At 32.2% G+C, this 256105-nt stretch overlaps 11 protein-coding genes across 13 annotated transcripts; 3 read left to right on the top strand and 8 right to left on the bottom strand.

Annotated features, from left to right (window-relative positions):
* Window positions 1–1566: 1566 nt before the first annotated feature.
* On the bottom strand, window positions 1567–4840 carry LOC134701820 (complement C1q-like protein 4). Its single transcript, XM_063562939.1, has 3 exons — window positions 4811–4840; window positions 3097–3254; window positions 1567–2003 (listed from the first exon to the last, which is right to left on the bottom strand). Exons 1-3 carry the CDS (start codon window positions 4813–4815, stop codon window positions 1603–1605), a joined length of 564 nt encoding a protein of 187 aa, XP_063419009.1. The 5' UTR covers window positions 4816–4840; the 3' UTR covers window positions 1567–1602.
* Window positions 4841–20093: 15253 nt separating this feature from the next.
* LOC134701814 (zinc finger CCHC domain-containing protein 17-like) lies at window positions 20094–27897 on the top strand. Its single transcript, XM_063562935.1, has 6 exons — window positions 20094–20258; window positions 22312–22391; window positions 22872–22972; window positions 23679–23800; window positions 25468–25560; window positions 27267–27897. Exons 1-6 carry the CDS (start codon window positions 20178–20180, stop codon window positions 27348–27350), a joined length of 561 nt encoding a protein of 186 aa, XP_063419005.1. The 5' UTR covers window positions 20094–20177; the 3' UTR covers window positions 27351–27897.
* Window positions 27898–38355: 10458 nt separating this feature from the next.
* Window positions 38356–41373, bottom strand: LOC134701781 (cerebellin-3-like). The gene is made up of 3 exons (XM_063562906.1): window positions 41369–41373; window positions 40227–40393; window positions 38356–38756 (listed from the first exon to the last, which is right to left on the bottom strand). The coding sequence occupies exons 1-3, from the start codon at window positions 41371–41373 to the stop codon at window positions 38356–38358; spliced, it is 573 nt and encodes a 190-aa protein (XP_063418976.1).
* A 37393-nt stretch (window positions 41374–78766) lies between these two features.
* LOC134701818 (complement C1q tumor necrosis factor-related protein 3-like) lies at window positions 78767–83166 on the bottom strand. The gene is made up of 3 exons (XM_063562938.1): window positions 83114–83166; window positions 81876–82042; window positions 78767–79167 (listed from the first exon to the last, which is right to left on the bottom strand). Exons 1-3 carry the CDS (start codon window positions 83116–83118, stop codon window positions 78767–78769), a joined length of 573 nt encoding a protein of 190 aa, XP_063419008.1. The 5' UTR covers window positions 83119–83166.
* Window positions 83167–112911: 29745 nt separating this feature from the next.
* On the bottom strand, window positions 112912–118824 carry LOC134701780 (cerebellin-2-like). The gene is made up of 3 exons (XM_063562905.1): window positions 118820–118824; window positions 117026–117192; window positions 112912–113327 (listed from the first exon to the last, which is right to left on the bottom strand). Exons 1-3 carry the CDS (start codon window positions 118822–118824, stop codon window positions 112912–112914), a joined length of 588 nt encoding a protein of 195 aa, XP_063418975.1.
* Window positions 118825–127373: 8549 nt separating this feature from the next.
* On the bottom strand, window positions 127374–132908 carry LOC134701776 (heavy metal-binding protein HIP-like). Its single transcript, XM_063562904.1, has 3 exons — window positions 132848–132908; window positions 131752–131918; window positions 127374–127774 (listed from the first exon to the last, which is right to left on the bottom strand). The coding sequence occupies exons 1-3, from the start codon at window positions 132850–132852 to the stop codon at window positions 127374–127376; spliced, it is 573 nt and encodes a 190-aa protein (XP_063418974.1). The 5' UTR covers window positions 132853–132908.
* Window positions 132909–136385: 3477 nt separating this feature from the next.
* LOC134701807 (gamma-secretase subunit Aph-1-like) lies at window positions 136386–143469 on the bottom strand. The gene is made up of 7 exons (XM_063562927.1): window positions 143348–143469; window positions 141765–141906; window positions 141043–141186; window positions 140339–140436; window positions 138493–138615; window positions 137152–137279; window positions 136386–136581 (listed from the first exon to the last, which is right to left on the bottom strand). The coding sequence occupies exons 2-7, from the start codon at window positions 141875–141877 to the stop codon at window positions 136399–136401; spliced, it is 789 nt and encodes a 262-aa protein (XP_063418997.1). The 5' UTR covers window positions 141878–141906; window positions 143348–143469; the 3' UTR covers window positions 136386–136398.
* A 3429-nt stretch (window positions 143470–146898) lies between these two features.
* On the top strand, window positions 146899–153903 carry LOC134701799 (F-box only protein 30-like). Of its 2 annotated transcripts, none has more exons than XM_063562920.1 (3): window positions 146899–147090; window positions 149830–151502; window positions 152042–153901. In XM_063562920.1, the coding sequence occupies exons 1-3, from the start codon at window positions 147036–147038 to the stop codon at window positions 152258–152260; spliced, it is 1947 nt and encodes a 648-aa protein (XP_063418990.1). In that variant the 5' UTR covers window positions 146899–147035; the 3' UTR covers window positions 152261–153901. The 2 variants fall into 2 exon arrangements, with proteins under 2 accessions (XP_063418990.1, XP_063418991.1); XM_063562921.1 differs by having other exon boundaries at window positions 146940–147107; window positions 152042–153903.
* Window positions 153904–165085: 11182 nt separating this feature from the next.
* LOC134701822 (bifunctional arginine demethylase and lysyl-hydroxylase JMJD6-A-like) lies at window positions 165086–182893 on the bottom strand. The gene is made up of 9 exons (XM_063562940.1): window positions 182714–182893; window positions 175909–176120; window positions 175143–175295; window positions 173296–173396; window positions 172763–172858; window positions 171842–171989; window positions 171049–171237; window positions 170427–170590; window positions 165086–169753 (listed from the first exon to the last, which is right to left on the bottom strand). Exons 1-9 carry the CDS (start codon window positions 182766–182768, stop codon window positions 169603–169605), a joined length of 1269 nt encoding a protein of 422 aa, XP_063419010.1. The 5' UTR covers window positions 182769–182893; the 3' UTR covers window positions 165086–169602.
* A 9243-nt stretch (window positions 182894–192136) lies between these two features.
* On the top strand, window positions 192137–192898 carry LOC134701775 (uncharacterized). The gene has a single exon (XM_063562903.1). The coding sequence runs from the start codon at window positions 192137–192139 to the stop codon at window positions 192896–192898; it is 762 nt and encodes a 253-aa protein (XP_063418973.1).
* Window positions 192899–206328: 13430 nt separating this feature from the next.
* LOC134701798 (lipase maturation factor 2-like) lies at window positions 206329–231287 on the bottom strand. 2 transcript variants are annotated; one of them, XM_063562918.1, is made up of 10 exons: window positions 231183–231287; window positions 229544–229652; window positions 227965–228105; window positions 226311–226416; window positions 224724–224823; window positions 223852–223970; window positions 221641–221765; window positions 217307–217520; window positions 216468–216570; window positions 206329–206671 (listed from the first exon to the last, which is right to left on the bottom strand). In XM_063562918.1, exons 2-10 carry the CDS (start codon window positions 229647–229649, stop codon window positions 206513–206515), a joined length of 1173 nt encoding a protein of 390 aa, XP_063418988.1. In that variant the 5' UTR covers window positions 229650–229652; window positions 231183–231287; the 3' UTR covers window positions 206329–206512. The 2 variants fall into 2 exon arrangements, with proteins under 2 accessions (XP_063418988.1, XP_063418989.1); XM_063562919.1 differs by lacking the exon at window positions 223852–223970 and adding an exon at window positions 223344–223462.
* Window positions 231288–256105: the final 24818 nt, after the last annotated feature.

Below are 256105 nucleotides of genomic sequence, written 5' to 3'. Positions count from 1 at the left end.
ATCTTTCAATCCTTTATAGGTGAATTTTGCATAGATAAACAAAACGTATAGCAAAAAGCAAAATGAGGTTGTTATATTTGATATATGCCTTTTTGTGCTTCTTTGTTACATTTGTTTGATTTTATAGTGATTAGGGTGATACCATAATGCTGACTGCTGTACACCGATTTTTTGACATTTATATCTATATTGTGTCTGTTTATTTTGTTCAATCATCGTTGTCAATATAATGGAATTTGATGCGACTGTCATACAAGTGAGAGGTTTACTTAGCTATAAAACCTGGTTCTACATAAAAAAAAAATGCCCGTACCAAATCAGGAATATGAAAGTCTTTATTCGTTCGTTTGATGTGTTTGAGCTTTTGATTTTTCTATTTGATTAGGGACTTTCCTTTTTGAATTTTACTTGGAATTCATTTATTTTTTGTGCTTTTACTTTTTCCTGCAACTGTCATTTCAAGGGAATATTATTTTTCGAACCTTTTTCGTATGCATCCTGATGTGACGTACTATGAATTGATGGTATTAAACCTTATGAAAGTCTCAGTTCATAGATGTAATTCCAAAATTTTAAATCGTCTTTTACAAATATGGATGACTACATGCTTAAACTTAAACTATATCTAGGAACTTTCCATTTCCGCCAAGAACGTGTACAAAAAAAAATCACCAATATTTGAAAAAATGGAACAATAGAATTAAGTATTTTAAAATATGTTATCTGAAATATTTATAATACTATATGTTATCTGCAATATTTATAATACTATCTGTTATCTGAAATATTTATAATACTATATGTTATCTGAAATATTAAAAATACTAATAACATATATGTTATTAGTATTATTGTGATGATTTTAAATGAGTTCCATTCTGATTAGATTAAAACTATCTGTCCGTAATATACACAAATTAAAATTTCAAAAGTTATCGATGTTGATGAATTGTATTCTCTGTCGTATGTAATTAACCTGCGTTTAAGGGAAACCACCATTGGAAAGTCAAGGATAATTACTTTGCCAAATGATCAAAATTAGGATATTTCAATTCCATTGACATTATAAGGGCCATCCCCTTATCATGGTTCACTAATTGTGAAACATTTTTATAGTTTACACGTTGAGGTCTGTGTTTAGGTTAGCTTAAAGAGAACTGCTTATCAAAAGTCAGTGATATTTTAAATGAGGTTTTATAAGCATGGACATTTCTCAAGTTCATGATAGTAAGGTGGCCTTGCACCACTAGCAATGATTCATTGATTATTACATGTTTGAATATTACCATTTTTATTTCAACATTTGCATTATACTATGAAAATTACATAAAGACGACGAGAAATAACTCTATTTCAACGCTTTATTGTGTTAGTATCTATTCTTTACTTAGGATAGAAACTGTCAATAAAGACACATGAGGGATTTTGAAGTCTTATTTGTTGTTTGTGTACGTATGTACATTAACAAATCGACAGACACGTATAATTTTGCAAAAATCTTACATATGATGTAAGCAACAATCTATAAATAGTTGGCTTAAAAGATGATATAACTATGTTATGTCTTGCATTTGTTTATTTGATTAACATTTAGACAAGATATTAGATTTTAAATCCACTGAAAGTTGTCCATGCTTCACCATATCTAAATTGTCCAGTCCTTTGAGTCTTTATGTAAACTCGGTCTTTAGCTGTAAGCTGTAGCAGAACGCTTTGTGAAGCTGAAATATGTCCCGTCGATATTCCTGTTCCATCAGAGAAGTTACTAGCAATTTTGTTACCATTATGAAAGATATCTGAAATGAAGTATGTGGATGTGCCAGTTAGAACGGTCCAAGAGAAATAATAAAGACCTTCGTACGGTGCAACAAACTGTCCAGTGGAAGCATCGTATCCAGAACCAGTGTTGGTAACTACCTTATCAAATACCAAAGTGGCTCCATTATGTACATTTCTTTGATTTTTAGAAAATCTAGCCAGAAATCCGACTCTTTTGTTACCATCTGAAAAAAATAATTGTAACTTTCTGAATTTCTTTTAACCAGTGAATAGTGCTTATCATATTAACTTTTCATTAGATTCTGGATGTTGTCAGTAAAACATTTGCAGTTACTTTTAAAGACCTTTTATATTCTCACATGGGTAAAGAGATTTTGGTTCATATTTGTATTCAAATTTAATCTTTAAACTCAAGTTTAAATATAACTTTTCTCATCCTCCGAAAAATGTTTATTTTCTACGGAGACAGTGAAAGTTTACATTTATCATCAAAATAGGCGTGTCGTGTATCAGCGTTACACATGTCTTTTTCTTTTTTAGCCATGACGTTCTCAATTAATTTTCGATCTATAAGTTTGACTGACTCTTATTTTGACTATTTTATTTATTATGTCTGTTTAGTTAACGTATCTTTGTAAATATTACGTAATTTGATGAAACTGTCGTACAAAGTTAGAGGTTTAGCGCTATAAAACCAGGTTAAATCCACCATTTTGTACATTTGAAAATGCCTGTACCAAGTCAGGAATATGACAATTGTTGTCCATTCGTTTTTTATGTGTTTTGACATTTGATTTTGCCATGATTAGAGACTTTCCGGTTTGATTTTCCTCTGAGTTCAGTGTTTTTGTGATTTTACTTTTTAGGTAACTTTCGACCCTCCTTAACAGGAATAATAATTTTCAATATTTTCATCTACTCCTTGTAATTTAAGCTTGTCTTGTTTAATTCTTTTTCACCAGAATTTATTATATTTTGAGAGGGACTATTTGTGGTATCTACCATTCCATTAGAATGCATATTACTTTTAACCTGTAAAGTAACATATGTTTTCTTAAACATAATGTAACGGCATGCAAAATATAGAACAGATACTAAGGTATTGTGTTTGGACTAAAATACAATATATCTGCCCGATCTAAATTTACTTTTACACATTCAAATTTATTTCTTTATTCGATCAGTGAAAACTCAAAGTAACATGAAACAAAGGTAATCAAAATCTTATACTGAGCATTCCTCACAGGATTGGTCTATCTTTTGGAAAACTCTAAACGTAACACAAAAAAAATCGAAACAACATCTTCCAATACTTACGCATTTCTGTTGTCCCACAATTACACCAACCATCTGTTTTCTCTGCTAACTTAAGCTGATATTGTATGCTTTTCCACAAGTTGACATTTTTAGTGCAAGCTTTCTGAGCACTGACTGTTGAAAGGACTATAAATCCAACAAGTTTTAAGGCAATAAACCTGAAAAGGATACGACAAAATATCAAATGCAAATAGGTAAATATAACACAAATAACAAAAAGGGCACACGCCTTGCTTGCATTTTTATATCATTTTGGCGGAATTATATGAAACATTGATGATTTTAGATAAAAGAAAGTGCATCAAAGGGTCACAAGAAATCAAATAAAAAAAAACGTACAAGAAAAAACACAAATATTGCTTCTAATTGATACATGTAAATTGTAACAGAAACATAGCTTGACACTATTTTTTTCCCACTTTATCTTTATAATATATGTATGCATTATACAACGTTTGCATATCACTTTATTAAGGAAAGAATTCATCAGATTTAACAACTTCAGAAAGGAAATTTATACATCGGAAGTCCAATGTTTGGATTTCATATCCTTTTATCAAATGATGGAACACCGTTTAAACAAATGGAACTGTTTCTAATAAAATAAGTCAAAGATTAGTATCGGACATTCAGTAGAGGTAATTTCAGTTACTTTAATGTAGTTTTTATTTTACTTAATTAATGTGAGGTAAACCATACCAAAAGCAATAAATAATGGAACTTGATCTCCTATACGAAAAAATAACATGTAAACATATAAAATCAAGACCATAATTAATACATAACCCTACATCTTTAATCCATAACAAAATGTTTCTATAAAATACACTTTTACAAATGCAATTCTTTTAATTTTATATATATAGTGAATTAAGAATTTGATTTATTTTAAGAAAATAATCACATATTGAAAATTGAGTTACCTATATTTTATATAAGAATGTTATGTATAAGAGATAGATTCATAAATCTTTAGATGTAGTTTCTCTTATGTATTTTTTAACTGCTTTTCATTCCTAGTATGGTAATGTAAATACACACAGATATCATTTTGTAAATTTCAAATCTGAGCATTTAAAAGTGATACATTGCTTGAAATGTCCATGGCAGGCATATAAATAATTTCATGATAGTATATGTAAAACGAATGCATACCATATTATTCTGAGTTGTCTGTACTGAATATACGTTAATAGTAACTGACTATAAAAATTCATTTGTACGATCACATATGCTGTTAATTCAGAAAGAGTGTATGGACCAAAAAAACGAAACTCAAAGTATAATTTATTAAAAGGGTTTCCATAAAAAAAAATTACAATATTAAACGCTATTAATAATATCAACATAACAAGTAAGAATTAAATGCACAGACGAATCTGTTTTTTTTTATAAAATGATTGTTAAACATCCAGTGACAATTTCTTTATGTAAATCAACTAATACAATAAGTATAGAACGACCGGGGTTTCTTGTGGCCAAATTAAGTGTTTGTTGGAAAGCGATCCCTAAAAAAAATGGTTCAAAGGTTCTTTAACGTGTACTGAATATGGTACTTTAATCAAATGAGGAGTTCATGAATGACCGCATTTTTATGCCAAAGTCAATTGTTGGCTTTTTTTTTTTTTATCGATATGGTATATTTAAAAAATTGAATTTAAGTTTGCCTTCATGAATTATTTTTGATCTTATCAATTTAAAATTAAATGCTTACCTCATGCTTTCTGTCAGGTTGAATGGTAGTAAAAACTGAATTTGAAAAGTCGTCATTGCATGCCCTTTTTATCTTAAATAATTTGATAATTACAGGTAATTTGATATATAAATTTGGTCATGTAAATATGACATTAACGATATTTAATATGTTTCTTCCTCCGTGCATTCTTGGAAATAACAGTGTATTTGCTAGAACTATATTTGTCCTGAAGCTTTTCTCTAATATACATAGGACTGTGTCTAGATATAAACAAATATGCAAATGTAGGAAAACAGTACAAGGAAAATAGTACAAATCAATGGCAACGTTGCCGACGGGTCGTCATTACATCAAATGACCAATAGCTGATACAAACATCTTTATGGGTTATTATGAATGACCCTTCAATTTACTGATGTGCAGATCTGTTTATTTGAAAGTCTGCATTTTCAACATGAGTGTATATCCATTGTAATGATTGTCATGCTTTTTATTCTTTTTGTTTTAAAATTCAAACTTCGCTTTGACAAGGTATTATTTATTATATATATATATATATATATATAAATAAAGAAGATGTGGTATGATTGCCAATGATACAACTTTCCACAAGAGACCAAAATGACACAGAAATTAACAACTATGGATCACCGTACATCCTTCAACAATGAGCAAAGCCTATACCGCATTGTCAGCTATAAAAGGCCCCGAAATGACAATGTTAAGCAATTCAAACGAGAACACTAACGGCCTTATTTATGTAGTAGCTATTTTTGGGCGCAAAATGCGTTTTATGTAATATATATACATAATTTCACTCTTGACCAGCCTTAAACAATGTTTGTTTTTTCTACATTTTTTCGGCACTGCTTTGTTAAGCCTTGTTGATAATATAATGTTGTAAACAAAACAACACTTGTTTGATTCACATTTCCAAATTGCATTGAAATGAGTGAGTGGCATAGATGTTTTACAATTGTGAAATAATTTTGCTTTCATTGTCTACGGAATGATGCATGACTGTTTAAGAACCCTCTTGGTCAAAACTTGATTCCACAAAAGGGCCAATGCAATATCTAACGAATCAAAAAAAATTATATGATCATATTAGATAATGATGCTAATTCATAGAGATTTAAAGAAAAATATGAAATGTTTTGTAGTGGTAGTGCATAATTGAAACTTATTTTTTTATGTACTAAGTATCTTTCTTTGAGAGGAATACAACTGCATGACTCAGAGTTGCTTTGATCAAATGTCTATCGCTCTATTTGCCTTTTCAGTAAAATAGCCAAATGTTAAACTAAGAGGCGGCAGTAAATTATTGCTTACTAAATCACATAACTAATCATTTATTCTCAATCAAACGAATAACAAAAACCTGTCATATTCTTTACTTGGTATAGACATTGCCCTATGTACAAAATGGTGAATTAAATCTGGTTGAATAGCTAGAGAAACCTCTCACTTCTATGGCAGTATCATATATTTCCATTAAATTGACAACAAAGTACGAGCAAAACATACTCAGAGATGTTAAAATGTAAAAATATTGATTTATAGCAACAGACATGTCTTCCTCTGCCTCAGTTTTAGACTTATATCTTGAATTTGACTTACAAAGTCATCTCAGTACCAGAATCTATGACAAACGAGACGATTTTATTTTTTTTAAGTATAAATCCACAACTTTAGTAGCAATATACCAACTTCACCTGCATACCGGATATACATTTCCCAACTTTGTCGATATTCAAGAGCTTGCAACTCCTACTCAGACTTTGTAAAACGTCATGATATTCAAAGTTAACAAATCATAACGAAATCACAGCGTTCTAGCTAACAAGGTTAACAAATCTCTTTCAAATCATTTCATACGATATTCTAAGTAAACAAATCATAAAGAAATCACACAAAAACAGAAACAAATGGCTTACAAATCTTACAATAGAAGAAAATCACATAGAAATCAGATTTAGGGAATTTGGAAAATTCTGATTTGTCTATGATTTGATTAATGAATCGCAAGCAAATGGTACTAACAAATCGCAGAATCACGATTTGAAAGAGATTTGAATTCGATTTGAAAGCAATTTGTTCATTTATTTTTCTGTTTGGAATACTCGCATAACTTTTTCGAATTGGCACATAATACAACGGAATGTCACTCTTGCATACAAACGGCACATCAATATAATTAACCAACTGTGCAATCGTCCGCCTCTTTCAATGATGATTCTAAATTATATATATAACCAAAATGTGTTAATCTATAGATAGTGAAAACTAATGAAAGCTCAACAACTGTAAACATATTTTTTTGCAATTTTTTAAAATTTCCTCAGAAAAATGCTCGAGCCACTTAACTTTCATAGCTCAAAATTAACGTTTTTACACAATATTTGAATAATGTAGTTAAAGATTATTCGCTTCTCAAAGTGTAAGACGCAATAAAAATCGTATGCTTGCACCATCCTACCAAATTACGGTTTTAATTAAATCCTGAACATTTCGACATTTCTCCGTATATTTTTATCAAAACCGGTTTTAACCAAATCACAAATACGTGTTAAGATCCTACTAAATACCTATTTCCCGTAATGGTAAGGTAAAGTTGCTAATTAAGGCACCATAAAATCGTGTAAAGCCAGAGTCACCAAGGATCTATCTTTCATTTTTGCTGGTGTGTTTTGTATATGCGACTTTTTGTGTTTCTTTGGTTCTTATAAAAGAGGGACGAAAGTTACCAAAAAGGACAGTCAAACTCATAAATCTAAACCAAACTGACAACGCCATGGCTAAAAATGAAAAAGACAAACAGAAAAACAATAGTACACATGACACAAAATAAAAAACTAAAGAATAAACAACACGAACCCCACCAAAAACTAGGGGTGATCTCATGTGATCCGGAAGGGTATGCAGATCCTGCTCCACATGTGGCACCCGTCGAGACTCTGATCATATATCTATAACGTGACTCTGTACTTTGAAAGATCCTGTCAGTATGTTATTGTTCTATAATATGTCTTTAGGTTATATTTCTATTATAAATAAGAAAATACGAAATACGAAATATTTTGTTAAAGAAAGCTCAATTATGAACATAATCTTTAATATCATAGATACAATAAAGAATAACATTTAAACAATCTTAACTAAAATTAATACTACAAGTATCAAAGTATACGTGTTCCAAGGGGAGTAACTCTAGTGTAAAAAATATAAGTAATTATTTTACATTATAAGCTTTTACATTATAAGCAGCAAACAGAAATTTCACACTTATTAACATACTATATAGTAAAAAATCATTTCTGTAGATCACCGAAAGGGGAAGTGGTCTAGAACACAGTATTATTTTATTTAGGGGTTCACTATACACGCAAATTTTTATTAGTCTTCACTTCAAGGTTAATCGAGCAAATTTTATTAAATAAGGCTTTTTACAGGTTTTTTTACTTTACTACGGGCTCATGAGGATCTTAAATCTGATTTTATTGCTGTGTCCACAATAGACACAGCAATATTACTCTATGTATTTCACCTGTATCGGTTTGGAAAATTCCATGGACTATTCCATACACACACCATTATGCTTAAGGGGTTTTCATATGTCATGTCAAGATGATATAGGCTATTTACCGTTGTTTGCCACAAAAAAAATCTGGTAAAGTCACTTTTCTGAAAAACCAATATAAATATAGTTAACATATTTATATATTTAATCTAACTGTGTTCATTGACCCGAATGTTTTAATGACAACACACACCTAAAATTCGTTTTGGTCTATTCCATGACATTTGCGCGGGAAATATTCATCAGAGACTTAATTTTAATGGACGTTCATTTGGAAAATTTTACTATCTATTTTATATGAACAATTGTCATATGCGTTTGTGTTTCGTACATTTAAAGGATCAACGTTATTTAAATTCCGTATATCTTCATTTGACATCAGGTTTGTACGCATTTAGTCTCTTCTCTAGTCTATAATCTAAACTGAAGGCCGTGAAGGGACACATGTCATGATGACACGTGCTGCACAACCCCAAATGTACACATTTCAACGAACAAAAAAGTTACTATTGAATAGACTTTATCAGCTGTTTATAGACATCTATATGCATTTCATCCCCTAATGTCAGTCATGATAACACTGGCATTAACAGCGAATTCTGTCTTTCGCCTGCTATGTACGATACCTAATTTCAACACCCATAAACAGTGAATATTTTTTTATCGCAAACAGTAGAATTTCATTACATAATCTGAAAGCTACTGTAGCAAGGTGTATGCCTTTGATGCTATCATTTAGCTGAAAATTCTATTATAGTTGAAAAAATGCTATAATAATGGCTTTACATATTGAACTGATACTTTTTTAAATGATTTTTCCCAGCAATGGGAGTATTTTTCCTGCGAAGTTCAAGGTTTCATCTTTCAGATTATGTAATGAAATTCTACTGTTTGCGATAAAAAAAATATTCACTGTTTATGGGTGTTGAAATTAGGTCTTACATAGTTGATGCCTATCCAATCCGTGATTTGTATATATTTCAATGGTGCTCTCGGTAAGGCCAAAAAATTATATGTTTGTGTACGGGTACTTGACCGATCCTATTTTGAGCACCCACCCTAAGCCATTTTATTGCCGTCGTAAGAAATAATCCAATCATTATAAATAGGGGAACTCTCGCCCCATGGACAACTCAGACCATGCAAGACGGACCACACAATTCAAAATCATGGGGCAAAAAATAAAATGGACAAAATAATTTAAAAAAATACCGACCTACCTACCTACCCTACATATTATGATGATGTAACCTTAAACAGACATGTACATGTAAGTTTTCTCGTTTGAATTGTTTTACATTGTCTTATCAGGGCCTTTTATAGCTGACTGCGGTATGGGCTTTGCTCATTGTAACATGTACAACAATCAAACATCAACCCACACTAAACTGAATGTAATTGAAAGACATCTAGAGGTTGATACCAGAGGCGGATTTAGGGGGGGCCCTGCTTTTTGAGAAAAAATTTGGTTGCTTATATACAAATGTAGGGAATCACTGAATCGTGACTGGAGCGAGCCCCCTCTTAGGTCAGTCAGTGGGCCCCCACTTTAGAACATTTCTGGATCCGCCACTGGATATACAGTATCGAACAGAAGATAAAAAAAGGGAACAATATGGTGAATTTTAGAGATTAATATTATTTCATGTACATGCATTTGAAATATTTAAGATATATTGTTTCGATTTCTTTAGTTCTAGGTTCCACGGTGACCTAGCTTTCATTTTCGAAAACTGTGATTTAAATGCTACTCTATTAGAGGGATATTTCCTTTTCATTGGTTGTAGATATGGAATCTTATTTTACCATGAAGTCAAATTTGAAAATGACTTTGGGAATGAAGATATCGTAAAGACTGAATGTCAGTTTTAGTCTTATATATGTACTTCATAATTTTAGTCTTGCATGTATATAATTATGTGTACATGTATTCAGTGACAATGGTAAATAGACACTGACAAGTCTTAGATAATATTTCATATTTTTTAATCTTTTGTCCGTTGACTAAAATTAGGTGATGGTTTGTGTGTTGTTATTTCCAACAGAGGTAATAAACTCAACACATATCAATATGTGCATGAAGCAAATTGATAGTTGCTAGATAATGAATGATTGTACCACAAGAAAGTTTTAACCTGTGTATCTATACTTAAAAAAAATATGATAAAAAAAATCATGTCTTTTTCAGGACTTCTGAATCCAACCATGTAGTATGGAATGTTTTTGAGATGTGGTTTTGGTCGATGGATGTTAATGAAGGACCTGTAGTACAAAGTATATCACTGAATTTAGCTCTTTGTCTAAGTGTATTATTGAATACTTTGCTTTGAGCTCAGTTCATTGTTATGCAAATCATTCTTTGTGAAATAAAGATTTGACAGAAAACTCTCATGTACAAGGATTTGTCAAAGTAGTATCACCTCTATTTACAATGTAAGTATTAGGGAGATAAAAGCATTCTATTTTGATTTGAACCAAACATATTATAAAAAAAGGAACAAATTTACCCGAGAATGCTACTACCACTACTAGCAATATGATGCTAGGTTGTTTTAATACATCTGTACTAGCTGCCTACTGATGACTTGGTTCTGAGTGTAAAAGGTCCTTCAACTATGCGGGGAAAAATTATAAGGCATATCTAGGCTTATCAATTTCTAAAACAATATTTCATTGTACATGTTTGAAATTTTTAAACAACCACAGAAATTTTTGCAGTTGAAATACATGTAGGTATCCTGTCGTCGTCTTCCCAAGACGAATGGTTTCCAGATAATAACTTCAGTATAAGTAAAAAGGAAGCCTTAAAATTATAACATACTGTGGATTCATTTATTTTCGTGGGTACCAATTTTCGTGGATTAAAGAAAATTTGCATTTTCGTGGATATTTAATTTTGTGGTTTTGCCGAAGTCTGCATACAAGCCTATAGAAAATTTGTTAATCGTTGAACATTTAATGTCGTGGTGAGACTCTACCCACGAAAGCCACGAAAATTGGTATCCAAAGAATAATAATGAATCCACAGTAATATTTATAAATATAAAAGGAAGCTTGGGATTGTTTTTTTTTTTTTTTTTTGGGGGGGGGGGGTATATTTATAGTCCCTATGGTTTAGGAATAAGGGTTCCAAAGGTGACCAATACAAGCATTAATCTTTAATTTTTACAAAAAGTCGTGTATAAGTATTTCAATTGTTCTGAAATTGTACCATAATATTGAATACCATAAGTAGAAGGTTGAGGTCTATTTTGTGGGTTATGGGGCAAACAGTCTAGGAATTAAGGGCCATAAACAAACATTTTTGTAGATTCCAGACAATATATATATTGGAGTTATTTCTTTGTCCAGAATGGTTTTTGAATTACCTAAAACCAATGCTTTATGAAATCTTCTTTAAAAAATTGGAGTTTAGTTTTCTCTGTCCAGAATAGTAGTTGAATCAACTTAAAATAATGCTATACATGTACATTTGTGTATATACAATATACAATGCAAAATTCACTTTACTACCAACTGATAAATTTAAGCAGTCTTTAATAGCCATTCAGTGATTACAAGCACTTTGATTATCATTCTAGGGTTATGCCCTTTCACAAATGGAAAAATTTCTCAACTTTGTCTCAACTAAATTTAGTGAAATGTGTATATAATGCTTACTACCTCTAAAATCAGTTTAAGTTCAATTTTTGGCAGCTTCACTTTATGTACCTTTTTAACGTTATATGCTAGTGGGGGCATCATCACCATGACTGTATGACATTTATATTTTAATACTTTGTTTTATTAAAATGAGTAGTTGAATAATTATTGTATTCAAACCTCATTAGAAATTTGATTTGAGATTATTTTTATACGACCGCAAAAATTGAAAACTTTTTGGTTGTACATTGGTATCACGTTGGCGTCATCGTCTTCATCCAAAGACATTTGGTTTTCGAACTCTAACTTAAGTAAAAGTCAATAGAAATATATGAAATTTAGACACAAGGTTTATTACCATGAAAAGAAGGCTGGGATTGATTTTGGGTATTTTGGTATCAACAGTTTAGGAATAAGGGTCCAAATTAGCATTGTTCTTGGTTTTTGCTCTATAACTCAAGTATTAGTAAACAGAAATCTATGATATTTAAACATAAGGTCTATGGCCACACAAGGAGGGTTGGAATATATTTTGGTAGTTTTAGTCCCATCAGTGTAGGATTTAGGAACCAAAAACAGGTCCCAAATAAGCATTTTTCTTGGTTTTTTGAACAATACCTTTAGCATATAAGTTAATAGAAATCTATAAAGGTTTATGACCACAAAAGGAAGGTTTGGATTATTATTGGGAGTTTTGGTCCCAAGGATTAAGGGGCCAAAATTAAACTTTGTTTGCTTTCATCAAAAAATGAATTATTGTGCTTCTTTGATATGCCAAATCTAACAATGTTAAGATTCTTAATTTTTGGTTCTGTTTATAAATTGATCTACATTTTAAAGGGTCCAAAATTAAAATTAGCTTGATTTTAACAAAAATTGAATTTTTGAGGTTCTTTGATATGGCGAGTCTTAACATGTACTTAGATTTTTGATTATGGGCCCAGTTTTCATGTTGGTCCCAATCGGGGTCAAAAATTATTATACTAAATATTGTGCAATAGCAAGAAATTTTCAATTGCACAGCATTCTGCAATAGCAAGAAATCTTTAATTGCACAGTATTGTTCAATTGCACAGTATTGCACAATAGCATGAAATCTCCAATTGCATAGTATTGTGCAATAGCAAGAAATTTTTAATTGCACTGTATTGCACAATAGCAAGAAATATCTAATTGCACAATATTGCACAATAGCAAGAAATTTTCAATTGCACAGTGTTGCCAATAGCCAGGAATATTCAATTGCACAGTATTGTCCCGTTTTCAAATTGGTCTACATTAAGATCCAAAGGGTCAGAAATTGAACTTTGTTTCATTTCAACAAAAATTGAATATATATACATGTATGGGGTTCTTCAATATGCCAAATCTAACCGTGTATTTAGATTTTTAATATTTGGGCCCGGTTATCATTTTAATTGGTCCACATGGAAGTCTAAAGGGTCAAAAATTAAACATTATTTGATTTCATCAAAAATTGAATTATTCGGGTTCTATGATATTCTGAATTTAACCATGTATTTAGATTTTGGATATTGGACCAAAATAGGTAAATTTCCAATTTAATATTTTTTTAAGTTGAAGTTCTTTAAAGACCACATTCAATCTGTGTCAGAAACCTATGTTGTGTCAACTATTTAACCACAATCCAAATTCAGAGCTGTATCCAGCTTGAATATTGTGTCCATACTAGCCCCAACCGTTCAGGTTTCCACCTCTGCAGTCGTATAAAGCAGCACTATGCGGAGTATCTGTTCCATTCATTTGTTATTTCTTAATTTGTGTGAATTAACATTGTTACAGTAAATGTTAATTACTACACTTGCATACCACAACAAATACTGTATTGGTACATGTATCACTTATATTTGTATCCATATAACAAAACAAAAATGAAAAGGAATAATTTTGCAATACCTTTTGAGTACTAAATAGCTTTTTAGGTATTTAGACATATTAAGACTTATTAAGTAGATGTTGATGATATCTGCTTGACATGCTTCAAATTCAATCAGATTACTTTTGGAGCAGTTATGAGTCTTTGAAGCATGCTCACAAAGGTTCTTTTGGTGAAATCATTTTTATATTGGTCAAAATTTGTCTTTGCTTAGACCAGCTTAAAAAGTGGAGGAGATATAAAGAATTGATATAAATCAGCACAGAGGTTTACTTCCTTTCTTATTTAGCCCCAATAATCATGTCAGACATAAGCCATTGCCATTACTTAAAACCAATAAATGTATTTTAATCTGAGGAAGAAATTCGACATTTTAACAAAAAAATTTACTAATGATACTGACGATCCACCACAAAGTAATGTAAATAGAACCATACCAATAGTAAGCAAATACATATAAAAGAGATGAGGTATGATTGCCAATGAGACAATTCTCCACAAGAGACCAAATCGACACAGAAATTAACAATTGCTCTCCCAGCTACAAAATGTATCCAAAACCAAAGATGTAGAACATGTTCTATCATAATCATTTGGTAACTAATGTTATTACTGTCTCCCCATGTCTGTATTGAACATAAAAAAATATCAAATAAATAACACTCCTAATGCTCAGATCGGTTGTCACCATGCAACACAGTTATTAACACCATATAGGAAAAACATAAAACTTTATTGTCATAAGACACTGTCAAACATCCAAACATACTATCCACACTCATCTGTGTCCACACTTGTATTTGATATAAATAAAAATGTTACGAATGTTCTTCCAATGGACTATTAACTTTTAGGAATTTGATATAAACAGACAAGCAACTGTAATGCCCAGAGCCATATATAAGAAATAAATAATCTAATATAAAATTCAAATATTGTAACATTTCTATGAAACAAACATAAATAAAGAAAACAATGTGTCAGTCAGTAAAAAGTTATACATTGCATCAGAAGAAATTTGAAGTTAAATAGATATCTTCCTTCAAGACTTAATTTTTCAAATCACATCTTGAAATACATAATTAAACATTTTCTAACATGAACTTTCATCTACATGATAAAAACCAATCATATATGCCAAAACTGTTAAATATTGTCAAAAACAAACCTCCTACATCTACAATCTAAAATTAAACCAAGGCATAAAAAATCACGTGAACTGTAAAGCAATTTTGAAATTCTGTAAATGACATTACTTTATAAGAAATAACAGTAAACAAACAAGAATTTTACTCCTTGGCCAAACACCATAAAATGTCTAACAAACAGGAAATATGTCAACACTATTGCACATATAATCAGTGAGTATGAATTAACCTTTTAAATAATTCTCAATTCATTTTTAACCTCTACTACTAACTAAAATCTAACACAATTTTTTTTTTTAAATGTTAGTGTCTCCCACTATGCAAGACAAGAACAGTACCTTTGGGGACCTAAACACTATCAAGACATGTTTATGAGACAAAAACCTACAAAAAAAATGTTATTTCATAATTTGATTATGATTACAATTAGGGTCCAGTTTACTATAAAAATTATCACAGTTCTTAAATTTCATAAAGAGCTCATAAACAAAACAAATAAATCAAATGCGACTGAAATCATTATCATACAATTATAATTATCTATAGTATAACATATAAAATATAAGTTATGCAATATGAATACAACAACACTTGCTGTGTTGTATAAATAAGAATTAGATATATACTTTGACCAAGCTTTTTGCACATTCGATGAGTTGAAAAATTAAGCATTTTAAACAGCAGCTTTTCAGGTGCCAGCTTACATGTTAATAACAGATACTTCAGTTTCTGTTGTTTCATTAAAGCAGAGGGTACACAAGAATATGTGTCAATTGAAACCATGCCCTTCTCTCACTATCAAATTGTCATGTACAATTAACAATGTAATCTGGTTAAAAACATAACTTTGGCATATGTTTCTTTTGATTTTGCATCATAAAAATACTTAACATATGTACTACACTGTTTGCATGTTTCAAGTTGATGTGACTACAACTTAATAATAAACTACCCTAAACCAGCACTTAGCCTAATACATTTCTATATTATTGAGAACCATAAAAACTTGGTCAAAAACCTTATATCCCATTACCTTACACAAAAACTTATCCTGAAACGTTTTCCATTTTCCTGTGAATCTGGAATTCTGGGTCAAAATCCTAACTTGGCATTGATCTTCATACACAGGCATTTCCCCCCTAATGATTCAATATATGTGAACTCATTTTCAAGGTTGTGTGACTTAACCACAACTTCAAATTTTATTAAACATTTAAAACCAAAACTTTTACCTTTATATGAGACAGATGGACATTCTCTAATATCAAAGGCAGTGCATCAAAACCGTTTTATTTTTATTGGGTACAGATACATGTAATAGCTTCCATTCTAAATCATACTGATTTATTTTCCCTGTGATAGTTTTACAAATTTAAACATTAATTATACTGTGTATTACATACATATCATTTGGCAATCTGCCTTGAATCGACTGTGAGTGGGTTTTTCAAAGACTAAAAATACTAATTCCTAACAATATGATAAAAAAAAGTCAGCTAAAAAATTTCACAAAAATATTACCATATCCCAAATGTCCTAACAAACTTTACCAATATAAAACATGAACAATAAATAAATCTCATTTCAAATTTCACTCAATCTGACTAATAAACAAATACACTTGATTACCCAGTATATCAAGACATGCATACTTGTAAAAAAAATTGAGTATACTTTTAAATTTTTATCTAAACACCAGTCTTTTTTTCTATAGACTATTGTTAGCTAAACCTTTAAATCTTTATATGACAAAACCACTTACAACACATGTTTCAATGTATGAGGTATAATCATATATGCTTGTATCCAGTAATTCCAAAATAAGGATGACATTCTATTCCAGTGTAAAATATTACAAAATGCACATCAAACAATGCCTCTATTATTTCCATATTTTTTTTTAATGATAATGGATGATAAAAAGAACATGAATGAATTGTTATCTTATATTTCTTGACTGGAACAGATCTGACATGCAATTTCTATGCCCATGATTATGTTTGATAAATTAAATGACCATTAAAGTATTATTGCAAGTTACAATTCTCAACTGAGAAAAAAAAATCGTGAGATAAAAACCTTCAGTAACCAACCTTTCCTCTGAAATTGACTTTTCAAGTATTTTAATGGTTTCCAAACCAACATAACAATTTAGATGGATCTTTCTAGTTCTTAAAAAAGATATGATTTCTATAAGAAAGTTTTTTCATATAATTTAATTGTTTTGGAATATTTTTAAAACTATCAAAGACAGGAATACAATCATTGATAAATCCCGCTTAATATAGGCAACTTCAAAGGGTAGTAATCCTGTACTTCTATGGCACTTGTATTCTAAGCAAAAAACGCATGTTTATGTACTTAGCCATACTTTTACATACTTCAGTGTCTTCATTACTTAACAACCATATAAACTGAGAATTAATATTTGTGGAATTAGTAATGTTTTTTATTTAAACAGTTATAGATTAACTCCTTTCTTAAATGAGAAAATATTTGACAACTTAATAAAACATGTAACTCATCTTCAACCAAATTTATATTACAGTTCTTATAAATCCTGTTATCTATAGAAGTTTTTGGTATAGTGTATCTACCAATTTCAATATGAAGTTTATGACTGCTGGTTCTGAACCTTGTCATACTTACTCTATCATTACTATAATTAACAACAGATAAATATTTTTCAAATTCAAAAATATTCTTAAATAATCTATATGTTCGCAACTTATCACTTTTCTGTATTTGCTGAGACCACTGTTTTTTTTCAAATTTACACTTAAGACACTTTCTTAATATTAACAAAAAATCATTTCTAATAGATTTTGGATTCTTATAAAAGTGTGACAATCCACATTCCTTCAAAATACATTCAATACAACTAAGCCAACATTGTTAGTTATTATCTATCATAGTAATATTTTCAGTTAATGGTTCTGACAGTAAAGCATCTTTCACAAATTATGCTTATATAACACGCTTATATAAAATACGTTGACCTTCAAACGTCAAAATTATTTAATCGCGTAGTGGAATTAACCATTTGTGAATTTTGATCAATTCTTTATTAAACTATTGGACTTTTTTAAAACTCAAATTAAAAATAATAATGCATATGTTTTTTTATAACTCAATGGATAGTTTTCATTATAAAGCTTATGTACATATACTTTTTCCTGAAGAAGATTATTTAATATGTTCATATTCAAAAGAAACTTACTTTCATGTTGTATGAGTCTTCCCATATCGGGGTACAATATATGATGCCTCTTAATACATTTTAAAAGGAAACCAACTTACTTGCCTCAATTAGAAGTGGACAGGTGTTGAAGAGTTTGTAACAATTCATACCTTGCGTTTGTGCCATGCATGTCAGTCTGTTAGGAAGATGTGGTATGAGTGCCAATGAGACAGCCCGAGAGTTCCATCCAACATGTCCAAATAACAATTGTAAAAGTAAACCATTATAGGTCAATGTACGGCCTTCAACACGGAGCCTTGGCTCACACGAAACAACAAGCTATAAAGGGCCCCAAATTACTAGTGTTAAATCATTCAAACAGGAAACCAACGGTCTAATCTATATAGAAAAAACTACAAACGAGAAACATGTATAAATTACATAAACTAACGACAACTACTGTACATGTACAGTACTACATGTATATGAATTATCAAAACAAAATGTTGTATGAGTCTTCTCATATCGGGGTACAATATATGATGACTCCTAATACATTTTAAAAGGAAACAAACTAATTTGCCTCAATTAGTAGTGGACAGGTGTTGAAGAGTCTGCAACTATTTATACCTTGTGTAAGTGCCATGCATGTCAATCTGATAAATACTGCGCACGATTGGCATGCAGTATATACATAACAGTTTAGACAATTATGCTTATATAACACATAACTGCTAATATTATATTCTATAAACTGAATGTTCATTATTTTATTCTATTATTGTAATATAAGATTGTATTATGGAGAAGACTTTATAAGTATGATTTACTTGGGTCTATAGATAAAGGAATATGTGATGTGAGTGCCAATGAGACAACTCTCCATCCAAATAACAATTTAGAAAAAAAGTAAATCTTTATAGGTCAATGTACGGCCTTCAACACGGAGCCTTGGCTCACACAGAACAACAAGCTATAAAGGGCCCTAAAATTACTAGCGTAAAACCATCCAAACGGGTAAACCAACGGTCTAATCTATATAAAAACACGTATATATTACATATACAAACGACAACTACTGTACAGATTCCTTGACAGGTGCAAACATTTGCAGCGGGATGAAACGTTTTAATGGATCCAAACCTTCTAACTTTTTATTAAACAATAGCATAACATCACAACATACAAAAACACACGATAAAATATCAATTGGCAGACTCAACTCAATCAAAAAACGTAAATTAATCAATTCATTTGCAAATTAAATATGTTTAATATTATAAACATGTAAGTAAAACTTCAGTATTTTATTATATTACGGTTCACATTTTAATCAGTGACATTTCTCTCAATAGATAGCAGCATTACAACCCTATAGAGCTTTTATTAGAATTCCAGGCTACAGAAAACAAGGTTTGTTATACAAAAAAAATAAATAAATGTGTGTTTGTTATTTGTGAAAAAGAAGAAAGATACCAAAGTGACATTCAAACTCATAAATTGAAGAAAAAACTGACAGCAATATGACAAAACAAATAATTGATCGAAAGACAAACTAGAGAATACAAAGCACAACATAGAAAACCACACATGTAGACTGAGATACATGTACATGCACCCCACCTTTGGAAAGGCTATCATATAAACTTCTTACATTCTTTGATCATTACAAACAAACAATTACATTAACAGACATTATAAGAACTTCTTCTCACATGCTATAAATCATGATAAATTCAGTATTCTAGATCTGACGAAGGACAAAGTTTTTACAAAATATGGAGACAAAGTATTTATATCAATTTTAAAAGGTTCAGGATAGTAACATGTATCCTGCAAGTTTTCTTCTTCAGTTTGCATTTATTATTGATATATAAAATGAGTTTAATATAATATTTCATCTTTTTCTTGATAAAGGTCTGGTCCATAAGTCACAGATGTCTAAAGCTAGGGTGGAGGATCCTTCAGAAATGTTAGCTGTTGGAGAGATGGTGTATTGTAAAGTTGTGTCAGTAGAGGTATATAACATGTATAAGTTAAATGATTAAGAGGGTGGAGGACCCTTCAGAAATGTTAGCTGTTGGAGAGATGGTGTATTGTAAAGTTGTGTCAGTAGAGGTATATAGCATGTACAAGTTAAATGATTAATAGGGTGGAGGACCCTTCAGAAATGTTAGCTGTTGGGGAGATGGTGTATTGTAAAGTTGTGTCAGTAGAGGTATACAACATGTATAAGTTAAATGATTAAGAGGGTGGAGGACCCTTTCAGAAATGTTAGCTGTTGGAGAGATGGTGTATTGTAAAGTTGTGTCAGTAGAGGTATATAGCATGTATAAGTTAAATGATTAAGAGGGTGGAGGACCCTTCAGAAATGTTAGCTGTTGGGGAGATGGTGTATTGTAAAGTTGTGTCAGTAGAGGTATACAACATGTATAAGTTAAATGATTAAGAGGGTGGAGGACCCTTCAGAAATGTTAGCTGTTGGGGAGATGGTGTATTGTAAAGTTGTGTCAGTAGTGGTATATAACATGTATAAGTTAAATGATTAAGAGGGTGGAGGACCCTTCAGAAATGTTAGCTGTTGGGGAGATGGTGTATTGTAAAGTTGTGTCAGTAGAGGTATATAACATGTATAAGTTTAATGATTAAGAGGGTGGAGGACCCTTCAGAAATGTTAGCTGTTGGGGAGATGGTGTATTGTAAAGTTGTGTCAGTAGAGGTATATAACATGTATAAGTTAGATGATTAAGAGGGTGGAGGACCCTTCAGAAATGTTAGCTGTTGGAGAGATGGTGTATTGTAAAGTTGTGTCAGTAGAGGTATATAACATGTATAAGTTAAATGATTAAGAGGGTGGAGGACCCTTCAGAAATGTTAGCTGTTGGGGAGATGGTGTATTGTAAAGGTGTGTCAGTAGAGGTATATAACATGTATAAGTTAGATGATTAAGAGGGCGGAGGACCCTTCAGAAATGTTAGCTGTTGGAGAGATGGTGTATTGTAAAGTTGTGTCAGTATAGGTATATAACATGTATAAGTTAAATGATTAAGAGGGTGGAGGACCCTTCAGAAATGTTAGCTGTTGGAGAGATGGTGTATTGTAAAGTTGTGTCAGTAGAGGTATATAACATGTATAAGTTAAATGATTAAGAGGGTGGAGGACCCTTCAGAAATGTTAGCTGTTGGAAAGATAGTGTATTGTAAAGTTATGTCAGTAGAGGTATATAGCATGTATAAGTTAAATGATTAAGAGGGTGGAGGACCCTTCAGAAATGTTAGCTGTTGGAGAGATGGTGTATTGTAAAGTTGTGTCAGTAGAGGTATATAACATGTATAAGTTTAATGATTAAGAAGTTGTATGGGTACCATTCAAAATCCTAAGTTAATTAAGACATTAGCATGGCCTTAACAAAAGGTCAAAAAGGCAAGCAAGTGTGTACAAAACAAAGGGATTGGGCATGGGTAAAGGAACATGGAAAAGAGGGTCAAGAAACAAGGTGCCAGGATGAGGGAAGCATGAGTCGGGTCTGTAAACAGGGGAAAGTTTAAAAAGGAATGTACTATGAAAAGAATTTGACCTGATTTCGTCTATAAGAATATTTGAATACTGCTTATTTTAATTCCGACTTACTCAATAAATAACATCCCATTGATTTTTAAATCACTAGACAATGTCAAATTAACTAAAAATAAAAACTTGACTGACAAAAGGTTCCTAATCTTAGAATAAATAACACAATCTTCAAATGTGAGTAACATAATTTCAAAAACTGAAAACATAACATTTTTTCTAAAAGAATTTTGTGAAAGTCTTAATTCATGGTAGAAGATGCTGACGCACTCATAATATTTTTTTCATTGCTACTGATGTAATATTTAATTGTATATATTTTAGTAATGAGTTATATATTCAGGTAGATAAGATTGGACTGTAAGTTCTATAATTGTGTATATTTTAGTAATGAGTTATATATTCAGGGAGATAAGATTGGACTGTTAGTTACTGATGTATTATATAGTTGTATATATTTTAGTTTTAGTTTTGAGTTTTAGTTTTGAGTTATATATTCAGGGAGATAAGATTGGACTGTCTATGAAGGTTATCAACCAAACCACTGGTAAAGATGAGGATTCAGAAAATGTTCAACTTAGGTAGGAGTTATCTTTCTTTTAATTGATTTGAAATTGTGTGTGTGGGCTGGTTTAAACCAAGAAATTAAAGTAGTCCTTGGCCATCAGACAACTATCTGGTCCACATGAATTTGACTTTTCAAAGTTTTAAACGAAAGGTTGGCATATTTTCATAAGGCCAAATAAAAATATATGTGTGGTTCCAGTCACCCTTGCTACCTTACTTTTTAGCCTTAATAATAGCCTACCCTAAAGATGTTTTGTCATTTTTCTTTGTAACTGGAACCGCAGTAAAACTAACGACCTAATTTATGTACAAAAAATGTTTTCTACAAAGCCATTTTACTAACTTCTGATTAGACTTCTTAATCATGTTAATATTGCAATTTATTCTTGCAACAAATTTATCATGCAAGAAGGCATTTCATGTACTCTTGTCACATCTGCTTATTATATTCATACTTTCATGGTTGGTTCACTTTTCTATATGCATATTTTCAGTTTGGATGAAAGAAAAAACAGGAAAGGGTTTCGGAGTGAGAGAGCAAAAATAGAATTGGTTGCTGTCTTTGGTACAACATGCAAGAGGTGTGGTGGCCATGGTAATATTTTTCACTAAAATAAATGATCACAAAATTTGAAAAGTTGGAACTTTAAAACTTAACTGCTTAAAAACTTCACTCTGTCTAATTCTTAGAGTGCAAGTTTATTTACATATTTGTTCGGTTGTTTTTCTCTTATCTAATCAATAACAAAGTATAAGATATCTCGCTGTATAAAAATAATTAGATGCGACCTAGACAACTATTTACCAATGATCAAGGGATGAAAAAATAATAATTGGTCACCATATAGCCTACATTGATGAACAAAGCCCACTGTAAGCTGTAGCATTGGTCCTCTGTCAGTCAATTTGGATTAAGCTCTTTTTCATATAAATAGCTTCAAAAATCTGTTTTAAAAAAAAAGTTATGGAAGTATTTGTTGATATTAGTTGGTTAAAAAAAATACCTTAAAATTTCATGACACAAAATTACTACATACACTGGAAAATATCAAAGCAAACTAATCTCAATGTCACAGTACAGCTTTCAACTTGAATAAGTTATTGGTATTAAGTTTTTTTTGTCCTTACAAATATTTTCTCTGTTTATCTGTAAAATTTATTTCATATGAACTTTGTTATATGGAGTCTTTTTCAAATACCAACTACCAATTTGGTGTACCTTCTCCTTAAAAAAAGTATCCAAGTTACAAAGATAAACAAAAGAGGAAATTTACCTACCTTCATATTTTAATTTTTTGTAGGACATTTGGCTCAAGACTGTTTCCATGCAAAAGGAGGCAAGGCATATGAACTAATACCAGAAGATGAAGTTATTTCACCTAGTAAAGAAACAGATACTTCATCTAGTAGGAAAAGAAAAAAGGTCAACATTGATATATGGTCAAAAATATAATATAAAGGATAGGTCACTGCGCATTTTCTCAAGCTACAGTTTGTGACAAAATGACACATTTTGTATGGATTATACAGGGAAAAACGCCATATTGTGATTAGAAACTAAACAAAATAATAGAAGTTTAAAATAAATTAGGAAAAGATAGCTTTCTGACAATGCTTTGAGAATATCAAAAAGAAAAGGTAGGGTCACCGTACGATTTTTACGGCTAAAATACCAAATAGGAAAATTCCATGCAGATTCCTTCAGAAAATGCAGTTTTAGAGTTACCTCCCCTTAAAATGCTAATTTTAAAAATATTTAAAAACAACCAAAAATAATCAACACTTGTAAAAATATTAATAACTATAAGGTGTCATACCACCAATTACTCCCTCAAATTTAGAACGTATGTGAAAGTAGGCCTACTCGGACAAAAATTAGTGCATTTGATGTCATTGTTCACCTAAACTAACCAACAAATTTGCAGAAATGAATTTTTTGTTGAAAGAGAAATATATATTGAGACCATTTTGAGCCTGTGTAGATATTTGCATTTAAAATTGAGGACTAATACGCTCCATGGTATATTGAAAACCAGGGGTGAGTTTTAGTGGTACCTCTGTTTGGAAGCTCTCTTTTTTGTTGTATGATTTTGAATGTATGTTGACAATTGGCATGCAGAAAAGGTGGCACCTGTACAATTCAGGATATACCTAGTTTCTATGAAGTTAAACTTAGGTAAAATATTTAGAAAGCTGTGAAAATTGCAAAATTTGGTTAAACAGATAGGGACTTTTAATTGGTGGTGTGACACCTTTAAGTTATATTCTTAGAAATTAGTTCTTTTAAAGAAAATTCTAATTAGAAATCTGCATTCCTGCATCAAATTTTGCTAACTTGATAGAAAATCTGGACCTTAGGTTCTCTTTTTTTTACAAATCAAGATTGCGAAAGACATCCATGCAACCTTAAGTTAAATTTCAGTGTCAGAACTGTAAAATACATTGTAGGACTAAAAAAAAATTGGAATGTAAACTTTATTACATATTAAGGACTACATTTCCAACTCTTTCTGTTCATTTAAATAACATTGTTAGTTTTCAAAATGGTGTTTTCTTCACGTGATCATCTGATATCCATATCAGTTTGTATTTGCTTTGATCAAACAAGGTGAAGTTTGAAATTGCCATCACAAATTATTTGTTTCTTCTCTTTGAATTTCGATGTATGTGTATTTCATATATATGATGAGTTAAACTGATTTTTACTGATGTCTTAGTTTTTGTCAAAATTGATCATGATGGTGTTAAGTTTTGATAAGTGAGGATATATACAGGAATTTTTTCTACGGAAAGAAGAAGTCTGAATAGAAAAGTGTTGAAACAGTTACATGGTAAAATCCAGAAAGAATATACTAAATAGCAACTTATTGTTTTTAGCATACTTTTTTTTTTGCTTAAAACCTCTCTTTCCAACTTCACTACAGTTTATTATTGAAATTTTCCAAATTGTTTTGGCTACAGGTTGGACTCCCTTTATTTTTCTACTCGCAAAAGTTGTGACGTTAAATCACTCATTAGAATCAGTTGGTAAAAAGTAAAGAAATTTCGTAAAAATCAACATGTTATAATAGATAACTTTTTATTACACAGAAAGAAAGAAAAGAAAAGAAAGCAAAGAAATCTAAAAAACACTGTCATAGTGATTCATTATCAGAAGATGAAACAGGAAAATCTCATAAAAAGGTAGGTTATTGTTTGAAGGGTGAAATAGCTATATCACGTTTTTAAGAATCAAAGGGATCACATGTTTCACTGATCATCTAAAAGTCAATGTCAGAAATAATAGGTATGATACAGATTGACAGATTGACAGAGTTGTATATATGTAAAATGGAATAGATTTGAAATACCAAAACCAGAACTTGCTGCTGAGATTGAATAATTAGGCAAAAATAGTAAACTTAGGAGTTTAAGATAAAATGTTATGATCTGACATGTTTTCAATAATTACTGAAAGATTTAACCTCCAATATATTCAAAGTCAAAGGAGATGTTGAAGGTCAATGAGAAATTAAGTAAAAAGTAAAATCACAAAAAAACTGAACTCTGAGAAAAATTCAAAATGGAAAGTCCGTTATCAAATGGCAAAATCAAATGATAAAACACATCAAACGACTGTCATAATCCTGACTTGATACAGGCATTTTCAAAAGTAGAAAATGGTGGATTGAACCTTGTTATATAGAGCTAAACCTCTCACTTGTACGACAGTCACATCAATTTCCATTATATTGACAATGATGCATGAACAAAATGTCACAATTATGTGAATTATTGATACTCCCTTTGAAGAAGTAAATCCAAAGACATTTCATGATTTAAGAAAATTTTCCAGGCTTGATTAATTTCTTGATATGATAACTATTCCATATCATTGATAATTATTTATAATCCTTTGAAAAATGAAGTGGGAAAGACATGACATGATTTCAGAAAATTTTCCAGGCGTGATTAATTTCCAAATATTATAGCTAATCCATATCATAGGACAAAGTTCAAATGAAATGTTGCAAAGTTATAACAAAAAGATTTAGTTATAAACTTATGGAAATATGATTGTTGTGTCAGAATATGTGCTGATTATGGAAATATGATTGTCATGTCAGAATATGTGCTGATTATGGAAATATGATTGTTGTGTCAGAATATGTGCTGATTATGGAAATATGATTGTTGTATCAGAATATTTGCTGATTTATGGAAATATGAGTGTTGTGTCAAAATATTATAAGTTATATGGTTCGCTACTGACCCCGTACGGATCCTTAGAGGGTAAGTAAAATCAATAGGGGGTGAGGCCGGAGGCCGAGTCCCCAATGAATTTTATTCACCCTCTATGGATCCGTAGGGGGTCAGTAGTTAACTGTATAACGAATTTATCCGAAGCTGGACTTTTTCTTCGGCATTTTGTTGAAAAATAAGCAATGAAACACAACAACATTAATAGATGACTTCGCCATTAACGTGTCATGAACCCCATATGAAACTTACTAACCCCATACAGTCTCATAGGGGGTCACCACGTGACGGCGTTTAACTAATCACAACGTGATAATTCATCTGTGGTCTGATAAGTGGTGATTATGGAGATATGATTTGTGTCAGAATATGTGCTGATTATGGAAATATGATTGTTGTATCAGAATATGTGCTGATTATGGAAATATGATTGTTGTGTCAGAATATGTGCTGATTATGGAAATATGATTGTTGTGTCAGAATATGTGCTGATTTGTGGACCTGTTATTACAGGTTTGAAAATGGTTACAACTCTCATGGATGATTATTTTATTGTTGCTTCCTGTATACCACAACATCAACTTAACAGATAATTATAATACACCAGCATACCCTTGCTTGCTTTTTACAATTTATTTTTTTATTTGCAGAAACATAAAAAACACAAACACCACCATCATAAACATGAAAAGAAGAGTCGGCATGATAACAGCAGTTCAAGTAGCAATGGATGAACATTTTACACATTTTCTAAAACTATTATATGTACTGTTTTTTATATAGAATAATGATTGATGATTGTTGAGAACATGCTAATATCTGTGTTTAGACAGTGTGGTTCAATAGAGTATGTTCCCTCTATAGGGAATTTTGACATTTTATCATTGTTGTATCCTTAGAAGAAACAATCTACATTAAGTTGAGTTATGAAAATTACAAAATGCATTGAGTTATTTATTAGAACATGATTAGTTACAAGTGTTTGTGAAGAATTTATTAAGTAATAATGTGTCAGTGTGCAAGAGGAAAGGTTCATGAAATGATTCATAAAATCACCTTTTTTGCCATTCCATAATTAGTTTATTTAAAGAGAAAAACTACAAAAAATTATTCAAAGTAGAGTCATGATGAGCCCCTAGATATTCCAATGTTTTATCATTGAAATCGAAATCTTCATCTTATTACATAGACTTGTCATAACTGATTATTTTGCTTGTTTCTTCTTTAACATTTTATACTGTAATGTGATGCATACTGCTGTGACCATTTTTTTTACTCAAATTGTGGCCTCAATGTGATACTGAATATGATTACTTTTTCACAAGTCAGTTTTGATTCAGAATGTTTAATTGTTTCACTATGTTTGTTTTATTTAAAAGTAGGTCTCGTATATCATTGTCACATACATGTACCAAAAAGGTTTAAAATAAAAAATTGGAAAATAATATAAAGCTTAAGTTTTCTTTTTCTTTTATTTTTTGGTCTGGTAGGACAAAGTCAAAACACAGCTTATAGTATGGTGATGACCGGCAGATCCAGGGAAAATTTCATGCCTAATTCGTGTAATCAACTCCACCGTCATATTACCAAGATCCTGAAACTTCACACAAAGATTGCATACATTTTGATTTTATGCACCTGATACTATGACAATCAAACCCATGGAGTAACCAAAGATTAACAAAACCAAAGGACATTTACATCAACAGTTATAAATAATAAATAAGAAACAACACAAACTCCACTTAAAACCGGGAGTGAAATCAGGTGCTCCAAAAGGGTACGCATTTATATGTTACTATGGAATTGTCTAAGGATTTTCCCCCATTTTCAGAACTTGGGAACTAAATTATATTTTAGAACACTTCGCAAAAGATGGACCTGTTTTGTGTAATCACAATCTGATTGAAATATGGAACCTCTTCATGCTTGCTTACACTCATCTTACTTTGGTCCATTTTATTTTCTGTTTTAAGAACTTTTGTGATGTCAGAACACTGTTACTAAATTATTAAAGCTTAAGAATTGTATGTTAATCAGATTGATCAACCATCAACTCCTACAGTTTCAGACCAGATCCTTGATACTTTACAGATTGATTGAACACAAGTCATGTATTAAGAGATTATCGTTCTTCCCTACGCCTATATTACCCTGCTCTGTCGGCCCATAATTCTTGTATCAAGGCTTCAAAACGATACCAGGCATTATCAGCGACAATGTAAGAGGAGAAGATATCAGCGACGTCACAATGTGAGAGGAGACGTAATCAAGCTTTCTTTCGTCAAGTGTAACACTGTCTTAGGAAGAGGGAAAAGACCAGTATGAGAACGATAAACAGATTATCTGTTTTTCTACGTATAGATATTGAAAAATATCAGCCGCTCGACACAATGTGAAACTTTTTAGCTCGTTCGCTGCGCTCACTCGCCAAAAGGTTCACATTGTGGCTCGCGGCTGATATTTTACAATATCAATGTGTAGAAAACCCGATAATCTATACGACTAAAATTGCAGTATTGAAGATTGACCTGATTCTGAAGTAATAACATGGCAAACAAAATCTCTTATTTTCATACAGACAGTATCGTATATGAAACTGAGTCTAAATATTTGTTATTTAAGTTATTGATTAAATAGGTAATTTTATAATGTCAATAGGAAATATGATACTTAAATGAAACATGTTGATATGGAACTATACACCATTTTCAATATTCTATCAATAAGTTCTTCTTTTCAAACTTTCTTGAAAACAACTTTACTAGAGAAAAGTTCATTGGTTACTGTCTAGATTTATGAACGGAATTCAGAAAAGTTATTGTTTATATATATAGTTTATAGTTTTAAGAAGATAAAAAACACTTCCATCGTGAACTGAAAATTCCTTTGTAGTATTTTTTTTTAAAGGTATATCGTATTAAAGTATAACCTATATATATATTGATATATTTATAACTGCACATTTCATTGTTCGAAATATGCCTATTGATATTCTATGTAGTATTGTTTAATTGCTGCATCATTACTACTTGTATACTAGTTGTATGGGCCGTTGCCAATTATTGTAATTGTGTTTGTGCCAATAAAATATTTGTATTGTATTGTATTGTATATGTTTCCAGAGATCGAATTTTCTTATACTTTGCCAAAATGAAGCTCTTTCAAAAATATAATAAAAAGGATGGGTCACTGTGCTATTTTTTAAACTAAGTCGTTAAAAATTGCCTAAACTTGATTATAATGATCATGAAAAAGACACATTTTTGGGCCGTACGGTGACCTATAGTTGTTAATGTTTGTGTCATTTTGTTTTTTTTGTGGACAGTTGTCTCATTGGCAATCATACCACATCTTCTTTTTTATACTATAAGATAGAATTTTGAAATAAATTGTGAAAAGATAGGTTTTATAATATGGTTTAAGAAAAAAAGGTGTCACCGAACTTGTTTTCTTGCTACAAGTAAAAATAAAAAAACTCCCTATCAGTCCTGTGTAAAATTGTTACTAAAAGAGTTATTTCCCCTTAAATGGCTTAGTTGAAAAAAAAAATTCTAAAACACAAATGTTTGGTATGTGTTTAAGTATTTTGAATAATGCAATAAATCAGCAAGTTTGCTTCATATACATACACAGTTTAACCAATAAAATTGCTCTTCTGTCTACAAATTTGCAGATTTGGGCAAATAACTAGTCTGATTGTGTATTGCGATAGTACAATGCAAGATGGCGGTATACCATGAATCTACCTGAACAGAACATATATAAAGATTGAAATAAACAATTAATTTCCCCATAGGCGACAATGGATGCCCTTTTCGAGATACAGACTTCAGAATTTTTTTTTTTTAACGAAACCTTGCTAGAATTAAAGAAAAGTTATTAGGACAGTATTTTTTGGTCCAAAAAATATAGGTTCCCGTTGCTTTTCTAAGCGTAATTTGTACTTATCTCCAATGCCTATCAATTTTGCACATAAAAATATGTGTCTCATCCTAACGCTGAAAAGACATCTCAGTTCCCTAAGATTCCGTAAGGGCTAAGAAAAATAATTTATTTTGCCTTTTGTATAAAGCAGAGTGCACAAAGTCTCTAATAATAAAAAAAATAAAAAATAACGGGCGCACATATCGACCAGTCAGGATAAGCCATACGCTTAATTCTGAATACTTGCTCATAAAATGGCTGCGCCCATATAATTTAATGGTTTATTGTAACCATTCCATTCCTCGCGTTTATCAAAGAAGTTATGAATTCTAGAAATCGGTATTTTGATCGGATAAATATAAAAAAGAAGATGTGGTATGATTGCCAATGAGACAAATATCCACAAAAGACCAAAATGACACAAACATTAACAATTATAGGTCACCGTACGGCCTACATCAATGAGCAAAGCCCATACCGCATATAATCAGCTATAAAAGGCCCCGATAAGACAATGTAAAACAATTCAAACTAGACTCGTAATGCACTTTTAGGCAATAATTATTTGCAGACATACTTATATTAAATGGTTATGAAACTATCAAATACAAACAACTGCTTACTGATAAGATAAAGCAGCAAAGGGAATGATAAAATTACTTGGACGAAATTGTAAAACTCTAGAAAAAAACGATATTTTTTTTCTCAAAGTTTAGCAACAAGTTGCAGAGTACTTTCATTTTATTAGAATTTCATTTCATTGCTTATCAGCTGATATATAGGATAGCAACTAAGTGGTATTTCCCAGAATGCGTTACACTCAATAAAAGTCAGTCGTCAGTGCAAGATAGAGGAACTATCTCAACACTTAGCACTGAACAAGTGCGCTTAATGCTGATTGAAAATTTTATAAATGCTAAACTCAAAACTCAGTGGAATATGTATATTAACGGACGCAATCATTATTTGGTTGCCTGTGATGGAAAGTTTCGACGTTTTACCGATATTTTACGCTTCAACATTATAATACAATGTTGACTTCTGTACCCCTATTTTTTACATTTATACCTATTATCTCACATCATTGTCAATATAATTGAATTTTATGCTACTGTCATACAAGTGAGAGGATTAGCTAGTTTTAACACCAGGTTTGATCAACCATTTTCTACATAAGAAAATGCCTGTGCCAAGTAATGTATATCCCAAAGATCTTTTTGAGTACATTCAATCTAAGATTCTTTCATCTTGTAACAATATTAAAACATTTGACTTTTTTACACTTTACACAAGTATTCCCCATTCCAAACTATACATAAGACAAATTGAAAGAGTTGGAATTGCTTTGTTTCATAAAAAAGAATGGCCAACGTAAATAAAAGTATCTTGTCTTAAGGAGGGATACATCTTACTTTGTAAAGGATCACTCTGATTCAAACAAAAAATTCTCCGAAACTGACATTAGCAAGATGCTCGATTTCTTGATTGACAACATGTTTGTTACGTTTGGAGGACGTGTTATTCAACAGACGTTGTGCACATCTCCTTGCCGACTTGTTTCTTTATTATTTTGAGACAAACTGCCTTAATACGGGAACTTCTTAGGAAGAAAGATAAGAAGTTAGCAATATCCTTCAATTTTACTTTCCGCAACATATATGGTGTTCTCCCACTAAATAATTCACAATTTGGTGACTATGTTGAACACATCCATCCCATCGAACTAGAGATAAAGGATACCACATATACAGTTAGATCTGCCTTATATCTTGTCTTACATCTGGAAATTGACAATGAGTGACGGTTAAAAACAAAACTTTACCACAAAAGAGATGATTTTAGCTTCCCAATTGTGAACTTTCAATTTCTATGTTACAACATTACAACAGCGCCTGCATATGGAGTATATATCTCCCAATTGATACGATATTCCCGGGATTGTATTTCCTATCATGATTTCATTGATAGAGGGTTGCTGCACACAAGGAAGCTATTAAACCAAGAGTTCCAAATGGTGAAGCTGAAACCATCCCTTTAATTTTTAATTATTCTAAATACTAGGGATGTCAACGAGTACTCGAGTACTCGAGTATCGCTCGGTAGTACCGAGTATCGATTACCAAAATGATACCCGACTAATCGGTTTCCCGTTATAATGTTGTTGCTTCCTTAAGATTAACCAACAAATATTTCTATTGAGAGCACCTCCCGGGAAATTATATATTATTCAAAATTAGTAAATATTAAAATACGATTAGATTTTTTTTTGTTTAATTGTCATTTGAAATTATTCCAAACATGTAGGATATATGAAATAAAGCATTTTTCAAAGGCTGACACTTTTAGCTAATCTTAGTCACTCCCCCAACTCTGTGCATTCAGAACATATATTTCTGTCAGCAGGACTGTTAGTTATACCGAACAAATTTGAGAAATCGCTACATCCCAATAAAAGTTGACAAGTTATATTTTTAGATAGAACAAATTTGTTGCACCCTGTATCGACACTCAGAAAATGTTTGTTGATTATTAAATGTGTATTTAAAGGTTCCCAAATACTGTTGTTTGAGTAATTATTTTTCTATAGATATTTTAAAATTATCTTGACTGGATTATTACCAGTTGATATAATTAGTACACGTAGTAAATGAGCTATTAATTATGAGATAAAATTTCTTGGACTATTATATACTCATAGGTAATTATGTTGAGGGTTTTACGATGATAAGACAACGAAACACATACACGAGCCATATTTGGCACCACTTTTCGGAATTTCGGGTCATCAGTGCTCTTCAACTTTGTACTTGTTTGGCTTTCTTTACTTTTTTATTTAGGCGTCACTGATGAGGCTTATGTAGACGAAACGCACGTATGGTGTATTAAATTATAAGCCTTTTACCTATTGGCATGTCGAAATCTATAGTAATATTTATTTGTTAATTTCTTTGTCCGCAATGTTCTCGCATATATTTGTACTGTAGTCCTGTCATGTAGTGTTATCGTTTTAGTGTTATATTTAACATTGCCATAAAATCATGAGGTTTGGTTAGCCCCAAAAACAGGTTCAGCCTACCATGTTTTCTTAAAATGTCCTGTACCAAGTCAGGAAAATGGCAGTTGTTATCTCATAGTTCGTTTCTGTGTGTTGCACTTTTGTTATGATATTTTTTTTGCACTTCATTGTTTCTGTTGTTTCGTTGTTATCCTCTTACAAATGATGTGTTTACCTCAGTTTTAGTTTGTAATCCGGACTTGTTTTCTCTCAATCAATTGATGACCTTCGAACAGTGGTATACTATTGTTGCCTTTATTTGTGGACGCCATCACGAGTTCGTTTATTATTGTTGTGTCCTTAGATGAAACAATCTAGATTAAGTTGAGTTACAAAAATTACAAAATGCATTGAGTTATTTATTAGAACATGTTTTGATACAAGTGTTTCTGTAGAATGAATTTGGTAAACATGTGACAGTGTACAAGAGGAAAGGTTCATGGAATGATTCATAAAATCACCTTTTTTGCCATTCCAAGATTAGTTTTCATAGGTGTCTGTGAAATTTTTGTATGGTTTCATTTATTAAAAGAGAAAAACTACAAAGAAATATTCAAAGTAGAGTGATGTTGAGCCCCTAGATATTTCAATGTCATATTATTGAAATTTCAAATATAAATCTTTATCTGAATACACAGACTTGTCATAACTGATTATTTTGTATGTTTCGTCATTAACATTTTATACTGTAATGTGATGCATACTGCTGTGACCAAATTGTTAACTCAACTTTTGGCCTCAATGTGATACTGAATCTGATTATTTTTTCACAAGTCAGTTATGATTCAGAATATTTAATTGTTTCACTATGTTCATGTTTTATTTAAGAGTAGGTCTCATATTTCATTGTCACATGCGTGTAACACAAAGTTTTACTTCAAAATAAAAATGTTGAAATAATATTAAGCTTTTCTTTTTATTCTATATTTTGGGCCTGGTTAGATAAATTTCAAACACAGCTTATAGTATGGTAATGACTGCCAGATCAGGGGAACATTGCATGCCTAATTCGTGTAATCAACTCCACCTTCATATTATAACCAAGATCCTGAAACGTCAAACAAAGATTGCACTCATGTTAAAGTTTTGCACCTATTACTAAGGAATTGTTCAATGATTTTTCCCAATTTACGGAACATGGAAATTAAAAAACTTTTAGTTAACTGTATAAAGATGGACCTGTTTTGTGTAATCACAATCTGATTGAAATATGGAACCTCTTCATGCTTGCTTACAATAATCTTACTTTGGTCCATTTTACTCTTTGTTTAAAGAACTTTTGTGATGTCAGAACACTGTTACTAAAGTATAACTCAAGAATTGTATGTTAATCAGATTGATCAACCATCAACTCCTACAGTTTCAGACCATATCTTTAAAACTTCACAGATAGATTGCTCACAAGTCATGTAGTAAATGAAGACTTAAATCACAGTAATTTAGATTGACCTGATTCTGAAGTAATGACAGGTATATCAAAACCTCTTATTTTGTCACAGGTACTGTCCTAAAAAAAGCTGAGGCAAAAAAAATATTTTATTTTATTTAGATTATTGATTAAATAGGTAATTTTATAATGTCAATTGATAATATTATACTTAAATAAGACATGCTGACATGAAAATATATATCACTTTCAATGTTTTTCCTTTCTTATATCTTGGATATAAATTTGCTTCAAAAAAAGTTCATTGTTTTTTGACTAAATTTATCAACAGAATTTCAGAAATGTTTTTATAGTTTCGAGAAGATAAAAAAACTTCCATTATGAACTTTGAAACAATTCTTTAACAGAACATGTAGAAAAGCGTTCTATTCTTCATGTATATATAAAAAAAAAGAAAAGACCCGACACATTCCCTATTTCCTTTCTCAATTTTATCTTAATTCTAAAAATCGGTTGTTTGGTCGGATATGATACCACCATTCGACAATAGTCAATATTATTTTGCACAAACACACTTGTACTAAACGGTTATAAATTGACAAAAACAACCAACTGCTTACTAATAAAATAAGGGAAGGGCAAACTTTTTTGCATGAAATTGTAAAACTCTTTGACAAAAAGTTTATCAAAATTTAGCAACAAATTGCAAAGTTTTGCTTAATTAAAAGGTCAACTGTGATATTACCAGTAATGTTTAACACTCAACAAAAGTCTGTCCAAGATTGTTGAACTTTCCGAATACTTAACACTAAATCAGCATAAGGAAGATTTGTATACATGCTTAACAATTAATCAAAAGTCAGTGGAATATGTCTAAACTGATGCCATCATGATTTGGTTACCAGTGGCAGTTATGGAGAGGTTGTGATGTATTACCGATGTTTTACTTTTAAGATTGTAACACAATGCTGACTGCTGTACCTCCATTTTTACCTAATATGTCTGGGTTTTTTTCACACATCGTTGTCAATATTATGTAATCTTATGCGAATGTCATAAAAGTGAGAGGTTTAGCTAGCTATAAAACCAGGTTTAATCCACCATTTTTACATTTGAATATGCCTGTGCCAAGTCAGGAATATGACAGTTGATATCCATTCTTATGATGTGTTAGTGCTTTTGATTTTGTCATTTGATTAGGGACTTTCCGCTTTTTTTCCCTCGGAGTTCAGTATTTTTGTGATTTTACTTTTCAGGATCAAAACGACAGGTTTCGACGATTACAGTTAAGTTACTTCTTGTCAAATATTGTGAAAAATTCCATGAACTCCCAGAAAATAAATCAAACATAAAAATGGGTGAGGTGATATCAACTATAAATGATGAAAAACAATATACTAAAAAAATAACTAAGTATGGATGTTTTGGTTATTATAGGAACATTGTCTATAAAGTGTCATTAAAGTCATAAGAAACCTGAAATCAAAAAAAATTAATGCATATGATTTTTATAACTCAATGGATAGTTTTCATTATAAAACTTATGTACATATACTTTTTTCTGAAGAAAATTCTTAAATTTATTCATTTTTAGAAGAAGTTTACTTTATTTGAATAGCTTCCTTCCAGCAAGCAATTCCCCCGACATATTTTCCGTATGCAAGGTGACCTCAGTGTGACCCATCTCGTAAAAATCCGGTGACCACAATACGCATAGATGTCCTTAAAATAAACTATTATCTGAATTTACATGTTAAACACGTGCTCAATTTCCATGCTGTTTTGTTTATTTTTCGTCAATTGTTGACAAACAGGTGACAATCGTTAAACTTCGGCTTCAAAACACGAACTTTAATTACCTGCCATATTTTCACAACAACACTGACCGATTGAAAAAAAAATTGACAATTATACAAAATTTACACGAAAAAAATGATAAATTCGAGCACAGAAGACTAAGTTTATGATGTTTATATGCATTGGTTCAAGAATTGGAAGAATATTATTTTTCACCGGTCACTCGTTTCTTATGACTTGCAACAAATGATCGTTGATACATTTTGTAATTTTAATTAACAATGTAATCGTCAGATGTTAAAGGTGTAATGACAATCAAGTATTTAAAGAGCAACAACTTTTGAGTGTAAACCATCTGATTTATACAATTAACATTTTCGAGCTGGGACGACTTTTTAACATATCCGTTCATTTGAAAAAAACAATAGAAAGAAATATGTTAATGAAATAAAATGACAATAACTTCTGTGTAATACGAAATTGATAGCGGTGACTCCATCGTGATAGGGCTTCATCAAAGGAAAAATTCATGAGCCTGGTAGCAGAACCCTGAACAACAACGGATTTCTTCAACGCTGGCTTCGCGTGGCACTGCTAATTCTCTATGACTTCAAGTAACAACGTTATAGCAGAAATAACATCGGCTTTGGGCCGATCCTTGGAAGTCAAAGGTACTGTTTCTGCATCGGCCAAATCGGCCGTATGGCAGAAAGAAGATTAGTCAATTAATCGGCCAACATATCATGCATTTATGTTAAGGAACGGATTTCAATAACGAAACCAGAGGAATGTTCAAACTCATAAATCGAAGGCAAACTGACAACGTCATGGCAAGACAAAATACATAAAAGACCAAATGAAAAACTGAATGTGCAAAAGCACATAAGAAAACTAACGATTTAACAGCAAGAAACCCATCGAAAACCTGGTATTATATCAGGGAATAAAGTTGCAATAGAGTCAGGAATGAAAAGCCAAGGGGTCTGAGCTTCTACTTAGATGATTCATTCAAACTGGTGATTGTTCGTTCTGGTTTGTTTCTATAACTTTCTCAGGTTAGTTTTTAGCTCTGTATGTTTTCGCTTCTTTTACCTTTTGAGGCAAAATTACGTTACTTGAGCTTGTTGTCTACTAAGTATGTACAAAAACATGCATTAATGAAATCATACTCAGATAAACTCTGTAGACCCGTGATATTACTAAAATATTCATCTGACATTAACATAAAATGTGGTATGATTGCCAATGAGACAACTTTCCACAAGAGACCAAAATGACACAGACCTTTACAACTATACATCTCCAATTTCTAAATAAATTATCCGTTTCCATAAATCAAATGCATGTAAAATGGAATCGTTCATGTTGGTTTACACTTTTTAATTTGGGGAATAGCATTTTTTCTAAAGCTCCGATACTATCATGTAATTAGATAAGTACATTAGGAGAATGTCAAAGTGTTACATATATCACTGTGTTACACATTATCATGTGTATTTATTAAAAATAGAAATAAATAAGTTAGTTATGTCATTCAGTACATAAGTTTATTTGTTCAATAGTTTAAAAACTCTTAAATTTTGAAACCACTGAAGGTCGACCATACACTTCCAAACATAAACTGTCCTGTGATTTGAGTTTTAATGCAGACCTTGTCTTTTGCTGCAAGCTGTAGCAGAACACTTTGTGTGGCTGACACATGTCCACTAGATAATCCTCTTCCATCAGGATAGTTAGAAGCAATTTTGTTGTCATTGTGCAAAATCTCAGTTAAGAAAAGGTTCGAAACTCGAGATAGCGTTGTCCATGTGAAATAATAAAGACCTTCGTAAGGTGCCACAAACTGTCCAGTGGAAGCATCGTATCCAGAACCGGTGTTGGTGACAACCTCATCATATATAACTGTGGATCCAGTGTTCACATTACTTTTATCTTTGGAAGATTTAGCCAGAAAACCGACCGTTTTATGGCCATCTGTAAAGAAAATCATTTTATATTTTTTAAGTAATAAGAATGATTTCCTTTTTATAATTTGATCATAACAAGTATGCGTAAAAGGATAACATGTGCATATCGATCATTTCTATACTCTGTATGATGTTATTAATATGTATGGTCATAATTGTTTTATAGTTTAGTCGGCTAAGAAAAAAATGATTAAAATTACATCTCCACCTTTGGTAGATGCTGATGTAATTCTTTTAATCACATATTGAATACCTCAGCATTTGGATGCTGGCTTCCAATTATTTTGATATGCTGGATCCAATCACATCGGGATGATGGCAACACATTAGTTTTTGGATGCTACTAAACCAGTTCTATGTTGGTAATGTATACACTCAAATTCAAATGCTGTAACATTTAGAGTTTTAAATTTACATCTCCAATTTCTAAATGAGTTTAAATCAAATGCATGTAAAATGGAATAACAGCTCCGATACTATTATGTAATTAGATAAGTACATAAGGAGAATGTCAAAGTGTTACATATATCATCTGAAATTGCGAAAAGATTGAATATGCAAGTTTTGATAAACAAATACAGAAAATAGAGAAAAAAATATGTGTTTCATCTTCCTATTCGGACCGGATTTTTTTTCTCTAAAACAGTTTATTTGGTTTAAAAAATCAATATTTCAACTTGGAGACACCTTAGGTAATACAACATTTATAACTTGTCCATTTTTAGTTTTTAGCAGAAAAATGAGCCCACGACCTAACTGTTTTCTGAAAACAACTTACTTTCAAAGAGTTATCTTGTCATATTTTATTTTAAAATTCTATCGTTACTGGTTTATTTATTCTTATCTTTAGAAAATCTGTCAATTTTTTCGCAAAATGTGAAATGTTAAATAGACCCTGCCCATGTTTTATCTTATTTTTTTCAAAAGCATGATATAAACATAATCATGGCGAAGTATCAAATATTTATCACTTTTAATTTTGATCTCAATCTACCTTCACAAAAAGCCTATCTTATTCATATTCTTAACTACTCTTGATAAACCTGTTTTGGTCTGACTTTTTGTTAATTGATATTTTCGTTTTTTAAGATTATAAATTTGGATATAATATTGTTATCATTGTTTTTTGTTTGATTATTGATATACATGGAACTATAATTTCCGAACAAGAAACGACATGTAAACGTCTGTTGTAAAATAAATTTCGACTAACAATCCGACAGCTGGAGAAATATGAGTTCCCCAACTTTATTTGGCCGAATTCATATATTGTTTGCAAAATTCTAGCTAAAACATAGATTTGTGCTTTCGTTATGCCCGTAAGAGCTTCGACGATTAAGTGAGTTACGATCAATCTGAATTCTAAGCAAATTAGTTGGAGATTTTTCAAACATGAGAAACAAATGAAATAACAAACGACATGCATGAACGGTTTCTATTCTGTAAATGATTAAGAACATTATGCTCTTTGACTTACGTAATTCTTTTGCATCACAATCACATCGCCCTTCTGTAGTCTCAGCTAACTTAAGCTGGTATTGAATGCTTTTCCACAAGTTGGCATTTTTGGAACAAGCTTTGAGAGCAGTGACTGATGAAAGGAGTATAAAGCCGATAACAATAAGAACAATTACTCTGAGCGGGCTGGAAAAAATAATATCAGAACATGTACTTTATGAAATATTACATATATATATATATATATGATGAACAAAACAAATATCGAATTCTAAATTAATTTATTAAAACTAAACGCCAAATTATGGTCAAACCATCCACGCAAACTGAATAGTTGAAATGCTTAAATAAATTAATTCAGATGAACAGAAATTAATGGATTCTCAACGAAGTCGAGTGATATGAAAAAGGTGTCGAGTGATATGAAAATGGAATCGAGTGATACGAAAATTATCGCTACAAGCTGAGGGAACACTTGCCGTTGTCAAGGAATTTAACAACGTCTTCATAGGTAAAATAGCGTTGAACAGATTATCATTGGTCATCTCAACTCAACTGCTTTTCCCACTTTCACCGTACCGGCTCAACTGAGAAAATCAATCTCGTTGAGAAAACCAACGATAATCTATGAATATATAAAACATTTACTGTCTAGAGATATGCACACATTGGCGACGTTCGATGCCACTGAGATTTAATGATAAATAACCAAAAAATTCTCTAGTCAAATTTGTTTGTTTTTTTTTTCCACTTCGGTACACTCTTTTAACAGGCTATACCAAACATGCCTCAAACTGTACTAGTTTTATAATTGCTATGTTACCATACAGCTAGCTTGGTCCTGCTTTTTACTTTTGTTTTCATTCTTATGTTTGCTGATATCCTTTTACAAAAATATTATTATCCAATGAAATCATATGCATATCTGAAATAAATTGTGTTTTAGTACTAGGAATTATTTCAAAATTGACCAAGTGTTTTACTACTGAAACTACTGTTCCAAGTCAGAAAATGGTAGTTGTTTCCCATTCGTTTGATGCGTTTAAGCTTTAATTTTTGCCATTTATCAATCAAATTTCCAATTTGAATTTTCCATGGAGTTTAGTACTTTTGCTATAATAATTTTACTTTCATATTAAAATATAAAAGTTGTTTTCTTACCTCATGATTTCTTTCAGGTACTTTGGTAGTTAGAACTGATTCTGAAAGTCTGTTTTGACATTTTATAGTCATTTCGTAATATCAACAGGCAATATGATATCCAGATTCAGACATGTTAAAATGTCATTAAGGAAATTCAATACTTTATGCAGTTCGTCCTTCTAGCTTTCTTGGAAATGACGATTCGTCGAAATCTAAGTTATAACATTTATGTACTATGAAACAGCATCATTTGATTTAGCTAATGGTGATATACTTATACTAATTTTGTGACGTATTTAATACATGATACTCAATCTGATTGTACAATTATATTTGGACGTAATAATGTAAACCGTTGTACGTCAGTCCGTCCGCCTGTCTTTTCGTCCGTCTGCATGTCTGTCCGTTTGTCTATCCGTCTGTCCTTCTTTCGTCAATATGTCGGACATAAATTCAAAAACGTTTTAACCAATATGCTTGTTACTGTGGTGAATTATTGTTTATATCTATCGACCTGACCTCCCTTTCATTTTTTATAAATTTTAGATATTACAATTCCGAGTTTACATTTTTTTAAAGTTGGATTTTCCATTATTTTACAAAACATCAAAAATGCTTTCAACAGTTCTGATTAACGTTTGGTAAATTGATTATATCCATTGTCTTTCGCTCGCTTTCGATTTCTATACATTTTCGTTTCTAAGTTTCTCAGTTATGGAATTTTATTCATATAAAAGGGATAGTTCCCAAATTTTCGTACAATATCTTTGAAGTACTTTCGGCAGTTTTTATTAAACTTTTGTGACTGATTTATATCTATTAGATTAACCTCCCTGTAATTTTTCATAAATTTCGGATATGAAATTCAATAGTAATTGAGTTTTATTCTTCAAAAACGGGACGGGCGTATCATACGCTCATTGCGCAGCTGTTTGTTATAATTAGTACCATACTTATGACAAAAGGAGATGTGAGCTTGGTATCAATACGGCATCAGCACAAAGAAACATATATCAGCTAGAATTTTATAAAGCCTGTGTCGCTGATTTGACTCATGTGATCTTGATCCATTACAACTCTTTAAAATCATACACATTGATATTGCATGTGTCTCATCACTTTTGCTTCTTTGACAAATAAGATATGTTTAAACTTAATGAAAAAAAATATGACGCCATTCATCAGTTTTCATGATTCTACCCGATTTTTATATTAACGAATGTACAGATTTGATAACATATCTCTCTCTCTTAATGGTATTGCCTTTTTTTGTTTCATTTGGTTATTGCTGTATTATTGCTTGTATGTTTCATTATGATACTTTACTTTAACAGCAATATCGCATCATTCTGAAATTAACCTTCATTTTAAAACGAAATGTAAAATTCCTGAGAGAAATTGTGTATCATGATCCTAGCTGAAAAGTTTGATTATAAGTATTAAAAGAGGGACGAAAGATACCAAAGGGACAGTCAAACTCATAAATCTAAAATAAACTGACAACGCCATGGCTTAATCTGAAAAAGACAAACAGACAAACATAAGTACACATGACACAACATAGAAAACTAAAGAATAAACAACACGAACCACACCAAAAACTAGAGGTGATCTCAGGTGTTGCGGAAGGGTAAGCAGATCCTGCTCCACATGTGGCACTCGTCGAATTAAATGCTTCTTGAAAGGTGCATATTTTAAGAATGAAGCGCTTTCGCACTTCATACAAAATGTACTATGATCAACGCTATTACAACCCAAAGAATTTACAGAAGAAGCATTTAATTCTTAAACCATCCCTTAAATGTACACACCACATGTATGTGGCCTTATGTAGCCTTATCATCTGCATGCATGTCACGTTATTTGCACTAAGAATTTTTGAGACTGGTAACTTATCATCCTTCTGAATGATTAACATATTTAATATTTCGTTTTCAAATGCGATGAAACTTAAAAATCGACAAAATTAATTGTGTACGACAGACATTTTTTAAATGCGATCAAACACTAGTCTTGAATTTTTATTAAAAATCTTGTACAAGTGAATCGAGTCAAAATTGGTTCGAATAGTCCGTAGTATAATTTAAAAAAAAATCAAAACAGTTAAACCATGATGGCAAAAAAATAATAGAAAAATCACATTAAAACACCTTTAGAATATGTAATCAAAAAGTGTACTTTAAGAGTATATATAATGAAAAGATACAATAAAAAAACATTACAATAATTGCCGGACCAATGTATGGTATGGGCATGCAAATACGGACTGTCATACTGAAAACAGCCTATATTACATGCATTACATAATCCTGATGTTCATATAAACCCAATACGAAGGCTATTTTAGTACTCAGCTATCCAAAAATGAATTTTATTGCACACTAGCTCTCTAAATATCCACAGGGGCCAAAATGCGAAACTACACACCTAACTGTGGAGTGCTACCTTAATCCATCCGGGTGTTGCCAAACGGCGGAAACGAAAAACGGAACTGAAACGGAAAGATATTTTCATAGTGGACGGAATTTCAGGGGGAAAATGGAAAGAACTACAAATTTCGATAACAAGGGCAATAACAAAATCACACAACAATTATGTTGACAATAGGATAGCACCCAGCTACATGTATCAAAGAAAATAGAAAACAGTTTAGGAAAATATAACAGCTAAATAAAAAAAGAGGCTACAAAGAGCACGTGACATTCATCTAAGTATATGTGCATCATCAATAATGGGAACTCTCCAATATTATAAACTTGAATAGTTCATGAGAAACATCTCCTGTTTTCTTAAGTTTTTACCAAAAACACAAAAGAGGATGAGAGAATAAAATAATTCGTTATTTAAGGGCAATCATTATCTTAAAAAGTCTACTAACTATAACGGAAATTTCGATTTGTTTGTAGATCTTGTCTCGCTGATCATTTCTATTATAAAAGTTTCTAGCTATCACTTATAGTTTTCAAGATAATTGGCACAAATACCAAAGAGCAAAAACTTCAATGATAAGTCGACTAACTATTTCGACCATTATAAGTTCTTTGTAGATCTTTAATTGCTGGTTATTTTTGCTTTTAAAAATTTCGATCTATTTATTATATACTTCAATATAATAGGCAAACATGGTGAGTGGTGAAATTCGTCATATGAGGGTGATAACTCATATATATAAGAAATCATTTGACCATTTTGACGTGAATAGACATTAGGTGAAGCTTAGCATTCTAAACATGTTTTTCACATCAGGTTTTCGCTAATCATAATGGTTTTCAGTAGACAACATTTGCATTTCATCCCTATGTTTAAGCTTTAGCCATTACGGCTATCTCGAATGGCATGTGTTCGGTAACATGTGGCCCAGTAGTTTCAGAGGAGAGCATTTTTGTAAAAGAATACAAAGGCGAAGACTGACGACGGACACCTAAAAAGCCATCTTGGTATGGCAAAGTCAGATAAAACCAAACTCTCAAAGTATACCACCACTAAAGACTAAGACAGGTCTACATGCTGAAAACGACAGTACCGAAACATTGAATGAACAATTCACTATAATGGTATCTACTAAGAAAAACCCATTAAATATGTACCACTAAAGAAACCGTTATATACCCAAAATTGAAATACACTATAACTTACCTTGACCTATTATAGTTTATTTTTATAAATTGTGACTTGAATGCAGAGTTGTCTCATCGGCACTAATACCACATCTTCCTATATCCTATAAAGAAGGGGTGAGAGAAAAAAAATACGGACGAGAAAAAAATAGAATACGGACTCAATACAACAAAAGGATGAGGGCCAAAAGAAATAAGCCATAAAATATCTAAAGAAAATATATAATGAATCAGCAGACATTTGTGCATTTGTGCTTAGCATCTCAAACATGCATTCTCTGCAAGATGCTCTGATATATAGTATGCTCCAACATAATGCGTAACCTAGATTATTATAATATCATCAATACTTTTGTTAAATAACACTGTTGCAACTATATGTACTGTCCTCAATAATTGCACCCAAAACATCGAAAAGGACACGTTACAGATATATCCAGCCATTTTCAAAAAAGGAGGGGGGAGCTCCAAACCAAGGAGAAAATGGTGAATAGGAGTCCAACTTTATGTCCCAATTCAAATGCATTGGTCGTCAGAAAAAAAGGGTTCCAACCCCCGGAACTCTCCCCTGGATCCGCCACTGTTTATATCACATTTTGAAAAAGCCCCATATAAACTACTTTAACGATCAGATAAGTTGTGTAAAATATAGCATCATTTTCGTCATAAAAAAACAACAGAGAATGAATTTTTAGTTGTCTTGGCATAGGACCAAAATCTTTAAAAATTACCAATATAAATAACTTTCAAATTTCAACATTCCTTTAGTATGAATGAATATAAATTCATGTTTATGTTAACGAATGTCACATGTGGAGCTATATCTGCCTACCCTTTCGGAGTTTTTGGTGAGGTTCGTTTTGCTCAGACTTTAGGTTTACAAGTTGTGTTTTGGACTATAATTGTTCGTCTTATTGTCTTTTTTCTTCTTTTTTTGGTGATGGCGTTGTCAGTTAATTATCGACTTGTGAGTATGAATGTCCCTTTGGCATCTTTCGCCTATCTTTTAATGTTTTCAACTATAGAAAAACAGCATATTTAGACTATTTTCAATTGTAATATTATGAAATAAAATGTACTGCTACTAGAGGGGCATTTGATTTTCATAGAAGAATTAAGTGGCATGATATTTAAAGCAGTATGGACAATTTTATTTTGATAATCCTAATACAAGACGACGGATAATTTGGTAAGGGCACTGTGCAAATCGTGTATATCCATGTCGGCTACTAATTTTAGTAAAGTCTAGAAGATGTAATGCTTTTAATACGTTAATACTTAACATCGTTTTTCTGTATTGTAATCGGTGAAAAAGGGCTTAGTATAGTGAGTGATTTCATCAATGTTAACATTAAAATAAAGGGTATCCAAGTTTTTATGTCCAGTTCCCTGGTTTCCTTATCGGTTGTTGTCCATATTTCATTTGCCCAATATTTTTTTTTTTTTTTTTTACTTATCATTTTACAAAAAAAATACAGAACAACCCAACAAGATACACCACATCACTAATCATGGTTCAAAGCAATAAAGGAGGAACAAAGAAAAAACAATGAAAAGCATTTCCCCAACCTATCTAAGATAGAGTTGAATGTCCATCTTTAAAGGTCGTATGTAAATTTGTTTTTGTGTTGCTGGATTACTATCTTATTGACATTTATCCAACATGTGTTTAAAAAAAATTTTTTTAAAGCAAAGTCGAACAGACTATAATGAATCGCATGAACGACGTTCGCATGACCTTAACAAATATTTTTAAAAAAACTTAGATTTATTATCTCCTGCTAATTATTCCAATACTCTATGCTTTTAAATCTTTTATTTTTAATTTATTCCTCTGTTTTTCTTCCTTGTAAACATGTGTTATACTACATAAAACATGCCTATGAAGATAAAATAACCAAAAAGAAAAGATGTTAATTCTTTCTGTTTCCGTTTTCCGTTTTCCGTTTCCGTTCCGTTTTCCGTTTCCACCGTTTATGAATATCAACCATGTGGTCATCTTAATAAATTTCTGTTTACAAAACTTTGAATTTTTCGAAAAACTAAGGATTTTTTTTTATCCCAGGCAGAGATTACCTTAGCCGTATTTGGCATAACTTTTTGGAATTTTGGATCCTCAATGCTCTCCAACTTTGTACTTGTTTGGCTTTATAAATATTTTGATATGAGCGTCACTGATGAGTCTTATGTAGACGAAACGCGCTTCTGGCGTACTAAATTATAATCCTGGTACCTTTCATAATTATTTAAGACGCAATGGTTTAATGAGTACCACTAGATTTATTAATCGGTCTATTTCTTTAGGTATATTAACAACTTGTTATGTGCCATTATTGATAGGAATTTCTTTTCTTTTTACATAGTCTCGGATCTACGTTGAAATTATTTTAGTGACAATGTCCCACAATTCGAGAAGTATATATTCAAGATCATTTTTTGACGTCGAAGATAGGAATTTTGTTCAGATCTGAAGAACTTTTTTTTCAAACTTTTCATCTAAATATATTTTTTTTAACCCCAAATCATTGATCGAATCGCTTTTTCAGTTTAGAGCGTTTTGATTGACCTTACTACCACATTATGATTTATAGTTACAACCTTTAAAGTAGTCGATTCTTGATTGGATCATCATATATATGTAATATTTCATAAGGTACATGTAATACAATTATTTTTCAGCCTACTCAGAGTAATTGCTCTTTACGTTCTGGGCTTTATACTCCTTTCGTCAGTCACTGCTCACAAAGACTGTCCTAAAAATGCCAACTTGTGGAAAAGCATACAATACCAGCTTAAGTTAGTTGAGACTATAACTATTTAGCAACACCCGAATCCATCCATGACTATAACAAATACGACCATTATTTATGGAACGCCAACACTGTCTTGTTATGCCCATTTTTCATTATATGTTGTGCATTTACCTTTATATGATGTGCACTTGTCATCATATGATGTGCAAACACCTTTATATGATGTGCAAATATCCTTATATGATGTGCAAACATCATTATATGATGTGCAAACATCATTATATGATGTGCAAACATCATTATATGATGTGCAAACATCATTATATGATGTGCAAACATCTTTACATGATGTGCAAACATCATTATATGATGTGCAAACATACTTATATGATGCGCATATATACTTATATGATATGCAAATATTCTTATATGATGTGCAAATGTACTTATATGATGTGCAAATGTACTTATATGATGTGCAAACATTCTTATATGATGTGAAAATATACTTATATTATGTTGAAAGCTCCTTATATGATGTGCAAATATACTTATATGCTGTGCAAATATACGTATATGATATGTACATATCATTATATGATGTGCAGTTTCCCTTATATTATGTGCAAACAACTTTGCATGATGTGCTTGTGTCATTATATTATGTGCTTGTAATCTTATATTATGTGCTTGTAATCTTATATTATGTGGTTTTATTTACTTCATTATATGATGTCGAAACGTCATTATATGATGTGCTTTCATCGTCGTTATGGTCAATGAACATGATTACGATTAGAATGATTACTGTCTACGTCATTACTGATTCCGATCTGCTTCTGCGGAGTTACTGTTACTACTAATTAGGATCAAATCTGTAGCTACCGTTTAGAAAATGGTTGAGACTTGAGATAAACCTTGTCATGTTAGTACCTCGTTTTAAGATGCAAAAAATCACATCTGATATTGTTGGAAAATTGTAAAAATATATATGAATTGCAAAGTTTTGTTTAAATCGACGGGTCTTTAATAATAAACATATTCATACGAAGTCTACAATACGGTTAAGGTTATTAAATTTAATAAATAATATTTTTATGTCATGCTCTATGAACGTTTTAACGAGGGAAGGCATTATATTTGTCAATTTCAGTATACTTAACGTTAGCATTTTTTCTATATTTTTAAAAGATAATACACGAAGTTTAGTATTGTCATTTATGTAACTTAAATATTGCCTTTCTGGTCATTTTAGCTGTTGGAGTTTCTCTTTGTATATTCTCAAGATAGACACAAACAATTGGGAAAAAACCGGACTCTGGTAGAGTAATGATTCATATAAGGAACCGGTCATTTGAAAAAAAAAAAAAAGAGGGGATAGGAAAAAATAAAGGGGGCCTTTCATTTTATCATTTTTGGAATGGAAAAGTGACATTCAATTTTATATAGTTATTAATTTGCCGCGGTATAATGTTATGGCGAATTCTTCGTCAACCGTAGGCATCAATCTTTACGCCTCGTTTCGCTCACCTGAATTGTTAAAACCTGAAAATTTAGTTTCAAAAATTTCTTCTAGCAGAGAATTTTTTATCTGTAGCTATTATTGAATGAAGGCGTGGTAAAAATTAATGAAACCACAAACGGCAAATCCAAACTAAGTTCCCTGAAGTCGCAAACAATTTTCATACTTCAGTACTTTGATTATATATGTTCTTGTCAATACCTTGCAAGAAAAGGTTTCTCTATTATTAGTTATCAAGATAATAGCCAATAAGACAACAAAACTCTGAAAAGCCAAAATTGCCCAAAAAGAACCTTTACTATAGAGTAAAATTCAGACACATTGCACTATTTGTTTTTTTAAAATCTATTATGTTTCCAGGATAAACGCAAAAAATTAAAAGCCGCTGCCGTAAATCTTCACTTTGAAAAATTCAAAACACCACTCTCTATCTGTAAGAGAACAACAGGTCTCAGTAAATAATAAATAAATGCAGTGTTTTAAGTTCATTTAGACACCAGATTAAAAACGCTCAATTCTCCGGTTTTTTTTTATTGATACACACATTCATGAATTTGAAGGCTGAAATTTCATTGGCTGATGTAATATATACAAGGACAGAAAATAAAATGACGTTTTGTCAGATCTCAGTTACCCAAAGCTTAAACAGATGTTCTGTAATTATATATTAATAAATAAATGTGGTAGACACCGACTCTAGTTTGAGGGAAGGAGCACGTGTATTCCTTGTTCGAAATTAATAAAAAAAAAAAAAAAAAAACACAAAAAAACATGGTTTATTTTTTTTTTAAGTTTCATCATTGTTTTATTTTTTCCTCATTTTAAATGGAAACAAACTATTTCGCTTCTCTTCTGAAATAGATAAAATCTCTATCCAGAAATTTAGAATCAAACATTTACAAAACAACTTGCCCCCCCCCCCCCCTTTTTCGTCGTAGCATGTTCGCCTTGAGTGAGAGAGGTCGTGGGTTCGAACCCCGGCCGGGTCAAAACCAAAGACTTTAAAATTCATATTTACATGCTGCTTCCCAGTTAATTATATAAGCACGCGGGATTAAGGATTAAGAGAAAAAGCTGGTCGGCTCGGAATCAGAAAAATGTGTCCGGGTAAGGTGATATAATGTCTTCCTTCGGAATGCTACCTTTTGAACTACCATGTTAAAAAATCCGGCTCAGGGTGTCGGTCTAGTACAAAACAGGGTATTCATATCACATTAACATGTTCTTGTACGAATATGCATATATCAATTTGCCGCTGGACCTCAGGAATCCACCCATAATCATCTATAGTTGAAACTGTGAAATATATGCACAAAACATGATAAAAGGCTGCACGTAAATGTAATGCACCGAGTTCAGCTTCATTCCATATATCCTTTAATCCATTTCGGGTGAAAGTGATGGGCGCTCGGTTTTCGAGTGGTTACATTGTCATTTCGGGGCCTTTTATAGCTGAATATGCGGTATGGGCTTTGATCATTGTTGAAGGCCGTACGGTAACCTATAATTGTTAATGCAGTCATACCATATCTTCTTTTTTATAAGTAGTCAAACTGCTGTATCACTAGCATGTCAACACTTAGGTGTGCGATTTCAAATTCCGCACGTGGCAGTTAAGCTCGATTCCAATCTTAATTGACCAGAATTGTCTGTTTTCCAAACGAAGGTCAGGGGATCTCTCCGGGCACTTCGGCTTTTCCACCAATATAAACTCACCGCCACGAAATAGCATGAAAGTGTTGAAAGTGGCGCTAAATAACAGTCAATCAATAATCCATACCGGTATGTTTATAGCCTCTAAATCTATATATTTGGTCTCACAAAGTCAATGTATGACATCAGTATACAGAGATAAAAAAAATAACTATTTACAGTATATACAAAACAAGAGAGAGAGGTTTCAAAATTACTAAGCCAGCTCAGGAGGACAAACGCACGTGTTTATATAAAATAAAATTATAAACGAACAAGCTGAAGTTGACATTTTACAGAAATCTTATACATCCTTCCTGTTTTCATGTTTTCGTACATGGCTATCGGATAAAAAAAAATTGTCATATTAAAATTCCCGTTTTAGTAACAACAATTCCCAAATAGTTATATTGTTTTATCATCTTAATGTTAGTATCATTGTAAGAAAATCTGAGATTTTTTGGCTTCCGTCCAAAAAAAAACCACAAAGACTTTAATTTTGTCAACTTTCCTTTCAAGTTTCAAGCCTTACAATAATCGTGGAAAGCATTGAGTTGAGTCTGCAGGTCCTGTGCTGTTTCAGCCAACAACACCGTGCCATCTGCAAACAATATAACAAAACACTTAAGATATATTTCTAATTCTCTTTCCAGATCTTCTGGTATGGTTCTGTTAGTCCTATAATATTTTTAGTCACTAAGAAATTAATTTAGTCAATCAAAAGTAAATAAAATAGGAAAGGTTATAAGTTTTCTCCTTGTCTAACACCATTGTCACAAGCAAGCAAAGTATTCCAAATTATAATTACTACCGTGTATCATCGGTACAGCGGATATAGCTTTATAGGTACTTCGAAGCGTGAAAAACTATATACTGTACATTCATTTAACTATGCACCGTACAGAAGGATTCATTTGGTCAGCTATACACAACGCTTCTTGTCGGAATAAAATATCGAAAAATAAATAATGTACAAAATATTTCAATGCCAATTATTGAAACAGCTATACTTATTACGCACAAACAGTGGCCTTCTATCAGAAAAAGAGTTGCAATGAATATCGAATCATAACGGATGAGACAAGCGCCAACTTCTTTGACAAGTATTTGCACATGTTTTTAGTAAGGGTTCTTGTTTTGGGCAAATAATGAGACTTCTCTAATCACCACCCTACGACCAAATCATTTCTTTAAACAACAAATTTGTTTAAATTGAATTGCACATTGATATAATGTAAACAAAACAAAGATTTTCGTACCGTGTCAGACGAAAAATCGATCACGACCCCTTGGTTAGTACCTATATCCGCTGTACCGATGATACACGGAGATGCCAGCGAGTGGGCAAGTGTTGATACAAAGAGTGATGACATATTAATAAGGTTGACACAGTAATGACAAAGTTATTCCTTTTTATTCTATTTTTTAAGGAGACGAAAAAGAGGAACAAAATGCAAAAGACGGGCGTCACCCCATTCATCTCGGTTGGAAAATAAAAATATTAAATACCCTAAATTGGAAAAAGTGTGGCAAAGTGTGATTTTCAGTATTTTTTTCCCCTTTTAACTCAATAACTGTATCGTCTACGTAAAATTCGTTGCCATTACCACAATGGGGAAAATCCGATGTAATCGGACGAAAAATTAAATCTTAAACACTTCATCAGGAATCAACCCCTTGCCTTGTATCACAGAAATCGTTGACGCTACTCCAAATCTGTTGACATACTAGTACTCATGTTTCAGAATTTTATTAGCAATTAAAAAATCTCCATTAAAATAAGTTGAAAATAAACAATCTGTATATGCCAATATGTGCTCATTCTCAATTTTATCATTGTTGAAGACCGTATGGTGACCTATAGTTATTAATTTCTGTGTCATTTGGTCTGTTGTGGAGAGTTGTCTCATTAGCAAAGATACCACTTTTTCTTTTTTTTTTTATAATTACCCACATAGCCATTGCGCATTTCGCGGGCACTACGTCGACTAAGCTTTCAATCTACGAAATTAAGTATTTTCTCACATAATTGGCGTTTTCTGTGGAAAAAGGATTGGTTCAAAGACAAATTAGATGTAAAAAACACTACATGTAAACGTCATATCACAAATATTGCTTGGTATGGTTTTAGAGAAGTTGCGGCTCAATGAAATCGGTCTCTTCCTTTAGTGGCATAGATTATATGATATACTAGATTTAATATCATTGTACATATTCAATACTACATTATACATCTTACCATTTACAGATTAATATTATTCAATAACATTTTATAAAACAAACCATCTCGCCATATTATGCATCAGTAGATAATTTTATAGCTATTGTTATGAAATATTGTTGAAACAGACTGTGATTTCAATGGTGTCTTTTGCAATGAATAGAAATAAGCAGATGTGGTATGAGAGCCACTGAGACAACTCTTCGTCCAAGTCATAATCTGTTAGAGGCAACAATTATATACCTGTACCAAGTCATGAATATGACAGTTGCTATCCATTTGTTTGATGTGTTTGGACTTTTGATTTTGCCTTTTGAATTTGGACTTTCCTTTTTGAATTTTCCTCGGAGTTCAGTATTTTGTGTTTTTACTTTTTATAGGTCATAGTACGACCTTCAACACGGAGACTATGCTTAAACCGAATAGCAAGCTATAAAAGGCTCTTACATTTATTATCATTTTCTCCACAGCCGGGAATTTCTTCAACTAGCTCCTGTATTAACTAATCTTGTTCTTCAACCGAAATGTTTGAAACGTTGATTTTGTTAAATTGCTTTGTCTCATTTTCCCTATAAATTGCACTTTCGCTAGCGATAGATACATATTTGAGCCGGGTTAATAGTTTACAGAAGCAGATCGGAATCAGTTATGACGTAGACAGTAATCATTCTAATCGTAATCATGTTCATTGACCATAACGACGATGAAAGCACATCATATAATGATGTTTCGACATCATATAATGAAGTAAACCTAACCACACAAGATAAGATTATAAGCACATAATATAATGACACAACCACATCATATAAAGATGTTTGCACGTAATATGAGGAAAACTGCACATCATATAAGGATATGTACACACCATATAAGGATCTTTGCACATAATATAAGTTCATTTGCACATCATATAATAATGTTTGCACATCATATAATAATGTTTGCACATCATATAAGAATGTTTGCACATCATATAAGTATATATGCACATCATATAAATATACTTGCACATAATATAAGTATATATGCACATCATATAAGTATGTTTGCTCATAATATAATGATGTTTGCACATCATATAAGGATATTTGCACATCATATAAGGATATTTGCACATCATATAAAGATATTTGCACATCATATAAAGTGTTTGCACATCATATAATGACAAGTGCACATCATATAAAGGTAAAAGCACAGCATATAAAGGTTAATGCACATCATTTAAAGGTAAATGCACATTATATAAAAAAAAATGGTCATAACAAGACAGTGTTGGCGTTCCATAATTATTTCATTTGCATTATGAAAGATGCAATCCGAATAATAAAATTTCGTTACTTCTCTATACATGTATTTAAATATTACACATGAATTCATTTCGCTCTGTAAAGAAAATTATTATGAAACTTTTGACTGCTCTTTTGCTTTAGCGTTTTACAAAAATTAAGTTATGATCTGAAATGACTAAACATAAGGTAGCAATACACAGTTAGAATTGTTAGTTTCGCATTTTGGCCCCTCGGGATTTTTTTTATAAAATACAAACCCAAGTTAAAAGTTTATAAAAATTAAGAATAATGAAAACTGTTGATATGAAAGTGGTTTTAATGGAAAGGTATGATTCCAGAGAAGAGATTGAACCCTTTTTTGTTCTTGGAAAGTGTAAATTTCGGGTTCATATTCATGTCCATTCTAGTAGTGACTCTAAAATTATATCAGCATTTGTTGACTGTTTTGCAACGTTGGGAAATTAGCACGAACTTTTGAAAGGTAATTTGCGGAAAAATGAGATGAAAGACACCCACTTTTGTTTCCATTTTTTGGGAAGGCTATATATTAGTGTTGAAACAATGTATGTCTGATATTCATTGAAATTCTAGTTCAAACATATTTTTAAGCCTGTTTGGGGGTCTCACTGTCATTTTTGAAGAATAAAGAAGAAAACTAACACTGTATGTTTCCATGGCTACTGAACTTATTTTATTTAGTTTTAACTTTTTGTTGAGTGATTTGGAATCTGCTAAGAAATAGGATTCTAAATATGTATACATGTTTGGGTATTAATGTTAAAATGGCAGTATCAATCTCAAACTGCCTGTCCATGTTCCTGCACTTAGAGACCCAATTTCAGCTTCCAATGCTAACTGTTTGTTGCTACCATATGGTTAAATTTAATGATCCAATGTTAACTTCTAAAAAATGAAATGACTTAGTTTTGGTTAAATATATTGGCTAGTATAGTTGATTACAGCTTATGCAATATGAAATCATTAGTTTTTCATCACATCTTGTTTACTATGCCATTAAATTGCTTCTGATATGGCTTTTTAAGGCTCATCGTGGTAACGTCTTAATGAGGAAGGCAACAGATTTTTAGACGTCATCAGATGTGGCGATGTACATACACTCATTTAAACACAGTATGCCAGCAATTTAATTAGATACAAAGAAAATAGTATAGAATAAATATATATATGATTTTATTTACAATAATATAGATATAATTTCTTTCAGATTAGAATATAACTTGTACTTTGTATAGCTTTAAAGCCAGCATGTCAGAAATTTATAAATGTCAGTTAACTGTCCGTGAACGATTAAAGTTACAAAATAAATTAACCAATTTTGAAATGAAATCTGGTTGCCATATATGGAGCGGGGGTAATTTATCACCCAATGGATGTGGCACTATACGAACTGTTTTTCGAGGGAAGCGAAAACGTCACCGTCTTTTGTATTTTTTAAAAGTTCAACATAATTTATGTCCTACTTTTCATGTATCACATCTTTGTCATTCAAAGCTCTGCATTAAATATGAACATTTATCATATGAAACTAAAAATATAAATGAAGCAAGAAATATTTGCAAAAGAAATGGAGAGTGTACTGGCCATAGAAGCTATAAAAAATGCATTTTATAACATGTGGTAAGAGAGAAAGTTTTAATTATTTTGTTTCTCAATTGGTTATTTCATTTGGCAAAGGATTACGCATATATTTTTTTTTCCTGTTAATGAACCGTGTTGTCTTGTACCAAGGAGTCTTTTTCCTCTGAACATGGTAACGGTCACTGTCATCCCGTCTTACCATGTTCCTAAAGCATGTGTTAAATTTAGTATATTTAATTCCAGTTTGTTTTGCAATTAATAGAGCAGATCTCCCTGTGCCAATAGAAGCCGAATGTACTGCAGAGTGACAAAGTGCCGAAAAATTTCTGCTCCATACTGTGTTCTTGGGGGCATTAGTAAAAACTCTGTGATGTAAGCTCTCAGATTTATTTGTATTTAGAAGACGAGAAAGTTTTTGTAAGATTTCTAAAGATAGAGACTTTTGTATTGCAATTTTCAATTTCTGCTCGTCTTCTGTGCCTAATTCTAAATGTCTCCCATACGGCAAAAAATTTGTATTGTATGCGGCCAAATGTGCGATGCAGACCATTGAATTTCTTTTACAATTTGTATGCCTACCACTGAAACATGAAACAATATTTTCTATTGCTGCCATCGCTTTTTCGCAAAAAGTATTCTCAAAAGGAAAGTTTTTCTTGATGCGCGCTATTTCCAAACGCACTCTTGCACGAACAGAACACAAGTAGCCAATCTCTGTAAAAATATGTCTCTGTTTGTATGAACGGGAGTGCGATTCAATTTTAAATTTTTAACATTTTTTTTGAATTGTGCGCATCTTGTGAATAAAACATGTATAGTGCCGTATGGTGTAGCCAAAATTATCAGAAATTTCCCTAATGGTTTTTGCAAGTTGAGCGCTTGCATCACAGGTGACAGAATTTATTTTAAGTAGTCCCCCTGAATTTACCTTTTGTAGATTTAATTTGGCAGATATAGCTTCACTTGAAGAAATAGACTCCTCGGTAGAATATTTTTTTTTTACAATTTCCTTTATCATGGTTACATTTTCTTTTTCGACATAATTTATTTTTAACATCTAAAGCTATTGTTAACTTTTTTGTGGTATTAAGTTCAACAAGGGGAGTAAAAGATTGCGTACCTGCTTCACCACCAGCTTGAGGCCTATTGTTATATGATGTATCTGTTTCCACATCAATATATTCGTCGTGACCCAGCATATTATTGACTTTTTTACAAATTGTTGATTTTCACCCATGGACTTTTCATTTAATACAACCATTTTTTCACAGATCTTCGTGACCTTACGCTGAATAAGAGTAAAAGATGGTGGTTGTATGTTAAGACAAGACAGAAAGAAAACAATGTCACTTGCTCCGCATTTGGTCTTTATCACTGGAATGGCTAACGCTTCATTTAAGACACCAGGATTTGGTCCAGGAATGGTTGTATTTTCAATTGTTTGAAACATTTCAATTATACCAGTACGAAAAGAACAGTTTTTACATAATACTATTATTGATGCACAGATACCGTTTCTATCAGAAACTTGCACCAAAGGATTTGGTGTTTTACACCGAGTATTCGAAAGAAAGTGCGGTGTGAACTCAGCAATTGCAATAGAAATTTTATTGACATTGACTATAATGTTTTCATTTTCATCAATATCGGTGTTATTTTGCTTGTTCACCTGTTTTTTTGGTCTCAGCTTTGATGGTAGTATCAAAACTTCATTGGGTTTACATCCAGCCCATTTAGCCTCTGTGTTGAGAGCTTCATCAAAAATTGACTTATCTGGTCTTGAAATAATAGAATTGGAAGAATGCAGATCAGTTGAATCAGAAGAATGAGAATCAGTAGAATCATTAAGATGAAGATTAGAATCCTGGATAATCATAGGTCTGTTCTTTGTTCCTTTGGTATTTCAACCAAAGATGAAGAACTGGATCTTCCATCACTGTATTGGATACCTAAACTACATAAGTGTCCTTACAAACAACGGTATATTGCTGGGTCTTCCAAGTGCTCCACGAAACCCCTTTCTAAATTATTAACATCCATTTTATCAGCAATCAAAGACGGGCTTCAAAGTTATTGTGAAACTGCCTATTCTAGAGGTGGCGTGAATCAGATGTGGATACTTAAAAATTCCAAAGATCTTTTAGAGTACATACAATCTAACTCTCTTTCATTTTGTAACAGTATTAAAACATTTGACTTTTCTACTCTTTACACAAGTATTCCACATTCCAAACTAAAAGACAAATTAAAAGAGTTGGTATTACTTTGCTTCATAAAAAAGAATGGCCAACGTAGATACAAGTATCTTGTCTTAGGGAGGGATAAATCATACTTTGTAAAGAACCATTCTGATTCAAACAAAAAATTCTCTGAAACCGATATTATCAAGATGCTTGATTTCTTGATTGACAACATATTTGTTACGTTCGGAGGACGTGTTTTTCAGCAGACTGTCGGCATCCCAATGGGAACAAACTGTGCCCCTCTACTTGCTGACTTGTTTCTTTATTATTATGAGGCTGACTTCATGCAGGAACTTCTTAGGAAGAAAGATAAGAAGTTAGCAATATCCTTTAACTCTACTTTCCGCTATATAGATGACGTTCTTTCACTAAACAATTAAAAATTTGGTGACTATGTGGATCGCATCTATCCTATCGAATTGGAGATAAAGGATACTACAGATACAGTTAAGTCGGCTTCATATCTTGACTTACATCTAGAAATTGACAATGAGGGTCGGTTGAAGACAAAAGAGATGATTTCAGCTTTCCAATTGTGAACTTTCCATTTCTAAGTAGCAACATTCCAGCAGCACCTGCATACGGGGTATATATCTCCCAATTGATACGATATTCCCGTGCTTGCATTTCCTATCATGATTTTCTTGATAGAGGGTTACTGCTCACAAGGAAGCTATTAAACCAAGAGTTCCAAATGGTGAAGTTGAAATCATCCCTTCGTAAATTTTACGGACGCCATCACGAGTTGGTTGACCATTATGGAATAACCGTTTCACAAATGATATCGGATATGTTCCTTACGTCGTAACTACAATCCCCTTCCCTTTCATGAATTTGACCTACCGAATTAGACTATTTACCGGATTTGTAATCACATAAGCAACACGACGGGTGCCGCATGTGGAGCAGGATATGCTTACCCTTCCGGAGCACCTGAGATCACCCCTAGTTTTTGGTGGGGTTCGTGTTGTTTATTCTTTAGTTTTCTATGTTGTGTCATGTGTACTATTGTTTTTCTGTTTGTCTTTTTCATTTTTAGCCATGGCGTTGTCAGTTTGTTTTAGATTTACGAGTTTGACTGTCCCTTTGGTGTCTTTCGTCCCTCTTTTAGAAGAAAGTGCATGACATGAATCACAAGAATCAGTATTGTAAGCAATTCTTTTTAACAAAGAATAACTGATGTCTGCATCAGTACCAAGTGTTTCAGCTGATGATTTTGATCCTGAGTCCTTATTTTTCTTCCAAAGTATGTGTCCATGTTTAAAAGTAGCCGTTAGTTTAGTAGATTTTCTTTTTGCAACCATTTTATTTAGTTGATAGTTTCTTACTATGGTAGCAATACACAGTTAGGAAAAAAACTTAAAATTGACACTCATAATTTTTAAACACCCCCTTTCCCCTCCTGTCTAACAAAGAAGGCTTTATATGTGTGTTATGCATGTATATACTTGTAGAAAGAGAATCTTCCATAGATTTGATTTCTAATGGTCATAAGGGTGAAATATAATCCCTTTTGGGTGTAACCATGGCAACAATCTGCATTTCTTAGATACAAAATATAGCAAAAAAGGGGGGTGAACATGTCACAAAAGTCTCCAAAATTTGGTCTAAAGGAAAATTTCAATGAATTACAGTGATACCTTTCCTGAATCCATAGGTTTATATCTTTCAAGTGGTCCAACAAAAATCATATGTCTTCCTGCTCATTTTTCCATAAAATTGAATTGAAAAGATCGAGCGCAAAATCTTTGTTGATAAACACTACAATAATTTATGGACCTATGAACGGAACGGATAGGAAAATACGGACTGTCAATCATTGAAATGGCCTATAAAACATGTTAAAATCAATCTAAATGTTCATATAAACCCACTAAGAAGGCTATATTACTCTTCAATTACCTAAAAATCAATTTTATTGTACAAAAACTTTCATATTTAAAAAATTCACAGGGGCCATAATGCGAAACTAAACTTCTAACTGTGTATTGCTACCTAAAGGATTAACATTTTTTTCCCCAATTCCACTTTAAATGGATTTCTGTTTTCTACTAGTTAAAACGAGCATTTTCGCCTGCTAGTTTTGAAAATCGGTTCAGAAATAAATATTTTATGAAGGTTAGCAGTTGACACTGAAATGCAACAAAAAAGTGATTTTATGATACATGCCATGTCAAAGTGCATTTTCTCCTTTTTTAGTCAATTTTCTAAAACTATACCTTCTAAGCCTGTCTTTCCTTGTTTAAAAACCTTAATTAACCTTAACAGTAGACAACTTTTACAAGTTAAAGCTATTTTAAAGCTCTAGAATGTCAATTTTGTTGTGTATTACCATACCAAGGCCTTGGTTAAAATTTAGTCAATACTGAATTTATTTATAACAGCGGGGAAAAAATTGGGCTTAATTCATGCTAAATTGTGACTTTATACTTGCTAAAATAATAAATTTGATTTAGTCGCATGAAAAAATATAAAGCGTTCCCTTCTAAGGTTTCTACATAACGCGCAATCTTCTTTTCCAAGGGGTAGCCAATAAAGTATCAATTAATAACGGAACCAAGTCTATGTGTCAAAATGTCTATATTGGTTGCTAAGGACAATAAACAACAAAACTTACATACATTGTCATACTAAAGGTTGTTTCTTCCTTAGAATTGTATCTATAACCTAAATATCAATAGTTTTGTGGTATGTTTGTCTGAAAAAAAGGCAATTATTTGCTTTGTCAAATGCCATAAGGTAGCAATACACAGTTAGGAAAAAAACTTAAAATTGACTCATAATTTTTAAACACCCCCTTTCCCCTCCTGTCTAACAAAGAAGGCTTTATATGTGTGTTATGCATGTATATACTTGTAGAAAGAGAATCTTCCATAGATTTGATTTCTAATGGTCATAAGGGTGAAATATAATCCCTTTTGGGTGTAACCATGGCAACAATCTGCATTTCTTAGATACAAAATATAGCAAAAAAGGGGGGTGAACATGTCACAAAAGTCTCCAAAATTTGGTCTAAAGGAAAATTTCAATGAATTACAGTGATACCTTTCCTGAATCCATAGGTTTATATCTATCAAGTGGTCCAAAAAAAATCATATGTCTTCCTGCTCATTTTTCCATAAAATTGAATTGAAAAGATCGAGCGCAAAATCTTTGTTGATAAACACTACAATAATTTATGGACCTATGAACGGTACGGATAGGAAAATACGGACTGTCAATCATTGAAATGGCCTATAAAACATGTTAAAAATCAATCTAAATGTTCATATAAACCCACTAAGAAGGCTATATTACTCTTCAATTACCTAAAAATCAATTTTATTGTACAAAAACTTTCATATTTAAAAAATTCACAGGGGCCATAATGCGAAACTAAACTTCTAACTGTGTATTGCTACCTTAAGGATTAACATTTTTTTTTCCAATTCCACTTTAAATGGATTTCTGTTTTCTACTAGTTAAAACGAGCATTTTCGCCTGCTAGTTTTGAAAATCGGTTCAGAAATAAATATTTTATGAAGGTTAGCAGTTGACACTGAAATGCAACAAAAAAGTGATTTTATGATACATGCCATGTCAAAGTGCATTTTCTCCTTTTTTAGTCAATTTTCTAAAACTATACCTTCTAAGCCTGTCTTTCCTTGTTTAAAAACCTAAATTAACCTTAACAGTAGACAACTTTTACTAGTTAAAGCTATTTAAAAGCTCTAGAATGTCAATTTTGTTGTGTATTACCATACCAAGGCCTTGGTTAAAATTTAGTCAATACTGAATTTATTTATAACAGCGGGGAAAAAATTGGGCTTAATTCATGCTAAATTGTGACTTTATACTTGCTAAAATAATAAATTTGATTTAGTCGCATGAAAAAATATAAAGCGTTCCCTTCTAAGGTTTCTACATAACGCGCAATCTTCTTTTCCAAGGGTAGCCAATAAAGTATCAATTAATAACGGAACCAAGTCTATGTGTCAAAATGTCTATATTGGTTGCTAAGGACAATAAACAACAAAACTAACATACATTGTCATACTAAAGGTTGTTTCTTCCTTAGAATTGTATCTATAACCTAAATATCAATAGTTTTGTGGTATGTTTGTCTGAAAAAAAGGCAATTATTTGCTTTGTCAAATGCCATAAGGTAGCAATACACAGTTAGGAAAAAAAACTTAAAATTGACACTCATAATTTTTAAACACCCCCTTTCCCCTCCTGTCTAACAAAGAAGGCTTTATATGTGTGTTATGCATGTATATACTTGTAGCAAGAGAATCTTCCATAGATTTGATTTCTAATGGTCATAAGGGTGAAATATAATCCCTTTTGGGTGTAACCATGGCAACAATCTGCATTTCTTAGATACAAAATATAGCAAAAAAGGGGGGTGAACATGTCACAAAAGTCTCCAAAATTTGGTCTAAAGGAAAATTTCAATGAATTACAGTGATACCTTTCCTGAATCCATAGGTTTATATCTATCAAGTGGTCCAAAAAAAATCATATGTCTTCCTGCTCATTTTTCCATAAAATTGAATTGAAAAGATCGAGCGCAAAATCTTTGTTGATAAACACTACAATAATTTATGGACCTATGAACGGTACGGATAGGAAAATACGGACTGTCAATCATTGAAATGGCCTATAAAACATGTTAAAATCAATCTAAATGTTCATATAAACCCACTAAGAAGGCTATATTATTCTTCAATTACCTAAAAATCAATTTTATTGTACAAAAACTTTCATATTTAAAAAATTCACAGGAGCCATAATGCGAAACTAAACTTCTAACTGTGTATTGCTACCTATACACTTTGACGTTGCTAAACAGTATTTATGACGTCACTTTTACCTTTATGACGTCATGAATATTGAAAGGGCAGATAATTACAATCTAAAATACACTAAGCAAACATATTTTAAGAGGTTCTTTTTTTAAGTCTTGATACCTTCCGTTGAAATTTGTACAGATAAAGGATGAGACGTTCTTTTATCGGTCGTCCCTCCGTCTATATCACTCTGTTCAGCTCTTAATATTATTCCGTATCATGTCTTTGTGACGTCAAATACGTTGACCCGGCCTAAATAACTTTGACCCGGACATATCAGCGACGTCATAATGTTTGAACCGACGTTAATAACTTTGACCCGAACTTATCAAGTCATCTTTTGTGTGCTGGTGAAACAAAGAAAACACTTCCGAAACACGCAAATATAGCCCGATAAATCGATTATCAGATTATCTGCATATTGATATTGTAAAATATCAGCTGCTTGGCATTATATAAAGGCTTTTTGATCTCGTTCGCTACACTCACTCGACAAAAAGCTTCATATTATGTCTCGCAGCTGATATTTTACGATATCTACATGCAATTAACCTGATAATTGGTACTGACACACCCCTGGTTCATGTTGACATATGGATACTAGTATATGTAGTTGGTGTATTGCTACTAAGTTTGGGAAAATAAGTTTATCAAATTCAAGGCATAAGTCTAAAAGTGAGGAGGAGGAAACCATGTCTTTTGTTTCTTTAATTTCTAGTTCTAGTAATGAAACCCAATTAGAAAGAAAAGTGTGGATTGATAACGGAAAAACACATTAAATATATCTGAATGTGAAATTCAATGACATGGCTTCTTTGATTTTCTTGTTTTTGAAATGTGTCTGGAGGAATTCCGATTCGAATGAAATGAAAAGGTCAACAAGGAGAGGCGCACAGACAAATCGAAAGTTTTGGTACTTATTTCAGAAAAAGATCGAGATTTAGAATTATGCAGAAGTTCTTTAGACTTTTTTAAGAATCCACATATGGTTAACACTGCTACGTGAGTAAACAGTTTCCCTTTTTTTTTCTCTTTCACTGTGTACATGATTTTTTTCATTATAATGGACAATTCTGTAGTCGAATTTGCAGCTGAGCCGGCAATGTACCGTTGCTTGTACGGAATTTTGTGAAACTTATGTATCCAATACAAACAAGGTAAGTCTTCCGATTTGTTGCTCATTATAATGTTTATTGAAGTCATGAGGGACTTATGATTCGCCAAAATGTCATCCTTGTCAAATTATATGTTTTGTATATGGGAGTATCTGAGTGCTCATTTATTCCTAATTATTTCCCAAGACACTCCTACTCAAACGATTTACATACAAAAACATTAATTTTTTTTAAGCTTTGGCTACAGAAAACACAACATATTTATATATAAAACAGACTGATCGATATTTCCACAGTTTAAAAACTTATGACTTAGACGTTTTATCAAAGACCTGATTGTATTGACCCATTATGACATTGTGTCCGGTTCAACTTCTTCTCGTTTAACCCATGCTCTGACGTAGTACTCAATGGAAACCATAATTATCAGAAGTTATGGTTCCAATTGATGGGTTGATGTTCTCTAACCTTCAGGAGATTTTTATGTTGAAATATGTTTAGATCCCCATTGATAACATAACCAGAGGGGCTGTAATTATAAGGCGCGAGTGAGAACCGTCACATGTCAGAGAGTTTATTAAGATATTGTTCTAAGTCAAGGTCCTGCCATGCTGGTTCATATTTAATGGTGTTGGGTTAACTGTAGGAGACAATAGGAAAAAGTCAAATCATAGAGACTGATTTTGGAAATAAATTTGAATTTTAAATGTTACCTTCTTGTGATGTAAATCGATGTTGCTGTTGATTGCATCAATTCCTCTATTAGTGAAATGAACCGAAAGAAATTTTCTCTTTTCCTCGTGTAAAGGATGCGATCTCCCTGGTTTGAAAAGGCGGGAAAAAACTACATCACAAATTATGCTGACAATTCTGTACATTGGAGAAAATATATACAGTTAACTCTCGTTGTCTCGAACTCGGTTGACTCGAAATTTCGGATGAGTCGAAGTTTTCACGTGGTCCCGAACTTTGTTCCATATAAATGTATGTAATTCGACTCCTGATGAGTCGAAATTGGATGTGTCGAAATTTCGGTTGAGTCGAACTAAATTTACGATCCCAAGGTGAACAAAAGCCTTCAAAATTCATTATTTATCTCGAACTAATACACATATGTCAAAACATGACCTCCGGCATTTAAATGAATTGAAGAGTTCATCTGACAATACACGTGTAATTAAATTTCCAGTCACTGACCACTGTATTGATTTATGACATGCTATTTCCACGAGTGTTTACCTAAGATTATCTTTTATAGAATTTTTATAAATAATTAGTGATACATTGTTAATGTTCATGAAAAAGTATTTAAATGTTTACAAAACAATTAATTGTGATTTACACTAATGAGCTTGGGTGTGTATAAAGTAAGGATTATGACTTCCGTTGATGATCACCTAAAAACTACTCAATCGGCGTCTTTAATCTTGTTGTATTTTCTTTTATTAAAAGAAAGAGTGAGATACAACAAAATGAAGAGGAATCTAAATTTTCTAAAGTCTTTTGTATCCGAGAATAAACAATTTTGTCAACTTTAAACGACCTGAATAACGAAACTATCGATTGGAAATTACTCTCTCGAATAAAAACCATAGGAAAGAATTATAACTGAAACAATTGAATAAGTAAAACAATGTTAGTATAATAACGAAAGACCATGACATACAAATAAATCGATCTGATACAAGAATATCGATCCCCTTCCCATATTCACCCGGATTTATTTTAGCTTTACCATGCTAAGCAAGAGTTGTGTCCCTTGTTCAGTCAAACTTCCGGTTTTCGTTTGAGTCGAACTATGTGTATCTCGAAATATTTCTCCGGTCCGGCTGACTTCGAGATAACGAGAGTCGACTGTATATGCATCCTTTGTCAAGTGCATAATATCGCAAACGTTTGAAAAAAGTAATAGGTAGTAAAAAAAAGGATAGTTCTAATGTAATTTAACACTAGTAGATGACGAAGATGTGTCAGCAAAGCTCCCAAAAGAGTAATCTAGATTTGGAAGAATTACATTAAGCCGATGTTGATAATTTTGCCCATGACCACGTTGGTGTCGCAAGGTAGTATTAAATAAGCACATTGCATTAACATGCAGGATAGACTTGACAAATTTCCTACTCTTTTATCATTATCATTGCAACCATAAGGCATTGCAATTCCTAGTTCCTATATCAAAATTTTCTCTATCTTTTCGGAAAGGAGTTTTTGTACAGGGCTATTGGTGTGGTGGTGAATTTTTCGATGATGTGTACTTTCATTGAAAAAGTAGGATCATGGTCCGGTTGATAGAAATGGTTATAAAGAACCCCGAATTGCGGATCTCTATTATCAGACCGGTGTCAATAAAGAATTTTATCAATAAAGCATATGAAGACTATAGATATAATCTTCCAGTTATTGTAAATAACCACATAACATTGAAACAGAGAAAACAATGTACGAAATTCTTCTCCATTCCAGATACTGAAATATGCAAAACCAGCAATTGTGACACCAATAAAAAAATTAATAAACAAATCAATTGAGCACGCTATATTTACGGGCAAACTAAAAGAGGCTCAGGTGGTGCCATTTCACAAGAATAGTCAACTCAGAGTTGGTAACCATTATAGGCCAGTCAGTATTTTTCCTGTAGTATAAATAATTTTCGAGAGAGCCATCTTCCAACTTCGTACTTCGTGCTCTTCAACTCCGTACTTTATTTGGCCTTTTTAAATTTTTTGGACTCGAGCGTCACTGATAAGTCTTTTGTAGACGAAACGCGCGTCTGGCGTATATTCTAAATTTAGTCCTGGTATCTATGATGAGTTTATTTCCAACAGTGAGTTGATCTTTTTCAAAATATTTGGCCCTTATTTGTCTGCCTTTAGAGCAGGATACGGCTGCCAGACAGCAATTTTAAAAATCATTAAGGATTGGAAAAAGGCTATTGATCTTAATCAATATGTTGCTGCTGTGAAGATGAACCTCTCGAAAGCCTTCGACTGCCTTCCTCATAATTTTATTAATTTCAAAACTGAAGGCATATAGATTATCTGAATCAGCTTAAAGCTTATTAGACATCTATTTCAGTAAAAGAAAACAATGTGTAAAAGTTGGTATAGATGTAAGTACATTGAAAGATATATATAAAGGTGTGTTGCAAAGCTATATATTAGGACCTGTACTTTTCAATTTTTTCTTGAATGATGTTCTATTTTGTACAAGGCAGTTCATTATATAATTATGCAGATGATAATACTTTGTCATATTCACATTCTGATATAGACACAGTTGTAAATATTCAAGAAAAAAGAAAATTTAGAGCTAATCAATGGATTATGAAGGCCAACCCTGACAAATTCCAGGCAATAGCCAATGGCAAGAACACTCAATATAAAAACGTTTCTTTTAACTAAATGGTGGTATCTGTTTGTCCTTTTCATTTTTAGTTATGGCGTCGTCAGGTTATTTTCGATTTATGAGTTTGACTGTCCCTCTTGTATCTTTCGTCCCTCTTTTACATGTACTTAAACGTATTGGTAAACATTTTTTTATTAAATAGGTAGACTTACTTTATATTATTCATTTATCATTTTTTGTATTATTGTCCTGTAGTATGGTACTTCTGTGGTAATAGTATTAATTATACAAGATAAATAGAAAAAATACAGGAACGTGCATTAAGATTTATTGATAAAGATTATTGTAGTACTTTTCAACAACTGTTAATTAAATCAACACAAACAAGTTTAAAAAGCAGAATAATTAGATTAATAGCAATAGAGATGTATGAAATAATTAATGAAGAATGTCCATTATATTTACTTGAACTGATTGAAATTAAAAACTGTCATTACTCTTTTAGAAATAACAACATAGATGTTCTCATGGTAAGGACAACTACCAATGTGTTATCATTCAGATATGCAGGAGCCAAACTCTGGAACGAACTGCAGAATAAGATGAGGAAACAAATGCCTTTGTGTCAGTTCCAAAGTTTGCTTGGTAATTGAGAGGGCAGTTCGTGTCAGTATTCCTCCTGCAGATTTTTGTGAAATGTAGATCATTTATTTATACTCTGGCTTTTATATTGTGATGCATAATTTTTTTTATTAGTGTTTTAAATGCTAGAATTACTTGTATTGCTTTATATAAAAGCTATATCACGAATGTTAGTTAATATGCATTTTATGTTTGCTTTATATGCTTTAGTTTTGTTTATTTATTGCTGTGCTTGATACCATAATTTATTCTTTGCACGATGTGCTTACTGTTTTATGTATTTTATGTCTTGTGCTTATCATATATATTCATGTCGGATAAAAAGCTCTACAGTACCTAGGTTGTATTGTTATATGTATAACCGATTTTTAAAAAATCTTTTATGCCTTTAAGCTTTATGTGTTGAATCATCCTTTTACGCAAAGTTTGTCGAGTTTCACACAAAATAAAGTCATCCACACTAAGTTTATTTAATTCCGTACATGACACTATCCATGGAATAGTCCAAAGGCTTGAAAGATAACTATAATACTTTTTTTTGTGTTAAGTTACTGGAAAATCAGGAGTCGTGATTAACATATAACATATCTGAGAGAATAATGAGGTCAATTACAAATGATGATAAACAGTATTTTTGAAATTACTATGAAACTAATGTTTCAACTCCCTCAGGCAAAGTTCGCTTTAGACGAATTTGGCTATTTATTTTAGGTATTTTTGACATATAGCTCTTCAACGACTTTCGGTATTTAAACATCTTCGGATTTCAAATGTTTGGCTTTGAGCGTTCCTGATGAAGGTAAATCCATAAAAGCGCTTCGGACACAATAAATTATAAAACGTGTTGTTTTCTTTTTTCTTCTAGATATGGGAGTTTCAGATGGTTCATGAACATTGTTCATAAAGTGTCATTTAGCTACCACTGACAATGATACTTTTCAAGTATAATAGCAATCATCAAAAATAAATGTCGTTGTATAATGACTTTCAATTATCAACAGTGTGTACAATTTTCGGGCAAACTATTTTAGATGAGCATATCTTTCTAAATGTGTCATAACGCTACAATGTACGAATAGACAAATCCCATAGCTAATGTGTTAGTTAAAGGGTAGATGATACAAATAAAAAAACTGAATGGGTCTATCAATTCCCATGATACGTCATTCTTTAAAGACCCAAATTAGCCAAAACACTTGTCTTATTTTCATGAAAAATACGTCGTTGTCCCGCAGACGAAACCCATCGACCCAGTGGTGTAAATAGTTATCAAAGGTACAAGAGTTATAATTAAGGAGGCTCGAGGGTATAAAAATTTCAGAAAAGAATTAAACAATTAAGATGTACTTAAACTAAACTATTGTTAAATTTAAGCGATTTCTGTAATTAAGTTCTTTTTTTATTTCGATATAACCTCTAATTCTCCTATTAGTTACCTAAAAGTACCTTTTCAAAAATGTATGCTTCTTTCGCAGGTAGATTGTGAGTGTAAATGAACGGGACCCCATTTTTTTATTTCATTTTTCTATTAAGTATAAGATAAAGTTCATTTATAAAAAAAATATAGCGAAATTCCATATTAAGAAAAAAAAGATGTAGACCCGCGAGCCCCCTTAAATACGCCAGACGAACGTTTCGTCTACACGAGACTCATCAGTAACGCTCGGATTCAAAAAGGTATAAAGCCAAACAAATACAAAGTTGAAGAGCCTTGAGGTCCAAAAATTCCAAAAAGTTGTGCCAAATACGGCTACGGTAATCTATACCTTAGATATGATAATCCTTAGTTTTCCAAAAAATTCAAAGTTTTGTATACAGAAAATTTATAAAAATAACCATATAATTGATATTCATGTCAACACCGAAGTGCCGATAAAACGACGTTATATTGCTGGGTCTACCACGTGATCTACGAAACCTAAATTATTAACATCAATTTCATCAGCAATAAAAGACGCGCTTCTTTTGTATAGTGAAATTTCCTATTCTGAAGGTGGCGCGAGACAGATGCGGATACTAAAAAATTCGAAAGATCTTAAAGAGTACATACAATCAAAGACTCTTTCATCTTGCAATGGTATTAAAACATTTGACTTTTTTAAACTTCACACAAGTATTACCTATTTCAAACTTAATAACATATCAAAAGAGTTGGTATTGCTTTGTTTCATAAAATAGAATGACCAACGTAAATGCAAGTATCTTTTCTTAGGGAGAGATACATCTTACTTTGTAAAGAGTGACTCTAATTCAAACAAAAAGTTCTCTGAAACTGACATTATTAGAATGCTTGATTTTTTTATTGACAACATATTTGTTTTGTAGTCAGGAATATGGCCATTGTTATATTATAGTTCGTTTCCGTGTGTGTTACATTTTAACGTTATGTTTCCGTTGTGTCGTTTATTTTCTCTTATTTTTGAGTGTGAATTCACATTACTATAAGACGTGTCACGGTACTTATCTATCCCAAATTCATGTACTTGGTTTTGATGTTACATTTGTTATTCTGAAGGATTTTGTCTAATGCTTATTCCGTTTCTCTGTGTGTTACATTTTAATGTTGTGTCGTTGTTCTCCTCTTATATTTAATGCGTTTCCCTCAGTTTTAGTTTGTTACCCCGATTTTGGTTTTTTTTTGTCCATGGATTTATGAGTTTTGAACAGCGGTATACTACTGCTGCCTTTATTTATCGAGGACGTGATTTCAACAAACTATCGACATTCCCACTGGAATCAATTGTGCCCTTCTTCTTGTCGACTTGTTACTTTATTCTTATGAAGCTGACTTCATACAGAAACAAAGAAACAAGAAACAGTTGAAGTCAGCCTTTTACTTTACTTTCCGCTATATAGATGATGTTCTACCACTAAATTATTCAAAATTTGGTGACAATGTTGAACGCATCGATCCCATCGAACTTGTGATAAAAGATACAACAGATACAGAGACTATCACGAGTTTGTTGACCGTTATGGAATATCCGTTTCACAGAAGATATCGTTTACCGCACTTTATGATCGTATCATCTGTTACAGTAATTAATTGACAGATCAGCAACTCTCAAATGTCTGCACGTTCTTAAATAAACATAACTAAAGAGATCAATTGAAGTTCTAATGAACATATTGTCATTCTTAAGTCTAACCATCAAACGATGCACTTGCTAATACATTAGTTATTGAAACTGGATTGTATTGTTATATAGCAAATATTGAGAAAGTATTTAAAAAAACAAAGTGAAATGGAAGAAAACGTGTGGTAGAAGGTAGAAAGCTTTTTCGTTTTGCCCACTTGGAAATGAAATGCTAGAACCCAATCAGGAATATGCCAGTTTTCTGTTTGTTTGATGTGAATCATGTCTTATTTGACTGTCCATGGCGTTAGGACATTAAATCCCTGGGATGTATTTTAATTAATTATAGTGTCTGATGCATGATTTTTTATCATCAATTGTTTTTTGGCTTTTCTCTAGCTTTCATTAACTGCAAGTACTCTCATATCGTATTTTCGTGTTGATTTGATCTATCGACTGTCTATGGCATTAAATCCATGGAATGTGTTTTGATTTTTATATTTCTGATGTATGATTTTTCATTTTTAATTGTTTTTGGCTTTTGATTAGCCTTTGGTTACTGCAGGTACTCTCAAATCGTACTCCCATGTTGATTGCACCTGTTCAAACAATTTGTAATTCATTTTTGTTATTCATTGTTTGCGAGGATTTTTAAGGTCTTTCCTTTTTCTATAAGGAAAGACCTTACTGTATTTCTTCTGATTATTATTATTATTATTAAGGTCTTTCCTTTTACTAAAGGGAAAGACCTTACTGTATTTCTTCTGATTATTATTATTAAGGTCTTTCCTTTTACAAAAGGGAAAGACCTTACTGTATTTCTTCTGTTTATTATTATTATTATTATTATTATTATTATTATTCTTCCGCCAAACTTTGACGAAGTTAGCAGCCTAAACCGTAAGACGTGGCGCTTTCATGTTCACACTTTGTATCGGTGTCATGAATACCTATCTGGAACTCACCCTGTTAGTCGAAATATTTTGTCGGTTCGGAGTAATCCCTCCGAAACCAAAAAACATTGTTATCGTTCCAACACCGTAACCACAATAGGTAGAAAAAAAACAAAGGGTGAAATTTGTTCAGGACCAGACCCCGGTTCTTCGTTACATTTGGATCAAAAAGATTCAACGACTCATTGGTAGGGTTATGCCCCTATGAAAATTAACCGGTGTCGGTTGACCACCAAAACTCAGAAACCGTAAGTCGTAGACACCTAGGATCTTCACCATTCATCATCAATTGATGTATCTTTGTAAAATACCTCAAGGTCAAATTTGTATGTTGACCTTGACCTTTGACCTAACACCTTGTTATGGGATAATCTCAGAAACCATTATACTTACAGAAGTTTTAAATAGTGGAAAATGTTTGGGTCATTACAGCGCAACTTTGTTACATTTTGACCGAAGAGATTTGACCTTTTTTTAAGGGGCATAACCCCTATTTTAGGTTTCTGGTAAGACAAAATCAGGTTTTACTATATAACCAAAGGTCCTAGACACATGGGGTCTTCAGCAATGACATTGGGGACTAATGACCTTGACAAAGGTCAAAAGGTCAAAGGTCAAGGTCATGTCCCATATAGCAAATTATGTGTTTTTGACCTTATTTAAAGGATTTTCAGAGTGTTTTAAAGCTTTTCAATACATTTTACGTCTATTGAAACATGTATTTTACATTATAAAAGGAAAGACCTCTCAATTGTTCAAGAACAATTGACAGTTTAATATTGTTCTTACATCTCTTCTGAAAAAAAAAATCCACCACCTTGTTATCACTTAAACTCTGAAACTACAAGTCCAATCGATCCCAAAATTTACAGTCAGCAGGGCATACATGTACTAAAGGTTCATAAAACAACGTGGTGCCGATATCTCTCAAGACTTTTCCTAGAGAAAAAGAATGGCAATGCCGTAAAAATCGCTTGCTAGGTCCGTAATTCTCAATGAAATCCTACAGTAAAAATGTCCGCTCCTGGATTGAAAAACTAATCTGTTACAAACTGGTGCTGAAAAATGTACATTTTAAGAAAATAATCCTTAAACGTGTTTTAAAGTTACACCGGATCAATTAAATCCAAATCATGCACTGCTGGTGAACTGTGATCAAAATGTCAATTTCCTATAATGACCAAAGAAATTACATTGTGTACATTCCATCTCTATAGATGTTGTCTGTCCAACGTCCCGACCTAAAGAGAAATAAAAAGACTAAGTTTTTCTTAATATAAACACGCGTCACGTGGTGTCTCCTCAATCTGGCGCGCGCGCTGGACCTAAAATAAAATAAAAACTTTCCAAACTAAACATGAAACTTCTCCGGTAACACAATACTAGACCCCTTACAGAAACAAACAAACAAACAAACAAACAAAACAAACAAACAAACACCCCCCCCCAATCAATCTGTTTCAAAGGGGGAAAGACCGTTTACAATTGCTTTTTGAAAGCAATTGATTTATATTGTAAAAAGGCCTTTTTAACCATTCTGTTCCGTTATTAAGGTCTTTCCTTTTACAAAAGGGAAAGACCTTACTGTATTTCTTCTGTTTATTATTATTATTCTTTTTCCGCCAAACTTTGACGAAGTTAGCCTCCGTAACCGTAAGACGTGTCGCTTTCATATTCACACTTTGTATTTGTGTTATGAATACCTATCCGGAACTCACCCTGTTAGTCGAAAAATTTTGTCGGTTCGGAGTTATCCCTCCGAAACCAAAAAACCTTGTTATCGTTCCAACACCGTAACCGTAAAAGGTAGAGAAAAAACAAAGGGTGAAATTTGTTCAGGACCAGACCCCGGTTCTTCGTTACATTTGGATCGAAAAGATTCAACGACTCATTGGTAGGGTTATGCCCCTATGAAAATTAACCGGTGTCGGTTGACCACCAAAACTCAGAAACCGTAAGTCGTAGACACCTAGGATCTTCACCATTCATCTTCAATTCATGTATCTTTGAAAAATACCTCAAGGTCAAATTTGTATGTTGACCTTGACCTTTGACCTATCACCTTGTTATGGGATAATCTCAGAAACCATAATACTTACAGAAGTTTTGAATAGTGGAAAATGTTTGGGTCATTACGGCGCAACTTTGTTACATTTTGACCGAAGAGATTTGACCTTTTTTTAAGGGGCATTATACCTGTTTTAGGTTTTTGGAAAGACAAAATCAGCTTTTACTATATAACCAAAGGTCCTAGACCCACGGGCTCTTCGGCAATGACATTGGGGATTAATGACCTTGACAAAGGTCAAAAGGTCAAAGGTCAAGGTCATATCCCATATAGCGAATTTAGTGTTTTTAACCTTATTTAAAGGATTTTCAGTGTGTTTTAAAGCTTTTCAATACATTCTATGTCTATTTGAACATTTATTTTACATTTCAAAAGGAAAGACCTCTCAATTGTTCAAGAACAATTGACAGTTTAATTATTATTATTATTCTTCTTGTTCCGCCAAACTTTGACTAAATTTCCCTCCGTAACCGTAAGACGTGTCGCTTTCATGTTCACACTTTGTATCGGTGTCATGAATACCTATCCGGAACTCACCCTGTGAGTCGAAATATTTTGTCGGTTCGGAGTAATCCCTCCGAAACCCAAAAACCTTGTTATCGTTCCAACACCGTAACCGTAATAGGTAGAAAAAAAATGAAGGGTGAAATTTGTTCAGGACCAGACCCCGGTTCTTCGTTACATTTGGATCGAAAAGATTCAACGACTCATTGGTAGGGTTATGCCCCTATGAAAATAAACCGGTGTCGGTTGGCCACCAAAACTCAGAAACCGTAAGTCGTAGACACATAGGATCTTCACCAATCATCATCATTTCATGTATCTTTAAAAAATACCTCAAGGTCAAATTTGTATGTTGACCTTGACCTTTGACCTAACACCTTGTTATGGGATAATCTCAGAAACCATTATACTTACAGAAGTTTTAAATGGTGGAAAATGTTTGGGTCATTATGGCGCAACTTTGTTACATTTTGACCAAAGAGATTTGACCTTTCTATAAGGGGCATAACCCCTATTTTAGGTTTTTGAAAAGACAAAATCAGCTTTTACTATATAACCAAAGGTCCTAGACCCTTGGGGTCTTCAGTAATGGCACTGGGGACCAATGACCTTGACAAAGGTCAAAAGGTCAAAGGTCAAGGTCATGTCCCAGATAGCGAATTTAGTGTTTTTAACCTTATTTAAAGGATTTTTAGTGTGTTTTCGAGCTTTTTAAGGTTGACCTTGACCTTTTCAATACATTCTACGTCTGTTGGAACATGTATTTTACATTAAAAAAGGAAAGACCTCTCAATTGTTCAAGAACAATTGACAGTTTAATTATTATTATTATTCTTTCCGCCAAACTTTAACGAAATTTCCCAAAAAAAGTACGCGACATGTTGAAATGATATTAGGTATTTAGTATCGGTTGACCAAAAGCTATCTTGTGGTGAGGGCACGACCCCGTAACATTTCCTTTATAGGAGTTATCTCCCCTTACACCAAAAACCTTGTTATCATTCTAACTCCATAACCATAATAGGTAGAAAAAAAACAAAGGGTGGAATTTGTTCAGGAACAGACCCTTGTGCTTCGCTACATTTAAATCGAAAAGATTCAACGACTCATTGGTAGGGTTATGCCCCTTTGAAAATTAACAAATTTCGTTTGGCCACTAAAACTCAGAAACTGTAAATTGTAGCCACCTAGGATTATCACCAATGATCATTAATTGACATGGACATGAAAATTGACCTAAGGTCAAAGGTCAAGGTCATGACCTAGATTTTGACCTTAGCTTGTTATCGGATTTCCTAAATAACCGTAAAAGATGGCTGATAAAATGTAACGGAGGAAATGTGTGTCTTGTTCAGATCTACATTTGTTATGTTGGGTTTAAAATCATTGGACCAACTGTTATGGAACTAGGGCACCAAAACTGTTTTTGGGGTCCGAAATGATGATTGTTTGCTTATAACCCAAAAGTGGTTAGAGATAGAAAGAAACTTTGAATTGCAATAATGATCAGCATAATAAGATCTACAAATTTAGGTCAAGGTCAGAGGTCAAGTCCCTAGCAACGACATGAAACACCTTAGCAACCATATATGTTTGAACTTAGAAGGCTATGGATAATATAAATATGAAATTTTTAATACTGGAAATGACATTTTTGTCCCTAGCAACGACATATAAGTCCTTAACAATCACTTATTTTTTTTAACTTTAAATACTATGAATAGTACATATGACATTTTTAATACTAACAGTAATATTTTTATCCTTATGAATGATTTTTGTCCTTAGCAACCACTTGTTATGAACATAAAAGTCCTTAGAAACCATATATTTTTTAACTAAGAAGGCAATTAATAAAAGAAAAAAGGAAAGACCTATCAATTGTTCATGAACAATTGACTTTTAATTTGTAATATTTCTCGTCTGTATGTTTTTATATGTACAACCTATATTAAGTGTTTAATATTACAATGAATTGTCACTTCTTTTCTCGTGCTATGAACAAAAAAGTGTTTTGTAGTTATATTTCCGTACTCCTAACTACAGACTTATTATAAAATTATTAAAAAAAGGCCCCAAAATGACAATGTAAAACAATTCAATTGAGAAAACTAACGGCCTTCTTTATGTACAAAAATTGAATGAAAAACATATATGTTGCACATAAACAAACCACTGAATTACAGGCTCCTGACTTTGGACAAGCACATATTTACAGAATTGGGTGGGAATCCCAACCCTCCCCTAACCTTGGACAGTGGTGTAACAGTACAACATAAGAACAAACTATAAAAATCATTTGAAAAAGGCTTAACTCATCAGATGGATAAAAATACATGTAGACGTGGCCGTTTATTTATAAATTCCAACAACAAAAAGACATTAATACAGATCTGAGAGTACTCGCAGTTACTGACAGCTAGTGCAAAGCCACTAACTAATAAAAAAAATCATGCATCTAAGACTAAATTTCAATCAGTACACATCTAATATCAAATTGATTTAGTGTAAAGACGTCATAAACTGTCAGAGAAAAACATGACCTTGTGCATGTTCGTCTCATACATTTTATGATTGTATGAGACCTAACCCCTAACGGGAGGGATTGAGCTTGATAATCATATGATGAAGACAAAATCTTTCAATCAGTTTAATTGATGTCTGGTGCTGGCATGTCAGTAACTGTTAGTAGTCCTTTGTTAATTTATGTATCATTGTCATTTTGTTTATATACTTTTGTTACGTAATCTGACATCGGACTGGGACTTCTTTGTAACTGAGTTTTACCTTGCGTATTGCTGTGTGTTTATTTTTCTACATTGGCAAGAGCAATAGTGGGTTGAGATCTCAAAATCAATGTGTAATCTTGCTTCATTTTTGTGCCTGTTAGAAGCCTCTGGTCTGTGCTAGTCTTGTACAATTTTTAATTTTAGTTTCTTTTTTTTATGTTTCGGAGTTATGTATGGTGTCCATAATCACTGAACAAGTACACACATTTTTTAGAGGCCAGCTGAAGCAAGCATGTTGGTACGGAATTTTCTCGCTGTATTGAAGACTCATTTGTGGCCCTAAGCTGTTTTCTACTCTTTTGTCGGGTTGTTGTTTCTTTGGCACAATCCACATTTCCATTTTCAATTTTATTACTTGCTTGGTAAATATTTCTTTTTTTAACAAGTTAATCCATTTCAAATGATAGTGTGTCTTTCTATGTTATAAATTTTTGCTACTGTTTTAGTTTAGAAAGCTTGCGCCTGTTAAAACTTTTAAAACCGCTGCATTTGTTTGCACATGTACGTAGTCAGGAATATTGAAAACAGTAGTATATTGACATTCATACTGCATTTTCTATTATCTATGAGCTTTTGATTTTGCAATTTTGATTAAGGACATTCCGTTTTGAATTTTCCTTCGGTATTTTCGGTATTTTACTTTTGGAATAATGGTCGTTTGATGTCATTATTATAAGGATTTTAGAGAAATAGGTTAAGAGTTTGTGTGTGATTTTTTTAGAAACCAGTTTGTATATCTCATTTTACCACTTATCTATTTTGACATTTATAGTGAATCTAAAAAGTGACAAAAAATAAAGTGCTGGTATTCTCCTTTATAATTGTTTCATTAATTCCAACGCAAGGTTAAAAATTTATATTAAATTAATGAGATGTGGTGTAAATAAACTCATCATAGATACCAGGACTAAATTTTGTATATACGCCAGACGCGCGTTTTGTTGTTATCACTATATAAGATAATATGTTGTATATCAATGAATTCGAACTCAAATTTAATCTGTAGTCATGGAAGTTTCTCTACTAAAGTAGTTCCGTAAATATGAAACAATTCTACAGATATTAACCTTCATGTATATGGATTTTAAAAAAAAGAAGATAACATTATGTATTAGATATGTTTATTTTCATCATTTTTTTTTTATACTGTTAAATTTTGTATCCACTGAAGGTAGACCATCTATCACCATACATATACTGTCCTGTATCTTCAGTTTTAATACAGACCTTATCTTTTGCTGCAAGATGTAGCACAACACTTTGGGTCGCGGAATCATGACCTGAAGATCGTCCTCTGCCATCAGGATAGTTGCCAGCAATAATGTTGTTATTGTGCAGTAACTGTGTTAGAAATTTTTTCGAAGGGTAGGTGAGAATAGTCCAGGTGAAATAATAAAGACCTTCGTAAGGTGCAACAAACTGTCCAGTGGAAGCATCGTATCCAGAACCGGTGTTGGTGACTACCTTATCAAATATCACTGTAGTTCCACTGTTGACGTTTGTTTTATCTTTTGAAGATTTAGCTAGAAATCCGACCATTTCATGACCATCTGAAAATAAAATAATTGTTTTCTTTGTAAAATTTTACGTAATTACACATAAAGGCAACAGAAGTATACCGCTGTTCACAAGACCGAACAAAAAGTCGATTAAAAGAAACAAATCCGAACCGAGGAGAAACAACAGAGCAACAAAAACACTAAACTGCAACTAAAAAAACGTCAATATACATAGAAACGGGACTATAAATGGCCAGCTAAACCTCCTGCTTATACAAACGACTTTCCCCTCCTTACCATTTGATCATATAATAAACATGTGCATTTCAGTTTGATACTCGATATGAGATTAATATTTGTGTTGCATCATGAAAATATGTGGGTTTTTTTTGTGTACCCACTTGTGTATTATATTTCCTTTGTATGTGTGAACAAGGAAATATAAAATGTTGTTTATTCAACGACTATCATCTAATTCAAACTGATTATACAGCCCAAGTTAATAAACCATGGTCAGATGATGGTTGGGACAGTGATGTGCATATACAGCCATACCATTTCATTTGAAATTACAATTTAATCAATGCACCGAGATGATACAACAACCGTATTCGAATATTTTGTTCAGGGGCATAGGAAATTTATTGCTGACTAACTTGCATTATTTCATATCGGTTGAGAATAAGATTCTCTTATTGGATAAAGAGGGGTCACATGACATTCATTAATCGTCAGTAATAAATTCCATCGGTCATTAACAGAACAATACGGACCAGAAAACCGGTCGTTAATGAACGTTTTCATGATATGGACCGGTGGGGCGTGGTTTACGTCTGATAATGACTGTTGGGTGTGGTTTCTCTGTTAATGACCGGTGGGGCGTGGTTTCTCTGTTTAGAAAGATGTACCTTTTATAAAACATGTTCCTGTTGTTGAATTGTTTATTATATTTTTTCATTAATAGTAAAATTAAAGAGAACTTAATTAAGAATTTATATACTGAAAAGTTGCACTAAAATGAATTGCAGTATTACTACGACTGGTCTTCACTCTTTGCTATAGAAATAGTTTGCTTTAGGCGTTTTGAATTTATGAGAATTTTCCAAAACATGGTTTCTCAATGAAATAAACATAATAGTTCTTGAAAAACTGGTCATTATCGTGATACATGGACTGCCCATAGGACAGTGGTATTGACTGCGACAGCGATAATGACCTCGCCTTCGGCTCAGTCATTATCACTATCTTAATCAATATCACTGTCCTGTGGGCAGTCCATATATCACGATAATGACCAGTTTTTCAAGAACTATTATATAAATATTATATATAATGAATGTGAGTCTATTGCATATAAATATACTATTCCCTTGTAATACATGATAACTCAGATGGCAGTGCATCCTTTTTTCATAGAAAATTCGATAGAGCCACAGTGTGTTAATACTTGTGTATTAGTATTAAAATAATTGCTAATTTCCTTTTGCCTGTTGTTAAGTAACAGAGATTTGTTTAATGTTTTAAGTGGATGGTTCATTGAATTGAATTGGTTACTACTAATAAAAAGAAACTTAACGAAATAAAAAACAATCAACGCCTATAGCATAAAAATTATATTGTTTGTTATAGAATGAAGAATTATTCCTGTCATACATCTTTATATTTCATTTGAAACATATGATTATTTTGCAGGAGCATTTACCACGACTAAATAAAATTTTACGTGTCAAAGAATACTTGCAAGCACTGAAACCTAGTTTAAATTTATATGGTATGTGTATCACGCTTTTTATATTCTCGTATAGGCCATAAATGCGATCTTCAAATGATAATAGTAAAAACGGATTTTAAGTTCAGCCAAAATTCAACGGAATTCATTTTATCCTTTTAAATTGTCAGATGATATTTACCGCTACCCTCTTGAAATGATCTTAGAACAGCAGGGTGTATATCTTTGTATATATGTGAGCCCTAAATGAATATCTAGCTTCGAACCTATCTCATTTCCTTATTGTGCATTGAGTTATAGACGTCAACAATTAAAGTCGATTCTATTCTCAAATATGTGTCCTTTTCAACAAGTCATGTCCTGTCCTATCTGTTGTCGCCAGAATTATCAAAACGTATTTTCAATTACAACACATGAATGCGACTTTTATACTCAAATTTAGTCGACATCACTTTAGCCAATTGAGCAGTCAATTAATATCAATTTGGACTATGTATTTAGTAGTTTACAGTTTCTTCGAATACTGAAACAAAGTTCTAAAAATGATGATCTTTCACTCAGAAATAATCCTTATTTTCTAGTTTCTGAAATTTTACATAATATGTAGCTTGTAAAAAAGCTCCTTTTCCATGAACGTTAACTACATTTCGGCAAATTATTTTATAAAAATATCCTTTAGATATTTGAGACTGATTTCTTTTTCTACTTTAGTATGATGCTTTAATTCTTGTTTCACTCAGATTTTCTCCTATCAATAGGCTAGTTCAACACGTACCGAAAAGTCAGATACTTCTATTTTATTAAATACAGCGGGGTTAAACATGTTTTGTGAGATCTTTACCCTCCGCCTATACATAAAGACAATGTAGAAAAATAGAAGTACGGGTCCGATGTCTGACAATGATACAAAAATGAACAAAGGCGTACAAGCAGGTACTGACAAGCATGTAATGTTTGCGAATTTTAAAACACAAGAAACAAATGTAAACATGTTCACTCAAGTTATTAGAATAGTATTTTGTGTACTTACGCATTTCTTTTTTATCACAATCACATCGCCCTTCTGTAGTTTCTACTAACTTAAGCTGGTATTGTATACTTTTCCACAAGTTGGCATTTTTAGAACAAGCTTTGTGAGCATTGACTGCTGAAAGGAGTATAAATCCGAGAACGTAAAGAGTCATTACTCTGAGCGCGCTGGAAAAAAATGATAAGTAACCTTTTAAATTATTACACATATATGATGAACAAAACAAATATCGAATTCTAAATTAATAGATTGAAACTAAACGGCATTATGATATTATGGTTAAACTATACACCCAAACTGAAAAGTAGATTGTTGAAGGCCGTACTTTAACCTATTATGGTTTAATTTTTAAATTGTTATTTGGATGGAGAGTTGTCTCGTTGGCACTCACACCACATCTTCCTATATCTATGTGATTAACAATCTATAGTAAAATAAATTAATTCAGATGAACAGAAATTAATGGATTCTAAACGGAGTCGAGTGATATGAAAATGATGTCGAGTGATATGAAAATGGAGTCAAGTGATAACTATCGTTAGAAACTAAAGAAACACGTGCTTTTGTCAAGTAATTTAACAACGTCTTCATATGTAAAATAGCGATAAACAGATTATCATTGGTCATCTCAACTCAATTGCTTTTCTCACTTTCGCCGTATCGGCTCAACTTAGAAAATCAATCTCGTTGGGATAACCAACGATAATCTATAAACATAGAAAACATTAATTGCCCAAAGATATGCACACATTGGCGACGTTCGATGCCAATGAGATTTAATGATAAATAACCAAAAAAATTCTCTGATCAAATGTGTTTTTTTTTTCTCACTTCGGTACACTCTTTTGCCAGGCTATACCAAATATGTATCCAACTGAAATAGTTTTAAAATTGCTATTTTACAATACAACTAGCTTGGTCCTGCTGTTAGTTTTTGATTTCATGCTTTTAACTGCTGCTATCCTCTATAATATATTATTGTTCAATGAAATCATATGCATATCTGAAATAAATTGTGTTTTAGTACTAGTAATTATTTCAATATTGACCAAGTGTTTTATCTACATGAGGAAACGACTGTTCCAAGTCAGAAAATGGTAGTTGTTTCCCATTCGTTTGATGCGTTTGATCTTTGATTTTTGCCATTTATCAATCAAATTTCCAATTTGAATTTTCAATGGAGTTCGGTACTTTTGCTGTTTTACTTTCATATTAGAATATAAAAATTGTTTTCTTACCTCATGGTTTCTGTCAGGTACTTTGGTAGTAAGAACTGATTCTGAAAGTCTGTTTTGACATTTTATAGTTATTTCGTAATGTCAACAGGTAATATGATATTCAGATTCAGACATGTTAAAATGTCATTAAGGAAATTCAATCCTTTGTAAAGTTTGTCCTTCTAGCTTTCCTGGAAATGACGATTCGTCGTAATCTTAGTTATAACACTCATATACCATGAAACAATATGACTTGATTGAGCTAATGGTGATATAATTATACTTCTTTTGTGACGTATTCAATACATGATACCCAATCTGATTGTACAATTGTCTTTTTATACGCCCGTTTACGAGAGGAATAAATGTATACCATTGTCCGTCTGTCCGTCCGTCTGTCATTTCGTCTGTCTGTCTGTTCGTCTGTCTGTCTGTCCGTCCGCCCATCCGTCTGTCCTTCCTTTGTTAACATGTCGGACATAAACTCAAAAAGGCTTTAACCAATATGCTTCACAAGTTGAAACTGTGGTGAATTGTTTATATCTATTGACCTTAGCTTCCTTTAATTTTTATAAATGTTAGATATTACAATTCCGAGTTTACTTTTTTTAAAGTGGGATTTTTCATTTTTTTTAAAAGTTTGGTTATATTCATTGTCTTTCGCTCACTTTCGATTTCTATATATTTTCGATTCTAAGTTTCTCAGTTAGGGAATTTTATTAATAGAAAAGGGGGAATTCCCAAATTTTCGTACAATATCATTTAAGTACCTTGGCAGTTTTCATTAAAATTTGGTGAATGATTTATTTCTTTAAAATTAATCTCCCTGTAGGTTTTCGTAAATTTCGGATACGAAAGTGAACAGTTATTGAATTTTATTCGTCGAAAACGGGACGTGCGTTTCATGCGCTCATGGCGCAGCTGATTATTATTATTTTTAACATACATATGCCAAATTGAGATGTGAGCTTGGTGTCAATAAGGCAGCAGCACAGAGAAACATATCAGCTAGAAATTTTAAAGAGACTGTGTCGCTGATTTGACTCCATGTGATCTTAATCAATTACAACTCTTTAAAATCATAGACTTGAATATAAAACTCGACCAAAAGAAAAAATTCCCAAAAGAAACAATACACAACTTCAGAAAACATTATGTGTTAATAACATATCAAATAATTCAATATAAGTGCTAAATACAACAAAAATGGTCACCTATAACATGGCAAGGCAATAAAATGAGAAATATCTGAATATGTTCAAAAAGCCTAAGGGGTGAAAGTTCCAATACGCAATATTAATTTTTCGGGATATGGCTATTTTTTTGGCTCATTTTATTGCCTTTAACATATTGTGGTGAATATTGAATTATTGGTTATGTTTGATTTATTATTCTTCTGCACGATTTCCTCATAAGAGAGTGTCGGTATAAGTAGATATAAATTATCACATTTCTTTGTCTTTTGTAGTTTTCATGATGATGTGAGACCCTTTGAAATCACCTTTGATTCAGAGGACGACACTTATATTGTTATAGCATGTGTTTTATCACTTTTGCTTCTTTGGCAAGTAAGATGTGTTATAAAACCCCAATGACGCCATTCATAATTTTCTAGATTCTGCTGGATTTCAAGATTAACGTATTTACAGATTTGATAACAAATCCCTCTCTTTTGATAGTATTGCTTTTTTTCATTTGGGTATAACTACATTGAATGTATGTTTCATTACAATACGAAGTAATATCTATATAATGAAAAGATACAATAAAACAAAAGTAACAGTACTCTGGAACTAATTCATACCTTAAACTTTTTTATTTTATGTAAGTTTAACGCAGTTTTTGTCATTAAAGTCTTTGTTTATTCTTAAATATGAATCCATCCAAGGCTACAACAATACAACTATTAATTCATTTGAATTATGAAAGATCCAACCCTAATACTAAAATTTCGTTACTTCTCTATACATGTTTTTAAATTATTACACATGCATTCATTTCGCTCTGTAAAGAAAAATAATTATGAAGCTTTTAACTGCTCTTTTGCCCTAGCGTTTTTAAAAATTAAGTTATGATCTGAGAGTGCAATCAACAGTTTTTTTTCTATGACGTCATATTTTTAGGGACCATGCATAAGTGACCCTTAATGGTGGATTGATTAATAAAGATACTTGTATAAAACTATGTATCACTGGAATCAGAATGTTCTCTAGTTTATAATGAAATAAAAATATTGTGTACTTTCAATATATTAAAAAAGTTCCATCCAATAAACATAAGGAAAAAAGGGCCTAATTTGAACATATAAAAACTGAAACCAGGTCATGTTCACACCCATGAAGACATTATCCATGTACATTTTACATATCCTAAACTGTATGAAATTTATAGGTTTTTACCTAGCCTTTAAAAAAAATCTTGTTTCAGGGTACGGTCACCTGCTCCGCAAAGAGCTACAGTGGCTGCAAATAAGTTTTCAATTTTCACTGCCACAAAAACAGGATGTTTACAGTGTTGTCTCCCCTCAAAACATGTATATTTAATATAATTTTTAAAATTATTTCAATCATTAAACCTGTTTTAATTGAAAGCTAATTAACTAATTTTCACAATCAAATACAAAAAACATGATACTTTTGCACCAATAAAGAAAATAAACAGGGGTTTCCCTCCGTGCTTATTTTTAGTCGGGAAATAACCCCTAGTTTTTTTATACGAAACTGTTTATAGCACCCTGAAACGACTATACATAAAGGCAACAGTATTATAACAGAAAACAAATCCGGGTACACACTTAAACAAAGGAACAACAGGAACACGGAAGTGCAACAAAAACAAACACCAGCATCCTTAAAATATGAAGTTGATGGCAAGATCTTTAGTTGTTTTCTGATTTCAATACCGAACCAGCCCTAAGCAGCCATATAAGATTTTTTTTTTAAAGTTTTGAGAATTTAGGTATTTGAAAAGATGCTGACATTTATATACCTTAAAGACGTTTGTGCGACTGGTAATAATGGCAGTCATTTTGGATTTCAAATTATTGATAACATTATTTTGTTACTAAAATTTGAAAACTTGTATATAGACTTGTAATTTTGGCATGAGTTTCGTTTACATATATAAAAATGGCATGTCCTATGGCAAAATACCATCAACAAACAGATAAAAGTGAAATAATAAAAATAACAAACTGAAAGGAAAATTTCAAACAGAAAGTCCGTCATCAAATGGAAAAATCAAAATCCCAAACACATCATACGAATGGATAACAACTGTCATATTACTGACTTAGTACAGGTATTTTCATATGTAGAAAATGGTCGATAAAACCTGGTTTTATACCTAGCTTAACCTCTCACTTGTATTAAAGTCGCATAAAAGAACAGCATAAAAATGTTAAATAAGGTACTGTTACATGTTCTTTAAATATGTAAAGAAATGTAGTTTGCATTCATATTATTTGTAATGTCGCCAAAAATTGATCTACATTTTTTTTTTCATTTTCTGATTATTCATTTATTTGTTGGGTTTTTTTTGGCGTGAAAAACATTCCTAATCGTCTATTTAGTTGTCATCCGGTTCAAATAATAATGTAGTACAACCTCCTTATGTAATACTAGAATTTTGCACCACATTACGCTTGAAAACAATATTGGGGACATGGATTTTCATTGCAATTTAAAGAAATGGAATAGACGATATCAAAAAGGGAAAATCAAAACTCATAAGAAGAAGAAAAACCGACAATTTCATGGAAAAGAACTAAAAGATAAAAAGACAATTGACGGTGTACAAAACACAGCATAATAATGGTTGTATCAATTTCATAATTATTGAACTATCAAAAACTTCAGTAATGACAAAGTCGCGACTTGAACCAGCAGACGAAATATTAATAATAAAAAGCATCACTCTCAATTTTTTTTTAGAATATCATGCTTTTTCGCAATTAATGCACAGGGCTAGTCAGAATTCAGTTGTTCTGTGACCTACCATAAGCTTTCTAAGATTGAATAAAAATAAAGACTGGGGGTGTAACACGAATTCCATTAAAAACTGGCAGTGAAATTAGGTGCTCCGGGAGGGTAAGCAAATCCTGCTTCACATATGACACTCGTTGTTTTGCTAATGAGTGTTCTTTCGTTTATTTGTACTCTATCCCTGTCACATAATGTTGTCATGTTAGCAATTTTTTTTTAATTACCATAAAAGCGAGAGGTTTGGTTACCCATAAAACAAGTATCAACCCACCATTTGTTCTTAAAATGTTCTGTATTAAGTCAAAATTATGGCAGTTGTCATCGAATTGTCCGTTTCAATGTATGTTATCGTTTGGGTTTTTTTTGTTGTAACAGTTTAGTGTTTACATTGTTCCGGTCCATTGTTTTCCTGTTATAGTTGATGTGTTTCACTCGGATTTGGTTTGTGACTAGATGTGTTTTGCTTAAACGCTTAATGACTATCATGCAAGTTTCTTTGTAAGGAAAAAGCGCTGCTTGTTTTCACTATATCAAGTCATATGTTGTATATGTTACAGGCATTTTCTAAATTTAGGCATTTTGTAAAATTACTAAAGGTTAAGGCATTTTCTAAAATGCCTGCATGCCTTAGGCATTTTACAAATTGACAATTTTTTCAGGCATTTTATAAAAATGCCTAAAAAATTGTAAGGCATTTTACAAAATGCCTAAAAGACTTAAACTGACTGGAATGTACTCAAAATTTTACGACTGGAAATATGAAATAGATTATTTTATTCTATCATTAAACATAGCATGCAATTTAAACAGTTACAGTTTTATGATTGTAATTAAATCATTTACATTAACACTGAAGATGACAATTATTTGTTGCTACACGTAATGTTTGGATGACAGCGACTGTTACACATTTGTCCTGACTTTTTGCAAAGACAGCGTTTAGTGTTACATCTAGTCTTAACACTATCACTACAGCCACATTTTGTGTAAAACTGACCATCACACAAAGAAACATTACTGACAGCTTTTCTAAAGGATATTTCATTATCATAATTTACAGATTGAATAGCAATAAAATTACTGTAAGACAGTTCAAACTGATATTGGTGTAAAGTCCACGTAGTTTTTCATCTTTAATTCCCAGTTGATAACCATGCTCTTTCTTTCCAGTAACAACAGCCATAAGGTTACACGGGTCTCCTTTCCCTCGATCCACAGAGGGAATTGCAACTTACACATTCGCTCCAACACCTCTGTCAAAACTCTTTCCGATAGATTTCTCATCCTGACAGCTTGTTTTGTCATGCCTTCTTTCATTTCTGATAACCTCCTCATTTGAACACAGATGACAAGTAATAGCATCAGACATGTTTCCTTTTGAATACAGCTCATGTATGTACTGTGCACAAGACGAACACTGGATATTCGAAAGTATGATAAGATGATTTCTAATGTGATAATGTCCTTTGTTTTACTTGACTAATTGTTAAAATATTCCTTGAGTGCATCATATTTTTATTTTCAATATTTTGCCAGCTGAGCAATTCAGGCTCCTAGGAGCCTACATATTTTCTTATTACTGTTTGTTTTTGAAAACTTTAAAATAACTTATAGCTCAACAGAAGAAATGCACCTACCTTTGCATATGATAATAATCCGAAGAATGTTCTTTTATTCCAATCTTAATTTTGTTCAAAATAGTTTTATATTTTTCTCTGTTCCATATAACACTTTTCTGTTTAGCATTTTCAATAATTGTTTTTTTTAAATCTTTGTTCTGGTGTAAGAACAACATGCCCTTCTGCCAAAACGAAAAGAAGATAAAGATTGAAATACAGGGTGAGTACTTACTCAAAGTTGTTGCTCTATGGAGTTTCTAGTTATTGACATTAAAACTAGTAAAACATAAAAACTTAACCTGCATGCTACATTTTTAAAGAATAATATCAAATTTATTTTACTCAACCATTTTTTGAAGCTTTACAATATATTTTTATCATCCATTTCATGAATTTCATATTTACACAATTTGCCTGAAACAGACCAGGCAATTTGTGAAATTTTCATTAAAATTTTCAGGCATTCTACAAAATGACTAGGTTTTTTTAGGCATTTTGTAAAATGCCTGTCAACTTTAGCCATGTTAGAAAATGCCTAAAACTTCAGTCATTTTACCACAAAATGCCTAAATTTAGAAAATGCCTGTAACATATATAAATGAATTCGAACTCAAATTTAATCTTTATATTAAACCTGTAAACGTAAAACAATTCTACAGACATGAACCTTCATTTATATTGATTCAAAAAGAGAAAATAGCACCATGTGTTGGCTATGTTTGTTTGTTCAACATTTTTTTCAAATTGTTAAATTTTGAAACCACTGAAAGTAGACCATTTACCAGCATTCATATACAATCCTGTATTTTCAGTTTTGATGCAGATCTTGTCTTTTACTGAAAGATATAGCAAAACACGTTAGGTTGCAGACACGTGACTTGAAGATAATCCTCTCCCATCATGATAGTTTCCAATAAAGTGTTATTGTGCTGTAACATTGTTAGGAAAGTTTTCATATAGGAGGTGAGAATTGTCCAAGAATAATAATATAGACCTTCGTAAGGTGCCACAAACTGTCCAGTGAAAGTATCGTATCAAGAACCAGAGTTGGAGACCACCTTATCATATATTACTGTGGAACCACTTTTTACGTTTTTTTGTTCTTTTAAAGATTTAGCCAGAAATCCTACCATTGTATAACAATCTGAAAAGAAAATATGTGTGTCTCTTCAATATTTTACGCAACTATGCAAATAATTCATTAAAGAAACCAGGATTTAAACTTTGTGTTTGCGCCAGACGCGCGTTTCGTCTACAAAAGACTCATCAGAATAAAAAACAACTTAAAAAGGCCAAATAAAGTACGGAGTTGAAGAGCATTGACGAACAAAAATTCTTAAAACTTTTTTTCAGATACAGTTTAGTATTTCAAAAGTTCTAAGTTTCAAAATTCAAAAGTATTGTTAACAATTAATTTATAATTATGACCATTATTCACCAGACTTTCCCTTCTCTATAAATTGATCATATAACAGATTTGTGTGATAGGAAAACACAAGTAACTCAGTTTGAAACTAGGTATGAGATTAAGATCCTATTCCTTCATGATAAATCGAAAGCAGGAAAATATGTGTTTTTGTGTATCCGTTTGTACGCTAATACATTTGTAAATTATTAGAAAGTAAGGTTTCTGCTTTCTCAGGCAGAGTTAACCTTAAATCGATTTGGCAATTTTTATGACCTTTTTAGTATTAAAGCTCTTTAACTGTTTTGGTTCTTGTACACCCTTGGCTTTCAAATTATCGGTGAAAATAAATCCAGAGAAGCTCTTCGGACGCATACAATTTATAACTTTTTTTCTTTTTTTACTTACTCATTTCTTTGGTATCACAGTCACATCGCGCTTCTGTAGTTTCTACCAACTTAAGCTGGTATTGTATGCTTTTCCACAAGTTGGCATTGTTAGAACAAGCTTTATGAGCAGTAACTGATGAAAGTAGTATAAAGCCGAGAACGTGGAGTGCAACTTCTCAGAGCAGACTGGAAAAATTATAACATTACATGAACCTTATGAAATATTACATGAACAAAACAAGTATCCACTACTAAATAAAATGATAAAACTCAATAGCAATATGATATATTGGTCAAACTACACGCCCCAAACTGAAAAGTAGAGTGCAAATAATAATGTGTGCTAAAATAAAATAAAATAATCAAGATGAGCAGAAATATAAGGGAAAATTTCAGTTCTTCACTAAATTCCTATCTTCGATGAGAAAAAATCACCTTGAAAATGCCGGAAATTCCAAGTCATCCCTGTAAGTCACGATGTACGACTGACAATCAAATATAATTTTCTTTAAATTGTGGTAACTGTGACTCTTACCTTTTATCATAATCAAATGTTGATTCATAATCATGACAATTAAGATTTTTTTAAAGGGACAGTAGCTGTCAAATTCATGTTCATCGATTTGACTCAAATTCTCATATTTGATTTATAACATACTAAAACTTTTATTCGAATAACAAAGTCTTTAATAAATAATTTACGATGCATGTACTCGATAATATGTATCAGTACTTCGAGCGTATTCTAGTCTATACGCCATCTTAATAACCATCGAGGTGACCTCCAGGACTACCGGTGGTCATAAATAATATAATGTAGAATACACATGGATTAACGCAGCATAAACATAAATATAAATATACAGAGATAGCGATCAAGTGCAATTGGATTTCTATAGAACTAAAACCATATACTAGGTTCAACAAATATGTGACTGATCAGTAAAACCGGCATGAGCTCGAGTTTTGGGGAATTTATACTGTCCGCTAAATGGTTTGCCCTTGTTTCACTTTCAATATTGACATCCTATTCCTTTTAACAGCCTACTTCATACATGGTCCATAAGAGCTAAGGGGTTGAATTGAAGGTCAAATGAAATGGAATAACTCACCAGCGTTGCTTCTTATCTTATTTTGGCATAAGATCGAACAAATATTTGTATAATATGTCTCGTCGAATACCCAAAAACAAAATAACACTAAACTAAAACAAACTGAAAATTAACCTTTAGAAACTAACAAATGACTCTTAATTATTTCTATATATCAAATAAAAATTTGCAGCAGAAGTTTTTTTATAGTCACTTCCATGAATACTTCCATTTTGATCTAAATAGTTTTAAAATGTGTTACATGTGTATGTAAAACTCATTTATAGCTCACTTCTATACACGTATTGACTTATAAGCCTGATAAATTTCATGCGCTTTTACATGTTTTTGGAACAATGGCAGTGTAGGTGAACGTTTCGTCAAAGCTGAAGGAATCACGAATTATCGCTCATGTGCTGAAATGAAAATATCATCGACAAGGTTATTTTCTACAGTATCACTGTTAGTATCGACAGTATTTGATTCATTCAAACCACCAAGCTGTTTCTATCTCATCCAAACATAGACGGTCTAGCCAGATTTGGCACACATCTTTTGAATCTTCTATTTTCAATTGTAATGGAATGGGACTTCCAACTGCTTTTATTTGAGCAAAAACGTGTCGGTTTTGGTAAACGAATTGTTATAACTTATTATCACTTATGGTTCTGTATTCCGTCTATACTTATACTTTCACTTTGCACATGCTCATGTTGTTTTGGACTGGTTATTAAAAGTAAAATCTCAAAAGTACGGAACTCTGAGGAAAATTCAAAAAGGAAAGTCCCTTATTAAATTGCAAAATAATAATGTTTTAATTTAGCCGTCGCAGGTGTACTTTTTAATCTGAGAGAACGTGTTTCTTTCATAAGTTAAGATTGAGATTTGAAATAGCTTACACTGGCTATGAGTACTCCAAATCCGATGCTTTGTGTGTTTTGTATTTTTGTTCATAATTTACTTAAGCGGTAGGAAGGGGGCTAAGAATACACTCATCTTTGAAACCAGGACTACAATTTTGTACGCCAGACATTAAACGATCTGATGATTCTAGTCCTAACCAACTGATTCTACAGCGTGTCTTATTTTACGTTGGTGTACCACTGTCCCAAGCTATCGGTGCGTTTATCGTTTACAAACATAGCCAACATTCATCCCTCTTTTGAATTGTCAAACTGTCGTTTATTAATGGTAAATGTTTTGTTTTCCTTTTCAAAGATCATACGGTGATAAGTAATTCGTCTAATTTGTCCTTTGTTCAATAGATAGCTGAATCATTGGCAACTATACCACATTTTACTATGATTTATTATGTAATTATCATTTATTTGTATATTAGATATAGTTTATGTACTTCAAATTATAACTGGATAAAGACATAAGCACGACTTTAAAAAAAACAATGAACCAGAAAGAAAAGTTTAGAACATAATAATTGATATTTATGGTCAAATATGATATACAAAGCAGAAATAAGCTATATATAAATTATTAATTGTCTAGAGATATGCACACATTGGCCACGTGCGATTTCACTGAGATCATATGTATATCTGAAATAAATTGTGTTTCAGTACTAGTGTTATTTAAAAATTGACTTGTTTTTTATCAACATGAGGAAACGACTGCTCTAAGTCAGAAAATGGTAGTTATTTTCCATTCGTTTGATGCGTTTGAGCATTGATTTTTGCCATTCATGAATCAAATTTCTAATTTAAATTTTCCTTGAAGTTGTGTACTTTTGCTATTTTTCTTTTATATCTAAATATTAAAGTTGTTTTCTTACCCCATTATTTCTTTCAGGTACTTTGGTAGTAAGAACTGATTCTGAAAGTCTGTTTTGACATTTTATAGGTATTGCGTAATATCGAAGGGTACTTTAATATTCAAATCCAGACATGTTAAAAAGTTCGTCCTTCTAGCTTTCTTGGAAATGATGATTCGTCGAAATTAATCTAAGTTAAACCATTCATATACCATGAGAAAACATAGACAATAACTGTTTAGTGTCTTTAAATATCAGCTGTATTTGTACGAGGCTAGGAAACAATGTGTTTGTGAGCTTTTAGCGACCTATTACACCTGTTTCGAGCCGAGTACAAATACAGCTGATATTTAAAGACACTAGTTTTTGTCTTGATCCTGCAATTAATTCTGTATATTATTTGTGTTTTAAAGACACAAAACACATGTTTTGCATTTCTTTTTATTTGAAATCCCTTGACGCCCGTGTAGTAATACGATACAGAAATAACGCATTCAGCTGAAGATGGGTTCGCAAAAAAAGAATCTCGAATGGTCAACAATAATACATCGCTCAAAGTGAATAATTATCTATTTTAACATAACAACTTAATTCAACAATAAAAACAAACAACAAAACATTGTCCAATTTGAAGCAGGAGTGTACGAGTTGTCCTACGCTTCAGACTCAACATTCACTAAACCTGCATGCTGAATTTGACATGGTTGTTTTTGTTACACAATCATACACATTCAAGTTTTGAAATCGATAGTTGTCATCGTAGAAAAGACTGCTGTTCTTGTGTGTATGTTATCAGAAAATTTGTGTGATTCCTATTGCTGTAAAGAAATGTTTGAAAACAAACGGAACGTATAAAAGTAATCGTTAATTCGCAATTGATACATCATTGGAATGCGACTGCAATACACATTCTGAGGTCACGCAGGTTCATACAATACTCAGTTTGGTAGTGGGCGGAGCTTTTAAGCGATATCTGTATAGTATACAGATACAGCATAGCGATATCTGTAGGGCTGTATCTGTATAGTAGAACACCCAATTGCAGAATAAAAGACTAAAATGAGCTTATGGTGGTATAATCATACTTTATATTATGACGTATTCAGTACATGATATTCAGTCTGATTTTCTTTTTCCTACGTTAGTTTATGGGACGTATTATGGTAAACCGTTGTCCGTCTGTCCGTCTATCCGTCTGCCCGTCAGTCGTCAACATGTCGAATATTAACTCAAAAACGCTTAAACCAATTTGCACGAAACTGTGGTTAATTGTTTATATCTATTGACCTGATCTCCCTTTCATTTTGTTATTAATTTTAGATATAACGTTTCCTAGTTATGCGGTTTACTTTATTATAAAAAAAAAAATCTAATTTTCGGACAATAACTCAAAAATGCTTTCATCAGTTCTCATGAAACTTTTGTAAATTGGTTATATCCATTGTCTTTCGGTTCCTTTCGATTTTCAGTTTTCATTAAACTTTGCTAATTTAGAAATTTTGAAAAGCCTGTGTCGCAGATATGACACTATGTGATCTTTATGAATTACAACTCTTTAAAATCATAGACTAGAATATATAACTCGACCAAAAGAAATTACTTCACAAAAGAAACAAAACACAATTTCAGAAAACATTATGTGTTAACAACATAACAAATAATTGAACATAATATCTAAATAAAACAAAAATGGTCACAAAGAATATGGCAAACGCAATACAATGAAAAAAACATCCCTCTCTCTTGATAGTTTTGCTTTTCCTTTATTTGGTTATAACTACATTGAATGTATGTTTCATTACAATACGCTATTTTGCTAACAGCAATATCGTATCATTCTGAAATAAAACCTTTATTTCAAAATCAGATGTTACATTCCTGAGAAAAAATGTGTTTTATGATCCTAGCTGAAAAATTAATTAAGTGTGACAAAAAGTTTGTTAAGTTTGCCGTTACGCAAGTTGAACTGAAGTGTGTATACGTTTGTTTGTGCTGTGTTGTTGGGTGTATACGTTTCACTTGTTCACGGGCGGCAAATGCCAAGTATACTCTTTAACAGGAGTAACCCTAAAAATCTTCTGGTAGCGTGATTAAGGGAATCCTAGTCACATTACCAAATTAATGGATCCTGGTGTAGTCTGAACGAAGTCTTGCAAGTTAACATACACACAAAATCGATTAAAAGTTCAATACTGTATTATTCAAAATCAAAAGTACATGTAACAGTAATATAAGTAAACAACATTTAAACTGCAGGCTCGAAGACATAATCGTAAATATCCTACGTACACTCCGCTCGTACACAAAATCGTATCTCCTCGTATATCGTACATCCTCTCACTACCTATTTCTCTCTTTTATACTACTCTAGTAATCTGATTACAATATGGTTAAATGACTCCGAAAAAAGAAATATTCTACAGGAGCTCAATTACAGGAGCCCGGAGCCAATGTCAACCGAGACACCTATATATTCATAGCAACAGGGCACCAGCTGATTAACATGATTGATTTGACATTTTACATATACGATAAAGGCGATAAACATACATTTTAATGGATTATTTAACAACGGATAATGAGAATAAGAAATATAATTATACTATGATAATAAAACTCACTGATGTATGCAATAAACGAAAAACGTTACACAAGTAATGAATGCTTCTTCAAAGGCGAACATTTTTAGAATGAATCGTTTCTGCACATTATAAAAAATGTACTGTGGTCAACGCTTTAACAACCCAAATGATTTAACAAAAGACGCATTCAATTAATAAACCTTCCATTTGATGTACACACCACCTGTGTGTGGCCTTATGTAGCCTTTGAATCTTTAAATAATCATCATAATGAATGATCAACAGATTTAATATTTCAGTTTTAAAGCCGACGTACCTTAAATCGACACAATGAATTGTCTACGATAGATATTTTCTATATGCAATCAAACAGTAATTTTGAATTTTGATTAAAAATCTGGTACACCTTAATCGAGCAAAGTTCGGTTCAAATAAGCTGTAGTATAATTTGAAAAAAATAAAAATAGTTAAACGATGATGGAAAAAGAAAAAATGTTAAGAAAAACACATGTTAACACCTTTAAGATATGTAACAGAATGTAGGAACGATGCAAAAAGTGTACATTAAGAGAAATAATATCTGAATAATGAAAAGATACAATAGAACAAAAGTAACAATACTCTGGAACTAATTCATACCTTACACTTTTTTATTATATGTATGTCAAGGTTTAACGCAGTTTTTGTCATTAAAGTCTTTGTTCATTCTTAAATACGATTCAATCTAAGGCTATAACAATACGACTATTAATTCATTTGAATTATGAAAAATGTAATCCGAATAATAAAATTTCGATACTTCTCTATACATGTATTTAAATTATTGCACATGAATTCATTTCGCTCTGTAAAGAAGAAATATTATGAAGCTTTTAACTGCTCTTTTGCCTTAGCGTTTTTAAAAATTAAGTTATGATCTGAAACATAAAGGTAACAGTATTATAACAGAAAACAAATCCGACTACAAACTAAAACAAAGGAACAACAGGAACACGAAAATGCAACAAAAACCATTTGTTCTTAAAATGACCTGTACTAAGTCAAAATTATGGCAGTTGTTATCGAATAGACCTTTTCAATGTGTGTTAGCGTTTGGTGTTTACGTTGTTCCGGTTTATTGTTTTCCTGTTATATTTTTTGTGTTTCACTCGGTTTTGGTTTGTTACTAGTTGTATTTTTGCTTAAACGCTTACTGACTATTGGACATTGGTATACTACTGTTGCCTTTGTCTCTATCATGCAAGTTTCTGTGTAAGGAAGAACGCACTGCTTGTTGTCACTATATAAAATAATTTTTGTATATAAATGAATTCGAACTACTCTGTATATCTAAAGATGTACTTCTGTAAATATAAAACAATTCTACAGCCAGACATTTATCTCGTTTATATTGATTCAAAAAGAGAAAATAGCACCATGTGATGGATATGTTTATTTGTTCAACGTTTTCAAACTGTTAAATTTTGAAACCACTGAAAGTAGACCATTTACCAGCATTCATATACAATCATGTACTTTCTGTTTTGATGCAGATCTTGTCTTTTGCTGAAAGATATAGCAAAACACTTTGAGTCGCAGACACGTGACTTGAAGATAATCCTCTACCATCAGGATAATTGCCAGCAATGATGTTGTTATTGTGCATTAACTGTGTTGGGAAAGTTTTCGTATAATAGGTGAGAATTGTCCAGGAAAAAAAATATAGACCTTCGTAAGGTGCAACAAACTGTCCAGTGGATGAATCGTATCCAGAGCCAATGTTTGTAACTACCCTATCAAATATAACTGCGGAACCAATTTTCACATTACTTAGATGTTTTGAAAATCTAGCCAGAAATCCGACCGTGTTATGTCCATCTGAAAAATATCAATTTTTATTTTAAAGTTTTTGTTTCTAGTAATAAAAATTAACCCCCTTTTTATTATCTCATTATATAACAGATAGGTATAAAAGGAAAACATGTGCATATCAAACAGTTTGATATTGTATTGACTGCTCTAACTCTGTTTTTGACGTGTATGTCTGTTGTTTTAAAACAAGTTTACTTTTCTACATTGGCTAGATGTATAGGGGGAGGGTTGAGATCTCACAAACATGTTTAACCCCGCCGCATTTTTGCGCCTGTCCCAAGTCAGGAGCTTCTGGCCTTTGTTAGTCTTGTATTATTTTAATTTAAGTTTCTTGTGTACAACTTGGAAATTAGTATGGCGTTCATTATCACTGAACTAGTATATATTTGTTTAGGGGCCAGCTGAAGGACGCCTCCGGGTGCGGAAATTTCTCGCTGCATTGAAGACCTGTTGGTGACCTTCTGCTGTTGTTTTTTCTATGGTCGGATTGTTGTCTCTTTGACACATTCCCCATTTTCATTCTCAATTTTGTTCAATCCACCATTTCCTACATGATAGAATGGCTGTACCAAGTCAAGAATATTACAGTTATTATCCATTCATTTGATGCGCTTGAGCTATTGATTTTTCCCGTTTGATTGGGAAATTTTCTTTTTGAACTTTCCTTGGAGTTCAGAATTTTTTGTAATTTTTTTTTATAATCGTATTTATACATAAGTGATAATTTGAAATCATGAACAAATATGCTGTCGTGTACTATTTCATTTCTGTCTTTTTATAATAATTGATGTAAGATAGTCAGTTATAAATATGAAATTGAAAACACGAGAAACAAATAAATGATTAAACAAACAACATCTATGCACTCTTTTCAATCAAATAATTTAGAAAAGAAGTATTTGTACTTACGCAATTCTTTAGTATCACAATCACATCGCTCTTCTGAAGTCTCCGCTAACTTAAGCTGGTATTGTATACTTTTCCACAAGTTGACATTTTTAGAACAAGTTTTGTGAGCAGTGACTGACGAAATAAGTATAATGCTTAGAACGTAAGGAGTAATTACTCTGAGCGAGCTGGAAAAAAAATAATATTACTACATGCACGTCATAAAATATTACACTAACATGATGAACAAAACAAGTATTGACTACTTATATAACTTTATATCAATGCGGTAGTAAAGTCAAACTAAACGCCCCAAACTGACAAGGCAATTCGATCAATTATTCAGTGCTGTGAAAAATCTGATATCGTTTTTCCGATATGCCTGAATGATCAAGAAACGTTGTAACTTTTGGTGATAGAAACCAAGTTACTTGGTCATAATATAGTTATTCTTCAAAAAACTTCATATAGTTTCTCTTTTGTCTTTAATCTCATGAAAATAGAAATATGTTGTACTACCGGAGATCAAATGGTCTTATTTATAACAATACAAATACAGTCAAGTTTATCTTAAAATATATGTCGAAAACTACGAAGAAAAATTGATCATTGCAACAAATATTCAGATGTGTCGAAGGATAACTTTTTAAGTGAATTCAATAAAAGAAAGGCTTACAATGCTTTCTTGAAAATTAACCAAAAGTTCAACTATATCATCTATTAACTTAGATACTGACAAACGCATTTAAAATTAGTATTCATTCCCTCATCAGTATGAAAATGTAGTTAAATTCATGTGACCGATCAGATGGATCTGAACTGTTGTCATCCTTGATGGTTATTTTCTCTAACAAACATTATGTAATCATGATTGTGTGCTTTTTATCAAATGGTCATAACGTTTTACAATACTAGTTATTCCATTGAAGGTGTACTTATTGACATTGTAGTCTTGAAGAACGTAGATTGTTTATAAGTTGAAATAAAGTTTTTAACTAGCTTTCAGTATTCGCCGGTACTTTCTGTCTTTTTGTTAATTGTTTTTGAACTAAGAAATGGTCTAATGAGTCAACCCCTTTCCAAATGATTTTAATGTTATGTTGTTACACCCCGATCTAAAGAGGACCTTTAAGCTGGGGTCACACATTCACGATTTTTACTACCGTCGGCGTCCTTGACAGGACCATTCCCGATTAAAATTTATTAAAAGTCTGATCAAGATCCTGTGAATCGTGGATGGAAATTCAAACTTAAATTAAAAGTTGTAAAAAAAAAATTTGATCACGACAACAATCAGATAGTGTTCAGGAAGCGTCGATATTCAACCGTTTCTAAGCGAATTAGTCCCGATAATACCGTTCTGAATCCGCTTTGTATATTTCGCCAGGTAAAATTCGACCGAGTCTGTCACGACTGCGTCCCGACTCTACCGAATGTTATCCGACAGATATCAGACAGTGACCAGACAGTGAACCGACGCTGACGGAAGTTATCCGTTCGAAAACTGTCGGCATATTCGGGACGATCAGGTACTATCGAAGCGTAATCCTATCAAGGTCCGCTCTATCGCATTGCAAACGGCTTTGTCTGGTCTCAGTCGTATTGTATTCTGTAATTGTCGGGACTCTGACGTGGGTATCATTGACGAATTTCGTATTAATAACGGGACTCTTTCGGGACGGTTTCGGCAAAAAACGGTTCGCAATCGGCAAGATCTGGATGCAATCTGGACTCAATCGGCAGAAAAACAGCTATGAAAAATTACACCAGATCATTCCCGTTCAACAGGACACCGTCCAGAATACACAAGACATTGTTCGGAATTCGATCCGATACAGCAGAATCTGTCACGACATAGCCAAGATTGTAATCCGACTAGACAAAATCGGCTGAGTTGCCCCGAATGTTAAGGGACGCACTTAACTGTCGGGGTGCTTTGCCGAACTATTCGGACCCTTCCCGACCCGTAGGAATATGTTACGAACTAAAACGACTGCGTTCAGACAATGATAGGACATTCCAGATAATTGAGGATACTAATCCGACTTTTTCACTGTTCGTGTCGTATTGCTGTCTGGTCTCAAACGGGAGCAATAATCGGCAATGTGTGAACCCTGCATTAAGTGTACAAGCATACTCAAATTTGTTGTCATCATTGAATTGTCAACCCTTTGCATACTTTACTTTAATTTCCTAATTGTTGAAGACCTTATGGTGACATGTTATCTCTTAACTCTCTGTCCTTTGGTCCATGGATAGTTGATTTTTATTGCAATCATGCCAGATCTTCATGTCTTTAAATGTGCCTATCATTTATTTAAGAGACCAAATGATATTTATGTACTTAAATCAATAACTGAATAAAGACCTAAGCACGACTTTTAAAGTCAATGACCCTTTAAGAAATGTCTAGACCGTGAGAATTGTTTTAGAAATAAATGCTCATATATAATATATAAAACAGAAATCATTTGTATATCAAACAATAATTGCCTTTAGATAAGCAAACATTGGTGACGGTCGATGCTACTGAGATTTTATGATAAGAAGTCAATGTTTTGACTCAGTATTATTATGACGGTGATATATCAAACAAGCCGCTAACTAATAGTTTTCGATTTTGTTTACCTTACAGCTTACTTTGTCCTGCTTTTCGCTTTAAGCGTTTCCTTTTCTTTTTTAAAACCTACTAAATACTTCTATCCAATCTATGTATTATTGCCTATTAATTTGTATCTTATTCTTTCCAGTATTTGTTTGAAAATTGACTTATAGTTTAAGATAATTTACATAAGTTGTGTTCTTACCTCTTGATATCTGTCATGTTCGTTGAACTATTTCTGAAAGCCTGTTTTGACATGCTGTATTTCTAAGTGATTTTTTAATGTCAACAGGTAATATGATATTCAAATTCAGACATGTACAAATGTAATTAAGGATATGCTATTCTTCGTGAAGTTTTTTTTTTGGAAATATCGATTCCTATACTTTATGTTTCATTTACCAAATGACATTGATCTCTTAGATATGGATAACTTCTTAAGAAGAAACTAGTGCGGACTTTTAGAATGTTACATTTAATATTTTACACCAGAAAAGGCATTTGCACACTGCCAATTAAACAGTTTACGTCAGAACAACAAATGTATATCAAAGAAAAGTTTAATATTGTTTTTAATGTCAAGCATAGGTTATATGAAGGCCAAATGATAACCATAATTGACTTTTGTTATTTAGTCTTAAAGAATCAAAATCGGGAAAGACGTAAATGTTCCGCTGGCTCGAATGTTTGTTTGGAATCCCTGTGCATTGTGTATTGAAATTTGTAATTTTCAGAAGTGCTGCTGAAATGTGAGATTTAATACATGTAAACCATAGTTTAGGGTCATTTTAGTACACATATTGTGAAAAGATAAAAAAAAAAAATGTTTTTGTGTCAAATAAACTTGAAAAAGTCAGTTGATGAGTACTACTGAACACCATGAATTATTCTTTATTTAATGTTTCTTAACTGTATAAGACTTGCTTAAGTCTCATTGGTTTAATGTATCCAACAGCATAAAATAAAATATAATTTACCCGACGTATTCAATTGCAAATAATAAAATCTGTGATTTTGTATCAATATATTCCAGAATTTTGGCAACCCAATATGATTTAAAATTAGAGGTTACTGACCTTTTTTATAACTTTAGCACCATCAGTTTCATTTTTACTCCAATATGTATCCTATTTGGTTGCTATTATTCATTTCAAATTATGTGTTTATATCAAACCTACAATCGTAGTAATGTTTTTGTTCACATTAATTAGTAGATTTGTATCAACAATTAAAGATTAAACACCAAGCTATGTTCCTAAGTGTTTTAAACTTTAAAAGTATGATTTATTCTATTCTCGCCAAAAATAATATGCAAGAATAAAAAGATTTCTAATATTATAAGAAATCTACCAGTGATTTATTTTTGTTGATGTTTATATATCATTATCAAAAATGAAGGACAAGAATAAAAAATTATCATAGAACAATAACACAATGACGGGATGAATAAGTACAGAGCCACATCATATGTATCATAGAAACACAAAAAGGCATGTAGACAAACAAAATGAAAGACAAGTATACAAAAATATTAGAACAATAACACAATGAGGGATAAATAACTACCGAGTCCCGTATAATGGATATCACCAAAAACAGACTAATCAATTAAATTGATATTCATAAAGACAAATAAAAGAATAGAATAATACGTTATTAAGACGATGAACAACATAGGTACCCCGCATCTATACTGCAAGACCATCGTGTATTATTTATGAAGTTGTAACGGAACATTAATCAACAAGGTCTTGGTACCTTCCGATGAACTTTTTTTTTAGAAAAAGGACGAGACGTTCATTGACATACCCCTGGTTCATCAACTATCTGCTCAGATGCTTGGGACCTGTTACAAAGTCTGAGTAGTTGCTACATGCTCTTGAATACCGAATAAGTTGGAAACTGTATATCCCATGTGCAGTTGAAGTTGGTTTATTGCTACTATGGTGAGAAAAACTCATACTTTTAAAGTTAAAACCGTCGTCTCATTTGTTATATATTCTGGTACTGATATGACTGTGTATGTCAATTCGAGATAAAAATATAAAAATGAGGGGGAGGAAACCGTGTCTTTTGTCTTTTTATTTTTGGTTCAGGGGGATATATTAATGTAATCCAATCAGAATGTAGATTGATAATTGAAAGAACAATATATCTGAATGTGAAATTCGATGACATGGCTTCTTTGGTCATTTTTTTTTTACAAGTGTCTGAAGGAACTCCGATTCATATGAAAAGCAGCAGAGGTTGGCAAGGAGAGGCTCACAGAACATTTCCATAAGAATGCCGAAAATGTGTTGAAAATTTCCACCCCAAATTCAACAAATATGTTCTCAATAAGAAACTCCATCATACTGATCATCTTCCTCTGTGTAGGATGCCTTTCCCCTCTGGTCACTGTTGACAAAATATTTCGTATGGTATTCCAAAGAAATAAATTTCGAATTTTTCGAAATACGACGGATTTTCTTATCCCAGGAATAGATTACCTTAGCCGTATTTTGCACAACTTTTTTGGAATTTTGGGTACTCAATGCTCTTCAACTTTGTACTTGTTTGGCTTTTTAACTATTTTGATATGAGCATCACTGATGAGTCCTATGTTGACGAAACGCGAGTCTGGCGTATCACATTATAATCCTGGTACCTTTGATAACTTTTTAAAGCGTACGCGTAAAATTTCATGTTGAAAAGCATTGTTGATTATTTCTTTTAGACGATTTTTTAAATTACACATGGGCAATGGTGGTATACAGAGTTGAAAAATATTTTGATGGCAATGATTTCAGAAAAAGATCGAGATTTAAAATGATGCAGAATTTCTTCAGACTTTTTTAGAATCCTAATATGGTCAACACCACTCCGCGAGTAAACAGTTTCACAGTATTTCTGCATGCCCTCTTTCACTGCGGACATATTTTTTGTCAATTTAATTGATAACTCTGTAGTCGAACATGCAGATGGATTAATATTCGCAATTGTTTATCCATAATCGGTAATAGTAACGTTTTATTCTGTTGCTCAGTCCATATCGTTAACTTGGATATGTTTGAATGCTCGTTTCAAAGTTAGAACATTTTCACATACATGGTTAAATTTTTGGGGTACAAAGTGAGATTACATTTTCCATTTATTAGCATACCCCGAAAATCCTTTCGTGATGCAGCTCCTCGTGGTAAAAAATGTATTTTTTAACACAATAAGTTCTTTGAAAATTTTATACTTTGAACACATTTAAAAGCTCCATAGTTTTTACACATTTATTATATGTTCCTCTACTTTCCAAAACAACACACACGGTTAAGCTCAGTCACATGTTTATAATAGAAACATGTTAAATATCACTACACAGTGATTTTTTGTTTACACACAGCTTTTGAGTTCCTCCTTTTGAGGAGCATTAGGGATCCAATACAAACTAGGTAAGTCATCCGATGTGTTGCTAAATGTAATGTTTATTGAAGTCATGAAGGACTTATGATTTGCCAAAATCTTATCCTTGTGAAATGATATGTTTGTGGATGTGGGTTTACCTAAGTGCTCATTTATTTTTTATTTTTTTCAAAAGACACTCGTAGTAATACGATTTACATACAAAGACAAAAATTTTTTAAGCTTTGTCATCAGGAACAAGAACATATTTATCATGAGAAACGAGACATTTCACGGCCTCTTTTTCTCTAAAAACAGAATTTGGTCTTTTCGGAAAGAGTTTTTGTACAGGGCTATTGGTATGGTGGTGAATTTTTTCGATGATGCGTACTTTCATTGATAAAGAAGGATCATGGTCCGGTTGATTGAAATGGTTATAAAGAACCCCGAATTGTGGATCTTAATTATCAGACCGGTTTCAATAAAGAATCTTATCAATAAAGCATATGAAGACTATGAATATAATCGTCTAATTATTGTAAATAAACTTATACCATTGAAACAGAGAAAAAATGTACAAAATCCTTCTTCATTCATGAAACTGAAATAGGCAAAACCAGCAATTGTGACACCAATAACAAAATTGATAAACAAATCAATTGAGCACTTTATATTTCGAGGCAAACTAAAAGAGGCTCAAGAGGTGCCACTTCACAAGAAGAATAGTCAATTCGAAGTTGGTAACCATAGGCCAGTCAGTATTTTTCCTGTTGTAACACTTTTTTCGACAGAGCCATCTTCAAACAGCTAGTTATTTTTTTTCAAATTATTTTTCACCCATATTTGTCTGCCTTTAGAGTAGGATACGGCTGCCAGACAGCACTTTTGAAAATAATTGAGGATTGGAAGAAGGCTATTGGTCATGATCAATATATTGCTGCTGTGAAGATTGACCTCTCGAAAGCCTTCGACTGCCTTCCTTATAATATTATCAATTTTAAAACTGAAGGCATATAGATTATCTGAATCAGCTTTAATCTTGATATACATCTATTGCAGTAAATGACAACCGTGTTTAAAAGTTGGTATAGCTATCAGTACATTGAAAGATATATATAAAGTTGTGTTGCAAAGCTATATATTAGGACCTGTACTTTTTCATTTTTTCTTGAATGATTTTATTTATTTTGTACCAAGCACCTCATTATATAATTATGCAGATGACAATACTTTGTCATATTCACATTCCGATATAGACACTGTTGTAAATATTTAAGAAAAACGAAAGCTTAGACCTAATTAATGGTCTACTAGTTGTTTGAAGCATATGAAGGCCAACGCTGACAAATTTCAGGCAAAAGCCAATAGCAAGAACCCTGAAAATAAAACTATTTCTTTTAAACTAGATGGTAGTATCATACATTGTGAAAAAGAAGTGAAATTTCTTGGTGTAACAATTGACTATCAGCTTAAGTTTGATGCCCATGTTTCTAACATTTGTAACAAGATCAAGACAGTTACATGTACTTACACGTATTGGTGAACATTTAAAATAAATAGGTAGACTTGCTTTATATTATTCATTTATCATGCCAAATTATAATTAGTGTCCTGTAGTATGGTGCTTCTGTGGTGATAATCATACCAGATAAATAGAGAAAATACAGGAACGTGCCTTAAGATTTATTGATGAAGACTATTGTAGTACTTATCAACAACTGTTAATAAATTCAACACAAACAAGTTTAAAAAGCAGACAAATTAGAATAATATCAATAAAGGTGTATGAAATTATTAATGAACAATGTCCATTACATTGACATGTACAAGTTGTAGATAATTTATTGAGTATACTCTGGCTTTTTATATATTGATGCATTTTTCTGTTTGTGTTTTAAGTGCTTTATATTATAGCTGTTGCACGAATGTTAGTAAATCTGCATTTTATGTTTGTTGTATATGCTTTAGTTTTGTTTATTAATTGATGTGCTTGATACCTTTATTTATTTTTTGCATAATGTGCTTACAGTTGTATGTGTTCTGTTCCTTGTGCTCATCGTATATATGTATGTCGGATAAAAAGCTCTACAGAGCTTATGTTGTTTTGTATTATGTATGACCGACTTTTGATAAATCTTTTATGCTTTAAGATTTATGTGTTTAATTATCAATTTATGTAAAGTTTGTCGAGTTTCACACAAAATAAAATCGTCCGTACAAGACATTGCCCATACAATAGTCCACAGGTTTGAAAGATTACTTTAATACGTTGGGGTTTTTTCGTGTTTTTTTCCTGTCTGGGAGAATGATGTGGTCAATAAAATATTTAAATCCAAAGCTTATATAAAAGATTATATAAATGTCGTTTTAATGTATAATGATAATCAATTATCATAAGTGTGTAAAATTTTCGGGCTCGGGCTAACTGTGTCAGATGAGCATATCTTTCTAAATGTAAGGTAACAGGATTATAATTAAATACGCTAGACGCGCGTTACGTCTACATTAAACTTATCAATGACGCTCGGACCCAAAAACGATATAAAGCCAAACAATTAAAAAGTTGAATAGCCTTGAGGACCCAAAATTACAAAAAAGTTGTGCCAAATACGGCGACGGTAATCTTTGTCTGCGATCCTTATTTTCCCGGAAAAATGCAAAGTTTTGTAAAGAGAAAATTTATTAAAATAACCATATAATTGATATTCGTGTCAAACCCGAGGTGCTGATAAAACGCCGTTAAATTGCTAGGTCTTCTAAGTGTTCTACGATACCTACATTATTAACACCAACATCATCAGAAATAAAAACTTCCTATTTTAAAGGTGGCGAATGTCAGTTGGGGATACTAAAAAAATATATAAAGATCTCTAAGAGTACATACAATCAAAGACTCTATCATCTTGCAATAGCATTAACGCATTTGACTTTTTAACACTTTACACAATTATTCCCTATTTCCAACTAAATGACAAATTAAAAGAGTTGGTATTGCTTTGTTTCATAAAATAGAATGACCAACGTAGATACAAGTATCATGTCTTAGGGAGGGATTACTTCTACTTTGTAAAGAATCCCTTTAATTCAAACAAAAACAATCTCTAAAAGTGTCGCAATCAAAATGCTTGATTTCTTTATTGACAACATATTTGTTATGTTTAGAGGACGTGACTATCGGCATTTCCATTGGAACCAAATGTGTCCCTCGTCCTGTCGACTTGTTTCTTTATCCTTATGAGGCTGACTTCAAAATTTATCAAAGAAACAAGACACAAGTGAAGTAGGCAATATTCTTTAACTTTACTTTACGCCATATAAATAATGTTTTACCACTAAATTATTCAAAATGTAGGGACTATGTCGAACACATCTATCCGATCGAACTTTAGACAAAGGATACAAAAAATACAGGTTATTACGGACGCCATCACGAGTTTTTTTAACGTGATGGAATATTCGTTTCACATATTATATCGGATATGTTATGAAGTTCACCTCACTTAATTACCGTATCATTTAATACAGTAATTAATTGACAGATCAGCAACTCTAACATGTCTTCATGTTCTTAAATAAACATAATAAAAGAGATCAATAGAAGTTCTTATACACATGTTGTCATTCTGTAGTCTAACCATCAAACGATGTACTTGTTAATAAATTAGTTATAGAATCTGGATTGTACTTTTATAAAGCAAAATGTTTGTGCACTGTGTATCATGTCTTCTTTCACGGTCCATGTCGTCAAAACATTAAATCAGTTGGATGTGTTTTAATAAATTTTTTGAATTGTTTTTGACGTTTATCTACCTTTCAGTAACTGCAAGTACTCTCTAGTCGTATTTTCGTGTTGATTTGATCTCTTTGACTGTATATGGCGTTAAAAATTAAAATACTGTGATGTGTTATAATTTTGTTACTCTCTGATGCATGATTTTTCATTTGTTATTGTCCTTGGCTTTTAAAAAGCTTTCGGTTACTTTAGGAACTCTCAAATCGTACTCCCATGTTGATTGAACCTGTTCAAACAATTTATATTTCATTTTGTTATTATTAGTTTGCATTTTTCTGATATACCTTTGATAAGTGTTTAGTATAACAATAAAGGAGTAGATCCTATCCGTTTTACGCGGAAACCGTCTAAAATTTAACTAAAATACTAGAATTATGAAGATTTAAGTAATTTAGCATGACATAATGGTGCTCGTACCCGATATATGTGCATTGTATTGTCGAAAACAGCACATATTTGTGTAGCAGAAGCATTCAACTGTTCAATAAATTACTAAAAGTTTACATTTTAACATTTTTGTAAAACTGCTATATTTTGGGGTCAAAAAGGGTCTTACTGAACCTACTCCTTTTCACTTCTGTTCTCGTACTTTGAACAAAAAAAGTATTTTGTATTTATATTTCCGTACTCCTAACTGCAATCTTATTATAAAGTTACCTGTGTGTGTTTTTTGACATAGTTTTTACATATTGTGTAATCGTTTTTATTTCTCGTTTAATATCTGTTAAGATAATTCCTTTACTTGTCATAATCTTATGGTGTTTATAGTCTTTATGTGTCTTAACTTGTAGAATACGCATGTGTTTGAAAGAACGTATTAGATTTTAGCATAGGAAATATATATTTTACTGAGAGAAAAAAATACATCAGGGTTTTCGATATAACAAACTAGTCAAAGCATTTTCTTAATTTGAACATCGGTACAGTGACATCATATGGAAATATTACTCAACATGCAAACATCTAATACTTTCAGGTACTTGTATGGAATCTTCCTATATCTATTTACAAAACACCTAAATGTCGACATTCATCTAAAATGATAACAAAACCTTTAAATAGGCTCATTAGGAAGGAATATAGTTACTATGCCGCTATCAGGTCATTAAATATGGCATATTTTAGTTTTACTATATAGGGTGTCTACATCGGAAATAAACACATTTACTAGTATTCTAAAACCAGTTATTGGAATAATACGTGTTAAATTTTTCTCATATATTTTATAATGGTATGATACTAAACTCCAAACGGCGGAGATTGTACTTGATATTCATATGATGAAGACATAATATCTAAACAGTTTGATTGAGGTCTGGAGCGTTATAATGAATTTGCAGTATTTTAAAACCAGTTGTTGGCATAATACGGGTTATGTTCATTTCATATATTTCGTATTTCATATATGGTATGATACTAAACTCCTAACGGGCAAGATTGTACTTGATATTCATATGATGATGACATAATCTCTAAACAGTTTTATTAAGATATGGAGCTTGCATGTCAGTACTTGCTAGTAGTCCTTTGTTTATTTATGTATCATCATATTTGTTACCTAATCTGACATCATTTTGGACTTCTTTGAAACTGAGTTTTAATCTGCGTATTGCTGTGTGTTTTTTCTACATTTACTTGAGGTAAAGGGGGTTGAGATTCCAAAAAAGGAAGTTTTACCTTGCATGTTTGTGCCTGTCACAAAGCAGAAGCCTATGATCTTTGTTAGTCGTGTATAATTTTTTTTTTTTTTTTTAAATATAAGTCGGAGTTAATAAAATTGAGAATGGAAATGGGGAATGTGTCAAAGAGACAACAACCCGACCAAATAAAAAAAACAACAGCCGAAGGTCACCAACAGGTCGTCAACACTGTGTGTGAATGTAGCGAGAAATTCCCGCACCCGGAGGCGTCCTTCAGCTGGCCCCTTAACAAATATATACTAGTTCAGGGCTAATGAACGCTATACTAATTTCCAAATTGTACACAAGAAACTAAAATTAAAATAATACAAGACTAACAAAGGCCAGAGGCTCCTGACTTGGGACAGGCGCAAAATGCGGCGGGGTTAAACATGTTTGTGAGATCTCAACCATCCCCCTATACCTCTAACCAATGTAAAAAAAAGGTAAACGCATAACTATAAGCACATTAAAATTCAGTTCAAGAGAAGTCCGAGTCTGATGTCAGAAGATGTAACCAAAATAAACAAAATGACAATAATACATAAATAACAACAGACTACTAGCAGTTAACTGACATGCCAGCTCCAGACTTCAATTAAACTGACTGAAAGATTATGATTTCATCATATGAACATCAGGCACAATCCTTCCCGTTAGGGGTTTAGTATCACACCATCCTAACATATATGAGAAGAACATAACCCGTGTCATGTCAACAACTGTTTTTAGAATAAATGTGTTTAGTTCCGATGCAAAGACATTAACAGTGACTCAATATTAACGCCGAAATATGCAATCTTTAATGACTTGACAACAGTATCGTAATTATATCCCTTCTTAATAAGTTCATTCAAAGGTTTTGTAAGTTTCTGAGGTGAATACTGACACCTTTGTGCTTTATAAAGAATATTTCCATAAGAAGTCTGCATGTTGAGCTATATTTACGAATGATGTCTTTATACCGATGATAAAATTTAGTAAAGTTTTGACTAGTTTGTGATATCGAAAACCCTGGTGTAATAATTTTTCAGTAATACATAAATTTCTCTCGTTAAAATCTAAAACATTGTTACATACACGAGCGAATCGTACAAGTTGAGATATGTAAACACCGTCAGATGGTGACAAGGTATGACCTCCATTATCACTGAACTAGTAAAAACTTTTTGTTTAGGGGTAGCTGACGCATGTCTTCGGATGAATAATTTTTTCGTTGCATTGATGACCGATTGGCTTTTTTCTGTTCTGTTGTTGGGTTGTTGTGTCTTTGACACATCCCCATTTAAATTTTATTACTTTCTTTGAACATATTTCTTTTGTTATCAAGTTAAGCTATTTCAAATGATAGTTTATATGAAGTGGTTTTATGTTAAAATGTTATACTACTGTTTTGGATTAGGGTGAAAGTTGGCGTCTGTTTAAACGTTTTAAAACCGCTGCATTTGCTTGCATCTCTCCTTAGTCGGGAATATTGACAACAGTAATATACGTCGTATTGCAGGCCATACTTTGTCTTTATAATTTGTGACTCTTTTTTTACAAATAATGACTAGGATGGAGAGTTGTCTTGTTGACATACATATCGCATTTTCTTAAATCTATGAGCTTTTGATTGTGCAATTTTGATAAAAGGATTTCCGTTTCGAATTTTCCTTCGTTTTTTCAGCATTTTAGTTTTAGAAAATGGTCGTTTTTAAATATATGACTTGCTTTATTAATAATTGATAATGATAGTTTATAATGTGTCTGTCTATTTTGTAATGTTGTTATGTTATACTACTGTTTAGGTTAGGGTGAAAGTTGGCGCATGTTGAAACTTTTAAACCAACTGCATTTGTTTGCACCTGTCCTTACTTAAAGTCAGGAATAAGGACAACAGTCGTATGCTTCGTATTGAATGCCATACTTTTTTTTATAATAGTTTACTATTTACAAATTATGACTAGGATGGTAAGTCCAATTGGAATTCATACCGCATTTCCTTATATCTATGACATTTTATTTTTGCAAATACGATTATTAAAGTTTCCGTTTTGAATTTTCCTTCGGTATTTTTGGTATTTTCTTTTTAGAAAATGGTTGTTTTGGTGTCATAATTATAAGGATCTAGAAAAATGGTTAGAGGGTTTGTTCCGCCTATTTACTTGGGCGTTTTATTGTGAATCTAAAAAGTAACAAAAAATTAAAAAGTGTTGGTACTCTCCTTTATCATAGTTTCAATATTTTCAAATAAAAAGGTTAAACATAAAAAAACTAGAGAAATGACAAAGTGACGACTTGAAATAGCTGGTGGAATATCAATAAGAATATGCATCACTCTAGAAACTGTTCAACTTATCGTGCTGCTTTTTCGCGCATCTAAATGCTCAGTGATAGTCAGACTTCCGGAAAGGTATACAAGTTAAAAAGATTAACCTGGTCTCATTTTATGGTTCTGTGATTAATTATTAGCTTTTAGTATTACATTAAAAAAAATGAGATGTAATGTAAAACTAAACCAAAAACCTAGTATGATATAAATGTTCCGTAAGGGTAAGCAGATACTCAACGTTGATCGTGTTGCTCATGCAAGTTTCTCTGTAATGTAGAAATGCTGCTTGTTGTCATTATATAAGGTAATATGCTATATATTAAGTAATTCGAACTAAAATTTAATCTGTAGACACGGAAGTATCTCTAAATACGTACTCCTGTGAATATAAAACAATTCTAACGACATTTGTCATCATTTATACGGAAAAAAGAGAAAATACGATCATGTTTTGGATATTTTTATTTTCAACGATTTTTCAAACTGTTAAATTTTAAAACCACTGAAAGTCGACCATACACCACCATACATATGCGCCCATTTGGAAATACCGGTATTAGTTATGATGTGTATCTTGTCTTTGGCTGCAAGATGTAGCAAAACACTTTGGGTCGCAGACACGTGACTTGAAGAAGATAATCCTCTTCCATCCGGATAGTTACCAGCAATCATGTTGTCATTATGCAGTAAAAGTGTTGGGAAATATTTCGAATTGTATGTAATTATTGTCCAGGAAAAATAGTATAGACCTTCGTAAGGTGCAACAAACTGTCCAGTGGAAGCATCGTATCCAGAACCAGTGTTGATGACTATTGCATCAAATATCACTGTGAATTTATCTTTAGTATTACTAATAGAATTTTTTGATAATTTAGCCAGAAATCCGACCGTTTTACGACTATCTGAAAAATATAAATTTTCATTTTAATATACTGAGCCAAAAAAGTTTACCAACACTTTTTTTTATATTTTTTATTTTGTTCTTTCTGGAAAAAAGTATTTAAACATCATTGATATAATCCTTAGTCTTACCTGTAATTTAAGAACAGTCGTACTTTCTTCCTGGTGATTGATTTCGCGCCATTTCAGCTTTACACGTGTAAATGATGTTTTACCTTCTGTACCTGTACTCTTAAAACGATATTAAAAATTTCTTTTTCACTTACGTCCAGAAACACACCATTGGTAAGATAAACACAAACACCTTTGAAAAAATTGCATGGGGCGTCAACCAGGCCTCCCCGAAAATGACAGTCAGAAAGGTCTTTAAATGGTTGATGCCAGAATGAGGGTTGCTGACATCAAGGCTCGATTTAATGTGCACAAGACAACAGTTAAGAGATTAACAAACAGATATCGACAAATTACAACTTCATAGGATAGGTCGATATCTCGTAGACAAAAAAAAACTATCGTCAAGGGAGGAGCGCTTCCTTCGCTTTACGTCAACACGTGACAAGTTTTTCCCGGCTAAAAAGGTAGTGCATTGACTAAGGGAAGCAGCTGGTGTACCTGTCAATCCTTCACTGGTGCACTTAGGGCATGGCTGAGAAACTGATTTTTAGAAACACTATACTCATATACGCTATTTGATCATCCCGCGCTCCATACAAAGAAAATCCTAATGAATATGAGGGATAAACATTCATGTTGCTTCTGACATATCATAATTCAATTTTTGTATTATCAAAATTATATGTTGTTATGATTTTGTAATAAAGTAAAATTTCACATTTTTGTTGCTAAACTTTTTTGGCTCAGTATATGTTTGTCTTCAAGAATGACCCCCCTTTTTATAAAAATCTATAATATAACAGATATGTGTCGAAGGAAAACAATTGCATATCAAACAGATTGATATTCTGCATTTGTTCAATTGTCATAATCCGAACGCATGTAAAGATATGTTGTCGTGTAATATTTCACTGTGGGTTTTTCTATTATTATTATTTATGTAAAAAATCAACTATAAAAACAAAATGTTTTGTTTATTAAGCGACTAACATCTAGTTTTGATTGATGTTACTGTAGTAAGAGCTTAATAATACTAAGATACTATATATCTTTTTGTATATATTAGACCGTTGGTTTTCCCTTTTGAATGGTTTTACACTACTTATTGTTGGGGCCCTTCGGCAAAGCTCTGTGTTGAAGGCAGTACCTTGACCTATTATGGTTTACTTTTATAAATCGTTACTTGGATATTGGCACTCACATCACATCTTCCTATATCTGTATATGTACGGCCATCGTTTCGTTTCGTGTGAAATTAACATTAAATCGATGAAACTGTAGTATTTGTTCACACTATAAGAAGTTTTATTTTTTGTCTTTGATTTTGTAAGAGCGATAATCATTTATTTCCAAATAACAAGAGCGTTGAAATAAAACTTTTATTGGAAACTTAAAAAGTAAAATCACAAAAATACTGAACTTAGAGGAAAATCAATTCGGAAAGTCCATAATCACATGGCAAAATATGAAAAAAAAAGAAACTCAAATGAAGAGAAACACATACAAATGAACTGTTATGATCGCATATTACTGAGTTAGTCTATAAGTTAAGCTATTATCTTAAGCACAACTCAACTTCTAAAGTTGTACTGTTATACCACTGTCCCAGGTTAATGGAAGGGTAGGACTCCCGCTAACATGTTTAACCCCGCCACATTATTTATGTATGTGTCTGTTCAAAGTCAAGAGCCTGTAATTCAGTAGTTGTCGTTTGTTTATGTGTTACATATTTGTTTTTCGTTCATTTTTTTATATGAATAAGGCCGTTAGTTTTCTCGTTTGAATTGTTCAACATTTTCATATCGGGGCCTTTTACAGCTGACTATGCGGTATGGGCTTTGTTCATTATCGAAGGCCGCACTGTGACCTAAAGTTGTTAATTGCTGTGTCATTTTGGTCTCCTGTGGGCAGTTGTCTCATTGGCAATCATACCACATTTTCTTTTTTGATATCAACTGATGCGAATGTTTCATTACAATATTACAGAGATACATGGTTAACCAGAACTAAATAATACTGTTACTAATAATGCACGCATTTACTAAAAGCTGGATCAATGTACTTTGATATTTCAATCATGCTGTCATACATGCAGGGGTTATATTAAATACGATTAAAACATTAGCGTTATATACTTTGCAGGAACCAACGTGCTTGTGATGCTCACGTATCATACGGATTGCCAAAAATCAAAGATAATGAATCTAGCCTCATTTTGAATAAAATTTCCCCCCAGCCCCACCCACTTACTTTGATCAAACTGATGCAATTAATTTATAACAAAATCACTGTTATATCTATGTAAAAGTAACCGGGGGATTAGTTTTACTACATAACTATAAATTTAGATATGGATCAACCTGTCAAATCACTGGTAAATAGTTTTTGAAACAATTGTTTTGTAAAAAGGTTTAACTACTTTTCCCTAACTAACTCTCGAATGATACACTCAATGAGAAAAGCCAACACAGTTAAAGATCAAATAATCTTTTCAAATAAAAAAAAATTAAAAAAAATGTTAAAAGAAATTATTTTCAACATCATCGTTCATGTTGTTAGATAGTTGTTTTTATTTTGGAAGTGACAATTCTTCTAGAATCTGAATTTTTGTATTTATCATTTACACTTTAAGGATAGTATGTTTGATTATGATGTTTCAACTAGGAATTATTTAATCTCCATTAAAATATTTCACTCAGAATTTTTTCCTAGAATGGAGTTGACTTTCAAATGAACCTCTTAATCAGATAGTTCTACTGATATTTAAGTAAAAATGTCGTTACCGTGACGTTAGTTGGTTTCAAAATAGTATTTGAGCGAATATGTTATGTGCTTTCTGTGCAATGTTTCGTGCTACATTTAGTTTGAAAACTAATGTGAAAAGCTTCTTTATACCTGACCAAATTTCCAAAACATACAAAATTTGCTCATATAAATTTCACATTAAGGTCGCCCGATTAGCCTCAAACGAGCTCATACATGCAACTCAGGAATAGATTACCTTAGCTGTATTTTGGCAAAACCTGTAGGATTTTTTGTCCTCACTGCTCTTCATGCTTCGTTAATACAAAATTTCAATCCTGGTATCTATGATGAGTTTATTCTCATGAAAATCTGCATGCGTATTTAAATTTAAATGAGATTCACATTATTTTCACGTGAAAACATGAATTTTACGTATACTTAACAAAAATTATTTTTTTATGATTTTGAATCAATTTGAAAATTGAGATGGTATGTGAAATCCTTTCAATATTTTAAAAAGTTCATGTACATTTCACGTGGAAAAAAATGTGTTTGTCACATTAAATCAGTGTGTGTTTCACAAGGAATACACATGAAACTCACATGAACTGATTTCACTTGAATTTCATGTATCAGCTGACATGGGGTGAAATTCACGAGAGTGAAATTAATGTGAGGGGTCTGTACATATCTCAAATTTCACCAGTATAATCAAAATGTGATTTTTTTTCTCTCTGTCGAAATTTTAAACCATAAAAAATAAACAAATAATAAAACAACATTTATTGACTCTATTCAATCAAATAAATAGAACAGTACATGTATATATTATTGTACTCACTTGATTCTTTTGCATCACAATCACATCGCACTTCTGTATTCTCAACTAACTTAAGCTGATATTGTATGCTTTTCCACAAGTTGGCATTTTTAGAACAGGCTTTGTGAGCAGTGACTGACGAAACTAGTATAAAGCCGAGAATGTTGAGGCTTATTACTCTTAGTAAGCTAAAAATATAATACTATTACATGTACCTTATGAAATATTAACTATATACATGTATATGATGAACAAAACATGTACCGACTACTTAAAAGATTATAACTAAATATCAATGCTGTAGTCAGGTCAAACTAAACACCTCAAACTGACAAGAACACTCGATCAATGAGTTTTTGTAATGAAAACAATATTATGATGAACAGTTTGCAAAATAAAGTTCTTTATATCTGAACCAAATTCTTTTCTTCAACGTGACGAAATTACCTTGAATATATACTGCTTGAATATTACCACTAAATTATTTCAAAATTGATAAAAGAATACGTTAGCATCGGTGGTATGCATTGGTCTGGTTTTAGTGAGTTAAATATCCGAGATCCTAATCGAATATGGCATATACCAAGTTGTTAATATACCTACAGGAAAAGTCAGATTCATAGATCTAGTGGTACTCATTAAACCATTGTGTTCTAAAAAAAACTTTTCACAGACATTACAGAATTGTCATACAATCTAGTAACTGTTGGTGATAGAAACCAAATCATAGGTCATATTGTAGATATTTAAAAAAAAAAAAAGAAAGAAACATAAAGTTTTTGTTTTTGTTTAATCTCATGACAATAAGAATATGTGGTACTACCAAAAAAAATCTGACACAGACAACAATAGACCACTGTACAATTTGTAGCGTACAAGGCCCCACAATGAAAATGTGAAGAAAAAAATCAAACGAAAACAATAAAGGTATAATTTATAACAAGGTAAATCCAGATAAAATAAATTGAGAATGGAAATGGGTAATGTGTCAAAGAGACAACAAACCCATTCTAGATTTTAATAGAATAGACAACAGCAGAAGGTAACCAATAGGCCTGCAATGCAGCGAGAAACTCCCGCACCCGGAGACGTCACTCAGCTGGCCCCTCAAGAAATATCTATACTAGTTCAGTGATAATGGACGTCATACTAAACTCCGAATTATAAGTTTGTTTTAAAACATCTGTTTAAACTCCACAGAAAAGCTGTTCTTTAGCGGTGTCCTGATTGACATTGTCGTCTTGGAGAATGAAGTCTGCTCATTATTGAAATATAGCTTTAATAGCTTAAAGATATATTTCAATAATGAGCAGACTACGTTTTAAAAGTATTAAAAAGTTTTAAAAGTATTGCAAGTTCTCAAAGTCCGATGTTTTACCTTTTATGTCTTTGTCTTATTGTTCTTTAAATAAAACCCGATCTAATTAGTCAATCTCTTACCAACTGATTTCTACTGGGTTTATTTCTCATATTATGTTTTACAACACTTTTAAAAGCTATATGATTACTAAGTGTACTAACATGCTCAATCATTCTTTTCTCTTTGAATTATCAAACCTTTGCATACTTTACTGTAAAGAATTTGCTAATTGTTGAAGACCAAACGGTGGCATGTACCAGTTTTTTTTTCAAAATTGTGCTACCTTACAGCTACCTTTATGCTGCTTTTCACTTCGGAATATTTTTCTTTTTTTACATCTTGATTACTTTCTTTTATGTATTCTTGTCTATTAAATCTTATCTGAATTTATTTTTTTTCAAGAATATTTTTGAAATTGACTTGGTTTATGATAATTTACTAAGGTTGTTTCTTACCTCATGATTTCTGTTAGGTTCGTTGGAGTTTAGAACTGTTTCTTGAGGGTCTGTTTGGCATGTTCTTTTTCTGAGTAATTTTATAATGTCACCAGGAAATATGATATTCAAATTCAAACATGTAAAAATGTCATTAACGATATTCAATCCTTTTTAAAGTTTCCTGGAAATAACAATTCCTATACTTTTTGTGTTTTTTACAAACTTAAAGGACATTGGTCTTCACAAAATTACAATCCTTGGATACTGAAAATTGTAAAGAATATACTAGAAGAGACTTTTAGAATGTTACATTTAAAGATTTAGAATGATAATAGCCTCCATGATAAGTTTGTTCCTGTTCCTGTGGACAAAGCTTCAAATAATATTGTCTTTTTTTGTAAATCGTATTACTACGAATGTCATGTAAAAGAATTAGGAATAAATGAGCAGTCAGGTAATCCCACAAACATAAATATATCATTTGACAACGATGAGATTTTGACAAATCCTAAGTCCTTCATGGCGTAAATGAATATGACATTTAACAACAAATCGGAGGAGTTACCTCGCTTGTATTTGATATCTTAGCTTCACAAAAAAAAGTACATTAGATCGATTGAAATTCTGTTCGCAGTGAAAGAGGGACTACAAAAGTACTGTAAACTATTTACTCGCTTAGTTGTATCTCCATATGTGGATTCTTAAAAATTCTAAAGAACTTCTGAATAATTTTAAATCTCGCTCTTTTTATGAAATTAGTTCTTTCAAAACTTTCGAGTTTTTTAACCCTGTATACAACCATTCTCCATGCGAAATTGAACAATCGTCCAGAAATAATCCACATTACCTTTTAACATAAAAATGGTAGCATACGCTATAAATTTATTACTTTGGGGTACCATAATGCATATTGTGTTCCTTCTCCTCATTTTTAGACTAATACTTCGAATTTGACATAAACAGTCATGTCAGAACGAGAATCTATGATAAAACGAGACGATTTTAATTTTGAAATTATCAATTTCCTCCACCTTTTTTAGCAATTTAACAATTTCACCTGCATATGGGCTAGCTTATTCGATATTCAAGAGCTTGCAGATCCTAAACAGACTTTGAAAAACGTCACCAATGTCTTTGCAGAAAGTTGACGAACCAGGGCTTTGTCAAAGAACGTGTCGTCCTTTTTCTTAAAACGTTTATCGGAAGGTACCATGTTGATAAATATTCCGTATCAAGTTCGCAAAGGATACACGATGGTCTTGAAGTAGAGTCCGCGTACTGTCGTTGTTCATCATCTTAATAACGTGTTAAAAAAATCTTTTATTTGTCTTGATTAATGTTACTTTTACTGTTTGGTCTGTTTTAGGTAATATCCATTTTACGGGGCACTGTACTTTAACACCTCGCCTTTGTGTAATTATTTATTCTAATTTTTTAAGTCTTGTCTTTCATATTTGCTAATGCTTTGTATATTTGCCCTTTTTGGTTTCTTTGACATATAATGACGTGGTTTTTTTTTAGAAGAAATACACAAAGCGGCAAGAAGGACAAGGTAAACTTCTAATTTAAAATCTGCAGAGGATATACCTAAAAGAACTACAGACTATATACTTTTCATACTATGAACGACAAGATTATTTTATATCCCTGCCTGTGTGATGTTTAAATTCTGACGTCAAACGCACGATTCAACTTCAGGATATAATGTTAATCTAACCATTCGGTCCCAGTTATTACAATCTTTCAATCCTTGATGGGTGGATTTAACGTACATAAATAACATACGAAAATAAGAAAGCAATAAATGAGGTTTTTTTTGTGCTTCTTTGGTAAATACTTGTTTGTATTTATAGTTATCATCCAACACAATGTTAACTGCTGTACCCGTATTTGTGACATTTTAATCTATTATGCCTGTTTGTATTGTTCACATTTCGTTATCAATATAATGGAATTAAATGCGACTGTCATACAAGTGAGAGGTTTAGCTAGCTATAATTTCAGGTGTAATCAACCATTTTCTACATAAGAAAATGCCTATACCAAGTCAGGAATATGACAGTTGTATCCATTCGTTTGATGTGTTCGAACTTTTGATTTTGCCATTGGATTAGGGACTTTTCGTTTTAAATTTTCCTCAGAGTTTAGTGTTTTTGTTATTTTACTTTGTACAAGACCAATAAGTTCACCTGAAATATAAAGTTATGCTTCAATATGTAGCAGTTTTGCAGGCTTTTGTAATCAACTATTAAGAAACATTATTCAGACTCCAGGGCTACCATTCTTTGCTCTAACATATCCTATATATTTCAGGATGCTTCTATGGTTAATATTTAGTGTAAATAAGTTTAATTCCATATCTTTGAATGTGTAACAATGGATATATCAAAATAAGATGTGGTACGATTGCAAATTAGACAATTCTTCACCAGAGACCAAATCCTTTAGAAGTAAGCATATATACACCAGAGACCAAATTATGTAGGTGTTAGCAAATATACACCAGAGACCAAATTATGAAGAGGTTAGCAACTATAGGTCAACGTATGGTCTTCAACAATGAGCAAAACTCAAATTGCATATATAGCAAGCTATGAAAGGCACTAACTGACAAATGGAAATAAAGGCAAAAGTAGTATGCCGCTGTTCGAAATAAATAAATCGATTGAGAAAAAAACATCCGGGTTACAAACTTAAACTGAGAGAAACGCAGAAACACTAAAATGCAACACAAACAGAAACGAGCGATACGATAACAATAGCCATTGTCCTGACTTGATACATGACATTTTAAGAAAATGGTGGGTTGAACCTGGTTCTGTTGCTAACCAAATCTCCCGCTTTAATGGCAATGTTAATTGTAACACTAAAATGACAACATTACATGACGATGAGTACAATACAAATAAATGGGAGAACATACAGGACAGAGAAACACACAAATACATAATACAATAAAACATTACGACATGCTGATAGTTTAAGGTACCAGGCTTATAATGTAATACGTCAGACGCGTGTTTCGTCTAACACTCCTTAACCAAATACGGATACGGTTTTCTGTCTGAGATAAGAACATCCTTATTATTTAAAATAATAAACATTTTTGCAAACAGTAAATTTATAAAGGAGGGACGAAAGATACCAAAGGGACAGTCAAACTCGTAAATCTAAAACAAACTGACAACGCCATGGCTAAAAATGAAAAAGACAAACAGAAAAACAATAGTACACAGGACACAACATAGAAAACTAAAGAATAAACAACACGAACCCCACAAAAAAACTAGGGGTGATCTCAGGTGCTCCGGAAGGGTGATCAGATCCTGCTCCTCATGCGACACCCGTCGTGTTATTTATGTGATTACAAATCCGGTAAATAGTCTAATTCGGTAGGTCAAATTAATGAAAGGGAAGGGGATTGAAGTTACGACGTAAGGAACATATCCGATATCATTTGTGAAACGGTTATTCCATAACGGTCAACCAACTCGTGATGGCGTCCGTAAAATTTACGAAGGGATGATTTCAGATGCGATCCACATAGTCACCAAATTTTGAATTGTTTAGTGAAAGAACGTCATCTATATAGCGGAAAGTAGAGTTAAAGGATATTGCTAACTTCTTATCTTTCTTCCTAAGAAGTTCCTGCATGAATTCAGCCTCATAATAATAAAGAAATCAAGCATCTTGATAATATCGGTTTCAGAGAATTTTTTGTTTGAATCAGAATGATTATAAAACTGACCATACAATAGATATACATGTTAACACCGAACTGTTAACTAACTACAGAATAATATTTTTTTTTTTGAAAAATCCAAACGAGAAAAAAATTTGATAAATATACAGCAACAACAGAATCAAAAAAGGGGCTATGTTAACATTGACAATTTAGTCCATTGACACATTTTTTCAATTAATATTGTTCTCATGGTATTTTGAAAGACGATTGTCATTGGGATAATGTAGACACATAGGAACCTAATGAACTATATTTGGTAAATAGAATCATTAAATGTGTACCCTGGTGTAACAAAAGAAAGGTAGGAGATATCAACAGCAGAATACAAAATCCACACTAAATACCGGAACTAGTAAGCAAATCAACTAGGTAAGTTGACCCAATGTGATTGTTATATATATAAGCTTTCTATGTTAATGTAAATTCAGAATTCATTGCGAGGTATTTTATAAATTCGAATTATACTCCTTGAGTATCGCAATGACAAGAAGTGGTATTCTGGTATTATGAATCTAATGTTCAGGAGTTGTTTGTTTTAAACTTGCTGCCTTTTGTTAGCTGTTATTCGTATGTTTTTTTGTCAATTATGTTCTCCAATTTTATTTATATTGTAGTCCTGTGAAGTTGTGTTGTCATTTTAATGATATATTCCATATGCCATAAAAGAGGGCGGTTTGGAATGCCACAAAACCAGGTTCAACCCACCATTTTTTGTCTTTTAAAAAATGTCCTGTCCCAAGTAAGGAATATGGCCATTGTTATATTATAGTTCTTTTCTGTGTGTGTTACATTTTAAAGTTGTTGTGTTTGTTTTCTCTTATATTTGAGTGTGAATTCACATTACTATAAGACGTGTCACGGTACTTTTCATTAAGACCCGGTACTTTTACCCGCCACCGGAAGCGGCTGGTGAGAACTGGCCCTGAGTCAATGGTGAAAGTCTATAGATTGCTTGAAACATATACTGTTAACCTTATAATATATGCAATAAATGTTTTGAAGACATGTACTTGATCTGAAACATTATTTTCAAAAATGTGTTTTATACTATTAAAGGAACTAGGAACTAGGAAAAACTCAAAATGTCATGAGAGATCATATATCTACTTTTAAAAATGACAGAAATTTAATTTCAAAACAGATTATCATTGTATATTAAGTTTTAAAATAATTAATCTTTCTGGAGAAATCAAATATTTTTAAAAATAGCACTTTTCTATTTTATTTTTATAGATCTTTCTAATTAACAGTTGCTTGAGTTTTTTGTGTGAAATAATTAAGTACTTGTCTGTTGCTTACAACTTTGTACTTGTTTTGACTTTCGAACTTCTATATCTGGCGTCAATGGCAAGTCTTGTGTGAACGAGGCGCTTCTGGCGTATTGAATTATACACCTGGTGCCTTTTGTTAGCTATTATTCATGTGTGTCTCTGTCTAATATGTTCTCCTATTTATTTTATGTAGTCCTGTAATATCATGTTGTCATTTTAATGTTATATTTAACATTGCCATTAAAGTGGTATGTTTAGCATGCCACAAAACCAGGTTCAATCCACCATTTTTTCATTTCAAAATGTCCTGTACCAAGTCAGGAATATGGCCATTGTTATATTATTAGTTCGTTTCTGTGTGTGTTTCATTTTAACGTTGTGTTTCCTTTGTGTCGTTTGTTTTCTCTTAATTGTTAGTGTAAATTCACATTAATATCATTACTATAAGACGTGTCACGGTGTTATATAGTCATTCTTCCCCCATGCCAGTTTTTCCCCCGGGGGAAAGACTGGCATGAGCCAATCTTTCCCCCGGGGAAATTTTGGATCATTGTGATTCTTCCCCTGCGGAAAGTTGACAATACGTATACATATAGTAACTTTTCCCCCATGCCAATCTTTCCCCCATCATAGATTTCACTATGTTTATATAGAGTCTGGAAATTAAACCGAACAGTGTTAGAATTAGATTTATTTATAAATATACAAATTTGTTGTTCATTTACATTTACACAAATCTCTACAGGTTTATCAGTCTGTCTATGAGTCAACAAGTCTATCTTTCTGTTCAACAGTCTTTCTATGTGTCTCCTAGTCTTTTTACATTTTTAAATGACTGTCTATGTGTCCGCATGCAAGGAAAAAAACTACTGATTGACCAGAAGTGGTTAAATTAATTGTATTTATTTGAATGATACCAAGGGTCCACGAAAAAGAATGGATTTGATCAGAATGTGCTTCGTGTGAATAAATATATAAAATTGAGAATGGAAATGGGGAATGTGTCAAAGAAACAACAACCCGACCAAATAAAAAACAACATCAGAAGGTCACCAACAGGTCTTCAATGTAGCGAGAAATTCCCGCACCCGGAGGCGTCCTTCAGCTGGCCCCTAAAAAATACATACTAGTTCAGTGATAATGAACGCCATACTAATTTCCAAATTGTACACAAGAAACTAAAATTAAAATAATACAAGACTAACAAAGGCCAGAGGCTCCTGACTTGGGACAGGCGCAAAAATGCGGCGGGGTTAAACATGTTTGTGAGATCTCAACCCTCCCCCTATACCTCTAACCAACGTAGAAAAGTAAACGCATAACAGTACGCACATTAAAATTCAGTTCAAGAGAAGTCCGAGTCTGATGTCAGAAGATGTAACCAAAGAAAATAAACAAAATGACAATAATACATAAATAACAACAGACTACTAGCAGTAAACTGACATGCCAGCTCCAGACTTCAATTAAACTGACTGAAAGATTATGATTTCATCATATGCACATCAGGCACAATCCTTCCCTTTAGGGGTTTAGTATCATACCATCATAACATATATGAGAAGAACATAACCCATGTCATGCCAACAACTGTTTTTAGAATAAATGTGTTTAGTTCCGACGCAAAAACCTTATCAGTGACTCAATATTAACGCCAAAATATGCAATCTTTAATGACTTGACAACAGTATCGTAATTATATCCCTTCTTAATAAGTCTATTCAAAGGTTTTGTAAGTTTCTGAGGTGAATACTGACACCTTTGTGCTTTATATTGAATATTTCCATAAACAAATGGATGTTGAATACCTGAACGTATAAGAAGTCTGCATGTTGAGCTATATTTACGAATGATGTCTTTATACCGATGATAAAATTTAGTAAATGTTTTGACTAGTTTGTGTTATCGAAAACCCTGGTGTAATAATTTATCAGTAATACATAAATTTCTCTCGTTAAAATCTAAAACATGTATATAGATATAGAAAGATGTGATATGAGTGACAATGAGACAACTCTCCATCCAAATAACAATTTATAAAAGTAAACCATAATAGGCCTTCAACACGGAGTCTTGGCTCACACCGAACAACAAGCTATAAAGGGCCCCAAAATTACTAGTGTAAAACCATTCAAACTGGAAAACCAACGGTCTAATCTATATAAACAAAACGAGAAACGAGAAACACGTAAAAATTACATAAACAAACGACAACTATATACTGTTCATAAGATTTCTGACTTAGGACAGGTGCAAACATTTGCAGCGGGTTAACATTTTAATGGAACAAAACCTTCTCCTTTTTTCTGAAACAATAGTATAACATCACAACATAGAAAAACACATATAAATACATATCAAATGTATATTCACACGATGAAGCTTTGGTAACTATAAGCTGAAAAAAAAGTAACTATCATTTAAAAAATCTTATCGTGACGTCGCCGACGTTATATTACAAGGCGGAAAATTTAGCTTATCGTGCTACTTACGGGGGAAAAATTGGCCTGATCCTAGTTTTCCCCTTATAACGCTGAGGGGGAAAAGTGGGATCATACCAATTTTTCCGGGGGGAAATTCTGGATCGATCCAGTATTTCCCCCCGGAAATTTTGGCATGGGGGAAGAATGGCTATAGGACAACGGTACTATCCCAAATTCATGTATTTGGTTTTGATCTAATATTTGTTATCTCATGGGATTTGTTTAATCCGTTTCTGTGTGTGTTACATTTTAATTTTGTGTCGTTATCCTCTTATATTTAATGCATTTCCCTCAGTTTTAGTTTGTTACCCCGATTTTGTTTTTTGTCCATGGATTTATGAGTTTTGAACATCGGTATACTACAGTTGCTTTTATTTAATTGCTTTTTACTAGTAATTTTGGGGCCGTTTGTAGCTTACTGTTCGCTGTGAGCCAAGGCTTTTTGTTGAAGACCGTACTTTTGCCCGGATTTGACTTATACTGTTTCACTTATACAAATTGTGAGTTGGATGAAGAGTTGTCTCATTGGCACTCGTACCACATCTTTTTTATATCTAATTGCTGCTCATCAATATAAACAGAGTATGCTACATTTTTTATTTTCGTTCAGTTTTTGTACATTAATTAAGCCGTTAGTTTTCTCGTTTGAATTGTGTTACATTTGTGATTTCGGTGACTTTTATAGTTGACCATGCTGTATGGGCTTTTAAAAGTGCTCATTGTTGAAGGCCTTGAGGTAATCTGAAGCTGTTATTTTTATTGTCATTTGGTTTCTGGTGGAGAGTTGTCTCATTGGCAATTATACCACATCTTCTTTTTATATATATGTAATAATTATGTAAGGATAAATTTCTTTGTAACGTAAAAAGTGGTGCTTGTTGTTTATACTAGTATATAAAATGATATGCTGTATAAATCAAGTCCAACTTGAATTTATTCGGTCGACACGGGAGTACAACCAGAGATGTGTTTTGTGTAAATATAAACATTATCCTATATCTATAGGTTTAAAAAGAGAAAAAAAAACATTATGTATTCGATATGTTTATTTTTTTTTGACATTTTACTAACTGTTAAATTTTGAAACCATTGAAGGTCGACCATATACCACCATACATTTGCTCTCCTATGCCATTAGTTATGAGGTGTATCTTGTCTTTTGCTGCAAGATGTAGTAAAACACTTTGGGTCGCAGACGCATGACCTACAGAAAGTCCTCTGCCATCCGGATAGTTACCAGCAATAATGTTGTCATTGTGCAGTAAATGTGTTGGGAACTTGTGCTTAAAGTGACATATAATTGTCCAGGTAAAATAATAAAAACCTCCGTAAGGTGCAACAAACTGTCCAGTCGAAGCATCGTATCCAGAACCAGTGTTGATGACTATTGTATCAAATATGACTGGGGATCTATTTTTCAGATTACTTAGATTTGTAGAGCATTTAGCCATAAATCCCACCGTTTTACGACTATCTGGAAAATATCCATTTTAATTTTTTTATTTTTTGTAAATAAGAATTTATAATATCTACTAATATAACAGATATGTGTAAAAGAAAACCAATTGCGTATCAAACAGATTGATACTTGATATTTGTTCAATAAACTCATCATAGATACCAGGACTAAATTTAGTATACGCCAGACGCGCGTTTCGTCTACAAAAGACTCATCAGTGTCGCTCGAATCCAAAAAAGTTAAAAAGGCCAAATATAGTACGAAGTTGAAGAGCATTGAGGACCAAAATTTCTAAAAGTTTTGCCAAATAGTCACAATCCGAAATCATGAAAAGATATGGTGTCGTGTACTAGTTCACTTCTGTTTTTGATTTTTTATTATTTATGTAAAAATGTCAAATACAAATCATGTTTTGTTTATTAACCGACTAGCATCTAGTTTTGATTTATGTCACTGTAGTAAGGATTTCATAATTGGAACAGTACGATATATCAAAGTATATGTACGGCCATAAAATTTCGTTGCGTGTTAAATCGATGAAACGATAGTACCGTATAGCGGGTTATTTTCGCGGGTGTAAAATTTCGCGATTTTCATTGAACAAGGTATACGAAATATTTTGGCGGTTAATATTTTGGCGGATTAAAAACTTGTATTCATACCTTTGTATGTACACCTTTAATTTGGCGGAACTTATTTTGGCGATTTTGTTCTATCCGCGAAAATAAGCGAAAATTTGCACCCCGCGAAAATAACCCGCTATACGGTATATGTTCGTCTTTCATTGTAAGAAGTTTTATTAACTAAACTATCTGTTGCCACTGATTTTGTAACAGCGTTGATCATTTCTTTCAAAAGTATGTGCATGAAAAAGCAACGTTTAATGGGAATTAAAAGGGAATTTAAATGAAGAGAAACACAAGAGTAAGTATAGAATAAAATCACAAAAATACTGAACTCCGAAGAAAATTCAAAACATAAAGTCCCTAAAAAATCAAAAATGCAAATACATCAAACGAATGCATTTAAAACAGCTGTCATATTCCTGCCTTGGTACAAGTATTCTCTTATATAGAAAGTATATAAGTAAATAGTTATCAAAAGTACCAGGATTATAATTTAGTACGCCAGATGCGCGTTTCGTCTCCATAAGACTCATCAGTGCCGCTCACATCAAAATATTTAAGCTATCCTATTCTCCTCTCTATAGCACATCAAAACTCAACTGATGTGCGTGTGTTATTACGACATTACAGAGATACAAGGTAAATGAAACAAAATTGAATAATACTATAACGAATAATGTTTGCATTTACTCAAATCCAGATCAATTAACGTTTGATAATGATAAGCATGCCGACATTCATGTTTATATAGGCGGGTGTTACACTAAATACGATTAGAAAAAATCGTTATATACTTTGCGGGAACCATCGAGCTTGTGCTTACATATCATACGGATTTCATATTCCTATATCCTCATTTTAAATAAAATTATAAGTCAACTGATATTAACCCCACCTTACTTTCAAAACCTGATGCAATGATCTTATAATAAAATATATGTTATATATTTATCATATATTTAAAACAAAATACAGCTATTTTGTATATCTAATAAAGGTTCTTTTTTCCAGTCTGTATACCTACCCTGTATCGCATACCCCGTATCGCATGGCTAAACCCGTATCGCATACCCCGTATCGCATGGTTAAACCCGTATCGCATACCTTTTTTTTTTTTTTAACTAAAGTCAGTTTTTTAGGGTTTTTTTTGCTTAAGAATTTTTTTTCTAAAAATAGGTATTTTTTGGGAATGACGTCATTGTTTGGTATGTAACGTCACGTACATCAAGTTTTCATAATGTATGTGACGTCACGAACATCAAGTTTTTACAACATATTTTTTGGCACACTCAATGCAGCTATAAAAAATACAAAACACTTAAATATATACAATAATAAACAAAATATTTTCAAAACAACAGATCGTAAGGTAACCTAGTTGCTTTGAGCAGTTATTTTAAAGCTTCAGAACTGAAGGTAACCCAGTGCTATTGATAAAAAAAACAGTTCATATACTATAATACTCTTCTGTTGAAATATATGATAAAGCGTATAATACATGGCAAAATCCGTATCACATGCCGTATCACCCTCGACCAATATCATCCCTCGGGCCTAAAGGCCCTCAGGCTGATATTGATGTCTCGGGATGATACGACATATGATACGGATTTTGCCATGTATTATTCTCTATATATAGAATAACCATACATTGTCTCGAAATATCAATGTTATTTGTACAAGGCTTAGAAACAGGTAGAAAGGGAGGCTGAGCCGAGCATTTCTACCTGTTTCGAGCCGAGTACAAATAACAAATTGATATTTCGAGACAATGTGTGGTTATACTTTATATACTGCAACTCTTAAAAATATTCTAAATGAAGTATTTTGGGTAAAAAACATCATTTCCTAATTTGAAGCGGACGACGTTAAATTTCCGCCAAATTATGTTTTGTTGACGTCATAAATAAAACTCTACGGAAACATTGCCAACGTCATAAACAAGGTGATATACGGTCATATACGGTCATGGACTGTATATGACATAGAGAATAATACATGGCAAAATCCGTATCATATGTCGTATCATCCCGAGACATCAATATCAGCCCAAGGGCCTTTAGGCCCGAGGGATGATATTGGTCGAGGGTGATACGGCATGTGATACAGATTTTGCCATGTATTATACGCTTTATCATATGTTTCAACAGAAGAGTATTATATGAACTGTTTTCTGATTCATAACACTGGGTTACCTTCAGATCTACTTTTGTCTTGTTTCAATGACCTTAAAAAAGAACTGCTCAATTACTAATCCGAAGCACCTTGGTTACCTTACAATTTACGTGCTGTTGTTTTAAAAATATTTTGTTTATTTTTGTATTTTTTATACATGTAGTTGCATTTAGTGTGCAAACGTTCTTGACGTCACACACATACAATATGAAAACGACGGTAGTGACGTCACATACCAAACAATGACGTCATAAAAAAAAATTGAGGAAAATTTTTCATAAGCAAAAAAAAACCAAACTGACTTTGTGTAAAAAAAAAAAAAAAAAAAGTAGGGGTGTGATAAAGGGTAGGGGTGCGATAAAGGGTATGCGATAAAGGGTAGGGGTGTGATAAAGGGTATGCGATAAAGGGTGCGCATCAAAGTTGCGCGATATGGATTAAACAGCAGGCTATTTATCACATATGCAAAACTACTGTATTTACTACTAAACATATGATAAATATGAATATACAGTCAATGCAATTTGACTGCTCAAATAGCACATTGGGTATGTTATGTGCTTTCTGTACAATGTTTCGAGCAACATTTAGTTTGAAAACTAAGGTGAAAAGCTTCACTATACCTAACCAAATTTTTTACACCTACAAATTTTGATCGCATAAATTTCACATGCATTTCATGAGAAACATTTAACCTGGGGTTAGCCTTAGACTACCTCATACATGAAACTCACATGAAGATTTACATGCAAATTTCAAGTGAAATAAGATTCACATGCAAATTTCAAGTGAAATAAGATTCACATAAATTTCATGGAAAATTGTAAACATGAGTTTTATGTAGACTTTACAAAAAATAAAAAAAAATAGATATTTTTCATGATTTTCAATAAATTTAAAAATTTAGATTGTATGTGATATACTTTTAATATTTTAAAAAGTTTACGTACATTTCACTTGAAAAAAATATGTGTTTTTCAGATGAAACTCACATGAACTAATTTCATATAAGGTGAAATTAATGTAAGGGAAATTTGCCGGTGTATACCTCAAATTTCGGCAGAATAATCAAACGTGGATTTCTCTTTTCTTATTTGAATTTGAAAACACGAGAAACAAATAAAACAGCATTTATTGACTCTATTCAATCAAATGAATTAAAAAAGTTCATGTATATATTATTGTACTCACTTGATTCTTTTGCACCACAATCACATCGCACTTCTGTATTCTCAACTAACTTAAGCTGGTATTGTATGCTTTTCCACAAGTTGGCATTTTTAGAACAGGCTTTGTGAGCAGTGACTGACGAAAGGAGTATAAAGCCCAGAACGTAAAAAGCAATTACTCTGAGTAGGCTGAAAATTGATTTTATTACATGTAACTTAAAATATTATATAATACATGTGATGAGGTTATAACTGTGAATCATAATGTGGTAGTAAGGTCAATCAAAACGCCGCAAACCGAAAAATCGATTCGATCAATGATTTGTGGTTAAAAAAACATATTTAGATGAAAATTTTGAAAAAAAAGTTCTTTAGATCTGAACAAAATTCCTATCTTTGACATCAAGAAATGATCTTGAATATATACTACACGAATTGTGGGACATTGTCACTTAAATAATTTCAACGTAGATCGGACTATGTTAACAAAAAGAAATTCTTATAAATAATGGCACATAACAAGTTGTTAATATACCTTAAGAAATAGACCGATTAATAAATCTAGTAGTACTCATTAAACAAATAATTATCAAAGGTACCAGGATTATGATTCAGTACGCCAAACGCGGGTTTCATTTACATAAGACTCATCAGTGACGCTCAAATCAAAATATTTATAAAGCCAAACAAGTACAAGGTTGAAGAGCTTGAGTTTCCAAAATTCCAAAAAGTTGTGCAAAATACAGCTAAGGTAATATTTGCCTGGCATAAGAAAATCCCTAGTTTTTTTACGAAAAATTCACGTTTGTAAAAAGGAAATTTATAAAAATGACCACATGGTTGATATTCATGTCAACACCGAAATGTTGACTACTGAAAATCGGATATCTTTTATACAGATATGTCTGATTAGTCGTGACATCTGGTAACCTTTGGTGATAAAAACCACTCGGTCATATTGTGTAGTTATACTTCAAAACTCTACAGTGTCTGTTTTTGTTCAATTATAGGATGGTATTAATTGGTCTATTAATTAATATTTGAAATAATGATTTTTAAAGCTTTTATTTTGAAACTGACGTATAATTTATGATAATTTACTACGATTGTTTTCTTACCTCATGGTTTCTGTCTGGTTCGTTGGAGTTTAGAATTGTTTCTGAAAGTCTGATTAGACATGTTATATTTCTAAGTAATTTCATAAGGTCACAGGAAATATGATATTCAAATACAGACATGTAAAAATGTCATTAACGATATTCAATCCTTTTTTAAGTTTCTTGGAAATAACGATTCAGCTATTTTTGTGTTTCGTTTACAAAATTGATCCTCATTGAATAATATGCCTTGGATATTGTAAGAGATGCTAGAACGGACTTTTAAAAGAGGGACGAAAGGTACCAGAGGGAGAGTCAAACTCATAAATCGAAATTTACTGACAACGCCGGGCTAAAAATGAAAGAGGTCAAACAGACAAACAATAGATCACATGACACAACAAAGAAAACTAGTAATAAACAACCCCACCAAAAACTAGGGGTGATCTCAGGTGCTCCGGGAGGGTAGGCAGATCCTGCCCCTAATGTGGCATCCATCCTGTGGCTTATGTTATAACAAATCCGGTAGAATGTAACATTAAAAATCTAAGAGCGTCTTTTGTCTTCTATTTTTTCAGGAGTGCTGCTGAAATGTGAGATTAAATGCATTTACACCATATTCCAGGGACAATTTAGAACCTATATTTGGATGGCATAGAAAGAAATAGTTTTATGTCACTTTTTATAAGTCTAGGATTTCAACTGATAACCAACAAGCATCATTAGTTTGATGCATTGCATCCAACTGCAAAAAAATAAAATACATAAGTATGTAATGGCATGGAATAAAATCACTACGGAAATAGGTGTCCATCATCCAGTGGTAAATATAAAAAAATGTGATATAAACAAAACCCTAGCATTGCACAAAACCAATTAGTTGACCTGAAATTTAAATGTTATGTTTCACCAGTTATCAGTTTTATAACTGATCAAATGTCATAAAGTATCAAGAAACATTTTTCAGAACTCCATGTCGACCATTTTTTGCTCTTTCTTATCATATCTATTGAAGTATTTGTCATATCATTGCTACAAACGGTCATTTATACACAGGTACTTGTCTCAGAAAAACAATTTCCTATAATTTATACCATTCTTCATGGCAAATGTCCCTGACTGCTGATTGAAACAATATAATGGTCAGCTATTCTAATTTTTCAGGATGCTTTTGTGCTCAATTTTTAGTGTAAATAAGTTTAATTCTGTATCTTAGAATATGCATCAAGCCAACAATGGGTATATCAAAATGGGAAGATGTTGCATGGTTGCCAATGAGACAACTTTTCACCAGAGACCAAATTAAGTAGAAGTTAGTGAATAAACACCAGAGACCAAATTATGTGGAGGGTAGCAACTATGGTCAAAGTATGGTCTTCGGCAATGAAAAAAATCAAAATTGCATAGCAAGCTTTATAGGGCACTAAATGACAAATGTAACACAATCCAAACAAGAAACAAATATGATATACAGCAACAGACAACAACCAGAAAAACTCCAGACTTAAGACAGGGTCATACAGAAAGGGTGGGGTTAATATTGACATTTTAGTCCATTCACACATTTGTTAGCAATCATATGAAACACAAATACTCATTGGCAATCTTACATCTTCTTCTGATATTTTCTAAATGCTTTTATCTCACTCTATGACGCATCAGTTATTACAACTGGAATTGTCCATGAAAGAAATGTTCAAATCCAGTCTATTCTTAAAAAGAACTTGGATCTGATGATACATGTTCATTTTATTCTTCCAGTATTAATACACATTTATGTTACAAGGAATGACCACTTCAATAATGTCTGACTTAAAAAAGGGACAAAAGATACCAAAGGGACAGTCAAACTCATAAATCTAAAACAAACTGACAACGCCAGGGCTAAAAATGAAAAAGACAAACAGACAAACAATAGTACACATGACACAACATAGAAAACTAAAGAATAAACAACAAGATCCTGCTCCAAATAACTTGAGTATATGAGAAAAGAAAACAAAAATGAAAAATACAGCAATATTTTTTTTATTTATGTACATCTACATGTTTTATGTTATCACATAACATTGCACCAAACAAAATGTCTTTAATTTTACACATTTTATTAAATCATTGTGCTGTTAAGAAAACCAAGCAAAAAATGTTTAGTAAATTAACTTGCTTGACAAAAATGAAATTCACATCGTAAATTTATTGTCTGTGTTATTCTTAAAACAAATGAAACTGCACATGTAGCTTTTTTGTAAATTATTTCAACAACAAAACCCTTTTATTAACTGATGAACATGAATCAATCAGAATAAATATATTGCAAATGGCACTTAAAACATATTAACACCATTTCTTTGGTTTTCATTGTCATTGTCCCATTGGAATATTTACTTGCTACTGATTGTCAGTAAATCAAATTTAGTTATTCTATATTGTTTACTGTTATGCAAAAAGAGTGACTTAATATATTGAAACATATTCAAATTTCTCTTCTTTAATCTTTTAAAAGAAATATCTTTATAATACAGAGTAGTTCAAGGAAAAATATTTATGTAGAAAAATATTTCTGAATGTTGGTTGCAATATACCGTATAGCGGGTTATTTTCGCGGAGTGCAAATTTTCGCTTATTTTCGCGGACAGAACTAAATCGCCAAAATAAATTCCGCCAAATTAAAGGTGTACATACAAAGGTATAAATAACAGTTTTTAATCCGCCAAAATAATAACCGCCAAAATATTTCGTATACCTTGTTCAATGAAAATCACGAAATTTTACACCCGCGAAAATAACCCGCTATACGGTATTTGTTAACAATAACACTTTGAATATATACAACATACTTATTAACTTATTAAATAGTTAACTTCATTATAAGGAAATGTGAGGTATACAATTATGTAAATGAGACAGCAACATTACCTAATTAACACAACAAAAACCATGACATCTTTAGGTCAACATATGATATTCTTCCACAAAAGACAAGTGTTTAAAAATATATGTCAAAAGTTAAATTGGTCCAAGGTCTATATGAGCTGTGAATAAATATATTTGACTTTTGAATATCTGCCATCCAATACCATAATTATTAAATACCATACTGTTTTCTTCCTTTATTGAGTTAATATACAAGAGTAAAATCAGCATACATGGCCCAAATGATAATTAATTAAATGTGAACGAATGCAATGGTGTCACATAAGAAAACATATATTTGTTCTTAATTAAGTATAGGGTCCAAGTGAAATAATCTGAAAGATGGAACCAACATGGCAGGAGGCATATGTCCAGATATCTTCAAATTATTCAAAGAAAAGAGAGAGAAATCTTGATAACATTCATTGTTGCAAGAAGTCAGGAGACTAAAATTACAGGATTTCTTAGACATGTGAAATAATGGTATTTAATCTGACTTGGAAATCAAAATCTTCATTGTAACAAATGGGATATCAAATATATAATCACTATATAAATGTCATATGAAACAGATCTCTTAGATCATACAAAGCTGTCAATCTCACTTGGTCAACAATCATTTACAATGACAAAAGCTATCAAATTACAATATAAACAAATTATTCAATTTGGTATTTAGCTGTTGATTTACAACAGCTGATAGCAGATTTAATGTTCTCTACAGATCCGCCTGCAGTGAAGAATGCTATAACACCCATGGCTAACATGACAAAATAGGCTGGTAAAATACTGGCCAGGTAAAGTGGTTCTGCACGATTTACTGTCCTCTGATTGAGTAACGTCTGAAAAAAAAAACATAGATATATAGCTGATAGTTCACATTTAATTTATGAATGTATTAATATTAATCCTCGTGAAGGATCTTGGAAATAATATGATCACAATGAATGAAAGAGTTTTATGGAAAATGTCAACATGGTTAATAAGACAGCAACCAAAATAACACAAAATATTAAGTCATCTAATGGTCAACACATGATCTTTAACTATAAACTAACATCTTTAACAATATGTCATGCTAATATATCATTCCAAGTGTAGACAAGTTTTTGACTAATTTAACAGAGACAAACAAAATTCTGCTATCAACCAAAAATCTTCTAAATGACAAAAACAACATTTAGATATGATTTTTTTTTGGCAAAAATTTAATTCTTCACTTTTTTTTTTTTTATCAATTTCGTCAAACAATCATTTAACAGAATAATGTATCTGGACAAGGCTGCTGAAAACATTCAATTAGTATACAAATTTTATCCATACATTGTCACCACTGGTTCATTGTCCGCATTGTTTAACAAATTGGTAAATGTTCTGAGCAATAAAGCCCAGATGATTTTTTTATATCTTACCAAGCATGAGACCAGCATATGTGTAGCTACAACAAGGGCTACCATGTAGTATTTCTTCTTGTCCAAGGCATGGAAAAATATAACTCCCCAAAATATGTGCAGAAATATAAAGCACAGTGTCAGAAAAGCTGAAATAAACATTTATAGTTCATAAGATTTTGAAAATAACTTTTCAAAATATAAAATAAATTCCAAGTACCAACTTTAATCCATTGCAAAATTTTGAATGGCCTCAACCAAATAAACCAAACAATTTCAAAATATATATTATTAAAAAGTTTTTAAGATATTTCATATAGGATACTTATCAATCATTAATACAGGGCATACATAATCAATGCCTGCCATCCCATCTTGCAGAACTTATTTAATGTATCAATTGTAAATAGTTTCCCTTCCTGAATATGCATGAACTAATTCCCCAAAGGCATTAATCAAGTAACAATCATTCCATCAAACAAATCTACAAAATTGGCAACTGCACATGTAATGACATCCAATTCTAGTCAGGTTGAAAATTCAAAACTAGAAAAGTAAAGGTCATTGTAAAACTTTTAAATAAGACTATAATAATAATATTAATAATAATAATAATCATCTTTATTTCAAGAGGGTATGCTCAATTAGTACAAACACTATTCTCCCTTGAGGCCCTCACACTCCACTCACAATGCAATTCACACAATTTCTTTATAACAAAGAAAAACATAAGAAAACATAAATCAAAGTTGAAACATAGTCATTTAAATATTTCCTGGATTTTCAAGTAAAAACTTAAAGCAGTTTGTTTTAAAAGTATTTATGTTTGACATGTGTCTTAGTGCTTCTGGTAGTTTATTCCATAAAGTTGGGCCAGAATATGAAAAAGATCTTCTAAATGTGTTTGTTCTTGCCTTTGGTATATTAAGTAATTGGGTAGTATTTGATCTAAGTTGCATTCCATTTTTATTTGTAACATAGGAGATTTTGTTAGACAAATATTCTGGGACAGATCCATATAAACATCTATGAACATATAAGGCCTTGTGGTAAATCACACGATCAGTAAATCGAAGCCATGATAACTTTTTAAACTATCACAACAGAGACATCAGTTTGCCTTGTGTATAGTGTACTTCAGTTATTTGAAAACTAAAACAATATCAGTAACTAGAACTCAACACAGATCCATGATTATCTCTTAACAACAATTTTTCTATGATGCTATCTCTTATATTATAGATTACATGTTTATATGATCATTTAACCAAAACAAACCTTTAACTTGTAGTTCTCTTAAAGACACAATATCTAAATATATATGGTAAGGTGTAATGTAAAAATAAATGAGAATTTAAATACCTGTTGCTACAAAAAAGTACTTTGAGTCTCCATGGATACCAATGGTACCAGGTCCTACCATGTCTGCTAAAACATTGATTATAGAGAATGCTCCACATATTATTCCATAGCCAAACCCTGAAACTATATAATCAAATTGGAATGTAATATCAGTCAATTAATCCAAAGGCTCATTATGCAGGAAATATGATGCTTTAAGCATTTCCATTTTTAATTTCCATTTTTTTTAAATGTATAACCATGTATCTCTATGCTTTTTTTCAAGTGGAGCATGTTAATACCACTGCATACATTGTATCCCTGTATTTTCTGTTTCCCAATTTCCAAAATGGCTGCTATTACCATCGCAATGATGCAAAAATGGTCAATATGCTTTAAAAACCTTTAAGTTATATTTACTTTCTTAAAATGGTAGGACAAATACACTGAAACTTTGATGGTATGTTCCCTCCCATGCACCAATGTGGCATCTGACATTAAATTTTGGGAATGGTCTCCGTTACCATAGGAACCAGCAAAATGTCAAAATTTTCAAAAATTTTAAATTTTCCCAACTTTATGAAACTTAATATAGTTGTATCTCGCAAGTCTGGATGAGACCTTTGACTTTGGAATTTCCAAAATGGCCATCATTGCCATGGAAACTGCATAATTATATAAAAATGTCAAAATAATCAAACATGCCCTAAATGTTCTAAAAATTTACAAAAAGATGCAAAGCCATGCATATATGTGCATTCCCTGTTTAAAATTTTAGAAATGGCTTAGTGGCAATGGGGGAAGGGTGACATTCGCTTTTGCTTGCAATGGCAAATCTAGTAGATTTTTTTGTTATAAATAACAATTTATGCATGCAATTGTACAGAAAATATATATTTTGCTGATCACCTAAATTTTCTTTTTCTGTCCATACAACACCGTGTATCATCGGTACAGTGGACATAGGTACTAACCAAGTGGGCATGATCAATTTTGACCTGACACAGTAACGAAAATCTTTGTTTTGTTTTATTGTCATTAAGTGTACATTTCTCAACATCTGAAATTTCTGCTCCCAAATATTTGACATCAATTTTTTCATATTTATAAGACAACTTTGATATTCTTATAAGAATAATTAACTTTTACATGTGCAAAAAGTTGTGAATGTCAACACCAACTTTCAATTTCAATACAGTTGTTGAGCCATTTACATGTTTTATCTGAAAGAAAGTTAATACAGGGAAAAATATATAGTTACCAATCATAAACCTTCCTGTGATTACTCATTCCTTGAATCATTTTGGGTAATAAAACAAATGTGAAAATAAAGTTTTTGTGTATGGTGTACCACAAATGAACTATGCACGGTACACAATGCTTCTTTTCGGAATGAAATATCGAAAAATAACATATGTATGAAAGATTTCAATGCCAAGCATTGAAACAGCTATACTAATAACACACATACAGTGGCCTTCTATCAAAGTAAGAGTTGTAATGAATATAGAATTATATCTGATGAGACGAGCGCCAACTTCTTTGACAAGTAATTGTACATGTTTTTAGTAATTGTTCTTGTTTTGGGTAAATAATGAGACTTCTCTAATCATCAACTTACAACCAAATCATTTCTCAAAACAATAATAATGTCAAGATCGAGGTACACATATATCAGGTGAACAAAACAAAGATTTCAATACTGTGTAAGGTCAAAATCGATCACGCCCACTTGGTTAGTACCTATATCCGCTGTACCGATGATACAGGGTGTACAAGTAATCCATTTAAAACTAGTGTCTGCAATAAACAATAAGGAATAACAGTATTTGGTTTTATGGACTTTCATACTCTAATAATTTCCTACCATATGCCATAATATTTTTGTTTGTAATGTCACGAGGGGCAACATGAAGCTCTGGTCCTTCTGTCTGATTCACTTTTTGCAAACCTTCATCTGCTCTCCTGAAATAAACATTTCCTTTATGAATTCTTTAAACTAAATGTTGTTTATATACATGTACAGTTTAGATTAAGCTTTTTAAAACATTTTTAATACTATTGTTTTCACTGAATGATTATATTACAGTAAGTAAATTGCAAATTTGATGTTCAGTACAATGAGACTGATTAAAACCAACTTTTTTTTGTGACTTCCAGGTCAGGTTACATAATCACACATCTTTGCTCACGGGAATGTTGTTTTTATGCCCCACTGTCAACACAGAGGGCATTAAGTGTGCCCCTTGTCTGTACCAAAATTAATTTCTGTTCCCTAACATAAGTTCCCCTGAACAAAATTTTTATGTAACTAATACACAATGCTTATAACCACAAAATACAGATCAAGTTCCAATTTGGGAGGTGTCATTTTCACCATTCTCTTCCTACTATGTCCATTTATAGCATTATATGAAAGCAAGGGCATCATCCCATGGACACATTCTCCATTTATTTGGTATTTGATCATTTGTGCTTAATTCAGAATTTTATGTTGTGCTGCAAATTTCTTACATATTATTGCTGTTTGAATGTTTCATTTAAAGAAATCAGCATGAAGCTTAATATTACCTCAACAATTTATAGAAGAAGAATCTAAATATTTCCTGGAATATCACAGAGAATACAAGACCAAATGCCAACTCCTCTCTTAATGGTACAACAGCAAACCACAATATTGATGATAGCAATAATGAAAGCAACCAGAAAAATCCACTGAAAAAGAAAGAAAGTTTGAACATTAGAAACTTATGCAAAATAATAAAATATTTTAATTTCTTAAAATATGAAAATTGTCTCCATCTTCCGGTATATCAACATAATTTACTGAACATTTAGAAATGAACAGTATTTCATGCATGTACACGTAAATACATCTTTTCCACGGTCAATCACCAACTGTTTCCATAAGGATTGTATGACAAATATTTTCATAATGATTGTAGGAAAATTGTTTCCATGAGGATTTTATAAAGTATTCTTTACAACAGCATTTAAGCACTCAACAAGGCTGCACAACATGTAATAATGAGTATGCAGTAGCTCAACAATTTCTACAATTAATATAGACCAGTGCAATTTTTCCATCAAATCTAATAAAAACTTCTGTACTTTGGTGGTAGATTTTGCTTCTTATAAAACATACATAAATGTATCAGCTAAGTTACTATGTAAACTATGAGAATAAAAAGAATGAATATTCAATAGACTAGGATTAAATGTATTTAACAATGTATTTGTACCTGTCATGTCTGTAAGTGAAATACATGTAAAAATCTAAATTTTAACCTTACCTCGCAATAAGTACAATTATTCTTAGTGGATCATGCATTATTGTGAATACAAATAATCCAAAAGGGGGTCCAAAAGCTATGAAGGTACAACCAAAAAATTCCATCATTGTCATCTTGGAGGGTTGAACTTTTATTTCAGTACCTGTAAAGAGTGTAATGTCATTCTTACTAAGATCTATATTAACTTGTCATGATATGTAATACATTTTGTACAATATATCATGCAGTCATCAACCTTTCAAACTATGTGTCCTAGCTAATGGTACTCTATATATAGCAGGGGAGAACTACATACATAATTTATAAAAGAATACTGAAGCAGCAAAACCTCATTGGTACATACATTTTACAATGGTTACCACTGGTTTCTAAGAAATGGATCTAATAAGAAACTAATCTTTTAAGTATAGAATACATGTATGTAACCAATTTTCATTTATTGCTGCACAGTAGTCGTTAAATATCTATGGCATATGAGCATACTTCTGTTGTTTTGTAAATATTTGAACTCTGCTTATTTACCTTTGATATTGTGTATTTGTACATGTACAGAAAGAATTGATAATGCGACTTTTAAGACAAATGCATGTCTATCATGTCTGTCTTTCTTGTCTGTTATTAAAGTTTATCATATATTTAGTACAAAATACAGCTATTTTGTATATCTAATAAAGGTTCGTTTTTCCAGTCTGTATCACCTACCTTGTATCACATACCCCGTATCGCATAGCTAAACCCGTATCGCATATCCCGTATCGCATGGTAAAACCCGTATCGCATACCTTTTTTTTTTTTTTTTTTTTTTTACATGAAGTCAGTTTTTGGGGTTTTTTTTTGCTTAAGAAAAAATTTCCTCAAAATAGGTCAATTTTTTTAATGACGTCATTGTTTGGTATGTAACGTCACGAACGTCAAGTTTTCATATTGTATGTGACGTCACGAACATCAAGTTTTCATATTTTTTGGCACACTAAATGCAACTATAAAAAAATACAAAAATAATCAAAAAAAAATATTTTTAAAACAGCACGCAAATTGTAAGGTAACCCAGGTGCTTTGTATAAATAATTGAGCAGTTATTTTATGGCTTTGAAACAAGACAAAAGCAGAACTGAAGGTAACTTAGTGCTATGGATCAGAAAATAGTTCATATAATATAATACCCTCCTGTTGAAATATATGATAAAGCGTATAATACATGGCAAAATCCGTATCACATGCCGTATCACCCTCGACCAATATCATCCCTCGGGCCTAAAGGCCCTTGGGCTGATATTGATGTCTCGGGATGATACGACATATGATACAGATTTTGCCATGTATTATTCTCTATGTAAATGTTCTTATTAATTATATTAAGAATCTGAATCATGATAAATGTCCAAGGCTCAAAATAAAATTTGGGATCAACTGTTTTCTTTGTTGAAAAGTGCTGAATAAGCAGAGATTCTGAAGGCTGTGTCATACCTGTGAATGCTGTGTGTTTAGAAAAAAATATATGTACATGTATATTGAAAACTTTGCTTAACTTTGTCAAGCTTCTCTGTAGTTATTAAGTTTTTGTTAAAATTAATTATACTTACTAATTTACACACAGGAACAGTTAAAACTAAGCTTGCTTCCTATTTAAGACTTCTTTGCTTTTTTTGGAATGTTGTTTTTCTGCTAAAATGCACTTTTTAGACTTTAGTAGTACCAAGTAAGAATTAAGCTGAAAAGAAAATACATGTAAGGAATCAATAAAATAAATAATGAGTCTAGACAATGACAAAATCTAGACATGCTAGATGAGACAAGAACAAATTACAAAAGTTGTGCTAAATTTTTAAAATAATACCTAAGCATTACAACACAAACATTTCGAAAGATAAATAACAAAAACTTTTGAAAAATTGATTCAACTGATACTACATACCCATTCTGAAGTTATTTTTTAGGTACAAGTATAAATGCTTTAATGATAGATATATATCTTTGGCTTGTTCTCATGAACATGTATAATGCCTATCTTTTTCTTTAAAAGTGTGTGTTCACTCATTCAAAGTAAAGATTTAGATCATGTAGATAATTTACTGAAATAAAAAGTGTTACAGATCTTAAAGTATAATTAAGATTAGTTTAAATAAAATTTATGTATTTCAGTTTTAAAGAAGTTTACTTTACTACCAGTTTAGGATGCTGTCTAGTAATGATAATGACCAATGACAACAGTTTTATTTTAATATTTTTTTATACAGTGTATGAAAAAACATTAACTTATCACTTAGTTTACATTGGCTTTATCCCCTTTACCTGCCTCATATAAAACATTGATTATAAACATGAAAATAGCAACAGCATACACTTTATCTCAATTTGTCTGCCATTACCAGATTTTTGGACATCAAAGAAGTTTCGTAACATTTTGAAGTCATAATAGAACATATCTGATGCCATAATGGAAAGGTGATTGTTGTATAAGGTCTAAAGTTGGGTATCCGGTTGTTCGGCCCCAAGTCAATCTGGTCTAAAGTCAAGTTGACCAAAGTCGATCCGGCCCACATCGATACGGCACCATAATAAAATAAATAAACTATATCGACTTTTAATCAGTATAAATGGAACTTGTAAAAAGTATCGATGATGGATGACAACATGTAGGTGAAGTATGATTATATTGGAGTACCAGTATCATGAGTATTAAAGATGAAATATTTTCAGCATATTAATATTAAGTTATTTGTAACTTTGGATGTCATGGCAATTTTATTTTAATAAATCACACTTAGAAGAAATAAATATTTACCAGTCCAAGGAAACCTATAAAATTTAACTCATTATAATGACTTGTTTAATCAATTCATTAGTCTATAATTGGTTTGTTTATTTAACAATTGTCTAATGATTGTGGAATTTGTGGACTAAGGTAATGCCACTTATAATCACTTTTATTTAATAAAATCCTGATGATTAAAGCTACTTTTTCAACATTTTTTTTTTTATTTTAGTAAACTGAAAATTCTATATGAAGATAACATCAAAAACAAAATATTCCGACTAACCTTAGGTGGAATGGTACTTAAAAACATGTTTCTATGAAAAAAATCATCTGAAAAGTTAGTGTAAAGCCTATTTGAAATTTCCAGACATTTCAAAGGCGTAAACAACTGAAATTTAGGACAATCATTCAAAGAATTACTAAGAAATACTTCTTTGAAAACATGTTTTTCATTCAGTAAATTAGCCGAAACCGTTGTCTGTTTATTTTGTTCTTTGCAGTAAGTGTCAAAATTTTGTCTAATTTTAAAAAAATTATCATATTTGTTATAAAAATATAATTTACCGTCATATTTTTTCCAATTCAACCATCCTTTGAAGTTTTTACACTTCAAAATCATAAAATGGACGAATTGTGTCCACGGCGAATATGTCAACTTGGGGATAGGTGTGTATAACTATTTTTTATTACACAAGATGAAAGACTTGTTAAGATCACAGTCATTTGAAAAAAAAGTATATATAATTACACCCAATTATTTTGAAAACTTATAATGAAAGCATAATCAGCATAGTTGTTTTATGCTCATCTAAAAGAAAATATTTGTCAAAGGCCAACTTTTTTTTTACTGTACACCTTTTACCATGCATGTGTTTACATTATAAATATATAAACATTGTCATTTATAAATTACAATTAATATACATGATATAAGCTCTTCAACTTTGTACTTGTTTGGCTTTATAAATATTTTGATATGAGCGTCACTGATGAGTCTTATGTACATTGTAGAAGAAACACGTGTCTGGTGTACTAAATTATAATCCTGGTACCTTTGATAACTATTATTCTTTTAAAAAAATTTTTTTTAGCCTCAACGATGTTGGGTGGGATGGAGGTGGGACAGATCAACTTGGGGCCAGATCGACATGAAAGCAAAAGTTTAACTGGGACAGATTATCAGGTCAACAGGTCAGGAATAACCACAAATTGGTGGATTATACCTCAATTGACATATAACCCACCAATTGACATATAATGGTACAGACCAATTGGTGTATAATTCTTTGTTTTTCAAAACAAATTATTCTACCAAAATGGAGCATTGTTTTCTTAAAACCATATTATGGTATGAAAACTTGTCAAACATCCCTAGTTTCGTATAGTGACATAACATATTGCATTTAATTAATAATTGTATTTGCAGTTTCTTCTATTGTTATCTTGTCAATTCTTGATTGGCAAATTTACCTGTAATCACCTGTCAATGGACATCATTACTGTCTGCAGTCATGTAATCATGAGTACAACTCCACAGGTGAATGGAGCTCTTTGTTTAAACTTGACTTTCATTATCAAAAGTCAATCATGGTCAATAGTACAAATGTTTCAACAAAAGAATTGTTGTACACATGCATTCTCAAGAGATGCAGCAGGCTTTGACAAAACTGAAACTTTTGGAGGACTCAATAAGGGTTATAAAGTAGGTTGCAAGTTGCAAAATTATGCTCCTATCTCACACTAGCATTTTATTACAAAAAAAATTGCATTATACGTCATACCAATATACCTCAATTGGTGGATTATACGTCAATTGAGGTATAATCCACCAATTGGTGGTTATTCCTGACCTGGTCAAGTGAGAATAGCGATAAGGGTACAAATGTAAAGAACAATAAAAAATGTAATAGCAATAACTAAAGGATTTCATGTCATTTACATATTCATAATGATTTTCTGTATTATATAGCTGGGGGAATAACGAAAGTGACGATCTAAACTAAAAAAAAAACAAAATAAAAAGAAGCGAAATATGGATGTATGAAAATGTATGTGCGATTTTATTCCACTTTCACAGCACCTACTGTATTTTTTAAAGTTTAAATTAACAGCATAAATTTGGAAGGTGATTTAAAAAGATGTGTCTCCTTACATTTGAGTCTTTCAATTCTCATTTATTTATTTTTTATTCTTCCTACTTCCGGTTTCAAGCGTGAGTTACACCGCATGAAAGTTATATCTGTAAATGTTAATTAAAAATAATGTCTATCTTTAAAATATGTTTACTAAATATAATCGTATAAATTCGTTTGCATTGTTCACTGTTATGTAAATAAATATTCTTTTATAAATTTTTTTATCACCGGTCAAATCTTCAGTTTGTTCCTATGTTGAACATGCAGTCTCTATGGAATGAATGAAGATCCTATGACATCCACACCAAATACATGGAAGATCAGCTGATTGTGTGTTGAAAATGCCATTGTTATTGTATTCAACTTGATATATTTAACATGAACAACATTTACCCTTATATATCACGAAATGACCAGCGCAGATATAAGCACTGTAGGTGGGAGTATTGGGTAATTAAAAAAAAAAGTAAAAAAAAAAGCTCAACAAAATGATTGATTGATTCAGATAATTTCTGAGAGAACAACAAATAATGATAAATGATAAGAGTGTGTAAGGTTTAACATTGAAAAGAAGTTCTATTTAATCATTTTTAACTATAAAAATTATGACATTCCTTCTTGAGTTACCTGAATTTTTTGTTTTCATTCCGTCTCACAAATTTAGTAAAACACCTTATCGCTAATCCCGGCTGACTCGGCCGCTTGAACTTTTGACGCATAGAACAATCACTTTTCCGTTGTGGAGTCGGATATTTTGTTTTATGAATAAGACGTCAAAATTTTACGGGAACCTGTGTGATATCCAGTAATGGCGGACAAATATCGATAAGGTGTATTAGCAAGAAACGACAAGAAGACCATTTAAAGACATAATTTAGAAAAAAAAGTATTAAGATTATTCATTCAAAATTAATATTCTAAAAAATATGCACAAGAAAGTTAATATTCATACCACATCTTCTTTTTTATATTTCAATAAATTGCTACATTTATTTGTGATATTTTATTATTAATATGTATAACACAGAGATATAATTATAAAGAGTGGTAAAAGGGGGGTACTGAACACGGAAACAATGAAATAAAAATCACGAAAACATTGCAGGACAAATTTAAATCGGGTAAAACGAAGCATGAGAATTAAAATCATAAATATTAAGGAAAAAGTACCAGAAGTTTATTACTAAGCTGTTCTTAGAGACCATCCAGCCATTATTAATGGACATGAACCCTTGCTGTCGCCTTTTAGCATCCGCTACTACATGGAAGCATAGTAATTTGATGGACTTCATTAATGCATGTACCTACCATACATATCTAAAAGTAGAATGTTATCAAATATACATCAATTTCTATTAGATTTATTCCAAGATTACTGTCGGACGGCTGTTTTTCCAGACAAGCTGGAGCCGTGGGACGTCAGAGCTTGTCCCATATCAAAAAGTGGATATTTGCCCACCCAAAATAGATGCGCTGCTTTGACGCTTCTGGAGCCGACTGAAGGCCTTGGAAAAGTCAAAATGTTTAAATCGACGGGTCTCTGTGAAAACTTAACATATAGAAAAATAAAGGTTACATAAATGAAGAGATAAATGAAAAATGAAGAGATTGATGCCTGATTTGTATAATTCCAAGTCCCTCAGTCGGCTCCAGAAGCGAAAAAGCAGCGCATCTATTTTGGGTGGGCAAATATCCACTTTTTGATATGGGACAAGCTCTGACGTCCCACGGCCCCAGCTTGTCTGGCAAAACGGCCGTCGGACGTCAGAGTAATCTCGGACTAATTAGATTACACAAGTTTGAGAATTAAGGTATTAAAACATAATGAATTTTTAATCAACATGATCAAATGCAGGACATGCATGAGAAATTAAGAGTACCGACACAAAACATGGAAAATAAATAAGGGGAAACACGAAGTACGCAAATCCTGCCAAAAACGAGAATACAATAAATAAAATGTCAAAACCAAATATACATGAAATAAAGAGGCAGAAAATGTTGCAATAAATAACCCTTTACCACCCTTTATATACATACCAGGGGCGAAACCAGCCATTTTGAAAAGGGGGGGGGCCAACCCAGGACAAAGGGGGGTTCCAACTATATGTCCCCATTCAAATGCATTGATTGGCCAAAAAAGGGGGGTGTTCTAGCCCCCAGACCCCCCCCCCCTCTGGATCCGTCAATGCATACCCTGTCATATTGAATATGATATTAATTTTACTTGTGTTTAATCAGAACAATAAATAAATTTATCTTATAATATATTTTTAAAACTGTCTTTGTAAAATATGATAACTTGCAAAATGCATTACGTCTGCATCATTGTCCCTAAAATACAGACACAAATTGTGAAATACATGTACAATAACTGAAATCAAACAAAAGGAAAACATTATAAAAATATGATTTTTTTTCATTATTTTATTTTGTGTATTGCCTCATTAAACAAAATTTATCATGTTTACGCATAGTTGAATGTTTATTGAAGATTAAAGGAAATCAGGCCACAATTAAAAATATTTTGGTTTGCCCAAACCCTACCCAAGGTTAAGACAGTGGGTACAAATGTAGGTAGCTATATAGGTACATGTAGGCATTTTCTTTATTTTTTTTTTAAAGAAATTAAAGTATTCGATATTAATTAGACTTCATGCCTATCAGATTAAAAAAAAACTTCTTCAAATCAGGACAATAAAAGAATTTGAGTAGGCAGCTTTTTTCTGAGTAAGTAGGGGTTTGGCAAACAAACCTATTCTTTTTTATGGCCTCAATGACAATTTAGAATTTTTAACATGACAATATTCTGTTTACAATGTACATTGTGCAATGGACATGTATTACAGACTAGGGGAATAACTCTGTTAGCATGGATGGAGACAATTACATACGGACACATAAAAATACATCAGCTTCCATTTCTACATTTTTAAAATCAGACAAAGATGACATCACGAACAAAAATACAATTACTGATAAAAGGGAAACAACTCTCTTACACACAGAAACATAATCCAACCATACATACAGACTACACATGAATGTTATTTGTTGGCTTGATTGAAAGATTTCCTTTGGGAATTCATACAAATACACAGCTACCTTTCTCTGCAAAAATAAGTTTAAACAATTGTTCTAATTATATTTAAAGGTCTTGTCTTTTTTCCAGATCAACAAAGAGAAACAGCAGCTGAGAACTTAAAAGCCATGGAAGATATGACGTTTAGTTTGTCTTTACTTCATGCTCATTGTGAGTCATGTGTTAACAAAAAGTGTAACATTACACCAGATCAACTTAGCAGCTGTGAAATGACAGACTGTGAAAATATGTGTGGTCACAGATTTCACTCGTGCAAGAAAGACGAACATGAACTTATTTGTTCCCAACAAAAAGTACCATGTATTAACCATTCTAATGGGTGTCCATTGGAAATGGCAAGGTGTAAAAGAGCCACTCATTTGAGTGTTTGTCCAGCAAGTGTCCAAAGGTGTGTTGTTGAGTGGAATCGGTGGCCAATGCATTCAAAAGAAGAATGTTTAACAACACCATTGCCGCTTGATAGCCAACATGTAAAATGTACTCAATTAGATGTGGCATTAGCACTGAGAGATCAACGTATGCTTGTTCAATCAATGAAAATTCCAAGAAAAATCAGAAAAATCTTTCAAAATTCACTTACACAAAAATATCCCAGTGTTCCACTAGAGCAAAACAGAAGTTCTTCCATTGACTCGGATAATACTGTAGATGATACATCAGGAGCTACATCAGATGAAGATACACCATGGGGAAGTCAGAAGTGTCCCCCAGGACTACAAAAAACAGTCGTTAATCAATTACACAAAGCTTCAAAACAAACTGCTGATAGTGTTTCTGCGACATTAGACTTATTTTCCCATCATTTTGGTAAAGCAGGTCTAAAACATCTGACACAAAAGTTACAAGGAATCACTGAAACTGAAGAAGCAAAAACATGTGGACAACAAACAGATGAAACTGAAAATGATAAAATTAAAAACTCATTAGATGATATTTCTAGTGAGAATATATCAGAACCAAAGTCATGTGATCTATCAGAGTCAGCTGATGACTGCATGGTAATATCAGTAGAAGATGTTTATACAAAAGATATCAAATTGCATAATTTGTTAGGAGTAAGTCTAGATATAGAATGCATATCAAAATATATACCAAAGCCTAAGAAAATGTATACTTTTCTCTGTGCTCAAGATTTTAGAAGAGATGAGTATCCTTGGCATTTCAAAAATGTTCATAATGATATCCACTGTGGTTTAAATGGGATGATGGAGTTCAGATGTCCCCTTGCCTACATGGGATGTGATTATTCTTGTCAAAAGTTGTCTCCCTTAGAACCTAAAGGGAAAATAGTACATAGCGCATTACAAGAAAGCTTTGGGCTAGCTATTACAAATGCAGAGGATCAAATAAAAGAAGAACAAATGGAGGAAGTGCAATGCAAAAACTGCTCTGTTATAGAGTCAGATAAACGAAAACTAAGGGAAGCAACTCCAGAGATAACCACATCACAAAAATATGACTCAAACATAAAAATCCTTCCAAAATATCAGTGCAATAGATTATGTGATAGTGCAAGTAGTTTCCCATCTACTGATGGACAAATATACCTTGACTGTCTTCCATTTGAGGTGCTACAACACATTGTTGTGTTTTTAGACAGTTTTAGTCTATGCAATCTCTCGTTAACTTCAAAACTATTGAGAGATGTTTGTGCTTCGCGCCTTGACCAGAAGGGCATGGTTATACCAGTCTGGCAGGCAAGAGGGGAGGGTGTGAAACCTTCATGGACCATTGCTTACTGGGTAGGTTTAACTAAAAAGTTTTATAGGGGGCACAGTCATGACAGTAACAAATACCTACCAGAAGTTGAATGCATGTATTAATTGTGTTTATATATTAATAGCGGGTTAAAAGATTAATACACCATGCATTAATATAAACCCCAGAAGTATGTTGTAATTACATATGTGACTATATTATAAATATAAATATACTTTTGAAATATCAAATTGGACATTTCACAAAGATTTGCATTCATCATGTTAATTATTAGTTATGGAAGTTATAATGTTGTCCTTCAAAGAAGGTAAGTAACAAACTATATATGTAAATGTACATTGTATTTTAAAAAGCTACAGCTTTTAACAATGTAAGTAGTGAAGACGTATTCTTTTCAGACAATACAAAATAAAACACAGCCGTATCATTTTACCAAAAATATGTTATTAATTTATTTGTATTTACAAGCTTCTTTGAAATAATGAACAATGTATACAAACAAAAAAAAGGTTGGAAATTCTAAATTTATAATAAACTTTAATAAGTTTTTTTTTTTTTTCAGAAATGGTGTTTTAGTACAAGCTTTACTCCAGTGAGGAAATGGCAATACCATACAGGGAATGATCTGTTTGAGCATTTGAAAATCTGTCCATACAATCAGGAAAATAGCAAGAATATCAAAACTGAACCATTTTGTCCTGCATCAGAACTTTTGTCCATAAAAACTGCACCAGAAGAAAAAAATACAACCAAGTCTTTACTTAGACTGATATCTGCTTGAAAGAAACAGGAAATTTACATATCAAAAGTCTTTAGTAAATGTGTCATCCATTTCACCAAAAAATAAATAAAGGAGTAGGGGCAATAAGGCCCTTATTTGGCCCAAAAATTACTGCAAATTTTAAAGTTATCATACATTTTCTTAAATAACTGAAAACTTGTCTAAGGTATAAGGTACTTAGAAAAACAAACCAAATTTGACATCCAACAAGTTACCATGGCAACAAATCATAACCTAATTTGCATATTTTGTTAAATTTCGTGATTTTCCTTGTTTTTTCATCAAATTTTAAGTATATTTAAGACTGAAAAAACATGTGCGCACCCAAGAAACAACTTTATATTTCGTGAAATAATGCCAATAGTTATAATAAAGCTTTTGCTAAATTATTTTGTTGTTTCTCGGCTGCGCAGGATGTTTCTACAACGGAAATAAAGTAAGAAAACTGCATAATTTCTGTATTTTTCATCGTTTTTGTGAAAACAGTACTTATTATGACATAATTGTGACGTCATCAGATAAAAATCTTTATGTTTTTCATTTATATTTCTTGACCCTATGCATTTCTAAGAATTATGTGCCGATTTGAAATAGTTATCAAACATTTCATTTTCTTGGGCCAAAACTAAGCCTTAATGCCCCTACTCCTTTGATAATTATTTATTTAAATCATGTATATACATGATATAGTGAGTCTGATTTTGCTAAATTTTTGGCAGCTCCTGAAAATAAATACACACTGTATGATTGCTTTGGGAAACATTTGTTGTTATGTATTTTTTTTTTGCACAGAAAGTTTCTTCAATTACCCATGTTTACCTTTTAATATCATGTTTGAGACAAAAAAAAAATAAACTATTTCAATCGTTTCAGGAGTCCAAATTTGGGAATTTTATTTGTATTTTAGTGGATATTTTATATCTTAGTTTTCCTAGTTTTTACATGTTGTATACTGGCCTATAGAAAATCTGCACTGCATTTATCCTTTTAATTTGTGGTTAAGCAATACACTCTTTATCAGATTAAGTTAATCCATGTAAATTGGTATCCCAGCCAAACCTCATAAGGTTAAATTTGCCAAAGATGCAACATTAAACATGCAGGTCAATTTTGGAACTGAAGATAACATGTTCATTCTTATATGAATAACAAATGTATGTCGTAATAACTTATATTCCTTACAAAGAATATATATAAAAGTTAGCCATGGTCACCAAATCAAATGGGTTAATTGTAAGGTTGTAATATACTTTGGAGATCTTGAAGTTTGTAGAAGTTTGTAAATACCCAGGTAATTTGCACACCTTCGTGATTTTATATGTTAGCAATCACACTGTTCTATGATCACAAATGAATTGAGTTTTTTCTTTGTTATATTTGTCCAATCTCTCTAGTAGTGACTCTATCTGTATCAAGTAGTTTTGCTGTTAATGTGTCAGATGTATATTGTTTTGTTTTTTGTTTGTAGCGTGCTTGACATTCTTTTCATAGATGTGTTAAATTTTGTTTCTGTGTGTTTATTTATTTGTTAATTTATTTATTTATTAATTTTGATTTAGTTCTTTATTTTAAAATATATTTTAAAGAATGTTTTCTTTTTTGTTTGTTCATTTGAAAAGAAACAATACCAACAAAATATATATGGCGGATATCACAGTAGCATAATATAAATTAGAACTGTAAATTTCTTTGATTTTTTTTTTTAAATGTTTCATATTACCGTAATTTTATCTATACTAAATTATTTAATTTCATCATGAGAAATTTTGTATATGTCATTTTATCTATCAAATTTGAAGAAAAAAAATACAAAGAGATTATTGCTTCCTTTTTGACCAAAAATATATTTTTTCCCTACCTTCTGACAGATGAGCATCAATCAGAATACAAGCATGACAAGTATTTATGATGTCCCAGTTATTAAATCATTTTATATAAAATATAGAGTTTTGACGTTACCTTCTAATTGTTTGGGACCCTTTAGTTTGTATTGCTCAGTATTTGTCTGTATGAACAACACCAGTCTTATATGTATTTACTTATTTCTAACATGTACTTAATGGTTCTTATTCTTAGTTATGTTTTAAAACTATGCTTTTTGTCATTTTTTGAGGAAAATGTTTTGATTTTGTGTCTCTCAAATCTTGTTGAATGTACAATCTATTTCCTGTGACTTTTATCACACAAACAAATCTTACATAAAGTAATTCACTTGAATCATGAATGTTTTTGTATAACTTCCAATCAATTTTAGTCATATTATTTTCTGTAAAAAAGATTCATTGATTGAAGAAAAAATTTCATTGTTATAATAGTAATGAAGTCTTTAAAAACACCTACAAACCAATCATAGATCTAATCATACACTAGTGTTCAAAGTTAAGAAAAGATATTTTTGTTTTGCTATGTACTTCTATGCATTATTAAGTCTTTCAATAAAATTTTCATATTTTAATGCCTTTAATTTTTATTTGCTGCTGAAATAAGAAAAACAAAATTTCATCACTTGACCAGTATTTCAGTTCATCTGACAGGAAAACACAGTTTCATCACATGACCAAAGAGCAAGTAAAACAAATTAATCTTGTGACCAAAGAGCAAGAAAAATACAATTTAATCACCTAACAAAAAGGCAAGGAAAATACAATTTAATCACCTAACCAAAGGGCAAGGAAAATACAATTTAATCACCTAACCAAAGGGCAAGGAAAATACAATTTAATCAGCTAACCAAAAGGAAAGGAAAATACAATTTAATCACCTAACCAAAGGGCAAGGAAAATTCAATTTAATCACCTAACCAAAAGGCAAGGAAAATACAATTTAATCACCTAACCAAAGAGCAAAGAGAACACAATTTCATCACCTGAACAGAGAGCAAGGAAAACACAATTTCATCACCTGACCAAACAGCAAGGAAAACACAATTTCATCACATGACCAAAGAGCCAGTAAAACAAATTAATCTTGTGACCAAAGAGCAAGAAAAATACAATTTAATCACCTAACAAAAAGGCAAGGAAAATACAATTTAATCACCTAACCAAAGGGCAAGGAAAATACAATTTAATCACCTAACCAAAGGGCAAGGAAAATACAATTTAATCACCTAACCAAAAGGCAAGGAAAATACAATTTAATCACCTAACCAAAGGGCAAGGAAAATACAATTTAATCACCTAACCAAAAGGCAAGGAAAATACAATTTAATCACCTAACCAAAAGGCAAGGAAAATACAATTTAATCACCTAACCAAAGGGGAAGGAAAATACAATTTAATCACCTAACCAAAAGGCAAGGAAAATACAATTTAATCACCTAACCAAAGAGCAAAGAGAACACAATTTCATCACCTGAACAGAGAGCAAGGAAAACACAATTTCATCACCTGACCAAACAGCAAGGAAAACACAATTTCATCACATGACCATAGAGCAAGGAAAGCAAAATTTCATCACATGAACCAAGAGCAAGAAAACACAATTTCATCACATGACCCAAGAGCAAGAAAACACAATTTAGCACATGACCAAAAAGCAAGTTTTTTTTTTTATAACTTGACCAAAGAACATGGATGAGCTTTTGCAACCACTTTGTGTCCGTCATAAAGAAAAAAAATCATTGTCATTATAATAAAAAGAAGATGTAACATTGCAAATGGGGAAATTCTCCAACAGAGACCAAATGGCTCAGAAGGTTAACAACTATAGGTGACATTAGGGCCTTCAACAATGAGCAAAACAAATACAGCATAGCAAGATATAAAAGGCCCTGAAATGAAAAAAGAAAACGAATAGTCTGGGTGTCACAGACAATTATTTCATAGTTCAGTCAGTCTTTTTCCTTGAATAGGGCCTTCATATCTCATGGCACTTCCTTCAAAGGATAAAAAGCTATTCCTAAAGATCAGTAAACGTTCTTCCACTATGTCTGGAGCATTGTATATGGTAGCTCATTCACTCTACAGATACTCTCATAAAATGTGAAAGGAGTTATTGTAGTTAAAGCTGACTGAATTTTCACTAGATTTCAACTTTTATTTTAGGAATTTAAAAATAGTTTCTTTATATTAGGGAGCAACCATTTAACTTCAAGGTTATAGTTTTTTGTCTGAGTCAGAAAAAAATGTTTTTGCACAAAGCACAAAAGTTTTTCAAGGCTACCTATCAAATTATTTTATTCAATATTTAACACTAAATGATGTGGGAGAAATCTGTATTCATAATTTTGTCAGACTATCTAAAAAAAAAACAATAAACCCCCTTGAAGTTCGAGTTAAATGGTTGGACCTTACGTATACTCATAAACTGATCACCAGCTGATTATTTGTACTGGTAAATAATTATGAATCAAGAAGTTTCAGATCCTTTTAAAGCTTACATGTTTGATCCACTTTTGAACAAATAACAGTATAAACAATAATGTGTCCATAGTACATGGATGCCCACTTGCACTATCATTTTCTATGTTCAATGGACCGTGAAATTGGGGTAAAAACTCTAATTTGGCATTAAAATTAGAAAGATCAATCATATCATAGGAAACATGTGAACTAAGTTTCAAGTTGATTGGACTTCAACTTCATAAAAAAAACTACCTTGACCAAAAACTTTAACCTGAAGCGGGACAGACGAACGGACCAACAAACCAGAAAACATAATGCCCCTCTACTATCGTAGGTAGGGCATAACAACTTAGAAATAATTCAAAGGGTGAAAGCTTGGTCATAAATGCTGACATGCATAAATGGAATCTTCAGACAGTTTTCATGTCTATGTGTTTTCATATTTTGTTCAAACGGCCATCAACATATTGATGTTGTTTGCTTAACATCCAGTGTGAAAGGTTTCATTAATTTTGAGGACAGAATAATTTCTGGGGAATACATATATTTTAACATGCAAGATGTTGACCAAAATGATCTATTTCTGTCATAATATGTTAGCAGAGTGCTCTTATAGGTTCATTTACAGTGATCAATTGCCTGTCACCACAAAGGTTGTAAGTTCGAACCCTGAACGTGCCAAAGTGTGTGCAATTTAAATCGTAGTTGATTATAATTGCCAGTGTTCTTGATGTAGGTAATTCATTTTTCTACCAATAAATAAGTTGCTACAATGATATACTAGTAGCAAAGAGTTTTGAAAGTGGCAATAAACACCAACAATCAATCATTTAAATAACATTTCAGGATAACCCTGAAACATGAAAAAAATATCTGAACGTCAAGGTCTGTTTTGTGTGGATTTAAAAAAAAGGAGATTGCACAAATCTGGACTTAAATTTCGAAAACTAAAAGAACAAAATCGACAACGGGCATAATTAACTTTAATTTACTGGTAAAATTATCAGCAGGTCAAGTTCATTCTCTGATGAAATTTTTAGAAACATTTAACGATCTATTTTGGAGTATTTCCCCCGGTATGTAGATATTTAGCAAACAAAATTTGAAGTTTTTGGTTGTGTTGACCACTAAGTTGATTAAGAGAATGTATTTTCATAGCAGGTGTTGCCTTTGCATGATGGTTTTACTGTTTCTTTTTTGGGGACAAATACACGGATGGAACCGTAAATTAACCACTTTTATGAGTTATTGCCCCTTGCACTGTTAACGAAAATGTTTACCAATTTTGTAGAAACTATAGAGAGAATTTGTAAAATGACAAACAAGATCTACAAATAAGTCAACATGTTTGAAATCGTCAATTGATCGCGTAAGCAGTTGTCCTTCAAAGATAATTTTTGAAATAGAGAGAAACTGTCAATGGAAAACATTCATCACAATAAAATATCTAGAAATAAGTCCAAATGATCGAAATTGCCAAATTGCAGAATTTTTAGATGAAGAGTTTTCAACATTAGTTTGCCTTAATCAATTGTTAGGAAACTTATACCAGAAAGACAAAAAAAATCAAAAGATTTGCAAAAAAAGATATACAAGAAGGTCAACATGGCCAAATTGTTTGTCTAGTACTTAAAGGATTTATTGAATGTGATGATTTTGTTCACTAATTTGACAATTATCAGGCTGGCCGTACCATCTTTGATAGATAGGTACACATTCAAGCACTACAACTGACGATGATCAGTGAGACCTACACACATAATTGAAAGTCTAGCGATCGCTAAACTTACATTGCATTTGCATTCACCGTAAAAAAAAACTGTTGCCGTCAAAAGTATAAGAATAATAAAAAAAATCAACATTTTTCTTCTGGTTAATGTTGAACTAATGAAAGGTACTAAATGTATGTTGTGAAACTTCTTATATTATATGAAGATGCAAAATATAGGATAGACGTACAGACACAAAATGCATCTAATTTTTGTTTGTTTTTAAATTGTGATTTCTTTTTCGTGTACATTCAAGATAATACTCAGGGCTTTGTCCACCATGTGCCTTTAATTGGTATAATATTTATTCTCTTATTCTGGACAAATCACAAGACAAAGTCGGTTGACTATGCACATATTCGTGGTACTTTTCAAAAGTATAAATCATAATTTCCTCTTCAAAGAACGCCAAAAAACTACAAATTAGATATATTGCCGGCGCCCCGGAAAACTGACATTGCTATTGAAGATCACTGAAATATGTTCTTCTACACGCTGTAGTTCGGATATTTTCAATAGAGCCATTAGACTGGCATATTTTAATAACTGGCTGGCGCCGACAAAATAGCCATTTCCTTTTTTGATATATTTTTGTAGCCTTGTGATTTCCAATACTGAAATCTACCCCTTTTCTTCCCATTCTTTACAATCAAAGTGGTTGAACTTGAACAATATAACATGACTCCTTAGTACGTTCCTTCGTCTATCTTTAGCGTAAGACGTACAAAGCCGTTAGCGTCATAGAAAGATGAATATCTCCATGTCAACGTCTTATTGAAACCACCAAAATGTATAGCAATGAAAGTGACAGTGACACGGATAGTGTTGAAGAAGTTCAAGTTAAAAAGTATCTAGGGTCGTTTAAAGAGCAACTTAAACAAGCAAAGGCACAAACTTGTATAAAAATTGGTATCAAAAGACAACCTGGTCACTACCATCTGAGGGACACAAGGCATGCCGTTCTAGCCACCCAACGTCCAGCATACGGCGGAACACATTGGGATGTTGACATCCCTTCACACCTTCAGAGGTCTACACCACGGCTTACACGTTATGCAATTAGGAAGGCTATTCTGAGAGAACAAGAAAGACAGTTAGAAATCGGTTATGAGGATAAAGGGTTAGAAGCATTATCCAAACTTGAAAATTTGAATAGGGAGTTCGACAATGTCATGGTGTATAATTACGGCAGAATGGGACTCGAAGAAGATAAAAAGAAGTCCATAGTTTATGAAAATAAAGATTTGCTTCACTGGGAGTTGATGAGGAAGAAATTTGGAAAACAACAAAATGAAGAGATGGAAGAGGAGCGTCAACACAGAATAAAAGTACTTCGTGGAATTTATGACAACAAACACAGGACACCAAGTATTGAAAATTTAGTTGATGGAATGACAGACACTAATTTCAAAAGATCTCTTGTGAACAAAAATATTGAGGAAGCCCAACTGAATCTTGAGAATAAGCAAGAGGACGTGGTAAAAGAATACCAATTAGCTATGTCCGAGATGCTGGACGAATCCCTTGCAAAGGTAGTACACACTTTTGCCGCGAACGACACAAGACTTGCTTTCGAAAATGAGAAAAGGCGCCGAATGTCTGAACATCCAACTAATTCAAACCCAACAAGAGAACAAAAAATAATGAAAGTAGCACTAAATAATCTTGTACGCGCCTTCAACGACGTTGAATCGAAAGAAAACAATGAGGAAACAAAATACAAAAACAAAGTAATAGAACAGAAGACAATAATGCAAGAACAATTATTACGGAAAGTTACAACAAATATTGCAAACAAGCTAGTAGCGGAAGAACGTGTAAGACAAATCAAAGAAGCAGAAGAAAATATTGAAGATCCGTCGAGAAACGCATTGCGGCATTTAGTAACGAGAGTCCAGAGACAAATGTTGATTCAAAAATTCAAAGGTAAATGGGTTAATTTAGTGAAGAAGCCTAAGGATGTTGAGGATGCTGAAAGGGTAAATGAAACAGAACACGACAGAAAGCTAAGACTGCAGAGAGAAAGTCAAAGAAGATCGTCGTGTATGATAAGGGGCGATGAAGATGAATGACATTTTTTATAATGTTTGTAAATAAATTTAAGTCTTGCAAAATAAAATATATTACTTTTTTCGTGCATTTTCAATCTTTTTTTAAATATGATTTACGTACATATCTGCATTTATCTATTATTTGTAGAGGTAAGATAACAATACACCGTTTTCACCATTTGTGTTGAAAGTGTAAGAATTTTAAAGGCTATTTTCCGACTGTTTGTAGTTTAAAGGTTTAGTTGGCTTGCTTGTTCAAAATCGTTTGTTCATATGTTGGATCAAGAATTTTAATTAAGATTGAAAAAAAGCAACCAATAGATAGACAGGGCTTGTCAGTTGTATACATTATACTCTACGTTATACTTAACATCCAATAACAATTATAATGTATGTAATTTGTGAATTGTTCATTGTTAAATCCGTAAGGTGGCAAATATTTATATATAGTTGTTAATTTCTGTGTTATTTAGTGAACTGTAGAGTAAGGTTTCACGGGCAATCATCCCACATCTTCTTATTTTCATATATATACTAGTAAGCAGCAGTTTCTTCTCATAGCAATGTATGAGCAGCAGTAGTTACATAAGCAGAAGTGACTGTATGTTCCTTCTGATTGTAGTGACATACCCAATAGTGTCTGTCAGTTCTTCCTCATTGTAGTGTATGAGAAGCATTAGTAACATAAGCAGTAGTTTCTGTCAGTTCTTTCTCATTGTAGTGTATGAGCAGACGTAGTAACAAACGCATTAGAGTCTATCTGTTCCTTTTCATATTTGAGTATGAGCAGTAGTAGTTAAATAAGCAGTATTGTCTATTGTCTATCAGTGCAGTGTATGAACAGCAGTTGTTACATGTATAAGCAATAGTGTCTGTCAGTTCCTTCTGATAGTATTGTATACATGAACAGATGTAGAGACATACCCAGTAGTGTCTGTCAGTTCTTTCTCATTATAGTGTTTGAGCAGTAGTAATTACAATAGCACTATTGTCTGTCAATTTCTTCTCAGTCATAGAAATGTATGAGTAGCATTAGGTGTATAAGCAGTAGTGTATGTCAGTACCTTTTCATTGTAGTGTATCAACAGCATTCGGTTTACACACAGTAGTGTATGTCAGTTCCTTCTTGTTTAAGTGTATGAGCAGCATAAGGTGTATAAACAGTGGTGTATGTCAGTTCCTTCTTGGTGTCGTGTATCAGCAGCAGTAGTAACATAAGCAGTTTGTCATTTCCTTCTCATTGTCATGTATCAGCAGCAGTAGTAACATAAGCAGTTTGTCAGTTCCTTCTCATTGTCATGTATCAGCAGCAGTAGTAACATAAGCAGTTTGTCATTTCCTTCTCATTGTCATGTATTAGCAGCAGTAGTGTTAAGATCCTTTTCATTGTCATGTATGAGCAGCAGTAGTAATAAAGCAGTAGTGTTAAGATCCTTTTCATTGTCATGTATGAGCAGCAGTAGTAACATAATCAGTAGTGTTTGTCATTTCCTTCTCATTGTCATGTATGAGCAGCAGTAGTAACATAAGCAGTAGTGTTTGTCATTTCCTTCTCATTGTCATGTATGAGCAGCAGTAGTAACATAATAAGTAGTGTTTGTTATTTCCTTCTCATTGTCATGTATGAGCAGCAGTAGTAACATATGCAGTAGTGTTTGTCATTTCCTTCTCATTGTCATGTATGATCAGCAATAGTAACATAAGCAGTAGTGTTAAGATCCTTCTCATTGTCATGTATCAGCAGCAATAGTAACATAAACAGTAGTGTTAAGATCCTTCTCATTGTCGTGTATGAGCATGAGCAGCAATAGTAACATAATCAGTAGTGTTTGTCAGTTCCTTCTCATTGTCGTGTATCAGCAGTAATAGTAACATAAGCAGTAGTGTTAAGATCCTTCTCATTGTCATGTATGAGCAGCAATAGTAACATAAGCAGTAGTGTTAAGATCCTTCTAATTGTCATGTATCAGCAGCAATAGTAACATAATCAGTAGTGTTAAGTTCCTTCTCATTTTCGTGTATGAGCAGCAATAGTAACATAAGCAGTAGTGTTAAGATCCTTCTCATTGTCATGTTTCAGCAGTAATAGTAACATAAGCAGTAGTGTTAAGATCCTTCTCATTGTCATGTATGAGCAGCAGTAGTAACATAATCAGTAGTGTTAAGATCCTTCTCATTGTCATGTATCAGCAGTAATAGTAACATAAGCAGTAGTGTTAAGATCCTTCTCATTGTCATGTATGAGCAGCAATAGTAACATAAGCAGTAGTGTTAAGATCCTTCTCATTGTCATGTATAAGCAGCAGTAGTAACATAAGCAGTAGTGTTTGTCAGTTCCTCCTCATTGTTGTGTATAAGTAACATTAGGTGTATAAGCAGTAGTGTATGTCAGTTCCTTCTCGTTTAAGTGTATGAGCAGCATAAGGTGTATAAACAGTGGTGTATGTCAGTTCCCTCTTGGTGTCGTGTATGAGCAGCAGTAGTAACATGTTTTGTCAGTTCCTTTTCATTGTCGTGTATAAGCGGCATTAGTAAAATAAGCGGGTGTGTTTGTCAGTTCCTTCTCGTTTTATATGTATGCTAATTGTATTGCATGTGAACATGGTGAAGAGTTGATCGCTGCATCATCTTGAATGGTAGGGACAGTATTTCTTATTTACCAATATTTTCGGTAAAATCAAGTAAAGCTCATATTTGTGACTGGGCTAGGTTATAAACTCTTAAAACCCTGCTTATAAAATCTGAGAAACAGAATGACTAATGAACAACGAAATGAAGTCAAGGGCAGATTATCCTTGCCTGACAGAAAGGTTTACCATACCTGAATTCCATACACCAAATATAGTTGAATAATCGCTTAAAGTATCTGTGAAACAAACCAAAAATTTGAAGAATATATATAATGATAATGGTTTGTTTGAAACAATTATATTAAAGTAATAGATAATTTGATAGTATTAACCACAAAGCATAGAAAAGAACAAGAATGTGTCCCCAGTACACGGATGCCCCACTCCCACTATAATTTTCTTCTTCATCAAAAACTACCTCGACCAAAAACTTTAACATGAAGCGGGACAGACTGACAGACGGACGCACAGCCCAGAAAACATAATGCCCCTCTACTATGGTAGGTGGAGCATGGGGCATAAAAACATGAAAGGATGGAACTCAAAATGTTTGAATATATATGTGCACATGCCATGGCTTTTTTTGGTACGAGAATCTATAAAATCTAGCAACCACAATGGATTATTTGCTTATAAATGCAATTTTGTGTGGATAGTGGTAAAGTTGAGTATTTTTTCCAGAACAGTTGATTTGTAATAAAGCATTTTTTGTACAGTAGTATAGCTATGTATAGGATATCACTTGTTCAGCAACAAACAGCATTTGATTGGATAATCTAAAGGCTCAATATGCTGAGGGAAAATCAATGAACAACATTAGTACTTGTAACATAAATTGGATTTTTTCCTTTGATGTTTTTATTAAATAATTTGCTTAAAAAGTGTGGTGAGGGAAAACCATGGTATATTATATGCAAATTAATGTTGTACCATACTTTGCTAATTAAATATGCAACTCAACTAGAATCCAAAGGAAAAAAGGAGGAGCTTCAGCCATGGTATAACATGTTCATTTTCATGTTATTCCATGACTGAAGCTCCACCTTTTTTTTTAAATGTATCCGCCTCCAAAATATTTAGGAAACTGGAAAACGCACTAAAAGGTCAAGATCTTCATTTGTTTTCATTTTATAAGAAAAAGCAATAAATTATGTGTACCACATTTTAAGAAACCTTTTTCAAACTATATAGTATTGTTACGAACTCCATTAATTTTGGAAACAATTAGTAAGTGTCCTTCTTTCAGTTTTGAAAAATATAAAATGTAAAGCTATCATTTACTTTGCGAAAATTCAATTAAAATTTGATTTAAAAAGGGGGTACCTATAGAAAAAGGAATAAATACCAGCTACAAATATCTTTTTTTTTTGTGATCAATTAGGGGGACGTACACCATCTACGCCCCCTGGATCCACCACTGTTTAAAAACATTGTTTTATCATTAAAATTGTGTTTGAATAAATAATCTAATAATCAAATTAATAAAATAACAGAAGAAAAGCATTTTTCAATTAGATGAAAATTCTGTAAAATATGATTAATTTGTATGATATACATTGAAAACAAAGAAAAAAAAACAATTCTTACCATCATTTGAATAATTATTTAATCCTTGTCACTTGTCATTTTTGTTTACTTCAATCTGATGACATTATGAAATTACCTGTGCATACAATCATACACAGGGCGCAAAAATTAAAAAAAATCGTTTTCTTTACTTTCTGCAAATTCAGGGGTTCTATTACATGAAATACACAGACGATCATACACGAGGCGCACAAGTGACTTGCGCGAGCTTCCATGTCATTGGATACTGTAACGTGATCAATTTCCAATCTTAGTTGAAGGTCTTGAAGCTGTCAATCATTTTATTTATATTACAAATTTTATATACCATGTGTCTTACTCATTAACATATTTAAACAAACTCATCCTTCGGATTCCTTTGTTTAAATATGTTAACTCGTAAAAACCATGGTATATATAGTATTTGATGGTAGGCAGTTGAAAAGAAAAACAAATACAGAAATACAAAAGTTATCAATTTTAATATTTAACATAATTTATAACTCTCCTAACAAGTAAGGAAACTTGGAATCTATACAAGAAATTTACATGTTTTAATTGACACTTCTATTACACAGTAAAAGTAGTCTAAGGTTTTGTGCATGGTACTTTTATGATAAACTTTACAATAATACAATGTGTATGCATATTGAAGTCATAAGATGTGGTGGCATAATATCAAATGTACTAACATACCACAACCCTCCCCCTCAATTTTAAAATTCACCGCAAAATCAATGTTATACTAAAAAATAACAAAACAAGTTAAAGTAACTGTCAAAATGTTCGTAATATATGAATTTATAATTGCCATTTTCAAATTAATTTTGGATTATTACTTCTACACATCAAAAGTGAAAAGGGTCACATTAGATTTGCCCTCCATATTGTCATCAGTTACAACATTTACAAAGAAATTTAAAACCATTCATTGAACAGTTCATAAGATTTTGCATGAACTAAACTAAAGCCATGGACCTAAATAACTAATCATTAGCCATACAAACCAATTCCATTGGAAAACCCAGTTAAATATTTTTTAATAGTAAATGTTCTATGCATTAATGATTCAAAATGTTTTAAAATTTTTGTTAAACCCAAATTACAAGTTTAAAGAATAATTGCCACACATTATGATCAGCAAATGAATTGCCGAAAATAACCAGTATCTTTGGGGTATGGTGAGAGGGTTAAAATAGGTAATTTAAGGTGACAATCAGTAGTACTTTGAAGGATTGTGTCCCATATCCCCAAAAAATAAGTCATCATTTTGAAAGTACCAAGTTTTGTGATCATAAAATCATTATTTACAGAACAGTTTTAACAATACGAGATATTTTGAATTACAGTTTAATTATCAAAATGTGCAAAACATTTGTGACCTTAAATGACAAGTAGTTAAGAGAAATTGTAAAAGACTAAGAATTATTTGTGACGGACTTTGCAGACCTTTCATTCTGTAGTAAAACAGATATATGACATACAGAATAATCTAAAATTGTCTTAGAAAAACATTTCATTTTTATGATGTAAAGATACAGGAAATTTTCCTATTCAGTGTATGGCCAAGTCCAAATTCATTCAAAAGCTGTGAAAATCAGAATATGAAACACAAACACAAAATTCCACAAACAGGTGCTCTTTGTTTACATAAGAATAAAATTCAACATCAACATACAATCAGTAACTGTCATCAATATATGTACAAAAAGTCTGGTCAATACAATCTGACTACACTTATAGCAGTATAAAAATAGTTCACCTTGTACATGATTTAGCTATTGAAAACAGGTTGTATTGTGTAATCAAGAACATACATTTTAACACAAAATTCACAATATGTTTGATAAGAAGTCTGCATCAGAATAAATATTGTTTTTTAAAGGCACTTCTCAATAATTTCAGTAGTTATCACTGATCCTGTTTTCAAATGTTTATTAAAAAACAGCACCTTTATATTAAATGTCATCTTCATACCAGATCTGGGATGAATCTTTGCTTAGCCTTTGCCTTTAGCTTGGGTTGGGTTATCCTGTTATCAAAATAAGGCATAGTGAAGCCAAAGTCCTACCAAAAAGTTGATACCGTCGAAGCCCTATCTAAAAGTCATTTAAGTTCAAGGCCCTACCAAAAAGTTAATACGGTTGAAGCCCTATCTAAAAGTCAGTAAGGTCAAGGCCCTACCAAAAAGTTAATTAAGTTTTTAAATTTATCATATTTATATTATATTCCTATTTCTGGGTTATAGAAAGTAACAGTTGGGAATGTATTTGATGAGATTTGAACAATCTCAAAAGAAAAAAGAAAAAGAAAACAAATGAGTAATGAAAGGTAGGAAAAGTAGGAAAATTCAATGCAAATGAAAGTAAAAAATAGATTAATTTATCAATGATGTGATGGTTAAAATTTATCATGTTGATTAATAAAAAAAAGAAAATAAACAGGTTCAGTTTTTTTTCTCCATATCAGGTCATATATGAACTTGACAGTTGTGTCTGAGGCCTAGGAGCTGTTTTCACAAAATATATACTGAAATATTAATGACTTAAAAAAAACAAATCGTAAAAAAAGATTTGGATGAAGTTCATTTTAGACATGATATAAAATAGCCATACAAAATTCTGTTTATTCTATGTTTTATTTACAATATTAACAAGTCTTTATTGATATGTTAGCATGGTTTGATGTTGGATAAAAGATCATTATTTAAAAAAGCATAATGAATAAGAAATTTTTAATTCTTATCAGTTACTAAGTAAGTTTTGTAATATTTGAATCAATACCTAGCAAAAACATTTTGTTCTTAAAATGTTTAGATCAAAATTCTAACAAACCACTAGAATTGGAGAAATCCATTAAAGCAGAGATTAGAAATCCATTAAAGCAGAGATTCTGGACTTTTCACTGTCATATACCTATATACAAATGACTATCGTCTTTTTTATTTACATCATTTTTTGTAATAATTACTTTCAAAGATGACTGGTATAAAGTTACAAAACTGAAATTGATGATTTGATGACATTGTATAATTAAAGTCTTTTGTGGATCATTATGAGATTTTATGGTGATAATATATCACTAATGACCAAGAAAGCTCTATGGTTAGGTCAATTTTAACTCCTCAGGTCAGTAATTCTCATTCTAACAGGAACCTGACTGTATCTTTTGTTAAAACAGTGGGTAAGTGATGGGTAAAAATGAGTTTTTCGTCAATGTGAAAATTTGATAGTAAAATAACTGTGCATCTCATGTGTTTGTTTACCTCTTTATTGTTGGTACAAAATATTAGATATCATTTGAAGAAATTTCTTTTTTTCAGCAACTTAAGGAATATGAGCAGACAGAGTTCAATTATTTATAAACCATAATTAAATTAATGTTACCCTATTGGCTAAACATCTATTGTTCAAGCGACCAATCATAATGCGTGAAATATAACTGAATGCTATAGATTCTGAATAAACAATGATGGACAACACTAAATATCTAAGATGTGAAATCTAAGGGGTCTCATTTGGGGGTTCCGATCCTGGATCTCGCTTACTGTTTTTGTCAGATTCCGGTATCCCGCTTACACTATATACGTAAGCAATTCTGATTTTTTTGTCATTTCCCGGGTCCCGCAAGACCTCATTTCCCGTTTTCACGACACAATAATTTGACTTTCACGTGTCACGCTTACAAAAAATCGGCAATCCCGCGTCAAGCTTGGACCCCAATGAGACCCACAATCTATGCCCTATCAATAGTATACAATACTTCTTTGAATGTCAACCACACATCATAAATATTAATCTTGCAATAAAATTTTCTACAGAACAAAAGCTAACAACTTTTATGTACATAAGAATTATCAATGTAATATGAATTCTATTGAAATAACATATTGTGAACTAGAAAATACTGCAATGTTGACAATATGTTTTGAATAAAACCTCTCTGCTTGAAACTATATTCAGGCTTCCTTAAATAATATTTGTCTGGAAATTTAGGCAATGGTATCCACATTCTTTTAAAAATATGCTTAAAGTATAATGTTTGTTTTCTCTCTAAAATTGCTAATCAAATTGAAGTTTGTTTTAAAAGTCAACAAAATATGAAATTGAAGAAAGAATACTGCATGGAAGGGTCTATGACCTTGAAAAATAATTATGTGTGACCTGAAAGATGCTTCAAAACTACTTTTAATATAGTCTATATGCCAACATAATTATTAACTGTGTATGTAACATAATTATAGGAAATAATTTAAACATTATCAGTTTCAACATTTTCACACAGTTATTTAAAAACAAAAGCTTACAAAAAAATTAAAAAGTAATCTCAAAGATCCTTCTCTTGAGAACTATTAAAACAAAATAAATGAGGTTATCTCTATTACAACTTGTTATACAGCATCATAGCGAGTTTTGATGGTAAATGATAACAAAACCTTTGTTTTAGTCTTACAAAACATCCAACAAGAGAGCTTTGAAAAAAACAACCTTTAAGAATGCAAATTTAATTTTCTATCCCCAATTGTGTCTCAAAGCATGAAATAGATTGTTCTGTGGATTCATTTTTTTCGTGGATTGCAGAAACCTTGCATTTTGCATGGATATGTTATTTTGTGGTTCTTCCAAAGTCTGGCTACAACTTTATGGAAATTGGTTTTTGGTTGAACATTGGTTCACCTGTACCCACAAAACCTTACAAATAATTATGAATCCACAGTATTTTAATTAATAAATACCCATTCATGACACTTTCATTACTCATTCACTGTTTGAAAATGACAAAAAAGAAAATTAAAACATTATGAAACATATCTATGGTTTTGAATGTTTTTCAATATACAAACGATTTCAACATTTACTTTTGAAACAGCTGAGAGTCAATTGAGTTTATTACAATATTTTAAACCCTTTCTGATGTCAACTTTCACTAACTCTTGATACAAAAATAAATAAAGTTTTGTACATAATAACAGTATCTTTGTTATCTACAATTCTTTGGTGTACTTGAGATGCTCCGGCCTGTAGTTTTACTCCCTCCACTGCTATCTGACGAGTAAGATCTCCGACGAAGCGAGTCATGAACTGTGCCATTTGGTGTGATTGATCGTGACCTATTACTTCCAGTTCTTTTCCTAAAAAAAATTATGCAATGAATACGTACAAATAATGTAATTAAACTTCAACAGATTTTAAAAAAATTAAATTTAGGGCTGTTTCATTTAAACATGGGATGTCGACAAGCATTCAAATTTGCTCTTAGAATTGAGTATCAAATTGCAAAATGACACTTGACTAATCAGAGGGGGGCAGGACCTTTTTCATTTCATGTTTTCAAGCCCAGGATGTCAGGATCAGAACCCCTCCAACCCCCTTTAATCAGTTTCCTATATGAATGTGTTTTCCTTTTTTAAATAAAACTGATATCTATTTACAGTGCCTATCTAGATATCAAATGTGTGTAGTCATTTTTGATTAATCAAAATTAAAGTAAGTTAGGAAAGTTTGCGCTTAATTCTGATATTCAATTTCTCAGAGAAGAGAATGAACAAGAGCAGCTTTTGCAGTATAGCATTATAAGCTAAACCTGTATGAGTCATTCTTTCACATCTATACTGCCAGAGCAAAAATACGTTTTGTCTGTAGCACTGATAGTTACATTAAAAACTGACTCTACCTAGTATGAAAAACTAATACTTTCTCTATAAAGCTACGAAAACTCACATTTTTAAAATTATACACCAAACACCTGTCCAGATAAGATTAATATCTATATACCTGACAATTATCAATCAGAGTTTTGTTTACCTTTTCCTTGATTTTGATTGTGTTTCATCATCAGAACTTTCACATGTACTACATTCACTAGAGCTAGAACTTGAGGATCCAGAACTTGAGCTATCAGAATTGAATCCTGTTGGTTGTTTCAGATCTACTTTGTCTGCTACTTCAGCTACCTCAGGTCTCTCCCTCTGTAATTACAGAATAGAAATAGTACCTTGGATTATATGTAGAAACATGGCTTGGGAGTTGTACTTCCATTATATATTTTTTTCTTTTCTAAAGAACCTTTCAGATAATTAGTTTGGGTGAAGGAGCATAAATCTTTTAAACATTTAGAGAGAAAAATATAGAAAGCACCAACAACTACATCTATACAACATAAAATAAGTGTATTATGATTATATTCCTTTTAAAATTTGTAGTGATTTTCAATAGTTTAAAGCGTTTAACAAATATCTTCATGCATGTACTACATATGTATTCCTTTTTCTGTTTTGAATAGTTCCTTTCATAAATTTTATTCTAATTTTTAATGAACCATAGGGTGTGCAAAGCTAAGAAAACAACAATGCAGTCACTGTAAAATGAATGAACCATTTATTAAATGAAACAAATAATAAATAAATTTGCTATCAAGTAATTATACCTTTAATGTTTTGTACCACTTCTTTGATAACTTTGGACGACCACGAACAGTTTTATGCCATACAATTGGAAAGTTAACAACACTACAATAGTTCTGTGTAACAGCAATAGTATCCTCTAAATTAACAACAACATGCCACCAACCACCTGGTACAAATACAGTTTCTCCTGGTCCCTGGAGAATCTCCAACTGAAAAAGGTAAACAAACAAATTTAAAATTATCCCATATTTGAAATTTAGATAAAAAGTCGTGACCATCTTCTAAAACCATGACATTTCATTAAATTCTATGATAAAAAATTATCAAGCAAAGTGTTCTTAAATATTCATTAAATGGATTTTAAAAGAAAAGTGATCTCTCCTGTGGGACCAATTCCTTTGGCAATGAGAGAGATTTCATTAAGGTCTTTGAAAATTTCATGCAAACAAAATAGTCCTAGTTAACATAAAATATTATAAATATTTCACTTTTATTAAAAACTATTACATTAAGTATCTACAAACTGATGTTTACAATTCAATGACTATATGATGGATTGAACTTGAGCCTCGCTTTTGCCAATATTTTTATTTGTTTATTCACAGCACCTATATTTTTAAAGATATAGGAAGATGGGGTATGAGTGCCAATGACAACTCTCCATCCAAATAACAATATATAAAAGTAAACCATTATAGGTCAAGGTATGGCCTTCAACACAGAGTCTTGGCTCACACTGAACAGCAAGCCATAAAGGGCCCCAAAAATTATAGTCCTTTAACACTAACATGAAAGGTTTAATATTCAACTTACTGGAGCAAATTCCTTGGGCCAAGATGGAGATTTAATTTTAGGATAGACATAAGTAAACCAGGATACAGCTTCATCTCTCTGTTTCCCTCCTTCCTCTCGCTTGGCTTTTAACATATACTTTGGAGTATTGGTGGGTAATAAACACCATCTGAAAAAATATTGTTTAAATCTGATTGTAATTTGAATTTAAACTGATATACAAGCACTTCTTCTATAATATTGGACTTTCAATAAAAAAATTCAATGTAAGACTCCAAAATACTTTTATTTATTCCCTTGCCATAGGGAAATAGGAAGATGTTCATCAAAGAAAATACAAATTTTGAAATCTGACTTTTCAAGGATGAACAACTCTTAAAATATATCCCTCAGACCAGGGAAATTTGATATTGTATTTAGCTGCTTTAACCAATTTTACTTTTCTTTCTAAAAATAAAATAATTTGTATATGCAATTTACATATCTGCTTGCATTCACAACTTTTCATGACATTTAAAATAAATCAATAATAAATAATTAATTAAGTGACATGTTTTTCCTGTTTGTATGGACTTCTCCATGACTATATGTCCTGACTTTATAAAACTGAGGGTATAATAATGATTAATGTTTATGTAGTAACAAGAATGTGTCCCCAGAACATGGATGCTCCATCCGCCATAACATTTTCTATGTTCAGTGGACCGTGAAAGTGGGGGAAAATATCTAATTTGGCATTATAATTAGAAGGATCATATTATAGGGAACAAGTGTACTCAATTTCAAGTTGATTGGACTTCAACTTCATCATAAACTACCTCAACCAAAATTTTTAACCTGAAGCGGACAGATGGACGGACACACAGACCAGAAAACATAATGCCCATAAATGGCACATAAAAATCTAATTGGGTGTGTTGTTAAGTTTACTGTAGATTTTACCTTTTATATCCTTTGACTAGAGCATTCCAGGCACTGGTTCCTAAAGGGTCTATATGAATGCCAGTGCCAGACCTTGCTGGTCCCATAACAAACCACCTGAAAAATTGATTATTACCAGATTAGAATTGTAAAATTATATTCTTTTTTGGTTTTAAGAGCCCAAGTCAAAAAGTGGATTCAAAGAAAACAAAATTTAATACAAAGTAATTATGTTCTGTAATTTTTTTTTAGAGCAATTAATAATCATGAAAAAACTTCTAAAACAAGAAGTTTTGAAAAGCCTGTGTTTCTCACCTGTAAATATGTGCAACTTCAGCAATGGGCACACTCTGACATTATGGACAGGATATTTATTCACAACTTAAATTATCTTTTTTGCTGATGATTTTTGTTGTTTATAGTTTCCGACGACTATATTTTTCTCCAAATTTAAAAAAAAATATACTAAAAAAATATCTTGTGAGGACAATAAATCCTTATAGGAATGGACTGATATTATCAGATATGTGACTTAATTGTAGAATTTGTCCTACCTGTATGGAGGTCTTCTTCCTTCACCAGAATAACTAAACAAATCATCTTTAAAATACTTTGGAACATCATAATCTCCAAGCAGTCTTTTTCTCTTTGGATGCTAAAAAAAAATCAATAATTTAGTTCCTTGCAAGGGTAACAAACCTAAAGCAATTCTATCATTTAAATATTCATCACTTGAGATTTTACATTTAAGTGACCCAATGACCTTTGACAAGTTATTTGTAGGTATTAAATATAATTTATTTTACTTGTGGTCTAAAAATAAGTTTTAACAAGAATGTGTCCATAGTACACGAATGCCCCACTCGCATTGTCATTTTCTATGTTCAGTGGACCATGAAATTGGGGTCAAAACTTTAATTTGGAATTAAAATTAGAAAGATCATATCATGGGGAACATGTGTACTAAGTTTCAAGTTGATTGGACTTCAACTTCTTCAAAAACTACCTTGACCAAAAACTTTAACCTGAACTTGGCACTATCATTTTCTATGTTCAGTGGACCATGAAATTGGGGTCAAAACTATAATTTGGCAGTAAAATTAGAAAGATCATATCATGGGGAACATGTGTACTAAGTTTCAAGTTGATTGGACTTCAAATTCTTTAAAAACTACCTTGACCAAAAACTTAAACCTGAAGCGAACAGACGCACAAACAAACAAACGAAGGCACAGACCAGAAAACATAATGCCCCTCTGGCTCTACTTTCGTAGGTGGGCATAAAAAGAGGTTAAAGGAGTAGGTCCCGAAGGGTAGATTTTGGCCTCCAATTTCCGGTTAATCTGATGAAAGATTTTGGACACTTTTTAAACACTTCAGTGTCTATTTCAGTTTATTCGATTAGTTTATGTGAAAGATTTCAACTTATTTACTCATTAAAACACTCTGATTCTAGCTTAAATATGAAAAATTTATCAAATATACCAAAAAATGTCACTTTTCAGATGTTTTTTGTCAAAAATGAAAGTGGCCGCATACGTGTTCATCCTCAACCTGTACATATGTTATGTATTAGGACTTTCCATCCCAAATTATCTCCCTTACTGACTTACATAACTTCCTGTTTACATTTGTGGCTTATGTAGCATTAAATGCCATTCCTTATCCAAGCCATCCTCTGTTGACATTAAATTTAAAACATTTTTTTATTCATATATATATATATTGATGATTGGTTGACAAATATCGTTATTTTCTATATATTTACACAAATTTTTGTTTCGTTTTATTCTCTATATCCATTTGGAAAAGAGTGATGGATGGACAAGCAATCGCAAAATACGGGCTTTTAATTAATCCCATGATAACAGGGATGCTTCCTGAAAGCATACAGGTTCAACAGTTCGGTTGTAAACGTAAAAAAAAATCATGAAATAATCGTAGATGGTCCAAAAAATGGTCGTGACCACGTTGTCCTAGAAGGGGTAAAACTTCTTTTATCAATGAACTTTTCAGCACAAGAGACATGTGTTATATGTCTCTGTTAGCACTGTTCAATCCTGTTCTGAAGTTTCTTCATCTTTTTAAAGCGAAAAACTTGAGGAAGGAAAAGTTTATCTGACAGTAAAAGTTTGGCAAATGGCACCATTTTGTTCATGTATAGAACTGGCCCCTTCAATAATTCACTCTGTTGGGTGAATTAACGATCTCTCAGGTAATTCAACCAGGCGATCATGTGATCGGAAAGGGTACAAAATAATACAGGAAGTTTGAAAATTCAAAAACAATAGCGCTGAGTTTTGATTGGATAGCGCTGCAGTCTGCCCAATACCACCGCGGTAAATTACGTAAGCTAACACGGCCTGGGGAGAACACTGGTATTATCATGCATATACTGTACCTCTCCATATCCACTGTCAAATATATACAGTGGACTGTCATCTGTATTGTCATGCATATACTCTGCAAAGTATTTCATCTTTAATTTGACAGAATATCCATCATCATCTTCACCACATTTGAATCTCTGATTTCTAAACTTCTTGGATAATCTCTGAAAAATGTTTTGAAATATTTAAAAATTAAAAAAAGTACACTGCTTTCAGTTAGTTTGAAAATTTTATGAATAAAGTTTGGTTTATTATAATTACTGTTTTGCATGTACAAATATTTGTGTTTGTGTTATCTAATATTTTTTATCATTGAGGCAAGTGCTTTTCTTATTCAATAGCTGATTTTGTGTTATGTTCTTAAATGTACATTTTGTAAGTTGTTTATTTCCATTGAAATAGATTAGAAGGGTGCAGATTGGATCTTGAGAAACTACATGAAGCTTAGACATATCACATACTGATGTGCCTGTCCCAAGTCAGGAAAGTCAGTAACTGTTATTTGTAAAATCGTAATAATTGTTTTTGTCTTGAAATTTGGTTTTAATAGTCTTTGTTCAAAATATCCATGGCATGTCTTTGTTAGTTTCTACTAAATATACCAATAACTTATTAAGACACAGAACTATTCATGCTATTTAGAGCCTCCAATCTTATATCGACACTCATCTATTGAAATTTGTTAAAGACATGTATGTGTTGTCAGATAATGAAGACTTGTGGTGTACATGTGGTGTCCATTTTATTGCAGCTGGTGCCAGTTAAGTAAAGACTTACATGCGTTGACCATTTTTTTGTAGCAGGCCATTCTAACTGGTCATTAGCAATAACACAAGGAGTGTATGTTCTTTCATATCTTTCTCTGAACTCCTCTATAGACACAAACCGTGCATCAACTCTATCTACATTGTCATGCACTGTATGTAGTCCACAATCAAATGAATTGGCATAATTAAATCTGTGCCATCCATTTATCTCTGTTTCTAGTTCTGAAAAAGCAAGAGATGATAACATACAGTTTGCTTTTGGTCAAATTATAAATATTTAGAATTTTCAAAGACAAACATACTCATATAGGTATTCCATTGGTTTGGATAGAAAACATGCCATAAATATCCATTTGATTCCGTTAAGACATTTGTCTTTGAGTTTCAGTATAAATATAACTGGTCAATGTTTTCAACAGCATCCAATTAAAGTCATTGTTTATTCAGCATACACTGTAACTTGATATCCATTGTCAGTACATTGAATTTCACTTTTAATCATCCAGGTGTGTGTCTAAAGCTAGCTAGTCACTAGTTAATCACCAGGTAATTGCCAATAATTTTGTATTGTTGTATATGTATACAGTCTAATCCTAAACCATTGTAAACACCTTCTTTGATTACTCTAGGCTATTTGATATCTTTTAACACAAAAACCAATATGAACGGGAAATGGTGACTTCCATTTTTCTCGTACTCTTCCAATTTCAAGTTTCTCAGACTTTTTCTCTGGCAGTATCAATTTTGTAAACAACAATGTCTAGTGAAATTTTTAGAGGTTAACATTTTCAAAAGGTAGAAGATTTCAAATTTTAATGGGAGGGTTGGAAGAGAGTATGAAAAGTTGGAGATTTTTACTGCCACCGGAAAAATCACATATACACTAAAGCCAGGGTTTTTTAATTTGTTGTTTTACTGATTTTCCCCATGAAAAAGTAGGGTTGTGGGTCAGAAAAAAAAAAGAAAAAAATATCTTTCAGGACAGAATAATATCCCAAACAATAAATATGTAACAGTAAATAGGTGAAATTAGGAATTACATGTAATTACTAAAATTTAGAAATTACATGTAATCCCCGATGTACTTAGTAAATACAAGTAATTCTTGAATGGCCCAGTTATTACTAGTAATTACTAATTTTAAAATGAATTTTTACACCTATTTACTAACTGTTAAAACAATGTTGTAATATGGTAAGCTGATCAAAACTTGAGGTAGTTCTAGCTATAGAAGATCATCAGTGAGTACTCTTAAAAAGTGATCAGCCTAAAATGTACCTTTTTTGTTATAAGATCTTATGCATTATCTACGAGATATAAAATAAATTAAATATGATTTTTTTGTTTGTTACATTGTAAATCATTAATGGAAATTATATAGTGAAATTATAATTCCCTTTTAGCAGTCAATCTGGATCTATTTTACTAAAATAAGCAGAGAAACATGGTTTATGATTTTTGCACTTGCAAGTGAATAATTGGACCTCATTGAATACATATTCACGTGACCTTCAATTCAACCCCTAGCTGGAGATATGTTACCGATGTATTCAGATTTGAAATTGTAAAGGTTTCACAGAACCCAGTATCTAGCCTACTTTAGCTGTTAGCTCAAAAAAAAAGGGGGAAAATATCAAATCTCAAGAATTAAGTCAGCCCTAAAATACCTACCCTTTTACTTTCTTTATAATATTGTATCTTGAATTATATCTTTAATTTTAAAACAAAACTAGAGGATCTAAAGAGCTTGTGTCGCTCACCTTGGTCTATGTGTATATTAAACAAAGGATCGAAGCAGATGGATTCATGACAAAATTGTGTTTTGATGATGGTGATGTGTTTGTACATCTTACTTTCCTGAACATTCTTGCTGATTAAAATTATCTCTATCTTTAATGAACTTAATTAATTAGCCCCGTAGTTTCAGTGGAATATGTTAGTAAAAATTTACAAATTTTATAAAAATTGTTAAAAATTGCCTATAAAATACAATAACTCCTTAAGGGGTCACTTGACCATTTCGGTCATGTTGACTTATTTGAAAATCTTACTTTGCTGAACATTATTGCTGTTTACAGTTTACATTTGTATCTCTATCTATAATAATATTCAAGATAATAACCAAAAACAGCAAAATTTCCTTAAAACTAACAATTCAGGGTCAGCAACCCAACAAAAGGTCTTCAGATTTATCTAAAAATTTCAGAGCAGGTAATTGGGTTTTGAGTTATAAGCCAAAAACTGCATTTTACCCCTATGTTCTATTTTTAGCCATGGTGGCCATCTTGGATGGTTGGCCGGGTCACCAGACACATTTTTTAAACTAGTTACCGCAATGATGATTGTGGCCAAGTTTGGTTAAATTTGGTGCAGTAGTTTCAAAGGAGAAGTTCAAGATTTTTGTAAAAGATTACGAAGATTTATGAAAAATGGTTAAAATTTGACTATAAAGGGCAACTCCTAAAGGGGTCAACTGACCATTTTGGTCATTTTGACTTATTTATAAATCTGACTTTGCTGAACATTATTGCTGTTTACAGTTTATCTCTATCTATAATAATATTCAAGATAATAATCAAAAACAGCAAAAATTCCTTAAAATTACTAATTCAGGGGCAGCAACCCAAAAACGGGTTATCTGATTCATCTGAAAATTTCAGGGCAAGTATATCTTCACCTGTTGAACAATTTTACCTCATGTCAGATTTGCTCTCAATGCTTTGGTTTTTGAGTTATAAGCCAAAAACTGCATTTTACCCCTATTTTACCCCTATGTTCTATTTTTAGCCATGGCGGCCATCTTGGATGGTTGGCCGGGTCACCGGACACCCTTTTTAAACTAGATACCCTAATGATGAATATGGCCAAGTTTGGTTTAATTTGGCCCAGTAGTTTCAGAGGAGAAGATTTTTGTAATGGTTAACGACGACGGACGACAAGGTAAAGCTAAAATTAAAAGTTAGTAAATAGCTGTAAAAATGCCAAAGAAAGTCAGTGAATACCAGTTATCACTGAAACAACTAGTAACAAGAATGTGTCCAAAGTACACGGATGCCCCACTCGCACTATAATTTTCCATGTTCAATGGGCCGTGAAATTGGGTAAAAAATCTAATTTGCTATTAAATTTATAAAGAGCATACCATAGGGAACATGTGTACTAAGTTTCAAGTTGATTGGACTTCAACATCATCACAAGTGGATCTCCATAAACTGACCTAATCACAAAGTAATACATGTAAAGTTAGCAAACCATTCAAAGTCAATAGACCATGACTGAGGGGGCGGAGCCAAAAAATCTCCATCGCAATGAGATGTGTTAATGGTAATACATCTGCATACCAATTATCATTGACGTACCACAAGTGGATCTCCATAAACTGACCTTATCACAAACTAATACATGTAAAGTAAGCAAACCATTCAAAGTCAATAGACCATGACTGAGGGGGCGGAGCCAAATAATCTTCATGGCAATGAGATGTGGCAATGGTAATACATCTGCATACCAATTATCATTAATAACCACTAGTGGTTCCCCATAAAACTGAGCTAATCACAAACTAATACATTGTTGACGCCGTCGCCGGAAAAAGCATACCTATGTCTTGCTTTTTGACTCTGTCAAGGCGAGACAAAAAACTACCTTGACCAAAAACTTTAACCTGAAACTCACACTTTCATTAACTATGTTCAATGGACCGTGAAATTGGGGTCAAAAGGCTAATTTTGCTTTAAAATTAGAAAGATCATATCATAAGGAACATGTGTACTAAGTTTCAAAATGATTGGACTTCAGCTTCATCAAAAACTACCTTGACCAAAAACTTTAACCTGAAGCGGGACAGACGAACGAACGGACGCACAGACCAGAAAACATAATGCCCCTCTACTATCATAGGCGGGGCATAGGTGGGGCATAAAAACATGTAATTACTAAATCGGCTAGGTATTTACCGGTACTGAAATGTTTAGTAAATATGTGTAATTCCTAATTTCACCTATTTACTCATTGTTACTGTAACATATATATATATCCCCTTTATAACAGTATGTTAAGTATGCTCTTTTGTCATTTCTTAAATTTTAGTTCGATGTCGACTATCACAAACATCACATGACATCGTCTTATAATTTTCAAACTGGGGGTTGTGTCCATGGACAAAGACGAAATTCACAAACAAGAAAAAAAGAAAAAAACCAGATCCACATGTAGCCTTTATCAACATGATCAATTTCAAGAAACATGGTGAATAATGATCTTCATTTTGGTCTCTTGTGGACAGTTGTCTGATTGGCAATCATACCACATCTTCTTTTTTATATTCAAGCACAAATCTGATAAAGAAAAAAATGCAAAAACTTTGTATGAAAATAAGTTTCAACATTCGTGTCAAACGAATCCGGGTCCGTCCTCTCTGATTCTGCAGGTTCACCCTAGTTTCTGTTCGCCCTAATATCTGTTTGCCAGAGTTCTTTCGCCCTGATTTTATTTTTTAGTATAGTGTTGCCGTGTTGTGTGTATATAATTGAATGTGTTGAAGTCAGTCTACAATTTATCTTTGTTGATACATTTTGACAATTTAAAAATGTTCAGTAACAGTTATAACAAGATCAATTCCGAACTGTACTTCGCACACATTTATTTCCTAAACAAATATTTAAAAACACGAAATAGAATTAATATTTGTGAAACAAATACACAATGTTTCAAAAACACAGTCACACTGAGCACTGTACATTGATCACTTGTCATCAGTGATTTTACCCATCCTTTTTTTATTTTTTATATTTCAAACTGAATTTTACCCATCCAAGCTGACTATTTTATTTGAGAAAAATGTTATTCTCATTATTAATCCACCAAAGACAATTTATATAACAATCAGTGATATCAAAGGTTTCATATGACACCTAATCAGCAATCAAAATTCAATCAACAGTAATTAAAAGTAATTATAAAATAAAGTGTAACAATGCAGCCAAGAATTTTATTTAATAAATATAAATTTGGCAAATATTTTGTATTTAACTTTTAAAATAGATATACATATATTTTAATATATATATATTTCTTTCATAGCTGCGGACCCGATATGGTCCGCAAATAGTCAAAAAATAACATAAGGACCTAAGAGCTACATATATATGGTTTCGCAGCTATTTCTTTCATTGATGTACATTTAACATATCATTAACAGTGCTCTAGCTAGAATTCAAAAGGGGCAGGGTGCCAGCTGTGGAGGGCAGGGCAATTTTTTATGTTAGGAGAAGGCACTGATCATTCCTTTTGTCTACGTCCCTGAGTGTATCACAAGTTCGCATTTTTTTTTACTGTATATATTGTTAATAAAGATGCATAAGTCATTCATACCACATGTTCATAAAACATGACAATACACATTCATACTATTAACCAAAAGAGGCAAAATAAACTTACTATTCTCCCCCACACCCTCTTCTTCCAAAAAAAAAGAACATAAACTAAACATATCATAGTTTACCATACATGTACACGACAGAGTAGTTGTATTTCAAAATTTTCATCTAGAGCTTGGCCTTCTAAACCTTTTTTCATTGTATTTAGGAATACAGTATTTAATGTAGCTTCATCAAGGTGATTTGTGATGAGAGTTTTTACTGCACACTTCCATTTAGGCCACACTTAAAAATATTTTGGTTTGCCCAAACCCTACCCAAAGATTGAGACAGTGGGCCGGGTAGATAGGTAGGCATTTTCTTTTCTTTTTTCGAAAAAAGAAATTGAAGTATCAGATGTTTATAAGTCTTCATGCCTATTTGATTAAAAAAAAAACTTCTTCAAATCAGGACAATAAAAGAATTTGAGTAGGCGGCTTTTTTCAGGGTAGGTAGCGATCGGGCAAACACACCTATTATTTATTATGGCCTTATGTAAGTTGATAGCATGACACCATCCAAACATATATGAAGTTTATATTTCTTTTATCATGTTTATGAATGTGTATAAAACATGGAGGTTCAAAGGTATGATTATCAAAAATAAAATGTTTTGTATGTTCAAAGGCAGTTAATTCAATTCTAAATTCATGAAAGTCTTCATGCATACACTCTTCCATTGTGAGTTGGAGATCAAAAATAAAATGCAGACACATTCATCATATTTATGACAAAAAGGTACATTGTCTTAACTAAATCACCTAGTAATTAACACCTTTGAAGTCTTATCCACAATAATTGATTGTAATGACATGAATAACCTGGTTACCTGGGGGCAATCACCAGATGTCATATATATATAATTAAACTTCTGATAAGAAATAGATGAAACAAAAGGCAATTTTACCAAAACGGCACAGCCACAAGGGTTTTTTCGTAAAACGGCGTTTGGACAGAAGGGCGTAGCTGAGGGCACACAGGGAGCGGCTTAGGGCACACCGGGCTTGGCTTAGGGCACCCAGGGCGCGGCGCCCTTCTATTTTGGACTAACAAGACCACTGAATATAGGGCGAACGAACCCAGAGCGAACTAACTATTAGGGCGAACAAACTCAGTGCGAACGAACCTAGGGCGAATATGTTATCAGGGCAAACGATCCCGATACCGTGTTCAACACGTAATACATTGTAGCTTGTCCACTGTAAAAATAAATTTGAATTGAAGCCATACTTCGAATAAAAACAGATAAATATGACTCATTAAAAAGCTTAGGTAACAGACTTCATCTTCTCTAACAGGTAACACCTGCTTCATATTAACCCTAATTTATGAAATAACCTTAAAACTAAGAACGTGACTAAACTCTACCAACTCATGGCCACAGGTCTTGCGACTTACCTGGTCTTGCCTTCGATTTTGCCTCTCGGATTCTTTTCCTTGTTCGGTGGTCCATGCAGACCTCTTGCACTGTATACAGTTAGGGTAATCAACTTATCAAATCTAGCTGTTAAATGGGATTTGAATCGGTTTTATTTGTTTATGAAACCAAAATTTGTAAACTTCTACGATCAATAAAAAATTCAGATTTATACAAGAGGCGAATTTCATAAAAAAAAGTTTGAAAACTTATATTTCATATGAGTTAGGGGAAATTTTTAAAAGCTACAAGTAAGAATGGAAATAATTCAATACTGTCTTGTTTCTTTATATCTTTTTTTCTTAATATGTTTTCATTACTTTGATTTCGTTTTCTTTAAAAAAAAAAAATGTAATAACTAAAAAACAATGTAGGTGACGGAAATGGACTATAACCCGTATATTATTTTTTTCTATTGGGTCGGCCAAGTATTTATAAGAGAAATTTGTATGTACAAACTAGAATAAAAAATAATTCTGAATGAAAATTGTCCTGTACCATACCTTTTAATGTAAAAACTAGAGGCTCCCAAGAGCCTGTGTCGGTCACCTTGTTCTATGTAGATATAGGAAGATGTGGTGTCACTGTGAGTGCCAATGAGACAACTCTCCATCCAAATAACAATTTAAAAATTAAACCATTATAGGTTAAAGTACGGCCTTCAACACGGAGCCTTGGCTCACACCGAACAACAAGCTATGTGCATATTAAACAATGGACACAGACAAATTCATAACAAAATTGTCTTTTGATGATGGTGATGTTTTTGTAGATCTTACTTTACTGAAAATTCTTCATTCTACAATTATCTCTTTATATAATGAACTTGGCCCAGTAATTTCGGCGAAAAATATTTTCGAAAAATCTACAAAAATTTATGAAAAATGTTGAAAATTGACTATAAAGGGCAGTAACTCCTAAAGGGTGAACTGACTAAATTGTTCGTGTTGACTTATTTTTAAATCTTACTTTGCTAAACATTATTGCTGTTTACTGTTTATCTCTATCTATAATATTATTCAAGATAATAACCAAAAACAGCAAAATTTCTTTAAAATTACCGATTCAGGGGCAGCAACCCAACAACGGTTTGTTTCGATTCAACTGAAATTTTCAGGGCAGATAGATTTTGACCTGATAAATAATTGTACCCTTTTCAGATTTGCTCTTGATGCTATGGTTTTTGATTTATAAGCCAAAAACTGCATTTTACCCCTATTTTCTATTTTAAGCTGTGGCGGCCATCTTGAATAGTTGACCAAGTCACCGGACTCAATTTTTAAACAAGATACCCCAATGATGATTGTGGCTAAGTATGGTTAAATTTGATCCAGCAGTATCAGAGGAAAAGATTTTTGTAAAAGATTACTAAGATTTACGAAAAATGGTTAAAAATTGACTATAAAGGGCAATAACTCCTAAAGGGGTCAACTGACCATTTTGGTCGTGTTGACTCATTTGTAAATCTTACTTTGCTGAACATTAAAGCTGTTACTGTTTATCTCTATCTATAATATTATTCAAGATAATCACCAAAAACAGCCAAATTTCTTTAAAATTACGAATTCAGGGGCAGCAACCCAACAACGGGTGTCCAATTAATTTAAAAATGACTGGGCAGATAGATCTTGACCTGATAAACATTTTAACTCCATGTCAGATTTGCTCTAAATGCTTTGGTTTTTGAGTTATAAGCCAAAAACTGCATTTTACCCCAATGTTCTATTTTTAGCCATGGCGGCCATCTTGGTTTGTGGACCGGGTCACCGGACACAGTTTTTTAACTAACTACCCCAATAATGATTGAGGCCAAGTTTGGTTGGTTAAAATTTGACTATAAAGGCCAATAACTCCTTAAGGGGTCAACTGACCATTTTGGTCTTGTTGACTTATTTGTAGATCTTACTTTGCTGAACATTATTGCTGTTTACAGTTTATCTCTATCTATAATATTATTCAAGATTTTAACCAAAACAGCAAAATTTTCTTAAACTACCAATTTAGTGGCAACAACCCAACAACCGGTTGTTCGATTCATCTGAAATTTTCAGTGTAGATAGATCTTGACATGATAAACAATTTAACCACATGTCAGATTTGCTCTAAATGCTTTGGTTTTTGAGTTATAATCCAAATACTGCAATTTACCCCTATGTTCTATTTTTAGCCATGGCGGCCATCTTGGTTGGTTGACCGGGTCACCGGACACAATTTTTAAACTAGATACCCCAATGATGATTTAGGCCTAGTTTGGTTTAATTTAGCCCAGCAGTTTCAGAGGAGAAGATTTTTGTAAAAGTTAACGACGAAGGACGACGACGACGACGACGACGGGCGACGACGGACACCGGACGCAAAGTGATGAGAAAAGCATTTGACCCTTTGGGCCAGGTGACCTAAAAAGTTTGATTGATAATTTTTTTATTTATTTTTTTAAAATTCGACACGAGACATTGTATTCAAGTTGACTTAAACAGGGATTTTCTATACTAATACTAGTTAGTATAGAAAGTTCCTGACTTATACAATACTTTCGTAGCCCCTTTTTGAAGTTAACTGGTTGATCCCTAAATTTTGTTATGTCAATAATTTTCATGACCTTATCTCAAATTGTATATAGAGGTGTTCATGAAAAATATTTGTTTCAACTTTTCTGCAGCAATCTGAGAGGCTATGATTAACAGCCACATCTTTTAATAAATTCTCAAACCCGATTTGGTTAAGTTAGCTTTGATACTGATGCTGCGACTTATTGTGCATTGTTGTGCTTTAACCTGAGACTCAGTAGTCAGTTAAAATGGATTCCCTTGCTAACAGTTGATTTTTAACCAGGATACTTTTTTTCTCTCTCTCACATAATTGAGATTCTTTATCTTGCATACATGTGATTCTTCCGGCGGGAGTCAAAATCTCCCGCTTTTAAGACCCTCTTCCGTCCCTCCACCAAAAATCCGTCGCGTACGTCGATAAAAATGTCGATAAAAAATCTCCAGTTATGAGGCACAAACTCCAGCTGAAAATTTCCAAATCTCCAGTTGTGACTTGACAACTCTGTCACATGTCTGTCTTGAAACTTGCATTTTATTTTAAAGTTTAAAATTCGGCGACAAAAAAAAAGTGGTGAGTGTTGTGTGAAAAGAGAACACTCGATAGGGACCTCTGCTTCTACTTGATGGTTATAGATTAAGTCGGTACCTTCCGTGCATGACATTACTTCGAGAAACATGGACCACTTTAGAAAAAAAACGTCTTTTCTACAATTAAAAAAAAACCTAATAACTAATGAAGTGGCAGGTCATGGCACTGCTATACATGCTTTTCGTGACTATTTATCCATTTATCTGTTAATCTGTGTTTCTGCTTTATCTTAAAGTTATATGCTTTTAACAGTGCTGTAACTTATTGCTTGTGCCTATTTTTAAGGGCATACGATAAGTTACAGGGGAGGTAATGATGTTGTTAACGTAAAATGTTATTTTCGCAACGTCAAACTGTGACATTTCGGAAAACGGTGCATTTTCCGACTGATTTTTATCATTCAAACTGATTTAATTAGAAAAAAGAGTGCATAGACCCCTATTTTTTAAAACGGCAATTTGTTTCATTTTGCAAGGAGATTATGTGACCCAAATTTTATTGACCTGTAAATAGCGCATTTTTTTTAATTTTGATAAACATGCAGCAAAAAAATGACGTGTTTTCTTCTATTCATGAACATTTGATAAATATGAGTTATTTCTGAATAAAAATTGCATAATTTTTAATTTATGATACTTAATTACCGATTATTCAACAAAAAAAAATTTGTGTTAATCTTTTAATTTTAATTTTCTAAAATAATAGATCAAGATGATATAAATCAAGCATATTCAGATTTTGAAAAGGCTGTGGTAAATGTTTTAGACCAACATGCTCCATTGAAAAAAAGAAAACAATGTAAACAACCAGCACCATTTATGAACCAGGAGCTACGAAAAGCAGTGTACAAAAAAAGACAACTGTACAACAGGTATAACAAACAAAAATCAGGTAATAACTGGGAACTCTATAGACAACAGAGAAATTTAGTCAATAAAATAAAGAAAAAATCCATTAAAACATACTTTTACGAACGCTGCATAGGCGGACCAAAAACATCTGATTTTTGGCCTACTATTAAACCTTATATTACAAACAAAGGTAGCAACTTCACAAAAAATATCATTCTATGTGATGAAGAAAACATAATAAGTGACCAAAAGAAAGAAGCAGAACACTTCAATGACTTTTTTATAAAAGATATTGGCAACAACACACCTGCTAATAATAACCATCCAAGTGTTAAAAAAAACCACGAAAACAAAACTGCCACACAACAACTAGAATTTAGTGCCATCTCAAATGAATTTGTAGATAAACAACTTAAAAAATTAAACATAAAAAAGGCAAGAGGAATAGATGGCATATCAGTTAAAGTTCTCAAACTAGCACAACCAGTAATCACAAAACCAATAACTGAACTGATAAACAAGACTATAAAATCAGCCACTTTTCCAGACAAATTAAAAGAGGCACAAGTTGTACCATTGCATAAAAAGAACAATGTACTTGATGTGGGCAACTATAGACCAGTATAAAGTATACTTCCAGCAATTTCAAAAATTTTTGAACGAGCAATTTACAACCGGCTAGTTGAATACTTCAATACACACTTTCATCCATACTTATCTGCTTTTCGACCAAAATATGGATGTCAAACTACTCTACTCAGGATAATAGAGGACTGGAAGATGGCACTTGATCAAAATAAGTTTTTTGGCTCAATTCTAATGGATCTATCTAAGGCTTTCGATTGTCTCCCTCACGATCTTCTACTGCTTAAGCTTGATGCATATGGTCTTTCAACTTCCTCATTAAAACTCATTAAAAAATACTTATCTAACAGGAAACAATGTGTTCGAGTTGGCTCTAGTCTGAGCAATTGGCAAAACATATACAAAGGAGTACCACAAGGTTCTATTCTAGGTCCTATACTGTTTAACATCTTCATTAATGACATATTTCACTTCACCACAAACAGTTCACTCTACAATTATGCTGATGACAACACATTATCTTATGCAAATAGAGATATAGACACCGTTATCTCCACACTTGAAAAAGACAGTTTGGCTCTGATAGAATGGTTTTCTTCCAATCAAATGAAGGCAAACCCTGAAAAATTTCAAGCTTTGGCAATTGGCAAAAAACAATGGGCAATAACATTACATTTGATCTAGCAGGTAACAAAATAAAATGTGAAAAAGAGGTCAAACTATTAGGCATCACCATTGACTTTGAACTAAATTTTAACACGCATAATTATATCAAACATCTGCAAAAAAGCATCCAGACAACTAAATGTATTAAAAAGACTTGGCAATTACTTAAACAAACTTGGAAAATTAACAATATATCACTCCTTTATCATGCCAAACTTTAATTTTTGCTCATTGTCCTGGCATTTCTGCAGCGAGGCCAACACTACAAAAATTGAAAAAGTACAAGAAAGAGCACTTCGCTTCATTTACCAGGATCACAATAGCACATATGAAGACTTGCTTTTAAAATCAAAAATGCCATCACTTAAAGTAAGACGCCTTAGAACCATGGCAATAGAGGTCTTTAGAACACTCAATCATGTAAATCCAGTGTACCTCCATGACCTTATAAATATAAAAAAAAAAAAAATATTCTTTCAGATACCAAAATTTAGCTGAAATACCTGACGTAAGAACAACAAGGTATGGCTTGAAATCTTTCAGATATTCTGCTGCCAAACTATGGAATGAGTTGCCAAACCACTTAAGAACTGAAACATCTTTTACCCAATTCAAGAGTCTAATAAACTCATGGAATGGCAACTCATGCCATTTCAATGCATGTGCTTAGTTTTATTTATTTTATGTTACAGCTTGAAATAATAGTGCTGTTTCGTGTGAATGTTTGCTTAGCTTTTTATAATTTGTGAATGCTGTGCTTTAGTTTTTATGTTTGCTTTTAGTGCTTATGCATGTGTATAATATAGTATTTAAATAGTGCAGCCTAAATGTGCATGAAATGTATGTTCTATGTCTTTTATGCTTTAATATTTGTATTGTGTATGATTGTTATGTAAATGTATGCATTTGTCGGTTATAAAAGCTCAGAGAGCTTATGTTTATTTGCTATGTGACATGCCGACTATAAATAAAGCTTTGAATGAATTGAATTGAAAAAGAAAATACGGCCACAAATTTGAATTTTGAGCAAATATACAAAAGTTCCACCTCATTTTACTCAAAAAGTAGCACATGACGGTTTATTTTTTATTACATATTTGATTTAATAAAGTAAAAAATAGCCTATATGCAAATTTTCATAAACTTGTAAATACAGGTTCAAAACTGTATCGTATGCCCTTAACGTTAAAATGCCATATATTTTGATGGGGTAATACGAGGGTGTTAATTTACCCTTTCACATGACTGAGAGGGTGACATTTTTTTTTTAATGTTACCCTCTCCTCATATTTTATTGTTTGACTGTCAAAATAAAAAAAAATGAAACATCTTGCTTAACTTTTTTTTTTCAATGTCCGTTTAATACGGCGTAACGTTGTTATTTACGTGTCATCATTGAAAATACTTTTAAAATAAAATTAAAAGACTGAATAATGATAGGACATTCAGTATAATAAATCAAATAACACATAGCTGAGAGGGTGATAGAGCAGATTACTATTATATGATTATTAATATGCATTCTTAAATACGTGTATTAAGTTTTTGTGAATGTTTTGTATGTGTCTATCTTTCATCTTATGTCTGGTGTTTTATGTTTGTCAATGTCCGTTTATAGATCAAGATAAGCTCAGTTATATACGAGCTAACGTTGACACACGTCTGACTTTGAAAATATTTTTTGTGTTTGTATTTTGTATTTATAACACAAAAATTTGAATCAGTTCAGATGAAGATCATTAGGGGACAAGGGCCCGACCCTTTACATAGCCAAATATATGATAAGGCATTGGACGTCAGTCAGTTACATATAAATATGGACTTGAGAACAGGTTAGAAATCAAGTCCATATGAGTTACGTTGAATGTGACCGTAGTCAATGCCATATGAAACATGCATATACTTTTTACAAGCATCGGGTCTACACGCTTGCTAACTAGGGGACCACCTTTTCAAACTTCTGGATACGCACCTATTTGGTCTAGTCAAAAACAGGGTTCAATTTCATATCACATTATGTGATATCCGTTTGATATTTGCCACTGGACGTTAAACACCACTCCACCCTTCCATCCTTCCAATCACCATCGTCGTTAACTTTTACAAAAATCTTCTCCTGAAACTACTGGGCCAAATTAAACCAAACTTGGCCACAATCATCATTGGAGTATCTAGTTTAAAAAATGTATCCGGTGACCCGGCCAACCAACCAAGATGGTCGCCATTCTGCCTGTAAATCAATTGATAAAAGCCCAACTCATCAGATTGATATTAAGCAATCCACACTGACGAAAACCACACTTTTTTAGTCCTCGCCGCCATCTTGTAAAAAGTTTATTTTTTGTTTTTACATTTTAAATATTTTTCGTTGTCAGTACAAACTCCTGCTGTACATTTTTAAAGCAATTCATGGCAAGGCACCATCATACCTACAGGAATTAGTTGAACATTACAAATCTGGTAGAGCCTTGCGATCGGAGAAAAGCATGCTGTTACGACTACCAAAAGATGTTAGGACAAAACGCTATGGTGAACGACGGTTCGATATTGCCGCACCAACTCTTTGGAACAGCTTACCTTCATTCTTACGAAATGAACAATCTCTTGACGTTTTTAAAAAGGATCTTAAGTCATATTTTTTCCGAAGTGCTTTCATTGATTTTTTGTAAATTTTGAAATTTATGAACAATTTGTTTTACCAGTTGATTGTATTGTGAACTTTTACTAAATAATTTTTAATACTTGAGTCACTATGGTTTTATGATAATCATTATTTTAAATTTATACAGAGGAAATTTTAAACTTTTCTTAACTCATTTTTATTTTTTTGAAACTTTTTACTTTTCTTTCATTTTGATTAATTTTAAATTTTTTGATATTTTTATGTGGGTTGTACATTCTTTTATATTATTCTATTTAACCGACAATCAATGTTTTCATTTTACACGCCACTGCTCAGAAATTGTATTTATGTGATTGTATATTTTGCTTTTACCTTATGTATCTTATTTTTTGGTTTATTCATGTTAAGCGCTTAGGGTAATTTTTCAAATTATATAATGCGCTATATAAATATTGTATAATAAAATAATAATAATAATATATCTTATCCAATGTTGTCCTCGATGTCTCTCTGAGTTATTTTTAATATTGTGGTATCCAGTTAGTATTTAACTAACCAAGAACACTTAAAATACTGAACAATTATTATTCCAAAGTGGTTACATCATGTCAATGGAAAAAGTAGGAGTTCGAATCTCGGCAAGAATTCGCCAACACAAACAACCTACTGATACCACAATTTAAGTTAAACCATATGTTATGGGCCCAGAAAAAGCAATGAATAAGAAAGAAAATTCTTGCGATAGAAATATGGTAACTTTTGCCCTGAAGTCTAACAATAACTTCAGAGCTGAACTTGCTGCATATGAAATACTGAAAGTCCAACTATTTGATAAACTTGACACAATGTCATGTTCAGACTTTCCGTCACTAGGCTTCTCTGTTCAAAACAATGTAGACCAAGTTAACACTATAGTATTCCAGACAATCAAAGTTACCCTAACAAAGGGAAGTAGTAATTCGACAAATAAACAACTTAAATTTACGGTCAATCTTTATAACTCGAATAGAAAAGATTCAATTGTGACAATATAATTAAAAAAAAATGAACCAAACTTTTGTGTGTGTATGCGGAATATGATTATTCAACTATGTATCGATTAAAAATCTTGAAAATGTTTGAATTTTCGGAGTTTTGTTAAGATTTATGACTCGAAAAATCGCAAAATTTTGACCCCTCTTCATGATCAGGAGTTATTTTAAAAAGACGGTTGATGCTAAAAGCATAAAATAAGCTTTAAATGGTCAAAAATACATCATTGTAGTTATTCACTTACCTTGAGCTGCTGAACAATCCATTATGGGACACTTTGTGTTGATATTCTATATTTTTTTGAAAAACAACGAGCCGATCGCCGTCGGACAGATCAGCAACTTCCGGTTTGTGTCACTGTCCGCTTGTACACTGTGAACTCTACATCATCAATAGTGGCCAATGGCAATGGAGTACGATATTTTGTAGACAACTTTTTTACTCCAATTCTTGAATATTTACATCAACACTCAGATAATATTGATATCATCAACAATAGTGTTAAAGGTATGATTGTTAACTCAAAGATAGAAATTATCTCTGAGAATCACCTCAATAAAAGTTCTGAGAGACAGACTCTCGCCATAACAGATAGTCTTAGTACAAATACGTCGGCCTTAGTTAATATGGCACACATAGATACAACATCTCGATGTCCAATTTGCTCTGATGTTGCAAATGATGACACAATTAACTGTGACACTTGTCTTGAATGGTTTCATTACTCATGTGTTCAACTAAACAAATCTAAGGTGGACAAAATACCAGCAATAGCACCATTCACATGCCCGTTATGTTGTAATGACCTTTTACATACAAACACTTCTAGTACAATTGAGACTTTGTGTATACCAACAGATGAACCGATACCTTCTATACCGTCTTCAGCTAACATAAACTTACCTTCAAGTGGCGTTATATCAAACATATCTACATCTTCATCTTCTAGTGTTCTTAAGTCATCTATATCAGTTGCTAACTCTGTGCCATATGTTATTCCAACAACAACTAGTTCAAATTTTAGTACTGCATGTCTGACTTCTACTCTTCATCAAATACAATCAACTTCCAGTTGTAATACAACAAATACAACCTCAGTATCATCAGGTGCAATATCATCTATCATATCACCAATTAAAAGCAAGAAGAAAGCTCCAAATAAATTAATGTTAGAGAATGATAATCTTAGATCTTTTATCATAGAACTTGAGCAGAAAATTAATGATCAAGAGAGAACTATAAATTTGCTAAAATCTGCAAAAACCCAGTAATGAGTATACAAGTACACAAACTTTTACAAACAAACAAAACAACATGAATGGACTTCCCAATTCTGGGTACAAGGAAAACATGGACAATATAGAAAAGAAGCTTGCTACTCTCATGGACTACCAACACATGCTTGCCTTCTCAAATCTGAACTCTAGAATTGATAATCTTCAGAACACTATGATGAAAAATCCACATACTCCATTCTCAACAGTTCAAAATCCGTATGCTCCATCTTTTCCAATTCAAACTCATTTTCAGCATAATGTACATCCTCATTCATACTTTCATCATGGAAACAGCTTTACCGCTCCTTTTAGACAGGTTCCAAATATGCATATTCCGGTAAACCCGATTTATCAACATGGAATTAATCTCGCTCATCCAGGACACAATTCGTTTACTCCGTCTCATCCGTTTCACAATGCTCATGTCTCGTCAAACATCACTCAGTCTGCTCAATCTATAAATCAAGTACATACCGACTCAAGTCAATCTCTTCATCAAAGAAATTCGCATCATTTAACTAAACCACCCACTGGTCATTATTCTAATTGTAACCTTAGTAATGCTCAGGCCAACTCTAACACTCGTAGAGGCCCATCACACACAAAGAGAACACATCCTCCATCATACGGTGAATCAGTTTCAAGAATATATAGTCAAAACAAAAGAGATGAGTCTCCATCTTCATCATCTAAATTAATTCAAGCGAATAACAAACCTAACATCAACAATCATAGTGAAGTTAACAATACCTTATTACAATCTAGTGAAACCAAAGTCATTGAAAACATAGTGGTACCATCTAATGAAACCAAATTCATTGATAGTCAATGTTCAGATCCTTTTCTAGACAAAGGAATGACAGAACCGGACATTCGGGAGATGTAACCGTGCAATCGAGGGACGTGATTGACCATTTTAAACTTTTAACTTTTAATATAGAAGGCATTCGAGGCAATGCTCCTTATTTGGAGGAAATTTTACCTTTTAATGATTTTATCTGTCTACAAGAGCACTGGTTGTGGCAATATGAACAACAAGAGGCTACAAAATTTCTTAAACATTTTAATTATGCTATAAGATCAAGTGACTGTAACTTCCCGAAAGTACACTCTGTGCGTTCACGTGGTAATGGTGGAGTTATGATTTGCTGGAACTCTAAGTTTGATAGCTATGTAAAAACCTTAAAGGACGGTAATGAGCGTATTATTGCAGTAGAAATTAACAGCTCTCCAAAAAGGATTTGTTTGATAAATTGCTACCTTCCTACATCTGGATATTCTGATACAGCCGTTAAGTATCAAGACAATCTTGACTTGCTTGAAATCATCATTCAGAAGTATTATGATTCACACCAAATTATTCTCGTAGGTGATATGAACGCAACAATGTTACTTTCTCGACGTAACGATTCAGATAGACGTTTTAGATCTTTTATAGATAAACACAAACTAGGTACTCTTGCAAACATGGGAACTGCACCAACGTATCAGCATGGTAAAGGATCATCTCAGATCGATTATATTTTCAGTCATACTGTTGACAATCTTCTTGAACTTGAAATATGTCACCAACATCCAACAAATACGTCTAGTCATGTACCAGTTGTGGGCAAAATAAAAGCCACGTTAAGCTTGACTTGTGCAAAATCTATTAAACCTCCTGAAAGAAGACGTAATCTATGGAAAGACTGTGATATTGAGGCATATCAAAGCACTCTGTCTAACTCACAGATACCCATCATTGAAAGACCAGATCAAATAAAGACATTTATTGACCAGCTTAATGGTAATATACTTGCAGCTGCCAAAATTGCTGTACCATCTAAGAAAATTCGTCTGAAGGGACCAAAATGGAAGGCTAGTCCAGCACTAAGACAATTACTTGTGAAAGGCAATCTAATCCACAAAAATTGGATTCAATATGGAAGACCAACTGTGAATCACCCAACTATTGAAGAACGTATAGATCTATCAAAAGACGCATTAGGTCACAACAGCGACAGGACATGGCATGTGAAAGAAAACAATTCTATAACCAAATAGTTGAATCTGGCAAGTCCACAAACTTTTATAAACTGATAAGAAGAGGATTATCTAATACTATTTCAAAACCACAAGGCTTCATGAATGAAGGCCAACTTATTCTTGATCTTGACAAACAAAGTTAAGGTTTTGCAAGATTCTATGAAGACCTTGCTGTACCAAAACAACTAGAACAATTTGACTCTGATTATCATGAAAATACTCAATTTAACTTGGAGCTTATTCGTAAAATTGTCCTTGAAAATAAGGATACTTTTTCACCTATTACGCCTGATGAAGTAAAATCTGCTATTTATAAACTCAATAACAACAAATCAAGTGATGAATACGGAATTTGTGCTGAGCACCTTAAAATTGCAAGTTCTACTATTTTTAACGTACTGTCTGTACTGTTTAATGCCATAATTGAACACTGCTATATACCTTTACAATTTTTATCAGGAATCATTACACCTGTTCACAAAAAAGGAAAAGACGCTACTGATTTTGGTAGTTATAGAGGCATTACTGTTTCATATACAATAGGAAAAGTTTTCGAACATGTCATTCTAGACAGAATTGAAGATCGGTTACCTTTAGACCAGTCTTCATTACAATTTGGCTTCACCAAACCTATCTCAATATTACTGGCAGCGCTACTGATCAACGAATGCATCGTAGAAGCAAAGGAATTCAACCTTCCATTATTTATAGCGTTTTTAGACTCTCAAAGAGCATTCGACGTTGTCGCTCATCCGTCTTTAAAATGTAAACTGTTTTTGAATGGAATCTGTTGTAAAATATGGAATGTTATTGACACGTGGTATACAAATTTAACTTCAAGAGTAAAGTGGTGTGGTCGTCTTAGTGAAAATTTTCCCATTAAACAAGGAGTGCGACAAGGAGGTATTTTGTCCACAGGACTATACAAGACCTACATAAATGACCTTCTAAAAACATTAGAACGCAATAGACTAGGAATGCATATTGGAACAACCTATATTGGATGTCCGACTGTTGCTGATGATATTGCTCTAGTTGCCAACTCTGCAACAGATCTCCAATTGATGTTGAATGTAGCTAATTCATATGCAAACCGTGAGAAATATGTAATACATCCCGAGAAAAGCACTATACTTATGAAAATTCCACCTAAGCGATCAAATACTACGTCTTCAGACTGGAAATTAGGTGACAATGAAGTCTCAGTGTCTAAAACAACCACCCATTTGGGTATAATTAGATCAGAAAAAAATGAGGTATCAATAAATATAGATGACCGTATTTCGTGTGCTACAAAACCTCTGTACAGTCTCACTGGTACTGGTTTTCATGGAACTAATGGCTTACCACCAACCACATGCATGAAACTGTTCATAACTTATGTTCTTCCAAGACTTCTATATGGCTTGGAAACATTTGTTCTAAAGCAATATCATCTTAATGCTCTAGAAAAATTTTACATTAATTTCCTGCGTAAAATCCAGTGTTTACCAAATAGATCAGTTAAAGGCATTACTTGTCTGCTTCTTGGTGTTAGACCTGCCACGGCTGAGCTCCATATTAGACAATTGAACCTTTTGGGATGTATTATTCGAAGTGAAAACTTAACTTTAAACAAAATTCTTAGAAGACAGATTTCAACAAAATCAGAAACTTCAGACAGTTGGTTTACCTACATAGATAAACTTCTAGTGCAATACGATCTTCCCAGTGCGGCTAAAATGGTTATTAATCCACCGTGTAAATTATTATGGATAAAGAATGTGAAACTAGCAATTGATAAATTCTGGACTCAAAAATTACTACTTGATTGTCAAAATAAACCTACCCTGTCGTACTGTGATCTGTCAAGTTTGAAAATTGGAACTGTTCATAAACTCTGGTCTTCAATTGAAAGCAATATTAAAGATGTCCGCCGTGGTGGTATACAAGCTCGTCTAATTACAGGAACTTACGTTCTCCAGTCCAACACAAGTAAATTTAATCAACATGAAGTTAGCTCTGTTTGTCCACTTTGTCAATATGAAGATGAGGATATAGTTCATTTCATTTTAAAATGCAACGCTCTATTTAGATACAGAAAATATTATCATGTAGTGAAAAGACTCTCACTAAAATAGAGGATTGCTCACGAAAAATGTGCTTCTCCCTACACTGTGGAAGATCATTGATCATAAACTCTGAACATTGATTGTCAAACTTAGAACTGTGATAATAAACTCAGATTAGTGATTATAAACTCAGAACATTGACTTTAAACTCAGAGACATCAAGGGTGTACATATTCTAAGGCTCTTAACCCAAATGTTTATATTGAATTTCTATGTAAATAGTATTGATAAGATAATCCCTTTAATGTGACTATACATATCATTAATGAACATTTACCCATTTATGGGGTGCACCAATATAGTGGTGGATAATACATACCAAAGAAGAAGAAGACTACCTTCATTTTGAAGTAGTCTAGTCCTACAGACAGGTAGATTGGTTGTCAGGTGGACTATATAAAAAAGAAGATGTCTTCACAGTTCAGCTAGCAAGCAAGCTAACCAAAGATTCCTTTGTCTGTATGAACCTAAATGGTTTTTCGTCAGTGTGGATTGCTTAATATCAATCTGATGAGTTGGGCTATTATCAATTGATTTACAGGCAGAATGGCGGCCATCTTGGTTGGTTGGCCGGGTCACCGGATACATTTTTTAAACTAGATACTCCAATGATGATTGTGGCCAAGTTTGGTTTAATTTGGCCCAGTAGTTTCAGGAGAAGATTTTTGTAAAAGTTAACGACGACGGACGACGGACGCCAAGTGATGGGAAAAGCTCACTTGGCCCTATGGGCCAGGTGAGCTAATAAGAAGATGTGGTATGAGAGCCATAATATTCTATTTCAAATAAGACCTCAAATGACAGAAATTAACGATAGGTAACCCTACGACCTTCAGCAATGAGCAAAGCCCATACCACATAGTCATCTACAAAAGGCCCTGAAATAGCAAATGTAAAAAAGTTCATATTAAACATCCTAGACAAACATGTACACCTTAGAATCATTGCATACACCAATTATAGTTGCCTTATTAACTCAACCTAGTTCACTAATCCATGAAATGAGGTTATGGTCAGCTGAATTCTGTATAAAAAAACATGTAGACCTAGCATGGATCCCATATACTGGATAAAGTTATCTTATAACTGCATAGTAAGTGAGCATTTCAAATGACCAACAAAGTACTTTATTTTCATCAAGCAGTTACTGATGAACAATGCAAATAAGATCCGGAACAATGAACATATGACAGACAGAAACTTTGAAACATTCAGCATCTGCAAAAAAGACATGAAGCATCCAGGTCTTCTTCTTTCTGAAATATACAGTAAAGCTGTATATCAATAGTATTCACCAGAGCCAGAAATATATATACAAAATGTATAGTTATCCATTTGTCTCAAATTCTGTCAACATGCACCATCGAAAGAAAGAACCATTTAAACTGAATACATTAGTATCATGCCTGCTCTTGCTATTGAAAGATGTTAGAAGATTCCTGCAGTAAGAGAAATAACATTTCATTGTGTTAGTTCTATTTATAACATTACAATAGAAAGAAGAGTGTGCTTTTTTTAAAGAGAAACACGATATATACAGTAAGATCATGATGCTTTATAAGTCTGTGAACAGATAGCTTTTTAAAAACTAACTTGTGTGTTAAAGCAAGGTTGTGCTCATTTTAGTCAGTTTTGTTAGAACATGTGAAATTAACATGTCATAGGATGCATCAAAAGATACACTGACTTCTAACAAAGGTAAGTTAGTTATGGCAAAAGTTGAAATATTTGAATGAGCTTAAAAGTCAACCAACTTTGCAAAATTGGTTAACGGTCAGATTAAACTAGAGGTTCTAAAGAGCCTGTGTCGCTCACCTTGAATTATGTCAATCTTCAACAAAGGACGCAAATGGATTCATGACAAAACTGTGTTTTGGTGATGTTGATGTGTTTGTACAGCTTACTTTACTGAACATTCATGCTTCTTACTATCATTTCAATCTATAATGAACTTGGCCCAGTAGTTTTAGTGGAAAATGTTAGTAAAAATCTACAAATTTAATGAAAATTGTTATAAATTGACTATAAAAGACAATAACTCCTTGGGGGTCAATTGACCATTTTGGTCATGTTGACTTATTTTTAGGTCTTACTTTGCTGAACATTATTGCTGTTTACAGTGTATATCTATCAATAATAATATTCAAGATAATAACAAAAAACAACCAAAAATCCTTAAAATAACCAATTCAGGGGCAGCAACCCAACAACAGGTAGTCTGATTCATCTGAAAATTTCAGGGCAGATAGATCTTGCCCTAATATACCATTTCACCCCTTGTCAGATTTGCTCTAAATGCTTTGGTTTTTGAGTTATAAGCCAAAAACTGCATTTTACCCCTATGTTCTATTTTTAGCCATGGCGGCCATCTTGGTTGGTTGGCCAGGTCACGCCACACATTTTTTAAACCAGATACCCTAATGATGATTGTGGCCAAGTAGTTTCAGAGGAGAAGATTTTTGTAAAAGATGACTAAGATTTAAGAAAAATGGTTAAAAATTGACTATAAAGGGCAATAACTCCTTAATGGGTCAACTGACCATTTTGGTCATGATGACATATATGTAAATCTTACTTTGCTGAACATTATTACTGTTTACAGTTTATCTCTATCTATAATAATATGCAAGATAATAACAAAAAACAGCAAAATTTCCCTAAAATTACCAATTCAGGGGCAGTAACCCAACAACAGGTTGTCCAATTCATCTGAAAATTTCAGGACAGAGAGATCTTCACCTAATAAACAATTTAACTCCCATGTCAGATTTGCTCCAATTGCTTTGGTTTTTGAGTTATAAGCCAAAAACTGCATTTTACCCCTATGTTCTATTTTTAGCCATGGTGGCCATCTTGGTTGGTTGGCCCGGTCACGCCACACATTTTTAAACTAGATAATCCAATGATCATTATGGCTAAGCTTGGTTCACTTTGGCCAAGTAGTTTCAGAGAAGATTTTTGTAAAAGTTAACGACGATGGACGACGACGACGGACGCCAAGTGATGAGAAAAGCTCACTTGGCCATTTGGGCCAGGTGAGCTAACAATAAGATGTACATATACTTCTTACATTGAATGCACATACAAAATATACTTATTGTGGAGTTGTCTCATTGGCAATCTTACCACATCTTCTTTTTTATATTTATATATATACCTAATCCAAAGACATTAATTATCGGTAGTCTATCAGAGAGTGCAAATAAGGACAGGCAAGGTCAATATGTCAAATTTATATATATATATATATATACAACAAATGCATGTGCTAGTGCATAAGTATTGTTGACCAGTCATGTTTCTAAAGAACCAACCTAACCAATGTACCATTAGAGTTTAGAATTAGTACATATGTATTGTTGACCAGTCATGTTTCTAAAGAACCAACCTAACCAATGTACCATTAGAGTTTAGAACTAGTACATATGTATTGTTGCCCAGTCATGTTTCTAAAGAACCAACCTAACCAATGTACCATTAGAGTTTAGAACTAGTACATATGTATTGTTGACCAGTCATGTTTCTAAAGAACCAACCTAACTAATGTACCATTAGAGTTTAGAACTAGTATATATGTATTGTTGACCAGTCATGTTTCTAAAGAACCAACCTAACCAATGTACCATTAGAGTTTAGAACTAGTATATATGTATTGTTGACCAGTCATGTTTCTAAAGAACCAACCTAACCAATGTACCATTAGAGTTAACTAGTACATATGTATTGTTGACCAGTCATGTTTCTAAAGAACCAACCTAACCAATGTACCATTAGAGTTTAGAACTAGTACATATGTATTGTTGACCAGTCATGTTTCTAAAGAACCAACCTAACCAATGTACCATGAGAGTTTAGAACTAGTACATATGTATTGTTGACCAGTCATGTTTCTAAAGAACCAACCTAACCAATGTACCATTAGAGTTAACTAGTACATATGTATTGTTGACCAGTCATGTTTCTAAAGAACCAACCTAACTAATGTACCATTAGAGTTTAGAACTAGTACATATGTATTGTTGACCAGTCATGTTTCTAAAGAACCAACCTAACCAATGTACCATGAGAGTTTAGAACTAGTACATATGTATTGTTGACCAGTCATGTTTCTAAAGAACCAACCTAACCAATGTACCATGAGAGTTTAGAACTAGTACATATGTATTGTTGACCAGTCATGTTTCTAAAGAACCAACCTAACCAATGTACCATTAGAGTTTAGAACTAGTACATATGTATTGTTGACCAGTCATGTTTCTAAAGAACCAACCTAACCAATGTACCATGAGAGTTTAGAACTAGTACATATGTATTGTTGACCAGTCATGTTTCTAAAGAACCAACCTAACTAATGTACCATTAGAGTTTAGAACTAGTACATATGTATTGTTGACCAGTCATGTTTCTAAAGAACCAACCTAACTAATGTACCATTAGAGTTTAGAAATGATCAGAGGGACACCTTTACAATAACCATGAGTAACTGAATATTGTTACTAAAAATCAGTAACTAATTTCAGAAAAATTCTTATGATAAAAAATATTTGATGATCAATTTTAGTCGTTACATCTTTTAGTGAAGAGCAAATGATTGGTACTTTAATGTCTGAGCAAATGAAAGAGAGGTCAGGATTTGGCTGAAATTTGAAAAAAGAATTCCCGGATCCTGAAAGGGTCAATCACGAAATCCTGAGCTGCCCCGTCTAAGAAGGCCAAATCATCAAAACTGACATGCAAATGTGTTAAGGTATTTGCATATTTTAACTCTGTCTAATCACTCCCTTTTTGTTTGTTCCAATCACAACAAAATTCAATGCATCAAGCAGATCAATCCTTTATTTAGTATTGAGACAGAAGTATACACATATAATCAATAACATGCTATATATAACTAACACACATGCACACAATGCACATTAATGTAAATGTATAATCTTTACCCTCTAAACATACATTTTATATATGTCATTTTCACAACAAAACAGCGATATAATTACTATTACATGTATAATAAAGTTTTACCTGAATAAAATTATTCCTAAATCCTGCACAAGATATTCATATATTATTTTTTGTAATTAAAAAATATAACAAAATTTAACAGCACTTTTTATGTATCTATATGTAACCATTTATGTATACAGCTAAAATTAAAATAGCATTTACAAAAAGGTAAAGTCTTTCTGACTTATGTATATGTTCAAGTAGAGAGTTCTGTGTGCTTTTTTTTTTTCAGATACCCAAAAAAAAAGTAAAATACAAATATGGACAGAATAATTTCAAACTGTACAAAAAAGTTGTAGAAATAACAATGATTTAAACAAGAGGCTCCCACGTGAATTGTTCACCTGATAATAAAATGTCATTTTGATATTAAAATTTGTATTGCAATCAATTGTTTGCTTATTTGTAATCTAATAATGTGGCCTTTTTTTTAAGATCTGGTAATGACGATCACCAAATTCTCAAAATAGGTAAAAAATAAAAATCATCTTTCAAGGGCAGTAACTTCTATAAAGGGTCAACTGACAATTTTGTACACGTTGACTTATTTCTAGATCTTATTTTGGTGAATATTTCCTAATTTGTAAGATTGAGAGATTTTCTTAATCAACTTCAGTTTCCAGAAAAAAAATGCAAAAAGTATATTTCAAAGGCAACAGAACCTAATGGGTCAATTGTCAATTTCTACCCAAGTTAACATTTAGATAATCTTGTTGTTGTGGTAATTGTAACTTTTTAAAATTTCTCTTTGTCTGTTTTAGTTTGCAAGAAAATTACCCAGAACTTTGACTTAGAAATTTTCCAAAGAATTTACATCTAAGGTGCAATAATTTCAAAAAAATTCTGAAGATAGACCTCCACCTGCTGATAATTTTTACTAGGTCATTAATTGAGCTTGTACTTATTTAGTTTTTTAGCCAAACAATGTATTTTAACCCTTTGTTATATTCTAAGCAACAGTGGCCATCTTTGTGGATGGATAAAATACTCTGATTAAATTTTTTAAACTTCCCCATGAAAGTAACACTAGTAGCTGTGCACATTTTTTTTAATGCATTGCTTAACAAAAAAACAGGAGTAAAAACATACTAGGAAAATTTTAAAATGTACTCCTTTTTACAAATACAAAACACACAACTATAAGCTTGATTAAATAATTGCTTTTTTAACTTTTTTCACACAATTGCATCAAAATTCCTTTCTGTTGCTAAGCAATATACTGTATAATAACTATAATACATAAGAACACATGCATTGCATAATTCAAACAGGATGAACTTTTAATATATACGTAATTAACAGATATGGTATATATGTCAATTTAACAACAACCTAACAACACAAATTAAAAAAGACTTTCAATATATTGTCTCGAGATGCTATAAAAGGAATAATTAAAAGTACAAACTTGAAAAAAGAATTCAAACATAACAAACATGTGCACTATTTGGCTAGATACATCCTTACATAAAGACAGATGGTTCTACATCTCTTACTTCATGTAGATGAGAAATAAACTCAAACATGATACCAGTCAGAGGTGTAAAATAAATGTTAAGAGTTATCTCCCTTTGTGCAAATGAAATACTTTCCCTAGATGCAGCCTCACACCTAGCTATATGACTTATACTGAGAGTAAGTCTCTTAGCATCTGAACATCACATGAAATAACAAACTCCAAGCTAAAATATTATTTCCTATGTTTTTACATTAGGTTACTGTGGATTCATCTATTTTTGTGTGGTTCAATTTTCGTGGATTGCTGAAAACTTGCATATTCATGGACATTTGAATTTATGGTTTTGCCAAGCCCTGTATATAAAGCCTATTAAAAATATGAGTTTGTTGAACATTTGAATTTGTGGTTCACCTGTACCCACGAATCCCACAAAAATTGGTACTCAATGAATAATAATGAATTCACAGTATATTTTATGGTTCAAAAAGAATTTTCAATATGTTTACAGGAATCGGGAATCGTATAAAAAGACAAATACACATATAAAAAGGCAATGTATTATGCACATGATTTTATTGCTAAGAGAGACAAGTAATAAAAATTAACTACATATGGACTTTGGAATTTTCTGTGCAATTCTTTGTCTTGAAATTGCAAACACAAAGTGATAATCATTGAAAAATATAACTTCATAAAATTCTGAAATAAAGATCATAAAGGATGAAAATGTTGATGATGTCCTGTCATATGACAAACATTTTGTCTATGAGCTGATACAAAAAATACTGTCAGCCAATCAGAAGACGATTTACATCCAAAATTAAATTATTATATCATATACATTTTTATGCCAATAGGAATCCTGAAAATCTTAAATTTAATAAACAAATTCTCTTATTCACTTAAATCTATCCAAAACAAAATGGAGGAAATACAATACAAATTACTCATTTATCTTCTTTCTTTAAATAGTCTCCATTTAAAAAGAGACACACATATATCTAACACCATAAAGCTGATAGTAAATATCGTAATAGTGTAATTATTTGTATAAACATATAAAAGTTGATGCCAAACCTAGTTTGTATATACATGTAGTTGTAGAAACTAAAAAAACACAAAGCAAAAAATATGCTGCACTTTTGACCATGAGTAGATAAACAGTGATGCTCCTCACAAAAATCTTTCAACTAAAATATACTTTAGTCCATATGTTACCAATAAGAAAAAAATAAAAGATATATGTCCATCTTAGAAAAGTAATAAATAGAATAAATAAGTGATGTAATTTCTATTTTATGATGAGACCCACTGTAATTTGGATTTCCAGAACTATTTACAAAATGGCACATACATGTTAATATTGGGTTGTCTATACAAATGACATAGAATCATATGGAGAGAAAAATGGTAACCACTAAAACACAACATGTTTATAAAAAGAGGCTCTATAGAGGTTGTAATGATTTTATGGATCTATGCCCAATGTCATCAATGTTTACTCTTTAATACTAGACAACCTATTCAGACTCCTGGGCTCTAGGTCATAAAACTTTACTCAGTACTCTGAGTACAAAATAAGTGCTTGAAACACAAAATCCAGTATTTTGATTGGTTGATTCTCAAGTCTGAGTACAAAAATCTTGCTCGAAAGTTTTATGACTGCAAGGCCTGAACTTTGGCAGTAATAAACCTGAATAATTCAACTAAAAGTAACCATTGCCTCTGGCAGTCAAGTTTTTCACCTGAAGAATATTTTAAACTATGGGGTTTTGGTTAAAATATCGAAAATATAATTTCCCATAAATTTCAAAGGAAATCATTTTGTCATCATTACTTCTATATTTGTCTTAAAATTTGCACTATATAGTAAACTATGTCATGATTCTTATTTTATCAAGATTTAGCTAGGTTTTGAACAAAGGAGAAAGAAAAAAAAAGACCGTTAAGAATCGTTGGGCAATATCATTGCTTGATCAGATACAGTCTTATTAAAGTTCAAATCCTGTAAACAATGTGCTGACAAGGTACCAATCTTTAACAATGTGACCTCAATATGTGGTAAGATTAGTTCAGATTGGCCATATGCATCTACAGTAAAGATGGAAATAGGAAGTCTAAAAGGGTTCAATATACCTTTGACATACATTGGAGCTGTGTGATACCATTCAAATTTAAATAATGATAATAATAAAGATGAATTCTAAATCATCTTGCCTTTATATGAAGTTTGAAATGATTCAGCTTGATGGATTTAGAAGAAAATATTAAACTGACCATCCAGATTCCAGAACCAACAATTTCCAGTAAAAACCAAATTTTGTTGTTGTATTATAGAATCTTTAGCAAGGTTGTTATAAACAATTTTTTGGACAACTTTCATTTTAAATTGGCTTTTGTGATTTCAGAAGGGAAGTTTAAAATATGAAAAGGTAATGAACAGAGTGAAGTAGAGTTAACAGAAGGCCAGTGATGGCTTATACTGGTCATATGGACTATAAAGTGAGCTAAAACATAATATGGTTTACAAAGAATCTTTAATATCTGTAAATTTGGCTGAAAAGAACTTTCATCATCAAAGCTTAACAACACAATTAAAATGTAAATCTACATTCTACAACAACCTAACAATTATCATTTAAAAATGCAGATCCAGGGGGAAGGTTTTGGGGGTTGGAACCCCCCCCCCCCCTTTTTTTGACAATTAATGCATTTTGCATTTGAATGAGGACATAAAGTAGTAGTTGGGACCCTCTTTCTCCAAGTTTATGGACCCCCTTTAAAAAATAGCTGGATCTGCCCCTGATTTATCTAATAGTTTTAAATTCAGACACTGGACTGGAATTGTTCAGCAAGTACAATTTTTCTTTAAAGCGATGATATTGAAAATTATTTTTGTTAAATTATTTTTTTTAATTTGTATTAATATTTTCTGGGTGAATTTGTTGACATGTATCACGAACCCTTAATTGACTCTGTTTTCAGTCATATTCAGCCATTATTTATAAACTAAAAGATCTGTATCCAGCTTAGAAAGTTTATAACTAAGGCTGCTGTGAATGTCGACATGGTAAATATGAATCCTTCTGGTTGTCCTATCTTCTCTCTCAGCCATTTTACAGAATTTCCAACAAATGTCAAACTGCTCGGTTTCCTTTTTACAGGTTCCTGAAATTTATAATAATATGCAGTTATTACTCAGTAAAAATGACTGTTATTTCAAGCATTGGCAGATCCAGGGGTTATACACCTGTTTACATTTGCATAGGAACAAGACACAAAGTTACAATTTAATTTAGAGGTTAAAATTGAGAAAGGAAATGGAGAATGTGTCAAACAACAACAACCCGACCATAGAGCAGACAACAGCCGAAGGTCACCAATGGGTCTTCAATGTAGTGAGAGTTCCAGCACCCTTAGGTGTCCTTCAGCTGGCCCCTAAAAAAATATGTATACTAGTACAGTGATAATGGAAGTCATACTAAACTCTGAAACTAACACAAGAAACTAAAATTAAAAATCATACAAGACTAACAAAGGCCAGAGGCTCCTGACTTGGGACAAGCGCAAAATTGCGGCGGGGTTGAACATGTTTATGAGATCTCAATCCTCCCCCTATACCTCTAGCCAATGTAGAAAATTAAACGCATAATACGCACATTAAAATTCAGTTCAAGAGAAGTTCAGGTTCATTGTTTTATTGGAAATAAAATCATTAATTATACTGTATCTGTATTATACATGTTTGACATTTTATAGGATATATGGTTTTACTGTAAAAAAAACCCAACAAAAACATCATACAAAACAATTCAAAGGTGATTGGAGATTTTAGTGGTTGTCATAGGTTCATGTCTGTCATATTTGGTTTTCATAAACTGTTCTGTAATTAATAAGGACGTTAGTTTTCTCAACTGAATTGTGTCATAGTTTTCATGTCATGTCCTTTTAAAGTCAACCATACAGTATGGGTTTTTCATAATCAAAAACTGTATGGTTGCCTATAATTTATAAAATTCACTTTAATAAAACTTTGGTGAATAGTTGTCTCATTGCCAATCATACCACATCTCCTTTATTTTTATAGAATAACAATCCATTTCATAATATTGTGGATTGCAAAAATAATTCCAATCATTTGAATTGCAAAATTGAAATAATGCATAAAATGTATGAATCAAATCAAAAATCAATATATAAACATGTAATGATTTTTTTTATTTTTTGGGGGAAAGGGGAGGAAATTGGCAGAAATTTCAAGCAGGAAGTAGGTTGACATCTTGTCAAGTGTTCTTTGATGGCTGCATTTAATGTTTATATTGTCTTTTAATATAAAAAAGAAGATGTGGTATGATTGCCAATGAGACAACTGTCCACAAGAGACCAAAAGGACACAGACATTAACAACTATAGGTCACCGTACAGCCTTCAACATTGAGCAAAGCCCATACCGCATAGTCAGCTACAATAGGCCCTGATATGACAATGTAAAACAATTCAAACGAGAAAACTAACGTCCTTAATATTTAAATAAAACTAAAATCATGATTTACAGTATAAGATATCATTAGATACTACATGTATAATAATATCTGAGATAATAGCAAAAAAAATCAAATTTCCATAAAATTACTAACTCAGGGGCAGCAATCCAATAATTGGTTGTCAGATTTGTCTGAAAATTTCAGGGCAGCGATATCTTAATCTGATGAACATTTTTGCCACCAGTCAGATTTGCTCTAAATGCTTCAGTTTTGGAGATATAAACCAGAAATTGCATTTTACTCTATATAGATGTACTATTTTTAGCCATGTCTACCATCTTGGTTCGCAGGCTGGGTCATCCGACAAATTCTTAAAACTAGATACTATGATGATTGTGGACAAGTTTCACTGGTTACATTTTGTCTTAGTAGTTTCAGGAAAAGATTTTTGTAAAAGATTACAAAAATTTAAGAAAAATTGGTAAAATTGACTATAAAAGGCAATAACTCCTAAAGAGGACAATTTTGGTCATTTGATTTATTTGTAGATCTTCCTTTGCTGAACATTATTGCTGTTTATAGTTTATCTCTCTCTATAATATTTTTCAAAATAATTACAAAAAAACTGCAAAATTTCCTTTCAATTACCAATTAACGTGTAGCAACCCAACAACCGGTTATCCGATTCATCTGAAAATTTCAGGGCAGAAAGATCTTGACTTGATAAACAATTTGTCTCCAAATGCTTTGGTTTCAGAGTTGTAAGCTAAAATCCATATTTTACCCTATGTTCTATTTTTAGCCATGGCAGCCCTCTTGGTTGGATGGCTAGGTCACTGGACACATTTTTAAAACTAGATACCCCAATGATGATTGTGGCCAAGTTTGGTTTAATTTGGCCCAGTAGTATTAGAGAAGAAGATTTTTGTAAAAGTTAATCTCAACCCTCCCCCTATACCTCAAGCCAATGTAGAAAAGTAAACGCAATACAATACATACATTTAAAATTCAGTTCAAGAGAAGTCTGAATCTGATTTCAGTGACTGTTTAAATGCATCATGCTGCTGATTTAATGTTTAAAGCAATGCTTAAACATCAGAAAATAGCACAACTAAGGTATCAATTCTAAAAAGTTTTCAGAATAATAAATGGCTTTTCATATAGTTAAATAAACTCATAAACTCATTCAAGAGGTTTTGGAACCCTCCTTTTTTTGGATAATCAATGCATTTTAAATGGGGACATATGGTTGGAACTCAACCTAAATTCTGGCTGGATCCGCCCTGGCGGTAGTGAATACATGTGAAATAAAGTGTTGATGTATTATTGCCATAGAGACAACTACCATAAAAGACCAAAGAAATATAGATTCTAACACTGCAACAAGTGTATTACGATATTTCTCCACTCGAGACAGTTAAATTTTGGCTTGCCGAGCCCTTAAAATAATAAAATTTAACTGTTGAGAGAGGAGAAATATACGAGTTATAGTGTCGGAATCTGTTTTTCTAATGCTTTTTATCGTTCTTTTTCAAAGATTTTCAGAAAATTGTGCTCTTTATATGCGACGTCATTAGGCAAGGTCGCCTTTTTTCATGACGTCACAATAGGAAAATTGAGAAGAAAACAAAACATTTTGACGTCATAATCAAATTTCGACTAACCATTTGCCGAGAACATATTTTTCACTAGTGAGGAGAACTATTTTTCTCATACCGGTCAGGAAATGTGAAAATAGCACAAAAATTAGAGAACAAGGAAGTATAAACTGTTAACTATATGTCAAACAATACTTTACATTCTTTCATTGTTTATTAATTTACGTTTTTTGATTGAGTTAAGTCTGCCAATTGATATTTTATTGTGTGTTTTTTTATGTTGTGATGTTATGCTATTGTTTCAGAAAAAGGGAGAAGGTTTGGATCCATTAAAACGTTTAATCCCACTGCAAATGTTTGCACCTGTCCAAAGTCAGGAATCTGATGTACAGTAGTTGTCGTTTGTTTATGTAATATATACATGTTTCTTGTTTCTCGTTTTTTTTTATATAGATTAGATCGTTGGTTTTCCAGTTTGAATGGTTTTACACTAGTAATTTTGGGGCCCTTTATAGCTTGTTGTTTCGGTGTGAGCCAAGGCTCATTGTTGAAGGCCGTACATTGACCTATAATGGTTTACTTTTTTTTTAAAATTGTTATTTGGATGGAGAGTTGTCTCATTGGCACTCACACCACATCTTCCTATATCTATTTACCACCACCTTCATAGTTAGCTATCATCACTACTCTGTTGAACCGATTTGATATTTATATCAGTCCTTCATAGTTAGCTATCATCACTACTCTGTTGAACCGATTTGATATTTATATCAGTCCTTCATAGTTAGCTATCATCACTACTCTGTTGAACCGATTTGATATTTATATCAGTCCTTCATAGTTAGCTATCATCACTACTCTGTTGAACCGATTTGATATTTATATCAGTCCTTCATAGTTAGCTATCATCACTACTCTGTTGAACCGATTTGATATTTATATCAGTCCTTCATAGTTAGCTATCATCACTACTCTGTTGAACCGATTTGATATTTATATCAGTCCTTCATAGTTAGCTATCATCACTACTCTGTTGAACCGATTTGATATTTATATCAGTCCTTCATATATAGTTAGCTATCATCACTACATAGTTAGCTATCATCACTACTCTGTTGAACCGATTTGATATTTATATCAGTCCTTCATAGTTAGCTATCATCACTACTCTGTTGAACCGATTTGATATTTACATCAGTCCTTCATAGTTAGCTATCATCACTACTCTGTTGAACCGATATTTATATCAGTTATGTCTTTTGTTCATGAACCCTAAGACAGAACTCCAAAATACAGCAATCACATTTCAAGTTTAAATAACAAAAATTTGTAAGGGTTTTGCAGAACCCAGTGTCTCGTCTATTTTTGCTGTAAATCGCAGGCTCAACAACAAGCAAAAAAATCAATAAAAATATTCCTCTTGTTATTATTTTATGATTGTAAGAAAATCTAAGTCCATTTAAAAGTAAATTACAGAAAAAACAGAGTAATCTTTTAACAAACTTTACTTCTGGATACAATCTTATGATCATTAAAATAATCTTCTGCCCAAGTTCGGTACAAACCCAGGAAAAAGTCCATTTAAAAGTAAAATACGGAAAAAATGGAATTTTATTTTTACAAAATTTACTTCTGGATATTATTTTATAATCATAAACAAGCTTCTGTCCAAGTTTGGTACAAACCCAGGATAGTTTGAGAAAGTTATTAAAATTTCAAAAACTTTAACCACAGAGTGAATGTTTTGTTTCCCCGCAGAAAAAACTAAGTCCATTTATAGCAAAATACAGAAAAAATGGAATTTTATTTTTACAAAATTTACTTCTGGATACTATCTTATGATCATAAACAAGCTTCTGTCAAAGTTTGGTAGAAATCCAGTATAGTTTAAGAAAGTTATTAAAATTTCAAAAACCACAGAGTGAATATTTGTTGATGCCGCCGACGACGACTGAATGTAGGATCGCTTAGTCTCGCTTTTTCGACTAAAGTCGAAGGCTCGAGAAAAAGGTAGAAAATGTCGGGTATCACAATAAACTTCTCATATCTGCAAAACCTATGTTTTTTTTAATCAACAAAGATGTTGCATAGATTGTATATTGCATCTCATGGCAACAGCTGTATAATAATAACAATTACGATTACATTACAAGCATCCAGTCGGATAGAGTATTTTTTGGCAAATACCACGGCAGAGAGGGTTAAAAAGGCACATCCTTTTGACAAATACCCCAGCAGCATTAAAAAATGCACGACATTCATTTGATAACAGTGAATTGGTGAAAAATACACTAGCTATCAACCAATCAAAACCCAGGATTCTTACATAAGGTGTAATTAAATTGAAAATTTTGCATCAGATAGCAGACGTGATTTTCTCTTTCAATTTATCAATGGTCATATTAGTTAGCAGAGGGAGATAATTTTAATTACTCAATCAAACATTTTCAATTCAATTTAGCAGTGTCAGCCCTAACTGCGATATTTAAGACATTCTAACCTGAATTTCATCTTTGAAAGTGAACAGATCTCTATTAATTGACATCAAAATCCAGAAAACTTTACTTCATAAAGTTTAGCTTTGTCAGTTTCTGGAGAATGACATCCAATAAAGAAGTATCCAGGCACTGATGTTCCAAGAGAATAGGGAAATCTGATTCCAACTTCAGACAGTCTTTTGTTAGCAATAATTTGTCCATTCATATCTAAAATATGAATTGTATGATTGTTCCTGTCAGCTACAACAATATTATCTGATGGTGAGGTCAGAATGTCAGCTGGGTGAAAAGGTCGCCTCTTGGAGTTAATGTTGGGATTGCCTTCATATGTTCCTACCACATTTCCAGCCTGACCAAGAATTACAATTCTACCAGTTTTTATATCTAAACCATCTACCACACATATGTTTCCATTACTGGTACTGGTAATTCTCTCTGGAACTGTAAATAATGGTTTTCTGTTTTTATCCACTTCATATAAATTCAAATAATTTCCTTCATGATCCATCACTAGCACTGAACTGTAACCAGTAGCACCTAAATATTTTAACATTCCTGTAAGAATGGATGAAAAATGATAGCCATCTAAAGAACCTGTAATGACTTTGTCCCTTGTAACATGGATACACAATGGCATCACTCTTGAAAAATACCATGATACTGTATACTTAGAGTTAGACAATGCCCCTGTTCTTTGGTCAACCACCTGAAGTGTTTTGTTACCATCTACTGCTAAAATCAGATCTCCAGATGGAGTAATTGCCATGTCATGTACAACTATATTAAACTGTGACATTATTTGTGGCTTTTCTTTTGTCAAATTTAAATGCATAACAGTGTCATGAGTACCATCAGATATCCACATGGAACTGTCATGACAGGATGACATACAAAAAATGTTATTTATATCCGTTGTAAATTGTCTGCTAACTTGAATCTCTATTTGTTCTTCTCTCATTTCTCCCTGTTCAGAATCTAATGTTGAGTTTAAGGAATTTCCTAGTGCAACTTCAAACATTGTTTTGGTGTCTTGGTTTTCTTTCTCTCGTTGAATTCCAACTTCTAACATTGTTTTAGTCTCTTGGTTTTCTTTCTCCCTTTGAATTCCAACTTCTGACATTGTTTTAGTCTCTTGGTTTTCTTTTTCTCTTTGAATTCCAGCTTCTAACATTGTTTTAGTCTCTTGGTTTTCTTTCTCTCTTTGAATTCCAACTTCTAACATAGTTTCAGTCTCTTGGTTTTCTTTCTCTCTTTGAATTCCAACTTCTAACATGGTTTCAGTCTCTTGGTTTTCTTTTTCTCTTTGAATTCCAACTTCTAACATTGTTTCAGTCTCTTGGTTTTCTTTCTCTCTTTGAATTCCAACTTCTAACATTGTTTCAGTCTCTTGGTTTTCTTTTTCTCTTTGAATTCCAACTTCTAACATTGTTTTAGTGTCTTGGTTTTCTTTCTCTCTTTGAATTCCAACTTCTGACAATATTCTAGTCTCTTGGTTTTCTTTCTCACTTTGAATTCCCTCAACAGATTTAAATTCATCTATATAATTTTCCTTTTCCAAAACAGCATGCCATTTATGAATATCAGTAAGACATTTCAGACAAATGTTTTCATTACAAATTGCACAAAACAAACTGCACACATGATCCAAATGATGTTTGCATCTTATTTTCTTAAAATAAACATTTTTGTCTGAATCTTCACAAGATTTGTCTTCTAGTTCTTTCATTTGAGACATTATAAGGTTGGGGATATGTCTTTACATAGAAGGGACACTTTTGCTATATATGTATCCACAAATTAACACTGGATGTGTTTTTTAGTTTCCACCACCGTGTATCTGATACCACACAAACATACTCGTTCCAGTTTAACCAACTAACCAGAAATGTATACAATTAAATAATTCTATATCCTATTTGTTTACCATAAAAAATATGAACCAATTTAAATGATAAGCTGAAAATATGTCTTTTTATTTCTAATAAATGAAAAATTACTAGACCTATTCAAAGGTGTTTTTTTTTTAGTTATTAAAGTACAGGTGTGTGATCACTTCCTGCATGTAAAGACCTTGACATTCAGTTATTTTATAAATTGTAAACAATATTTTTATACTTCATGGTCTAGTGGTTTTGAAAAAAGAAATTTGATCAGTTCCTTCATCAAAAAATACTTAACAAAACTTGCAAATCTTTACAAGTAAAAGTAAAAGGTTGATGAATATGTTCCGGACCATATGAGTATTTGGACCATACGCGTATGGTCATGACCATATGCGTATACTCATATGGTCCGACCATACGCGTATGGTCGGACCGTATGCGTATGGTCGGACCATATGAGTATAATACTCGTTTGGTTATTAACGGGCCGGACCATATGAGTATTTGGACCATATAGGTATATATATTTTTTCAAATTACATTATAAAAGTTTCAATAATACATAAACTTTATCTAAAAAAACAGTGATGGTTTAAAACATGACATTTTTTTAAATTTTATAATCCAAAACACTACGTAAAAATTTAATATTGATGCCATAGTTAGTTTTCATCGCTAGTTACATTCGTGCATTTAGGTTTGGATGACATTCACTTCCACACGGTATCATAGCTTTTTGCATTTACAAGAAATTTGTGCACGATCTTTTTCATCAACACATTTTGTTTGCGAGAGAAAAACAAGCCTTTTTTACAGCTGCGTTCAGTGATACCGAGGTCTTTGGCAATTCTGAAGTCTACGGTGTTTTTAAGAAGCTCTACATTACAAATATCGTAAAATGACTGCAATACACCATCTTCACAACACAACTTTTGAAATAAACTAAAAGTATGCTACTTTCCTGTGACTTCTTATGTAACAGTTCATTAAGAAATGTTTGGAATTTAATTTTTTAGTCGACATATTGCCATTTACTCGTAATAACAAATCGGTAATGACCATCGGTTTAAAATGTGTTTACTTTAAATTTGACAATTAAGTAAAATTAAGTAACTATAGATGTGAAACTTCTTATTTTTATTTAGCTTATCTTTTTATTATAATATAATGATAAAATTACCTATATGATAGCGTATTTTGAATGAACGGTCATACCATATGAAGAGTTTAGAAGTATTAAAAGTAAACTGTAACAGAGTGTTAATTACCCTGACCATACGCGTATGGTCGGACCATATGAGTATATACCCATATGGTCATGACCATACGCGTATGGTCCAGATACTCATATGGTCCGGAACAAATATATATATGTTTTACCTGTATAGTAAAATGCTAATGTTGGAAATAAAATTATAATAAAAATAGAAATATTATACAAGTATCTGTAGGTACAGACAATGAAATTTCCCAGACTCCTTTTACAGCTAAAACTGTGTCACTTTTACTATGAATTTTCATAAATAATATTCGAAAGGGAACATTAATATGCACTACTTTTTTTCAAATATCAAACATAGGGTTGTGTAGCATATTTTCAACCTTAAAACGCCTTAAACTTATAGTTTAAAGTTATACTAAAATTCTGTACTACACCTCCCAACAATTTGGCAGCTCTCAATGTGTATTTTTGAACTGGTAACATTTCCAAGAAGCCAAGATTAACCCTATAATTCTTATCTGGGAATCAGATGGTAAACAAAACAAAAATCAAACAATATCATTTATTTCCCAAATGAGAAGTGGTCTGTAAAATAGCTGTATTTACAAAGTGAAACCTATACTATCTTTTATTCAAATAGAAAAATAAAAAAAATTTGAATACAACTTTTTCTCGCAATATTACTTATCCATCGGAATCATAGACTAAAAGAAATAAAATGCTCCACAGGGCCCAGCTTGATACTTAAACCCTGAACAGTTGGGGCAAGTACGGACACAACGGTCAAGCCTAATACAGCTCTGAATTTGGATTTATAATATCAAATAAACTAGAGGTATCTTTACTCAGTGTAGTTACTTGTCACTTTATAATGTTTTATAATACCCATTAAACTAGAGGTATCTTTACTCAATGTAGTTACTCACCACTTTATAATGTTTTATAATATCCAATAAACTAGAGGTATCTTTACTCAGTGTAGTTACTCACCACTTTATAATGTTTTATAATATCTAATAAACTAGAGGTATCTTTACTCAGTGTAGTTACTCACCACTTTATAATGTTTTATAATATCCAATAAACTAGAGGTATCTTTACTCAGTGTAGTTACTCACCACTTTATAATGTTTTATAATATCCAATAAACTAGAGGTATCTTTACTCAGCGTAGTTACTCAACTACAGGTATCTTTACTCAGTGTAGTTACTCACCACTTTCTAATGTTTTATAATATCCAATAAACTAGAGGTATCTTTACTCAGTGTAGTTACTCACCACTTTATAATGTTTTATAATATCCAATAAACTAGAGGTATCTTTACTAAGAGTAGGTAAATACTCAGACTTTTCTTTCCGTGTCCACCAATTTTTAGGGGATCTACAATTGAAAAACATTTGTAGGAAGCATACAACAATTCTTTGCTGTAGCCATTTTTAAAAACCAATAAAACAACCTGATTTTCAAAGATTTTTTAATTTGCTTTACTAAGCTTATTTTGATCTAATGTAATATGTTTCTTCATTGGTTAGTTTTGGGCTAAACTTTCAGATTTTCTTGATCTGTAAGCATTTGTTTTCATTTAGCTTTCCAAACTTTTTGATATATAGATTTCTAAAGGTTCATGTCAGCTTTTCACAAAAAAATCTTATATCAGACATAAGATTGTTTATTATATGAAAGGCAAGGCAATCTGTCAACAATTATCATTTGGAATTATATAAAGTGAGTATATTAAGCACTTATGACTTATTCTATGCAAGTTTGCTCTTACTCCCTATCTTTTCAATAAAAGAATTAAAAGTGATACATCAACACACTTGATTTAATGGACCTCTTTATTCTATGTGACCTTTAAATGACCTCGGTATTCCATAAAAGCTATAAATGACATCATAATTCCAAGTCACCTTCAAATGACCTTTTTATTCCATAAACTTTCAAATGACCTTTTTAATCCAAATAACCTTCAAATGACCTCTTTATTCCTTGTAACCTTCAAATGACCTCTTTATTCAAAGTATCCTTCAAATGACCTCTTTCTTCAAAATGACTTTCTAATGACCTCTTTATTCCATGTAAGTATCTAATAACTGATAGTTAACAAATTATCTACCTTGTTTGGCTGGAACTTGTGTAATGGTAATGGTACAATTTGGCTCTAATATATTTTGGTGGAGCATCTGGGAATGGATTGTTGGCGATCAACTCTAGAACCTCCTCCTGCCCAGTAAGCAATCGATACACCATTGTTACAAACCATGGATTATGTTGATAGTTACCAAGGGCAGCAAACCACATCTGCCAATCCAATCTTGGTTGATGAGGTGCTGAAATTATTACAGACAATATATTCTTTTTTGATCTATTCTCATAACATTAGAAGACTCTACATATGGACATATTCAGTCAGAATGCTTGGAAAGCACCACAAACATAACTAGAATAGAAGTGATGAAATTCATTAATTTTCATGGGTACTAACTTTTGTGAATTAAGGAAAACTTGTCTTTTTGTGTCTTTTTGATTTTCTTGTATAGTCAAAATCTATACACTAGCATATAGAAAATGTGTAATTTGGTGAACATTTAAAATTGTGGTTTATTAATACATGTAGCCATGAAATCTATAATAATTACATTTAAAATTGTGGTTTATTAATACCCATGAAATCTATAATAATTACATTTAAAATTGGGGTTCATTAATACCCATGAAATCTATAACAATTACATTTAAAATTTTGGTTCATTAATACCCATGAAATCTATAATAATTGTTATCCAATGAATAATAATGAATACAGATAATAAGATAGCTTGATGCATTACTTTATGCAGACTAGTTTGAGAAAAAGTAGAATACTGTGAATTAATCGATGTTGGGAGGATATCAATTTTGTTGATTTAATGGGTATAAGTGAACATGATGTTTTCAAGAACAGTGGGAGATCCAGAAATTTTCATAAGTGGGGGCCCACTTACTGACCTAAGAGGGGGCCCGCTCCAGTCATGCTTCAGTGATTCCCTATGTAAGCAACCAAATTTTTTCCCAAAAAGGGGGGGCCTAGCTGGCCCCCTGCCCTAAATCTGCCGATTAAGAATGTTTCAAATTTCTATAGGTTACTATGCAAATTTGCAAACCATGAAATCAAATATCCAAACAAAAGAACAATTTTACCCCTATTTACAAAAATGTGTACCCTTGAAACTGAATGAAAAGTATTTGTTTTTGTAGTGTTTTCCTATTCATAAAAATGTTATCAACAATGAATCCAAAGTAAATGTTTGCAGATGGCCTGAAATTTTGTACGCTGAATAGTTTAAATAGAAATGATGCTGCATTTGTTAATAGTAAAAAGAAAATTTTGTGGTCTAGCAGTTACTACAGATATCACAAAAACTTAAATCTGAATCATCAATGAAAATTATGTCAAGTCGAATAAACACAATCATAAGGACATATGAGGCTTACAATGGTTGTAAACAGAAAACATGGCTAACCTATATCAAAGTATCTGCAAATATTATGCAGTAACAAGAACTTAAAGTTGATCAAGGAATCAAGAAATTTCAGGAAGTACTTCAGTGAGGTTATGGAATTTCAGTAAGTACTTCAGTGAGGTTATGGAATTTCAGGAAGTACTTCAGTGAGGTTTTGGAATTTCAGGAAGTACTTCAGTGAGGTTTTGGAATTTTAGGAAGTACTTCAATGAGGTTTTTGGAATTTTAGTCAGATGTTCTGACTCCTGATTTTTTTTACCATATGATACAATGTCAAATATTTTGCCTCATAACTGCACCCATTTATCTTTTCATATAAAATTAATAATAACTCATAAAATGTCATTTACCAAAATTTAAAGTCATAAGAAACGGGTGACCGGTGAAAAATAATGTTCTTCCAATTCTTGAACCAATGCATACAAACATCATAAACTTAGTCTTTTGTGCTCGAATTTATAATTTTTTTCGTGTAAATTTTGTATAATTGTCAATTTTTTTTTCAATCGGCCAGTGTTGTTGTGAAAATATGGCAGGTAATCAAAGTTCCTGTTTTGAAGCCGAATTTTAACGATTGTCATCTATTTGTCAACAATTGACGAAAAATAAACAAAATGCATGGAAATTGAGCACGTGTTTAACATGTAAATTCAGTTATCGGTAATTCGTATATTTTCCCTTTGATCTTACTGCCTAATATTTATGAGTATCAACGTACTGGCTGTATCACTGAAAATATTAGGCAATACATTGCGTGACGTCATAACATTGCGTGACATCATAATTACCGATAAACAGAATACTAGGTAGTTTGGTTTTTGATACTGACTATATCATGTTGAATATCTTAACTCGCCCTAACGGGCTCATCTAGATATTCCACATGATAAAGTCAGTATCAAACACTCAACTACCTATTATTCTATATATAATAGTTTATTTTAAGGACATCCATGCGTAATGTGATCACCGGATTTTTACGAGATGGGTCACACTGAGGTCACTTTGCATACGGAAAATATGTTGGGGAATTGCTTCCTGGAAGGAAGCAATTCAAATAAAGTAAACTTCTTCTAATAAAGAATTTTCTTTAGAAAAAAGTATATGTACATAAGTTTTATAATGAAAACTATCCATCGAGCTATAAAAAAACATATGCATTATTTTTTTGATTTGAGGTTTCTTATGACTTTAAGCAGATTCTTGTTTTTTTTAATCATTTGATTTGAGACCAAATAATACCAATGCAAGTCAGCCTTTCTCACCCAATTTCAAAAATCAAATATCTCAAAAAAAGTTTCATGATCTATCAATATTTAGCTTATTTTGATCCTTAACAAATGCTCTTCCAACTTATTGTCTTGATTTTTTTAATTTCATCTGAGTGTTATGGTCAGTTCTAATATGAGGTGCTTCTTCCGCTTTGTAAACAACACCGTGTGAAAATTCTCGATATATTTATACTTAGCGCACTCAGAAATATTCAAAATAATGGATGTTACAATATACCTCCCACGTAAATCCACATGTATTTGAACTAATTTTCAAACGTATTGCCGATTTTATTGTATTAAAAGTTGAAATAAAACAAAAGAATTTTTATTCTTATTCGGATGCATAATAAAATAAAATAATATACTACAACTATAGTTGTGTTTATTTCCTAAATATAGTAACACAGCTTTCTTTTGTGAAATGTCAATTTCATCATGGAACGCTTTCTTTATAAAATCAGGGGTTCATTAGGGATGAAAATTTTCTTGATATTTATGTTAAGATTTTAAAAGCTATCAATATACTAATTTAAGTTGCAGTATAAAAACAATTTTTTTTTTTGTATCCATCGAAGTTCGTATACTATTGTATTAAAATGGTTTTCTGAGGTAGGTGTTGTTTTATTTTCTATTTTATTGCATTATTCGCCAATTAACTGATTTCAGCGAGTCCATGACATGTCAATTTTGGTTTTGATGGTAGCTTACGAGAAAACATGTAAATTAAAAGTCGCAAATATTGGGTGTGAGAATTAAACATATTTTTTTCTAGCGGTAATTTACAAAATAAACAATGCAAGCTAAAGATCTAGATTTATGTGATTATTTGAGCTGTATCTAACCAGGAGTAAAAAAGAACAGCTACACACACGGCATTACCATCCTCGCTTCAGTATTTGAATGAAATTATTTGTCAGATTAGAATCAAAATAATTCATGGAAGCCATAGATTTGTTGTAAATTTACACATGGCCTGTAATAAAATTAGATAATCACGGCTCAGGTCATGTGTAAAGGAGTAGGTCCGGTAAGAACCGATTTTGGCCTCAAATTTCAGGTTCATCTGACGAAAGATTTTGACCACTTTTTAAACATTTAAGTGTCTATTTCATTTGAATCAATTAGTTTATGGGGAAAATTTTAACTGATTTAGCCATTAAAAAAGATCAGATTCAAGCTCAAATATGAATAATCTACCAAATATGCCGAAAAATGACACTTTTCAGATGGTTTTTGTCAAAAATGAAAGTGGCCGCGCATCCGTGTTCATTGTCAACCTTTATATATGTTATATAATATAATAAAATACAGCTTCCATTTCAATATTAAGGATGAACACGAATGTGGCCACTTCCGTTTTACACGAAAACCGTCTCAATTTTAACTAAAATGCTAGAATTGTGACGATTTCAGTAATTTAGCATGACTTTATGGTGCTAGTACTCAATAAATGTGCATTATTATGGCAAAAACAGCCCATATTTATGTAGCAGAAGCATTCTACTGTATAATGAATAACTAAAAGTTTACATTTTTATTAATTTTGTAAAACTGCTATATTTTTGGGCCAAAAAGGTGTCTTACTGGACCTACTCCTTTACAACATGGAATTCCATGAATTATTTCTTAAATTACCCATGTCTCTTTATCTATACTGTTATCCCTATACTCACCAACTATAGGTAATTTTTTAGACAGGTTTCCAGGTTTATACAGGAACTCATACTCCTTCCAACCTGTCTGCATACTGTTACTGCCTTCTACAATAACTTCTGGTCTACCACCGACACCAGTCATTCTACACAGAAACAAAACAAAGCAGATATAAAATTCATTTGATTTTTTCTCTTTTTTCTTCATTTTAAGTGAGTATAACAGTATAACATCCAATAAAAGCACTTTTTTTTTGCTTTGATTTGTGACATAAATCTATACACAATATCCTTTATTTCCATCATAGTTTACTTTTAAGCAATAAACACTTTTGTGCAATGCATTTTTTTCTGGTCTTTTGTCATCACAACTATTGGCCTATCTGACCAAAAATACTGTAGGTATAGGCTGTTGCCTTTATCTTAATATGAGTGAAATTATTCCCAAATCAGAATATATTTTTTTTTTTTTTGCTATTAACATCTTAAAATATAAGAAGTCAAAAGGCATGAAGCAAATGAACAATAAGACTGATAAATCAAAAAATTGTGCTTAACGTGAGGGTGCCTAAATTGCTCCTATTTTGACAGTTTGTTTTCACCAATCTTATTTTGAATTCATATGGAATCATAGAAAAATTGGTCTGAACTGACTTCCAATGATTCAATGATTCTGACTTCTGACTTCCAATGATTCAATGATTCTGTAAAGAGGAGTACCCAAATTGCATCCATTCTGAAATTCACATCTTCAAAAGTCTAATAACAGAGGTTTTGTTCAATTTCTTCAAGTATTTTGAACAATTTGATATCAGTCCATGCTTACTCTTCATTTTTTAAGAAATGGATACTTGTAACATGCTGTATTTGCTAATTTTAAACAGGTGACATTTGGATGACTTCTCATGGCAACATTTCCGTACATTTTGCTTTTTCGATAAACACTTCATCTGTTGATAAATACTTTAAACGTATTGTGCATATCTAAATATTTTTTTATTATGTTGAAAGACGTGCACAGTATCAATTCATAAAAATACAAGTAAGGAAATCTTAAAAGATTTCCGCTGCCATATTTTCCAAATAGGTGCAATTTGGGTTCTTGGTGCAATTTGAGTACCGTTACCTTACATTTATTATTGTAATTGTTTAAAGATGGACAAAAATATGAGCTTAAATAGCATACAACTTACGGTGCCAATATTCACAAACTTTGTATTTTTGCAGAACTTGTCATTATGCAGTTTCCAAAACAATAAAAATGGTGCTTTTTTCATAAAACAAAAATATCTCTGAATTTACAGCATATTGATACTATCATTTGCTTTACTTATGAAACACATAGGTTGTTTTAAGATCATTTAATCTGGCTAGGACATATGTATTTACTTGATCAAAATTATTAGATTGTCCTGTACATCATACAAAACAGCCTTAGATACAAACACAACCAAAGTACAAAATTGATAATGATCTTGGGAATATAATGATAGGGAAACTTTAGTCTATAAATGTTCAAAATATGATCAACCAACTAAATGTTTAGTCCAAAAACAGCCACATAATTAAAACATGAAATAATTCCAACAAATATATAAGTGTTTCCAGCATGCTAAAAAAACAAAGAACTAACATAAAAGACACACTGGGACACACAGACAGAAAAATGACCCTAAGCAGCAAACATGGACAGAGACTATGAAAAAAGTGGTGTAAAGTCTTACGTTCTAAACAGTCCATATGAACTGGTAATTTGGAAGGGGTCAAGTTTTTCATTGACATTACGAACTGCTGGTGGAATTTTTTGGTTTGACTTCCAATCTAATTCATTAGTAAAAGGAACCTGCAATCAGAAATGTTTTAAGACTTTATCTAATTTAAGTCTTTCATGCACAGTGTACTTTTTATACATGCATTATTGATTTAAGCTATTGACAAAGGGAACCAAGTTTTGATAGGTTATAACCAATTCAGATCTTTTTCTGAAAAGCTGATATTGATCCTGACCAATCAGATCCATGGTTTCATTTGACTATATCACTATAGACTTGCAAACAGAAAACTAGAAATTGATCAAGGTCAGGATTGATTAGTTGGTTGTTGTTTGCTTAATGTCCAGTGGCAAGTATTTCATGCATATATAGGATAAGAAAACAACAATGAAGTAACACACGTAAAAATAAGACATCAAAGTCTGCCGTGACAATGTCCCATGTTTATATTTCCCTGTACCTTCTAAATAATCCATATGAATTTGCTAAGTGAAATTCTTTAGTTTTTTCATGCATTCTTGTAATATCTGTTGGGAGTAGTTTCTGTGACGGACGATGGATACCTGTTGTAAACGGTACCTAAAATATGGAATATTTTCTTCATTTCATTCAAAAGAAACTATCAAATTATATAAACATGATTAAATAACATTGCATTAAAATAAAACTATTGTAACATTTTGAGTGTCAAAATCACTTTATACACATATTATCATTTCCTATCCAAAACTAAATAATTTTTAAATGAATTCTAAAATAATAGTCCAGTAACTGCTTACGCTTCCAGAGCACAGATTAGTCCTTCTTTTCATTGGTTTATTGATACTTAACCTATTATCAGTGCACTAGCTTACTGTTAAATAACCAACTAGTTTTCAAGCTTTAATATCACATAATAGTCACTGAAGTTACATCTGTTTCAGTGCTTTTAAAAAGCAGATGAATACTGTCAAACAATGTTCTAACAGAAAAGCTAACAGTGTCAACTAGCTTTATATTGCAATTTTCAGTGGCTGCCATTTTTTGTATGTTTCTATATTCAAGTGTAAGCCTTAAAAAATGTCCCATAGTAATCTTTGCCAAGATATTGTTATACATTGGATATAAAATTAAACAAACATGAACAAGGGGATATGGTGAACGCCATAAAATAAGATGTAAATTAGGTCATTTAGAGGTTCTAATAAAACAACCTCTGTTTTTGATATGTATCAAACAGGTGAAAAAAATGTCAGCTTGTTTTATTCCATTTCATCTTGAAAGCCAATAATCTGTCACAGAATATAAAGTGTCACCTTGGTTGTGAAACAGTTTATATGTTACATTACTTACCAGACTTAAACAGAACATTGCCACAGCAAGCACACCAAACACTAGACATAAAACAGCTGACCATACTTTCCATACAATACTAGAATCAGTTATGAAACATCTAGAAAATAAAATTAAGATCACAAACATATAGCACAGCTGGCCATACTTTCCATACTTTAGTGGAGTAAAATATAAAACATTTATAAACTAAAATGTAGATCACAATCATATATAACGTTATTCCCCAAACTTTCAAAACATTAATGAAGTCATTAGATAACTAGAAATGGACAATGTCCCCCCCCCCCTCTTTTCTGCTCTGCCATATGTATGTATGTACAAAGATCCCTCCGTGAACGGAGCACCCCTCGATTGCTGCGAGGGTACAGTGGAATCCGTGTACACTCCATATCAGGTTTAATGGAGATGTGTCACTAACTTATACATATGCATCAGTATTGTTCCAAATATTTTAGATTTGACAAACAGTGCTGTTGGAATTGAACGTGACATTGTAACGTTGTCTGTAAGACACAAATGATGCCACTGCCAATGAAAGTTATGAGTTTAACATTATGTATGATGATGTAACTTTAGGATGAGATAGCCTGACAAACCATGATCTCTTTATGTAGCTGGTTCCAAAAAAATGACTAAATCCAACTACATCTCATTTTCAGAATATTTGAAATAAATCAAAATCCTGTGGCCATGTACACCTCCATTATGTGTATGAACAGCCCACAAAATATTAACACTGTAGGAGGATATAGCCTAACAAATAATGTATCTTAATCTACATGGACAAACAGACAGACATACAGACCCATGAATATACCCACGGAAAAACAGACAGGGGTAAACTAATATGTTCCCCTCCCTGACATTTTGTCGTGGGTGCATAATAAAACATCTAAATAATAAAGTTTTTGAATACTAAAACACAATACTTAATACTGATGACCAAACAGTCAATACAATACTGTAGTCAAATTACTGTAATTATATAAAGCTCTAAATCATCACATAAAAAAATGGTTGAGCAAACTGTCTGAACAATACTAGAATGAGAGAGTATTGCATATGCTTTTCAATGTCACCTGATGACAAGAACATGGGATGAGTTAACACATATAATAGACTATGCGGTATGGGCCTTGCTCATTGTCGAAGGCCGTACGGTGACCTATAGTTGTTAATGTCTGTGTCATTTTGGTCTCTTGTGGAGAGTTGTCTCATTGGCAATCATACCATATCTTCTTTTTCATATAAGCTTTGTAGTGAGAAGGTTTTGTGTTTTTAATTCATGTTGTAAAACAGATGTTCTTGATAACATATAATTTCAAGTAATTTTCTATGTCCAAGGGCCACAACTAATATAGTAGTCTAAAAATATGAACTTACCAAGACAAAAACTTATTTATTTTTTTTCAAATTTTTCTACCTGGGGTTGTGAGTTTTACTGGAATATTTATAACTTTTTAGAAGTTTTTGGTGAAATGAATTGCTCTATCTCAACTGGGCAAGTATAAAGTATTCATGATAATTTACTTAAGAGTAAAACATATGCAGGATTATTTGACATACATGTACTGACATACTAACCTTAATACAGAAAGAAGAACTTCATATCCCAGAGATACACAACCTATTACTATTGTCCATGGAACTATTTGTTCTAACCAATGGTCAAATTCTTTAGAACTAAAAGCTAGAAAATAATGAAACAGATAATATATATATTCAGAAAAAGTTTTATCAGTATACAACAGATAAACATTTCTAGATAGTGTGTGACCTCTTGGTCTTGTATTTTTTAAGGTGTTTTTTGTTGTTGTTTTAGAGCTGTCTTATTTAAAAATACCCCATAATTGTTCATATTCATGTGTTAAAGCAATATGATATCATTATCTGTAGATTGCTTATTTCCACGTGAATCTCATCCAGTAGTCAAGTCATTTACCCTATTTCTAATTTTTCCTTGATAAATTATCTATCAAGTTTTAGCTTTCTGTATCTCATAAAAACACTGTATGCAATACATACTATTAGATCAATTGATTTAACATGTCTGCACCATATGATAAATTAATAATATCCATGATAAATTAATAATATCCATGATAAATTAATAATATTCATGATAAACTGCTATGATGTGACCAAGTCAGGAACCTATAGTTCTTATATGATTTGTTAAAATTTCTTTAAATTGTCATGAATAAGATGTATAAAATGTTATGCTCAATGCATCATGTTTTGTTTACTCTGGTGAACAGTTGTATCATTGGCAATCCTATCACCTATATCTAATTTTACATTTTCTTGGGCTTCCACTGGGGTAAAGCTGATGACCATAACTGTATTCACGGTCATCCAAAGATGTCAGATGAAAAATCATACATTTCAACGATGTAAATTTATAAAAGATTCACACAGAAATCACTAATTACTACCGAGAAATGTGCTTGAAACAGGAATTTCGATTTGAAAAAATCACTCAGATGACCTTAAATCACAATAGAGATGACCGTAACAGAATCAGTGATTCATAACAAGGGTGACCGTAATTTGTTTTAAGATGACCGTAATTTGTAAATGATGACCATAACTTTTAAAGGATGACAGTCATTTCTAAGAAATATCTGTATTTATATAACTACCTTTTTGTATCCAATGAAGTTAATCGTGTTGGTATAAACGTATTAATATGAGAGTATTATCCTATAAGAAGAAGAAACTAAGACGTGCTTCAAATGCATAGTTCACTATATGTATCTTTTTTTTCAAATCGAATTTCCCATTTCATGCACATTTCTCAGTAGAAATTTGTGATTTTCGAGTGAATCTTTTATAAATTTACATCGTTTCAATGTATGATTTGTAAAGAAAATGATATAGAAACACTTTAACAGACAATTCAGAAACTGACCTAATTTTCCATCTGACATCTTGGGATGACCGTGAATGCAGTTACGGGCATAAGCTTTACCCCAGTGGCTTCAGATGTTGAGAAAGATTGAGATCAGTATTGTGGTGAAGCAAATGTTTTAAAAGGACAGAATCAGATAAGTATACTATCGAAGATTCCATACAATGTCTAATTTGTTGTTGAGATTGTTAATCAGGAAATTTTTAATTATTTCTAAAATTCCTGACCTTTGCATATTTTTAAGGTGTTTTTTTCTCTCTAAAATAAAACGTGCAAATAAAATTCTACTTTTAACAGCAGTAACTATGTACACTATAATTATTTTACCTATTTCTGACTTTATAGAAAAACTTGGACTGGTTACAACTTGTAACGAAAACAGCTTCCAAGTCTGGTAACCTATGTAACATACTGTTACTATCTCAAAAATGTTAGATAAACTTCCAGTAGATCTTGTTCTCTTCCTTCCTGAAATATAAATAGAACAATAGTCAATGTTACTTTAATATGCTTACTTCTATCGTCATATATATATATATAATTCAAATAAAATATACAATATTTTCGACTATACATTTGCAGCAAATTGTCCAAAGTAAGCATTCAGGAGAAATTGGAAAGTGACTATTCCAGTAGTTTTTTATAACAGTGTGAACTGTGTTGGAACTTAGAGACAGAGAAAATGATGAGAGAAAGTAAATAACTATATTAATGATTTGAGTTTTTTCTTTAATTCCTTATACTGCTGATCAGGGTAATTCTTAAGAACATAACATTTGTCCATTTTTCTTTTCAATTCTTACTTACAAATCAAATAAATATTGGTACATTTAGTGGATTATTAAGCCCTGCCTACAATACTAGTGGGTATTTTGTTTCAAAATAGGTAAGGTAATCTAACTGTCTCTTAATATTGGTCAAAAGTTTTTGATATAAGGTGGCCTGTGATTCATCAGCTTGAAACTTAAATAATACACATGTTTGTTATAAAGTTAACATTTTGGAATATAGGACAAATTAGGGTTTTGTTGCAGCATTTACATTTTACCTGACATGGAAATGTGATATTGTTAACAGGGAATAGTATTCCATGATTTCATATTCTCATTGTAAATGTATTATTATACAGACCGCTTAGTTCTTGAGGTAAACATATTGCACATAGAAAAAAGTTTCATACATCATAACAATAAAGTGACCCTTCTAGAAAGCTGTATTTTATAGATATTAAATGATGTGAAAAATGAGTTACAGTAAAGGCTGTCAGTACTACTAAGATCTATATGTAAACTGTTTGTTTACCAGGAGTGGGCAGTTATGGTATTAAGTGTTATTTAACCAGAAAACAAGTGTTTGTTGACTTCTCAACAAGTTTATCTTTGGTCAAGATAATTTGTTGTTTAAGAAAAGTGAACTATTTTGATAAGTTTCTGTACTAATAATCTCGATAATGAACAAAATTCAATGTATGCTTTAGAAACGTTTATTGATATAAGACTGGAATCACATAAGAATATAATAAGGAAAATTTTACCTTTTTAATAACATGTGAATACCAAGGTTTTTTTTTCTTTCTTACACCTATGTACTTTATATTGACTTTGATCTTTGGTATTTAGACCTTTTAAAGTTGACAAAGATTCATAATTTCTCAAGTTCTACTTTATAATCCATGGCTTGCATTGATGCAGTCAAGTTTCGGCTAATATACTCTATGTTCATAAACTTGAACATCCCAAAACATTTATTGTATTCTCTTACTATTTAATGATGCCCATACCCAGATTTAGAGTTTTTATTTTCCAATTTTTTTTAGTGAGGAGAACAACATGTACACATTAAACTTTCTAAAACTCTTGTCAAATAAATAGTTTTTACCAAATCTAAATCATTTAATCTGTTTTACCTTTCTTTCCAAATGCCTGGTCATCTAGTAAAGGAATACATAGCACTATGGTCAAAAGGTTGAAGAAATTATAGTTCCCTGTTAATATGATCAAGATCTGTAGCATTAGCTGAAAATAGACGATATAGAAAAAACGTTAATAATTATTGTAGGAGACATAAATTTTGAACCTGTAACAAGTCATGCTGTCCAGAGTCCAGACTATGTGTTGTCTGTCCATGTTTGTATTATTACTTTTATTCGAAGGAGATGGATGTTGATTTCAAAAGCACAAAGTAACTTGACCATTTACAGCCAATTTCATTGAGTGTGTAGATAAAGGTAATAGCTTGCTTGTTAGCTGAACCATGAGGTCATAACTAGCAAGGTATACTTCCCTCCTTTGGAAGCAGCCTAATCCTAGACAGACCGATTGGTTATCTGTTGGACTAGTCTATTCTTAAAGGAGGGTAGTTTACCTAACCTAATAATGACTTCATATTTCAGCTAGCAAGCAAGCTAACCAAAGATTTTACCTTTAGCTACACACTCGATGAAATCAGCTTTAACACAGTACATTTCTAGTATAACAGTGTAGATAAAAAAAAAATCAAGACATATAGTGAAACTAGATATGGACAATTCCCCCCATTTTATGCTCTGCAATATGCATGATAAAATAAAGTAAAACATATATGTGAGTACAGTTTTTAGATTTGACTAACAGTGATGTTGGTATACGACTTAAAATTGTCATGCTGATGTATTCAGACATTCAGACAAATAATGCACCTGCCTGACCATAGGATATTTAAATTTAATATTATGTATCATATGTATATAGTTTCTGCCGTTCAATTAGAGTTATCAAGATACCCAGTACTATAAATTTAGAAATGATTGATGAGAAATAGTTGTGCATACCCCTGGGGTCATGGACATCAGGGTACTGTGTCCACCTTTATACTTGCTGTTTGGGGTGAGGCAAGGCTGTTGACCTATAATGGTTTAAGTTTTGCAAATTGTGACTTGGATGGAAAGTTGTCTCATTGGCACTTATACCACATCTTTTTTTCATATTCAAATTATAAGCACTATCAACAAGATGACCAATGGTCTATCATTTTCATGTACATATAGATGACTTTTGTATCGTTCTATCATCTTTCTGCATAATCCATAGAACTAGTTCAAACTGATCTATAGTCATAGGGCAAAAATTGATGAATAGATTCATGTAAAAAGAATCCTTTCTGCTAAATGATACATATGAAAGCTCATCATGTATTCACAAAAACTCATTAATTTTGCACAAGTTGATCAAATTATTTCCTAATTTGATGAGAAATATTGAATAATTTTTAAAGTTAATATATTACTTTTTTTTTTTAAAGTTTATATATGACTTCAAACAAATGCTTTCATACCAATAAATTAAAAAAATACTTCGTTTTTTATGACATCAATACATATATATATCAGGTATAAACATATAAACCTTTTATATGAAATCAATAATTTAAAAATTCCTTCATTTTTTATCAATAAATTTCTATCTAACCACACAAACATGATATGAAATGAAAACTTTAAGGAGAAATTTAAATGTACAAATAAAATGTCTGGTCAATGCAAGTACCAGTGTAATATATATACATACAAGTCAATCATAGACCAGATTAAATGTCACACTTGCTTGAACAATTTCTTTAAATGAAATACATTTTACAAATAAAAATCTCTGTTTATCTACTACCAATTTAAATACACAGGGCAGATTTGCCTTTCACTTTAGAAATTAGCATATCCTTTGATTAGTTGTCAATTGCATGGTTACCTATACCCAACTCGTTATTGTTATGACTGAGGTGATTAGGAACTTCCAATTGTAAAGATGGAATTAACTTAGATCAGTTTTTGGAGACTATTTGTTCATTTATTTGCTGGGATATATTTACATTTTCTCAACTATGGAGGTAACTAATTAATGTTTGGTTCACGTAATAGAATGTGTAAAAAGATATGTTATTTCATATATTTACACGTACCCACCAGTTCAAAACAATGTACTTTAAAGAAGTACAAGACAGCTCACCTTTTTTTTTCAAAAGTTCTATTGTACACATTGAAATATGCTCTATTATAACTTTTAGTTTATAAAATAGAAAAAAACGTTAAATAAAAACTTAAAATTAAATTCAGTTTGTTGGTCTTGTATAGATTAAAGTCATTTCACATTAACATGCATTTGTCATGAATATGAATGTAATATTTGCCAATGGACATAAGCAGCCATTCAAAATATCTTTCTGATTCATGCACTTTTCTATATATATAAGAAAAGCCCTGGAATTGAATATGGTTTGGCCACTTACATGTAGTAATCATACCATTTAATGCAGTTTTCTATTGACAATCCCTTTCTTTTCTATAAATATTGACCAAAAATAAATAATAAAGATTCTTTTATTGTAAAAGATCTGAATCCACAAGATTACATGTATAAGGATAAACCAAAGTTATATCATTTAGAAACTTTATATACCTTTTTTTTAAAAATATTTTAAAAGAGCATTATTCATGGTGAGCACTTATTTTAAACCAGTACAAACATCATTTCATGCAAGGAGGGATCACACACTAAGAATACAGGCGACTTCATGAAAAGCGAAAAAAGTCTTAGTGGTTTTTTTTTTAATCAGAGCATAAACTAGTCAATCCTAACAAATCAAATATGAAACCCTCAGACTGACATACATTACTGTAATGTTGTTATAGATATGCACAAAATTAAATGCTTGGAGTCTAATACCTCTCCATGTTATCCTTGCTACTAGGCACATTTTCATTTTTAATCCAATTAAAGTTTCTTTTCAGTTCTGAAGATTATTTAGATTTTAATTAAGTGCTATTATATACCGCAGATTACGATTTGATTACGATTTACAATATCACTATACACAATTTGGTTTTGACTTTGTCTGGGTATTAAAACCTGGGTTACAATGATTAAGTCTAAACACTACGCATAATACTAGGGTATTTTCCAATACTTTTCATGACTAACATGTCCAAGTTTAAATATCCAATATACTTTCAATATCGTTTATCTAATATATCTTAGAATTTTAATATTGAAGCTTCAAACTGATATATAAATACAAGTTTGAGGCAGCATTTGCATCAAGTTTGGGTTTACAATATACCAAAATTACTAAATTCGTCATAAAAATTCTAAAACTTAATTTGATGATTTAAGTACGCTTAAATTAGCATCTGATTATTTTAGGTCATGATGTATTTTGAAAACTAAGGATTTTCTTATCCCAGGCATAGATTATACCTTAGTCGTATTTGGCACAACTTTTTGGAATTTTGAACCTTTAATGAACTCTGAACTTATTTGGCTTTATAAGTATTTTGATATGAGCGTCACTGATGAGTCTTATGTAGACGAAACACGCGTCTGGCGTACTAAATTATAATTCTGGTACCTTTGATAACTATTGTGATATACTTTTGATATTACAACATTAAAACTGACATGTACTACAGGCAGATTTTGCATTATATTAGTTATCATTAAAAGCAAGGATTTGTATAGTAGTCTAACTATACAAATCCTTGTTTAAAGTAATTACTAGAAAATTGAGTATTCTGAATGTTCATGGAAGCAGGGAAGCACACCTTCTCTTGTTTATGTTAAACAAATCAATTCTAAAAGTGATTTATAAAATTTCTGCCTCTCAAAACAGAATTCTTATCAGATGTCATAATCTTAATTTCCAATTATATGTAAAGAGATAATAATAGAATTTCCTTTCTCAATACATCAAAATAAATCATTTTATTGATGAAATGTCAATCAAGTAAATTAAATGTAGATTAGGAAAATTCTGTGTGAATTTATCATTACAATGGTAGACCAAAGGACAAAAATATGTGATGATTATTATGATTTCATGAGATGCTGAATACACATAAATTGATATCTAAATTTTGCAAATAAAATTGAGAATGGAAATGGGGAAAGTGCCAAAGCGACAACAACCCGACCATAGAGCAGACAGACAACAGCAGAAGGTCACCAACAGGTCTTCAATGAAACGAGAAATTCCGGCACCCGGAGGCGTTCTTCATCTGGCCCCTAAACAAATATATACTAGTTCAGTGATAATGAACTTATATCCGGTATTAATTTTTCTCAATGAAAAAAAATATATTGGATGTATAGTTGTCTCCACCTCTTCTTATGTCTATCCCAAAACTTTCTCAATCAACAGTTTTTCTTTAAATGAAAATAATGAATAAAACCCCATAAATCGGAAACATATTGTCTAAAATCTATAAAAATCAAAAGGAAGCTCATGTCAATAAAAAAAATAGACATTTCACCAAAGTTTTTTGCAAATTGGTGAAATTGGTTTTGAGTTATTGTCAGAAAACTAGAAAACAGTTGATCCTAAATTTATAAAAAAAACCAAAAGGGAGCTCCTGTCAATAGATAGAAACAATTCAACAAAGTTTCATGCATATTGGTAAAAGCTATTTTGAGTTAAGGTGGTACCCAACACTTTCACTAAAACTAATTTGGCTCGTTTAATTTTTATAAAATTTTGACAATGTATTTACTTTGACCCTTTAACAGAAATATAAAAATTTCAAAATTTTTGAACCAACCGTTTTGTCAGAAAAATTACACTGGTTATATAGCAGTTTGACAAATATAAATTTTGATCACTGAGAAGCTAAATATTCCCTTTACAATACAACGTAATTAAAACATTTCGCTGACTTTACAGAGTTACGTTTCGCTGACTTTACAGAGTTATCTCCCTGTAGTGTTAGGTACCACTTTCAGGTCCAAAATTTTGATGACGACTGGACTGACTAAAAGACAGACAACGGTAAACCATAATACCTCCCATAAATGGGCGTATAAAAAGCGGTGAAAAATTAATTTAATATTGCCTAATTTCTAGTGATGGTTAATATCTGAAATGTAATGAAAAGTTATCTGAAATTTTGTTTTTTTAGTACTTATCAGGATAAAACTGTACTGTACTCTTTCAAACTATTTCTTAACTAAATTTAATTTGAAACAATATCAACTTCTGCACAACTTTTTAAAAAGTGCCAATCTTATAAAAACTAATAGGTGAAAAACAATGGTGGAATTACTTCTAAACGTCAAAAGATTAATAGGTGAAAAACAATGGTGGAATTACTCCTAAATGTCAACAGAATGTACATCAAAGAAAAAAAACAATCCTCTAACTAGGAAATAATCAATCACTTTTTCTCGATTATCTAAATACGGTCAATCGAGAAATTGTTACAGCTCACATCTAACAAGCTCAGTAAACTGATTGTAAATCTTGTCCAAAACAATTAACCATTTATTATAATTAACATGATTGAAAGCCAATCAATTATAACATTGATTGTTATCTGCATTAAATGCTTAAACAATTGATTTTAAATTATCCCAATTGACCCTACAAGGGTTACTAGAAGGTTTTTTTCTTTTTATTACTAAAAAATCAATTTTATAGAATCAAGTAAGAGAAAATCGAAACAAGATCAATAAAATGGTTCATACCAAATTTTCTTGTAAAAATGTTTTCAGCTTTTTTTATAGGACTAAAATTTGAGAAAAGTTTAATCTATTATTCTAGTGGTGTCCCTGTAATCAGACACACAAGTTAATTCACTAATGATAAATAGTTTGTTCTTAAACAAAATTTTGAACCCTATGACAAAATAAATTAAATTTATTACTATTTTCATTGAACAAAAAAATCTCCCCCATGAGACCTCCCAAAATGTGCATTGTCAGGTGAAATAAAAGTACCCCTATAATTCTGACATAAGTAGAAATGGATTTCTATATCTACCTGTGTAGGACTGATAAAATTGGTTCAAGTGAAAAATTGAGATAAAATATATTGACGAAATTGTTAGCACTCACTGGGATATTAAAATACCATAAAAAGATCAATAACGAAAGCCTGGTTTGACAGATCGAGGCATTGATAATCGGTTACCTACAATAAAATGTCCGCTCCGAGTTTGAAATACTAATCTGTGTTACAAACAGGTGCTGAAAAATGTACATTATCAGAAAATAATCAATAAATGTGTTTTAAAGTTACACCGGATCAATTAAATCCAAAACATGCACTACTTGTGAACTGTCATCAAAATGTCAATTTCCTACAATGACAAAAGAAATTACATTGTGTACATTCCATCTCTATAGATGTTGTCTGTTTAACGTCCCCACCTAAAAAGAAATAAAAAGACTATCTTTTCGTTATTATAAACCCGTGTCACGTGATGTGGCGCGCGCGCTGTACCTAAAATAAAAGAAAAACTTTCCAAACTAAACATGAAACTTCTCCGGTAACAATAATATAGACCCCATACAGAAACGAACAAACAAACAAACAAACAACCCCCCCCCCCCCCCCAATTCAATTAATTTTAAAGGGGGAAAGACCCCCTACAATTGCTTTTTTAAAGCAATTGATTTATATTGTAAAAAACCTTTTTAACCATTCTGTTCCGTTAATAAAAAAAAAAAATCTCCCTTTTGCTCCCCCCCCCCCCCCCCCCCCGTTTTTTTAACCCTCCACTTACAACTGAATGTAGGTTGTGTGCTATCTATCCTATCAACGTAAAACGAACGACAACTCCAAATTTTTCCATATTATTAGGTCTTTCCACTTTTCTGTGGAAAGCCTATTGTATTTGTTCTGATTATTATTATTATTTTTTTTTTCCGCCAAATTTTGTTCTTGCGATAAATGTTTGTTTCGCAATATGTCGCTTAAATATTTCTCATATTGTATCGTATAGTTTATGCGCTTTTAAATTTCACCCTGCTAAGCCAAACCATTTTCTTTGTAAGAGTTATCTCCCTATTCACTGTTTATCATCTGTGTGCATCTCCTTCGTAACAAAAAAAGATATCGACAAAATTCATTTTACAAATTGTTCGTTACATCCTCAGTAATTTTTGGCGTATTTGGATCGAAGCGATTCGAAGAAATTTTATAGGAGTTATCTATCTTTACGGAATAAATTTGTCGGTATGTTTTTTTAACTCATAAACCGTTAACCGTATAACCCTGGAATGTTTTTATTTGAGTCCCCTGATTCCTAACTTAGAAAATTAGGTCAAGGTCAAAGGTCAAGGTCATATTTTAGATTTTCATATGTCTTTGATTTCCCTATAACTCTTGAACGGTTATAGATACAAAAAAATTAAGCAGTGAAAAATGCTTGGTACTTCAAGGGGCAACTTTTTTACATGATGACTATATTGATTTTACCATCATGTAAGGGACATAACTCCCATCGATGGTTTTTAAAAAGCCATTTTTAGGCAAAACTCTTAAACAAAAGGTCCTTGACCCATAGGGTCTTTTGCAATGACCTTGTGGAGCAATGACCTTGACGAAGGTTACAAGGTCAAAGGTCAAGGTCATCAAATTATGTGGTTTTGGCACTATTTAAACAGTTTTATGTGTGTTTGAATTTCAACCAACCAACCAACCAACCAACCAACCAACATACCAACCAACCAACTAACCAACCAATCAATCAATCAATCAATCATGATCATGATCAATCAACCAATAATGATCATGATCAATCAATCAATCATGTTTCCGTCTCATGTGTTTCTTATAGGGTTCAACCAACCAACCAACCAACCAACCAACCAACCAACCAACCAATCAATCAATCAATCAATCAATCAATCATGATCATGATCAACCAATCATGTTTCCGTCTCATGTGTTTAATAAAGGGTCCAAGATCTTCTTTGTGTCTTTTTCCGTGTTTCAATTGACCCTATCCAACGTGTTTAACCAACCAACCAACCAACCAACAATCAATCAATCAATCAATCAATCAATCAATCAATCAATCAATCAATCAATCAATCATGATCATGATCAATCAATCATGTTTCCGTCTCATGTGTTTAATATAGGGTCCAAGATCTTCTTTGTTTCTTTTTCCGTGTTTCAATTGACCCTATCCAACGTGTTTAACCAACCAACCAACCAACCAACTAATCAATTAATCAATCAATCATGATCATGATCATGATCAATCAATCATGTTTCCGTCTCATGTGTTTAATATAGGGTCCAAGATCTTCTTAGTTTCTTTTTCCGTGTTTCAATTGACCCTATCCAACGTGTTTAACCAACCAACCAACCAACCAACCAACTAACCAACTAAACAATCAATCAATCAATCAATCAATCAATCAATCAATCTGTATGACTGTTTAATCATGACAGTTTATTGAAGGAACAAACTCTCAATTATTCAAGAAAAATTGAAATTTAATATTGTTCTTACGTCACTTCTGAAAAAAAATCCACATGTTCTCTGAAACTACAAGTACAATCGACCTCAAAATTTGCAGTCAGCAGGGCATACATGTACTAAACGTTTATAAAAAAACTTGGTGCAGATATCTCTCAAAGCTTTTCCTAGAGAAAAGAAATGGCAATGCCGTAAAAATCGCTTGCTAGGTCCGTAAATCTCAGTAAAAACCTACAATAAAATGTCCGCTCCGAGTTTGAAATACTAATCTGTGTTACAAACAGGTGCTGAAAAATGTACATTATCAGAAAATAATCAATAAATGTGTTTTAAAGTTACACCGGATCAATTAAATCCAAAACATGCACTACTTGTGAACTGTCATCAAAATGTCAATTTCCTACAATGACAAAAGAAATTACATTGTGTACATTCCATCTCTATAGATGTTGTCTGTTTAACGTCCCCACCTAAAAAGAAATAAAAAGACTATCTTTTCGTTATTATAAACCCGTGTCACGTGATGTGGCGCGCGCGCTGTACCTAAAATAAAAGAAAAACTTTCCAAACTAAACATGAAACTTCTCCGGTAACAATAATATAGACCCCATACAGAAACGAACAAACAAACAAACAAACAACCCCCCCCCCCCCCCCAATTCAATTAATTTTAAAGGGGGAAAGACCCCCTACAATTGCTTTTTTAAAGCAATTGATTTATATTGTAAAAAACCTTTTTAACCATTCTGTTCCGTTAATAAAAAAAAAAAATCTCCCTTTTGCTCCCCCCCCCCCCCCCCCCCCGTTTTTTTAACCCTCCACTTACAACTGAATGTAGGTTGTGTGCTATCTATCCTATCAACGTAAAACGAACGACAACTCCAAATTTTTCCATATTATTAGGTCTTTCCACTTTTCTGTGGAAAGCCTATTGTATTTGTTCTGATTATTATTATTATTTTTTTTTTCCGCCAAATTTTGTTCTTGCGATAAATGTTTGTTTCGCAATATGTCGCTTAAATATTTCTCATATTGTATCGTATAGTTTATGCGCTTTTAAATTTCACCCTGCTAAGCCAAACCATTTTCTTTGTAAGAGTTATCTCCCTATTCACTGTTTATCATCTGTGTGCATCTCCTTCGTAACAAAAAAAGATATCGACAAAATTCATTTTACAAATTGTTCGTTACATCCTCAGTAATTTTTGGCGTATTTGGATCGAAGCGATTCGAAGAAATTTTATAGGAGTTATCTATCTTTACGGAATAAATTTGTCGGTATGTTTTTTTAACTCATAAACCGTTAACCGTATAACCCTGGAATGTTTTTATTTGAGTCCCCTGATTCCTAACTTAGAAAATTAGGTCAAGGTCAAAGGTCAAGGTCATATTTTAGATTTTCATATGTCTTTGATTTCCCTATAACTCTTGAACGGTTATAGATACAAAAAAATTAAGCAGTGAAAAATGCTTGGTACTTCAAGGGGCAACTTTTTTACATGATGACTATATTGATTTTACCATCATGTAAGGGACATAACTCCCATCGATGGTTTTTAAAAAGCCATTTTTAGGCAAAACTCTTAAACAAAAGGTCCTTGACCCATAGGGTCTTTTGCAATGACCTTGTGGAGCAATGACCTTGACGAAGGTTACAAGGTCAAAGGTCAAGGTCATCAAATTATGTGGTTTTGGCACTATTTAAACAGTTTTATGTGTGTTTGAATTTCAACCAACCAACCAACCAACCAACCAACCAACATACCAACCAACCAACTAACCAACCAATCAATCAATCAATCAATCATGATCATGATCAATCAACCAATAATGATCATGATCAATCAATCAATCATGTTTCCGTCTCATGTGTTTCTTATAGGGTTCAACCAACCAACCAACCAACCAACCAACCAACCAACCAACCAATCAATCAATCAATCAATCAATCAATCATGATCATGATCAACCAATCATGTTTCCGTCTCATGTGTTTAATAAAGGGTCCAAGATCTTCTTTGTGTCTTTTTCCGTGTTTCAATTGACCCTATCCAACGTGTTTAACCAACCAACCAACCAACCAACTAATCAATCAATCAATCAATCAATCAATCAATCAATCAATCAATCAATCAATCAATCATGATCATGATCAATCAATCATGTTTCCGTCTCATGTGTTTAATATAGGGTCCAAGATCTTCTTTGTTTCTTTTTCCGTGTTTCAATTGACCCTATCCAACGTGTTTAACCAACCAACCAACCAACCAACTAATCAATTAATCAATCAATCATGATCATGATCATGATCAATCAATCATGTTTCCGTCTCATGTGTTTAATATAGGGTCCAAGATCTTCTTAGTTTCTTTTTCCGTGTTTCAATTGACCCTATCCAACGTGTTTAACCAACCAACCAACCAACCAACCAACTAACCAACTAAACAATCAATCAATCAATCAATCAATCAATCAATCAATCTGTATGACTGTTTAATCATGACAGTTTATTGAAGGAACAAACTCTCAATTATTCAAGAAAAATTGAAATTTAATATTGTTCTTACGTCACTTCTGAAAAAAAATCCACATGTTCTCTGAAACTACAAGTACAATCGACCTCAAAATTTGCAGTCAGCAGGGCATACATGTACTAAACGTTTATAAAAAAACTTGGTGCAGATATCTCTCAAAGCTTTTCCTAGAGAAAAGAAATGGCAATGCCGTAAAAATCGCTTGCTAGGTCCGTAAATCTCAGTAAAAACCTACAATAAAATGTCCGCTCCGAGTTTGAAATACTAATCTGTGTTACAAACAGGTGCTGAAAAATGTACATTATCAGAAAATAATCAATAAATGTGTTTTAAAGTTACACCGGATCAATTAAATCCAAAACATGCACTACTTGTGAACTGTCATCAAAATGTCAATTTCCTACAATGACAAAAGAAATTACATTGTGTACATTCCATCTCTATAGATGTTGTCTGTTTAACGTCCCCACCTAAAAAGAAATAAAAAGACTATCTTTTCGTTATTATAAACCCGTGTCACGTGATGTGGCGCGCGCGCTGTACCTAAAATAAAAGAAAAACTTTCCAAACTAAACATGAAACTTCTCCGGTAACAATAATATAGACCCCATACAGAAACGAACAAACAAACAAACAAACAACCCCCCCCCCCCCCCCAATTCAATTAATTTTAAAGGGGGAAAGACCCCCTACAATTGCTTTTTTAAAGCAATTGATTTATATTGTAAAAAACCTTTTTAACCATTCTGTTCCGTTAATAAAAAAAAAAAATCTCCCTTTTGCTCCCCCCCCCCCCCCCCCCCCGTTTTTTTAACCCTCCACTTACAACTGAATGTAGGTTGTGTGCTATCTATCCTATCAACGTAAAACGAACGACAACTCCAAATTTTTCCATATTATTAGGTCTTTCCACTTTTCTGTGGAAAGCCTATTGTATTTGTTCTGATTATTATTATTATTTTTTTTTTCCGCCAAATTTTGTTCTTGCGATAAATGTTTGTTTCGCAATATGTCGCTTAAATATTTCTCATATTGTATCGTATAGTTTATGCGCTTTTAAATTTCACCCTGCTAAGCCAAACCATTTTCTTTGTAAGAGTTATCTCCCTATTCACTGTTTATCATCTGTGTGCATCTCCTTCGTAACAAAAAAAGATATCGACAAAATTCATTTTACAAATTGTTCGTTACATCCTCAGTAATTTTTGGCGTATTTGGATCGAAGCGATTCGAAGAAATTTTATAGGAGTTATCTATCTTTACGGAATAAATTTGTCGGTATGTTTTTTTAACTCATAAACCGTTAACCGTATAACCCTGGAATGTTTTTATTTGAGTCCCCTGATTCCTAACTTAGAAAATTAGGTCAAGGTCAAAGGTCAAGGTCATATTTTAGATTTTCATATGTCTTTGATTTCCCTATAACTCTTGAACGGTTATAGATACAAAAAAATTAAGCAGTGAAAAATGCTTGGTACTTCAAGGGGCAACTTTTTTACATGATGACTATATTGATTTTACCATCATGTAAGGGACATAACTCCCATCGATGGTTTTTAAAAAGCCATTTTTAGGCAAAACTCTTAAACAAAAGGTCCTTGACCCATAGGGTCTTTTGCAATGACCTTGTGGAGCAATGACCTTGACGAAGGTTACAAGGTCAAAGGTCAAGGTCATCAAATTATGTGGTTTTGGCACTATTTAAACAGTTTTATGTGTGTTTGAATTTCAACCAACCAACCAACCAACCAACCAACCAACATACCAACCAACCAACTAACCAACCAATCAATCAATCAATCAATCATGATCATGATCAATCAACCAATAATGATCATGATCAATCAATCAATCATGTTTCCGTCTCATGTGTTTCTTATAGGGTTCAACCAACCAACCAACCAACCAACCAACCAACCAACCAATCAATCAATCAATCAATCAATCAATCATGATCATGATCAACCAATCATGTTTCCGTCTCATGTGTTTAATAAAGGGTCCAAGATCTTCTTTGTGTCTTTTTCCGTGTTTCAATTGACCCTATCCAACGTGTTTAACCAACCAACCAACCAACCAACTAATCAATCAATCAATCAATCAATCAATCAATCAATCAATCAATCAATCATGATCATGATCAATCAATCATGTTTCCGTCTCATGTGTTTAATATAGGGTCCAAGATCTTCTTTGTTTCTTTTTCCGTGTTTCAATTGACCCTATCCAACGTGTTTAACCAACCAACCAACCAACCAACCAACTAATCAATTAATCAATCAATCATGATCATGATCATGATCAATCAATCATGTTTCCGTCTCATGTGTTTAATATAGGGTCCAAGATCTTCTTAGTTTCTTTTTCCGTGTTTCAATTGACCCTATCCAACGTGTTTAACCAACCAACCAACCAACCAACCAACTAACCAACTAAACAATCAATCAATCAATCAATCAATCAATCAATCAATCTGTATGACTGTTTAATCATGACAGTTTATTGAAGGAACAAACTCTCAATTATTCAAGAAAAATTGAAATTTAATATTGTTCTTACGTCACTTCTGAAAAAAAATCCACATGTTCTCTGAAACTACAAGTACAATCGACCTCAAAATTTGCAGTCAGCAGGGCATACATGTACTAAACGTTTATAAAAAAACTTGGTGCAGATATCTCTCAAAGCTTTTCCTAGAGAAAAGAAATGGCAATGCCGTAAAAATCGCTTGCTAGGTCCGTAAATCTCAGTAAAAACCTACAATAAAATGTCCGCTCCGAGTTTGAAATACTAATCTGTGTTACAAACAGGTGCTGAAAAATGTACATTATCAGAAAATAATCAATAAATGTGTTTTAAAGTTACACCGGATCAATTAAATCCAAAACATGCACTACTTGTGAACTGTCATCAAAATGTCAATTTCCTACAATGACAAAAGAAATTACATTGTGTACATTCCATCTCTATAGATGTTGTCTGTTTAACGTCCCCACCTAAAAAGAAATAAAAAGACTATCTTTTCGTTATTATAAACCCGTGTCACGTGATGTGGCGCGCGCGCTGTACCTAAAATAAAAGAAAAACTTTCCAAACTAAACATGAAACTTCTCCGGTAACAATAATATAGACCCCATACAGAAACGAACAAACAAACAAACAAACAACCCCCCCCCCCCCCAATTCAATTAATTTTAAAGGGGGAAAGACCCCCTACAATTGCTTTTTTAAAGCAATTGATTTATATTGTAAAAAACCTTTTTAACCATTCTGTTCCGTTAATAAAAAAAAAAAATCTCCCTTTTGCTCCCCCCCCCCCCCCCCCCCCGTTTTTTTAACCCTCCACTTACAACTGAATGTAGGTTGTGTGCTATCTATCCTATCAACGTAAAACGAACGACAACTCCAAATTTTTCCATATTATTAGGTCTTTCCACTTTTCTGTGGAAAGCCTATTGTATTTGTTCTGATTATTATTATTATTTTTTTTTTCCGCCAAATTTTGTTCTTGCGATAAATGTTTGTTTCGCAATATGTCGCTTAAATATTTCTCATATTGTATCGTATAGTTTATGCGCTTTTAAATTTCACCCTGCTAAGCCAAACCATTTTCTTTGTAAGAGTTATCTCCCTATTCACTGTTTATCATCTGTGTGCATCTCCTTCGTAACAAAAAAAGATATCGACAAAATTCATTTTACAAATTGTTCGTTACATCCTCAGTAATTTTTGGCGTATTTGGATCGAAGCGATTCGAAGAAATTTTATAGGAGTTATCTATCTTTACGGAATAAATTTGTCGGTATGTTTTTTTAACTCATAAACCGTTAACCGTATAACCCTGGAATGTTTTTATTTGAGTCCCCTGATTCCTAACTTAGAAAATTAGGTCAAGGTCAAAGGTCAAGGTCATATTTTAGATTTTCATATGTCTTTGATTTCCCTATAACTCTTGAACGGTTATAGATACAAAAAAATTAAGCAGTGAAAAATGCTTGGTACTTCAAGGGGCAACTTTTTTACATGATGACTATATTGATTTTACCATCATGTAAGGGACATAACTCCCATCGATGGTTTTTAAAAAGCCATTTTTAGGCAAAACTCTTAAACAAAAGGTCCTTGACCCATAGGGTCTTTTGCAATGACCTTGTGGAGCAATGACCTTGACGAAGGTTACAAGGTCAAAGGTCAAGGTCATCAAATTATGTGGTTTTGGCACTATTTAAACAGTTTTATGTGTGTTTGAATTTCAACCAACCAACCAACCAACCAACCAACCAACATACCAACCAACCAACTAACCAACCAATCAATCAATCAATCAATCATGATCATGATCAATCAACCAATAATGATCATGATCAATCAATCAATCATGTTTCCGTCTCATGTGTTTCTTATAGGGTTCAACCAACCAACCAACCAACCAACCAACCAACCAACCAACCAATCAATCAATCAATCAATCAATCAATCATGATCATGATCAACCAATCATGTTTCCGTCTCATGTGTTTAATAAAGGGTCCAAGATCTTCTTTGTGTCTTTTTCCGTGTTTCAATTGACCCTATCCAACGTGTTTAACCAACCAACCAACCAACCAACTAATCAATCAATCAATCAATCAATCAATCAATCAATCAATCAATCAATCATGATCATGATCAATCAATCATGTTTCCGTCTCATGTGTTTAATATAGGGTCCAAGATCTTCTTTGTTTCTTTTTCCGTGTTTCAATTGACCCTATCCAACGTGTTTAACCAACCAACCAACCAACCAACTAATCAATTAATCAATCAATCATGATCATGATCATGATCAATCAATCATGTTTCCGTCTCATGTGTTTAATATAGGGTCCAAGATCTTCTTAGTTTCTTTTTCCGTGTTTCAATTGACCCTATCCAACGTGTTTAACCAACCAACCAACCAACCAACCAACTAACCAACTAAACAATCAATCAATCAATCAATCAATCAATCAATCAATCTGTATGACTGTTTAATCATGACAGTTTATTGAAGGAACAAACTCTCAATTATTCAAGAAAAATTGAAATTTAATATTGTTCTTACGTCACTTCTGAAAAAAAATCCACATGTTCTCTGAAACTACAAGTACAATCGACCTCAAAATTTGCAGTCAGCAGGGCATACATGTACTAAACGTTTATAAAAAAACTTGGTGCAGATATCTCTCAAAGCTTTTCCTAGAGAAAAGAAATGGCAATGCCGTAAAAATCGCTTGCTAGGTCCGTAAATCTCAGTAAAAACCTACAATAAAATGTCCGCTCCGAGTTTGAAATACTAATCTGTGTTACAAACAGGTGCTGAAAAATGTACATTATCAGAAAATAATCAATAAATGTGTTTTAAAGTTACACCGGATCAATTAAATCCAAAACATGCACTACTTGTGAACTGTCATCAAAATGTCAATTTCCTACAATGACAAAAGAAATTACATTGTGTACATTCCATCTCTATAGATGTTGTCTGTTTAACGTCCCCACCTAAAAAGAAATAAAAAGACTATCTTTTCGTTATTATAAACCCGTGTCACGTGATGTGGCGCGCGCGCTGTACCTAAAATAAAAGAAAAACTTTCCAAACTAAACATGAAACTTCTCCGGTAACAATAATATAGACCCCATACAGAAACGAACAAACAAACAAACAAACAACCCCCCCCCCCCCCCCAATTCAATTAATTTTAAAGGGGGAAAGACCCCCTACAATTGCTTTTTTAAAGCAATTGATTTATATTGTAAAAAACCTTTTTAACCATTCTGTTCCGTTAATAAAAAAAAAAAATCTCCCTTTTGCTCCCCCCCCCCCCCCCCCCCCCCGTTTTTTTAACCCTCCACTTACAACTGAATGTAGGTTGTGTGCTATCTATCCTATCAACGTAAAACGAACGACAACTCCAAATTTTTCCATATTATTAGGTCTTTCCACTTTTCTGTGGAAAGCCTATTGTATTTGTTCTGATTATTATTATTATTTTTTTTTTCCGCCAAATTTTGTTCTTGCGATAAATGTTTGTTTCGCAATATGTCGCTTAAATATTTCTCATATTGTATCGTATAGTTTATGCGCTTTTAAATTTCACCCTGCTAAGCCAAACCATTTTCTTTGTAAGAGTTATCTCCCTATTCACTGTTTATCATCTGTGTGCATCTCCTTCGTAACAAAAAAAGATATCGACAAAATTCATTTTACAAATTGTTCGTTACATCCTCAGTAATTTTTGGCGTATTTGGATCGAAGCGATTCGAAGAAATTTTATAGGAGTTATCTATCTTTACGGAATAAATTTGTCGGTATGTTTTTTTAACTCATAAACCGTTAACCGTATAACCCTGGAATGTTTTTATTTGAGTCCCCTGATTCCTAACTTAGAAAATTAGGTCAAGGTCAAAGGTCAAGGTCATATTTTAGATTTTCATATGTCTTTGATTTCCCTATAACTCTTGAACGGTTATAGATACAAAAAAATTAAGCAGTGAAAAATGCTTGGTACTTCAAGGGGCAACTTTTTTACATGATGACTATATTGATTTTACCATCATGTAAGGGACATAACTCCCATCGATGGTTTTTAAAAAGCCATTTTTAGGCAAAACTCTTAAACAAAAGGTCCTTGACCCATAGGGTCTTTTGCAATGACCTTGTGGAGCAATGACCTTGACGAAGGTTACAAGGTCAAAGGTCAAGGTCATCAAATTATGTGGTTTTGGCACTATTTAAACAGTTTTATGTGTGTTTGAATTTCAACCAACCAACCAACCAACCAACCAACCAACATACCAACCAACCAACTAACCAACCAATCAATCAATCAATCAATCATGATCATGATCAATCAACCAATAATGATCATGATCAATCAATCAATCATGTTTCCGTCTCATGTGTTTCTTATAGGGTTCAACCAACCAACCAACCAACCAACCAACCAACCAACCAACCAATCAATCAATCAATCAATCAATCAATCATGATCATGATCAACCAATCATGTTTCCGTCTCATGTGTTTAATAAAGGGTCCAAGATCTTCTTTGTGTCTTTTTCCGTGTTTCAATTGACCCTATCCAACGTGTTTAACCAACCAACCAACCAACCAACTAATCAATCAATCAATCAATCAATCAATCAATCAATCAATCAATCAATCATGATCATGATCAATCAATCATGTTTCCGTCTCATGTGTTTAATATAGGGTCCAAGATCTTCTTTGTTTCTTTTTCCGTGTTTCAATTGACCCTATCCAACGTGTTTAACCAACCAACCAACCAACCAACTAATCAATTAATCAATCAATCATGATCATGATCATGATCAATCAATCATGTTTCCGTCTCATGTGTTTAATATAGGGTCCAAGATCTTCTTAGTTTCTTTTTCCGTGTTTCAATTGACCCTATCCAACGTGTTTAACCAACCAACCAACCAACCAACCAACTAACCAACTAAACAATCAATCAATCAATCAATCAATCAATCAATCAATCTGTATGACTGTTTAATCATGACAGTTTATTGAAGGAACAAACTCTCAATTATTCAAGAAAAATTGAAATTTAATATTGTTCTTACGTCACTTCTGAAAAAAAATCCACATGTTCTCTGAAACTACAAGTACAATCGACCTCAAAATTTGCAGTCAGCAGGGCATACATGTACTAAACGTTTATAAAAAAACTTGGTGCAGATATCTCTCAAAGCTTTTCCTAGAGAAAAGAAATGGCAATGCCGTAAAAATCGCTTGCTAGGTCCGTAAATCTCAGTAAAAACCTACAATAAAATGTCCGCTCCGAGTTTGAAATACTAATCTGTGTTACAAACAGGTGCTGAAAAATGTACATTATCAGAAAATAATCAATAAATGTGTTTTAAAGTTACACCGGATCAATTAAATCCAAAACATGCACTACTTGTGAACTGTCATCAAAATGTCAATTTCCTACAATGACAAAAGAAATTACATTGTGTACATTCCATCTCTATAGATGTTGTCTGTTTAACGTCCCCACCTAAAAAGAAATAAAAAGACTATCTTTTCGTTATTATAAACCCGTGTCACGTGATGTGGCGCGCGCGCTGTACCTAAAATAAAAGAAAAACTTTCCAAACTAAACATGAAACTTCTCCGGTAACAATAATATAGACCCCATACAGAAACGAACAAACAAACAAACAAACAACCCCCCCCCCCCCCCCCCCAATTCAATTAATTTTAAAGGGGGAAAGACCCCCTACAATTGCTTTTTTAAAGCAATTGATTTATATTGTAAAAAACCTTTTTAACCATTCTGTTCCGTTAATAAAAAAAAAAAATCTCCCTTTTGCTCCCCCCCCCCCCCCCCCCCCCCCCCCCGTTTTTTTAACCCTCCACTTACAACTGAATGTAGGTTGTGTGCTATCTATCCTATCAACGTAAAACGAACGACAACTCCAAATTTTTCCATATTATTAGGTCTTTCCACTTTTCTGTGGAAAGCCTATTGTATTTGTTCTGATTATTATTATTATTTTTTTTTTCCGCCAAATTTTGTTCTTGCGATAAATGTTTGTTTCGCAATATGTCGCTTAAATATTTCTCATATTGTATCGTATAGTTTATGCGCTTTTAAATTTCACCCTGCTAAGCCAAACCATTTTCTTTGTAAGAGTTATCTCCCTATTCACTGTTTATCATCTGTGTGCATCTCCTTCGTAACAAAAAAAGATATCGACAAAATTCATTTTACAAATTGTTCGTTACATCCTCAGTAATTTTTGGCGTATTTGGATCGAAGCGATTCGAAGAAATTTTATAGGAGTTATCTATCTTTACGGAATAAATTTGTCGGTATGTTTTTTTAACTCATAAACCGTTAACCGTATAACCCTGGAATGTTTTTATTTGAGTCCCCTGATTCCTAACTTAGAAAATTAGGTCAAGGTCAAAGGTCAAGGTCATATTTTAGATTTTCATATGTCTTTGATTTCCCTATAACTCTTGAACGGTTATAGATACAAAAAAATTAAGCAGTGAAAAATGCTTGGTACTTCAAGGGGCAACTTTTTTACATGATGACTATATTGATTTTACCATCATGTAAGGGACATAACTCCCATCGATGGTTTTTAAAAAGCCATTTTTAGGCAAAACTCTTAAACAAAAGGTCCTTGACCCATAGGGTCTTTTGCAATGACCTTGTGGAGCAATGACCTTGACGAAGGTTACAAGGTCAAAGGTCAAGGTCATCAAATTATGTGGTTTTGGCACTATTTAAACAGTTTTATGTGTGTTTGAATTTCAACCAACCAACCAACCAACCAACCAACCAACATACCAACCAACCAACTAACCAACCAATCAATCAATCAATCAATCATGATCATGATCAATCAACCAATAATGATCATGATCAATCAATCAATCATGTTTCCGTCTCATGTGTTTCTTATAGGGTTCAACCAACCAACCAACCAACCAACCAACCAACCAACCAACCAATCAATCAATCAATCAATCAATCAATCATGATCATGATCAACCAATCATGTTTCCGTCTCATGTGTTTAATAAAGGGTCCAAGATCTTCTTTGTGTCTTTTTCCGTGTTTCAATTGACCCTATCCAACGTGTTTAACCAACCAACCAACCAACCAACTAATCAATCAATCAATCAATCAATCAATCAATCAATCAATCAATCAATCATGATCATGATCAATCAATCATGTTTCCGTCTCATGTGTTTAATATAGGGTCCAAGATCTTCTTTGTTTCTTTTTCCGTGTTTCAATTGACCCTATCCAACGTGTTTAACCAACCAACCAACCAACCAACTAATCAATTAATCAATCAATCATGATCATGATCATGATCAATCAATCATGTTTCCGTCTCATGTGTTTAATATAGGGTCCAAGATCTTCTTAGTTTCTTTTTCCGTGTTTCAATTGACCCTATCCAACGTGTTTAACCAACCAACCAACCAACCAACCAACTAACCAACTAAACAATCAATCAATCAATCAATCAATCAATCAATCAATCTGTATGACTGTTTAATCATGACAGTTTATTGAAGGAACAAACTCTCAATTATTCAAGAAAAATTGAAATTTAATATTGTTCTTACGTCACTTCTGAAAAAAAATCCACATGTTCTCTGAAACTACAAGTACAATCGACCTCAAAATTTGCAGTCAGCAGGGCATACATGTACTAAACGTTTATAAAAAAACTTGGTGCAGATATCTCTCAAAGCTTTTCCTAGAGAAAAGAAATGGCAATGCCGTAAAAATCGCTTGCTAGGTCCGTAAATCTCAGTAAAAACCTACAATAAAATGTCCGCTCCGAGTTTGAAATACTAATCTGTGTTACAAACAGGTGCTGAAAAATGTACATTATCAGAAAATAATCAATAAATGTGTTTTAAAGTTACACCGGATCAATTAAATCCAAAACATGCACTACTTGTGAACTGTCATCAAAATGTCAATTTCCTACAATGACAAAAGAAATTACATTGTGTACATTCCATCTCTATAGATGTTGTCTGTTTAACGTCCCCACCTAAAAAGAAATAAAAAGACTATCTTTTCGTTATTATAAACCCGTGTCACGTGATGTGGCGCGCGCGCTGTACCTAAAATAAAAGAAAAACTTTCCAAACTAAACATGAAACTTCTCCGGTAACAATAATATAGACCCCATACAGAAACGAACAAACAAACAAACAAACAACCCCCCCCCCCCCCCCAATTCAATTAATTTTAAAGGGGGAAAGACCCCCTACAATTGCTTTTTTAAAGCAATTGATTTATATTGTAAAAAACCTTTTTAACCATTCTGTTCCGTTAATAAAAAAAAAAAATCTCCCTTTTGCTCCCCCCCCCCCCCCCCCCCCCCCCCCCCGTTTTTTTAACCCTCCACTTACAACTGAATGTAGGTTGTGTGCTATCTATCCTATCAACGTAAAACGAACGACAACTCCAAATTTTTCCATATTATTAGGTCTTTCCACTTTTCTGTGGAAAGCCTATTGTATTTGTTCTGATTATTATTATTATTTTTTTTTTCCGCCAAATTTTGTTCTTGCGATAAATGTTTGTTTCGCAATATGTCGCTTAAATATTTCTCATATTGTATCGTATAGTTTATGCGCTTTTAAATTTCACCCTGCTAAGCCAAACCATTTTCTTTGTAAGAGTTATCTCCCTATTCACTGTTTATCATCTGTGTGCATCTCCTTCGTAACAAAAAAAGATATCGACAAAATTCATTTTACAAATTGTTCGTTACATCCTCAGTAATTTTTGGCGTATTTGGATCGAAGCGATTCGAAGAAATTTTATAGGAGTTATCTATCTTTACGGAATAAATTTGTCGGTATGTTTTTTTAACTCATAAACCGTTAACCGTATAACCCTGGAATGTTTTTATTTGAGTCCCCTGATTCCTAACTTAGAAAATTAGGTCAAGGTCAAAGGTCAAGGTCATATTTTAGATTTTCATATGTCTTTGATTTCCCTATAACTCTTGAACGGTTATAGATACAAAAAAATTAAGCAGTGAAAAATGCTTGGTACTTCAAGGGGCAACTTTTTTACATGATGACTATATTGATTTTACCATCATGTAAGGGACATAACTCCCATCGATGGTTTTTAAAAAGCCATTTTTAGGCAAAACTCTTAAACAAAAGGTCCTTGACCCATAGGGTCTTTTGCAATGACCTTGTGGAGCAATGACCTTGACGAAGGTTACAAGGTCAAAGGTCAAGGTCATCAAATTATGTGGTTTTGGCACTATTTAAACAGTTTTATGTGTGTTTGAATTTCAACCAACCAACCAACCAACCAACCAACCAACATACCAACCAACCAACTAACCAACCAATCAATCAATCAATCAATCATGATCATGATCAATCAACCAATAATGATCATGATCAATCAATCAATCATGTTTCCGTCTCATGTGTTTCTTATAGGGTTCAACCAACCAACCAACCAACCAACCAACCAACCAACCAACCAATCAATCAATCAATCAATCAATCAATCATGATCATGATCAACCAATCATGTTTCCGTCTCATGTGTTTAATAAAGGGTCCAAGATCTTCTTTGTGTCTTTTTCCGTGTTTCAATTGACCCTATCCAACGTGTTTAACCAACCAACCAACCAACCAACTAATCAATCAATCAATCAATCAATCAATCAATCAATCAATCAATCAATCATGATCATGATCAATCAATCATGTTTCCGTCTCATGTGTTTAATATAGGGTCCAAGATCTTCTTTGTTTCTTTTTCCGTGTTTCAATTGACCCTATCCAACGTGTTTAACCAACCAACCAACCAACCAACTAATCAATTAATCAATCAATCATGATCATGATCATGATCAATCAATCATGTTTCCGTCTCATGTGTTTAATATAGGGTCCAAGATCTTCTTAGTTTCTTTTTCCGTGTTTCAATTGACCCTATCCAACGTGTTTAACCAACCAACCAACCAACCAACCAACTAACCAACTAAACAATCAATCAATCAATCAATCAATCAATCAATCAATCTGTATGACTGTTTAATCATGACAGTTTATTGAAGGAACAAACTCTCAATTATTCAAGAAAAATTGAAATTTAATATTGTTCTTACGTCACTTCTGAAAAAAAATCCACATGTTCTCTGAAACTACAAGTACAATCGACCTCAAAATTTGCAGTCAGCAGGGCATACATGTACTAAACGTTTATAAAAAAACTTGGTGCAGATATCTCTCAAAGCTTTTCCTAGAGAAAAGAAATGGCAATGCCGTAAAAATCGCTTGCTAGGTCCGTAAATCTCAGTAAAAACCTACAATAAAATGTCCGCTCCGAGTTTGAAATACTAATCTGTGTTACAAACAGGTGCTGAAAAATGTACATTATCAGAAAATAATCAATAAATGTGTTTTAAAGTTACACCGGATCAATTAAATCCAAAACATGCACTACTTGTGAACTGTCATCAAAATGTCAATTTCCTACAATGACAAAAGAAATTACATTGTGTACATTCCATCTCTATAGATGTTGTCTGTTTAACGTCCCCACCTAAAAAGAAATAAAAAGACTATCTTTTCGTTATTATAAACCCGTGTCACGTGATGTGGCGCGCGCGCTGTACCTAAAATAAAAGAAAAACTTTCCAAACTAAACATGAAACTTCTCCGGTAACAATAATATAGACCCCATACAGAAACGAACAAACAAACAAACAAACAACCCCCCCCCCCCCCCCCCAATTCAATTAATTTTAAAGGGGGAAAGACCCCCTACAATTGCTTTTTTAAAGCAATTGATTTATATTGTAAAAAACCTTTTTAACCATTCTGTTCCGTTAATAAAAAAAAAAAATCTCCCTTTTGCTCCCCCCCCCCCCCCCCCCCCCCCCCCGTTTTTTTAACCCTCCACTTACAACTGAATGTAGGTTGTGTGCTATCTATCCTATCAACGTAAAACGAACGACAACTCCAAATTTTTCCATATTATTAGGTCTTTCCACTTTTCTGTGGAAAGCCTATTGTATTTGTTCTGATTATTATTATTATTTTTTTTTTCCGCCAAATTTTGTTCTTGCGATAAATGTTTGTTTCGCAATATGTCGCTTAAATATTTCTCATATTGTATCGTATAGTTTATGCGCTTTTAAATTTCACCCTGCTAAGCCAAACCATTTTCTTTGTAAGAGTTATCTCCCTATTCACTGTTTATCATCTGTGTGCATCTCCTTCGTAACAAAAAAAGATATCGACAAAATTCATTTTACAAATTGTTCGTTACATCCTCAGTAATTTTTGGCGTATTTGGATCGAAGCGATTCGAAGAAATTTTATAGGAGTTATCTATCTTTACGGAATAAATTTGTCGGTATGTTTTTTTAACTCATAAACCGTTAACCGTATAACCCTGGAATGTTTTTATTTGAGTCCCCTGATTCCTAACTTAGAAAATTAGGTCAAGGTCAAAGGTCAAGGTCATATTTTAGATTTTCATATGTCTTTGATTTCCCTATAACTCTTGAACGGTTATAGATACAAAAAAATTAAGCAGTGAAAAATGCTTGGTACTTCAAGGGGCAACTTTTTTACATGATGACTATATTGATTTTACCATCATGTAAGGGACATAACTCCCATCGATGGTTTTTAAAAAGCCATTTTTAGGCAAAACTCTTAAACAAAAGGTCCTTGACCCATAGGGTCTTTTGCAATGACCTTGTGGAGCAATGACCTTGACGAAGGTTACAAGGTCAAAGGTCAAGGTCATCAAATTATGTGGTTTTGGCACTATTTAAACAGTTTTATGTGTGTTTGAATTTCAACCAACCAACCAACCAACCAACCAACCAACATACCAACCAACCAACTAACCAACCAATCAATCAATCAATCAATCATGATCATGATCAATCAACCAATAATGATCATGATCAATCAATCAATCATGTTTCCGTCTCATGTGTTTCTTATAGGGTTCAACCAACCAACCAACCAACCAACCAACCAACCAACCAACCAATCAATCAATCAATCAATCAATCAATCATGATCATGATCAACCAATCATGTTTCCGTCTCATGTGTTTAATAAAGGGTCCAAGATCTTCTTTGTGTCTTTTTCCGTGTTTCAATTGACCCTATCCAACGTGTTTAACCAACCAACCAACCAACCAACTAATCAATCAATCAATCAATCAATCAATCAATCAATCAATCAATCAATCATGATCATGATCAATCAATCATGTTTCCGTCTCATGTGTTTAATATAGGGTCCAAGATCTTCTTTGTTTCTTTTTCCGTGTTTCAATTGACCCTATCCAACGTGTTTAACCAACCAACCAACCAACCAACTAATCAATTAATCAATCAATCATGATCATGATCATGATCAATCAATCATGTTTCCGTCTCATGTGTTTAATATAGGGTCCAAGATCTTCTTAGTTTCTTTTTCCGTGTTTCAATTGACCCTATCCAACGTGTTTAACCAACCAACCAACCAACCAACCAACTAACCAACTAAACAATCAATCAATCAATCAATCAATCAATCAATCAATCTGTATGACTGTTTAATCATGACAGTTTATTGAAGGAACAAACTCTCAATTATTCAAGAAAAATTGAAATTTAATATTGTTCTTACGTCACTTCTGAAAAAAAATCCACATGTTCTCTGAAACTACAAGTACAATCGACCTCAAAATTTGCAGTCAGCAGGGCATACATGTACTAAACGTTTATAAAAAAACTTGGTGCAGATATCTCTCAAAGCTTTTCCTAGAGAAAAGAAATGGCAATGCCGTAAAAATCGCTTGCTAGGTCCGTAAATCTCAGTAAAAACCTACAATAAAATGTCCGCTCCGAGTTTGAAATACTAATCTGTGTTACAAACAGGTGCTGAAAAATGTACATTATCAGAAAATAATCAATAAATGTGTTTTAAAGTTACACCGGATCAATTAAATCCAAAACATGCACTACTTGTGAACTGTCATCAAAATGTCAATTTCCTACAATGACAAAAGAAATTACATTGTGTACATTCCATCTCTATAGATGTTGTCTGTTTAACGTCCCCACCTAAAAAGAAATAAAAAGACTATCTTTTCGTTATTATAAACCCGTGTC

The sequence above is a fragment of the Mytilus trossulus genome, unplaced genomic scaffold (genome assembly GCF_036588685.1).
Source record: "Mytilus trossulus isolate FHL-02 unplaced genomic scaffold, PNRI_Mtr1.1.1.hap1 h1tg000343l___fragment_1__unscaffolded, whole genome shotgun sequence".
Classification (NCBI taxonomy): Eukaryota; Metazoa; Mollusca; class Bivalvia; order Mytilida; family Mytilidae; genus Mytilus; species Mytilus trossulus.
This window is presented reverse-complemented; position numbering and strand designations above follow the sequence as displayed.

What these genes read in the sequence shown, in the direction of transcription:
- LOC134701818 (XM_063562938.1), bottom strand. An exon ending in TTGTGATAAAAAAGAAATGC is followed by an intron (nt 79,168 to 81,875) that starts GTAAGTACACAA and finishes TTTTATTTTCAG; the next exon opens with ATGGTCATGAAATGGTCGGA.
- LOC134701798 (XM_063562918.1), bottom strand. Translation starts at nt 229,649, where the DNA reads ATGCTACAGATCTTGATCATATTAACAGGGAACTATAATTTCTTCAAC. An exon ending in TAAAAAATTACCTATAGTTG is followed by an intron (nt 217,521 to 221,640) that starts GTGAGTATAGGG and finishes TAATAATTTCAG; the next exon opens with CACCTCATCAACCAAGATTG. An exon ending in TTATAAAACATTATAAAGTG is followed by an intron (nt 206,672 to 216,467) that starts GTGAGTAACTAC and finishes TATAAATTTCAG; the next exon opens with GAACCTGTAAAAAGGAAACC.
- LOC134701807 (XM_063562927.1), bottom strand. Translation starts at nt 141,877, where the DNA reads ATGACAATGATGGAATTTTTTGGTTGTACCTTCATAGCTTTTGGACCC. An exon ending in ATAATTGTACTTATTGCGAG is followed by an intron (nt 141,187 to 141,764) that starts GTAAGGTTAAAA and finishes TTTCTTTTTCAG; the next exon opens with TGGATTTTTCTGGTTGCTTT. An exon ending in CAAAAATATTATGGCATATG is followed by an intron (nt 138,616 to 140,338) that starts GTAGGAAATTAT and finishes TTGATTATATAG; the next exon opens with TTTCAGGGTTTGGCTATGGA.
- LOC134701820 (XM_063562939.1), bottom strand. An exon ending in TTGTGGGACAACAGAAATGC is followed by an intron (nt 2,004 to 3,096) that starts GTAAGTATTGGA and finishes TATTTTTTTCAG; the next exon opens with ATGGTAACAAAAGAGTCGGA.
- LOC134701776 (XM_063562904.1), bottom strand. An exon ending in TTGTGGTGCAAAAGAATCAA is followed by an intron (nt 127,775 to 131,751) that starts GTGAGTACAATA and finishes GATATTTTCCAG; the next exon opens with ATAGTCGTAAAACGGTGGGA.
- LOC134701822 (XM_063562940.1), bottom strand. Translation starts at nt 182,768, where the DNA reads ATGGACCACCGAACAAGGAAAAGAATCCGAGAGGCAAAATCGAAGGCA. An exon ending in TTGACAGTGGATATGGAGAG is followed by an intron (nt 173,397 to 175,142) that starts GTACAGTATATG and finishes ATTTTTTTTTAG; the next exon opens with CATCCAAAGAGAAAAAGACT. An exon ending in CAATCAAAATCAAGGAAAAG is followed by an intron (nt 169,754 to 170,426) that starts GTAAACAAAACT and finishes AATTTTTTTTAG; the next exon opens with GAAAAGAACTGGAAGTAATA.
- LOC134701799 (XM_063562920.1), top strand. Translation starts at nt 147,036, where the DNA reads ATGAACAACATTTACCCTTATATATCACGAAATGACCAGCGCAGATAT. An exon ending in CCAGCGCAGATATAAGCACT is followed by an intron (nt 147,091 to 149,829) that starts GTAGGTGGGAGT and finishes TCTTTTTTCCAG; the next exon opens with ATCAACAAAGAGAAACAGCA. An exon ending in CATGGACCATTGCTTACTGG is followed by an intron (nt 151,503 to 152,041) that starts GTAGGTTTAACT and finishes TTTTTTTTTCAG; the next exon opens with AAATGGTGTTTTAGTACAAG.
- LOC134701814 (XM_063562935.1), top strand. Translation starts at nt 20,178, where the DNA reads ATGTCTAAAGCTAGGGTGGAGGATCCTTCAGAAATGTTAGCTGTTGGA. An exon ending in CAAGAGGTGTGGTGGCCATG is followed by an intron (nt 22,973 to 23,678) that starts GTAATATTTTTC and finishes AATTTTTTGTAG; the next exon opens with GACATTTGGCTCAAGACTGT. An exon ending in CTAGTAGGAAAAGAAAAAAG is followed by an intron (nt 23,801 to 25,467) that starts GTCAACATTGAT and finishes TTTATTACACAG; the next exon opens with AAAGAAAGAAAAGAAAAGAA.
- LOC134701775 (XM_063562903.1), top strand. Translation starts at nt 192,137, where the DNA reads ATGATTGTTAACTCAAAGATAGAAATTATCTCTGAGAATCACCTCAAT.
- LOC134701781 (XM_063562906.1), bottom strand. An exon ending in TTGTGATGCAAAAGAATTAC is followed by an intron (nt 38,757 to 40,226) that starts GTAAGTCAAAGA and finishes TTTTCTTTACAG; the next exon opens with ATGGCCATAAAACGGTCGGT.
- LOC134701780 (XM_063562905.1), bottom strand. An exon ending in TTGTGATGCAAAAGAATCAA is followed by an intron (nt 113,328 to 117,025) that starts GTGAGTACAATA and finishes TATATTTTTCAG; the next exon opens with ATAGTCGTAAAACGGTCGGA.